Raw genomic sequence first — 288,358 nt, 5'->3', positions numbered from 1 at the left:
GAAGATTGCCTTTTGTCAGTGATGGGCAGTGATTTTTCCTATAAAAAATGTTTAGGGGCACTCTCATTTTCCTACTCATATTGAAATACTGCCCCGCAAAGAGGCCAAACCTAGATTCACAAAATGTTTAGGGGTATGCGTACCCCTGCGTACCCCCAGAAAAAAATCACTGGTGATGGGTGAGATAGCTTCATCCCCATTCCTGTTTGGCTCGGTCTTTCTGAGCTTCATTGAAACTTTGGACAAAGCTCAGTGTTGTTGCTGTTGTTTGCTTTGGTGTGTGTGTGTGTGCATTCTCTTCAAGCTACAGTATTGTCCTCTGGAAGTCATAGCTTGTAAGTTATGGCACACGAATTCACTTTTTAGTGTGTGCGCACCCACAGACACCAAGCCTGACCATTGGGCTGGGAACCTCTGGCCTTCCAGATGTTGATAGACTACAAATCCCTGCCTGTTGGTCATGCTGACTGAAGCTATTTATTACTATTATTATTAATTAGCTGCCTTTCACTGTTAAGGCGGGTTACGGCATTAAAACACAATGTATTAAAAGCACACACACAAACACAGGAGCTGTAATTTACCCCAGCTGCAATTCCCAGCACCCTGAGCAAACTACAGTCCCCAGAATGTGGGATGTGGGGTGGGTCTTCTTCTTCATACCTGTCAAAATAAGGGATCAGCAGCCTCACCTGTCCTGGGGACAGTATATCTAACAATCCAGGATAGTAACGGGAAACGGCGCTGGAATAAGGGAATTTCCAACAAAAAAAGGGAAGGTTGACAGCTGTGGCTTGGAAAAATGGAGTTTCCCGCAAAAAAGAGGAGGGTTGACAGCTATGTTCTTCTTTGGCGATCACTCGTAGCCAAGTCTTCCATAAACACGGTTTTAGCAATGGGTCCGTAAGTGACTGTGGAGGCCAATTCTGGATCCACACGTCCTTCCACAGTGAGGACATTGGTTTCCAGGCGGGAGTTGATCACGGTGTGGATTTTCCAAGGCAAGCGTGCCTCCTCTTAGCACGTTTCTCCCTTGAACGTGCTTTAAAAGCATGAGGCATGGGCAGGCAATTCTCTTTCCGGGAACAGCGTTACTCGCTTCCCATCCAGCAGATGCCGCCCTCGCCCCGCGAAAGAGACACAGCTCGAGCGCTTGGCTTCCCCGTAGCAACGAGGCTCCACCTCTTCCTTTTCCCCGCCTGCAGGAAGGAAGAGCCGGGCGCGGCGCGGTCTTCAGTTCTTGCTGCGCACCCTGCGCCCTAAGTATGTTTGCCCCGATCCCAGCCGGTTACTTTTGCTTCCTGGGTGGGCAGCGGGGGTGGGGTGGGGGCTTTGCCGCTGCAGCTCCTGAAGCCTCTCCAGCCAGCGGAGAAATAGACCAGGAAGTTCCCAAGGGCAGGCTGCTGCCCACGCTGCTCTGGCCGAGGGGAGGAATCGGATCGTGCGCTTTCCCACATCCTCTTCCTGTCGCCCCATTTACTGGGCGCGTGAAACCTCCTGGGAATTCGCTTCCCTGAGTTAATGGCAGGGCATGCAATGCCTTAGAGACCCAGCCAGACCATTTGGGCCGCTAATCTCTAACTTCGGCTGCGCCAGCCATTCCCAAACAAGATGTTTTGAGCCATGGCTAAGGGTACCCAGTTGAGGAAAGGTGGTCTGTTCTGGGCTCCTGCCCTCAAAATACTTGCAAAATGTATCAAGGATGCTCCTGCTGTTCAAGGTGAAGGGGATTAAGATTGGGCAGCTAGTTTATAAACAGAAGCACTGTATTATTATTATTATTATTATTATATTTTAAAAAATAATTAAGCAGCCCACTTGCTTGGCTAGGGGAAAGCTACCCCTGGTGGACGTCTGCCTCCTAGGCAGCTGTTAATTTATTCCTGGCGTATATTGAGAACAAAAGTGCGATGGCGTGGTTAGATTACAGAACTGAGACTGGAGAGCCAGGTTCAAATTTGTATTCAGCCAGCCCTGAATTTCGCTGGGCGAAGTTGCATATAAAATGGGTGAGGAGAGAACTGTTGCAAGCCACCCTGGTGGAAGGGTGGGTTAAAAATGCAATTAAGTAGATGAAATAAAAAATAAAGTCAGAGGTGCTGTGGGGCATGGAGTCTGGCAAGTTTAGTGTAAGTGACGGTTAAAGTCGCTCTGCATGCAAATTACAAATCTTCAAAACAGAGATACTTGCTTTATTGTTCTACTTATGTTTATGTAAACATCCCATGTATTGAGCAGAACTATTTATGGTTGGTTTCCAGGGCAGGGGTTGTTTGTTTATTTGTTTAGAAATCCAGAATGCAGGAAATGGTATGTGGTATATTTCTTGCGGGTGGCATAATACATATTTTCCATTCTTACGCACATTTATGTCTTGGCCTTGGCATAATAACTCTGCTGTCGTGGTTAGAGCGTTGGACTAGGACCTGGGAGACCAGGGTTCAAATCCCCACGCAGCCATGAAGCTCACTTGGGTGACCCTGGACCGGTCACAGTCGCTTTGCCTGACCTACCTCACAGGGTTGTTGTGAAGATAAAATGGGAAGGGGGGATCATGCCTTGAGCTCCTCTGAGGAAAGGTGCCATATAAATGCAATAATTAAATATAAACCACTAACCTAGTTGGTGGGAAAATAGAGTGAAGGTGACATGGGGCAACTGCTATTTTTAAGTGAGAGATTTTGGCTAGGAACAATTGTATAGTGGTACCTCGGGTTACGAACGCTTCGGGTTACGAACGCTTCGGGTTTTGAACTCCACTCACCTGGAAGTAGCTGCTCCTGGTCGCGAACTTTGCCCCAGGATGCGAACAGAAATCGCGCACCGGAGCCCACATATCAAAGAAATAGGAGATCTAGGTAACATTTTAATTTCCAGTTAAGAAAGCATTGTATTCTCTCTGTCCTGCCCTCCCCCTTTTATGTCTTTCAAAAAACCAAGCAAATGACCATAAATACGGTATTATCCTAGAAGACAATGCAACCAACCTAACTACATTTACTAATTGGATATCTGCCAGTCTTGTGAGGTTTTCGTCGCTACAGTTCAACCTTTAGGCTGCACTCCAGTACCCAATTTCCTGTGAATAAATCCTGTTGAACACACCAGGGCTTGCTTCTGAGTAGACATACATAGGATTGTGCTTGTGTGAGTCAGATTTCCAGTGCCAGTGTTTCAGTAGCCTGAACTACTTGACACTCCTCAAAGCTAACAGAAGCTGAATGAGTTACCCAAATATATATCTGCTCACTTGCCCCTTGCCCCCCCCCAAAGTGTGTGACATATTGCATGGTTCAACTTTTCTTTATGCAAAATTTGGGTCACTTTGGTCCTGGTTTTCCTTTTAAATGCATGTTATGCGCAGTCATGTCATGCTGAGACGAACAGACTTATCTTTTCTGACACAAGAAATGAAATCTGTACAGGATTTAAAGCTGTACAGGGTTTAAATTGGCGCAGCTGTTGGACGTAGCAGTTTCAGAGCATGCGATAATTGATTACATTTACCATCAGATTTAACTTGTGCAGAAATGCAGGGTAAGACTGAATGTTGAGGCCTGACAGAGTTTCTTAGAGCCTCCATTTTGCTTTAGATTTAAATCCCAAGCATTAAAATACAGCAGCCACTTAGAAGATGAATCAGATTTTTCTAGCAATGCTAGCAATTATAGAAATCATAATGGTGAATGAAAGTCCACCGCTGTGTGGTTTTTCTGTTTTTATGAGGGACAAAAAGTTGACATTTGGGCGAGGAACCCACCTCTAGTCTGAGGGAAAAGGTCAGAGACTTCTGATGTCTGTATAATCTAGAGTAGAGCTCTTAAATTGCCTCAGCGGCCTTGTTTACTAGTAAAGTGCTACTTTCTGCAGTTTATGCTGGAGGAGTTCTTCCAATTTGTTACGAATTTGTGCCTCTTTTCTTAAACCAAGTCGCTTGTTCTCATCATGGTGGCTGAAACAGATTAGCAATCTGAACCCTGTCTGCCATTAATCTATTCTCTCTTTCTCCATCCCCGTTAAGCACAGCCAAGACCCACAATTCCACTTCTCAGGAATGTGGTGGTTTTCCCATAAAGCTACAGAACAAGTTCCCTTGCCAGAGTCGTGAATTCCTGAGAGGCCCCGTGTTGGTGTTTATGGTTTTGCAACAGTGGCAATCAGCTGGGATGGAGGAAATGTTGCTTAGAGCAGTGGTTCCCAACAGGTGGTCCGGGGACCCCCAGGGGTCCGCGAGCTATGCCAGAGGGGTCCGCAAGATGCTATTAGAATAAAAAATATATTAAATATATTTCGTATGATAACAGATTTTTTGTTTTGGCCTCTTCCTGCATGAGCAGAGTCTAGTGCAAAACTAGAATTAGATGAGGCAGTAGTTCTGCTGTATGCCGTTAGGTGGCACTTTACAAACACTACTGTTTTGCAAAGAGGCAGCGCGCGCATTCTACTAATGCTCAACTCCCCAAGATGCTTTGCGCGCGTCGGCTTCATTTGTGCGCTACTGCGCAGGTACCCTGTCTTCTCCATTCCCCTCCCTCCTCCCTGGACTCTTATAAAAAGACTCTTAATTTGGCTCTCACTTTTTAATTTTAGGATTAGGAATTAATGGGGGTCCTTGTCACAATAGCGGCTTGATGAGGGGTCCTCGAGAAAATTTTGAGGGGAACCCCTGGCTTAGAGGAAGGATTAAGTGTGTAAAACAATGAGAACTTTTGCCACTGGGTTAATTGCATTTGTATTAAAGTGTTCTGGCACAGCAGATTCCCTTAATATTTTGCAAGGTATCCAGGCTTCAGCCACCAACAGTGGATGAAAACTGCCCTTATCAGCTTCTTTATCAATCTTTTTTGTTTGTCTGAACTTGAGGAGGATACTCTAGAACAGGGCTTCCCAAACTGAAGTCCATAGACCACCAGTTGTCCACAAGCTTCATTCAGGTGGCCCACAGCATCTGTGTAGAAATGCAATTAAAAATCATACAGCATCTAGCAAAGTGCATTACAATACCTACCACAGGTAAAAAAATAAAGAAAAAGAGCCTCAGCAATATTTTTTTTTGGGGGGGGGGACAGGTGGGAAGTTTGGGATCCACTACTGTAGGAACGCGGGTGGCACTGTAGGAACCACAGAGCCTAGGGCTTGCCGATCAGAAGGTCGGCGGTTCGAATCCCTGCGACAGGGTGAGCTCCCCTTGCTCGGTCCCAGCTCCTGCCAACCTAGCAGTTCGAAAGCACGTCAAAGTGCAAGTAGATAAATAGGTACCGCTACAGCGGGAAGGTAAACGGCATTTCTGTGTGCTGCTCTGGTTTGCCAGAAGCGGCTTTGTCATGCTGGCCACATGACCTGGAAGCTGTATGCCGGCTCCCTCGGCCAATAACGCAAGATGAGCGCCGCAACCCCAGAGTCGGTCACAACTGGACCTAATGATCAGGGGTCCCTTTACCTTTACCTTTACTGTAGGAAACTCATTGATCTAGTCTTCTGTGATGTATGTGTGGATACATATCCCTGCAGTCATCATCTTAAGCCTTTCATGTGCCTCCACGAGTGGTCTAGAGGGTGGGAATACGAAAACAGGCCTTTTCTGCAGTGGCTCCCCGTTTGTGCAATACTCTCCCCTGAGAGGCTCACCTGGTGCCTTAGTTACATATCTTTAGGTGCCAGGCAGAAACATTTTGTGAGTAGCCCAGTATACCTGAAGGAGCAGCTCCACCCCTATTGTTCAGCCTGGACACTGAGGTCCAGCTCCAAGGGCCTTCCGGGAGTTTCCTCCCTGCCAGAAGTGAAGTTACAGGGAACTAGGCAGAGGGCCTTCTCGGTAGTGGTGCCCGCCCTGTGCAATGCCCTCCCATCATATATCAAGGAAATAAACAACTATCTGACTTTTAGAAGATAACTGAAGGCAGCCCTGTAACGGGAAACTTTTAATGTTTGATGTTTTATCGTATTTTTAATATTTTGTTGGGAGCCGCCCAGGGTGGCTGAGGAAACCCAGCCAGATGGACAAGGTATAAATAATAAATTATTATCATTATTATTCCTCTTCTCCCAGGCCTTTGACTAATTAAACAATCTATGGCCTTTTAAACTGTGAGGGGTATAGTTTTTGTTTGCAGGGAACCAGGCAGAGGGCTTCTCAGTAGTGGCACCTGCCCTGTGGAACGCCCTCCCATCAGATGTCAACGAAAAACAGGTACCAGATTTTTAGAAGACATCTGAAGGTAGTCCTGTTTAGGGAGGCTTTTAATGTTTAATAGATTACTGTATTTTATTTTTCTGTTGGAAGCCGCCCAGAGTGGCTGGGGAAACCCAGCCATATGGGCGGGGTATAAATAAATTATTGTTATTATTATTATTATTATTATGCTATGCATTTTTTGTGGTTTTTTATATTGCAGTTTTATATATTGTGATCTTCAGGTGAAGGGCAGTAAAGAAAATTAATACATAATAAGAATCCACATGGGACCAGATATATTTTTCATTTACATTAGGGATGGGAAATCTGTGTTGGATTTCCATCAGCTCCCACCCTGGATTTATAAAATGAACTCAGACAAGCAGTTCATATAGTTTTGGTGCCACCTTGTGACGGAAATCAAGAGGTCCTGCGCACAGTGGCTTCAACAGCCAGCAGCCGTTCACAAATTAAAACTTTTGAGTCCACACTTACGTTGGCTCCCACCAAGCTGCCAGTTTGTCGAAATGCAAAACGAAAAGTGGAAAACATTTGCCCTTGTCTGAAACTGAGCTCTGCATATTAACTGGGACAATTCAGAGGCGATTCTTTTCGATTCAGTGTATTAATAAAGACGTTTGGTGGGTAGTCAGCTAAGCTTTACTCAGAGTAGAACCCATTGAAATTAATGGACCTAATTTAGTGTTCATTAACTTCAGTTTGTCTACTCTGAGTCAAACTTAGTTGAATGCCACCCTAAGAATAGTCAGGAAACGGGAAAGGCAAATAAAAAAGACTCTCTATCCTAAATGTGGGAAAGGGACCTTGTTACCGGTATACTTATAAGAGCAACCTTCCCAGAGCCCAGATGTGTCATATTAAAGAAATTCAATGAGCATGTATCAACTATGAGAGATGTGGCCAAACTTTAAAAGAGCTGGAGCATGGGAAACAGAATGCTTTGGGACATACAAAATGGAACTGGAGCTTAACGTGCTACAGCTCTGCAGGCTCAGAGTGCAGCAGAGTCTCTGCCGTCTTCTGTTAATAATCACCGCCAGCTTAGTATCCCTGTAGGTTTTTTCTGCTTCCGTTGAAAACTAGGGAGAATGACTCTAAATTCCATCTCCTTAGCATCTTCGGGCCTGAGAAATTTCAGATCTTTTCCCATGCGAGTAGTAGTCTGCAGGCAAGGGTGTATGAACTTCAACACCTTTTGCGGCAATGAGTAATAATCATTCTCTCTTTCTCGCTCGCTTGCTCTTTCTCTCTCAGCTGTACAATTGTGCTAGCTGTGCCTTTGTGCTGCCTTGTAGTAGTGTCCTAATTTGCATTTCAGATGAATGGACACAATCCTGATATCACTCATCTCCTTTCATTCAGATCCACTGGGCTTTAGTGATGGGGGGAGATCCTGCTGCAAAAGATAATTGGAGTTCCTGCTTGCACCCCATGTGGCCAGTATTGCACACCCCTCATTGTTTGAATATAGGGGCACCTACTCAGAGTTTGGCCCCGGACATTTGGGTGATTTGAGTTGCCACAACTACGCCGTAGTGCACTTGAGAGCATGTGCAGAACAGAAGGCCAGAACGGGGAGGGCACCAAATCTTGTTCTTGCCCAGGGCTCCATATTACCAAACTTCACCCCTTAGCCCTGAACCTTCTTGTGTTTTAAAGATCAAAACAAACACCTTGAGTTGAACCTGGAAACCTAACTGGCTACAGGCTTAATTTTGTACTCCTATCTATGTAAACATTTGATTTCTTCACCTTTTTATTTTCTTTTTGCCTTTTAGTTTGTATCGGTCGCTGGTGCACATTCACATAGATCATGGTAAGAATCTTCCTTTCTATTTGTTGATGGTCTTTGGCATGTATCAGCTTGGTATTCAAATTGTGTGCTGCGGTACCTAAATCCACATTAATATATTGTTGTTTGTTCAACACTTTTTACGAAACCTCTCGGAGCACCTTACGAAAGGTTAAAACACAGGAGAACTTCTGTATTTAGACTCCATTGTTACTAAAATTGATATTCACATATGTATAGCCTACCTTGACAAAGGCCCTCTGAAGTGTGAGAAAGGGGAAGAAGCCAGAATAGCCTGGGTGGGATCCTTCTACCACACAGCTCTCAGTAGCTCTGGCCAAGTTGGCTGATGCCTTGCCCAGTACCACCAAAGGGCTACTTACAAATCATAACACCTTGTGTAAAAGGAGGTTGATGGGGAGAGACACACAACAGAGCAGCCCGTCAAGATAACCTGATTGAGGAGGCAGGCATGAAATGAGCAGGCACAAGCATCTATCTCAGCTGCTAATTAGCCAGTGACAAGCATGGAAGGCAGCTACTTCAAGCACAAGTTGTTGATTTTTAACCCCAGTAAAGAGGGCATCAAGGCAGATTTGGAGGAAAGAGAAATGGGGCGTGAGGCGGGTGGGCCTTTGGGACTCAACAAACATTTGTTGGGTTCTTTCTCTGTGTTTATCCCTACAGCATTTGAGTGGTGCTGCAAAACACAAATGCCTCGGGGCAGCTTGCAGCGAATAGTTGCAAAACATGGATAGCAGTTGGTTATAGAGTCCATGGTGCTGATAATGCCAAGGTTGCAGGTTCGATCTTTGTATGGGATGGCTGCATATTCCTGCATTGCAAGGGGGTTGGACTAGATGATCCTCAGGGTCCCTTCCAACTCTGATTCTATGTGATAAAGTGCATGTGCTGCTGAGAACAGTTGAGTCATGTAGGTGGCGTACCTGTATGTAGAGGAATCAGAAATATAGGAGGGGGGATGGATCCTCTGAGGATGGATAAAGCCCCCTCCTATCTTATCAAGGAGAAGTTGATCTCAGGCAGACCTGAGGAAGCCCAAACCTTAGAAGCCCTAACTGAGGAATCTTCCTCTCCCTTCACTCCATTGGAGCCATTTCACAGGTTTGCCTCCAGTGTGGACTTGACAAGAAGCTGCAGCCAACCCTTATTAGGAATTAGTAACTGTGTTTGCAAACGTTTGTTTGCAGTTCTGTTCCACCTATTCATGTGTCCCTCTAAATGACACTTGGCCACTTCTTGCAGGGTATATAAGGAAGCAGCTGGGAATAGGAGTGGGAGCAAAATGCTATTTTTGGCATAATAAATGCACAGACCTAAAACCATGAGTGTTATGTTGCACACATCTTAAGACATGAGATTCTCGAGATAAGAGGTCTGTGAAAAGTAGCACTGCAAGCATAATATACAGCTGTACAGTCGTACCTTGGATCCCGAACGCCTTGCAAGTTGAACGTTTTGGCTCCCGAACGCCGCAAACCCAGAAGTGAGTGTTCCGGATTGCGAACGTTCTTTGGAACCCGAACATCCTCCGCAGCTTCCGATTGGCTGCAGGAGCTTCCTTGGTTTCCGAACGTTTTGGAAGTCAAACGGACTTCCAGAACGGATTCCGTTGGACTTCCAAGGTACCACTGTATACAGCTCAGGAAGGCCATATGTTGTGATGATGAACATGATGATGATGATGATGATGATGTGGGTTGTATCCAATTGAGTTCCTCCACTGATGGAAGGCTCTTTGATCCAGTGAAGACTTCTATGAGCCAAAAGGAGAGAGGGAGGCGATTTTTGCATATTGCCCCTTTCTCTGTGCCACCTGCCATACTGTTCCCCAACCTTCTGGAGCGGATTTTGAGAGGGAACTGCAGAGGAAAGAGGGGAAAATTGAAAATCACTTTCCAGTAACAGAAACCTCGTCTGGGTTACAGAGCCAGTGGAGAGACCCAATTGGAAACAGCCTGATGATGGTGGTGATGTGTAATACAATTGTTTCAACTGATGCAATGTACAATACAATTGATTCAACTGGGCTTTATAGTTCTCTCTCTCTCCCTCTCCCTTTTAAATGTTTTTAAACACCTAGACTTTTTCTTAACATTCCCTGCAGCATTCTGGGGTTTCCCAGGGTCACTTCCACCCCTCCTCCTCCTTCCCTTCCTCCCCCTTCCCTCATTCCCCCTAAAAGAAGTATTTGGCTAAGCATCAGAATCACAATTCTGACTACTTGAAACGATCCTTTGTGTTCCTCTCCTAAATTAACAACAGCTAGGCAAATCAGCCAGCTGTATTCCACTTTCTTTGCTGCAGTCGCCACCAAGATCCGCTTGAGCAACAGTTTGGTTAAAAAGAACAGCTGATAATATTTTGCACTTCAGCAATGCCTTGCTGCAGAGCGGGAATGTGTGTTTGTGTTTGTGTGTGTGTGTGTGTGTGTGTGTGTGTGTGTGTGTGTGTAAACGGCCACTCGAAACTGTTGGAACTATTGGTGATGTATCCTTAAAAATTCAGTGAGTAAAGCTAACAAACTTTATTAAAACACAGTGCAGTTGCTTTCAAAATGGATACAGTCTTGACTTGGCTATGTGATGAATTCAGAGCTACATAGGTAAAGGTAGCATGTTAGGGAAAAGGTTAAAGTGGTGGACATTTGATGTGGGTCACTTTCAAATGCACAGCCACCCATGTACTTTCTGAGATGATTTAGTTCTGGGACGATTTAGTTCTGAATGGTAGAATCATCACCTGGCATTTTATTTCCATCCAGAATGTGGTATACCAAACCCAGAACCAAATTGATTCGGTTAGATCCAGACTTGGTAATACTTAAGAGTAGACCCACTGAAATAAACAGGGCTTCTACAGCTAAGGCTGCAGTCATAACAAGGAAGTAAGCCCTATTAAATTAAATAAGAGTTGGCATGGTTAGGACTACACTGTACGTCCTGATATCCCCAATATCCTTTTCTGAAATTTTAAATATATACAAAATTGTGAATCCATGAACTTTTTAATTTTAAAAGTTGCATATAAAAATAACTTGGAGCTATTTGCCCTTGTTCTTAAAAGCTGGTTTCAAAAGGCCATTAGGAGCAGTCCAGTGCCATTAAAATAATGGGAATGTTGCCATTGACTTCAGTGGGATGTATATCAAGCCCATTGTCGGGGCTCCGCCCCTCCCCCACCAAAGCCTTTCAGAGATGGGCTGGGAGGGAAGGGAGAGACTTCTACTTGTATTCAAGTATGTCTGACACACAAAAAAGTGCGTCTTATTAGTCCATGGGAACCAGAAAGTGAAACTAGCCATAAACAAAAGGAGACTGACCTCTTAAGACTCATTGTCAAAACTGAATGGCAAGAGTAAACACAATTAGGCTTTTGGAATTCATTTATTCTAAATAGTTTAGGGCGGGATACTCGCGCGATAGAAGTCAATCCTGTCAAATTCTGGAGCGTTTGGGATTTTTGCCTCCAAAATGTAGATTCATAAAGCACGGAGACTCGAGGCTGCTTCATGACCTCGAGTTAATCTTGACAGCTATTTCATGTTGAAATAAGTGTGCAATGTTTCTCGCCATGGTAGTGAATTGGGGTTTTTTGGGGGGGGTGCCTAGTAGGGAGGGGGTGTCAGGGCCTTGGTTCATGTTGCCTTCACTTGATGGAGGATCAGGACACCCCACACACAGATGACATGGCATGTGTTCTTCCATGCCAACGCCAATAGTTTGGAGGATCTGTTCACATGATTTATCTCCTTTGAAAAAGAGGGAGAGAGAAATGGTATGCATGGGGGTCTTTTCAGTTAGAGACCCCCAGGTCATTTGCACAGTGGAGGGGAGAGGCACTAGATAAAGTATAAACTGGGACTGCCTCACTAAATCTCTTGTCAGCTTAAATGCTTGAGGGATCTCTGCACGTTATTTAGCTCTCGACCCATCGCTGTTTAGCTATTTGGGCATCCTTTTTGGCTTAAGCAAATGGGTTGAGTTTGTGCAACCAGGTTCACAAGTGTGTGTTGACTGAGAGAGATATTAATGCTTTATTGAACTGTTGCACGTTGTATCTTGCAGATTAGAGATGGTTTTTTTCCACGGGCAAAGGAGGGTGCACATCTGATTGATTCTTCTGTGTTAACAAATGCTGGATTGAATCGTAGGTTGCCTTGAGCAGAAGAAGGTGGCCAAGGAACAAAAGGATATCCTAGTTATATGAGTGATTCTCTTCTGGCTTGGGTGAATCAAGGGAAATGCTCTCCCTTACTTTAAGGATAGAGTTATAGTAGACACGGAGCAAGGACAACCTGTGGCCCTATCTCTTATCCACTCGGAGCTAGTGAGCTACCCGATTTCAGGCTCCTGGGAGCTTCTGTCCACTTAGGTGATCTTAGGATTGGTGCGAAGCTGCCAGTGCTTTATAAATCAAAATATTTTACCAACCACCTTAATGTGATAACCACATAAAAGCCATGTGTTTGCGACTGAGCTCATAGTAGGGCAGAAAGTTGCAACGCTTTCTGAATTAGTGGCAGGAATGGGCTGCATGAATTAATTGGGAGATGGAGGACATGCTGTAGAAATAATTGCTTTTTAAAAAATCTTTGCTCACGTTCTTAGGGGGATTCAGTGCCTCCAGAGAAAGGACCATGGTATTCCCAAAATGTCTATGCGAGATACTGGAAGCATTACAACCAAGCCATGGAGTGGATGGGCAGGCACCGAAATGCTTACAGGAAAGCCATGGAGTCCTTGTACAATCTGCCATGTCCTCCTTCTGAAAGTCTTCCCAGTGGACGCTACTCTGATTGGGATGGAGGGGAGCCCCTGAGGACCGCGTCCTATTCTGCTTTCACACGAGGGAGCCAACCCAGGCTCCCACCCAGGTCTCAACATGCCCCTCATAATGCTGCAGGCAGAGGGGTAGTGGAGAGCGATTCCGAAACTGACTCCGACTCTGAAGACGAAGGGGATATCGAGTGTGACTTGAGCAACATGGAGATCACAGAAGAGCTCCGCCAGTATTTTGAGCAAACAGAGAAGCACCGGGAAGAGCTGCGTAAGTGCCTTTGACTCATGTCCCCCATGTTATTAATACAGCTACTGCCTTCTCTCTTTCTTTGATCTATAACTATTTATTTATTTTGTGATCGCTTTTTAGCTGCCTTTTAGGTCCAAGCACTCACAGGCCAGCTTAGGTAAAGGGACCCCTGACCATTAGGTCCAGTCACGAACGACCGGGGTTGCGGCGCTCATCTCGCTTTACTGGCCGAGGGAGCTGGCGTACAGCTTCCAGGTCATGTGGCCAGCATGACAAAGCCGCTTCTGGCAAACCAGAGCAGCACATGGAAACACCGTTTACCTTCCCACTGTAGCGGTCCCTATTTATCTACTTGCACTTTGATGTGCTTTCGAACTGCTAGGTTGGCAGAAGCTGGGACCGAGCAACGGGAGCTCACCCCGTCACGGGGATTCAAACCGCCGACCTTCTGATCGGCAAGCCCTAGGCTCTGTGGTTTAACCCACAGCGCCACCCGTGTCCCCCACAGACCAGCTTACACACATATAAAATATAAAAATGGCAATGTTTGGTGAAAAATGCAAATCTCAATAAAATACCATGAAAAACAGCACTGGAAAGTAAATAACAACAAGATTACAATAAAGCGCTAGTAGCAGCTCAGCCCAGAATAACAACTTTTAAAGCAAATCGAGCAATTCTGTAGCAGGTCAAACATGTCCAAGGGGCATACTTTCAAAATCCCACCTCGTCTGAGGAGCTTGGGGTGACAGAATTTGAATCCAGATCTCTCTGGTCCAGGTGTTCTAGCTCACTTAGGTTTTACTCAGAGTACACCCACTGAAATGAATGGGCCTAATTTTAATTGGTCTACTCTTAAGTATGAGTAATGTTGGATTCAAGCCCAAGATCGTAGTTATATACACACACCATATGTTCAAAGTGCTCTCATAGCACTTTTAACAGTCATTGGGTTGCACTAAATGTAGCACTAAGGTGAATATTCTGGCCCCCTCTCCTCCCCATGTGCACACCCCTAAATCTGCTCTGTGTTTTCCCACAACCACCGGGAGCAGTTAGTTGAATGCTGCCCATAGCACCCCCCAAAGAACCCTGGGAATGGTCATTTGTTAAGAGTGCTGTGAGTTTTTTGGAGAACCTTCACAGAGTTGCAATTCCCAGCTTTAAATGTGTCACAAGGATGTTGACCCTGACCTATATCTGAAACACAAAGCTGCATCTTTTTTCTTTAGGTTTACATGCAGGGCATGGGATGGCATGGCATGTTAAAGGAGAGAGGCAGAACTGGCCTAGTGGGCTTTTCTGGGAGGAAAAACCCTGCCATTAAGCAATTCTACCCCTTCTTGAAGTCTTTGATCTAATGGCACTGGAATTCAGAACCTGAATTTGTGCACCTCTATCAGTCTACCACTACAAGGAGCCCCCTGTTAGTCCATTTCTTTTTTTCTTGCTATGCCACCCCACCATCGACCTTATGTCCTTTTGCTGCCTGCACTGCTGCTTCTTCAGTTTCTTTTCCATGGCAGAAACATTCCTAGAAAACCCTCTTCTTGGCTGAGCTTGAAAGCCATAGGGTGCTGTCAGTGTACTTTTTAATACTGTATAGACATATGGATCTGGCACTTTTATGGTTAAGTTTAGCAGATAGTTGGAGCAGCCCAATGGAAATTCCTAGCTGTGTTGTTGGAAGTCTGGAGGAAGCCCTGACATAACTTATAATATGGATCAGCCATTTGCTTTTTTCTTCTTCTTCCTTTGGCTTGATTCCAGGACATCTTTAACCTCTGAGTACTGCAGGAAGTTGGCTTTCTCTCTTTCCAACCCAACTATATTCCACTTTCATAATCGGAATTGTGCTGTATTTGGGGAGAGGAAGCCTTTAGACAAATCAATAGCATCTTGTCTGCGTAATAGTTTGTTAAAATGCCTTGGGGTGAAAAGGGCTTTCGAGAGCTTTTGGGGGTTTTTTTATTGACGTAGTTTTACCATGTGAAGAAGAAGAAGATGAGTTTGGATTTGATATCCCACTTTATCACTACCTGAAGGAGTCTCAAAGCGGCTAACAATCTCCTTTCCCTTCCTCCCCCACAACAGACACCCTGTGAGGTGGGTGGGGCTGAGAGGCTTCAGAGAAGTGTGACTAGCCCAAGGTCACCCAGCAGCTGCATGTGGAGGAGCGGAGACACGAACCCGGTTCCCCAGATTACGAGTCTACAATCATTACTCCCTTGTGCGTTTTATACTGAGGCATTCACAAAATGCAGCGCCTGTTTTCTAGGCTAACAAGAGTCCCTTGCTCAGCAGCAGTTTCGGTCACTAGAGTGTCTATTAAGAATAACAACAAGAGATGGAGGAGGAAGAGTGTCTTTCCGACTCTATTATAGCCTAGAAATGGTGCCCCCCAAGCAGCCCCTTGAGACCTGGGTGTGTGGAAGAGATACACCAAAGCTGCCTTTAATTACAGAGAGCTATTGATTTTGCAGAGTGCAGTTTTTTAAGCAGAACAAAATTTCAGGGCAGAATTTGATTAGGCCAAATGCGATAACCGCATTATCGTGCTTCATCTTTCATTCTCTGCAGAAAACCCCTCGTAATATATTTTGATACTGATGGAACTGTAGACTGTTTAAAAATAAGAAAGAAAAATGCTAGACACCATCACTGTAATCTACACTTCTCCCATGCTCATTGGCTGGAAGAGGTGGGGGGGGGAGAGATGGTCTGAAGCAGGGTTGTGCTTGCGGAGGAATCCTTGCACATTTTCTAACCCTGGAAAACTAAAATTCTAGAAAGGCAGGAAGCCTCTATGATCACAGGAGCCAAACTCATAGAGAGTGAGGAGAATGGCAACTGGGGGTGGAGTTTAATGCACCTTCCTCACATCTTTGCTTGACAATAAGAATGACTAAAGAGGGTATTTCTCTTTCCGTTTGTCCTTTTGTCCTGTTCTTTCGAGCCCTCAGCCTATTTTTTCTCAGTCTCAATCCACAGTCTCTAGCCTCTTCACTCTGCATTCATTGATTTTTAGTAGCACACTGACACTGCCCTGGTTCAGCCAACCATGGTCTCCTCTTAAAAGAATGCACTTCTGCTTCTGAACTAAGCACAGTTCCCCATAGCATTAGAACTCAGAAATTGTAGTCCTAAGTGCAGTTAGGTGGTGGTGATCATGCCATGGTTTGAAATCATAGTTTGTTAGCTAACTGCAGCTCCTAAGTTTGGACGTAACAGGGAACTGTGCTTAGTTCAAAAGTTGAAGTTGAAGCCTGTAGCAGGGTGGAGCTTTCTGTAATCCCAATGAGGGCAAATGCTGGGATGACTCTGGTTCTTTTTGCATCCCTAAAATCTACACACACACCCTTTGTGCAACTTACCACTGCTCATTGCCCACTTTACTAGTAGTGGGTGAAAAGTGAGGGCAGTCCAGAAAACTTTGAGGTGCTGTGACAGGTACTGAGGCCTGTGGACCTTGACATCATCACCCTGCAGCAAGACCTCTAGACCAAATCCAGAGTTGTGGACCTCGTCTGGAGTTTTCAGGAGACAGTTGGGGGGGGGGGCTATCTTCCAGATTAATTCCCAGAGTTAATTCTGATTGGTAGAGTGGTGGGTTTGCCCATTACTAGTGATGTGTTATGACTTAATACACGATTAGCTGTCTGTGTCCATGGAATGTTCTGGAAAATCCCAAGCGGTTGAGAAGTGTGGTCAAGACTGAATATAATCTTTTTTAAAAAATAAAAAAACACCACAACTTCATATTCTTTGGAGTCAAGAGTAAAGAAAAAAGAACAATAATTGGCCTTAAAATATTTTTCATTCCTTCCTTCCTGCTTTCTGCCCTCACCCCAGGAACCTCTTCAGATTCTGACAGCCTGTGGGCTTCTATACACTGAAGCCTCAGTTCTGTGCGCTGCCTCGACTCCCAACTTTGACAGTGAAGCATTTTTTAAACTGGCAACTCCTGAAACCCTGTGCCTGATTTAGCACTCCAATAAGGATGTGTTGTGTCTCTTCCCCCCCCCCCTCCACCAAACCCACTCTTTTTTACTCTCTCCCTCTCTTCAAACAGCTTTTCTTTTCTTTCTTTGAATTCTTCTCAAGTGCTCTCCAACCCTTTGTAATTCACATCATGTGCTAGGCTCCTAGATGGCCCCCAAACTAGCTGTGCTAACTGTGCTTAGCTGAGCTTTTACAATATACCAAGTTATTTACATCATTGCACTGTAGAGAGTCATATACCGCAGGGCAAAGTGTGGAAACAACTGCTAGAAAGCTACAAAATGATTCCTTCCCAGCAGACCACATCCATTTGCTTGTTGTTGTTGTTTTTCAGTAAGGAAATAAGGCTGCAGTTTTGCACACACATACCTGGGAGTAATCCCCTGTAGGATTCAGTGGGATTTCAAAGTAGACAATGTACATAGCATTGCGGTATAAGACTTTACATCCGCTGATTCTCCCTCCCACCCCCCTATTCAAAATTATTTAATAGCTTACATTATTGCTTTATATTGGCAACTCTTTCTCATTGTTCCTCCAGAACTGGTAATTCTAACCTGCAGGAGACTTTGTGTGGTTGTGTTTAAATGACTTCCCAGAGGCTGTTTATGAAGAGCATGAAGTCATTTTTCCGGGTTATTGCACCTGTCAGATGTATCCAGCATTCTGTTGTGAAGCTTTTCAGAAATGCTGGTTCTAAAGAACACGAGACAGCAAAATAGCCCTCTTAGATTTGCCAAGAAGTTCTTAAAACTGAAAAGAATATAAAACACTGGCAGAAGCTTGCAGAGTTCTCTAATGATGGGTGGCCTCAACTTTCAACACATCCATGCTCAACTTAAGAATTTTCTTTGACTTTGTTTTTCTGCATATTAAATCAAGCAAGACTAAAATAAAAAACATAATAGAAGGCTGCTTATTTGTTGAACAGTAGACCTGATGCCTCCCTGCCCCATTGCAGTAGGAGATTACTAAAGGAGGCTGAGCCCTGAGTTGGGCGAACAATTGGGCATCACTTGCTGCTGCTGCTGCTGCTGCTGCTGCTGCTGCTGCTGCTGCTGCTGCTACATAAGGGCTTTTCTCATTGTGTTCCTTTTTGGAGCAACTGTAGGTTGCAGGACAAGTGAGCCCTGCAGTATATCCAGTCTGATCCTTGTCCTGCCTTGTGTCCAGGCTGAACCTGGCTTTGCCTTGCGCCCGAGTTGGCCTTTGCCTTGCCTCACCATATCACACACAGTGGGATACCCAGAACGTTTTTGCAAATCACGTGTTGCCTTTCTTCAGTGCATAGCGCTATGGCAATTGTTCTTGATCTCCTCAGTATTATTTCTGCCCGTAACTTCTACCAATGTGGGTATCTGCTTTTAAAAAAGAAATAAATAAAATTTGCACATGACTTTTTGCTACCAAAGCCAATGAACAACCACCGGGGGGGGCGTTAATGGCAAGAGATAGTTTGGCAGGAAATTCGCCATGTTTTCTTTCTTTAAAGTAAGGAAAGAGCATGGCCCCAAATACTGTGTTGGGCTCAGGCTACCAAATTAATGTAAGAGACAGCGAACACATTCCACTGGCTATGCTTTGCAGAGCTGAGGTACATGTAAGCGTCATTTCTGAAACAAGCAAAAACGTAATTTAAACAGATTGGCAAGTGGTTGGGGCAGATGCTATATTTAGGGACTGAGGGGAGCTTCGTGTTGATGTCTTCTTGCAGAGAGCAGTAGACAATTCTCAGGATTCTGTACTTTCCCACCATCGGTGTCTTTTCTAAGCTTGGCCTTTTTATGGATTTGCTCTGCTAGTGTCTGCAGCTGCCTTAAGGGCCTCCTGTAATTTTTCTTCCCTTCCATCTTCCTTCAGGGGAGCCTGTGAGAACAGCTGTGGGCGAGGGGAGCAAGCGATATTACTGCCAGGAGCACCTCTCAGGAAAAGTCATTCCCTCCCTCTGAGATTTCTTGTCAGGGCCCCACTCTTGGCCCATAACCTTGAAATCCTGTTTCTCTTTCCTGTGCTTTCTCTTTTCCCAGGAAAGTCCAGCTTTCTCCCAGCTGCTGATTTTACTGTGGTTTGGTTTTTATGAGAGGAAGATCGAACTGCACTCTGTTTGGTCCAAACATTTAAGATTGTAGAGTAGATATCAGTTGCCTGTTCCTCGTTTGTTGCTTCGCATCATGAGACATTTTATGCTTCCTTTTCTTTTATAGTCGTGTATTGCCTTTATTAAAAATAGAGCTCAAAAGCTTGGAAATGATAGATACCTTGAAAAAGGAGAAGAAATAAAGAGGCATCATCAGATGGGGAGGGTATAAATAAATTGTTGTCATTGTTGTTGTTGTTTACCACCCCCCCCTTCCCAAGACCTGGTGGCCTAACCATTTTTACAAGATGTTGAAGAATACTTCCTTATGTTTTTATCTCATTCAGAAGAGACATTTATTTTGGAAAAAATGTGTCTGAGACTTGAGTAAGCAAGAGAGATTCTACATTTTAATGTTAAATATTTTAATCATAGAATTGTAGGGTTGGAAGGGACCCTGAGGGCCATCTAGTCCAACCCCATGCAATGCAGAATAGGCAGCTGCTCCGTACAGGGATCGAACCTGCAACCTTGGCGTAATCAGCACCACGCTCTAACCAACTGAGCTATCCATGCACTGATGTTAACATATATATTTAATGTTAATCTTTAATATCTCCCTAATGTTAGATTTGGGGACGCAGGTGGCGCTGTGAGTTAAACCACAGAGCCTAGAGCTTGCTGATCAGAAGGTCGGAGGTTCAAATCCCTGCAACGGGATGAGCTCCCATTGCTCAGTCCCAGCTCCTGCCAACCTAGCAGGTCGAAAGCACATCAAAGTGCAAGTAGATAAATAGGTACCACTCCAAGTGGGAAGGTAAACGGCGTTTCCGTGTGCTGCACTGATTCGCCAGAAGCGGCTTTGTCATGCTGGCCACATGACCTGGAAGCTGTACGCCGGCTCCCTCGGCCAGTAAAGCAAGATGAGCGCCGCAACCCCAGAGTCGGTCACGACTGGACCTAATGGTCAGGGGTCCCTTTACCTTTAATGTTAGATTTCCCTAATGTTGTATATCTAACGCCCCCACTGTTAGGTGGTGCTGTCACAATGCCACCCAGGGGACCTGATTGTGTAGCAAAATATGCTTCCGCATTAGTCTAAATTCTGGAAGTCTACTATATATAATCCAGAAATTAAGCATTTGGATGTTACAGTGACATTTCAGATTCCAGGAGAGACAAGTGGGAGGCAACAGCAGTCTTCAAAAGCGAGATCCTGGATTCCAGTCAAGTTTAAATTAGAATCTGTTCTAAGAAGGACCAGATTACTTTAACATGCCAGTTTACTTTAACCAAAAACTTAAGTTTATTCACAGAGCAAATGGAACGTAGAATTTCACTCAAAAAAAAAAACACACAGAGAAAATGTGAATTCTGACTTCTAATGCTTATGTTAACTGATTAGAGAGGCAGTTAATTTAACTCTACACCAGAATATCCTCAGCACCAGGCAGCAGGTTTGAGTTAGAACTAAAAAGTCATCCCCTCTGTCCTTTGGGCAGAAGATGTAACATGGAATCTAGGAAGCATGGCTTTTCTGGTTTGTACCCTTAGCATAAACTTTGCTGTGTATTTATAGGAACTTGTCTGCAGAACTGATGCATGAATGCATGAATGAATAAAATCTTTATTGGTAAACACTATAAGCCGTCACAATTGGTCACAAGGCGTAGAATACAAATAATTAATTTAAAACTGAACAGCAACACCAGCAAAGCAAACATACAAAAATGCAAAAATCTCTGGGTGAAACAGAGGCTGATTACAGACTTTTAGTTATCTGCCGTTTTGTACAAGATAACCTGTTGAATCTTTCTGCAACAGATCCTGTCCAGTGGCTAGGTCCCATGCCACTCTTAATAGTGTTTAAAATTTGAATCGTGCTCTCACTGAAACTTCTCACATGATCTGCCCACCCCATGTGACTAAACCACATCAGATCTTGCCAGCTATGAGCTAAATCAGTTTTGAAGGTAGAATTCATCAGTAATATGTGATGATCTGCCACTTTATAGTAATAAGGCCCATATTTGCTAGTTTTTTAATCTCACCCTTCTTTTAATGAACTTGAAACAACACACATTGTTTGTGCCCCTCTATTTTATTTTCACAATAGTCGGGACCCAGGTGGCGCTGTGAGTTAAACCACAGGATCTAGGGCTTGCTGATCAGAAGGTTGGCGGTTTGAATCCCTGCAACGGGGTGAGCTCCCGTTGCTCGGTCCCAGCTCCTGCCCACCTAGCAGTTCGAAAGTACATCAAAGTGCAAGTAGATAAATAGGGACCGCTCCAGTGGGAAGGTAAATGGTGCTTCCATGCGCTGCTCTGGTTTGTCAGAAGCAGCTTTGTCATGCTGGCCACATGACCCGGAAGCTGTCTGCAGACAAACGCCAGCTCCCTTGGCCTATAGAGCGAGATGAGCGCCGCAATCCCAGAGTCGGACACGACTGGACCTGATGGTCAGGAGCCCCTTTACCTTTACCTTTCATTTCATTTCACAATAGTCACCCAAGGTCACCCGGTGTATGTTATGGCTGTGTGGGGAACTGGACCTTGGGCCATATACCGGTATAGTCCAACATCTGTCCATGTGTATATTCAGTTACAAATGTCACTGTGATTGCTGCTTTCCTCTCCAATGAAAATGGCTCTTTCCTTGCAGAAGAGCAAGGTGTATTTGAGACAGGAAGCTGCCTGATCTTCCCCAAATCAGATTTATTTTGCAAGTGTGTGCTTACTTCTCCAAAGAGAGCTGTTACATTCGTTCCTCGCTACCATAACTTGCCCTTCAACTTTTACCTTCAGTCCCTTGCCAAGTTTAATGTACTTTCTGAATGTAGCTAATTGTTTTAGAATGCTGCAGTGCGTCGCTAAATACAATTAGAAACCAATCTTAAACTTCAGGTTTGAACAGAGTTTTTGTATTGGATTAAATAGTGCCGGTAATGGATATTACAATGTTTATCTAATTCTGTCAAACGTTGTAGTTTGAGGTTTATTAGGAAATGTGTTCCAGATGATTCAGAGCTGCCTTGCCACAGACATCTGAGGATGTTTGCTCCATATTGAGATTGATGGGGAAGCAGGAGAGGAAGAATCCACACACACTGAAAGAGGAGAAAACGCCTGTTTCTTCCGTAGTCCAGTCAGTTTGTAGCTGAGCCAAAAGTTTAAGGGCTAGTTTACAAATTGCTGTTTCTACATAAGGACAGCTCCTAGCCATAGCATCAAGAGTGGCTTATCACTTTGTTCGATACTCGACATCAGGATGTCCTCGATAGAAACCAGTGTGGGAAATGGCTGCCATTTCAGACTTTGTTTTAGGAAAAAGTGTTCCATTCCCACCACCACGGCTGTGTGTTTCAACATTCTCCGGACTCAAGGTGTTCCAGTTAGCAGGGGAGCTTACTGTCCGGCAAAGAAGTCAGGATAAGGTGTCCTTCTGCCATGGCTGCTGGTGCCAAACTGAGCAGCCTCTGCTCCCCTTACCTAGCATGTTATGACATTTTTGAACCAGAGCATATGACAAGTATGGCATCTTCTGCAAGGGTACAGCTTAAGGATGGGAGGTGTCACTGTGCCAGGCAGATAATTGCACTTTCAATATTGGGCTTCTGCTCTGACACGCCATCATCACCTCTACTATTGGAGGCAATTTCGGGAGGCTACAGAGCAGCTAAGATGGAGCAGTCCATGGTCTTGGGGGAGAGGAGGGAGGACATCAGGGCAAAGACCTGTCACAACCCATAGAAAGGCTAACCAAGGCTTTCTGTTTTTAGGCTGGAGTCATTCCAATGTCTGTGCACTAGTAAGAGACTAGTGTGAAGAGAAACTCTTTTCTGAAACACTCGGTTCTGTTGGAGAGTCTTCTGTATTGCCCTAAATACAGGACTAAAGGGTGTTTAATAGATTATTTTATTTCATTCTTCTGTTGGAAGCCGCCCAGAGTGGCTGGGGAAACCCAGCCAGATGGGCAGGGTATAAATAATAAATTATTATTATTATTATTATTATTATTATTATTATTATTATTATATTGTGGTGCTGGTAATTCAATGAATGTCTTGGGTTTCTGTGATGTCATGGAAGGTCACCTTTTAACTACTCCAGGGCAGCCAACTTGGTGCCCTCAAGGTATTGCCAGACTGCAGTTCCCAACATCTCTGACCAAGGCTCATGCTGACTGAAGCTGATGGCAGTCGGAGGAACATCTGGAGGGCATGGCTCCCTCCTATACTAAGTGAACAAAGCTGTGGGTGAGCTTTGCTCCCTTGTGCACTCCGTTTTGTGCAAAGAACAAAACCCCTCTCCTAAGCCATCCCTGTAAATGGGGCAGACATTTGTCATGTCTAGTGTGTCTCTCTGTCATGGCTTCTATCTGAAGAAAAAATGAAATGTGTTCATTGTCTTTGAGAGGCCTTTCTGTAGTAAAAGAAGACATGCTTGTAATGGTTACATATTTTTTTTCAGTTGACAGGCTCCAGTGGGCATTGTAGGCTAATATTTCTTTTATTCACTCCAGATCCTGTTTTGGATTTTTGTGTGACACCTCATTCATTCTTGTCAACCTGTCTGTTATTTAAAGACTGGCTGTACGTCCAAGCACACCTGGATGAAGGGGGGGGGGAGAGACTGAATTGAAACTTGTCGCTTGGGGAGACTTTATGATGAAATATGGCTGGGGACCAGTAAATCAGTCAGACATGTGAAAGCACATTAGCAATACTTGGACAAAGCATCAGCAAAACTGTCCGCTTAGTGATAAAAATGTCACTTAGAATAATTTGCTCTTCATGCTGCAGCTGGATAGCTCCACAGCTGGAAGGCTCATGTTGCCATTGTAAAATGCTGTGACATAATTATATTGTATAGGTTGAAACAGTTGTGCTACTTGGTGGGAACTCTCGTCCTTTGTTTTTCCCAGGGAGATTTCAGAAACTCTGACCAATTCCCTTATTTGTTTGTTTTTATAGAAAGATCCTTCAAGTATAACATTTCAGCTGATGTTCTTGCAGTCAATCAAACTTGAAAGGGGCAGCCTTTCAATCTCCATAGTTATAAAGTGTGATTCTTGGATAGTGTAGTGATCACAAAAATAATGCATTTCAGTAAAATATTGCTCTAATGTCATTGGTCCAATGATAGTGTTACCTGAATATGTATGGGAGGTCACAGTTGGCTCTTGAAACCGAACATCTGTTACGTGCCCAACTGTTACTGGACCATCTCAGTCGGTAGAGCATGAGACTCTTAATCACAGAGTCATGGGTTTGAGCCCCATGTTGTTGTTGTTTATTAAATTTGTATACCGCCCTATACACACAGGTCTCAGGGCAGTTCGCAGGATAAAATCACAATATAAAAACATGAAATACATAATTAAAATAAAAACAAGAACAACTCAATAATTTCCCCCCCCCTCATTTTGGGCAAAAGATTCCTGTATTGCACAGGGTTGGACTAGATGAACCTTGGGGTCCCTTCCAACTCTCCATTTCTATGATTCCAGGCTTTGCTGTGGGTCTTTGCAGGCGATTCAGGAGCTTGAGGGTTGCAGAGGAAGCAGGAAATGGCCAGGCCAAGTCAAGTCCAATCAGAGAGCAGACAAGGCCAGGACCTTGGACAGCTCCAAAGCAGCCCTGGTTTGTTCCACCTCTGGCTGGTGAAAACACCCTGGCCCTATTTTGCCATTTGTGAGGCTGGGAAATGGGTCGGGGGGGGGGCTAATCTTCTGAGTCATAGGACAGTAGTGGCCAGGAGGGGCCCAGATAAGATGGTTCTCTATCTTATCTGTTCTCCTTGATGGACCTTTGCCCATTAATTACAATGGGTCTACGCTGGGTATGACCAACACTGGAGACAATCCCAATACTGTATATCGAGGTGGTGAATCTCATAGCCTGCGGGCCCTTGTTACTTTAGAAAAGCACCATTTCTCTCTCTCTCACGTGTAACACCAGCTTTGGAAGGGATTAGATCAACGGACCTGACTAACATGGGTTCTTTAATTTCAGTGTGTCTCCTCCAAGTAGAACACAGTTGACTATGACCCTTGATTTTTCTGTGCCTGTGAGACTCTGAACTTCAGGGTTGTGGGCTTGAGCCCCACCTTGGCCAAAAAAGATGCCTGCATTGCAGGGGGTTGGACTAGATGACCCTCGTGGTCCCTTCCAAATCTACGATTCTGTCATTCTATAAGAACTCTATGAAAACTCTCCATAGATACCAGTGGAGATATCCAGACTTTTATCATAGCACTGGAGTTTCCACGGCCAAACACAAAACAGCAGTAAAGAGAGGAGGGTTCATGCTGTTCTTCCTTTCATATTTTATTTCTTATGATTTATTATTTACTGACTAGTTTTTTAAAAAATAAAAACGGTCCATTATTTTTGCAGGTATGCAGAGGCAGGTATAGCTTGCAGAGCCATGCAACACAGCCTTATGCAATACTCTCCTATTAATATTGCAGAGTGTCGGCTGGGTCGGCTTTTCATGTCAAAAATCCTTCATACAGAACACTCTTCAAACTTGCAATCTTGAAAATTGCCCTCCCAGAATCTCCTCCTAACCCAAACCAGGTAGCATCCTGGCCATACTACGAGCTTCTACGTCTTCGTTGAATTGCATTAATTGTTTTGATGAATTTTTTATTGTTTTGTTTGCTTTATATGCTAAATGTGTTTCATATTATAGCGATTGCAACATTTGTTGCTTTCTTTAATGCTACTGTGATTATTGCAAGCGGCTTTGACCTCATCGTTTGTTGTTGGTTGACCGGGATATAAATATTAACTCAATTCAACACATAGTGCATGTGTTCTATGTTTGTGTGTCAGGGTGCATCGTACCCAAGGCTGGTCAAATTATTGAGGCAGCTAAAGCTGAAAATCCCAGAAGTGCTTCTCCCCTTCAGTGGCCTTAACCATATAATTCACAAGTAAACAGATTAAATAATTAGCATTTGGCTGCCCTTTTGTGACACCCAAAATCAGCTTCTGGAGGCAGACATCTCGCTTCACCTGATATTATGGCCAGCTCTGGAGAGAGTGTTTTGCTTAAGACCTCCTAATGGCAAAATGAGATTGTAGCTCCGTCTTCAGACTTGCTTCCTAAGATGAAGCAAAACAAAGAATTGAGGACAGTAGGACAGTATCCAGGCATCCCTGTGGCCAGATTCCTCCTCTTCCATGTCACACATTTACTGTGTGAGTAAATGGCTATGCACCCATGTTGAGTGGCGGATGCCATTGATTTAACCTGAGGGCTTTTAATTAATGTGTAGATTAAAAAAGAAAGAAAGAAATGAAACCCATATGAAGCTTCGCACAGCTTATCAGTTAAGAGTGATCTGATGGCAAGAAAAACAATATGAAGGACGACTAGAAAGGAGGGACAGGAGGGGGACATAGGATTTCACTGCACAAACTTGTGTGCTTCAATTATAACCCCCTTTGCAAAACTGATGGGCAAGGTGACCGGCTAGGTTGCCAAGAAGCATGGAAACTATTTTATTTTATTTTATTTTATTACTTCCTGAGACCAGCTTTATCCTGATCGGTGGAACTTGCGTTATCCTTTGTCTATGCACCAATAGTTACTCAGACAACTGCTAGACAGCTGGAGGTACTATTCCTGGCGGGAGCATGTTTGTATTTAAAGAAGTAGTAGTTAACAATCACATAGTGTGTTTAACACTTAGAATCTTTTACTGGGGAAATACAGAATATAGTAGGCCATTATATTCCCCCCCCCCAGTTCTGCTTTGTTAAACCTAGCTTCACAAGAATACTCTTTCTTTCATTGTGTGCATATGTGTTTTATGTTTTTGAAAGGCTGGAAAGATACTTTCTAAAACAATTGTCTCGTTTTATGTTGAAGTGACACCCACCCGTCACCTTTACTTACGGATTACATTCTGCTGAAATCAAGTTACTTGAAATCAGCTTCTTCGTTCCTAATTGTGTTTACAACTGTACTGATACTTTATTAATTCAATGATTGCTCTTAAAACGCAGGGAAATATGATTATTGGCCAAATAGTTTCTGGGTTTCAATCATTTTTATTTCAGTATATCGATGCATTATCCTAGTAGAATAGGATAATGCATTATTCTAATAGACTCTGTGCAAAGGATGTGAGTAAAAACACACCAAGATGTGCTGAGTTTAATCCTCCATTAAATGCAGCTACTGGCTTCGTCTGGTATCAGAGCTGTCGACGGAGACAGATTGGAGCCTTGCGGGGGGAGGAGAGACAGTGCAGAGTCAGCTGGTCTACCTGTAATCTTATTGCTGTAGTCTTGATCCTTTCTAAAAGCAACTGTGAATGTCTGATCCTGCATTATTATTATTATTATTATTATTATTATTATTATTATTATTATTATTAGGGAATAGCTGGAATGTACCGGACCACAGATGTTACAGATTTCATAGTGGCATCTGTGATTTATTGAAGTAAATTGAATGTGTGCTTACCGTCTCTTCTGGAAAGAAGAAGACAATTCCCAGTGGCATAGCATAAGACAAATAATGCTTCTCTGGCCCTTATGGAGGCAAGCAGGAACATCATCATCATTATTAATTATTATTATTTCCATTTCTATCCCACCTTTCCTCCAAGGAGCTCAAAGTGGCTTATGTTTAATCCCCACAACAACCCTGTGAGGTAGGATAGGCTGGGAGGCAATGAATGAGTGGCCTACCGTCACCCTGTGAGCTTCATGGCAGAATTGGGACTTGAACCCTTGTCTCCCAGGTCCTATTCTCTAATATGCTTTCTAATCGGGAACAACCCCTTGACTGTCCAAGGAAAAGCTAATTTTTTTGAAATTTTTCATTTGTGGGGGGGAATGTATTGGCCTGGGGAGGTGTGTGAGTTTATATAATCAAGCTTGCAGTAGTGCAATCAAATCCTCTAAATGTTGTCCTTGGTTCCCACTTCTAAAAGTGGTCCATTTTAGTGCCAGTTACCTGTTGAATCTCCGGCCAGCCTCACTTAGATTTGCTTTTTACTGAGCTGTGTTTTCAAGCTGTGCCCTCCGACGTCCTAGATGGTACTGTACGAAGACAGACTTTGTATATGTGGGCAACTGCAGATGGAAGACATCTTGCACTGTTTAGTATATTGCCCACTATACATTGAACCCAGGAGGCGATTTCTCACCTGACCGTCCATGCAGGAAAGATGTCTCTCCCCGACAGAGAAGGTCCTAAATGCTTCAGTGAACTCATAAAGTCACCCTTTTTGCTTTGGCAGCCATAAAGATCAGAAAGAAGACCCTGGACAAGATAGCAGTGAACTGTAAGGGAGACGCAGAGATCTAAATAGAGACCATTATTTAGGATGTGACACCCCTTTTGCTTGTATTTATTTTTGATTCAGATTTGTCATGGCCAATGGCTAGTACAATAAAGTTATTTGGATTGGATTGGCTTGCAGTGAGAAAAGTGCACAGAGATAATTTCTTTCTCAAATGCTAGAACTGGGGTCACTCATTGGAACTGATGGGTGGTAGGCTGGGGCAGGCAAAGTTAAGTGGAATTAATTGTGGCCCTTGACATGGTTAAGGTGCTTCCACCTGTATCTGGATGAATGAGGTCTAGGTTGCCAAGCTGATACTTGGCTAACACTGGGTTGTATCTAATGCTAGCCCTAAGCAAAGTGGACCCATTGAAGTGAACAAACCTAAGTTAGTAATGTTCATTAATTTCACTGGTTCTGTTCTCAGCAGGACTAGTTGGATTTCCACCCATTGTTCTCTGTTCTCAGCAATGACATCCATTGGTAGGTACATTCTTACAAGCACCTTCTGAACAAGGAAGGTTTCTGAGGTCCACAGAACTTTGCCTATTTCCACCTAATTACACAGGTCAGTTAATCTTCATACTTGGGATTTTCACAGCCCCAACCTGTTGGCAGAAAGCACCAGAAAAGAGCCCTTTGCTTCAAGATTCGCAGCAACATTTGACTGGCTGATCTTAGATTAAAACGTGAACAAGAAGATGCCGCTTGTCAGTTCACAATGGTTTGATAAGAGAAGAGTTAGGCTGACTGACATCAGTATTCCATCATACTGATTTACTGCTGGGGGATTTCCTGCTTAGTATCAGTTTCAGCTATTTAAAATTACAGATCTTTTGAAACACAATACTTCGCCATTTTAAGAAATGGCAGGCAGTGGGCCAATTTGGTTTCACTATCTTCAAATTAGAGATGTTACAAGGACCCAGAAATTCCAGAGTAAACATGGGAAAACCTTTGCGGAAAAGCTCATACTGCCCCCTTTGCCAAGAGAATTAGTAAGTAAATGATATTATTTGATTCTGTCAATGAATAAGAGGAAATTACATTTCAAACACAAATTGGAATGGGATTTGGGGGGAAGTATATTTGATGATGAATGAATCTGATTGTGGGATAATATTGCAAAAAAATTATTAATGTAACACTTGAGAGAGCCTTTTCAAAAGCCCAGTTCCGCTGTTATCTGTCCCCTGATAGAACTGTCAAAATGATATGAAATTCCTAGTACTATACTCAAAAACTCTGCTCTTGCACTATCTTAAATGACGTACTTTGGAAGTGATTGTGTGTTCAGTAACCTCTGCCAGAATCTGTACTGCAGCTGTCTGACACCTGGTGTCCTCCAGCTATTTCTGGACTACAACTCCCATCATCCCTGAGCAACTGGTCATTCTGGCTGGGATTAAGAGGAGTTGGAGTCCAATAATATCTGGAGGACACCAGATAGAGGAAGGCTATGGTACTGTTTCATCATAGAAACAATCAGCCACCAACTCCATCTAATTGGTATAAAACCATTTTGGACACATTTTGCTTAAACAGGCAACTACATAAAAAGGTTTTTTTTTAATCTATATCACATTGGAATGAGTATTTCAATGGTGATGTTCAATTATTTTCTTTATTTACACTTCTGTATGGTTGCTAATCTTTTTGCATTCCAATTTTAAAAGGTGCCCTGGCTGTATTGCACCAGAACCCAAGCCTTCATTGGTTTTACAAACCATTGCTCCCAATGCTGCCAAGCAAGCTAGCTTATTTTGTCCAGGACTACATTTTAATTACTACTTTTAATTGACACGCCTTATTTGGGTAGATGAGAACGATCCTGGCAAACTCACACTTGCTCTGAAGTTCTTGTCAAATGTACACCTTCTAGTGAGACTTGATTTCTCTCCCCCATCCAATGCAACTTTAAATTCCAAGTGTCATTCTAGGTGCATAGACATTAACCCATATGTATTTATAAAGAAGAAAATACGGTGTGTTTTTAAAAAGAAAACATTTTGATTTGATTCCATAGGTGTGTTTTTTTAATCCAAGGATCTTTAAAAGGCCATTAGTTGATTACTCTTTCCAAAGACCCTACAATGTTGCAAAGAAATAACAATTTTGCAGATCAATGCACAGTTATTGCCAATTCCTCTCCCACTCTGCCTGTATTGAAACAGCCATTATGATGATGTCTTATTGACAGCAACTTTCCTTACAGCGGTTTCAATTGTGTGTTTTCCTCTAGGAGTCACTCAGCTTAAAAGGCATACCGTAGTTTGCATTGAATGTACTTGACTTGGAAAATATGGTTTCTGCCATATTGGATTTCCTCATACACCTCTTCCCTCTTTTGCAGGTTAGGTAGCCCACTGTTAGAAATTCCTCCTTGCTTGTTGGTCCAGTAAAACTCTCTGTCTGCCCATCAGCAGGCTCTATAAGCACAACACATTTCTGTTTTGCATTTTGACATTTCCCCTTTAGTTTGGAAAAAAAATTGCCTGGGAAGAACAGTGTGTTGTAATGCCAAACTGATGGTTATTTTGGCCATTTGTGTGTAAATGCATCCTTATCTATAAGGAAAGGAAATGACACGTCTATGAATGGCAAGTTGCCTGCGTTTGTAATCCTTATGGTAGTTTTATCTTACTCATAGCAGTTGGCTTCTACTGCAGTATTGTTGCCATCCTGGACAGCTCATCTATTTAACAGATCATTAAATCCTCATGCTGGCAGTATGATTTAGTGTCCATTCACTGTTAGCATTTTCTTATGGAGGAGTTAGGTAGATCAGCTCCCATCATGGCCAATGATAAGAGACAGTGGGAGTTGTAGTTCAGCAAAACACCTGAGGTTTGAAAGGTTTGCTATCCCTGATTAGATGGGTGCGTCCTGAACAAATAATAATAATAATAATAAACCTCATGGTGCCGATAATGCCAAGGTTGTAGGTTCCATCCCCATATGGAACATCTACATATTCCTGCATTGCAGGCATTGGACGAGATGATCTACAGGATCCCTTCCAGCTGTGCAATTCTATGATTCTATGATGGTGGAAGGACAAAAGTAGGACCTAGCAACAAAAAGTGCTTCTCAAGTGGTACAGATTTGCACACAGAGAATATTAGAAATATACAGGGCAGAGCTATAGCTCAGTGGTAGAGCAGATGTTTTGAAAGCAAAAAGGACTTGGTTCAATCCCCAGGCAAGACTGGGAATCTCCCCTGTCTGAAACCCTGGATACCCACAACCAGCCAGCAATGATGGAATAATGGTGTGAGTATAAGGCAGGTCTCTACATTCCTCTCTTGTAACCCCACCAAACCCGATCTTGTACGTGCCTTGTGCATATAATGCTTTCTGGAAACAAAATCACTTCCTAATTGTAACTAGATGAGGATGGGGCTCTTTAAAGTCATGCACTTTACTGCAATGTGTTTTGGCATTCGGGAAACGAATAAAAATTGCATGCTTCGGAGTTATCCTTCGCTCTAATTCCTGTGTTGCCAGCGATCTTCCATAAGCGTGGTGTAAATAATGCTCTAGGTAGAAATGAATGCTGCCATCCAATTTGTTGGTTCATTTTGTGTGCATTGGCAGAACTTCAGTTTGTTTAATTTGAAATACTGGCCCACAATGAAGTCATTGTATAAACAATGGTGTTCAAAAATCTGTAAGGTTGTTTTTTATGTCGCTACATAGTTCAAATGGCTGTTTCGTATCTGTGGATTAGAAATATAGCCTGTCTCAGAGTTTATTTTAAACATTTTCTGCAATGACAAAAAAAATAAACATCGGGAGAAATTCTCTAGTCCAAAAGTCCCTTAACTGCTGTTCATAGAATCATAGAATTGTAGAGTTTGAAGGACGTCTGACAATCATCTAGTCCAAGTCAGCTTGCAAACACTGGTAAAACATTTTAAGATAGAGATAATCAATATATCTAAAAGCAGCACAGTGGTACCTCAGGTTACAGATGCTTCAGGTTACAGACGCTTCAGGTTACAGACTCTACTAACCCAGAAATAGTACCTCAGGTTAAGAACTTTACCTCAGGATGAGAACAGAAATTGCGCGGCGGCGGCATGGCAGTAGCGGGAGGCCCCATTAGCTAAAGTGGTACCTCAGGTTAAGAACAGTTTCAGGATAAGAACGGACCTCCAGAACGAATTAAGTTCTTAACCCGAGGTACCACTGTATATAGAAAAGCCATGTCATTCATTGACAGTTGAAAGCTCAGGACTTTACTACAATACAGATACTATACATTTTTACCTCAGTGCTGTCTAGACGGGAAACTTTGTCCTGGCACAAAACAGTGTTCAGCCATCCAAAATTTATTTAAGCACATTATACTGGGGGCTATTAGGCAGAGAATTATTTTCTGGTTTGGGGAAACTTGTGTTAAAAGCTGTGACACAGTAATAAAAGCAAATGGGGAGGAGGTGAAAATCTAAATGCTCTTCAACTGCTTTTCCACCACCAGAAACAATTGTGCTTGTTTGTGCCAATACTGGGGAGATACAGAGAAAATTATGGCAGTATTTAGAGGTGAGGCAAGACTTTCTGTCTGTGAGCGTTGCTTCCCAGCAAAGAAAGGAATCCAGAAATTGAAGTTCCAGATTGTACTGTTTAAATATCTATTGTCCATGGGTGAGGTATAATTTGTCTTGTGAAACAGACAGATTGTCAGTGAGCTGCTACACACAGAAATAGTTTTTTCCACTTCCCCTAGCCTTAAAATATATTGCAGATGTTTTAAAGCAGGTTTTGCAAAACACTTCATTTTGGTATACAATCTGCAGATGATTTCACTGATGAGTGAAATCTGGATGAGTTCTGGTGTTTGTTAATGTGGATTGCACAGTGACCCTCTAAATGGAGCCTTATCTCTCTCTCTATGACTGTGATAAAGATTTTTATCCGAGTCAGTAGCTGTATTGGATTTGAAAATTATTTTTATTTATGCAATTGTTTTTATACATGCTGTTATTATACATCTGTTTTTCAAAGATGAAATAGATAACAGCGAACATCATTACTATTATTATTTTATTAAACACCTTTTAACCACTATCACAATGTGATTTATGTGTAATATCATTAAAAGCAGTTAGAAACACAAAGGCAAGTGTTGGATTTGTGTATTGACGAAGCAGTCACTAAAATGTTTTCGAAACTTCTCTGACTGTTTGTTTGGTTTTTTCCATTCCATTGTTTTAATTGTAGTTTTAATATCTATTGTTAGCCAGTTGGAGAGCTTCTGGGCTGAACAGCAGGGTAGAAATGTTCAAAATAAAATAAATAAAATCAGCCCGTTTCTCATGCAAGATAACAATCTTTCCTGTTCACTGTTGGAGATGGTAACCAAGAACAAAGATGGGCTGTTTCCAGTGTGGCTTTTGGTGCACACAGCTGTTGCTTAAGAAGTTCTACACATCTGGCTGTTTCCTGCAAAGACGCACATTTTTGCAAAAAAAAACCCACCCCACAGTAAAATAGATCAGTGTGCAACCTTTAAGTGATATACATATAAACTTAAAATACAGGCTTATAAAATGTGTATATGCTGATTCTTTTAAAGCTATGTCAGAAAGATCTTTCAGTTGTACAATTAGGTAGAGTTTCTCCCTTTTCCAGCGTGACATCCCTTGTTATTATAATAGAAGTAAAAATGCCATCCTTTTTGAAATCAGCCTTCAACTGGCTTCGTAGAATAAGACTGATTTGTGGATCCAAATTATTTACTGTTTTAATCTGCAGATAAATTTGGGCCACCATCGATTTCCATGGGTGCACAAGGCTGAATATTTAGCAGTCTTAACAAGAAATTAAACTCGCTCAGGCAGTGAAGGATTGAGTGCATCAGCTTGAAGACTGGCAATTCTCGTTTAATACTTTATCACTCTGCTGCTACCACCTTGGGTAGTGTTTAATGGGGGGGGACATGTGTGAGCATTCAGGAGGGTGTCAATTTGGCAGGTGCCTTGACAATGCCAACAGCTGGGTTTCACAAGACAAGCTTAGCTCGGGTATGTGTGGCAGGCTGAGGCTTGTCCTTTCTCTTACCCTGGAGAATGTCAGCCGTTTTCACCAGCAGAGGTTTGGCTAAAGTTACACCGTCCTGTTCTATCATTTCATCGCCACAGCTGCAAAACAATTTAGGCCTGGTGGTCCCATTTTACTGGGGGCGGGTGGGAGGGAGAACCAAGTTTAATTTAACTTCTGTCGTGTATGACGTGTCTGATCTTTCCAGTGCAACATCTGCTCTAATGATTTGTTAACACTCTTATTCTTTTTTTAAGGGTTTGCAACAGGAATAAATGTTATCTCCCCCCCCAGTCCACTTTTGATTCCCTTTGTTATAGTCCTCATCCCCTGCATACTTTCATGTGAGAGCTTCCCCCTCCTTAACTTTAATTTTAAACTACTTTGCAGTGCTCAAGGTGGCAGTTTCTAAAGCATTGAAGCCAATGAAATGCTCAAGAAGATAAGAATGGCAAGAGATTTCTGTTATCTGATGCACCCATGAAGGGCAGCTACAGAAGAATTTTCACCGTGGCAGGTCAAATGCCTGCCTTAATAAGGCTGGTTGTGATGATCAAATGCTGCCATGATGACGAGAACAACAATAGTCTTCCCCAGGCGACATAAAGCAGAGAGAGTTGAGGCCAAATTCCAACAGACTAGATGCAACCGCAGAGGAAGCTTCCTCCTGCATCCTAGCCAGCTCTTGTTTGGGCCACCATTGGGCCACAACCTCCCCAGCAGATCTTAGGAAGCAGGCGTGCTGGCCTGGGAGAAGACAGTCCCTCGGGTATCCTAGCCTCCAGCTATTTATTGCTAAAAACATTGTCCAGTAGCACCTTAGATACCAACTAAGTTTGTTCTGGGTATAAGCTTTTGTGTGCATGTATCTGAAGAAGTGTGCATGCACACGAAAGCTTATACCCAGAACAAACTTAATTGGTCTCTAAGGTGCTACTGGACATTTTTTTCTTTATTTTGACTGCGTAAGACCAACATGGCTACCTACCTGAATCTATCTATTGCTGTGCAGATTATCTGGTGTCCTGTAAAGTGATCTAATTTAGCACATTTATTTTACTTGTATTTAGCAGACAAAAGCGAAACACTCAAAAACCGACAAGCTTGCCTAATATTTGGCATGTATTCATTGTTACTAATGAACTTAGGAAGTGGGGGGGGGCGGGAAAATTCCATGGAAAAACTAAGCACTGGAAAAAAATTCTGTCCTGCATCACTGTGTATGTCTTCAGGTCCACGTATGTGGCCCATGTGTGATTTTAAACCTGTCTGGCATAACTGAGGAGCAGCCTAAGGAGCTGTCTTGTGCTTTGTGCAGGAAAACAGCAGGAGCTTGAAGCAGAACACCAGGACATGTATGTCGAAGCAGACCACGACCTTCACCTATCGACAGGCCGATCGGCACAGCCCCCAGCTGAGAAGCCCGGCGAGAGGAGAGGGGCTGAAATGAAGAAACTCTATGGCTTGGGTGCCAGCAAAATCCAAGCTATGGAGACCACCATGCAACTCAACTTTGATAGGAACTGTGATAAAAAGCAACCCAAGTACTGGCCAATTATTCCCCTGAAACTCTAAGGTTTGCATCCTTTTTCGTTCTAGGAATCTCAGGGCTCCACAAATTGATGCTCGACCGAGCAGACGGATTCAGTGAATGAATCAAGAGTCAGCAAAAGCCCCCTTTTTTATTTTCCTTTCCTCTTTCCAACTCTATTTGAATTTGTCTGCCAGTTTCCAGAGCCCATTCCAACCCAACAGGAAGAGCTGAATTAGTCATTTGTACTGTAGGGGATGGGGAAAATACTCTATAAAAATATATTTCAAGTAATTTGATTTTGGCTTGCCCTGGCCCTGCAGGAAATGAGGAGTAGCATTTGTTTTCACTTAGCTGTGCTGGGGAAAAGGTTAGAGACTGTCCAGATTTAATTTTTTTTACACTTTTTTTAATGTTATCTTAGATTTGCCCTAGATTTAAAATGTGACTTCTTTCCTGTCACTTCCACCAATACCCTGGAGGCAGCTATTGGCCAAGGTACAATATATTAAATGTCTGTAGTTTAACTGCTTGAGGTTTTTCTCAGATGTTCTACCAGTAGAAGAAAGTTCTGTTCGAGACTGAAACCTGGCCTGTGATGTTTCACCTCAGAAGAAACCGTGTGAGCAGCTTTCCCCCACCTCTCCTTTTAGTTTGTTTTTGTTACATGATTAGGCAATAAAGAAGTTTGAGATTAAAAGTGTGTTTTTCAGCTCATTCCAAAGTTGCATTTCCCTCACCAGAAAGCAGGGCAATCTTAAAAGGTCTTGATACTCAGGATGGGTTGGGGGGGGAATAAATATTTCAAAACTGATTCCTGTGCTCAAGGACCACAGTTCAAAAGCCAATCAAGGGCATAGGCTCAGAGGGGGACAAGAATTGTGTCTCTCCATTATGGCTAGGAGCTCACCAACCTACTCTTCTTGCCAAGCGTGCAAGGGAGATGAGGTACAACCCTAAAGACAATTAATTCTGTGATACTGAGATGCCATCTACCCATGCGTACTCATGGACAGATTGTTCCATTGAATAATATTTATATCCCACCTTTCTTGCATTATGAAACCCAAAGCAGCATGTATATTGTTCCCAAGCAGTCTCCCATCCAGGCGTTGACCAAGCCCAGACTTCATCTCAGCAATTTGGTGTCTTCAGACCAATTCCTGGGATCAGTCTACTTCCGGCCCATGGCGCTTTTGAATCTGTTAATCTCCAAGGCCATTCTGGTACATTTCTACATTGATCTGCATTTTTTTTTAAGATTGACCTCTGAAAAATTGCATTGCATGTTTAACATTCCTAAACACAAAATACGCCTTTTTAAACGTTACGACGAAGTACCGCGTTGCAAATTTGCAGGAGTTCTAATTCTGGCTTATCATTTACGTTTTGATCTGCCCATCAATCTGGGAGGTATGTATCAGGTCAGTTCATATCAGAATTTACAAAAACCAAATGCCTCGAGAATCCCTAGCCGTGCGTTTGATTTGGATATATTTGCAGTTCTGTCTCGTGCGTGCCAAAAATATGAACACACGCTAAAAGTGTTAACAGATTTCAGACACCCCTCCATAGAAAAGTATTTCTCCAAAACGCATTGTTTGAAATCCAGGCCACAGCCATGTCTTCCAGGACTTGCTAGTGTGTAATTAACTTCAGTTGACGTTAGCTTGCCTCCTATTCAACTTGCACCAGTTAACCAACATGTTAGAACACACCCTGGATATTAGTAAACATTTTGTAGGCAGGCATTTGTTTGCCAATTTATGTAATTACTATGCCAGCAAGGATTCTAATAAAAAATACATTCGATGTCTCATGGCACATTTTTTTTGTTTAGTTTTTCTTTCTGTTTTTTTGCATATAGATCCTTTGCATCTTTAATGTAATCCAATTCCAGACTTGTAAACATGTTTGATGCCTGTGGTATTTGGTGTACATGTTTACGGATCACATGGTACAATATGTGTCGCAATAATCTCTGCTTCTTTTCCATCACACTTGACTCCTTTAATTGGGGGAAATAGTATTATTTTCCAATATTTACTCAGAAGCACAAATATCCTTTTTGTTGTTTTTGATATATTTATTTCTGCAGACATACACATTTCACACACTTGTTGTGTATCACCTTATCTATGTGTCTGAAGCATAATTGTCACTTAGATCACTATTTTAAGATGCTTTGGGTTGCCCTGGGCAAGATCAAGCAACTAACCAATTTCATAATTAATAATAATTTTTTCTAGAAAAAGGTGTGCCAGAACTCACCATTCTCTTGGAATGGCAATGGCGCCCACCTGAGAGGTGCCGGAACTGAGTTCCAGTGAGTTGCCCCTGGAAAAAAGCCCTGACAACAATAATATTTAGATGTAACAAAAAGCACACTTTCATCAATTCAAATTAACTGCCATATTAGAAAAAGCATACCAAGTCACCCAATTGATCAGATTTTTCCATATTATTCTTTGTCTGAACTAGAGTTATACATACGCAGCATTTTTGCTTGGGCCACCACTTTTTTTGATAGATCCAAGAAATTCCAAAAAAAAATATTTTGGAGTGGGAGAGGCTGAAGACAATTCAATATTAAATTAAAAATGTTTGTTAATACAGAATGGTAGGGGAACTTAGAAACTCAGTGTTCAAGGCTCAGTCTCACATTAGTTCTTAGCTCAGTTTGACAGCTTCCTCCGTACCCCAGGCACAACAAACTTAAAGTGGACCGTGCTTCTCCTTTATCAGTTCCCCTTGACTACAACAGCAGTCTTTTCTTTATTTTTTTCTTGCCTGTTCATGGTGGTTGGGGTCAAATCTCCTTGGCCTCAATTCCGAGGGAGTTTCTCCACCCAAGCTTAACTCTTACATATAGTAATAATAATAATAATAATTTATTATTTATACCCCACCCATCTGGCTGGGGTTGCCCAGCCACTCTGGGCGGCTTCCAACAAAATATTAAAATACAATAGTCTGTTAAACATTAAAAGCCTCCCTAAACAGGGCTGCCTTCAGATGTCTTCTAAAAGTCTGGTAGTTGTTTTTCTCTTTGACATCTGGTGGGAGGGTGTTCCACAGGGCGGACGCCACTACTGAGAAGGCCCTCTGCCTGGTTCCCTGTAACTTGGTTTCTCGCAGCGAGGGAACCACCAGAAGGCCCTCGGCACTGAACCTCAGTGTCTGGGCAGAATGATGGGGATGGAGACGCTCCTTCAGGTATACTGGGCCAAGGCCGTTTTGGGCTTTAAAGGTCAGCACCAACACTTTGAATTGTGCTCGGAAACGTACTGGGAGCCAAAAGGAATGCAATCCAGTATTTCTGACTTTTGACATCAATATGAACCATGCATAGAGTTGAGAGGAGGGGCCTATCTAGACGTCCTGGCAACAGCAAGGCTCATTCTGCTCATTCTGCTAGCTGAAAGGAACAAGCTGCCACCACCACCATTCCATATATAGAAGGGGATTGGACCGGCAGCTGAATCGGCTGCCACAAGCAGCATACTTGTGGGCAGTAGGATAGCACATGGGTGCAGGATAGGCTGGGTGGACCACACAGCTCTATCCAATATCTAATTCCTGCTCACCACTCTGGCAGCTGCTCACTGCCTGTTCAAGTGCTGCAATGCAGCCCCCAGGGTAATTCCTGCATACATTGCCTGGGTGGTGCCTGATGGAATGGTGTGGACTCAGCTGGCTGCTTGCTCACTTTAGACTTCCCCAACGGCACTATTGCCAACTCAGACCAGCAGCAAGCAAGCAATACTGCCTGGGCTTCAGCTCAAGAGGGCGAGAACAGCAGGGAGGGAAGAGCCAAGAGAAGATTTGGCGTCTCCTGCCTGAGCTGGCCACCTCAGTTTGCCTAAGGATAGAACCGGCCTTGTTTCCCACTTAGGCAAGAAAGACCTCGTTCAATCCATTGTTTATCTTGGATTTGGGGTGAATAAAACTTGCTTCCCCAAATCTACAACATCTTCCTTCTGCCACGGCTTTTACCAACAACAGGTTTATTTATTTATTTTGCAATTTCAATGCACAACAGCCATTGCAGCCTAAAAGAATTGCTCATCCTGCTCCAAAAAAAGCTTCAAATTAACATATATATTCATATTCCTCAACATTGAGTAGTATTCTCAAATGGAGCCTGTTCCCTTGGAATTGGTCGAGAATTTTATTTATTTATTTTTTTGCAGTTTCTCTTTATTTCTTTTATCTACTGTCGGAGCAGCTACATTTTGAAGTTGTTACCTCTTGTTTGGGTGCTGGAAGTCAAAACTGAACTTGTGATTTGATGGCAGTCCCCCATTAACAATGGTATGTATAAGCATTGTCTGATGAATTCGCTGCAGGATCCAGTCACAAGAACAGCTGCATTGTTAGCAGGGAAAGTTGTGTCTGCATCATCATCTTTGGTCCCAGCAAAGGAAATGCAAATAATTAGTGGAAGGAGCGTCTGGCAATGTTTTAATGTTCCATCGTGAAAGTCTCTCACAACTCACCTCCGTTCAGCATAAGCTCATTTCTTCTGACTGCAGAACATCTGCCACAGAAAACTTCTAAATAATTAGTTTCTAAAGAAAAGCAAAAAAATAGCTCAGATGATGTACTGAAGCTGTCCTGGGGGAAAGGTACTCTATCTTAGTTGTCCAAAGCAATTAGGTAAATCTTATTAGAAAGAGAGGGGCACAATAGCAGCAATTTTCTCCTGTTATCGCTGTTTTGGACAATTGATTAGTTTTATGGCATGCAAATGTAGCAAAATCAGTTCTTTACACAAGAACACCATTGTTAATTCTTCAATACTTCATTGATGCTGGGTAGAATTAGACAAAATCATAGGCCAAAACATGCATTGCAAAACTGCCCGTCTTCAGTTAAATGGAACAATCTGAATGGGTCCAGAAGGCATGATTTAATCAGAAATGCTGTAATATCCCATGTATGTAATTTTGCAGTGATGAAAAGCAGCTTTGCAACCCAGTATGTATGAAATCACTAATGCAACACAGATTTGACTTGTAAAATTAGCTGACATCACACCATGTTTTTCAAAATCTGACATTACATCAAGTGGGCTTGAAGATGAAATCTCCAAGGAATAAATTAGTGTCAAATAAGGCTGCGTTTTTAGCATACAGTGGGTTAGCTAGGTTATAGTAGCACAACGCACAGAAAGCCAGCATAAAACAACAGAAAAGGTTGCGATAATAGCTCGTTGGGAGAAATGTAGGTTCTTTTGAGGCAAAAAGGAAAAGCCCTCTAAAATGTCAAAAGCTTGCTGGTTTTGAATTTCCACAAATGAATTAATTCAGCAAAAGATACTTTCTTCATTTACTCTGTTGAACAATATTTGTTATTGTATAGCAACAATACTCAGAGAAAATAGCTTTTGTTCATAGCACTACACTCAGTCAGAACAAAACAAGATTGGTTTAAATTTAAATGCCTGGGTGCTGAACTGACCATAGAGAAGGTGTTAGGGGAGCCTCTTTGGGGAAGCTGTTCAATAGCTGAGATCCCAGCACTGGAAAAGCCGCCTCCTTCATGGACATCCACCTCACTTCATTTGGTGAGGTTACCCAGAGCAGGCTTCCGAAGAGGATCTTAAGGTTTGGGTGAAAACACAAGCAGAGCTCTTCTGGATCAGGCCAAAGCCCCATCTATTCCCACATTCTGTTTACACAGTAACCAACCAGATACTTAGAGGAAGCTGACAGGCAGAGGAACAGGACACAAGCACAATAATATAAGCAGAAGATGACAGACTTTCTTCAGCAGTCTTTCACTTGTTCACTTCTTGAATCTTAATTCACTCTCTTCACTGGACTCATAGACACAAGATAAAGACTGCATGCCCTCCAACATTTCTCCAATGAAAACACAGGTGTATTATTATTATTATTCCCTGCCCATCTGACTGGGTTGTGCTAGCTACTCTGGGCAGCTTCCAACATATATAAAAACATAATAAAACATTAAACTTTTTTTAAAAAAGAAAACCCTTCCCTATACAGAGATGTCTTCTAATGGTTGTATAAAATTATACGAAAGCTCATACCAATGACAAACTTAGTTGGTCTCTAAGGTGCTACTGGAAGGAATTTTTAAATTTTGTTTCAACTACGGCAGACCAACACGGCTACCTGCCTGTAACTAGAACAATGGTTGTATAGTTACTTATCTATAGCTTGGGGGTTGCATAACTCCATATCTTCCAACATTCCTCTGGTGAAAATAGGGACGTCCTAAGGAAAAGCAAGACATTCCGGGATCAAATCAGAAACCGAGATGGCTTCTGTAAATCCAGGACTGTCCTTGGAAAATAGGGACACTTGGATGGACTGCATTAGTCCAAAGCTCAGCAAGACGGGCCTTTCAAACATCCACTGTTCCTGTGCAACTACTCAAACTTCTGGTGCCATTATTATTTTCTGTTGAAGGCAATATGCCTCTGAGTACCACTTGCTGTGAATTGCATCTGTGGGCAGTACTGCTGTCCTGGATGTGGGCAATATTAATCTCATTAACCACTGTGAATAGGGGTTGCACATCTCCCAAATAAACATTCATTTTGGGGCTATTCTTAGATTTTTTAAAAAAGAATTTCTTAAAATAAAAAAATGCCCCAACTTGCCATATGCCCGGGTGTGAGGGGCAAGAGATATCGCGAAGCCCCTCCCCTCCTGAGTTCCAGCCCAGCCCCGAGCGAGGCTGAAAAGAGGGAAAGCTCCAGCTCAAGTGGGGAAACAGGAAGTGGTGTCCAAGGCTCTGGCAGGGTAGAAGAGCCATCGTCCCAGGTGGGACAGGAAGGGCGAAGGAAGGGGGGCAGGCCAGTCCCCCCAACTCCGGAACTTCGCAGAAAGCGTCGGGGGAAGAGGATGGGTCTCCCCAAGTTGTTATGCTGGCGCAAGACGCGCCAAAAGCCACTTGGAGGTTCTGATTCAAGCTGAACAGATGTGTCTTTGTAAATAGCACTGCCATTAGCACTGTAAATATTCAGCACCAATAAAAGACAAAATGCAGAGCTGTGTAGAGTCGTTACTCTGAAGTAGCCTTCTCCGGCCACCGTGACACCGGGTTTTCCCAATTCAACAGAAATCTGGCTGAATGTCATTTTTTGGGAAAACCCGGATGTATGGCAGCCATAACTGTGAGAAAAGGATGCTGGACTATGACAGAAATTTGGCCTTATGCAACAGGGCTCTCCTTAAGTTTTTTTTGTTTGTCCCAAATCTGGATAAAATAACCCCATTGAGAGTTTCATCACAACAAAGACTATTTGGGACATTTTGTGGATTCCCTCCAAACCATTTGAGGTTTGATGGCCTTGCCTTGAACAATAAAGCTAAACCCATATGCACAAGCAGTCCAATCCTAATAACCCCAAGTTGAGTTAAATGGGGCTAACTCCTGCATAAACAAAAATGGTGAGGAGTTGGCTGTAGCCTAGAGCTTTAACCATGAACATGTTTTCCTTTCAGTAACCCTCACATTTGTACCACGGCCTGTGACATTAAATGTTGTTTTGCTATCCTCATCTTGAGCACAACATTTAAACCACAAATTCCAATGTAGTTAACATGGAGACAGGTCTGTGCTGTCTTCAAAGGAAATGAAAGGCAGCAGAAATGTTATGCATTTCAGTGGAAACAGCATTTTTAGCATTGGCCGGTACAAGAAGTAAAATCTTTTCCTTTTACTCAGTGGAAGGAATGCTGTCTACTAAGCAAAAGCAGAAGGGTAGGTAATATTATTTGCATAGGAAAAAAAGAACCAAAATAAGCAGACACTAAATATAAAAGAATTTGCAGCTGCTTTTTCCCTTCACAAACCCAGTTCAATCAAGGGTGCTGAAACACACCATTAGCAAACTCCTCTGGCATATCCACCAGTGAGGTGCTGAGTCAGCTTTCAGTTCTAGCTGATTACATTTCCTATATCCATGTCTCTCTCTCTCTTTCTTTGTGGTTTTTCTGGTTTTCTGATGATTACAAGTCCAAAATTACCATTGGAATGCTTGTGCTGACAATTTGCAAAGCAGTAGAGATTGGGCAGGGGGAAAGAGAATTGGATTAAATCATTAGGAATTGAGAGGGAAAGTTTTTTTTAGCTTTCCCTTTCAGAACTGGCACAAAAAAAGAGCCAAGAACGTTGGATAAAGGATCACTCTCCTCACATTTTCCTCACTTGCAGGTGTCTAGAAGACATTCTCCAGGCTTCAGTAGGAATCCTGTAACCGTGAGAAGCTTCATCATGTGTTTAAATGACCCTAGGATATGTGCAGGGGTCAACTGCATTGACGGAATTGGCACCTGATTCATTGGGAACCACCTACACAACTGAACACCTCACCTATGTGGCCAAGTCATTTCCACAAGCTCTTAGCCATTCATAGACTTAGAAACTGCCCATTGTATACCGTAGAGCTGTTTCCAGTTCTTTTAGATTTCGCCCTCACCCCACCCCCCAGCCCCCATAGGGCAAAAGTGAGACGTATCCATAAAAAAATATGAGACCTCTAATTTTAGCACCAGTTCGTTTACCTAGGCTGCAATCTTATGTTGACCATTTGTATTTCTTATGCAGGATACAGAAATAGATTTATTTTTAGGTATTCTTTAGACACTCGTGAGTCACAAATTCATTGTTTTAGCTCCTCTCTGTAGAGATAAGGGCATGCCACTTATTAGTGACAATCTAGTTAGCATGCTGTAATTAACTCTGAAATGGTACTCACTAATTTCCAGATAGAATTAACTATGGTTCATTGGGGAGTGGGGAATTATGCACTCTGTTTAATGTGCAGCCATAATTATTTTAAGCAATCACTGCTCACATTTACCGGTACATACTAAGAAATGATTGAGGGAAATGCAATCTAATACAGTTCTTATGTTCTTTGATTCATTATTTTAATAATAAGTGTTGTTGCCACATGGTTCTTAAGGGTGCAATCCCATACCTACCTACCTGGGAGTAGGTCCCATTTATCTCGATCAGACATTTCTGAGTAGGTATGTATCGGATGGTAGTGTAAATGGTGTTGTTTTTAATTCATTTCTGAAATATGGCTGCTATTTTCATAGATGGTGTCATAGTGAAGACAGCCCACCAAGGAATTCATTAGACGAACATCAGACATGAATATTATGATTTTTCTAAGGTCAATTAAAATTTTAGTGGTACCCAGCAGTTGGAACCAAAAGTTCTAAATGTACCCAACAGCTGGAATCCAAAGTATGATAGCTCATGTTAGAGGTACAGATGTCAACAGAGAGCCTGAATTAGTAATCTTTATCTCAAATGGGTCATCTACTGAGTCCCAAGTGGAGGAGTAAACATTTCTTCATCATATTGCTTAGCAACAGTTATTAGGTGATTAATTCTTAGCAATTGACACTGCCTGAAGAGTGCTGAAGCATTTGAGCTACGTTTGCATTTTGAGCTGTGACTTCCTTCAGAAATGTCTGACTTACTTTCTTTTTCTGGGACTTTTTCTGGCCTTGGCTCCCCCAAATCCTACTCCTTTTGCCCTTCTATTTGTGGCCCTGGGCATAGTAGCTTGTACTGAAAACTTCTGGAGAATGGGCTGTAGCCATGAAAAATATATCTTTATGGTGTCTTAGGGCTGCTTGCAGTTTTTTACCATATGTCTGCCTTCAGCAAATTATGAAATTGCTATGTACCTCTGGCTGAAGTGGTTTCTCTGTGGCTTGCTAAAACAAAAGCCTGAGAAGTAATACAGAGAGCCAGCTTGGCCTAGGGGTTAAGAGTATTGCACTAGGACCTGGGGACTGAGGGTTCTAATCCCCACTCAGCCTTGAAGCTCACTGGGTGACCTTGCATTAGACACAATCTCTCAGGAGTGAGGAAACTCGTGTACACACCTTGACTTCTTTGGAGGAAAGGTAGGGCATAAATACATATAAGTAAGTAAATGAATGAATGAACCTTTCTCTTGATGTCACAGATGACTGCAAAGGAAGGACAGCTGCCAGTGCATGAAGCTACCGGTAGCATGAGTACAGGGCTCTTCTGGAAAGGGCGTAGACAGTCCACTTTTCATCTAATGGGTCTCCGCTTCAGTTTTAAAAATTAAGTTGACTGCAAAACTGTGGGCTACAGAGAGCTTGTTTGCGGCAAGCTGCAGTTGCCATTCCAAATCCTGTTGTGTTCATGTTGAACGCTTCCTGGAGATGGTTGTGTAGGCGTAACAACTGTGGTGTGAAGGGAACCACACTTGTGATTATGAAGCTTAACCAGAAGTTAAATTAATGTTATATGCACAGCTTAAACCTTGCTGTGTAACAAATTATAAGGTTGGAATTAAAAAGAAATCTCAGTTATGTGAGCTCTGTGAGAACAGACCAAATGACATCAGCCAGAACACAAACAACAACAACAACAACAACAACAACAACAACAACAACTTATTAAATTGAGGGACCACTTTTTCTTGCCAAAGGCAACTCAAAGCAACAGCTTTAATTTCCATAGAAAAAGCCACCCCACCTTCCTGATGTCTTACAACTGCCTATCAACCTCCTCCTCCTCAGCCTAAGTGATGTCCTTGCAGGACTCAGCAGAGAGGAGGATGGATACAAAACTAAAATTGGTTGGCTCTTCCTGTCATTGGCTCTGATTCCACCTATGGTTGGTTTTCTTGTCTTCTGCCCAACCAGTTCCAGTGGGCACCAACCACCACTGAATTTTAAAATACAAAAACTGTAAATCCAGAGCAGATGAACAATAAAATAATGGAGGACAAAGCCAGACTTATTTCTTATAAGGGAAATCCTGATGCTTCTAGATTTCTTTATTCATCGTTGAGAGATTGTCGCTTCAGAGGTGGGCAATACTTCAATGAGCTCCACTTACCCTGCTTTTGCTTTTTATGATTGAAACTTGGAAGTCTCTTTGCTTGTTGAACAACAATATATATTTGAACAGCTGTTCTTTATTTATCCCTTTTAAGAGGTTAAAAAAAGCATGTCTCTGGAAGGGATGTGTGAGAAAATACATATAAATAAAATGTCCTTATTCCTTTTTCTGTGTAATTTATTCCCATAAAGATGAGGCAGCGAGGGACAACTTGGACGTCATTAAAAGAGGATTAGGCAAATTAATGGAGAACAAGGCTATCAATGGCTACTTCCACTGCCAGAGGCAGGATGACCCTGAATGTTAGTTACTGGGATCGTAAGTCAGGAGAATGTTACTGCTTGCAAGGTTCCCCTGGGCATCTACTTGGCCACTGTGAGAACAGGATACCGGAGTAGGTGGGTCTTTGGCCTGATCCAACACGATCCTTCTTATGGTCTTACTTTCTGTCCACCCCTAGCCTACTGGGTGGTTGTTTTTCCACTAGCACTATGACAATATCAGCTCCATCCAAGGAAGAAAGGGGAGAAAGATATGTCCCTTCCAGAAGTTCTAAAGCTAGGACATAGATTTCTCAAATAAGTAATTTGAGATCTGATTTTTCTGTGCATGTCATTGGGACATAAGGGTCCACACACACAGTTTAAGTCTTCTGCTTTTCATAACTATGCAAGTGTTTCCCATCAACACTTGTAGGTGGTCTTTGATGGAATGCTTCCATGCTGTGTTTTCTGGCCCCTTCCGTCAATAACCCACAAGCCTCAATGTAAGCACTGCAATTGCTGTCTCCAACATAGTCTGCCATATTGAGATCTTGAGAAAATAACTCCTTTGAACTGCATTGCAGAAATTAAAATGTGCCTTCAGCATGTGGTAATCGGTGGAAATAAACAGGTTCTTATTCTTCAGGCTACTGGAAACAAATGGCTAGGCTGTGCTCCGGTGAGTAGCACCCACCACAGACAGGGCCAACTTCCCTCCACCAACAACCAAAAAATGCACTAATCGTGGCTGTATAATGGGTTCTTTTTTCCTTAATTGATTTTCCATCATAAGAGGAAATTTGGGTTAAATGTAAAAAAGAGAGTATAGGCTGGCATTTCGATGACAATAGCATTATGTGGACAATGCATTGAACATGTGCATGGATATCACCAATTCCACAATAAACATTTGCATGGAAGCACCCTTTCTGTGGAAACACATCACCTATACTTGACCATGTTCGTAATTATGCAAAGACCCATTTTTCCAACAAAAAGGAATCTGCCAATCAAAGCAGGTCCATTCACTTTGACTGCTTTAGCAGTTTCTTTCTACTATCAGAGTCACAAAATTTTGATGGTGCTTTAACAAAACCCCAACATTTAGTGCAACCCCAAACTTGTAACCATAGAGTGATTGGGGGGGGTCGGTCCTCAATGCTGTTTAGACCAACCCCCAATTTTCCCACACTGTACTTTTAACTCGGTAAGTCTTAATGGTTTTACCTGCTGTTTCATTCCTTGAGTCAATATTGCATGGTTTTTTGTTGTTGTTGTTCTGTTTTATTGCTGGAAATTGAAGGGAATTAAACAAATGTATTAAATAATTTTTTATTTCATTTTAATCCATTTTGAAATCACAACACCCATTCCAGTATATGATCTTCCCAGGAACTGCAGTAAGACTTTTCAATTTAATCACATTAAAAGCCACTTTGCTCAATCACCTATTTTTATGAATGTTTTAAATAATAGGTAAAGATGCCTGTGTAGTGATATCTATAAGATCTGGACCACATTTCTGTTTAATAACATTAACTTGCATGCTCCAGTGGCCTCCCCATAAAATTAATCAATGAACCATATAAAATGAGCTACTTTTTTCCTAATTGTACAGAACACAGCATTCCTTTGCCTGCAGGGTTTTGGAATTTTATGTTTTTGCTTCTTATACACTATGAAGCTAACATCTGGTTAAGAATCATGCACTTTCACTATCTATGATCATTATTTCCAGTTTTTCCCAAGTGCTCAGCTCAGCAGTGATAATTTTCAGAACATAATGGAATAACCTTGTAAATATCAATCTCAAAGATGGCTTGCTCTTTCCCTGGCACTCTCTATAATTTGAATTGATATTATGATATGGCATACACACACAATAATTGAACATAATACGGTAGCTGAAAAGTGTAATTGGAAATCACACATTCAGGTGTAGAAACTTCAGGACTATTATCACCCACAGTGTGAACAATGATCTAAAAAGGTAAAATAAAATAAATTAAAATATGTTCTGACTATCAAAGCAAACATAACAATTTGTGTGTGTAACAGCATGTGAACAATTTCTCTCCATGTGGTCTAAAACAGGGGTCAGCAAACTTTTTCAGCAGGGGGCCGGTCCACTGTCCCTCAGACCTTGTGGGGGGCCGGACTATATTTTGAAAAAAAAGATGAACGAATTCCTATGCCCCACAAATAACCCAGAGATGCATTTTTTAAAAAAGGACACATCCTACTCATGTAAAAACACCAGGCAGGCCCCACAAATAACCCAGAGATGCATTTTAAATAAAAGGACACATTCTACTCATGTAAAAACATGCCAATTCCTGGACCATCCGCGGGCCGGATTTAGAAGGTGGTTGGGCTGCATCCGGCCCCCGGGCCTTAGTTTGGGGACCCCTGGTCTAAAATAATAAAAGGTGAATCGGTGACCCCAGGCTAGCAGCATCATTTAGACATCCATCTTAGTCACTTACTGGAATTTTTGCCTTTACTCGAAAGACCATAAGATCAAACAGCAGATTTTTTCTATATTAATTGGAGAATCTGCGCCAGCTGATTTGAACTGGTTTGGTACCATAATTTAGCACATTAGCTTGTCAACATTTCTACTGAGAGTTGTTAGGTGTTCATAATTCTCAGAGTTCCCTAGGAAGAGGGACTGACTGTTAATGCACTCTGAGCTCTATGAGGGAAATAGGGGCGGTTTCCTAATAACTCTCTTCACCCTTAATAAACCAGAGTTCCCAGGATTCTTTGGAGGAAGCCATCATGCCTGTTTAAAATGGTATGATGCTGGGTCACATTGTAACGTGCAGATGAGACTTCCTAGTTTGGTTCGTATTTCTCTGTCTGACAGTGGTGTACCAAACACCTCATTTATGATACAGATAGGTAGCCGTGTTGGTCTACCGTAGTCAAAACAAAATAAAAAATTCCTTCCAGTAGCACCTTAAAGGTAAAGCACCTTAGAGACCAACTAAGTTTGTTATATTGGTATGAGCTTTTGTGTGCATGCACATGAAAGCTCATACCAATAACAAACTTAGTTGGTCTCTAAGGTGCTACTGGAAGGAATTTCTCATTTATGATATTACTCTTATATTCTGCTTTTCCTCCAAGGTTGTCCGTGGTTCTCCTCTCACCCTTTGTAGCCTCACGTCCAGGTGAGGTAAACTCTATGGGCAAGTGGGAGTGATGAACCTCAGTCTCCTCACCTGCCCATCTCCAGTGCTGATAATCTCCAACCAGTGGCACCCCATTACAACAGATGCAGTTTCTTCAAGAACACCCCCTAGCTGCTTTTTATAACTGAAGTACTGACAAACAGAAATTTAACCAGCACAGAATTTCCCCCAAGTCTAGAGATGGGGGAGCTGCAGGTGGAGGGAGGACACAGTGCTGCACCTGAGGAACACCTTTGGCCACACCCACTTCATTAGGTGTGTAGCAGCTCATTGGTGGAGCCTCTGCTGGGCGTGGAGAAGGTCCCAGGTGCCATCTAGAAACCGAGCTAGATGGGCCAATGGGCCGGCTCAACAGTAGGCGCCTTCTTATCTCCTGACGCACCTGAGGGCGCACGCGCGCGCACCACTACAAGCGTGTATTCCTTAGAGGTCCAATGGTGTTACTCGGGAGATATCCTCCCCCAGGAGAGAGAGTTAGCTGCAAGGCGCGTGTAAAGAGCCACGCGATGCCCGGGAAGCTCCAGGCACCTGAAGTCTCCTCGCCCTGCATTGCTGCCCCCCTCATAAAGGCGTCCGAGGCCGAGGGGAAGAGCTGCCTCCGCGGAGCTTCCCTCCTCCCCGGCCTGCGGACCCGCGGCGGGGTCTCCTCTCTCTGAGGCGGCTCCGCGCAGGCCCCGCCCCCTTCGGCCAAGCAGGCGCGAGAGCGCATCCAGGGAGGGAGCGGCGCGCGGAGGAGCAGCTGAAGCGCCTGTTCCGAGAGAGGACGCCACCGGCGGGAGGAGTTTGCTCGTCTCCTTGCAGCCAGCCCGGGAAAGCCAGCCTTGAAGGGCAAGCAGGGAAGTCGCCACTGCCGCCGCCAGCCGAGCCACCTGCACGCCTGCCAGACGCTATGGGTAAGAGAAGGGCTGCTGCTTCGGCTCTTTCAGCGTTGCCTTGAGGTGCTGAGGGAGAGAGGTGCTGAGCATTTGGGAAGAAGTTGGGAGTTGCTTTACCCTTTGAGATCCTTGGGATGCTGAGAGGAGGGAAGGGGAAGCGACAAAATGCAGCCGAGGGAAGGCTTTAACTCCCTTTAACTTCACAGTAAGGTTAGAGCCCCGCTGGCTACAGATCACCCTGCAGAGGAGTTTTCTCTGCTCTGTTAAAGCTTCTGACCAGACACAAAGCAGTGCGAAAGAGCAAGCTTAAGATGCATGTTTTGTTTTGGTACAGGACTTTAAAACTGTAACATGACTTTAAAACTGCAATACTGCCCTGCATATAGTTCATGGACTCTCACACTCTTACTGTGTCCCTTTTTTAAATTGCAACAAAGCAGATCTAATCTGCCTCTGGTGGGTTGGAGCTGTATTTTGGAAAGGGATGATTAGAGGAAAGGCATAAGCAAACCGTTTCGCCTTCTTGAGATCTTGGCTACGGTGTTCACTTTTTTGAATTAAGTGTGTCCACCCAGCCCAAATGAGAATTTATACTTGGCTGTAAGTCATACGTCCCGGCTTGTGTCTTCGTTTAGGCTTGTATGACCTTAAAGCCTGCTTCATTAAACACAATCAATAGATCTACTCTGAAAGTCATGGACCGGGCGGGTGTCCTTGTGGGAAAGGTTTTGCCCGATCTTTGTGTGCAAATGACAACCCTCCCTTCTTTACACCTCCTTTTACTTTACATACCCCCCCCCTCCCAGAAAAAGGTATTTAACTACTTTTAAAGCTCTCTTGAGTTATTGAAATAACGATGCACTGGAGCTTAGTCTTGATGGCTAAAAGAATATGGCAAAGATTTCACTAATGCATTCCAGCTGTAGACTGCTTTTTTAAAAAATAAAAAAAGACTCGGGGATTTATTTTTTGGATGAAGTTGTGAGAATTAAGCATGGTATCAGTTCTTTGTGACACGTGTAATAATTTTACAGTCAGCATAAATGTACTAATGCACTCCTGAGATGCTGCTTTACTTATGTGGTCATCAAATAAATAGGTATATAGTACATAGCATATGGAAGGTGTGGTGAATGACTTGAATTAATTTTAGGAAGTCCTTATTTAGTGAAGGTCTGTTATTGCAGGGGGTGGGCAGAGGTAGCGAAAGTGTGGAATACTGATCAGGAAGAGGAGGTATTGTAGGTTAGAGATAACACTGATGTGGCAGGAGAAATAGCCAAGAAAGTTTTTTCCCATTGTGGTGGAGTATATTCACAGTGTATTTTTATGACCAAAACTTCATAGGTATCCTAACAGGAATTTATGCAGAAAAAATATTTATTTAGAGAAGGTCTTTAACACTGGCTGCTCAGAAAGAAAGAAAGAAAGAAAGAAAGAAAGAAAGAAAGAAAGAGAGGAAAGATCTCTAAACATGTACAGGGGGAAAAACACAACTGTGACCGCAATTGTGACCAATTTTAAGGGGATTTCTGGAGTGTGGCAATACTTATAAGTTAAAAAAAGATGTAAAAACTGAAACCAGAAGGGCTTATTCAGAGTTCTTGTTTGATTTTGGTTGTTCTTGTGTCTTTGCAGATACAATTGAGGGGGGGGGCCCTAATATTCTATTTTGGCATTATAAACTTTAATATGTGCAGGATATCTTGGTTCTCAGAATAACTGGAATAATTGAAATTCAGCACACCGGTGGATCTCGGACTATCTATTGTATAGTTTGCTTACAATAAGCCTCTTTGGTTTGGAAGGTTAAAATGAATTCTTTTGGCTCCTGGGTAGAGCAGTTTTGTAAAATGCTGACGCTTCAGATAAAGAAGACCAAGTTGCTCAGTTTTAGACTTTGTATGACCCAATGAACGTTATCAGAGCAAGACTGCTGTTTATCAGTTCATATCCCTATGTTAGTATCCAGATGTTTGTGCTGTGCATCTGGTTTTAGTTTAAATTATATGTCTATATGGTCTTGGTTGGCCAAAGCGGATGTACAGCATCAAATTAGCTGACATTCTCAAACTGCTTTATGGTTTCCACAATTCCTTACACGTTGGGAATGGAGATTAGGCTCCTGAATTGCAGTGCTTGCTTAACTTTGAAAGAAGGGAGGAAGGGAAGGCAGAAGAACTGTCCCTTTTAACCTTGACAAATAGTGAGTGCACTCTCCACTCCAATGAAGTTGATGGGGAAAGTGCCATTTATATTAATGGACTTGTGCTGGCCTTGATCCAGATCTAGTTAAGGACAATTTAGTGCTTCTGGGCGGGGGGGTTGTTAGATTTTTGTATATAAAAATACTTAGCCTGTTCAAATAGGCTTGGATGAGCATTGTGGATCCAGATATTAGATACATTTGTTGGGTGCACAGAAGTTTATTTTGCGCAAGAGCTCAAACAGACTGGCTTTGTATGTATGTGCACGTGGTTCATTTCACAATTCCAAAATGATACAATGTACTCCTATTAACTTTTTTTTAAGCACGCTAAACAGTTTTAAAACTAGTTTCTGCCCATTCATCGAAGATGGTTGCAAGCAATCTGTATCGTTTTGCCCTCTTTGCAGAAGAAATGGGCCACTAAACACAAGCTTGGAGACAGGTCTCATTGAGCTGTGTGCTTAAGAGTTGAAAAGCAAAATGAAACATTGAACTCACTGTACAGGAGCGGGTCAGGTCTGCTAAGCAACTGCAACCTATCCAAGGATACGCGCCTCTTAGTCCTAAAATTGAAAGATTGGCAATTGAAATGGTAGCCAAACCATTAAGGTTCCGGAATGATTTTTTTATTGGCATCCTGTGCTATCTACTTAATTGCTTCTACACATGACTTGAAACTGATTAACTGTTATGGAATTTGGTAGACCATTCTTCTACTAAGATTCATTAATGCAGTAAAACATTAAGACTTTAAACGTTAATTGACTGACTAAATTAAATCATGAGACTAGGGCAGTATTGAAGAATATTGATTAAAATGTGGAAGGGGAGGAGAGAGCCACAAAGAGTACAATCACAATGATAAGCAAGAGTTAGAGAGATGTGAAATGTTTCCTGATTATTGTTGCAATTTGTTCTGATATTGAATCTTGGATATCTTAGTTTTCAGTTTAGATGTTTAATATTACTTGTGGTAAAAAAGGATGTTTTTAAAGTATTATAACATTGATAAAGGGGGGGGACCCTCCCCGGATTAGAAAAACCTTAAGTCATTACCAGCCAGTTGCCAAACTCCCTTTCTTGGGCAAGGGTCTTGAGTGTGTGGCTGCGGATCATATTCAGGTGCCCTTGGAGGAAACAGATTTTCTAGATCTATTTCAATTGGGGGTTAGGCCCTGTTTTGGCAGAGAAACTGCTTGTGTTGCCCTGTATGATGACCTCTTTTTTTTGGGGGGGGGATGTGTCCCTGTTCATTCTCCTCAACCTCTCAGCAGCTTTCAATGCCATTGGCTATGGTATCCTTTTGGAGTGACTCTCAAAGTCTTACATGGATAGTTGTTTCCAGAAAGTGATGCTTGGGAGTGCTATTTGGCCCCATGGTTCAGTTTTATCCCTCATGCTGTACAACATCTACATGAAACCGTTAGTGGGGTCATTCAGAGTTTTGGAGTATATTGTCAGCAATATGCTGATGACACATAGCTTTAATTCTCCTTTACATCTGCAGGTGTGATAGTAAATGTGCTAGACTGAGGTCTTGTCTCAGTCTGGATGAGAGCCAACAAACTGAAGCTCAATCCAGATAAGATGGAGGCACTTTTAGTGGGCGGTTCCCTAGACTGTGATGGATTTGGGGGGGGGGTGTTACCTATTCTTGATGGGGTTACACACTCTCTCTCTCTCTCTGAAGGAGCAGGTACTTTTGGATTTTTTGCTATCACCTAAGGCTCAGGTAGCTTCAGTGGCACAGAGTGGCTTTCATCAGCTTCAGATGACGGCCCAGTTGCACCCCTATCTGGATAGGGATAGCCTAACTTCTGCTGCATTTGCTCTGGTAACCTCTAGGTTATATTGCTGCAATTCAAAGTTCTGGTTTTGACCTTATAAAGCCTTAAATGGCTCAGGACCACAATATCTCAAGGACTGTCTCTACCCATATGAACCGACCCCATGCTCATCATCTGAGGCTCTCTTTTGTGTTCCTTCCCGTGAGAGTTCTGGAGGTGGCAACATGAGAATGGGCCTTGTTGTGGTGGCTCCCCATTTGTGGAATTGTTACATAACTTTATATGCCAGGCAAAAAACGTTCCTCTTCTCCCAGCTTTTTAGCTAATTAAATAAGATATGGACTCTTAAACTGGGGTGGGGGTATATTTGCATTTCTGTTGTTTTAATGTGATAACAACAAAGGTTAAAAAAGAAGAAACCTTATATGATCAGTTCTGTAAAGTGTACCTACAGAGACTTGAACCCGGAGACTTAGGGTTGTTTTGACAGTTTTAGACTAGATAAGCAGCATTTGGGAACAGTGACCTACTGTGGGGCAAGACTGAAGTCTTGCTTGCAATAGCAAGCATGTGAAGAAGATAAGCGAAAGGACTGCTGTCCAGAGCAGGATTGGAAGCATCCAGAAACAATGTTGCTTTGGCCAGGGCTGTTAAAGCAACAGTCTTGATCTTTAAGAAGAATGTGATGTTTTAAAACAAAGGCCACTCTAAAACGTTGTTAATGTTCCATCCTGCCTGAAACTGTTAGTTGCGATCAGAACATTTGTTTATTCTATACAGCCATATTGTAAAACATAAAATATCATTGTAAACAATACAAATAATCATTAAATTGACTTGTTAATCAATTTAAACACCCGTGAAGGCCTCTTGGCATGAAAGGGCATTCAAGATACACCTGAAAGCCTGCTAAATCTCTGCTGAGAGAATGTTCCTTCCACAGCACAGGACTAAATGGCACTAAATACCCATCTTCTATTGGACTCCAATCAGGCCTCTGTAACACAAGGGCAACGAACAGTGTTCCTCCCGATGGAGCTCTGAATGCACTTCACCCCACAGCTCACTTATAGAAGTCACACTCTTTCCAATATTCTTATCTACCTGGGCTATTGACTTACCCTTCTGGTGCAAAAGGAGTTGGATAGATTTCACTAGGAAGCTCAGGGAAGTACAGTATAGGATGAGAGTTGGATGAGATACTATTTTCTAATACCAGTGCTTAGCTGGCATAATTGATGCCAATAATTAATGAGAACCTGAACAAGCTTTGATCAGTAAACCACATTAAGGAATGCGCAAACTAACAGGAACTGCCCAGTTATGGTAAGTAGTTACTTGACCCCTGATGTTACCAATTGAGGGGGGGGGAATGGACTCTTTAAACAGGTCCTCAAAATGCAGTTTGAGTTGTGAATACATTCTCAAAGCACTCTGGATTAGAATAGCCACCTCAACAGGAGCTTCAGTTCCAGACAGGCCCTCATGCTTCTGGTAGCTGTGCAGACACTTGGTTTACCTCTTGCACTGGCAGAGGACGAGGAGTGCGGGGGGGAGCACACCGCCCCCGGCAGCGTGATCCCAGTAGGGTGCCATCGCGGCTGCCCCCCACCTGTGCTGGGCACCCCGCCCCTGCAGGCGGCGCGCCACGCCCCCACAACACGCGTCAGCCCCGCCGCCGTCTGCTCTCCACCCCCTAGTGCCGGAGCTCCGCCACTGACCTCTTGATAGATTTTGAATTATTAGGAAATTTCCTAACTGGCTTATAGACTTAACGACATCAGATGGATTTCTCACTCTCATGTTTGTTTGAATACTAGATCAGGCAAGCCACCATACATTTTTGGGGTTATTGTAGCCTTTGAGTCGAGGGCAGGCGACCCTTTTCAAGTTACTGCAGCATTGCCCAGCAGGGTCCCCTGAACTGCTGCTGAAGGAACATCCAGACTTCAGAGCTGCACCTCAGTTGTTCCCTGTAGACTTTTGGGGCGCCTCCCAGAGGTTTGGATGAAAAGCAGAACTCAAGTATGAATGCCATGCTAAAAGCAAAAAGGACTTGGATATTTCAAGAGAAGGATGTTTTCTTATATACCCCGTTGCTGTCAATAGATACACTGGCAAACCTGCCTTGTGCATGCAAATACCTTTTGTTGACAGAGGATTGTACAACACAGCTCCTCCCTCTAAAGCAGGCTTAGGAAGATCTTGTGCCAGAGGAATACTTGGATCTGGCTGCTTGTTAACTGCCCATGTGTTACTAACTTCCATCCCAACCCCTCCCTTTTCAGTCTAAACCCTGTTACATGCCTGAGAAACAATCTTGTAGCCAGATTCCTTGGCGTGAGACCGACTAAGCTGAATGGGTCTTGAACACTGGGGTTTTCATAAGAGAAGAGGAAATGAGCAGGCCAGTTCCTCCCCCCACTTTTAAAGGACATAGCTGTAGAATACTAAAGAAAAGTTGATTATACAAACATCAGCTCTCTGCATCTCCGTCTCTTCTTGGAAGACTAATGCCACTTTTTGTTTGAGAGAGAAGATGGCACACATTTTTTTCAGCAAACTTTTGAAAAGGTAACTTCAGGAAAATCAACTAAATGGACCTTTGGCCACACTGCTACTGTTGAAAAGTTATGTTAGTTACAAACTCCATGAACAGCCTACTTTTAACTACCTGGAGTTACGGCTCCAACGTTCAGTTTGAACTGGGAAAAGAAAGACAAATCTGTTTGTGTTTAAACTGTGCTTTCTTCTTCTGAACAGCTGGAGGCAAATCCTGAAAGAAAAGCAGCTCTCTTTCTTCCTATTCAACTGTACATTTTGTCCAGGCAGGATTAAAAACCCTTTGTGAGACGCAGTAATGGTCAAATTTGATTAGTATTGGTCATTATAGTTGGCTACATTTCAATTGTGGGATCCTTTGGTCCAGTCCACGCTTAAATCCTTTCTTTTCATATGCATACTTTCCCCCTGATGAACTTAAAAATATTAATTGCTATCTCTCTTTACCTAAATAATCCATTGTTCTTGAAACTTAATTGTGTTTTTGTTTGTTTGTTTCAGATCTCATTTGAATGGTAAACTAAGGGAACCAAGCATTTTTTTTTTAAAAAAAAAGTCTGTGGTTTTTGTATGTGAACTATCACACAACTGATTCTTTTCTTACAATGTAATGAGTCATAATACGCTTTTAAAGTTAAGCGTGAAAACACACTGGACTGTATTGTTTAAAATATTATGAGGGATCTTGAACTTGCTTTGATCAATGGTTCCTTGAATAAGTTCTCTGTTCAAGTCAGATGACAGAATTTGACACTTTGGATTGTTTTAACTTTAATATATATCATTGCCCTCTGAACATTGTTAGGTTATTTTGCTTGCCTATGTAATGGGAAGATCATAGTGAACACTTGTTCTAAAGTACTAAAGCATTCTGCACTTTCATTTTTTAATGTTCTCAAACTGAGCCTAAATTTCATTGTGTTCAGTTCATGCATGATACCTAAGTTCACATATCAAATCAGCACAGTTACATGAGCATCCACACTGTGGGATACCTTTTAAAGCTTCAAAGGGATGCACTCTGCTGAACTCACAAATGTGAGGGAGGAAGGAAGGATAATATCTAACAAATCTTCTCCTAACATCTGTTCACATCCTTACACACACCCTTGAAGGTTGTCCCCATCTAATCTAATCTATGCAGGGTCAGGACGGGTCACGCAAGGAACTCCCTGCCTAAGGCTGGGATCAATGTTGCCCTTTTACTTACACAGTAACGTAGATAGAGAACATTGATGGCCAATGTGGTTGGTGCCTGTGGGTGCCTGTCTGTACTTCCTAGGGTGCCAGAGAAAGATCTTAGCAAATCATAGAGATTAACTGTAAAGTATTGTGGAGCAGTGGGCAACGCCTTTTCTCCATTGATGTGGGGACACCCCAACACCATTTTGTAGTCCTGCCTCTCTTTCAGATGTGGCAGTTATTGTATACCTCATGGCAGCCATTTTGTGACTGGTGCCCATGGCGCGCTCTCAAAATTCCAGATGTGTTCACGGACCGTAAGAGTTGCTGACCCAGAGCTGCTATTGAATAAGGCTCAAAAAAGATGACTTTGGTTACTACTCTGACGAAACAGAAAATAAAAGGAAGGATGATGAGGGACACTGTACCTCTGAAAAAAGTAAGAGTGTAGTGCTGTCTCCACTGCTTAACTTAGTGGAGGCTATAGTGTGCACTGATCCTGATGTCAGATTTATGTCCATTTATCCATAGGCGTAGGGTTTGGCCTGTTTGTCCAATATAGAGAGCTGAAGGGCACCATTGGCATTTGATGGCATACACAATGTTAGAAGATGAGCAATTAAATAGTCCTGAGATGGTATGTTTGATGTTGTTGGGGCCAGTAATGGTGTTGTCCGGGTGTATGTGGCAGCAAAGTTGGCATCTGGGTTTATTGCAGGCTCTGGTACCAGTGTCCATGTTAAGTCTGGTGGTGGTATTATTGTGGGTGAGGAGTTGTTTAAGATTGGGTGGCTGTCTGTAGGCAATGAAAGGTCTTCCTCCCAGGAATCACAAGACAGAGAAACCAGTAGGAGAACACTTCAGTGTGGTGTAGTGGTTAAGAGCGGTAGACTTGTAATCTGGGGAACCGGGTTCGCGTCTCCGCTCCTCCACATGCAGCTGCTGGGTGACCTTGGGCTAGTCACACTTCTCTGAAGTCTCTCAGCCCCACTCACCTCACAGCGTGTCTGTTGTGGGGGAGGAAGGGAAAGGAGATTGTTAGCCGCTTTGAGACTCCTTCGGGTAGTGATAAAGCGGGATATCAAATCCAAACTCCTCTTCTTCAATCTCCCAGGACATTCTATACAAGATCGCAAAGTAGCTGTTTTATTACAGAAAAATTTCAGAAACAGACTGGAAAGAGAAGTTGCTGAATTGCAACTCATTACCAAGCTTAAAACCACAGAGAGACCTGGTCTGAATAAGGACATTGGATTCTTATCTCATTATACATGATAAAGCTTTCTTTAGCACCTCACCCCTTGCTTTTTTCCTGCGAGACCAATTGCAGTCGTTAACAGTCATCAACAGGTTTACCACTCCTATCAGCCAATCACCCATTCCCACCCCCTTCTGAGTAATACCCCTCCCCACCCTCTGACTATACATAGGGTCTGGTGACTTCTGTTTCAGTGTATCTGAAGAAGTGTGCATACACAAAAACGCTCATACCTACGACAAACTTAGTTGGTCTCTAAGGTGCTACTGGAAGGATTTTTTTTATTTTTTGTTTAAATCATTGTGTAAGTTTGAAAGAGAATAAATGAATACAGAGGATAGAAAGTATCATCTTCCCAAGTGTGACCTTCTGTAAAGTTTTCATTTATGGCTATGTTGGCTTCCCGAGCATGTCATCGTTAGAGGTGACCTGTTCATCCATGGAATTGAATATTATCACCTTCTACCTTTAGTCAGAAAGGTGAAAAACATAAAATTTAATATAAGAGAAAGTGACTTACTGTAGCGCTTCATTAAAACATGGCAGTTCCCAGTCCCATGCTTGCTACACATCTACTAAGCAGTGAGGCAATTTGAGCAGGGATCCTCTGCAGTTTTCCCATGCTGGTTTTTCCCTAGCTAAGGACTCCACCATCTACTAATCAAATGAAGAAAAGCAGTTGGGGGGGGGGGAGGTTTGCAGGCAATAAGTGGTGGCAGACAAGAAAAGGGTTATGCTTCTTGCTCCACCAAGTGCAACTTCCCAGCAAGTTCCTCCATTACTTCCATTTTGCTCTCTGATAAATAACAAGGAGAATTCTACATTTGCTACTGAATTCCACCACATGGGTCTGTTGTATGCAAGGATGAAAGCGTCTTTATATTTAGGTGTCTCCCTACAACTAACAGGAATCACGGTCCCAATGTTCCATCCTCCTAATATCATTGATTTGATCTATAGTATATTCATGTCTCATTCTTAATTATTATCATTATTATTTATACCCCACTAGGTTTCCCCAGCCACTCAGGGCGACTCCCAATCAAATATTAAAAACACAATACAGCATTAAACATTAAAAACTTCCCTAAACAGGGCTGCCTTCAGATGTCTTTTAAAAGTAGAATAGTTGCTTATTTCCTTGACATCTGATGGGAGGGTGTTCCACAGGGCAGGCGCCACTACCAATAAGGCCCTCTGCCTGGTTCCCTGTAACCCCACTTCTTGTAGTGAGGGAACCGCCAGAAGGCCCTCGGCACTGGATCTCAGTGTCCGGGCTGAACAATGGGGATGGAGACACTCCTTCAGGTATAGCTCAAACCAGCAATAAAGCACACAAAATGCATTAGAACAACACATTCATGTTGATGATTCAGAACTGGAGAACAGTACCATAAAAAGGGAAGATATTCTGGGGAAATAAATGCAGGGTTTGGTATAATCCTGGCAGTGATTTTTTTTTTGCTTAGATTTCAGCCAGCCGATGTTTTTAGGGGGGGGGGAACTACTTGAATAACCCTTCACAAAAAAGTTACATACAACTGTAAACATTGTCTGGAATGCTGATCTGAGGAAATTAAAACTTTGCTTCCCTGTGATGTTTGACACCTATTAACTTCTGTCTAGCTCGACAAGTTGCCAGTAAAAAGGCATCAGTTGTGCACAAATCCATATCTAAATTTTATTCCAAAAGCAGTAATCTGTTTTTAGTCTTCAGGGAGTTGTTCCCTGCTGTGAATAGGAAATGGAGTATAATTCCTACCATATATGATTACTAGATCTTGCAATCAGCTACCATAATTATTGCCACATCTTCATATCCATTATTTTTATCTCACATTTTCATTCCATCCTTCCTCCAAACAGCTCACAACAATGCACATGCATGGAGCTTGCACTTACTCTAACCCAGGCATCCCCAAACTGCAGCCCTCCAGATGTTTTGGCCTACAACTCCCATGATCCCTAATTAACAGGACCAGTGGTCGGGGAAGATGGGAATTGTAGTCCAAAACATCTGGAGGGCCGAAGTTTGGGGATGCCTGGTCTAACCTCACAACAATCCTGTGGAGGAGACCTGGCTGAAAGCATGTGACTGGCCCCAGGTCAACCACTCAGCTTGATGGTAAATAGGGATTTGAACCCAGATTTTCCTAAGCCATGGACACAGTGACTCTTATATTTGTGACAAATTGAAAATAAATATTGCTTGGTGGGAGCAGCTGCTGATGGAAGCTCTGTTTAGGCAAGTACTACTCTTGTGAATTATCCCCATAAGATATATAACAAAGGGATCTGTGGTTTTAACAGCATTATTCCATGGAGGAAAAAAAACATATAAGCACAGCTGGAGCATGGTATTAATCTACACAACACAGGCATATTGAATTCAGAAGAGCAGCAGACTAGTTTCTGTGTATGTCAAATGGATTTCCTTTAAAACAGTGTACTAATGCAGCTGTCCATTTCAGAGGCAGCAGTACAGAATGTAGGATTCAGATTTCCTCCTTGGGCAATTGACTCACAGCTGACGCCCCTTGCATAAAATGCTGAGAGAAGATAGTGCTTAATTGTACCATTTTGTAGGAGAGTTTGGGTGGTCATATTTTGACTTAGTAAGTTGACATATGAAGAAGCCTCCTTGCTCTATATGCAGCACCTGTGTGTGAAGGGGTCAACCAACCAACCAGCCAGGAAATCTTCTTTTAACTAGTTTCTTGTTTTGTCTGAACCAGGAAACTATGGCTAACAGCTTTGCAATGAGTAGACTTCAAACCATGTTTGAATGTTCTGACTTGTTCTGAAGTTGTTGGCCATAATTCCCTGGTTTATAGTTAATGGAGGACCTCCTGTTTGCTTGCTCACTTGTGCAAAGGGGAAAGCAAAGCAGCTTTGTGTGCAGCTGAAAGACTGGTTCATATTTCAGCTTATTATGTCATGCTCTAACAGTCCAAACATGGTGAATGAAAAAGCATGAAGCAAAGTATTAACTGTTTCTCAGAGCAGTCTGGGTGTACCCATCACTGCTCATAAAAGCAGACTAACTTTTGCCTGCAAATGCCTTCCTGGTGTAAAACGTCTTGCTAACATCTCTTCTGAAGTGCCAGATAATGATGTACTTTCACACTTGTGCATAGCTCATTCCCGCTTCATGTGGTTGATGGAGAGAAGCGCATCCTTGTTTTACCTTGTGTTAAAATTGTGTTGGTTTAGCTATGCTTGAGCAGCTCTGGAAACTGTACCCCATGCTGCAATTGTTGCCAGTGGAATTGAGGGTGGAGCCCGTCCATACTTTTGCTTAATGTGGATTTTGCCTACATTAATTCTGGATGAACCTCTAACTTCACACAATCCAGACTTTCACTATGGGACAGTAACATCTGGAAAGGAAGGAAAGTTCTGTCACAAGACACCATTAAGGAGACATAGTTGGTCATTTCCCCTGCATTCTCTTTGGTTTATCTTGAACTCCACCCTTCTCCCGCCATGCCCCACCCACCTTCCTCATCCTTCATGCCTTCTGCTTTAAGGACTTCTTATTCTTGTTTCTGGGAGCAATCTTTTTAAATTTCCAACTGGCTGATGATTTCAGCAGCTGGACATTTATTTATTTTTGTTAGCCCACCCCTTTAATGATTCTTTTGCACTTTTCATAAAACCACAGGCTTGCAGTCATGACTTGTTAGAGAGAGAGAAACCATAATCCTAGGTTTGAATGTAGCACTTAACTGCCTATCTCTTTCCTGGTTTGTACCCCACTCATACAGGAGAAGGACTGAGGCTGAAGCGATCAGGCGTGGTCAGTGCACCACATCCTTGGCTTAACATTATGTGGAAATACTGTCATTGTTTCAGCACTGACCTGTGGAAATGCCCAAGAAGAGCCATAGCACAGACATGCCCATTGCAGCAATCTTATAGATATAAAATCTAGCTGTGTGTGTGGATGGAAGCACTTAGAACAGGCATCCCCAAACTGCGGCCCTCCAGATGTTTTGGCCTACAACTCCCATGATCCCTAGCTAAGAGGACCAGTGGTCAGGGATGATGGGAATTGTAGTCCAAAACATCTGGAGGGCCGAAGTTTGGGGATGCCTGACTTAGAAAATCTTCTAGTGGTCCAAATGCTGTCATGCATCATGTCTCTCTGTTTTCTTAAGAAAGGTGCAAGAGATATAATAGAATCAGGCGTGCACGTTATTTTGCAGAGCCCCTGGTTTCAGACAAATTGATGTAAGTTTATTAATCAGTTGGTTGTTAGTAGGGAGTCGTATTCAGACAAATGTAAAGTAGCCTTTCTTATGCTTACTCAGTATGGGGATAAGATGGAGATAGTAGTCAGGTTTCTGCAACACACAATGAAGAGTCGTGAATGTTATACAACACTAACAAGTGTTAGATGCAGGTTTTTGATGAGTGATTTTTTTTTTGTGCCGAACCCTACTGAAATCTTGTAGTAGTAGTAGTAGTAATAATAATAATAATAATTTTTATTATTTGTACTTCACCCATTTGACTGGGTTGCCCCAGCCACCCTGGGCAGCTTCCAACAAATTTAAAAACATAATAAAGCATCAAACATTGAAAACTTTCCTTTTAAAGGCTGGCTTAAGATGGTACATATGCCAATAAATATTTGAGATCTGAGTAAGAGATGTACTCAGTGCTTTGTTTCCTGGGGATACACAGTTCCCACCTCCCAAAGGTTCAAAGTGTGGCACTTACTGTAATAATTTCATAGTGAGTACCGGCACTTTTTTATTTTTTAGTTGCAGTCCTTTAAAATGTTTCAGTGGACCCATGAGATGAATCTTACAGAACTGTGGCTTCTATCCATTCCATTTAATCTATAGAGGGCACCTAACGAATCTTCACTGTGATCTGGCAACAACTATTCCACCAGGCTATTGCAGATGGAGATACGGGGCATTGCCTTGGCTAGCAACTTTTAGAGCAGGGGTCCCCAAACTAAGGCCTGGGGGCCGGATGCAGCCCAATCGCCTTCTAAATCTGGCCTGTGGACGGTCCGGGAATCAGCATGTTTTTACATGAGTAGAATGTGTCCTTTTATTTAAAATGCATCTCTGGGTTATTTGTGGGGCATAGGAATTCATTCTTTTTTTTCCCCCTTCAAAATATAGTCCGGCCCCCCACAAGGTCTGAGGGACAGTGGACTGGCCCCCTGCTAAAAAAGTTTGCTGACCCTTGTTTTAGAGCCTCTACTCCTTGAATTCTTCCCATTATAGCAACTCTGTAACTAGGAACTACTGCCTGAGTTTTCTTTCCCCTCTTCTCCTTCCCAGTCACTTTGCCTTTTGTTTGTGCCTTCCAAGATTGTCTGATTCTTGGTTTTTGTAAGATGCTTGGGGACTTTTTTTTCCCTTCAGAAGAGTGGGGGCAAAATGCTTTAAATATGTTGGCTGTTAACTTGAGCAACAGTATGTCAATCGGTTAGTTAAGTACCGGCACATCTACTACTTACTGGCATGTCTTCAGCCTTTCACAACAAGTTTAATGAATGGTAAAGGATTGTAACCCGCTCTGGAACCTTACAGTGAAGGGCAGGTATTAAAATGAATAACATAGAATGTGAGTGGTCCTTAACATATAGTATGAGTCTGTACATTGAAAATTGGCATTTTATCAATGTGTATAATGACAATTTCTTATGTAAAAGTTGCTCTATATGGAAACAAACATGCACCCTGTGACCCCTTTGATGAACTTGGAATCTCTTTATTGGACTTACAAGCTGTATTGCACATGCTCAACATATATCACGTAATTACTTTTGGGTATTCTGCCCATCAGACTATTACTCCATACTTGTTGAGGCATTCTTTTCCCATCCAGTCCTCTTCTCAGTTCAGAATTGAATTAGTCCTTAATTCTCTTGACTAGTATATACAGGAATTAGCTGGTTGCAGTTACAGTACTGCTTGATTATTTTTTTTAAAAAAGAAATGTAAGATGTGCAGTGAATATGATCTTCCTTTATTATTACATCAGATGAGCAGAGTGGTACCTTTATTGAAAATGAAATGTCTTACTAGTGACAGTTTGTGAGGGAGAAGTGGGGGAAGACAGAGGTAATGGGCTGAATATGAGGAAATGCAGTTATTGGTACCTAGATGCCATTTAAATCAAGACTAAAGAGTTAAGCCAAAAGCTGGCGGGTTTTGAGTTCAGATAGAGGACAATGATGAGGCTGGTAGCAAAAAATTATTGGAAGGAGCGTGTAAGGCTTAGCATTGGGAAATATAGTAATTTAAGTAAGGTGGGAGGCTTGGCTAGAGAAAGGTAGTATAATTGTAAGAGCGAAAAGTGGGAAATGAGGACAGAAAGATAAGGTTGGAGATGTTCACGGGGAGCTTTGAAGGTAAGGACAAGAAGTCTGTGCTGAATCTGTGGAGGGGCATGATTTTGGCAATGCATATTTAACGGAAGTGAAAGAAACTAAGATGAAGGGAGAATTCTAGTAGTCAGATCAGTGTTGACCAGAATTTTAGTTAAAGGGGGTGTGGTAAACTGGTGTATCTACCCCTCTGACCAATTGGTTCAGGAGAAACATCATCCTAGCTGAATCCCAGCTTACCCCCATCCATACCTGTAGCTGCATATTGAGCATCCAGGGACTGAAATGCATGTGATTTAGGAACATAGAAAGTTGCCTTATACTGAGTCACTTCATGTATTTCTCTAGATCAGTGTTTCCCAACCTTGTGCCTCCAGCTGTTTTCGGACTACGATTCCCATCATTCCTGAACACTGGCCTTGCTAGCTAGGGATGATGGGAGTTGTAGTCCCAAAACATCTGGAGGCACAAGGTTGGGAAACACTGCTCTAGATGACTATTGCCAACACTGAATGGCAGTGGCTATCCAGGGACTCAGGCAGGAGTCTTTCCCTGTCCTGGTTTGGACATGCTGAGGATTAAGCGTGGATTGAATTTCTTCATGAAAATCTTGTCTTCTTCCATTAATTCATGTCCTTTCCCTTTGAGCCACAGCCCTTTCCTAATAAGCCCACCGCCGCCACCAAATGACTAGGGAGCTTTGAGAAACTTCAGTTTAGGACACTGAATACCATGGAGGAGATTGTATATGGACATTTCTTATTTTAAGGTTGAAGACAGGAAGACCTAGTTTTAGTATCGGTATTCGAAACTCTCATTGTTCTAAGTGCATTTTGCAACAGGGAATTTCATTAGCGCGAGCACTTTCTGAGCTCTGGGTGCAGTACTGCGCCTAAGATTTCAGATTAAAACTGCAGAGTGGAAGGAAAGGAGCACCTTTTTCTGCCTCCACACTTCCAGCTACTCTCTGAAGACTGGAGAAGAGAATATTAGCAGGGTGGGCAGGGGAAGGACCAGTCACTAGACCATGTTGGGAAATGAACATGGTAATATTTTAGCTGCAGTTCATTCATTTTCAGCTTTGTATTCTTGTTAAAAAAAAATACGTGCCTATTCTGTCATTGTGCCCATAACCTAGGTTTAATGTTCCATTTAGCTCCTAGCTTTCATATCTCTGTTTCTAACACTGCCTAGTTTCTGTGGAACCTGTTCGGAAGCATCCTCCCTGTGTCCAGTTCAGACATACATTTTGCTTTTCAGGGCTGATTGGTTTCTAGGCTGCACTCCCAGCAGTGTTGCATGCATCGTGCTTCCAAATGAATGGTCCTGTTCACTGTTCCAGCAGCATAGGGAAATCGTGTGCTCCCTATGTTCCAGCCTAGTAGAACATATGTCGTGTTTGCTTTTTTAAATCAGCTTTGTTTGTTTTCACAGTAGTTAAGAAGTTGACATTGGCATGAATTCCAGTTCTGTAGGAGATGGAATTTAAACAAGTTAGTTGAAGCAGGGTTGCTATCCAGTTCCCTGAACTTACAAGAAATAATCTTTAAAAAAAATCACATCTGAAATAGGAACTCTGTTGTAAGATTTGCCAGTGCATTTCCTCTTAATGTGCTGAAATACAATACTGTGGTAGGACGTGTCTTGTCCTTCTGATTCTTTATTATTTGTTGAACAGTACAATAGTATGATGAAGTTGGCTCTGTGTATAAAGAAGGTAGCCATAATTGCTGCTTATATTTACAGATGTGTGTTCCCCGTACTATCTTTAGGCAAGCCAGCAAGAAAACATCTCCCACACTTAATAACTGTTTTCCCAAAGGACCACATGATGTGGGGCTTTCCCATAACAACAAATATCCTCATCTTCAGTTTAGCTCCCTTCTACATTGTAAAATATTTCAGTTTAAAGGCACTAGATGAAGTTGGCATTTGGCTAATATATTTCTGTCAGAATCAAGATTGTGGCTTCTGGGGACCTCTGAGCCCTTGAGAGATTTAAAACCCGCCCCCGCCCCCAAATGTGAGTCTTTCTTTCTAGCAGTTCAAAAGCATACTACCATGAGTAGATAAATAGGTACCACTGGGGCAGGAAGGTAAATGGCATTTCCATGCGCTCTGGAACTCGTCAGGGTGTTCTGTTGCACCAGAAGCAGTTTAGTCATGCTGTCCACATGACCAGGAAAACTGTCTGCAGACAAACGCCGGCTCCCTTGGCCTGAAAGCAGAGATGAGCACTGCACCCCATAGTTGAATTTGACTGGACTTAACCATCCAGGGGTCCTTTACCTTTACCTCTGAGATACCCAGTTAAGCTTGGTAATATTTCTCATATTCCATAATCTCTGGACTGCTGCCATCAAGCACTTTTCCTTCAGCTTGTCTGCTTTCTCCTACTCTTCTCCACTTCCCAACTATAGGGAAAAGCAGCTGAGCCCAAGATAACAAGGAAGCAAAATAAACCCCAGAAGAATCTATTTTCTTCTTCCTGGTAACCTATTGAACAAGAGAAGGGTTTGGGGATTTTGTCATACCACCCACAACTTGTTACTGATGCGTTCACAGCAGTCATCTGTTTAGCAGGTTTGCCACACACAAGGGCATCCTATACCAGATGTGGGAAGTTCTTGCTGTTCCCAATGCAGCAGCTTCCTGCCTGGATCCGGCTTCTGAAACAGAAGGGAAATTCATTTGGGGAAGTCTGTTCCATGGATTGTCCTTGGTGATTTGTCTTTCCACTCCCGAGCCCATATATAACTTCGCACGGAGAGATAGAAAATCAGGAGAGTTGTATTTATAAGTAGTTTTCTATTATCTAGGGGGCAGCACTCAAAGTTGGGATGTCATTCCATTTCTTTTCATATGGACCTTGAACTTGTCCCACTTTTGTTCTGGTGAACATGACTGAGTCTATCCTGATCATCCTGCTTCTCCTCCTCCCTGTGGCCCTCCAAATGTTGTTGGCTTCGAATGATGGGATTTGGAGTCCATTCACATTGTTTAAGGAGTCCTGGTTTAGGAAAATGGAAAAAAGCGCCATTTCTCCACTCTTGAAAAGTTGTTGTTGTTGTTGTTTATTTTTATTTTATTGAATTTATATACTGCCCTATACCCAGAGGTCTCGGGGCGGTTCACAGAATAAAATCTCTCGTTCCACAAGTCAGGACAACAAAATAAGACAACATGTTGGGGGCTGGGATACCCTAAGTATAAGCCAGTTTCTCTCCTCTCTGAACTTGTAGGAGTTTTTAAAATCATATGAAATAGAAGTCTAGTAGCAAGATTTTCTGATGCATTTCTTTTTAAATATTATGATACATAATATGTTGCCCTGGCTTCTTCTAGTAGTTGGTTTGGAGGGATAAACATGAGTGCTAGTTCACACGTAGTGCTAAGCCAGAGCTGTGATTTGTTTCTTCTTGCCTTGGCAAGAGGACTGGTGTGACAGACATGATTTGAGCAGTGTACACTACCAACCTGCTTGTTTATGGTAAGCTGTAGTTTGTTTCAGATGCCTCCTGTTCTCTCTATTGTTCCATATCCCCACTTGTATCTTGCTCTGATTGCAACTTCTGAGTTCTAAATACTGGCAGGTATCCCCTGCTATAATTCTGTAATCATTCCAAATTAGTACCCTGCCTTAGTTACGGTACTTAAATCCTTATTTGTAGACGTATACATGAATTGTATTAAATTATGGCATCTGTCTAAATGACTGCATTTTCTGAAGTGGGAAGAGTCGCACAATCCCTGACATCACTTTAAAGTCATCAGATAGCAGTGTGAGAAGGGGGAGAACTGCAGGCAATTAGACTTGTCATCACCAAATGTGGCCGCTGCTTGTATTATCAACTGCAATAAAGATTGAGAGGACTGAGCCTTCCACCCCTAGCCTCACATCAATGCAAACATATACATTATCTGGGGTAGTAAGGGAAGGACTGTAGCTCAGTAGGCTAGAGCATCTTCTTTGCATGCAATTCCGGGAATCTCCAGGTTGGGTTGGGAATGCATCCTTTCTGAAACCCTGGAGAGCTGCTGCCAGTCAGCACTGAGCTAGGTAGGCAAATAGTGTGACCCGCTGCAAGGCAGCTTCCTATGTGGGATGCACTTTCATAGGGTCTGACTATTTTATGGGGAGCACATGCTTGCTGCTAACCATAGGCTCTTCCAGTAACACCTGTAGAAGAAATGTGTGAAATGGCAACATTGTGTTTGATGTTTCCCTTTCCCTGCTGATTAGCTGCTGCTGCTGCTGCTTGTGGGGCGGCAGAGGAAGTTGGGATAGGTGAATAGGCCGACATCATCTGACACATTTTTACAAGTTGCCATTGGGAGGACATAAGAGATGCCTAGGGTACCACCTTTCTTTCCTTCAAAAATCAAAAAGACAAAAAGGAAAGGAAAGAGAAAAGAACAAGAAAAGTTAAAGAGTAAAAAGAAGAGGAGGAAGCTGAGAGATATATCAAACACAAATATAAAAGTACAGTGGTACCTCAGGTTACAGACGCTTCAGGTTACAGACTCTGCTAACCCAGAAATAGTACCTCGGGTTAAGAACTTTGCTTCAGGATGAGAACAGAAATTGCAGCGGGAGGCCCCATTAGCTAAAGTGGTATCTCAGGTTAAGAACAGTTTCAGGTTAAGAACGGACCTCCAGAACGAATTTAGTTATTAATCCAAGGTACCACTGTACTGTATATGTATCCTTCTATCATCTTCAACCCACATACAAAGAAGTGAGCCTTCCCATCTCTCGCCTGAAGAAGCTTCACTCTTCCTTGTCCTCACATTGGGTTCCACCAGCTCATCAGGTAAAAGAAAATTCTGGTTAACATTGCAACAGCATGTTTCAATATTAATATTGGTGAATGGAATCTCTCTCTCTCTCTCTCTCTCTCTCTCTCTCTCTCTCTCTCTCTCTCTCTCCCTAGCTTTAACATTAAAAAACAGTTCAGTTGCAAAATTTACAAAGAGGTTTCTAAGATTACTTCTTATTGGAAAGATACATAGCAAATCCCTACTTCATTCTCCTGTGATCAGTAGAAACTATATTTCAGAGAGAATGGGAAAATTTAAAACACTTCATTGCTTGTGTTCTTCCTTGCATTTCAATTAGTCTCTTTGTTTTATATCTGTTTTGAAGCAAGAAAGGACCTTAGTTCAACTCTGCCTTGTTCTGAAACATGCAGAGTTTGTTCATTAGCACTGCCAGTTTTTTGGATTGGCATCTAAGATGGCTTGGAATGGATACAACTTTCTATGTCCCTTGATAGTAAGAAGTTTAGTTAGAGTTGTCTGCATGAGGGGAACAAAAAGCATGTAAGGCTTGTATGTGTTAAAGAAAAGTTTAAAATACATTTTAGGTCTTAACTATGAAATAACTCTGTGTAATTGGATTAAAAAAATATTGGGTCAACAGCCTCTCAGTAATTTTTAGCTCAAAAATGTCCCCTTTGGCAAACAATCTGCATAGTAAAATATAAAGAGCTAGTAAGAGGGCTGTAATTTGTCCACCACAGATATTTGGATTTAAATAGATTTCTAGGGAGCTATCCTGATCCAGTGAATTGGTGTAATTGACTGAGGACTGCAGGTAGTTATAATGAGGTTATCCCTTATCAATGTGCTTTAATTAGGGTTGTGATTTTCAAACTAAGACCTGTTCCATATTGACTTGTCTGTTGTGGAACCCATAGCATGTTATGGGGAGACTCTGGGGATTTTTTGGGGCATACACAATTCATGCACACAAGGGTGCCATCAGGATTTTCTGGGCACAGTACATTGTGTGTGGGTTGGGCCTTCCACCCCACCCATAGTTTTGCTGGCAAAAATCGCAACTGGTTTAGCATGTTGTGTCAAGTGCTTTCCATGCTCCAGAATGCCTGGAAATCACAGCTTTTAAGTGTGGTGTCCTTAGCAGACACATTATTTAGGTAATGTGGTATGAAATCCTATGTCGTTAGTTTAAGCTTCACCACTACCTTGGAACCGGATAGCTGTTAGTAGCAGAGGAGTGGACCCAAGTCCCAGACTTGTTTGTTCACTGAAATGGTCTTTGTAGATGAATCTACTATTCCAATTTCCACGCATGTGAAAGATGCAACTGTGGGAATCATGCACATGGTTTTAGCCCTGAAATGGAGATATTTGCACCATGGAAATTAGTTTGGAGTCTGTAATCGGTTATTTTCCAAGAGGAGACGATAATCCTGGTGAACCACAGTCAGAAGCAGGGACACTGAGCTTCAGGAACTTTCTGGTCTGCACAGTAGTGCATAACTTCCAACATGCTGCAGAGGAAAATCGGGACACACGTCTTTCGGGGTTGAGTCACATGGCACGTGTCTTTCTCTAAGAGAACTCAGAGAACTGTAGAGTTTGGCGGGCTCCTTGGGGTCATCTTGCCTTAACCCCCTTGTAAGGCCAAAATTTCCAACTCACCCTGGCAGGGCAGGTTTCTTGGAGGCTGAGAGCACACCTTCTCCCCTTAAAGCCGGCTGCTGGTGAGGAACGCAGCCAGTCAGGAGGCAGAAAGGAAGTGGTGGAGGGAGCTGGAGCCTGCTTTCACTTCCTCCAGTGTTGGGCGGAGGTAGCAGCTGTCTAGGCAGCACCACTTGGAGACTGTAGGCGCTCTCTCAGCCACTTGCCTCCCAGCCACGTGCAGTTTCTGCCACCACACACTCTTCTCCACTCACTGCCTGCCCTTGGCACATCCCCACCACCATGCTGAGGTAGCTGACATGCAAGGAAATGCAGGCGCCCAGCAGTGTCCCGAGGAGTTTGGCGGTACCTTCTGGGTACCTCCACTGCCTCCACCACCTCCAAGGGCGAGGGCTGTGGTGCCAAACTCAGGGATGTCCCAATTAAATCAGGACAGCTGATGAGTATGGTAGTGTCCATTGTTGTATCTATTGCTGTGAGCTACTCAGGGCTGCGAAGTGGAGGGAGACCAAAGGGGCAGGATTGGCCTCCTAGAGGAATGCAATTTCCCACTCTCCGATTTAGACATTTTTTCTGGTCATGACCGCTGGGCCTTTGCCTATTCAATAGCTCCCTTCCCTCTCCAGCCTAGTCTTGTTCTCAGTGTCTCTGCCTCTGTTTTTATCTAATCTCCCTGCCCATCTACTTCCTTCCCTATCTGCCTGCCTTTGGCTCCCATTCATTTTTTGTTCTGCCTTTCTCTGGTCAGGCTGTTCAGCTCAGATCCTGGCCTGCAACTGCTTCCACTGCCATGACTGTTCTGTGGATTTGCTTCAGCTTACCACCCCAACACTAGTACACATTTTGCTGGGATTTGCACCTTGAGCTCTCATTATGCTTAGCTGCTTGTGGCCCAGTAATGGAAATCGATATTGAGATGGACTGATCTTTCCGTGTCATGGGAATGTGTAGACTGCTGCTCTTCATGGATTTTAGAACAAGTTCATCCAGACTTTCTGGATGCAGACAGACATTTGACGTAGGCTGAGAAACTGCACCAAAAATATGTGTGCAAATTGTTTCTTCCAAGTAATTGTGTGTTTAGGACCAGACTAATACTAATAGACTATCATCCATCATGAGTAGCTGGCTGAACTGAACATCTCGTGCTAAAGCCAAAATTATTGCATTTTTGGTACGCGCACACACACTTTCTTCCTATGCTACTGCACTGAGGGAAGCCAAGAAATAACTTAAAATCTCAAAGAAATTTCAAATGAGGTCATCACAATGATATAAATCTGACTAACATACCAGTACTTTAAAGTAACTGTGAGGGACAGAAGCTATAGGCAAGTCCCTCCCATCCTGAGTACCAGCTCATCTCCCAGCGCCAGTACCAGTGGGGAGGGAGAGAGCTCTAGCGGAGATTCAGGAAGTGGTGTCCGAGGCTCAGGCAAGGTAGCGGAGCCCATGCTCAGCGTGGGAAGGGAAGCGGGAGGCAAGGGAAGGAGGCCGATCCCGCCCACCCCGGAATTGCGCCGGAAACGAAGGGGGCGGAGATTCAGTATTCCGAGACTACTTTGATGGAAGAAAACGCCGAACCTCCATTCGGAGGTTCTGACACCTGACTGACAATATGTACACAGTACTGCTCTGCACTGTAAATACTCAGCACTAATAAAAGAATGAAAAGACAACGCGTGGAGGAGTCGTTACTCTAGAGTAGCCGCTAACGCGCCTGTGACAGTAACTATCAAGCCATGATCCCATGTGTGGACTGGGCTAATGCATCCATATTTATCATTTTGTAAGGCAGTGCTATATTATCTCATTACTGCATTTGTGAAACCAGCTATGCCTAATCCGTGTTCCACTATCATCTTGTTTCTAGTGCCTAAAGATGGAAAAAAAAACCAACAACACGTTGCTTTCCTGGATGAAATTAATATTTTCCTTGTAGGATGCATAGGAGACACTCTGTGCTAGAAATGGATACAGCATTACTATATTCTGTTTTAGTGCTGAGAAACTGATGGGGAACTTCGGAATGAAATTTGGCAGTTTGCCTGGATATATTCAGTTTTTAACAAGTACCGCTTTGTGCGTTGGCACCCCCATGCTTCCCCCCCCCCAACTTTGGTAGCTGAAGAGACAGGGAGGAGGAGGAGGATAAAAAAGCAGCTGCTAGGAAGAAAATGGGCAGAGAAGGAATGAAAAGAGATGGGGGGAGCAGGGAGCGAGAATTCTTTCACAGCAGCTGTTAGAAGTTGGAGGCATAATTCCTTATTTGCTTCTAAGCTGCAAAAAGTATCTGAAAAACTTTGCTTTATTCTTTCAAACTGCAATACAATTATTTTCGTCCAGCTCACATTCCAGTCATCTGCTAAGCACTATGCTGTCCTTTAAACTCTTACTCTGCAAAAGAAAAAATTGCCATATGCTTCAGAGACGTACATGAAAAGTTCTAGAAAGTTCTCTTTGGGAATTCCAAAGTACCAGACCTTTACACTCTCTAATCCCTCCCCACCCCCATGTTCATGAATGCAGTTTGGTTTTAGAACAAAAACAAAAAAGCTGAAACATATTTCAGAGGTGTAACAATCCTAATCCGAACCAATCAAGGATTATAGGGCTCAAATACTACTGGTATTAGACTGGCCTTCCTTAAAAACTGAATCCTATACCTGCTAACCTGGGACTAAACAGTATTGAACGCAGTGGGGCATACTTTAGAGTATTCAGGTATAAGATTGCACTTTAGATCCTACCTAGCTTCCCCCCCCCCGTGGTATTTGTTTATGTCTGTTTAGACTGCTGTTGGCCAGGACGTTCAGTTTTCATAAATTCTAGCCAGCTTCTTCTTTTGGTTAAGTGTCCTCCTACCTATCCAGATATTTAGAAAATATCCCCATAACATTCCTCAAAGAAACTGTGGTAACCTTAGATGTCCCACTGTTGTCCTGTGATATCTTCTTTGAAACCTCCTGCTAGAAAGTATTTCCAGGACAATGTGGTCTCTTCTTGTTCTGGACTTCTCTTGCCTATTGCAAGTGCTAATTGAAATGCCTGTCCAGTCTTCTCCTATCACGATTATTCTTCCAATGTTACTTGGGAGTTTCACTGTTATGTATAGCAAGTGGGGCGGGTGCTTTGGCCATATGTTGTTGGCTCTCCATCTTCTATCTGCCCCAGTCAGCATGACCAGCTGTTAGGAGTTACAGGAGTTGTAGCCCAGCCACATCTGGAGGACCACAGATAGTGCATAGGAAAACTTTGGGGCTTCCCCATAGGCATCTTGTTGGCCACTGCAGAAACAGAACATGCATGGGGACATCTGGGTGGCAGACATTGCCTGCTCCCGGCTTTTCACGTATCCAGGTGTTCACCCTTGGCTGCCTTATGCTGGTGCCCTGGGTCAGTGCTACCTGCAAGGGTGCAGGGAGCTAGTCGAACCAGAGCCTATGCAACCACTCACTTTCTGTAATCAATAAAGTTGTGGCCTAAATTCTGCCAAGAACCAAACTAAAATTTGTGTCATGTGTGAATTTATTTAGGGGGGGGGTGTCTCTGGGTCTGAACACGCAAATGGTGGAAGGGACTGCAAAAAGTTCATTTTGGTCTGTTTGTTAGTTGGGTAAAGAAAATCTTCAGTTGCAGTGTACTGCATCGATCAGTTCTACCCACACAGGCCCGGCTCTAGGTATAGTCCCGCTGGCGCGGGGTGCCAGGGCGCCAGGCCAGCAGGGGGGCGCTTGCGGCGAAGCTGTGCTGCGCGCTGTGAGGGCGGGGGCACTGGAGCGATCTCCGCCCCTCAGCGCCAGGGCGTCCAACCTGCTTGAGACGGCCCTGTACCCACAAATGCCCCCATGCAGTTGCACCTCAAGCTGTGCTCATCGCCCTTCAAGGCTCTTTATCTGTGCCTTCCTTCTCAGCTGTGTAGCTACAGCCATATTTGTGACCATTGTCACTAAGGAGTAACATTTCCTTGTAATACTACTTCGGTTGCTCATTTCTGCAAAGGTGCAGTAGTTCCTCTACTGGAAACAGACACAGCACCTCTTATTGTTCAACCACACCAAACTAGACGTGTGGGTTAATTGTAGGAATGCAATTAATATTTTTTTCTGTTATGTAAACAGCAGCCTCAGGACTGCTTATTCCTCTCACTGTCACAGTACCAGTGACAAAGAATCACTTCTCTGTGACTAGTATTTGCATTTCAAGGGAAGCCTTCCATTGGCTTCAGTGGGTCCTTGAAATGCAAATAGAGGCATGTTCCTCCCTGGATGCTACAACATCAAAGATCCCTTGCATATTCTCACAGGTGAAAGTCGGCAGGCAGAAGTTCCATATTGCTTGGAATACAATATTTGTCAAAGGAAACAGTTTCATAAGTGCTGCTGCAAAAGGTGAAGGAAAATGTTCCCTTTCTCCCTTCACCCTGAGCTACTGAAAGCAAGCTCCGCTGTGCTCCTGGAAGAACGGCAGAGTCAACTAAACCCAATGCTTCCTTTCTGAACATCTCCCCCTTTCAGTCATTTTACACCATTATGTTTTTTATTTTAAGTACTGCACTTTCAGGGTGGTGGTGGTGGTGAGCAAACTATACATGCTGCAGGATATCTCTGAACTGAATCTTCTGCATCAAAATAACAGCAGCAGCCACAGGGGCAAATTTGGATCAGGAAAGTGGTGCTGGAGGGTTAGGTCAGGCATCCCCAAACTACGGCCCTCCAGATGTTTTGGACTACAATTCCCATCTTCTCCGACCACTGGTCCTGTTAGCTAGGGATCATGGGAGTTGTAGGCCAAAACATCTGGAGGGCCGCAGTTTGGGGATGCCTGGGTTAGGTTAACCATGCCCTTCCCTATCTCCATAATATGCTACACTTGTGCACGTGGTCCCAAGTGCACACATAGTCAACTGTGTGCACATGCACAGTGTCTCCTACTATAGAGCTTTTAGTCTGAGGAAGAAACATGTGACTTCAGAGGTCTTTGGATTTAGCCTAGGGGTGAAATTTATCTTCCCTCCTAGTAGCCTTTTGGATAACATAAGACTTCAGTTTCTTAGGCTGGTCGGTAGATTCGCTTCAGGAGTTTTAATTGAAGTGCCAGGAAGATCAGTGGTAGTACTTTGGAGAGGAATTGCAGTGCAGATATAAAACTCGTCCATGTGGAAGGATGAGATTCCCATTTGTCATTCTGAGTCTGAATATTTGTGCTGAAAAAAAATTCTGCCTGTAGCCCTGATGTAACATTGTGGTAAATGCTGGTACTGTACGATAAATTATTTTTCTGCTGTGCTGGCTCAGCAAGTTTGTACCACTCTGGGGGAAACGCTTACTTCCCACTACAGCAAGTTGAACGTAGCTATGTGTTCTTTGATTTTGACTTTCATTGGGAATATGAACTTGAGACTATATGGCAGCCTCGTGCGCTTGTGCATGCGCACTTATGTTTCCAGCATTTCACTCTTGCTAGGAAAGGGATGATGTGGGAGGGAATAAGTAACTGCTGTCTCCTTTGAGATAGCAGCAGAGGGAGTTAGCTGTCTGTTGTCCGTGTGCGCAATCTGTTAAGCGGCACATCCTGTTCATCTTATTTTTCTGTTCAACTTATTCTTTTCAGGGGGAGGGGGACAGAATAGTGCATCCTGTTCCAATTGTCACAGCATTTCATTAATTTTAACACAGTGAAAATAAGTAGATAGCTTATATTTCTCCCCCTTGATAGCACTTGAAAGCATAAAGTTACATTTTGTCATACGCAGCCATGGAATTCCTTTATATTGGGAATGTGTGTACACTCCCAATATACTTCAGTGGCAGAGCACTTCGGCAGCAACATAATTCTTAATTTCCTCTGTACCTGGCCTGGGAAAGACTTCTCCTTGAGACCATGGACAGCCACTGCCAGTTAAAATAATCATTACTGGGCCAGTGGTCTGGCTCTGTATACGACAGTCCCTGTGCCCATGAGGTAGATCAGGCATCCCCAAACTTCGGCCCTTCAGATGTTTTGGACTACAATTCCCATCTTCCCTGACCACTGGTCCTTTTAGCTAGAGATCATGGGAGTTGTAGGCCACAATATCTGGAGAGCCGCAGTTTGGGGATGCCTGAGGTAGATGATATAGTTTCTCTCTCCCCTCCCCTGCCTTAATACTTTAAATATTAGAGATACTATGTTTGTTTATATATACTGCACCTAATGTAGACAAAACCTTAGTCGCTATATACCAGTTATGGAAAACCTCCAGCCTGTGAGGCTAATTTGGTCTGTGTCTTCCTTTTCTTAAAGTCACACCCACCTGACATCATATGCAATGTCCCATGCGGGGCAGGTAAAGAGACCGCTACAAAGGAGCAGTTGGGAGCCTTAAAGTGCACTCTCAAATTGTCCTTTTGCAAGCTGAGCTTGTAGCTGGTGCCTTCTGAGGTTGGTTGGCGCCAAATAAAAGCTCACTGTCATTGGTTCAACTTGGGGGCTCCTAAGGAAAGTTGATTCCTGCCAAAAGCAGAGTTTGCGGCCACTGCCGACCAGCTGACAGTGGTGTGTGTGTGTGTGTGTGTGTGTGTGTGTGTGTGTGAGAGAGAGAGAGAGAGAGAGAGAGAGAGAGAGAGAGAGAGAGAGAGAGAGATTGGGGTGACATTAACGAAAAGGTAATTTATTCCTTTTATATAAAAGCTGTTCCCTGCCTCCAGCAAGAAATTCCCTTGGTCTAACTGTTATGATGGCATGGAATGGAACAAATGCTTCTAATTGCTGAAAGAGGGAGAATGAGTCATATAGAGTTGCCTGTAATATAAACAGTGTAGTCGCTGTAAGGGAAGTGGAAAACTTAAGTTTGGTTAGAGAGGAAGATTGCTATACTGGGGCCTAGGGAGAGCGTGGTTTGTGTGTTGTTGACTGGGAGAGAAAATAGGAGAGGAATGCTGGTGTCCGGACTTGAAAGCCTGGTGGGAAAGGGACCTGAAAGGCATGGCAGCTGAGTGAAGGGGTGGCCAAATGCTGGGAGGTTGGTGGCAGTGGATCCAACTATGGGGCCATCAAATGCAAGATGTCCAACACATTTATTTCAAACGTCTTGGTTCATTTCTAGGCATCAACTATTATAACGTGAAAAACAGGGTAGAGTATTGTAATATTGTACCTGGACACTGTAACTCCTGTTGCATGCACAGAATTAAGCGGATACAAAGTGCCATGGTCCACTGCAGATATAGAAAGTACGGGAAATCTGTAGTAGGAAGACTATCTCAGGATAGAGGAAGCCATGAATATTCATCACTTTGTTGACTGCAGACTGCAAGCAGTTCAGAGTGTTTTGCATCATTTTCAATGTGCTGCAAATATTGGAAGAAATTTGGCGGTCCTTAATGAAATCTCACCCCTTGATTTATCTCAGTTATAGCCAAATTCTGGCCTTTCCAGTAGCTTTCTATACAGAGATAAGGGTGGTGAGTCTCCTTTGGTTCTCTCTCTCATTTGAGCATCTTCGTGTAATTTATTGCCTTAGATGCATTGGCTTTGAAAAATATCCCAAATGATAGCTTTTATTGCCTGGACACATTATTCTTCTATAGACATAGTTCATGCCTTCATCCCGAAGCTATTTGGTGCAATGATATCTCAGAGTTTGTAAAAGCTTATACAAACTGGCAGAATTCTGTGGTAAGACAGTTCATATTACAGTAATTAGAACATGGGAAGTGTTAGGAATTAGGGTTTAAACCAATGTATTTGTACATTGTACAATAAGCTTTTAAAAACATTTTGAGTAATGGCTAGCAGCTGAACTGACATTAAAGGAAACAGAGGCATGTGGTTTTTCTGAAAACTGGGCTACAAGTTTAGACTTCCAAAAGGTTTTTTAAGGGTAGGTGATAAGCTGTTTGGAATTCAATATAATAGAGTGCAGTGAAACATAATTAGATTTGTTTTCAGACAAAGTAGCCTTAGCATTAATCAATGTTTGTTTTGAGTATGATGGCTGGACTTGTATAAAATAGAAAGAAAACGTTGCAATGCTGGCTAAAAAGAACACCTATGGTTGAAATGTTAATCACTCCTAGCAGATGGAATATTGTATGTTTTAGAGCACAATGGAAATTATTAGAGAACTAAAGATATTGTTGAGGTATAAGTGTGCAGCTGTTGCATGCCTCTGTAGTATAACTATGTGTGACATTTTGCCAGGTATTTGGGGATCCTGGGCTTCCCCAGAGTCATCTGCATCCTATGGGGTAAGCAGCCATAAGGCCTGTTGTACTCTGCAATTATGTGCAAATACAGCAAAAAAAGAAGTATGGGTTCAGAGTCTACTTCTCACATGTATATGTCCATGTCTATAGGGCTCCACTGGGAGCAGTGCTGCCACAAAAGGCTTTTCTTTGCCAAGAGTCCACAGTTTCCACTGTTATTGGCACCCAGAAATCTAATTGTCCACTGCAGAAGTAACATTTTGTTAAAAGCTGCTGGCACAATGGGAAGGCAGAAAGCACATCTAGCAAGCAACAGTGTCAAACAGAGTCGAAGGGAAAAGTTAATATGAATGCACACTCTGCTCATTGTTTCTGTTTTATACAACTCTCTTGCTAGGAAACTGGTGCAAAGGGGACACAACTTATGTGTGGTTTTTTGTGTGGGTTTTTTTTTTAGTTGGGAGCAAGAAAGTCCACCTTGCTGGCTACTAGAAACGATGGTTGGCTACTAAGCCCCAGTGAAACGTGGGGCATTATTTTTGTACCCAAACTTCCAGTTGTTACCCACTTCTAAGCTTCTAAGAAGTGTGCATGCCCACGAAAGCTCATACCTATGACATACTTAGTTGGTCTCTAAGGTGCTACTGGAAGGATTTTGTTTGTTTGTTTGTTTCGACTACGTCAGACCAACACGGCTACCTACCTGTAACAAGTTCTAAGCTAAGGTTAGCATAGAACTGGGTGAAACCAACTCTACCTTGCTCACCTACCCAGGTCTCAGTGATACAGACCAGATCAGTCTCCTCATCTTCAATCAGATCATGAAAGCAGGAGGACTTATTCAAAGCCAACCTGACATTCAGCAACAACAGCTGCAGACCCGAGGGATGGCTGATAGGACAACCACAAAGCATTCATTGCACCAGGATTTTGCTGGATTATCTTGAATTCCTGTCTTGCAGCCCCAGACAAGGCAGCAAAACAAGGAGGTTTATTGAGGCCATGACACAGACCTTTATACAAGACAAGTAGGCAACAACTTCAGCTTGGTGCATCACAAGTTTTTCTGGTATTAGAGGATTCCTGCAGCTCCACTCCAGTCATTGGTGTGGCACAGTTTTCTTTTATAGCCCAGTATGGATCGGCATATAACGACCTTGGTGAAAGTATTTGTTTAGCTCCATTATGTTTATAAAATGCAGTGTCTAACTCGGTAATATGTGAAGGTGCACCAGTAGGGGCCCCCAGACACCTACTTTAAACTGGCAAGTAGGAAGACATTTTCATAAATGTAGAAAGATGTTTGTTTTTCAGAAAACTCATGATTTATCTATGCTGAACATTTCAAAAAGTGAAATTTGCAAAATAACTGTTTCAAAAGAACCATGGGAAAGTACTGCTTTCTGAAAAGCAAACAGCTGAGTCTGGTGATTTGCTTTTCATCTGTTTAAGGTAAAGGTAAAGGGACCCCGTGACCGATTCTGGGGTTGCAGCGCACATCTCGCGTTATTGGCTGAGGGAGCCGGCGACCAGCTTCCAGGTCATGTGGCCAGCATGACAAAGCGGCTTCTGGAGAACCAGAGCAGCACACGGAAACAACATTTATCTTCCCGCTGTAGCGGTACCTATTTATCTACTTGCACTTTGATGTGCTTTCGAACTGATGGGTTGGCAGGAGCAGGGACTGAACAATGGGAGCTCACCCTGTCACGGGGATTCGAACCGCCAACCTTCTGATCGGCAAGCCCTAGGCTCAGTGGTTTAACCCACAGCGCCATCTGTTTAGCTGCCTTTTCTTCTTTCTTAAAAGTTAGGTAATATAGGCAATTTGAACTGACATGGGTACTGGTTTAAATATAACTCAGGAGGGTTCTTTTTCCTGGAAATATGTTTTGTCTTTAAAAACAGAAATATAATCTATTTACAAAAGATGTCAAACCATAAATGTGATTCCCCCCCCCTTCAAACATGTGTGTGCCTCCTCTCTTGGTAAGCTAGTGTGGAAAAGGTGTATTTTGTAAAATTCAGAATCTCCAAACAATTAAGCCAGGCTGAGATGTCCCTCTTTTGTTCTTCCACTGCATAAATTTAAAATAGGGATGTTGCACTGAAATGAGCCCCATTCTGAAATATATACCCTGTGTGTCATAGTTAAGGAACTTGGAGAATCATGTTTGAAATGCACATTATATTCAGATGGCAGAAATTAGGCCCTCCTTATTGCACCAGCAATGTTGGGCTTTGTGTGTGCAAGTATAACTTGGCATGTCTATATATCCATTGTCACGAATGGACATTGAATTGGTCTGTATTCAGAAGCCTCATTAAGGTATCATCCCAGTAATTGAGTGCATCTGCTTGTCTCTGTCTTTATGCAGCTGGGACCTGGCAAAGGAGAGAATCCAATTAGAGGCTGCCATGCAACAAGTATGAGGGATTTGGCTGTGTGGTGATTCTCCCTTATCTTCCCCCACAACCTAAACCCCAATGTTCTGTGAATGTTAAGGTGGGCCCAAGCAGTTTTTATACATCTGATTCATCTTAAAGGGAAACATACATCAATCTTAGGATTGTCCGCTAGGGCCGCACAGCCCTGGCATCATGGGTTTATACAGTATTTGGCCCCACTGTCTCATTCATATTTTTTCTAATTGCTGCTTAACTCTTAGAAATAATGAAAACATGGATGTAAGGCTTGACCTCAAAGTAATCACGCTGTTCTGGGCTTATGACCTGCCATCTTATAATCATTGTGTGAGCCAAAGTACTTAAGGCTGTTCCATTCCATTTCATCTTCACTCTTTTTATGGTCTCACTGATGACAAATAAGATACATGTATTGCTAAATGCAGTGGCCCTTTGCTCTTCCATTCAGTGCTTGCCTTGTGCTGCTCAGTAGTCTCTCACCCCCACTCCCTCTCACTTGCTGTCATTCACTCGAATGTTGTCACCTGACTCTTTGTTTTGGTGGGCAGGAAACCCAGATCAGATGCTCCCAAATTCCAAAGGTTGTCATTGTTTCCTTTGCCGTGGCATAATAGATCATTGGAGAACCAGGCGTTTCTCCAACTAAGAACTATAATCCTAAGCAATATACAGTAGCAGTACTCCTGGAATTCACAATTTGATGTGCAATAAAACACATGAGATGTTTTAAAAAGTTAATCCGGCTATTAGTTTTCTTCCAGCTCCAGTCATTTCTGGAAAATATATAAAGCACATGACTATAAATACTAGAAATTTACTACAGTGCTAGGAATTGCCAACAGCCCTAGTATTAACTGAGCTGTTAAGTGCTTGCTATCAGCTGACTGTTAATAATTAGGTGCCCAGATGATCATTCATTTGTTCTAAAAATGTCAAACCTTATTAATACATTAAGTGTTGCATTTCTCTCTGAGATATTATGGAAGTCATAAGATACCTACAGTTGTTTACATGATAGAACTCCCTTTTTCACCCTTAAACTGAATGTTCCAAAACTGCATGACCTATGCAACTCAAATAGATGCTTGCATGGAGAATGTACACTTGTACAGTACATTGCAAGTGGAAAATGTTGCTTTTAGAAGTTGACAAGGCTGCATTGTAAAACCAGAAGCCACTCAGATTGTCCATTGTTCTCTTTTTAGTTGGCAGTCAGATGCCAATTCACTGTGTTGTGATTGGGTGCCTTTTAAAATTTGTTTGTTCCATGTCATGAGTTACAGAGCGATGCTTTCTCGCGTCTCTGCAATCTTCGTTAACCACTTGCTGTACATGCTAAAATAGCAATTGTTGGATGCGAAAGCTTTCTGTTGCCTGATTAATTAAAGTTTAATAGATTGATTTACAGTTGAGTAATTTAGAGTGCAATTCTGTACATGTCCACTCAGAAGTAACCCTCGCGAGGCTTACCTTCCCAGGAAACTGAGGATTTACTCAGATTAGTGAAGCAAGAGGAATGATCTGGAGACCATCCATAATATTTACCAACTCCATAGTTTGCATTTTTCCTCTGAGAATAACAGATCAGATGTGACATATGGCATCTCTGTGTTTTTCCCCATGGTGCAAATAGCAGCTTTGTGGGAGGAGTAATTTTGATTGGAGAAAAGAGTGGGGGAAAGGCTTAACTCTCACTCCCCCAGTACTGCAGTCCCAGCTGGATTCCCTGCAGTTGCTATTTTAAACGAATAAAAACTGCAGGAACTCTGATCACAGATTCCCCAATGTCATGCCTAGCTTGGCCCTGAGTAAAACATTGTTTCTAAACTTGCTATGCCTTGATAATTATTCTGGTTGTCATCCTTGTGCACAAGTACAGAGATATGGGTATTACTTACTTCTTCTTTTGCTGCGGGGAGGGAAACTGTCTTGCTCATGAGAGGAACCTTCCATGCAATATTAGTCATCTAAATATTTCTTCAAATGCCTCTTCTAAAACACCTTTTGAAAGTGAAGGACATCTCTAGCTTTCCACAATGTGATTATTTATTTTATTTCAGTTCTGAATAAATCTTCATCAGTGGATAAAACTGTAACTGAAATCACGGAACAGTAAAATCATCCAAATTAGGCTGAAATGAAAACATTTTAGTCCCTTGGAAACTTTGTTAATCATGTTACCTTACTGTTATTTGCCCTAAACTTGATCATAGAGTATTGGGCCCAAGGTAAAGTGATCTTCCTTGAAGAAGGAAACATGTTAGAACATTCACAATATGTCCAACTGTTTGTTTCCTTCTGCATCTTCATAAAACTCCTTCCATTCATTCCCAGTTTGTTGATGGTCCAAAGCAGGCATCCCCAAACTTCGGCCCTCCAGATGTTTTGGACTACAATTCCCATCATCCCTGACTATTGGTCCTCTTAGCTAGGGATCATGGGAGTTGTAGGCCAAAACATCTGGAGGGCCGCAGTTTGGGGATGCCTGGTCCAAAGCATGGGGTTGGATACCATGCCTATCTTGTTTGATAGCTACTGATGTTTGTGGGAGATGAGCCTGAATGTTTCTTGTTCCTGAGCAAAATCCCTTGTTGAGTTTACTAGATGGCATGACCTCCCACTCAGTACTCGTGGGGAAAGGGGTACAAGGATCATTAATGGGTGCTTTGGATGCACTGGCCATTCTCCTCTGCTCACAAATATCCAAAGTATGTGTTGCCGTAGAGGGTGTGTGTGTGTGTGTGTGTGTGTGATTGAAAGGGAGCACCACATACTCAAAAACCATACTGCCTGCTCTGGTAAATGCATATCTGATAACATCTCATCACAGTCTACTATTCCTGATGTTCTTGCAGGATTTCAGGGAGAGGGAATGCAGGAGCAACTGTTATTGTGAACTTCCCTAGCCATGGTAGGGAAAAGAAGCCTGACATTACTGATCCATTGCCCAGAAATTGTTAGGCTACACTTGTGACTTCAGTAAGGCTGTTTGTTTTTCACAAGTCATTCTTCAGATACAAGACCCTTTTCATAGGACATGATGGAAACTTGGCAGAACAGAGAAAACCAGTGGGACACGGTTATGTCGGGATACAAACTTGATTAGAAGGACAGGGAAGGGTGTGCTGGAGTTGGTGTCATCTTGTGCATCATTGAGTCCAGCAATGCAGAAATCCCCAAAGGAGCAGATTCCCACACAAAATTGTTGTAGGTGGTGATACCAGACCCCAAGAGTAATTTAGTACTGTGGATGTGCTATCACCCCACTTCTAAAATTCTCAGATACTGAGAAGAATGAAATCAAGTAAACATTCAAAAGATGAAATGTTGTAGTAATGTGTGACTTCAGCTACCCTCATATAGATGGGCTATGTATGTATTCCAGTGAAATTTCCATATACTCTAAATGACTGTGCCCTAGAACATTTGAGTCAGTGTCCCCAGACTTACAGACAATGAACCCCACAGACAATGAACCCCACATAGATACCTTAAACCCAGGAGGTATGAGGAATATATTAAAAAACATTCTGTCCCCTTCTAAAAGGCCACAGAGAGTTGAAGGTCAAATGCCTGGTTATAGAAGGTTTTTTTTTTTTTGCCTGGCACCTGAATATATGTTATGATGGTGCCAGGCAAGCCTCCCTGCGAAAAGCATTCCACATATGGGGAGCCACCCCCAAAAAAATACCTGTTCCCATGTTGTCACCCTCCGGACCTCTAGTGGGGGAGGCACACGAAGAAGGGCCTCAGGTGGTGATTGTAGGGTCTGTGTTGGTTTATATGGGGAGAGGTGGTTCTTGAGGTATTGTGGTTCCGAGCCATTTCAGGCTTTATAGGTCAAAAAATTGAATTGGACCCAGAAACTAATTGTTAGCCAGTGCAGTCAGGCCAGGACTGGTGTTATACGCTCAAACTGTCTTGTCCTGGTAGTAATCTGGCCGCTGAATTCTGCAGCAGCTGAAGTTTCTAAATCAACTTTAAAGGCATCCCCACATATAACACATTGCAGTAATCAATCTAGAGGTTACCTGAGCATAGGCAACAGAAGGGGCATGGCTGGGCCACCAGCCGAAGCTAATGAAAGGCACTCTGTGCCACCTCAGCCTCAAATAACAGCAATGGATCCAGAAGTTGTCCTCCAAGCTGCATATCCACTCATTCAGAGGGAGTGTAACCCCATCAAGAACAGGCAACCTCCCATCCATCTGGTCTAACAGTGCCTCAGTCTTATCTGGATTGAGCTTCAGTTTGTTGTCTGTCATCCAGTCTGTGATGGAGGCAAGACATCAGTCTAGCACATTTACTGCCACACCTGCAGATGTAAAGGAGAATTGGAGCTATGTGCATCAGCATATTGCAGACATTGTACTTTAAAACTCCAGATCACCCCACTCCCTGGTGGAAAGTATTGTTAAAGATAAAATAACCAAGCATCTAGAACTGCAAGCCTTGCTGAAGCAGAGCCAGTGTGGCTTCTGCAAGGGCAAGTCCTGTCTTATGAACCTAATAGAATTGTATGAGACTGTCAACAAGCATACTATAGCTAGAGGTGATCTGGTTGACATAATGAGCTTGGATTTTCAAAAAACTTTTGACAAGGTACCTCACCAAAGACTCCTTAGCTGTTATAGAATAAGAGAAGAGCTCTTCTTGTGGATCAGCAGCTGCTTAGGTAACAAGACAAATTCATGGATTAGACAAATTCATGAAGAATAAGGCTATCAATGGTTACCAGCCATGATGGCTTGGTTTGGCTTCCATGGTCAGAAACAGTAATGCTTCTGAATACCAGCTGCTTTGTTGTTGTTTAGTCATTTAGTCGTGTCCGACTCTTCGTAACCCCATGGACCATAGCACGCCAGGCACTCCTGTCTTCCACTGCCTCCCGCAGTTTGGTCAAACTCGTGTTCATAGCTTCGAGAACACTGTCCAACTATCTCGTCCTCTGTCGTCCCCTTCTCCTTGTGCCCTCAATCTTTCCCAACATCAGGAGCTTTTCCAAGGATTCTTCTCTTCTCATGAGGTGGCCAAAGTATTGGAGCCTCAGCTTCACAATCTGTCCTTCCAGTGAGCTGCTAGAAACCGCAAAAACGAACAGCACGGTTGTGCTCTTGAACTGCTTGTGTTTTTTCCACAGGAATCTGGTTGGCCACTTTGGGAACAGAATGCTGGACTTGATGGACCATTGACCTGATCCAGCAGGCTGTTCTTATGTCCTGTCCAATATGTCACAATTGCAAACAGGCTGTGGACATTCCCATCCTCCAGGAATTTTTGAAATTTGTTTAATATGGTCCATACCCTCACTGGGAGTCTCTAGTACAGATAATAACTTCTCTTAGCGATGTGTGTTATGAGCTGTAATGTCTAAATTATTTTCGTCCTTACTAATAGGAAAGTGCAGCTGTCAGGCCTGTAAAGAAATGCCACCCTGTCTTCACAGAATATCCATTCTCTGGTTACATCTCATACTTACAAAACAAAATGTTCTCAGTAAAAGGCTCTGATGCAGTTGCGATATTTCAAGGCAAGGCTAGAGAGAATTAGCAGTGTTACCAAACTTTCTGAAAAGTGTCTTGTTTTGTGTGGTGGGCAGTAATTATTAGCTATGTTCAGAAAGTAGAATGAACTCCATTTCGATTAAAAAATAATTGAAATGTATGTAGACAAAGAATTTTATCAGAGAGTTATCAAACTCTTTAGGGACCCAGGTGGCGCTGTGGGTTAAACCACTGAGCCTAGGGCTTGCTGATCAGAAGGTCGGCGGTTCAAATCCCTGTGACGGGGTGAGCTCCCGTTGCTTGGTCCCAGCTCCTGCCAACCTAGCAGTTCGAAAGCATGTCAAAATGCAAGTAGATAAATAGGAACCGCTACAGCGGGAAGGTAAACGGTGTTTCCATGTGCTGCTCTGGTTTGCCAGAAGCGGCTTTGTCATGCTGGCCACATGACCTGGAAGCTATACGCCGGCTCCCTCGGCCAATAATGCGAGATGAGCGCGCAACCCCAGAGTCGGTCACACCTGGACCTAATGGTCAGGGGTCCCTTTACCTTATCAAACTCTTTACTAAGGGAACCCAGCAATTACTGTTTTTCCTCTGCTGATTCTAGTTATTTGTTTCAAACCCTTATAGGTTTGTAGCTGTCTTCACTGCATAATATGTAGGGCAGATACCTGCACTGGCTTTTTCTGGAAGGGAGTCTGAAGAACAGAGACAAATAGCCTTCTAAGAAAAATATATTGCTTATCTCTAAGATTGGCATCTGTACGACTGAAGTAGCACCAAGCTTAAAAAAGGGTTGGAGGATTGTGTAGGCTAGCTAACTAGAACATCTTTTTCAGGGGAAAAACTGGTTGAAAGTGTTAATAAGATAAGCTTAACACTCATATAGAAGAACAAGTATTGCTGAAGAAAGAATCAGCATGGCTTCTGCAAAGGCAATTTCTGTCTCACTAATGCAGAGGTAGGCATTCATCCCCGAGGGTCACATGTATGGGGGTGTCCTCATGCCAGAAAGCAGAGTCCACCAATGCATGAAGATTCAGGACAAAGGAAACTGCTTCTTCACACAGTGCAATATTAAGTAAGATATAGTAATGGCTGCCAATTTATATAACTTTAGAAGAGGATTAGACAAATCTGTGGGAGAATAAAAAGCTACCAGTGGCTTCTAGCATTCATAGCCGTTTACTACCTTTAGGAACAGCTGCAGGATGCATCTGAATACCAGTTACAGGGGAACAAGTGAGAGAGATGGTTGTTAAAGGTAACAACTTGCTTGTGGACTTCCTATAGCTTGCTTGTGGGCTTTCTATAGACATCTGATTCACCCCTGCATGGTTGACTTTCAGTCTAATGCAGTAGAACTTACAAATGCAGCCTGAGACATTCATTCTCTAAGTACTTATCAGTGTTCTACCCAATAGAAATGGGTTCTTATCCCACACCGTAAGTTTAGCTTCCATAGGATGCAAAATTAAAAGCATGACATAGACTCATGTGGGTCAGATTCCAAACACCCTTTCCCCCTTTTATCCTTCTGATCTATTCCTGGGACATGAGTAAATTCTGCCAGCCATCTTGGCTTTTTTATTTTTATTTTTTAGGTACACTTGGAAAGATTAAAACAGTTTGCTCCTTGAATCAAGGAGGCTTGGTAAAATACTTAGTAAAATAACATTTTTACATCTCTGACCTAATAAACTTTTATGTTATGTGTTATCTTAACATATCTTAAAAATATTAGCTTGTTAACTTTTTTAAAATTCTAACAAGGATAGACTTGGTTACCTGCTGTGATATATTTCTAATTATTCTCCAAACGTAAGTAGATGATGCTGAGTACCATATGCACATCCTGGGCTTGGAGTTCTGTGACTCATAAGTGTCATCTCATGATAAGTGCTGCTGTGTAGTCTTGGCTTCTAGCTTCAGCTATTTAAAAAGAAAAGAAAAGATGGGTCTGCTGTGGAGTTATTCCAAATGATGATGTTTGTACTCAATCCATCTAGCCCAGGGTGCGAATCCCGTGGCCTTCCACATGTTCTTGTACTACAAGTCCCATAATCCCTGATCTTGAGCATTAGTCATGCTGATGGGAGCAGGAGTCTAGCAACATCTGCAAGGTCAGGTAGACCCCATCTGCTACACAGCTGCAAATAAAATGTTTTAAATGTGCTGTAAAGTCCAATATACAAATGTGACACTGGATGGCAACCATAAGCTATGCCAAACTCAATGTATTTTTCAAAACATTTTAAAAAAATTCACTGTGTTTTATTTTAGTGTGTGTAGATTCCACCCTGGTCTGTTCAGACAGAAAGCACATTTTTCAGAGAGCCACATATTTCTATAATGTGGATTGCATGTGGGTCTTTTTGCAGACTCCCCTTGGCTCAGTGGAAACCATTACTTGTGATGATGCCAGCTGAAGGATATATTCGGTCTCTAAAACGTAAAGTGTACTCTAAATACATAATACAGTGTGGTGTAGTGATAAAGAGCAGTGGACTTGTAACCTGGTGAACTGGGTTTGATTCTCCGCTCCTCCACATTTAGCTGCTGGGTGACCTTGGACTAGTCACACTTCTCTGAAGTCTCTCAGCCTCACTCACCTCGCAGAGTGTTTGTTGTGGGGGAGGAAGGTAAAGGAGATTGTTAGCTGCTTTGAGACTCCTTAGGGTAGTGATAAAGCGGGATATCAAATCCAAACTATTCTTCCTTTCTTCTCTTCTTTATTGCAAGGTTTCGCTTAACTTACATTCTCTACAGTCCTGTACATTCCCATAAAACTGAATCCCAAACCTCTTTCAGAATGTTCAGATGAGCTGCATGTTATACCCTGCTCTCATAGCAAGCAGTTTAAGAATGGCCTGCCAAAAGTTCCCCAGGTGGCTCCCTATTCAAGCTCTGCTAGGGGGCCAGATTCCCTTGGCTTTGGCAGTTGGATTTTGTAGACGTTTCATCTACCTGCACATGACTGGGAAATCCCTAATCTTGCTATGTCCCTGAATTAGCTAAATACAAAAGTTCACATGTTTCAGTCCAAGGGAATCTTGCATTCTCTGAGCAAATGAATAAAAATAATTTGTCGATCCCCTTTTATACAAATTGCCCATAGATTTGAGGAGAAAAATCGGCCCCGTCTAAGAACTGAAGTCCCATGAATACTGAGCACATAGTGGCATCTTACCTTGATTCACAATGTCCCTGCCAATTAAGAAAATACCTGAGCCTGGGCTTTGGCTTCTTTTAGAATGTATAAGCAAATGAACAGAGCAGCACTGAGACCATTTGTGAAATTATCTCTAAGGTGTTTTTTTTAATATAAAAAAAACAAATAAGAATCCTTAAATGGTTTAGGTTGTCACTCTCTTTCCAACAAAATCTAAACCTTCAGTAGTAATGCTCCACTTGGGAACAGGTCCAGCAATTTCAAAGAATAGTACATGTTGAAAAAATTACAAAGCAGATTATCTATTGTAGAATAATATTCTCAATGTTTGCACACTGGTATTTGAAAGTTTTGGGGGAAGCTTAAAGGTTAATTAAAATATTTTAAAATATAAGTAACTTTGTTTTAGTATAAACCTTGAAGATGAGAAAATTGCTGAAAAACTGACTTCATGTTTCAGGGCAAACAGTCTGTCTCTAGTCTGCTTTTCTAGTTATTCACATGGTCTTTTAGTATGGGCACCCTGCTGATTTGGTGATGTGTAACTACATTACAGCAATATATGAAAGTCACTATTGATCTACATCACATTTATATCAATAGCTTAGTAATGAAAGCTCTATATTCCTTTCTGTTCCCAGAGCTCCCTATTAATTTAGTGGTGCTTAACTTAGCATCTCTGTCTACATAAAATGTGCTGAATCCCCTAAAAATGAGACAAAATTGATTATCATCAAAACAATGTCATGCAACACTGAATTATTGTTCCCTTGTACTGTCCCCCACAGATATCAAATGCTACAGAAACGGACAAGTTTGTATAACATTGGGTTCTTTTGCAAGATTTTGAAACGGTATCATTCTCACACATAAGGCAACAATAGTGAATTATTATTGGGCAGCTTATAGCAAACAATAGGAGAGCCTCCATTTCCTATTGTATCAGTTGTTTCAATGAATATACAATGACTTTTTAATCTTTTTTGTCATTTCACGTATTGGGGAAAAAACGTTTAGCTATATAAAGGAAAGCAAACAACTATAGCGTTCTTTAAAAAGACTAGACTTTAACATTTCTTCTTCCTCGATGAATAGGAAGTTGTCATATGTCACTAGCATTTAATTGTACTTATGAATGACATCAACAGAAAAATCCATCAGTCTATTGAGTGCACACAAGAGGAAGATGGCACTAATGGCTGGCTACTGGTAACCAGAGTTTGACTCAAGATTAAGAGCTCAGAGTCATTTGACTACAGCATGAACTCTGCTTGAAATCTGGGCCATGTTTTACCATGCCTTATAGCTCAGCTCCCAAAGCAACTCTAAAACCAAATTTGAAAATCCAGCCCAAAGATGCAGTGCAATATATATGGGGTGCATGGATGTGTATATGGCAGTCTCTTCTGGCCCCTTGCAGTTGATGGCATGGTGTAGGTTCCAGAGGGGGCAGGGGAAAAGAAGCTGCAGCTTTCCCCTGGTGGTAAAGATGCCAAACCACAGAAGCAGACCTTTTATTGGTCTGCCAGGTTCTTCTGGTTTCTGGCTGCCCACTAAATGTGCACTCTGGGCCAGGCTAGGAGGTGCTGCTATTCATGCCATTATCAGTTGTGTTGAATGGCTTTTTAAAAAGTAAATGGCAGGTGCAGTGGTCTCAATCTATATTGGGACCATAACTATCACTATCAGGGCCTTGAACCGGATTGGGGAAGCCACCTGCTAACTGCATGAGTTGCTAATATCATGAATGGCATCTCATATAGTTTTGTCCTCAGTTGTGAAGTTCTGCATACAGTGAAGCAATTCCATGGCTGATTCATCACCATATGCCAAGCCTGCTCTCACTATATTTGCAATAAATCAACTTGTCTTATGAGAATTGTACTCAAATTCATTTTTCACTGTGGTTTAAGATTACAGCGCCAGCCAGGACTCCTTCAAGCTACCTGAGCTTCATGAGAGATGCTTTTGTGAGCTTGCTTAAACATAGTTTTGATCCCCCTATTAGATTTACAGTTTTGCAGTGCATTCTCAGAAGAAGCTTTATGAAGATCAGAATCTTGTTACCTCAAAACACATGCACCCACCCACCCAGAATTCACTTGGCACATTTGACAAATCAAATGTTCCCGTACACACCATAGAAAGCTGTGACTTGTTTAATCCTGACCTTAGTGACTGGCATTGATACTCACTCATGGAGGTGCTAGATATTGCTGGTATCCTGGCTCTCCTTGCCAGACTCAGAACTCTTAACTACCAACATGTTTGGAAGTTCTAAAGGTTTTATTCATGGAACCAGTACAGCATCCCAACATGGTTCTACAGCTTACAAATGGCACAGCTCTTTGATACATGGCTAGGCTGGAGATAAGACATGAATCCAACACTTGACATGCCCACTCCATGCTCTCCTTTTGAAAAGCAGAGCAGGCACAGCTATTTGCACCATTGACTTTCTGACCCTTAGGACTGGGCAAACAAATAGGGTACTCCTCTGTAGAGGCTGGGCATGTGGGGTTTGTTCATGCTGGTATTCTCTCTGCAACTTTGGAGATGGAGTTGGCTCAATGCCAGACATATCCCCAGGCACCTCCACAGAAGGAAAGTGCTCTTCACTGAAGGGGAAGGCACTGTAGCCACCTCAACAGCTTGTGAGATTGTCCTTGTGAGGGTTCAGTTTCACAAGAGCAGGATGTTCTTCTGACATCCCATAAGTACATTCCTCTAGACTCAAACTCAAACCCTTTCCAGCACCCTTCTGAGTGATCCCCCCTCCCCATCCCCACCCCTCCCCACCCCTTCTCTACATAAGTGCCTGGAAACTTCCATTTCACTGTATCTGAAGAAGTGTGCATGCACACGAAAGCTCATACCAAAATAAAAACTTAGTTGGTCTTTAAGGTGCTACTGAAGGAATTTTTTTATTTTTACTTCAAACCACTGGGATGCCGAGACTTTTCCTGGGGTCCCAGATTCTCATCTCCCAACACAATAAGGCTTTTCCCCAAATCAGCCTCCTCCAATTGTCCAAACCAGGGGTGTAGCATGGGGGGGTGGGGCTGAGGGGGCTGTCGCCCTGGACAGGTTTTTTTTGGGGGGGTGCATCAAGGCACCCTGCCCCATCAAGAGCTGTTGTACCCTTCTTAGCTGAACTCCACCTGGAGGGTGACTGAGAAGGATTCAACGGGCTGCACCCTGGTCCCTGCAAGCCTAGTGCTTCTGCAAGTGGCACTGGGCTCTCAGGGATGGCTCCTTAAGCTGCTGTGTCCTTCTCAACGTGCTGTCCAGCTGGGCAGCACTGGGCGCAGGCGGGGGAATGCTCTGCTGCTGGTCCAAAGTCCTATTCTTCCTCAACATCCAGTCATCCTCTTCAAGATGTGACCTCAGGACTCACAACAGCTTGGGCAAGCCATACTCCTTAAGCTGCACTTCACTGTCTGTGAAATTGGAATTAATGATGATTTTTATTTTTTTTCCCATCCCACTTTGTTGTGAAGATGAGTGAGATAAAGAAGCATTTTTCACTAAACCTGGCATCTTTAAGAGCAGGATGGGATAGAAAGCAAAAGTTGAATAAATAACTTCAGAGAGGACTTATAAACATGTATTAAAATAGAGTGTCTCTAAAAGACAAAAAAAAAATAAGTTCTCGTCCATGGCAACTTCATCAGTGTTGCTTAGCAGCAGCTTTTAAAATAGCTGTATTACTCAGCGGCATCAGCCCACACATAAATGTGCTAAATGACACTTTCTGATTTTGCCATATTGCGAAAGAGATAACCAAATGCCTGAAATGCATCTCTGAGTCTTTGCTAGTGGGTTTTGATGTGACATGGCTTGGAGGCCCTGTGCTGCAGAACAACATGTGTGCACAGACGGCACTACTCCCTGTGGTGCACAAGGCAATCATCCTGCCGCTTGGCTGACAGCCAAGGCTAATGGCTGTGTCAATATGCTAAAGCGCCAGCCTGAACCAGATGCAAAGCCCCTAAAAGCAACAAGCACTGATTCAGAAACTGACCTAGATCATTGTGGTTCTTGCAGGCCAACCCCGCAGAACGCATTCTGGCCATATCATGGCACTGCTGATAACCAGGCAACTGAAGTATCTCTAATTTCTATAGCCTACTGCATGCATATACTTGCTTATTTGAATCCCGGTCGCACGAACCCACCTTTCATGATAGTGGTGAAAAACAAGCAAATTTGTATTTTATTTTTGCCTGGACTATGTAAACAACTATAGATCACTGTTAATGACCCATGAGAGCTTTTGATCTGAAGCAGAAGCATGTCAGCTCATGAAAAGTGTAGCCACTAGATTATCATACATTTTTAAATTTGTGGTATTCCCAAATGTGTTGTTGACTACCCAGTGTTTCCTCAAATTTGTTACGTACAAGAAAGAGAAAATTTTATAAATGCCATTGGCAAGTGCATGCAACCAAATGAACTCTTTAGTTCCTGCATTCCCCACCACCCTGCACTACTGTTTCATCCTGTAGAGCTCAAGCACATGCAGTACCCATTTGCTGGACTTGAAGGATGCAGTGGATTTAGCTTATTTGTGAAGAGAATAGGTACACTTTGCTTTTGATAACGATAGTCCATTTACATCACGGGTGTCAAACTCAAGGCCCGGGGGCCAAATCCGGCCCGCCAGACCTTGTCATGTGGCCCGCCGAGCGCCCCAGCCAGCGGGACCCAGCAGCAGGACCTTGCTGCTGAAGTGCCGCACTGACAAAGCGCCGACAAACAGCTGGGGCCTGGGGGGGTAGAAAGGCAGCCGGAGCAGCGCTGCGTGGAGCGCCCCAAGCCACAGCAGGAGAAGGAAGAGGCAGCTTGCCAGGTCAGCGCCCAGCAGCGCCGCACGGAGAGTCCCGAGCCTCTGCGACGCAGCAGTGCTCTGTAGCACTTTGAATCCTCCTCCTCCTGCCACGGCTCGGCGCCTGGAAACGGCTGCTGCTGCTGCTGCTGAAGCACAGACAAAGCACCCAGCAGCGCCGCATGGAGGAGGAGGAGGATTCAAAGTGCTACAGAGCACTGCTGCGTCCCAGAGGCTCGGCACTCCGTATGGTGCTGCCGGGCACCGACCGACAAACCGCCTCCTCCTCCTCTTGCCTCACCTCCTCCTCCTCCTGCTGCGGCTCAGCCTCATGAACGTGAGCTCAGCAGCGGCTCAGCCTCATGGACGTGCAACTCTGAGGCTTTACGCACGTCTGCTAAGACGGACACCCGCTGCCTCATGCTGCATGGGAAATACTTTTTGCCCCTGGGTCCCTTCGCGCTCTTTTCTGCCGCTGAATCAAGGCGGCGACCCCCCCTTCCCTTTCTTTCTTCCTCTCTCTCGTTCTTATTCTTTCTTTCCCTCTCCTTCCTTCCTTCTTTATCTCTGTCTTCTCTCCGTCTTTCTCTTTCCTTCTTTTTTTCTTTCCTTCTTTATTCCCTTCCTTCTTTCCTACTCTTCTTTCTCTCCCCTCTTTCCTTCCTCTCTCCCTCCTGCTCCCTCCTTCCTTCCTTCCTTCCTTCCTTCCTTCCTTCCTTCCGTCCTTCCCATCTTTCTTCCTCTCCCTCATTCTTATTCTTTCTTTCCCTCTCTACTTCCTTCCTTCTTTCTCCCTTTCCGTCTTTTCTCCCTCTTTCTTTTTCTTTCCTTCTTTATTCCCTTCCTTTTCCTACTCTTCTTTCTCTCCCCTCTTTCCTTCCTTCCTCTTTCCCTCCCACTCCCTCTTTTCTTCCTTCCTTCCTCCCTCCCTCCCCTCCTCTCCCCTTCCCTCCCCTCCCTCTCCCTCTCCTCAGAAACATAGGATGCTGCTTTATACTTCTGGCCCTTAAACCCTGGAACCAGGAGAGCAGCTCCAGTGAGTCAACCTCAGCCAGTCCCTTTGGTGAAGGGTGGTGGCTTACTGGCAGAACATCTGTCCTGCATGCAGAAGGACCCCAGCATCTCCAGGTACCAATAGCTCTGCAAAGCTCCTGCATGAAACCCTAGCGAGCCTCCACCACCCAGTGCAGTTACCAAAAATCATTTTTCAATAAATTGTACAATAATTGTACATTTGAATATCTACTTGCCATTATTCTGACTATGTTTCTGCTTTCAGAGCTAGTTATTACTTACATTATTACAAAAAAACAGTAATAATTGAATGCAGTGACAATAATTTATGATAATAAAGAGTGGACACATAGTCCTACAGATACAACCGGCCCTTTGAGGGTGACCAAACTGCTGATGCGGCCCCCGATGAATTTGAGTTTGACACCCCTGATTTACATGGTACCAAATGGGGCACATGGCAGAGAAGAAATGGAAAGAGAGTTCATAAAGCTATAGGTTATCCTGGAAAGTGTGGAAGTGCAAGGGGCGCACCTCCAGAAATATCTCCATACATGTGTGGAAAAGATCATAGCAATGATTTACCCAGAACTATTGCTGGGTAAAGCATTGCCTATATTCCAATGGTGGTAACACACTGAAATTATGAGCTGCAAACAAGCACAGGCACAATTGAGCCAGCCATTCTGATTATGGGCTTTGGAAATGGAGAGATGTGTACAAATACTAAGGGTCAACATCCTTCTAATTGCATCACTACTCATTATGACATTAAATTGCTGTCACATTAGTCTCTGCAGCCACGAAAGCCAGAAAATTCCTCTTCCGAAAGGGGAGGGAGGGAGAGTAAAAATATACCTAGTGTTCTCAAGACTGTTGGAAGAAAGTGTGTGGGATGAAGTGTGTAGGTTGCCTATGGATTCTTCAGGAGCCTGTGGGCTGTTTAATGGCCAGCCTTGCTCCAAAATGAAAGTGTTTTGCTTTGGAAAACACATTTCAGTACCTACTTTAGCAGCCCAACCAAAGGCTGGAAAAATGCTGCAATTAATACTCTCTAACATTGCCACTATATACTGCTTTTCTGTGAAATGCCTTCACTTTGTTTAGTTCCCAGTTTTAACATGCAGAAATGGGGGTGGGGGATGAAAAAAGGGATTGGTTTTATTGATGTCTAAACAATATGGTGGCCTGGTTAAAGTTTAACCTTGCTAATTTAAAGTTAATGATGAACCGAAAATATATGGTTGCGAAATTACTGGTATATATGTCTCCTGTTAAGTCACTGGTAGGCAACCTGTGGCGCTCTAACTCCTTTGATGTGCCCCCCCCCCCAGTCTGAAAAGTGGGAAGGTAGGGAGGGATAAGGGAAGAAAGCAAGACAAAGTGCCACACCCACATTTTGTCTGGGGCCCTCATATGGGCCTTGTCTCCTTTCAAGGAAAAGGTTGCCTGCCGCATGTTCAAGTCATTATTGAAACAAGCTTAGCATGTTCACTATGTAAACTAAGGTGTGTTTTAAGAATATATTGGCAAAAGAAGAGTCGTGCTGGACTGGGCTCATGACCCATCTATTGCAGCTACCTGTTCTCACAGTGGTCCGCCAGATGCTTAAGGGAAACTCGTATTCAGAAGTATACTGCCTTTAACAGCATAGTCATCGTGGCTAGTAGCCATTGCTAGCCTTATCAAAAATGATTTTGTCTAATTTTTGGCAAAAATGCACTATGTTATAGAAGTGGGGCATTCAAGAGCCCTGTGTCATCTCATGTAAGGATGGAAGCCAATTCAGAATGCCTCAAGATTGGTTTCAGGTCAAAGGATAAAAACCCTAACTTCACAAATCTCCAAATAACCTTTTTGTAGAGCATTCTATTTCCCAGAGACCATGTGTGACAAGTACAATGGCTACTCAATTGAAGAACAGTTGGCATAGCTTTTGAATCATGCAATGCTTCATGCTGTATCTCTGCTGTATCCACTTTCACATGTCAGGAATTAAGAGAACAGCACTGCCCAGATGTTTATCCCAGTCTTGGATTGAGAATGTGGTCTCTGAATACATAGGCTCCATTTAGCGAACTTCATGCATTTTGGCAGCAGTTATCAAAAGGATCTCTCTCTCTCTCTCTCTCTCTCTCTCTCTCTCTCTCTCTCTCTCTCTCTCTCTCTCACACACACACACACACACACACACACACTCACACACACACACCAGTTGGAGACCCCAAGCTTGTTTCTTATGTAGTTATGCCAACTCTTTTATGTTGGGATATAAACCTGGATTAATTTTATTGTTTCTGAAATCAGTGGCATCAAATATTGTGGGTAGTCCTTAATTTTCTCCATTTTTTGTGGACTTGTGGCTGCCCCAAAGGCAATGGAGTGGACCCCCCAAAGAAGTAGGAGCAGAAAGAGTATATCCATTAGTACTGTCTAGTGGGAAACTTTTCACAACTACGTGGCCATACATGTGGTGCATGCACTTCCCTCATTGCACATCTGCCCTCCACTCCTGTTTTCTTTGCCCTTTGGATTTCATGTCATTGCATTTGCAAGTGTTTTGCAGTGGGAACATCCATGCACCTCTACCCATTGGGACATTAGTAAGGGATTTAAGGTCTAATGCTACATCCAGAGGGGAAGATAATGTGCAAATGGTGGTACAAAAGCTTGTGCAAATAGAACAGCATATCTGGATTTCCGTTCACCCACCTCCCCACCGCCACACATTAAATTGAGAAGAGAATTCCATTGTTGTAGGGCAGGGGTGGCCAACTCCCAAGAGACTGTGATCTACTCACAGAGTTTAAAAAGTGGCAGTGATCTACCCCCCCCCATTTTGGGGTTCAGGTCAAAGAGCATTTTTTAGGAAGGAGGAAGGCCCTTTTTTCTGGGAGGAGGTAAAATATTGAGCTTTTTTTAGGGGAGCCACAGTTGTTCAGCTTCTTTGGGGGAGCCAATGATCTACCAGTGATCACAATCTACCTGTTGGGACATGCCTGTTGTAGGGCACTGTTGGAGCTAAGCACAATGTATATGACGCTAAACATACCTTTTGAAAGGAAAATGCCTCTTTAAAGGAGAATGCATCTTTTCCCTTCTACAATATACATATTAATACTAGTGTCTAACTGCTTTGCTAGCTGAATTTGGAAGCCTCATATTTAGGGGGGGGGTGTAGTCAAGTTGGGAGCAGTTGTTCAATCCAGAAAGAAGCTTAAAGGATTAAAAAGGAATTAACGTTTTGACATTAGCTAGAAGAGTCTGGGCAATGGACTACTTTCTGTGCAACTGCATGATATTTCTTTGATCAGCATGCTATGAAGGGCATAATCTATACTAGTGGTGAACTCATTTGCCAAGTGTGAGTCTTCACATACTGAAAATGCCGCCCACACACACCCAAGAGGGGAGGTGCCAGCAGGCTCAGGGGAACCCCAAGATTCACAGAAGTACAAACAATCCCTAGGAGAAAAATCTGAGGGGATGGAGACTTCGAGGCAGTACAGTGAGGACTGAGCATGCTCAGTAGCCAAATAACACAGACAATTGGGCTTGAGTATCCTGGAAAACTGTCTGGCTAACTGGCTGACATATTGAATTACAGCATTCTACACTGAAACATTTTGTTGCAGATCTCATTTGTAGTGGTTTAAGTTGGAACCCAAGGAAACAATAGATATCTGCTCCCTCCCCTTGCCTCCACAAGAAGGCTGTTCATTCCTCAATCCGTTCATAATGTGAAATGACTTTTCAATAGTTTCTCCAAGGTCTGTGCTTTTGTTGTGATACACCAGCTCACACCTTGGCAGGATTTAGTTTGAGATGCCAAAGGGTACAATATAATCCTTGGTCAAAACCCTCAGGTGCCTATACATAAGTGCCACACCTTCAGCTCTGAAATTATGGCATTAGAAACTCCTACCATATCTTATCAAACAGTGACTGTTGCTCACTTTCTATTTTGAATGTTGAATGCAATCTTTTCTTCCTCCTCCCCCCCTTGTTCTAAAAATGAATTTAAGCAAGGAAAAGGAAACCTATTGAGAAAGCATTGACGTTTGTTCTCTGAACAGACTATAAATAGCACAACTCATAGGCATATCTCTTCATGTTGCTTTGTGTGAACTCTTTATGTTAAAGGCTATAGCCGGAATCATATGATATGTCCTGGAGGAAACCTTAAAATAAGCATGCAGAATTGCACATGCATAATTAGCCTTGTTGTGCTGCTATGGAACATCTGTTATTTCCAGTGGAATTTTGCAAAAGAGACATTTCCAATTTATTGTGTCCAAAAAGTGCACCTCAGTTACATTCAGTTTTAATTATTTGAGGGCCAAATCAACTGTTAAATATCATTTGCTGCATTTGTATCTCATTATTTTTCCAATGACCCTAGAGTGACATTCTTCTATCTCAACAACATTCTCTAGTCAATGCAGCACAAAACTGCTACTCTTTTGTAATGGCTTAAATTAGATAAGTTCCTTGGATTTTAAATCATTTTGTTCTGCTGGATGAACTACATTTTTAATGGCCATTCATTTTGGGTGGTATAATCAAGTCTTTTTCATTCATTTTTGAAAGCTGGTAAAGGCACTTCCTAGACCCAACCTTATACAGCAGTTCTAGCAGGTGCACAGTGGTACCTCTTGGTTGCGAACGGGATCTGTTCCGGAGCCCCGTTTGCAACATGAGCAGTATGCAACCCGCGCCTGTGCTTCTGCGCACGCGTGGGTCACGATTTGGCGCTTCTGTGCATGCACATGATGTCATTTGATGCTTCTGCGCATGCGCGAACCGCCGAACCAGGAAGTAACCTATTCCGTTACTTCCGGGTTCGGCGCATTCATAACCCGTGTAGTACGCAACCAGCAGCATTCGTATCCAGAGGTATGGCTGTATTCTTTTTTTTTTTTTTTACCCACTGTGTCCTGATTTTTTAAATACCTTGCTTTATCAATATCCTATTTGTTGCTCGTGAGCACCCAAAGAATCTTTCACATACTATTATTCATTTGATATCTCAAGATATAAATATATATCCAAAGAAGTCTATTAAATTTCAATATACAGCTTTATTGTTCTTTTATCAACCAATTATCTTCCTGTACAGATAAACCTTTTCATGAAAATGTCAAATACTTGTAGAAAAAATAGAAGGAAGTACAAAAGTCGGCCTTTCTTCAGCCAGCTATAAAATAAAATATTACCTACTTGCAGAAATATTGCATCAGTTTTACATCTGAGTAAGAACTACTGGGAGGATGCGGGTGGCGCTGTGGGTTAAACCACATAGCCTAGGGCAGTTCGAATCCTCGCGACGGGGTGAGCTCCCATTGCCTGTTCCCAGCTCCTGCCAACCTAGCAGTTCGAAAGCACGTCAAAGTGCAAGTAGATAAATAGGTACCGCTCTGGTGGGAAGGTAAACTGCATTTCCGTGTGCTGCTCTGGTTCGCCAGAAGCGGCTTAGTCATGCTGGCCACATAACCTGGAAGCTGTACACCGGCTTCCTCGGCCAATAAAGCGAGATGAGCGCCGCAACCCCAGAGTCGGTCACGACTGTACCTAATGGTCAGGGGTCCCTTTACCTTTACCTTTAAGAACTACTGGTCTTTGCTATTAATTGTCTCCTTTTAGGGCTATCCAATTCTTTAAATAGTCCAATAGTCCAAGCCAAATGCTTAGTAGCTGGTTTCTACAGCACTCGTAAAAGAGTTGATATTGTTGTCTTATGACTCTCAGAAAGTTCACACATTTGTCAACTTGAAAATTGTTCTGTCCTCATGTGAACAATTATGGAATTGATACATAGTCTGAATGTACTGTGGAACTTAGTCATTCCCAAAGTTTAGAGGTGAGTGTTGAATTAACATAGCCAAAATGTACTTGTGTGATTAAGAACCCTGATCTTCTATACAAGCTGTGTGATGAGAGGGGTGGTAACCCATAGACCTTTTCTCCTTGTTCTACTCTAAAAGTCTTAATTGTACTTTTCATTGGCCTGGTTTGAACATCACTTGAAACCCTAGTTTAACTATGGTTTAATGAAAAAGAGCAGTGTACAGGTGCACAGTTCTTAAAAGTCCACACCTTGCTTCTCTCCTCCTCCTGGTATAGCCACAAGCAATTAACCCCAAGCCTTGGCATATACTGTCATTCAAATCTGTGCTTGTGTTTTGTTTTTCCCAAATAAGCCACAAGCACTAAACCTTGACTACCACTCATGACTTGTTTGGAGAGGAACAAACAACAAGCTCTGGTTTGGACAACACAACAAGCCAAGGTTTGTTGCTCTGTGGCAGGGGAGGAGTGAAGTGACCACTACTTGTTCACATTAACCATAGTTAAACATTACGATGGTTTAATCTGACATGTGAAGAAGGCCATTGATCTTGAGATAAGGATGTAAGATAGAGGCATTACAGCTTGGAAGAGTGGATGATTACATGTTAAGTAATTTTAACTTGCTTAAATACGTAACTGTAAATCTTGGTTAACATGGATGCAAATGTATGGTTTAAAACTGTTTTCACTTTCCTGTCTGCTCAGTATCCTAAATTCTCCAATCTCAGTAAGACAACAGCATATTGAGGTTTCTCAGTGGTCTAGAATTCAGAGATAACAGCAAATTAAAGTTAGCACAAGCTTCCCAGTTTTTCGGCCCCCAATAAACCATGGTTTGTTCAGACCTTCAATCAAATGGTCTGAATTCGGCCAAGCTCTTGCTCAAGCGTTTGTTACAAAACTAGGAACCATTCCCCTTTGGCTTATGGTTCTTTGGCTCCAACCCAAGAATTTGGATGTTAGTCTGGAAAGACTATGCAACACAGTCTGTGTGGCAGAACAACTAGACAAAAACAATTGTTGGTTTGTTTTTTCCCAGGGTCCCACTGACTTTTCTTTGTTCCCCAGCAGCAGTTTTGAGGTTATGTAGCTTCCTTTGATTATCTTTTATTCCTCTTTCTACTGTGATTTTGGTAGGATTTCAGAACACTATATGTAAAAGTAAACTTTCAAGAACAGCATGCTGTGAGAAGGAAAGGGAAGGGTAAAATAACAAACCATTCAAATGTCATTGTGTGTGCCTCTGTTTGGCTAATTCAAACTTTAAATGAGACTGACAATATGAAGTTGCCAATCCCCAAGCATTTAATATGTGACTGTTAATTTATACTGTTATATTTCAGTATACTGTGATGCTAATAGCAAGTGCATACAAAGTTTTACATATAAACAAGATGCATAATTGTGTGTTTTGTCTATCCTCAGTGCAGGGCTTTTAAGATTAATTGCATGTCTCAGTTTGGATAATATGGCGACAAATTGGGTTTGCTACATGTGTAAGACTTGCTGCAACTATGAGAACAGATTTATTTCAAGAGGTCCACAGATTATCCATAGGAAGGTGAAATTCATGCCTAGTGCAAAATGTTTCTCAACAACTAGTAAGACGGGCATTCTGCATTTTAGCAATGTAACAGAAATTGTAGCTACCATTTTACATTTACAGAAGTACATGAGTTTTTACATTATTGAGTACACAAGTATCTGATTATTGAGTTTTATTGTATAAATGATTAAAATGAAATTGTCTAAAGTGGCCTTTGGCTACTGAGTGTTCTGATTAAAGTTCTAGGAAGGAAAACAAAGTGAGTCTGAGCCGAAGAGCATCAGCCCTTTTCCAGCCCTCACCCCAACCCCAACCCCAGCCAGCAGCCTATTGTCCTGCTGAGATGGGGGCAGGCTGACGGCCACCCTGCAGCAAGGTGGGTGGCACCTGGCCGGGTGAGCCCACGTGGTGTCACAAACCCCACCCACCTTTGGAGGGGGTGAGCGGAAATTGTGAACGCTGCACTACTTATGCCTCCCTCTGCCTCCTCAAGTAGCCAGATGAAGAGCTCATTCTAGGACTTTGTGGAAGAAAGTGTTAGGTGCACCTGGTTGCTAGGAGAGCAGAACAACCTCCTGACCATCCTAAGCTCTGTCTTGGAACAAGAAACAGAGTGCCAATATATCATCTCAATACAGTAGATAAGGTATTCCATTCCTTCCACTGATTTTCATGGGGGTTTTCTTAGAGAGGAATAACATGTTGATTTCCTTTCCAATGAGCCTTTAAAGCACACGTTGTACAGTCTCACACTCTTTTTTCCTCTCTATGTTCATGGACTTCTTTTAAGACCAAAGAACAGCAGTGCACCCTGCCAAGTGAAATGTCGTTTCTTAGTCACACAAGGAGATGCACCAATTGTTTTCTTGAACTGGAATGCTGTACTCTGATAAAGATGAGAATCCTTAGTTTGGGAACCCAGCATACGAAATCATATTTCACATGGGTGCATCATAGCTAAGGTAACATTGGCTGTTTCCTATAAAACGCCTTACAAGGACTTAATGGTGCTACTTTGCTGGACTGATAGGGGGTTTAATCCTTGGGGAATTATTGTTGTGGTTGCAGAATCATAAACTCAAGGCCAGTTGGGATGCAGGGTCAATGCACTCTCCTTTGTTTTCTTTCAAGAAAGCCTTGTGTTGAATATTCACCCACAGTTTGCAATATCTTCCCTTCACACGATCAGTTTTCATGCTTAGATGGCAAGCAAGTTAACTGTAAGATTTGTGTCCAAAGCAGCACTAAGTCATTGGTTCTGCTTGTGCAATAGAACTTCTCCCTCTCCACCCCTCCTAAATCTGTTTTGGGGGTTCCCCTAACTTTCTGGAGCTTATTGGGGGGTGGGGTAGGGCATGCACAGCAGGGCGGGGGGGGGGTGAGAGGGGAAGAATTCCATTGCACAAGAACATATAATTTTGGAAATGGAATGGAGACATCGGATTCCACCCCCAACCTTCTCAGTACTGGCACCTCAGTTAAGAAATCTTCTCTCAGATATGGCTAGTGGCAACTTTGAGTTTTCAGCACCTGCTGAAGTCTCATTCATTCACTGAGGCATTTAGAGGAGGCTGCTGGGTTGTTGATTTTAGGTTGTTCTGTAACTCGTTGTAAAATGTATTTTGTGTTGCTTTTAATGTAGCCCACTCTGGGATTGTCTTGGCAACAAAGAGTGGGTAAGAAATACTATGTTTCAAGACCTGTCAGAATTTTAAATACAGGGTGTATGTACAGCTAGAGCAATCCACTTATGTCGAAAAATCTTGGTGGAAGTGCGAACAAGCAGAATAGCAGAGTCAAGAAGCCTGTGAAGACAGTTTAGATGCATTGTCCAAAGAGACAAAAAAGAACTTAGGAATTGAAATGCTTTAGAATGTCAACAAGCTGGGATATGAAGACACTGTTGCATACAATGATCTGTCTTTGCCAGCACAATACAAAATGTCAGTGGACTTTCTCTGAGCTTTCTCCTTGGAGCACTGTGTGTGAGAGGACTGTCGTACCAAGAGGCCTATGTTGCGGAGAATCGTATGTGCAGATCATGTTAACTGAAGCTTTTACATATTCATTGACAGTGTTTAACAGACAAGACTTTTTAAAAGATACTTGCAACCAGCTTTTACTGATACATTTGACATTTTAAAATGGTTTTCCTGTGTTTTTTTAGGTTGTGTACTGCCTCGTGATGTTTTATAATGAATTCAAGGTTCATAAATATTTATTCACAGCTTCCTTTCTTGGATCATTCATTGGGGTTTAGTCCTTTAGCCTTTATTTTTTTCCACCCATGGCAATGAATACAGCAAAATGATATTGATCTTTGATCAAATCTCCTATCTGAAATGGTCCTTCTTTTCCATGGACCAGCAAACTTGCAACTTTGGGTGGGGAAGGGATACATATACAGAATGGTTGGGGTGGGGGGAAGGATCACTCTCCAAGCCAACCAGGCCAGCTGAATCAACTGGCAATGTCATAGCAAGATGGCATTAATACTAGCTTCCCTGCTGCAAGACTTGTCAACATCATTCTGGGCATATGGCTGTAAGACAACTTGAAACCACTTCGAAAATTGCCGTGCTAGACCAACCCCAAAGAACACATACTGAGGGTTGTATTCTGCATAGCACTATGTGAACGTTCTCTCAGTACAAGGGATTTCTGCTTGTGCAATAGAATGTTCTATCCTGTCCTCCCTGCATGCCCCCCAAATCTGTTCTAGGGGAGAGCACATGGTGTGGAGAAGAGGGAAAGTCCATTTGCACAAATGGAAACCCTTGGATTGAGAGGACGTGTTAGTTGAATACTGCCTATTGTCTGAAGGGGCCACAGGTTCCCCCTCTCTGCTCTAGGCATGGTGACGGCGATAGACATCTTTTGTTGCTTATCCCTTGCATGTGGCACCTGCATAACAGGGAGTTTTTGCTAGTTGTCGCTAACAAGGTGCTACTGCCCTTCCAGACCTCTTTGGCTGCCACTTTGGTTGGGTTTTATGAGCCTGCCTGGTTGTTGATTGTGTAGGCTGGCTTCTGGGTGAGGCAGTGCAAAAGCCAGGGACCCAAGTTAAACCAAACCACCCATCCAGCCCCAAGTGACATCTGTGCACAGAGAGCAGCAGCAACTGTTTCTGCATTGGTTTGCTAGAGGACACAAAGAAGATCCAACACCCCTCCTGTTGCCTTCATACTATTGCAGTGCCAATTTAAAAGTCAGGAACAGGCTGGTGTGTCACCCCAAAAAAAACAACAACCCATTGGATAAAGGATTTTCAATGTTTTTGCTACGTTTATATCCCACATTTCTTCCAGAGTGGCATTTGAATCATCACTAGGAGTCCTTCGTTCCATGCACTGACCAGACCCAAACCTGCTTGGTTTCTGCAAGGTGGAGGTCACCTGTGTTTGGAAGGGCTGTGGTAGAGCACCTGTTTTACCTGCAAAAGGTTCGAGGTACAATTCCCAATCATCTCCAATTAGAGCTGCAGAACCACTTCCAGTCAGTCCACACTTCTGTTTGCCCCATGCCTAGAAAGCAGTTTTCTTCTCGCCCTGCACGTTCTGGGCACAAAGCCAAGTGGTTTCCCCCTTTCCTCCTTTCCTGGGGAAAACCTGCTCTTTAGTGCTGAATCAGAGCAAATCTCAATCCGGAGAGAACCTGAATTGCTGTTTGCTCCAATTGAGTGCTAAAGAGCGGTTTCCCCCGAGGAAAGGCAGTGGGACAAGAGGAAGGAGGCGAAAGCCCAGGACTGAGCTAGATGGACCACTGGTATGGCTTGGTTTACAAAAGCTTCCTGTGTTCTTGCATCTTCAGATAAGACCCTGGGACCAAGTACAATCGGTACTTTATTAACATTGATCATTCTTAATTCTATATAGCGGATAAATTGTATCTACAGTTTACTGCATTCCATTATAAATTAACATTAATTGGTTATATTTATGCCCTCCCCCCCAAAAAAAAACCCTCACTGTAGCGCTTTTCAAAAACAGCAAAAGTCTCCTGTGTTGGAATTGGCTTGGCCTGCAGTGTGGTTTTGATTTTCTGATATTATGCAAACTATGTGACCAATTAAGGTCTGACAATCAACTGATTTCAGTCAGTAACTTGGGGAAGGGTTGCTAATTATGTTGTATAGCCCTGTAAGTGTAGCAGAGTGATATGGAACTGGGGAGATAAGACCCACAAAGAACCCAGCTGGGAGAAAGAAAAATGGCCTGTGACCGTCAGTTTAAATGACTCTCCTTTAAGAGCATAAAAAGAGAGAGAGAGAACCCTCTTCGAGTCATTTGGTTCATATTTAGCTTGTTTTCTTGCTATCATTTTTTATTGTTTGGATTCTGGTAGGACTCTGTCTTGTTTTTGTTTAGTACTTTTCTACTTTTTACTTTATTATTGTCTCATTGCATTGATTGCATTTCCCCAAATGAATTTATTAAACGGATTTGCCCAAAATAGTGGATTTTGTTGCACATATTGTAGCGCAGGAGAGGTGGTTTACAATTCTATTAATGACAATAATTTCCCTCACTGCAAGAAGTGAAGTTACCGGGAACCAGGCAGAGGGCCTTATTGGCAGTGGCACTCTCTCCTGCCAGATGTCAAGGAAATAAAGAACTTTTAGAAGACATCTGAAGGCAGCCCTGTATCAGGAAGTTTTTAATGTTTGATATTTTATTATGTTTTTATATTCCGCTGGAAGCTACCCAGAATGGCTGGGGAAACCCAGCCAGATGGGCAGGGTATAAACTATCTATCTATCTATCTATCTATCTATCTATCTATCTATCTGTTGTTTTTACAGTAAAGTGTCAACACAACTTCACAAAAATAAAATACAGCATAAGAAAATTAGAAAGCAGATAAAATTTTTAAACTCTGAACAATACAAGATACATAAAATGTTCACTCAACAATACAGTAAACTAATAAAGTACCAAGTCCTACCTATGCCACTAAAAGTTGGCCCTTCTATGTACAGTACATGTTTAAATGTGATGAATACTGTAGATAGAACAGGTAGAGAGAAAGGTAGAAAATGCAATGGCAGTTGCAGATGATACTCAACTAAGTCATACTCTATGAGTAAATAAACTGAAACCAGCATGGTGAAGCTACTTGTCCATCAGTTTCAGCAGGTCCAAAGTTGGATTGAACCCTGCATGTTTACATCTGTGCAAAGCCAGCATGGATCACAGATGAGAGAATATGCCAGTTGCCTGCAGCAGCAAAGACAATTGGCTGGCACATCTATGGCGCAGTTTGTTTGCTAAAACACTGTGAGTTTTCTAACCCACAAATAATTTAGCCGCTTCTCATGTACTTTGGGGGCATAGTTGTTACTGAGGTGCTCTCCCTTGAATAGTTACTGGGAGCTGGGCCTTGCTGTCATTTTAGTATCCCTTAAGGTACTGTGGGTTAAACCACAGAGCCTAGGGCTTGCCGATCAGAAGGTCGGCGGTTCAAATCCCTGTGATGTGGTGAGCTCCTGTTGCTCGGTCCCTGCTCCTGCCAACCTAGCAGTTCGAAAGCACACAGTGCAAGTAGATAAGTAGGTACCGCTACAGCGGGAAGGTAAACGGCGTTTCGGTGCGCTGCTCTGGTTCACCAGAAGCGGCTTTGTCATGACCTGGAAGCTGTATGCCGGCTATCTTGGCCAATATGAGTGCCGCAACCCCAGAGTCGGTCACAACTGAACCTAATGGTCAGGGGTCCCTTTACCTTTAAGGTACCTTAAAGTCACTGTCCTCTTGTCTAAAAAGAGAGGTTTTCTTGCCCTGGCTCTGTGAGCAGAAGGCTTAGGGACAGCCCAGGCAAGGAAGTTCTGTTTGTCATTGGGAAATTGTGGGTTCTAGTTTGACACATGGGTATTATAGACGAGGGTAAATCCTTTGGCCCGAACTAAGCCTAAAAATAGGATGTTTCTGTATTGCTGCAGTTTATAGTCTTGTTTCATCCTGTGTTAACTAGAGCCTTCAGGCATTGAGGGGCCTCAAGTAAATGAAGATTGCTCTTTTTATATAAATACAATTGAAGAAGAAAGGAGAACAGCAGCTTTTCTAAACCACATTCCATAGATATGTTTTTTTTTTTTGGGCTTTATTTCAGATCAAGTTGTGTTGAACTTCCCATTGAAAACTATCACTAGTTAGCCATTCAGCCATCAGTTCAGGGTGAGGTAAATTGCATTTCATGTGTCTACTGACTAATGCAGTTGGAATGTTTTTCTTCCTTGGGCTTCACTTCTCTTTGAAAATTTATCTCCTAATTATTTGAAGTCTAATGCCCTCTTCTAAAATAATTAGGTTTTGTACACTTCCAGACTGTTGCAACTGACAATACAAGAAGGTGGGTAGATGTCTTGCTGTGTACTTAAGCAGTGTTGTGCCTGCCTAGCTTTTTGCGTGAGAAAATGCCAGCATACCACCATTAAGAAAGAAACTTCTGTAAGTATTAAAATGAGTTGCCTAGACTGATTTCTTTAATTCTAAAATAGAATAACTATCACCACAAAGTGGCTCTGAGCATGAAATACAATTATCAATGCAGTAAAGATGAGTTCTAACACCATCACAAGTCAGTAAAATCATCTTAAAGACATTGCATTAAAAAAAAAATCAGTGTTTATCATCCTACTGTTTTCTGTTAGTCAAACTTTCCAACTAAACATATGTCCCTCTTTCATTTTAAAAAAGAAATAAAAATGGGTTAGAGATAAGGCAGACAGATAATTAAACTTCAAACACTGCTGCTACGAAAAGTCTTGCTGCTTTTTGTTTAGGCTTTGAAAATGCAGCAGCTTAAAGCCGCTATTGTATGGAGGGAAAATATGCTAATGTGAAGCACATTTCCCATCAGAATCCCTTTCAGTCATGTCATAGTTGAGATATGAATGATGATAAAAGGGGAATGAATGGAGAGGCCTGTATTATGAGAGCACTGCTGTTTTGTTGTTATGCATTGAGAAAAGGGATGAATAGAGATGAAGAGTTCAGTCACCCATGAAGACCCATGGCCTCTTGGCTGCTCAGGGATGAGTGGGTTCTCATGGACTCGGTCTGTGCTTCCTTCCCGGCCAGCTCTTCTGGATATCTTCCCTTCTCAGGCATCCCATATCTGGGGCCGCCACACACCTCCCTTAAATACAACAAGGCCATGTACAATTAACTCGTTAAGTTTATGAGCAGGCAAAGTCAAAAGAGGAGACTAGCCCGGCCTGCTAGCTTATTGGCCTTGGTTTTCCTAACAAATGGAAAGGTTAGAAATATATATACAAATAATAATAAAATTGTCCAGTAGCACCTTGGAGACCAACTAAGTTTGTTCTTAGTATGAGCTTTCGTGTGCATGCACACTTCTTCAGATTTTTTATGTATTTCTACTGCGTCAGGCCAACACGGCTACCTACCTGAAATGGAAAGGTTGTATATCCAGATTTGATCACAAATTTTGGAGATTTGAGACTGCAGAAGCTGCTTCATGCATATCTGTGAATGCTTGTACCCAAGCAGGCAACCTTCTTTCTTCAGCAGCCTTTTAAAGAAGAGAGTCTCTGTGTCTATATCACCACACAATTTCAGGCATGTCTTGTCTCTCCTCATGCACATCTTCTCTGTCCACCTCTTCATAAATACATGTGTAATTTTCAAAGAGAAGTGAAGCCCAAGGAAGAAAATCATGTGTTCTTGGCGCCATGCTCAGAATTGACGTGCTAACTCCTGTGCTTGCCATCAATGTATTATTATTTTTCTAAGAGTTAGAGCAGGCATAGGCAACCTTGGCTCTCCAGATGATTTTGGAACTACAACTCCCATGATCCCTAGCTAACAGGGCCAGTGGTCAGGGATCGTGGGAGTTGTAGTTCCGAAACATCTGGGGAGCCAAGGTTGCCTATGACTGAGTTAGAGCTTCAGGCTGCAATCCTATTCACATTTACCTTGCAAGTAAGCCCCACTAAAAGCAATAGAATTTACTTCTGTGCAGACAAGCATAGAATTTCAGTGCCAGTTATCATAGCATGAAGAATTTTGTGATGCGTTAACTGAGTACCAGAGAAAAACAGGTCCAATTGAGGAACCTGTTTGATGGACTTGAAACATGTCCCACCTCTGATGCGCGGATGGAAATATAATAGTCGCAGATCATGAATTTTGTGTGGCAGGGGGCACAAATATGTGATGATTTTGCCATTGGTTTTAGTGGGAGGTCAAATGCATTTAAGATATAAAAGCAGGTAATATTTATGCAGATTTCTGCCCCGCCCCCAATTTTCTCGGACTCATGTTGAGTTTCCCAAGGAAAGCGTTGACAACCCATGTCTAGAGTAGACAAAATGTTAGAAATAAATACTGTAGGCAATAATCCTACTCTGGCAAGGCAATTTACTAGACAGCCAATCTGGAGATACAGAATCAAGGCTGCTACTCTTGTCCTCAACTCACCCTACAGTGCTTTTGTGTTCAAGTTCATTGTGTATATAAAATCCCCTACTGTTTTGAGATTTGGCAATGCATAGTCCCAGACTAAACATGCAAATTTCTTAGCTTCTGTCACTTCAAGTAGTCCAATATTAAAGTAGACTTAACAAAAAAAAATCACCTGGAGTTTCAAAGAGCATGTTCTACTTGAGTGCATGATACAGTGTTGATGTGAGTGAAAGAGAACTATTAGACTTCAGCTGTCATTATTGATTGCTCCTGATTTGCATTCTCTAGGGCATTGTGAAGGGGAGAAAGAAGAGTTATTTTTTTATGCACACACAGGGGTCCAATCAAGACACAACTTGAGCCTGAGTTTCTTATGCACGAGGTATGAGGGAATGGCAGCTTAGAAGAGGTTGTGGGGAGCGTGGTGATAAGTTGGGAGCTCTGTAATCCAGTATTTTAGTACCGGTAAGAGAATTCGTGAAGAATATTTGAAGGTGGGAAAGTACAGTGCGCATTCAGATGCAATAGATGGCTTGTGACACTTTTTCATGATAACCAAAGCGTATCCACTTCTTTACAAGTGGTACACGAAGGACTGGAATTGGGATTTCTGAGTACTGTACTTAATTCCACAAGGTCAGGACTTTAATTTGCTGTGAGTTTAAAAGAAAAAAGGTTGCAATGTAGAAAAAAGCAATCCCTACAGGATCTCTGTGAATGCAGTAAATTGTAAGCAGCTATCAATTATGCAAACTGGTATGTGATCTAATGAAATGAGACTTGATTGGAAGGATGCACACTCCATTTCAGAAAGAGAAGCAGAGGGAGCAAATCCAAGGAAAAAATCACAACAAGCACAGCAGAAGGAAGTGTTTCCCAAGATATTTACAGTATTAAAATGTGAAGTGTACTTGTGTACAGATAGCAGTCTAACAGACGTCTGGATTAAATTCAATGCTGATGACCCACTTTTGATCCAGCAGTGGCATTCGCTAATGCTTACACCATTTTTCACATCCTAGTGCAGCCCTTTACACCCCCTGAAAATACTTATGGAAGGCAGAGGAACCACACAGGTCAGCATAGAAGCTGGAATCGGTGCCTCTAGGTCGGTAGTTGTTCCGTGGGCAGGACGGCATAGCTGGATTTCATCCATCTGTTTCTTTTAATGTCCTGGATATGTAATATACCTGGATTCAAATATGAAGGCCTTGTTTGGATGTTGTGCTAAAATATGGTTTACATTTAATGAACCGGAGTGTTCCTTGGGCTCACGAGCTCCCCTCTACACCTGCAGTGAAGCCACAAGAAGAATGGAAGATTTTATTATTATTTTATTACTAATTTTGGGTTATATGCAGTTTAATTTTATGTCTGAACCCAGAAATGCTGTGGGGGTTAACAATGGTTTATGAAACAGGCATGAAACAGGCATGTTTCAATAAATTGTAGTCTGAATTAGCCATGATGTAACTGACTGCTTGGAAGAGAGGCAGAGTCCTATCTCACTTGCAGAGAAGTTTTGATAAGGAAACAACACTGGAGAAAAATAGTTGCTTCTCTTCTTGCTCAGAGCTCTCTGCCACTGAGCAGCATCCCCACACTCCTCAAAGTCCTTTTTGTTTGCCAGAGTGCTTGGAGGGAGAAGTAGGAGGCTTTAAACATTATTTAAAATTATTTAATCTTGTGGGAAGAATGGTTATTTATCTGCAGATACACACACACACACACACACACACACACACACACACACACAATTACGAAATGCATCCTTAAAAAACAATACAAAAGTATGAAACCAACAAGGCTCTGAAGTTGCTTGCATAGAGGGACAATGTGGTGTTGTGCTTAATGAGTTGGGCTAGGACTGTGAAAGGTACAGTTCAAGTTTCTGCTCAGCTGTGACCCTCACTGGGAGATTTTGGGCCAGTCTATAGTGCTCTCTTGTCTAACCCTCAAGGTGGTTGTGGTGATAGAACTATAGTTTGAAGTAATAGAGTTCATCTATGGAATTTGCTACCACAAGAAGTGGGACCACCTACTTGGATGGCTTTAAGAGGATAAGGCAACATTCCGGTGGAATAGGCTATCAACAGCTACCAGCCATGATGGCAGTGTTGTACTTCGACTGTCAGTTGCTGGGAATCATAAGTAGATGGAGTGCTGTTATGCTTACTTTCTGCTTAGGGGCTTCCCATAGGCTTCTGGCTGGCCACTGTGAGGATGTTGGACTAGATGGGCCACTGTTTTCATGCAGCAGACTCTTCCTATAAGATCGGGGTGGAAGAATCATGAATGCCATCCTTAATTCCTTGGAATAAGCGATGGCTTTAAAAAAAAACACCCCACAATGAGACTGCCATGAAATGGTTTTAGCTGGAAAAGAATGCACTTCCTAATTCTTCTGTCTCGCAATACAACAGCTTCCCTCTCCCTACACTATATTCCGCTAATGTTGGATCAGGGCTTGTTGAAGTTATGGGAAAGGGAGGAGTCATTTCTCTTGGTCTTCAGACGTAATTGTGCACAGACTCTTTGGGGCTGAACTCATCTGGCTACAATGGAGAATAAATTCTCGTGCATGAGGGAAGAAAGCCCTTTGAAGTGTGTGTGTGTGAGAGAGAGAGAGGGGGGGGGGAGAGAGAGAGAGAGAGAGAGAGAGAGAGAGAGAGAGAGAGAGAGAGAGAGAGAGAGAGAGAGAGGGAGAATAATTGGTTACTATCAGGTGACAGATAATCCGTACCATTTTCTGCATGTCCTGTTCCCTTTAACTTTTAGGCAAAAGTTACATTTCTTATGTGAGTCAGTATTCTGGGCCAGTCATAATTTCCCTTCTATTCCACACACGTTGATTTAGACTACCCCTCCCCTTTTTTAATAATGTTGAAGCAGCAAGGTGTAGGGAGCAATCCTCACAGTTGGTTGTGCCATATGTGCCATATAAAATTTCAGATACTGGTACTGACAATGTAAAATATTTAGGCAGAGAGCAGGAGTGCTGATCTAATATACATTTAAGTTGTGCTCATTAATGTAGATATGCTTCTGGAAATTTGAAATACATCTGTTCTAATGTCTTAACTTGCTAGTCCAAGTAGGGTGGTGGCCAGAGAAGAAAATTTGTTTTCTGTTGATGACAAAATTCACAAACTTAGCTCGGTTGTATTGTATGTTATTCTTTAATAGCCTCCTGTAATGCAGACTGATCATTTTGAAAATACTTTGAATTTTGAAGGATGTAAAATTGTGCTTCTTCTCTTTTGTCACTGATTCTCTCCCAAGCCTTGTCATATTATTGTTTCCAAATTTCTCCTGAATTGTGTCACACTTGCTTCCAATTTGGTGTTCCTAGTTTCTGTGGTTTGGCCATGGTTCACTGATGGTATTATTTCTTGCACTTATGGGGGTGAAGAGTTATCTGATCTTTAAGGATACATATCTTTGGACTGGTGCCTGCGAGGGCTCATCCCATCTACCATGGGCTAATGCAGATGTGGGGAACCTTTGGCTTTCTGGTTGTTGCTGAACTACAACTCCTATCATCCTTGGGCCTTGGCCATGCTTGCTAGGACTGATGGGAGTTGAAATTCAGCAACATCCGAAGGGCCAAAGGTTCCCCAACCCTGGGTTAGTGTTTGAAGGAGGGAGTATGTAGGAATCTTTTTTAACATTGTGGTGTGGGGAGAAGTGTAGCTACAGATATAGTGGTGCATCACACAAGGTTTCCTAGGAGGTTGTATGACTGAAAGAGAGCTGTTGCATCTCACACTACCGTAGATGTTCATATCTTGGTAGTCTCCAAGTGATGTTAGAAAATGTCTTTTTAAAAATGGAGTTGGGTTTTAGCAGTAAATATCTAGCTATATCTCATAGGTTTCTCATAGGGAAAGACCATAGGGTGAAACCATAGCACACTGTTCAGATAATGCAATGCTTTGCCATGCACGCAATTTTCAAGGCTCCCGGACACACACATTTGGTGAACTCTGGAAATGGAAAAGGGTTCACAAAAGTAAGGCACCAGTCATGTGTTTTGAAAGGGAAAAAGAACCCATGGGATTAGGTAACCTCAAGCATGTTGAATACTTCATCCCCCACCCATCCACACCCTGGAAGACAGGGGGAGATAAGTGGACACGACAGGTGAGAAGTCCCAGGAGCCATTGTAATTGTGATGAAGTAGGAAAGGGTATCCAACTGTTCTCCTTGATGAATTAGCTGTTCCTTTATGCTGTCTCTTGCGCTGAATTTAGCAGGTTGGTATTTACCTGGGATTTTTGATTTTGTATTTGATAGCTTTGTAGTCTAGTTTACTGCTGTCTGAGGACAGATCTGAGCATTGAAGAAAAAGCTCATGAGACTGTCAGCTCAGAATGCAGGGGGTGAGTGGGAAGAAAACATGTTTGAATGCTGTTGGTCACTGCAGGCAACCTCTGCACATGGAAATCTAGCATGACAGAAGCTCCCCAACTCTCCTTAGATGCTAGGAGTTTATGACTCTGAAGAATACCTTCTAACACACACCACGAAATAAAACACTTCCTCTGGTTTTTCATCATCTGTATTAAACTTGAGAACCCGGTTTGTGTGCAAATGTAACATCTGCCTCAGATCTTTTTCAGACCCCCTGTGCATAGTACAAAACAAACAAAATAACTGGCAAAGAAAATGTTTGACTTTCAAAAATCTTCAAGCCAATGTCTATTACATTGGCTCGGCGAATGATGTGCTATGCTCCGCCATCTCCTGATAAAAATTTGCCTATGACTGGATGAGGACACCCTGTCGTCTTTTTTTAAGCTTCTATTTCAATAAGGACGCTCCTTCGTAAATGGAATATAACTTTGGAACTTGGAAAGTTGAGATCTTATGTACCTCTAGTATTCGTCTCACCTGTGCGCCTCCTCTCTTCACTGGTCATAATAGATTAACTGCCCCAGAGATGTGAGAACCTTCTCACTACCATATAAGCACATGGTACTCACATAGTTATTTGATGGGCATAGATGTGCATTTATTTTCTAAACTGCGTTCAAACCATGCATCCTTCAAGTCAAAACCTAAAACTACAAAGGAAACAGGCATGTTCTTTGTAAGAACTGGGGGCATGTGGAATTAATAAAAATTCCAAGCATAATAAATAGGGGATAATCATGGGAAAGGGAGTCTTGTTGTCATGTGATGCCATGGGCTCTCCTTAGAGATCGCGTATGGTGAGGGGTGAGTGTCATCGCTGAGTCATGCAACAGGAGGGGGCTCTGCTCACTCCCTCAGATACAGCCCCTCTTCTGATGTCACTAATCTATTCTGCACCACAGAATTGATTAACATTCATAGGGAGAACAGGAAAGTAGAGACCATGTGAAAAAAGGGAGGCTAGCTGGATTTATCCCCCCCTTCACGCTCCCATTGCAAACACACAGAGAGTGGGGAGACAATCGAGCACAGACCTGCTATTTTATAACTGGGGTCTCTGACGTATGGCTGAGTCTTTCCTGGCAGAGATCTTTATGGACCAGTAGGCAGATCGAAACTAAAGCTGACACGACTTTGTGCATTTTGGAAAGGAGCGTAATCTACTGTAGTGAGGAACAGAGCCACTCAATCACTGCGGCGGTAAATAGGAGACAGAAGGGAAGGAAGAAAGAAGGAAGAGAGACTCTTTGCTGGGGGCGGGGAGCGAGAGCATTTTTGGTGGATGGTATAAAGCCAGCCATGGAAACTGCAGCGGAGGAAAATACAGAACAAAGCCAAGAGAAAAAAGGTACCCAGAGGACTGAACAATAGACTGTTTAAATCTTTTTAAGAACCTTAAGTGAAAAGATTTAGGCTATGTTTGTCACTCTCTTTAGAGCAGTGCTTAAATTATCATTATGGCATCTTCTAGCTTCCAGTGGGTTTTATGGTGTATGGCTTGACAGCAGATTAATCGAACAGCCATCTCTCCCAACATTTCTAAGTTGGCGTTTTCAGCCATCTCGAATCCCATGAAAAAACCCGGGCTGTATTTTTTGCAGTTTAGATAAAAACTCTGTGTGTGTGTGTGTGTGTGTGTGTGTGTGTGTGTGTGTGTACACACATACATACATGTCTTATTCACACATTTTGAGTCTGATGGTAGGGGTTTTGGTGATCCAGTATTATTGTAACATGAAGCTTTCTGCCAGTGTAGACATAATGGCTTGTTTTCTTTTTCTTTCTTGTACACCATTTATATGTTGCATTTCTATAATATTTGGGGGAAGAGAATGAGGCAGTAATATTTTGCAAATATTAAAGTGCACAATAGTGTTTAGCAAATGTTCCAATTGAGAGACTTACAGACCAGAAAATGGCAGTGTGGCAAGAGAAATAAAATCTGAATGTTGCTGGTTGTTGTTGTTCTTAATGATCAATGAAACAAAGTTAACAGCCTGCATTATTTCATTCAATTGCACTTCTCTGTAGCAGGCTAGTGTAGTTACGGTATTTAGAAACTTTGCAGCCGTTTACACTTGTATAAAACCACTGACTTGAAAGGGAATGAGCACACACTAAAGGATTGGTTCCAGTATTTTATCTTATTTGAGAAATTCTAAAACTTACAGGACCTGTTATATATGTTGTTACTAGTGGTTTCTTTGTAATGCATCCTAAATTGCTAATGAATACTTCTAAATTAACAGTTTAGAGTGTCCAGAAAAGAATCTGTTAGTTAAATGTACAGTGATGTGATACATATTCTGCAAATTTTAACTGTGTTGCTCAGTGGAACATCTAAAACATACAATATTATAAGAGCTTCAATTTCAATAAAGTAAAATTTGGTGAACAGTTCAACCAGTGTATAAATTAATAGCCTGGATATTCTACCTGAAACATGACAATCCTAAGGAATTAAAACATATCAAAACACTAGTATGCCCATGATGGGGACAAACACCCCAGAAGGTTGTTGCTGTTGTTGTTTCAGTGGATAAAGTTGTTTTTAAAAGGTGCTTCTAATAAAATGAGCCCTCCAAAGTGTGTACAGATCCTTTTTCTTTCCTTTCCTTTTTTTAATATTCTTTACTGAAAATTATTTAAAAGTACACAGATGTACAAAAATATGTTTTAAAAGAATTCTCATACATTTCAACTCATACACATAAGAATAAGATCCTTTTTCAATATTGCTTCATAAGTAGTTGCATTTTGAATTTCAAAAGATACACTCTTCGTTAAGTGAATGGATGAGAAAATTGTGTACCTCCAGGCCAAGAAGTGAATTGTACTTAGAAATGAATGTCCTTGAAATCAATGAAACTTCCACCCGGAGGTCTTTAGGAATGGAGTGTAAGGTATATTCATTATTTCCTTCACCACCCCATCCTTGCAAAGAAAGTTAATTGGTGGCAACTAAAGAACTGCTTAGCCTTTGCACCAGCTTGATGGGATGGATATAATGTATCATCTATCTATCTATCTATCTATCTATCTATCTATCTATCTATCTATCTATCTATCATTATCTACCTACCTACCTACCTACCTCTACATATCTCAATGCCATATTGCAAACCCCTATTGAAAGTTTTCTGTATTCCAGAAGCAGTTTGCTTTGCAACTTGGGATGGGTGTTGTGTTGCTGTTTAAGAAACACAAGTGCGAACTCCCCTTAGGCTCATAGTCTTTTTGATCATGGCCCATGTCTAAAGCATATCAGGACTAGTGCCGTGTATGTGCCTTTAAACATCACCTAAGCTTGCGGAATCGTTCTACGTTTAAGATGACACTTCTGATTTTGCTATTGTTTCCTGACTTTAGTTAGTTTGCTAGATTGCATGGACTTCTTTGGAAGTATACCATTTTCCCTTGATGGTCTGTAAAGGGTGCGGCTTATAAAGTCTTTAAAAGAAAGTAATCACCCACATTATGATGATCCCCTTTGTAAGTGGGTTAGGTCTACAAAGATAAATAAAATATGAATAGTTCCCCTCACCTAAAACTCAGACCAGACTCTGACTATATATGCTTTGGGTATTAATACTATTTTTAAAAAAAATTGATTCCATTTACATTTCTAAATGGCAATTTCAGAGACATTCCCAGCTGAAATAAGGAGGATGTAAGCATTTTACTAGGCTTTTAAATCCTGTCAGGGGTTTTTTTCTCTTTCATTTTTTTAGAATAGAATTTAGATATGCATAATTTCTTTGGGTGGTGTTTTAGATTTTGTTTGTAGTATTTAACACCCAAGGACCTTTATAGATATTACTGTGGGTTGTTTTTCCAACCCCCTTTGCAGTATTATTTACAAGACACATAAGAATTTTGTACTGCTTTCAGGTGTATGACACACCATGGGAACTTAATATGGAGAAAAATGTCAATACACAAACCCTTTCACACTGTTAAAACCTGTATCAGAATCCCTAGATATTTTTTTAGAAAAATATTGCAAATGTTTTCTAAATAATATGACTTTTAAAAATGTAATTATGCCCATTTAAAAGAAAACCTGTCTTAAATTGTAGCATATTTTTTCATTGGTCATCTCTATGAAGCAATTGTTGGTGTGTTATCGAAATGTCCGATATTGAACAAGGAAATATCAGCACACTTGACACTATTAAAATATATAGTTTTGATTATTTTAAATATCCCCTTGTATGCAAATAAAGATTCAAGTGTTGAGGTGATTGAAATAATTGTTGGTACATTTTGAGTGAAATCTTCTGCCCACACCCATAAGACTTCTGCAATTGATTTTCAAAAACAAGTGCAGTGGACCTATTATCCTCATTTTTGTAGCATTCTAGAAACACACAACAGTGTTTCTACAAAAAAAAACACACACCACAATGCTTTTTCTTGAATTGTTGAACAGCAATAACCTACTGTCATAGAAAGGAATCCATAGCTGTAAAGATTAGCACACAGAGTGAATAAGTTGGATACCAGAGCAAGTTACTTACACTTTGGTCCTATTGAAATCAACATGAAATTATACTTATGACTAACTTAGGTGTCATTGAAATCAATGGGACTTGCGTGCCATTAACATGATGGTTCTATGCCCATGGTGGCACCATAGTGCATCTACTTTTTCATTCTAATGTACTGTGAAATGTTTTTAAATCCTTGAGACCTTGGCATTTAATTTTTGGTGAATGTGTAATTAAAATACGTTTCAAACTAAGTATGTCTCATACTATAAATCTCTAGAACTGCATGGAAAAAAGATTAGCCAAAAAATACAGAGTGTGATTTGCTGTATCCTTAAGGCTTCCGTTCCTCTGGAGAGGAGCCATTGTGGCATTTGCTGTTCTTTTAATTGGTGAAACTGGGTGACACTCTTGTTAATATGCTGCTTTATTCCGATTATCAAATATCAAAGGAGTAGGGTATGAACATTGTCCGTGGAAATGTTGAGCAGATATTTTACAGGCTGCAAGACAGATTGAGTGCATTTAAAGCTGAAGGTTTATAAATTATTGTAAATGACAGGGTTTATCTTCCAGGCATTAAATTAAATCAAAAAGTGAGGGTGGGGATAGGCGGATTTACTGAGATGGAATAAATGGGTAAAATGAATGCCATTTTGTATCAGCAGAGGAGGAGGAAATACATCCAGATACATATTAACACAGACAAGATGTTTGTATTAATTTGGGGTGGGGATACTATCCCAATAAGTAAAGCACAGGAGAAAAATGTTATGCAGTATTTCTTGTAGATGTCCAGAGCAAACTGGCTAAAAGGTTATGGTATATTTAAAAAGCAAATTCCAAAAGAATTGCTACATTTGAGTAATGTATGAAATGATGCTTGTTTTATACAGCAAGCAAGCAAAACCTGAACACACAAAATACACTGTTTGGGCTGCAGTGCTATGATAACTTCCTTGGGAGTGCACACCATTGAACTCAGTGGTACTTACTTCTGAGAAGACATGCCTATTAAAAGGACTTCAGCATTTGACTATTGACCATCCTGTGAGAAATTGCTGAGAGATTTCAGGTGGAAGGTGCATTGCCATTAAAAATACGGAAAATATGAAATGGTGAAATCGTAGCGAAAAAAAAGAAATAAAATCAGAGTTTTCAGGAATCTAAATTGTAGGCTTACATAGTACAAGCACGTTTAAGTGTGTATATTTGAGATCAGTTTTAATGTTACAGAATCTTTGAATTAACTCCAGCTACTTCTGCTCACCAGCAGTCACAGGTAGGATACTGTTCATGCCCAATCATACTGTTGTCTTCCTATGTGTTTTACATTTTACTGTAGGTCACTGGCACCATATAAAGTTACTTGTATTTTAAGGTTCATTAAGCTTTCAATATTTACTTAGGATTTGTGGCATATTGTGTGATAGCACGGAACCGAGATATGTCAGAAACCATGGTTTAGATCAGGGGTAGAAATTGCAAATTTACCTGATCCTTACAGTGTTTAATAAACTTGGTGAATGCTCATCATTTTTGTTGTTGTTTAGTCATTTAGTCGTTTAGTCGTGTCCGACTCTTCGTGACCCCATGGACCATAGCACGCCAGGCACTCCTGTCTTCCACTGCCTCCCACAGTTTGGTCAGACTCATGTTGGTAGCTTCGAGAACACTGTCCAACCATCTTGTCCTCTGTCGTCCCCTTCTCCTCAATCTTTCCCAACATCAGGGTCTTTTCCAGGGAGTCTTCTCTTCTCATGAGGTGGCCAACGTATTGGAGCCTCAGCTTCAGGATCTGTCCTTCCAGTGAGCACTCAGGGCTGATTTCCTTAAGAATGGATAGGTTTGATCTTCTCACAGTCCCTGGGACTCTCAAGAGTCTCCTCCAGCAGCATAATTCAAAAGCATCAATTCTTCGGCGATCAGCCTTCTTTATGGTCCAGCTCTCACTTCCATACATCACTACTGGGAAAACCATAGCTTTAACTATACAGACCTTTGTCAGCAAGGTGATGTCTCTGCTTTTTAAGATGCTGTCTAGGTTTGTCATTGCTCATCTTTAGAGAATGGGATTAGTTACATAAGTATGGCCAAAAAATAATCAAAACCAATTCTTCCTGGTTTAGCAATTATTCACAGGCATGTGAGCGTTGATGAACACAGTTCCCTTGCCCTGCAAAGGCTATGCTACTTCATTTTACTTTTAAAATGGAGCTGCCCTCTCCAATGAAATGAACATCTCCCCAGACATATTCAGGTTCACACAGAATTCTTGATTTGAGGGATGCTATGACTTCAACTTATCATGTATTGTTTCTCTGCAACTGTCAGGGGGCCCATGATTGATAGGTTGCACCTAGTTGCAATGATGCACAGAGCCATGGAATGACAAAACATGGTGACAGTAAAAATGGCACCATCATGGTCTAACAAGGGTGATAGGTAGAAATGGGTATTCATGCACAGATCACAATTCTAGAGGTGACTGAACAAAGAAACGGGCCAAACATTAGAGTGTGCAGTTGTGCTCTGCACATGCTTCTGTGCTCAAAGGTCACTTCTGCCAAACAGATGGCTGCTGTTTGTCTGCTTTGACAGTGCACAGCACCTGTTTGGGAGGACGGGAGGAGGATTCAGACCCCTTCCATCACAGGTGATTGGTGCTGTCAGCCATCTGTTCAGCCATGCATCACCTGGTGATAAGAGCTGAGCTTCCCCAAAGCATCGCTGCTTTTCTGCATGCATGGATTGCATTTGGAAAAGAAGTCATACAAGAGGAGATTGCTTAGATCAGAGGGGCTCAAATAATTTACAGAGGAAAATGTTAATGAAGTCAATACGCTTACATAATTTAAGTAATATTCTTATGGAAGGCTTTAGCTGTTGCAGCATAACCCTCTGTGGCATACTGTGCAAAACTTGACGTTTATTTACTCTTTATGTACAGAGAGAGAGAGGCCCTTACAACAGGTCTCCCAAGGGATGCAAAATTTGGTGTACCAGCATGGCTAGGACTGTGGGGCACAGGTTTGTGTTAATGGCACCTTCATCTCTTCCTTTTCCATGATGACCCTAGTATGATCTTCTTGCTGTGGTGCAGGAGTCTTTTCCCAGCAGTGATGGAAGGGTTCAGGTGTAGCCTTGTCTTAGCACTGAGTCTGTCCATATGTCCTGCCACAGGCCAAGAACACATTAAAAATCATTTGTTTAAAATAAACCTGTACAAGGGCATTTAAGTAATAGTACACCGTGTTTCCACTTTAGATTACCCCATCCCATCTAGAGAAGAGTAATGCCTCTTAATTGCGCTGTACTGGTCACTAGTTTCCTCAAGGAAAAACTACAACTCTCTGGGCCATAAAAGTGTCTTTAAGAAAGGGAAGGAGCCGCAGGTTGCTTCCATGTTAGCCCTTTTTCTCTGGGATTATTATCTGCTCTCTCACTTTTGAATGTAATCTGGATGTTCTGTTTTTTAAAAAGTGAACAAAGCTTGACCGTTCCAAGTGTGTGTGAGAGAGAGAAAGAAAGAGAGAGAGAGAGAGAGAGAGAGAGAGAGAGAGAGAGAGAGAGAGTACACAGGTTGTTGTAAGATCACTGCGGTGTTCTCCATGTTTTCCTCCTATGCCTTCTGCCCCACAATCTGATAAATTTTGACTAATTTTCCTGCAATACAATGCAATGGCAACTCCAGCCTGTCAAGTGTGGATAGACAAAGCACTATTAAGATTTTTCCAGGGCTTTTGCGCCTTTAAATTAAACACTTCCTTTTTTCAGGTTCTTCCTGTGTAATTGCTTCCTGTTGATCCCATTCTGAAGGATTTAATGAGTAATTGCCCGTTGAATAGATGCTCTGAATGTTAGTTTCTGTTCACGTCGAGAAATGAATAAGTACCATTTCACTATTAAAATGAAAAGAGAAAGGAAATAAGTAAATAAAGTGTCTCCTTCGGTGGGAACATAAACTGACATCAGGGCAATTCAGAGAGGCTATTCAAGGAGTAATTGCTCACTAACCCCCAGCTGGGATCAATAGGAAGCAATAACAGAGGCTGAACTTGTAAGCAATAAACTATATATAAAGTTGGCAGGGCTGAATGGAACTTACTTGTGAGCAGGCGTGATAGAACTGCTAGTTAACATGGTGCTATGTTTTAATCCTGTGAGGAACCTCCATTTTGATTCTTCCTCCAGCAATTTGTGAAGAAGCAGTGCCCCAGTAATACTAAAGGACGCTAATGTGGAAGCAGTTCGGAGAAGCATAATTACAAAGCTCACATAGAGAGACAACTGCATAACCCATATATGGAAAAAAAAATGCTGCAAATGATCAGCCAGCCCTCCATTTTCTTGTTTGAGATCATGGTCAGCTGCTGTGGCGTCCATTGTTGGCCTAAAGACAGAAGACTGATTGTGCGTTAGGCGGAAACAGCCACAGCTGAATAACATAGACATATGCTCAAGGAAATGTTGATAATTAGCTATCTAAGAGAGGATTTTTCTCTTAGACAGATATAAAAAGTGTATGTATCAAAAATAACTTAGTCCATGGTGGTTAAACTCCTTAGATATTTGCTGCAAGGACTCAGATTCTTTATAGAATCAGCGTTGGCTTTATGAGATAGGTGCAGATGCAAAAGATTTCACTTCCATTTGAAATCCACACACATTTCCTTTAATTTTGTGGTTATATAGCTGCAACCGGGTTGATTTGCTTTTTATTCTCCAGGGAAATCTGAAGCAGTTTAGTTGCCTCAAAACCAAACTGAACTCAAGATTGATTTGCAAGAAGACTTGGAAAAGCTTGAATAGAATATTTAAAGCATGCTCCATAAACACTGCAATGGTGATTTCACAACCTTATTCATTTGAGTGGGATTTCCACTTAAACCCCATAGTAATGAACAGAGATTGTACAGAAGTTATACCATTTGGAAAGCTTGGGTCCTATTTCTCCACAAAACCTGTTGCATACTCCTTAATAAAGTTTTAATGTCTTAAGAATATGGAACCAAATACTAAAGAACAACAGTGCATTTGAGGAAAGGTCCATCTTGTGTTGATTTCTCCACAATTAAATACACCTGATAATGAAATGCCTTGGTAGTGTTTATCAAAAGCATCTTCCCAACGTTCAGGGCAGTTAGACTTAGATGTTATTTCCTAGTAGAATATAAAGTACTGCATGTTATTGGTTACTATTTAACACTGCTTAACTTAACAACTCCAAGGAGTATGAAGAGAGGGACTTGGTGAAGCTAATGCATAAAATTTTGGCTTAATTTGTAAATCATAAATTATTGTTTGGCTTCTAAATCAGCATTTAGATATTTTGTAATATTTATATTTAATTATTTTTATGTTGATTTCATTGCTATTAGGGATAGAGAAGAAATTTGATTTCGTTAGCATTAAATGGGAAACTACCTAATTCATGCTCCCAAACAAATATGTGAAGTGAAACATAGCTCCTCTTTTCTGAATTTTGCAATGTGTACAAAAATGCAACATAGCATACAAATCTGCATTATATATGAGGAAATTGTTGGCATAAACGTGCATATTAAAACTGCATACAAAAATGTGTTTATTAGGAGAAAATTGCACTAAAATGCTGGTGAATTTCTAAACTGCTTCAGAAATGTGAACAACTGAATTTAAGACGGGAAGAATGAAAAAGAGAGAGAAACCAAACTTGAGAGATTTCTTCATCCCTAATTTATATTGGTCTAATAAATAGCATGCTATCAAATTATCAATGGAACCTGCCAGTGTAACCTCAAACAATTTTGCACAATATGCTACAGCTTTGCCTTATCTACTTGTTTTCTCAAGATGCTAACTGTGTAATACTGCAACAGTTGAAATTGTGCTTTGATTCACCCCCCCCCACTCCATCTGGGAATGATAATCTTGCTCTGCTGGGTTTAGTGAAAAGTTAAAAATAGTAAATGTAGTTTCCCACAACTAGGATAGAAAAGGTTGCTGTAATCTATCAGCTATAGAATGGATCACTGCCAGTAAAGAAGGGAACAGAGGAATGCATGTGATAAAGGATGGAAATGCCATAAAAACTGAGAACAGCTTTCCCCAACCTTGTGCCCTCCAACTCCTATCAGCCCCAGCCAGCCAGCAGACGGGAGATGTTATCCAAAAAAATATGTGGAGTGAACCAGGTTGGGGAATGCTGTTCTAGAGTACTAGATGCTACTGATATGTCAACATACGAATTTAAATGTGCTCTGAGGAATCTAGCAGGCTTCCTAAATTCTAATAATTGCAGCCCCTAGAATCTAATGCTAGTTATTTCACCCCCTTCTTCTGATTGGTGTGTGGGTGTGGCTGGCTTCTGTTACGAAATCTCAGCATAAATTTATGCGTTCTCGCTCCCTTTCCTGCTTTCTTTGTAGTAAATCTGAATTGAATAAAAGTACTTAAAGTAAAACTGAACTTTGCTGGAGACACTGACTTTTTACCACCTAAAATTGGCAGTGATCACCAGACCAGAAATGGAAATTGGCAGGTACCAATGGATGTACAGGAATTCAAGGCTACACCAGTACCATCATGTGCCAGCATTGAGAGGCAATGTTAGTCCTTTGGGGATTCAAGGTAAATAAAAGGCTGGGGGTCTAATATCTTAACTGGAGAATTTAAATATAATAGCACCATAATAGTCATTTTCCTAGCTGTAGCAAAAATGTTCCTAAATATATATGTTGATGTGCCTGATTCTCACTTGACAGGATATTTTGTTGTCTGTTTCAACGCATTTGTTCAGAACTGTTTTTCAGAGTAAGACATATTTTGCATCACTTACTTGGCTGCTCAGAATAATCTTTAAAACTGCCCATATACAAGAAGTCAAATGGTCTTCCACATAGCCTTTGCAGTCCAGACATTTGACTTCTGTGGTTCTCGAGGGAGTAATATATCCTACTTTAGACTTTATTTACACCCTAGACTTAATTTACACTCATACTTGTTTCTTGGGACTGTTTTCCCATTGGTTCAGTGATTGGTAGTTTCTGTGGAGAGTTGTGAGTTAGGTATCCTTCATAGCAGCCAGCTTTAACTCCGCTCCCTATTGTCGTCGTTGGGCACAAATGCCCATAAGTCCCAGTCAGCATAGCCAACAATTATGGGTGATAGGAGCCATATTTCAACAACAGCTGGAGGGCACCAGGTTGGGAAAAGTTTCATTATAGATATTTAAAATATGTAGTGGTTTTGAATCTGAAGGCATTTTTGACTTGGCCTTCCTCCTTGCTAAAAACAAACTTGCATATTTAATTTGCACCATATGCTCTTTCATAATTTCCCCCCTTCCAAATTCTTTTATCATCCTTAGTGGACAAGAAGGCCTGAAGACCAGAATGTAAGCTTTCCAGCAGTAATGCATAAAGATCTCTGCCTGCTGATTTGCTATGGCACTCAAATTTTACAATCACATTTTTTGCAGCTGGCATGGAACATGTTATTTATTTCATTTTATTTAAGGCATTTCTATTTCACTCATTAGCATTTTTAAGCAGCGCGTTAACTTGGAGGATGAAAATGTCTTAGTTTAAGCAACCAGTAAGAATGTATAGTAAGATAGCAAGGATAAATTTTAAATTGGATCTGAGAAAGCAAGACAAAAAGAGAACAGATATTAGTGTGTCAGTGATTGTCTAATGAAGTTTTGTTGTGCTTAGTCTTGTTTTCTGGGCAGCTTAAAAGCTACAGTAGCCTATTGGTCAACTGGATGTACAGTTCAGTAGATATTTTTTAATTGAGATGTCAGTAATCAGATGCAGATAAATAACATGGATCTGCAAACTATCTCTTCCCTCAGTAATAAAAAGCAGATGGTTTAGATTTTTTAAGCCTAGAAAAATAGCTCCATCACAGTGAATGCTTGCTTTATTATTGATTATGGCTTTGGGGTACATTTTGAGATATGTGAGATCACTGCCTCAGCTGGAAAGATACAGGTATAAGAAAGAAAACCTAGATTGTGGAGGACAGACTTCAGTTTTGTGATATATACTTGTTTTTCTTTTCATCTACCAACAGTAGCCAAGTGTTTACATAGTCAAAGGGAGCAGCATAAACTAGAAGGGGGGGTCTCATTCTCAGCCTTTTCACACTAAAATGCACACCTGGTTTTCCACTAAGCTTTTTTTGTTTCAGCAGCCCAATTAAAACAAGCCTTTCCATTGTTACAGTTGTTAGAACAACTGGAAGTAAGAAACCCTTGGCAGTAAGTAGGGTCCCAGCCTGTCTTTTGCATCCTCCCCAACCTAGGTACTCATCTCCTATGCTAGAGGATTTTTGCCAATTGGCAAAAAAATCTCTTCGGGAAGGAGCCAGAGAGGAACAGATGGGGGAAAAATCACTGTTCTTACCCTGGGTAGGTGTTATACTCTGGAGCTGGGTTGCACCTTATAAAGCCACTGCAGAAGGGATAGAAGGTAACTAATGCTGGAACTTGGCTCCCCTTTGCTTTCCTTATAACAAAGAATCAGTGGCGGACCATAGTGTCTCAAATTTCAATGGTGACTGCCTGATGCCAAAATCTGCCCCCGCCCACCAGCCACTTGCCTTCCATTGGATTTCATGGTTGGGGTTCCTGCTGCAGCATCCCAGAAGCTCCACACTCAGTGCAACTGAACCAGTCACGATTCCCTAGGTCTGCCTTTGAAATTGTGTTGAGGCCCATTAGTTAGGGCTGCCATACACCTGGAATTTCCCTGACGTAGCTGGAATACAGCAGTCGGAAACAGTGTCCGGGCAGAAATCACTTAAATGTCTGGGGAAATCTGGACGTATGGCAACCCATGTTGGAAACCTAGATTTCTGGCAAATTTCCTTAGAATTAGCTCAACAACTTCTCTCTCTCTCTTTAGATTTTGCAATAAAAATTCAACAACTTTGGCCCCCAAAATATGGCAACCTTACCATTAGTAAGGTTGGGTAGTTGCACAAATTTCCTCTATGCCCTCCCTCTTTTCATACCATGCTCCAGGTGGGAGAAACTGTAGGCAGATCTTTGCAGGGCATCTGGGGGCTCCTTATAGTCGTTGCTTTCTCTTCCCCCATAGGATAGGGCTCCCACTCTGTCTAGCACCCTCTACCTCTTCTTACACCAGGTTGGGCAAACAGGGTAGACATTTTACTCATAGATTGTATAGAATTTGCCCTTCGTGAATTATCCCCTCACACAGGCCAAGTCTTTCACTGCTAACCGATTTATTTCATTGATGCCTATTGTCCATGGACTTCCAAGGAGCTGCTTTATGTTATGTTATGGTAAGCAAAGGCAATGAACAAGTTCTGTCCAATTCCAGATGCATATAGCTTTGAAGTGGTTTTTAGATGTATGCTCTTGACTGCAAAATGTTTGACACAGTTGTTGATTCAAGGTCCTTTTAAATTCTTCAGCTTGTAAAGATTTCCTTCCTTTTTTTTCTTTCAGACTCAACATTCAGTTGCAAATGTGAGCAATCTCTTTTATGTGATGGGTTTCTTGCTAGGCTTAAATAAATTGTCTCCATCACAGAGTCATCTTCTCCTTGATCTTCTTTCAAAAACAAACTTTTGAATGGATTAGAAACAGAGCGCAGGGCTTGCATGTCAATGTATTTTTCATTTTTTCCACACTGACATAATAGTCAAGCTATCCTTACAAAGTAAGGAAAGTTGGCAAAATACCCATGTTTTAAATACAGATTTATTTTGAAGGTCACTTAAAACACATCTGTACCTTAATGAGTTTGAAGGTGTAGCTTGTGAAAGGGAATACACACACATTTATCTGCATTGACCTCTGGATAATCTTCTACCTTATTGCTCTGAATGTTTTTGCTTACTGACAGAGATTGGTGTATTCCTTCCCATGTTACAGTCTGCCTTTCCTAAAAGACCCAGTGCGCTCACATATTCTAAAAGTAATGTAGTGAAGTGTCCCTGAGTGAATTCTCCTGTTCAAATATATTGGAAAGCCTTAAAAGAAAAGAAAAAAGGGGGAGAGTCTTTGCAGATTTTTATATTATGGATGTATGTTTTGTATTATTTTATTAATGCTATTGCTTAATACAGGTTTGGCATGACATGTATTGTGAACTGAACTGATAGGCTTTTTAAAACAAATAAAAACAAATATGGAAGCACTTGAAATCTGTTGGATATCCCAGACAGAAAAGTGGTTGCTTACATATAACTGTGTAATGAATATAATTGGAAGCTAGCCCTGAGCTAACTCACCTTACTCTTTCAGTTGGGGGAGAGGCTTCTGTGATGATGCGTTGATGTTTTGTCACGGAATGCACACTTTTGTGATCTTAAAATGGTCTCTGTGCCCTTTGCTAGGAAGGCTGGAGTTGGGTAGGACAGACTTATCCATCGAACACAACCAACAGCAAATAATAATAATAATATACAATGCTTCCCTTTTCTAGTGATATACTTTAAAACAGGATTCTCTCTCTGGTCTGAGACTTTCCCCAAGCCACACCCACTGCCCCACTCTAATCCCTAAGCCTCATTTGCTCCTCACTTCCTCTACAGCACATGCAGAAACTGCCTTCTTGACCACTGGACCTACTATTGGTCTTGTCCCCTCAATCCACCGTAACTTGTCTTTGCATGCAGGGGATGTCTCTGACTCACTGAGGGTTTGAGACCTATTGGCTACACTCACCTGGTTTAGCCGGCCAGTCAAAGCCATTCTCAGGGTGGGGCTGCTGTCACATGCTGACAACTTCAATAGATGACGGGGGGGGCAGAGGACAGGGTAATACTGAGAAACCAAGACTGAGAGGTGCTAATGATGGATTGGATGTGGTTACTGGTGCCATGCAGTATCTTAGTGTGTGGTTCCTGGTTGTCTGAACCCTTCAAGTGTTGGTGCTATTTGAAGCAATGTTGTTGTTGTTGTTGTTGTTGTTTCATAACCCACAATTTTAAGCATTTCTCTTTGGTGGGAGTGGGTTCTGAAAGGGCATGTGTTCTGTGAATATTAGGGCATTTTGAAGAAGTTGAGAGCTGTGGGTAGAAAGCCAGTTTGATGTTCTACTGGATTATCATTGTTTGGGGTTATCTGGCCTGATGAAACAAGATGTTCTGTGTACTTCCAGCAGTTGCCCACCCAGGGTTCCAGGCTGCCTGCTGTCACATCGTTTAAAGGGCTTCTTAACCCATGCGCCTACCAGCACTCAGGCATGCAGCATTTACATGCCAGTGGAATACAGGAAGAAGCTGCCTTAAACTGAGTCAGACCATGAGCTCATCTTGTCTATACCCAGAGGCAGAAGCTGTCCAGGGTTGAAAACAGGAATATTTCCCAGCCTTAGCCAGGGATTGAACCTGGGATGTTCTGCATGCATATCAGTTGCTCAATCAGCTCCCTTCCAGGCCATACAGACATAGATGCATCACTGGTGTGTGAACGCTGCATACGTTGGAGCAAGTATTACCGTGTTTCTCCGAAAATAAGCCATACCCCGAAAATAAACCGCACCCCGAAAATAAGCCATACCCAAAAAATAAGCCATAGTGATAGGCAAGGTTAAACTGTACCATACTTAATTTAAAAAATCAGACATCCCCTGAAAATAAGCCACCGTGTTTTTTTTGAGGAAAAATAAATATAAGACGGTCTTATTTTTGGAGAAACACGGTAGGTAGCAGAATCCCTTTAATGGTAGAATTGCACACAAAGAATGACTTTATATTAGCCCAGCACCTCATCTAAATCTATCTTAAGTCTTAGTACTGCTATTTCGGGGTGGGGTGGCTTACCAGCGATAAACTTACCCAAGGCAACTTGTTCCATTTTCTCCTTGCAGAAGTATTTCATGTGGAGGAACAAAAGGATGTGGTATAGCCCAGGAAAGTAATATACAGGCCTTGACCTAATATTTTGAGTTCAAGGCTTTTCAGATTACTCACTCAGTCTACGTCTTCCTAATGCTCTGGGTTGACTTTCCTTTCTTAAAAACAACAACAACAACAACAACTTCCTTCTCTAGCAGTTGATCCTAGAAGCAGTTAGGAAATGTGGGGAAACTAGTGAACTCTCTTATTTCTCAAGCTCTTTCCACAAAGTAGTGATATTTCTGGATCGCTACTGAGTTTTCTGTATGTTATTCCTGTGCGGCCTTGTTCTGAGAGCACCACCCAACAGCATGGCAGACCAATATTAGCAATAATAAATGAAACATATTGGCTGAATAGATGTATAGCAACACACTATTCCTATTTCTCTCCCACCCAGCCCCAGTTTAAACGAGAGAAATGTGTATTTTTTGCACAGTATACCTGGATGCCTGATGGAACTATTCTATCAATTACTTTGCCCCATGGAAGCAGCACCCATGTTGAATGTATGTGCTGTAAGTGGCACTGTATGTAATGGCTTCACTACCAATTTATGCATCTTCCTTCTGCCCTAAGGTACAGATAGGGCTGCAACAGCCGTAGGCCTCCCTAGGTAGGATGTTTGGCACAGGTCAGTTAACAGTGGCTGAGGGGACAATATAGGAGGCACCAGGAATGGTAGGATATGGTGGAGAGGATCATTGGGCTAGAAGCTGGCATGGGTGTATATTGGGGCAGGGAGAGGAAGGGTAGAAGCAACAGAATTTGTGAGATGTGCACGGTAGAAGAGAGAAAGTTATGAGAATTTGGGTGGGACTGGCCAGGTATGGGATCCCCACCCTTTTGTTGTTGTTTTTAAAGGCTGTAAGGAATGGAAAGGAAGGTAGCAAAATAGGGGGACATGTTTAGTGAGGAAACACTGAGTATGCAAGAAGGTACTATGCAGAGGAGGGAGGTTCAGGAGCAGGACATGACGTTAGAGTGGCATAGAATGAGCATGCCATACAGAGGTGAGATCTTGGTTTGGATCCAGAGATTGTATTGTGATTAGAACAGAGAGGCAAGTTGTGTGGACAGAACTGCTCGAGAGGCTTTGCAGATCATTTCCGTATGTTACAGGTGGCGAGTTAGGGGCCCATACCTTTCAGTGCTTTGGGGCCCAAAGTCCTTAATTTCCTGATGATCAGACTAACCATAGCAACGGGATATGCTGTTGAATTTACTGTTCTTTAGATGAACGTTTGGGAGCTCTATAAAATACAGTAAATCTGCAGCTTTGAAGTTCCTTTTTAAAGGAGTATGTCAGAAAACATAAATTTGTTGGAAGATAATTGAGCAGCAAATTTCCTCCTGATGTTTTGTGGTACCTTGTGTTGCAAAATAATTTAACCTTTTCAAACACAACAAAGAAGGGCTTATTCAGCTTTGCCTTGCCACCCCAGGTGTGGTAACATTGTCTGACTTTCAGCTCAAGCAGATGGATCAAGAGGACTCTTCTTGCTTATGTTGTCTCATGTGTTGTATAACACAGTATTTTGAGCACTTTTGATGACCTAAACCAGCTAGAGACTTGGATCAATGTTGATGTCAAACATTAGAACAGCTTCTTCCATTTTACAGGCCAGTCTAGGTCCTTCTCTCTCTTAGGTTATTATAATAGAACCCTTTGTCATCAACTGCCAGCTTCATGGCACACTAAATTTATCTGAAAAGGTTAAATAGAAGCATGTAGCTCAGTGTTTACTGCTTTACTTTTTGTAAGAAGGATCCCATTATCACGATTTGAGACAGCAGCCAAGCATTATTGCTGCTATCAAAATGGGAAGATGGATTTGACTGGTTTTGAAGGTATACAGCAGATAATTGCAACAACCTTGGTCTGCAACAAGCTTGAAAATCTAAATGAATTGGTATGTGTCCACCAATATGAAGCAGTCATCTTCTGTGGCCACTGTTGTAAGCAGGACCTGTGTTTCTGGAAAAAAAAATTCTTTAGGCATATGGTGAGCAATCACTTCTGATTTCCAACTTCCCCAGCCTACAATTAATCATGCTAGTTTAATCATGAGGACCTTAACTGTACAGTGTTAATTTTTCTCCAACCATTATCCTTTGTTTGACACCTTGGATGAACTTGCTACTTGTTACTTGTTTCAATGTTCAAAACTTACTCAATGTGAGCCCATAATATAGGATGCCCTTCCCGTGTTCTACCTTCCTGACAAAGTTGTTCGCCAGCATAGCTCAAAACCAGAAAAATATTGCTTATTATTTGTTATGCATTTACTTTCTTATCTGCCTTTCACCATAAGGTCCCAGGGCAGGTTGCAACCATTTAAAAATACAATTTTAAAAACAGCTTAAAGCAAACTGATAATGAATGCCCGGCTGGTCCTTGATGGCTCTTACAAACTGCTTGTTTTACCTTTGCCTCTGTGTATCTTTCTGCATTTACTGCCACAAACAGTTCTGCACCAATTATTTGGGAATGATGAAGGAATAGGGCTTAATCCTTGGGCACAAAATTGGAGAGCTGAGTTGGCAAGTGTATTGAAGGCAAGGGATTCACGGGATGGGAAGAATAAGAGAGGTTCAGTCATCCTGAGCCCACCTCCCGCCGGGCCTCAACATGTTGTAAAGTTGGAAGTTGATCTCCAGCAACCTCTGCCTGAAACCCCTGCAGAGCATTTATTCACATGCTCACAGTATTTATTTTATTTAATACAGAGACTTCTAGTTAAATCATTACATTTTATACATGGCTAAAGATAGTGTTCCATAAGGGGCAAGGGCAAGTCCAAGACTAGCTTCTCATTTAAACTTTCCTTTCCCTGCTGTTTGAAGTTCTGCCAGTAGTTTAATACTAATACACTGTTCCACAGAATCTGCACACCATATTCATATAATATGATAAACTGTAGATTTATATTGGAGCTTGTGAAACAAGAATTCTCCAGTTAGAACTTCAAAACTCAGAATTTCTATTAATTAAGAGGCAACCATTTGTTGGTTAAATTAAGCTTTGTTTGTTCTTGAATTTTTAAGACCTTCTTAACTTGCAGGCTTGTTGCAAACTTAAAAAAAATTAAATAAAACCATAGATTGTGTTATTGTTATTGTTCTGGTGTGGCTGTACATTTATTGTTTTGATGTGTGGTAGTGATCTGTTGGATGCTCTTATATATTTGGGAAATGTCAAGAGTGTAACTCAAGGGTTTCCCAGTGGAGGTGGGCAGCAATCTTGACTGAGGTATTTAGAACTCTTCTTGATATGCTAATCAACCCATAGTGACTTAAAGCAGCCATCCCCAAACTGCAGCCCTCCAGATGTTTTGGCCCACAACTCCCATGATCCCTAGCTAACAGGACCAGTGGTCGGAAAAGATGGGAATTGTAGTCCAAACATCTGGAGGGCCGAAGTTTGGGGATGCCTGGCTTAGAGCATCCAAATAGTTCTCCATGTAACTGTGTTGGGAGAATTGGCTGTAACTTTTGGTCCCCCTGATGCTGTTGGACTTCCAACTCCCATTGGCTTCAGCCAGAATGGCCAACATCCCATCAGGGATGATGGGAGTTGCATTTATATATTTGTGGAATTTGCATTCCGCCCTTTGACCCAAAGGTTCCCAGGGCGGTGCATAATATTATAATATCTAAATCCAGACAAAAATAGTAAGAAAACAATTACAAAAACAAACAGAAAACACACACACACAAAAGCAAACAACCAAAATTGCAAACAATCCAGCAGCTGTATCTGGAGGGTCACAGGCTAGCCACCCTCTCCTGAACAACGTTTGTTGCTTTGGGTAATAAGGTGAGTATGGGCAAGGTGCTTTGCCCTCTTTGTAAAGAAGGCTCCATAAATACTTGGCTGTGTGTATGTAGGTGAATGCGGGAATCCATTCTGCATTTTATTCTGTTGACACAATGATAAATACTGTAATGACAATTTATTTATACCCTGCTCTACTATTAAAGTGCCAGTATAGACAGCGTTTGAGACCAGACTCACAGCACTAGTCATCTTAAGACAGCGTGTAGGTGGTGATAGTGCAGGATCACTTTTATTTATTGTTTGAATCCACTTGAATCTGCAGGTGACATGCATAACTAAAAATAGCTTTAAAAACAGTCAAAACAACAAACAACTTAAAAGATAGTTTCTAAAACAATACACCCAGCTGGTAAAGCTTATTGGGGGGGGGGGAATGTCTTCAGTGGTTTCTATAAAGTACAAGTAATGGTTGCATGTTGCATTCCAACAGGGATACTGTCCCACAGAACAGGGGCAGCCACACTGACAAGTCTTACACCTCCAAGTATGGGTTTTATACTATTGACAGCACCCCTTTGTGCAGGGGTTGCCCATGCTCGAAAAGCATGAGTTTCTCCCAGTGCTTTATGCACCATAGTTGGTTCCTGTTCTTTTTCTTCTATTTGTATTCCTTATAATAAAAAGTGTGCATGTGTGTGTGCACACATCCACTTTCATTTTATACCCTTCCCCAGAGAATACTTTCAGTCCTTTTCTTTTTTCTTTTTTCTTAGTTGGCCTCCTTTTGTGAGTGTGTTAAATCTGCAGCCAGGTTCACCGTTAGCTCTGGGCAAATCACTGAGCTGTTATTAACCTGCTTCCATGGCAACTGCTGCTCACAAGCCTGAGGACAAAAAATTGTTTTTATTCTGAACTGCACAAAAGGTTCTAGTGATGCTTTAGACAAAATGGCCATTGAACGTGAGTTGCATTGATGCGTGTATCTGTACAATTTATATTTAAACTACTTTTACTCTGGTGTGTTAGGGTAGTATTGGACATGCCCAGCATACTTTCAAATTCTGTTTCTAACATCTTCCATCATGTTTTGTAAGGGATGTTAAGGTTTTCCTCTTTTCCACAAAGTGGGATTCATATAAAGACAAGAGTAGTTCATCTCTCATTGACACTGCTAATATGATACTGTTTGTCCTCATGTTGCCGTTTAGTTGCTTCCACACCAATATGATAAATATTGTGTGGTTACGTTTGTTTCAGAATGAGACCAGCAGATGAACCACTTTTTAGCAGAAGAAAACATTTTATGTCATGAGTCAAAAACATAACAAACATCTTTCCAGCAGCACCTTAGAGACCAACTAAGTTTGTCATTGGTATGAGCTTTCGTGTGCATGCACACTTCTTCAGATACCATATCTGAAGAAGTGTGCATGCACATGAAAGCTCATACCAATGACAAACTTAGTTGGTCTCTAAGGTGCTGCTGGAAGGATTTTTTAAATTTTGTTTCGACTACGTCAGACCAACACGGGTACCTACCTGTAACTATAACAAACATCCATTTATCTAGATTAGATGTGTTACTAGTTTAAGCACACCACAAATATACTCTACAGAAGTAAAGTTCAGGCAAGTCTTGATATTCTGCACAGAGGTATATACTGCATCATGGCTTCTGTCTTTTAGCTGTGAAAAGTATGCACATCACCCATGAAAAGTGAACACATGCATGTACTCAAAGCTGTGTGTGACCAGTACTCCCAAGTTTCTTACAGGATAATATTAATATCCCAAGGAAATGACAACCTGTTGAAAATCTCCCAGAGAACAGCATTCCAGCTACTATGGCTGCTGAGGCCGTTATACCAACATTTCCCACAAATATACCATTGCAGGGGTCAGCAAACTTTTTCAGCAGGGGGCCGGTCCACTGTCCCTCAGACCTTGTGGGGGGCCGGACTATATTTTGGGGGGGGGGGGGAAATATGAACGAATTCCTATACCTCACAAATAATCCAGAGATGCATTTTAAATAAAAGGACACATTCTACTCATGTAAAAACATGCTGATTCCTGGACTGTCCGTGGGCCGGATTTAGAAGGTGATTGGGCCGCATCCGGCCCCCAGGTCTTAGTTTGGGGACCCCTGATTGAGAATATCACCTCTAATGTTGCTATAGTGCATCTAGCCATAAGTCTGTCACTTCATAGTTATCCACAATTTCTTCAGGAGTAGTATTGCTACCACCACCTTCAAAAGACCTGGGACCAACTTCTTCTTGAAGCCCAACCACCTATCCCCTCCCTGCCTAATTTTAGAAATCAGGAAGGGGAAGGATTCAAGACACAGGTAGTTGATGGAAACTAACCTTCAACTACCTTGCCCATGATCTCCAGTTTCACCCACTGAAGCTCCTCCAACATCACCAGACACCTCACCAGAATCACCTGCTCCAAGGATGGAATCCAAATCCTGGTTTATGCAAGCAATTTTAACTTCCGAATTCCTCACAAACATGTCACAGCAAGCTTTGGATGAGTCTACTGATGTGTCCTCAGTAATCTACAGCTTCATCTGGACAATGATACTTGCTTCTCACAAGCCTTTGGGTGGATGCCTCCATCCAAGACCTGTTAGAACCAGACCCTGGGGGGGAAACTTGAGCTACCAAGACAACACTAGTACAGGATCTCATACTGTCAGCTGCAACTCCATTTCCCTCATTGTCCAGTGTAAAATCTGCCAACATCTGCCAGTGTGCTCTTCTGCATTCTACACGGAACGAGCAGGCCTGTCTCTGCAAAGCAACAAATGGACACAAATATATCATAAATGGCAATTACAAAAGGCCCGTGGGAGAACTTTTCTGCCTCTCAGGACACTCTGTAACTGGCCCTAATTAAACAAAGCAGCTTCAGTGGGAAACTCTAGTGTGCTGAATTACAATTTATGAGGCAATTCCGTTATGGCTTGAAGTATGGCTTGAACTGTTTTATTGCAATTCATGTGTTAATTAGCTGATCAGTGCCAGGATGTTTGTTATCAACATTGCTGTGATATAGTGCAAAATAGTGTTAACTATATTGTTTTCAAGCTAGCCTTCACAGTTCTTTATACACATCATTTTCCTCTGACATAAGGGGTGCTGGAGGAATCTGGGAGGTCTGTATCTTGAGCAAACTCACCTGGTCTTGCACCTTCATAGGTTAATGTGCAGACAGGTTGAGCTACTTCTTTGAACCCACCCACCCCCATGAAGTTCTGTGAGGTAGTTTGAGTCAGCTGCCTTGTACATTTTTTTTCTTTTTCCCAACTGGTAATACAGTGGTACCTCGTTTTATGAACACAATTGGTTCCGGAAGTCTGTTCATAAACTGAAGCGTTCATAAACTGAAGCAAACTTTCCCATTGAAAGTAATGGAAAGTGAATTAATCCGTTCCAGACGGTCCGCGGAGTAAGCGTTCATAAACTGAAGCAAACTTTCCCATTGAAAGTAATGGAAAGTGGATTAATCCGTTCCAGACGGGTCCGTGGAGTACTTAAACTGAAGCGTTCATAAACTGAAGCATGGGTGTAATTGGTTCCGGAAGTCTGTTCATAAACTGAAGCGTTCATAAACTGAAGCAAACTTTCCCATTGAAAGTAATGGAAAATTAATTAATCCGTTCCAGATGGGTCCGCGGCGTTCATAAACCGAAAATTCATAAACCGAGGTGTTCATAAACCGAGGTTCCACTGTAGCTGCTTGGAGTTGCTAGGACAGGTGTCTCCAGTCTGGTGCCCATGGTGCCTGTGAAGGCTTTAACTGGTGTCCAGGCACAGATGCCCCAAAGTATGAGCTTTCATTAAAAAAGAAAAGAAAAAAGTATTGAGCCCTTCTGGAAAGCGAGTTATTTCTGTGAAATGATAGTGTCGTGGGGTTGCCTTCTATACTTTTTATGGTACTGTTGCTATTAGACTCTCTCTGTGTGTGTCTCTGTTATGTGTGTGAAATCTGCACAGTGGGTACCAGGACAAAGCTGACTTTCCACTGTAAGCATAAGGTTGTCAGGGGTGACTATCTCTCTAGTTTTGTGTTATGCCATCCCATAGCAGCTATTTTGTGACAGACACTAAAATAGATAGATAAAATAAAGAGTCACAAAATAGCTGTTATGGGGTGGCATAACACAGAACTAGAGAGACAGTCACCCAAACAATATTTTACTTTTAAAATCATTTTTTCATATGAAAAAGCTACATAATAAACATTTTTGTTTTATACATTTGCATACCATACTTGAAACAGAGTGGACTGAGGACAGGAGACCCATGGAAAAGGGGAAAGGAATGGAACCTGACTGTTCCTTCCTCCGCTGACATCTCTCTCCCAATGTGCATATATGCTTGCCAATTTAAGATGACACTTCAAGCATCTGATGAAGCAGACCATGAAAACCTATGCCACAATACATTTGTTAGCTTTTTAAGGTGCTACAATACTTTTTTTTTAACTGCTGCATGGACTTTATTGCTCTATGGATGTGCCCAACTATAATAATTTCTGTGTACAAAGACATGTAATGTTTGATTTTATTGGGTAGCAAATAATATATACACCAGAGTTGTACTTACGAGTGCATCTCTTGCCTCCCCGGTTCTCCTTAAATTGGCTTGGATAAGCCAACTTTTAAAAAATTTAAATAAAATAGACTCAGGATGGCACTTGGCTTATTCCAAGCCAATCTGGATTTAATCTGAGACTTTGGTACATGAAGCAGATTTCTCCCAATACTCTGATTCTCTGACACACACACACACACACAACCTTTGTACACATGACTGCCCCCTCCCACCAATACCCATTCACATTGGGGCTACAGGTCTGGCACAGAGAGGAATGTTTCTCTCTTGTCAGCACCTAGCACCCTGGTTGCCCTGAATTCCTGATGGGAGCTGGAGGCAAACACGTAAGTGGAACAGGTACTGCTTACCTTGCATTTGAAACAACTGTTCCAAGCCACCCTATTTCAAAATGCAATGCTTGGGACTATATATTCTGGCATCATCTCTAGTGAGAGTAGCATAGCAGTTCTAGGATAATAATTTGGTTAAGTGGTGTCTTGGGCAACTAGATAGTTTATTAGTATGGCGATCAGCAAAATGGCTTCCTCTTCTCTTGAACAAATGAGTGACTGTAAGCATTTGGAGAAGCAGACTCACAAGTTTTCCAAGTTCTAAGCCAATTCCTTTTATCTTGGGCTGTGTGCTTTTTCAGCCACTGCTTGTTGTTAACAACAGCAGTTCATAAGAACAGCAGGGTGGTTGAGGCACAGTCTGTGTCTTCTCAGAAAGCACCTGGGAGGTCAGATCATTTTAAACTTCCACCATGCCCCATTTTCCTTGTGCATGTGCAAAGCTAGTATCTGAGAGTGGAATCTGAAACTGAACATTCACTACACTGTGGACTAGACTTAGCAGTTCTGATGTTACTAATGAATATAAAACTATCCCCTAGAGGACACAGAAATATTTCCAGATACTGAGGGCAAACAAAATATGCAAATAAATCCAGAGGGTTTGCAGCATAGAATCTCCAGTGAAACAGTGTCCCATATGCAATTTAAGGAACTAAGTGGGCTTTTGGGATATTTCTTTTCTACTCTCATGATACACTTCCATGCTTGCTGTATCAGTGATGCTGTAGAATTTGCCATTTTTAACCATCTAAGACCAATATGAACTGATTCTCCTCTTTTCTTTTTACCTCACCAGTATCTGAAACTCCTCTTCAAGCTATTTATTCTAATTTAGTTGCATCTGAAGTCATGAAGGCATATTCCTCCACTGGAGTAGTGTTGTGCTGCGAAATTAGTTCCCATGCTGGGTTTTGACTCAAGTGGCTAACCTGTGACACATACCCCGGGTTATTTTTGGACACCAGCTCCCATCAGCCTCAGCCAGAAGTCCGGTCAGGAATGGTGGAAATTGTAGTAACAATATCATCCTGAAGGGCCACCCACTTTCCATAGTCTTTTAGGCATTTACTGAAGTGGAAGGGCACCAGTGGTGCTTCTAAGCATGGCATGTGTGTAGCATTTCATTTACCCTAGGGATGCTGCCCTCCAGATGCAATTCCCAGTGGCCTGAGGTGCTGGGAACTGTCATCCACAGATTCTCCATCCCTATATGTCAATTAACAAGCTTGGGATGTTCTGTATTTGAACATATCTGTATGTTCTTCAGAGAAAGCACAAACTTTTCAGCTGCGTTTATATAGAGCCTTTTGAGTACATCACACACCAGTAAACTTTTTAACATCCATGTTGAGTGAACCAGTGTGCTGTCAAATGGGGCCTGAAGTTTTATAAAAGCTGAGTGTGAGTGGATTATTTAAGGCTGTCAAATGAATTTGTGGCTCAGATGAGACTTTTAACTAGAGGGCTTCTGGCTCCCATTCCCCTGCAAAGATGTCTGAAAGGACAGTATAGTGCACTTAGTTTCAAAGTTTTATTTTTGTTGTCTGTGCTTAAAATAGAAGTGTTAATTTGATGTGTCCGTGGAGAACACACATTCCGTTCTAAAGCATCCTGCACAAGCTTGCTTCATCTGTAGCCTTTGATTTTCATAGAATCTGGGGTGCTGTCACTCTTGTACTTTGAGGCGACAGACATAGAGAGGAAGGTCATCTGATGAAAGTAGGAAGTGCAACCCATTAGCTTTGAACAAGTAACTTTGCTAATTGTTCTTACTAGTTTTACCACATGAAGTCCAAATGATGTTGTTCTCATAACTTGCTCTTGTACTTAAATAATGTTGTCTTTGTGTCCCCCTCCCCTTTTCTTTTCTGCTTAGGTTGCTTTGAATGTTGCATTAAGTGCCTGGGAGGAGTTCCATATGCTTCCCTTGTGGCAACTATTCTCTGCTTCTCTGGGGTAGCATTGTTCTGCGGCTGCGGTCATGTGGCTCTTGCCGGGACCGTATCGATCCTCGAACAGCGTTTTTCCACAAATGTTACTGACCATGCTTTGTTATCTGAAGTGTAAGTACAAAACCACTTCTCTTACTCTGTGAAGCAATTGCAGTGATAACTTTAATAATATCAGAGCTAGGAGTGCATGTGTGCATGCCAATTCAGCCTGCAAGGAGGTAAGAGTGGCTGGCAAAACTCAAAATTTGAAGTGAATTTGGAGAGTCCATCTCAAGCAAAACATCTTTTGGATTAGGGCTGTTTTTTATATACAGTATATAGTTGTGAAATTTGTTGGGTGGGTTGGGGAATTTGCAACACTTCCACCAGAAGACTGCTGCATATATTCAGCATATATTTCGCCCCAAATGTCTTTTCTAGTTCAACAGAGAGAAGGAAAACAAGGGTAGCAATAAATCTCCCAGAGAACATAGTTATTCAGCTCCATAGCAACTGAAGGCAAGAAAAAATAGCTGTTGCCAGGAGATGACAGACCACTAAAAATATACTGGAGAGGTACACAGGAAAGCAATACTGCTAAATCTAAGGATAAAATAATAAATGTTATCACTAACGGCTTGCAATTGAGGCAGTCATGACATTTCTCTCACATGCCACATAACTTCATAGTAGATGTGTTGGGCTATGAATCTAATCTTCTGCCTCCCAGTGAAATAAGCTATATTGGTTTGTGTCTAAAGCATGCTAGTTTTCCTCAACAGGATCTTCCATTGCTGAACTGTTCTTATGGTTAAATTTTCCCGTTATTAACCTCTCATCTACATTATTTAAGCTTAAAACATGTTGCCTCTTCTGTCCTTGGTGAACAGTTTGTCTTCCTTTTCACGTTCTAGATCAGGGGTAGGCAACCTAAGGCGGATGCGGCCCAATCACCTTCTCAATCCGGCCCAGGGATGGTTCGGGATTCAGCGTGTTTTTACATGAGTAGAATGTGTGCTTTTATTTAAAATGCATCTCTGGGTTATTTGTGGGGCATAGGAATTCGTTCATCCCCCCCCCCAAAAAATATAGTCCGGCCCCCCACATGGTCTGAGGGACAGTGGACCGGCCCACGGCTGGAAAAGGTTGCTGACCCCTAAAAATTGTTAGCGGACGTCATTTACTTCACTTCTATAGGAACAGCACTGCATAATGATTTATCTTCTGGATGTCTAGTGGGTCAACTAAAATTCTTTTAATCGTGGTGCATAAAACTGAATCTGAAACTAACAAATATGGTTTACATACCTCTAGAAGTGCAAACGAATGCATAGTGCAATGCAAGTGCAAACTTTTGCATAGTGCCTTAGATGTAGGGTATTCTGACATTTTGTATGTGGAAAAGGAAACAAAACCTATATTACAGGGTGGTTGTGAGGATACCATGGGGTGCAGTGATGACCAGAAACCAAATTTTGCAGCAAAGGGGGACAATGCAAATTACTCACAAACTTTGGCTACATATTACTTTTAATGGAAAAGATGGCTGGATCCATTACAAAACAGAAATCACTGCAAGTTAATTGCACAAATGAATGGGTAGGTCTTCAGTAGAGCTAGAAGCTGCATTATATTGAGTGATGTGGGCAATGTACCCTACTGCTACTATGAGGAATTTATATTGTGTGGATGCAGTGCACACACTGACAAAAGACAAAATGAAAGCCCCTTCTTGTTGCTAGATGGCATAGGGGTGTGTTGGGTCTGGGTCTCCAGCTTTGCAGCAGTGCTCATTTTGTCTATTTGAGTAGGAGCAGCACCCCTTTAAATGTTTTTTTCTTGCTGCTGAAACAAAGCAAGAACAAAGCTTCCTTCCCAGAAGAAGCCTGCTGTGGTTCCTTCTGGGATACAGTAAGGGAAGCTGTTTGCAGTAAGAAATATTCTATAGTGACTGGTGAGGGTAGGGCTTGAGGCTATTTAATTATGTGTAAGCATCAGATGCTGCAGCATTTTTGAAGTTACTGGTGGTGAACTTTGGCTGTGTAATAGCTGTAAGGTAAAGGGACCCCTGACCTTTAGGTCCAGTCGTGACAGACTGGGGTTGCGGCGCTCATCTCGCGTTATTGGCCAAGGGAACCGGCGTACAGCTTCCAGGTCATGTGGCCAGCATGACTAAGCCACTTATGGCGAACCAGAGCAGCACATGGAAACGCCGTTTACCTTCCCGCTGTAGCAGTACCTATTTATCTACTTGCACTCTGACATGCTTTCGAACTGCTAGGTTGGCAGGAGCTGGGACCGAGCAATGGGAGCTCACCCCGTCACGGGGATTCAAACAGCCGACCTTCTGATCGGCAAGGCAAGCCCTAGGCTCTGTGGTTTAACCCACAGCGCCACCCATGTCCCTTTTAATAGCTGTATAGAAGGGCAATAAATACTAGATGTTTTCATCCGAGGATTTGACTGACTAGTTCAGTTCATATGTGAAATTCAGCTTCTCAGACTGCTCCAGTTCCCTTCATTCTTGAATATGAGGTAAAAATCTACAACAGCTTAACCAGTTCCAGTTGACAAGTCAACATTAAAGAAGAGCAACTGGATCAGAATCTAAACCAGCCTTGGTCAACCTGCTGCTCTCCATATGGTGAAGACTCTAATTCCTATTAGCCTCAACCACCAGCATGGTCCAAGGCCAAATCTTGCAACCTGATGGAAATTATGACCCAAACTACATTGGTTCTTTACGCAACTAGTATATGGTCTCACCTGTGATCTTGCCACTAAGATGTTCATACTGTCCTTGTGCTCTCAGATGATTAAGAAATGAGACTTTATTTCAGAGTGACAAGAGTCTGATTGCCCTGTTTGTTTCCTTCTCAGAATAAAACTAATGCAGTATGTGATCTATGGCATTGCATCGTTTTTTTTCTTGTATGGAATTATCCTGTTGGCGGAGGGCTTTTATACAACAAGTGCTGTGAAGGAGCTGCATGGTGAATTCAAGACAACCATCTGTGGCCGCTGCATCAGTGGAATGGTGAGCCCATTGCAGGAATATCGATTGCTACTACTCCAGTGGTTCATAGCATTATCTAGTGTTGTTTGCACCAGCTCTTTACGCTCGCCTTTGATAACAGAGAAATCAGTGTCTTTCTAGGCTTTCAGAAAGCCCTAGCTAGAGATGCTAGCAATTGAACCTTAGTCATCCACATGAACAGCAGAGGCTATACCTCTCCCCTTAATGGTCACCAGAGAATTAGATATTAATTCTAGCTTGTTTTCTTATCCCAAGTGAAATTGCCTGCTTTTTCTCTCTCGCATAGTACTTTATTGGAGAGAGGTATGAGGAAAAAATAATTTAGACATAATCCTCTTTTTTGCCAAGTTCATTCTTCCAAGAAATTACAACTTTTAAGTGGACCACAGTTCTGTCAAAGTTCTCATTAACACCATTTATAAAAATGCCCAGATTATATATTGTGTGTTTTTGTCCAGTGTTGGGCTTTTTGCAGCCAGGTTGTGCTTTTTGGGGAGGATTTCTCTCCCCGCCCCCCACTTAACTGAGAGCACTTCATTTTTAACTTTATAGATTCCGCACACACACACCCAACCCAAAATGTAATTAAGTTGTCCCCATCTCTTATTCCAATTTAGCTGGCTGAGGCATGACATTCTTTTCAGCTGGCTCACCCGAGACAACAGGCTGGCACTCCATGTTGTTAGAAGCTATGCCCTCTTATCCTAACTGCGTACAGCAGGAATTGGGAGCTGCCCACAGATATTGTAAGGAAGTCACAGTTCCCAGTAATGAAGTGCCACTCCAATTACAAAGAAGGCATCCCAGAATGACTACTGCTTGGAAAGTCAGGCTGCTTTTTATTTTGCTGACTTAAAACAAAACATCAAGCTTTTAACATCACAACACAGGCTATAGGGAAGGTATCTCTGGAGTGAAAATCCCAGATCACATCAGACATGGAGACTGTGACATGCTCTTGGATTTTAAAATTCAGGAGTGTATGTAGTGTAAATGAGATTAACCCTTGATTTCCTAAATTAATGAGAAAGGGGGTTTCTGTGTGAAATGTGTGCCTGTCTCCTCAGTTTGTTTTCCTGACCTACGTACTGGGGGTGACCTGGCTTGGCGTCTTTGGCTTCTCGGCTGTGCCGGTCTTCATGTTCTATAACATATGGTCAACTTGCGAAGTCATCAGATCACTCCCAGCAAATATGACAGCTTCAGCGGACCAGATCTGTGTGGATATCAGGCAATACGGTACTTATTTTAATCCTGATTAAATGCTTTATCCTCTTTCCTTGTCCTATCTTCAACAGGTTTGTCTTAGCCTTATGAGATGAACCAAAAAGCAACCAAGTGTGGAGTCTCTGAACATGTCATTACTTTTTCAATTAATGCAGATTACACTGACCTCTTTCCAGATGCACCCAGTTTAACTGCATTTGGCAAGTCATTTATCTAAAGTGATTTTGTTCCTGTTATCCGCATTATGCTATCAGGCTTAATAATAAAACAATCAGCAAAATAAACTGCTTAAGCAAGCCTGAGCCCATCACCAAATAGTTTGAAAACCTACCATGCTAGTCTCCTGAATTTATCTATATATCTGCATATTCTTACTATTTCTGTAATAATGTGAATTGTGTATGTGCTCGTGCAAAGCGGTTTCATTTATCCTTTTGTTTTGGAATACATTGTCAGAACAGTATGAGGAAGGAACAGGGGTTTAGATTTGTGCACCCAAGAATCACACATTATGGGAGCAGATCTTTTTTACCTGATTAACATCACACACACTATGCAGGTGTTCCTGTCATTAATGCCTATTTGGTGTCAAATACTGTTTAGCCCCCACCCTCCCCTGGGACTGGGATTATTTGTGTGGGATTAGGAGTGAGGGACATGATCACCTCCAAAAAGGAAGGGGAATAGAACACAGGGCAGTTGAACACATAATAGAAGTTGAGTCAATTTACTTCTAGAAGTTCCATCCAGATTCCAGGTATTTTAAGGTTAGTAAGATACTTTCTCTGATATTGGCTAAAGAATGGTGCAAATCTTTCAGAAAGGCCGGTGGAGATGAGATGTGCGGGGAGGGCGCAGTAGAGGCGAGCCTGGGAAATAATGGGTTTTTATCCACTGCTAGTCTTCTCAGAGTAAACCCATTGAAGTTAATGGACACAACTCACTTTCATTCAACTTAGTTGGATACAAACCAATAGAACTACTTATAGAGATTACAAGACAAAGTAGCTGTTCGCCTCTGGTCCGGCTGCTTCTGTGCTGCTGTGAGCTATGCCATGACTGTTGAGTTGGCATGTTGCCCAAACCTTGGCTCATAGTTTTTCTCACTCCACATGGCTGAGTGCTACACGCAAACTTATCCAGTGTTTTATAACTCTCATACACATACCTACTGCTGTATAGCTCCCCCCACCCCCCAAAAAGGTCACAGATGAATATATTTGATGAATATCTTCTAGAGTGCAATATGTCGAGGTACTTTGCTGTCACATGGTATACTTCCACCAGGAAGAAAATGGCCTGAAGATCAGTAATGAAGAAAAGGAACAAAGGCTTTAATAAGGCAATGGAGGAAGAGTGTGGCTTGCAGAGATAATTCTGAAGAGTTCCTCTGCAATTGATCACAATTGCAATCTCAATCCACGAAGCTTAAGGCAGAGCCTGTAAAGATGCAACCACCCTTTTCAGCAATCCCTTTGCCCATTCAAGCACAGCATATGACAGTGATTAAAAAGAAGAAGAGTGTCCATAGTGACTAAAACAACCATTTGTCCGCCATATGGGAATCCTAGATCTGAGAACATCTCTTGGCAAGGAGAATCTCTCCTGGATGTAGAAAGGGAACACAGTTAAGTGATTTTGTACTTGCTGGTGCCAACTCCAGATTGAACTGGTCAATGTGTGGGTGCTTGTTAAAGGAACACAACTTGTGTGTAGGTGGGTAAGGGAAATGGATTTCAGGAAGGGAGATGACATCAGCTATCAGCTTTAACAATGGCTTTTTGATATTTTAACTTCAGGTATCATCCCTTGGAATGCTGTGCCTGGCAAGGCATGTGGGTCAGCCTTAGCAGATATGTGCAGCACCCCTGAGGTAAACGAGACTACGGCACCCAGTGCTTGTCTTGCATATCTTAACAACTGGGATATAAACAATTGGTCTGCTAAAACATTAATGCTCGTGCCATTTATTTATTTTTTAAAAAAGGTTTCTTAATCATACAGAATGAATGATACAACATTCTGAGGATATAGGTCTGCACTACTTGTTGCAAGGCTAAGCGGTTCTATGGAGAGCGAGTTGAGAGAGAACGGTATTTCTCCTCCCACCCCTTCAGTAGCTGAAATACATAGTGCTGAAAAATTATTTCATCAAGCCACATCAATTTTGCATCAATATGGTAAACACTAGGATACAGCGTATAGAAGTAATACCACCATATTTTCTTAACAAATCAATGCTTAATTAATATGCCATGCTTCCTTTGAATAAGGAACAACTGCAAAAATAGTGCCATCAAAATACGCTGTCTCCTATCTTTATTGCTAAGGCATCATGCTGACTGGGCATGCATCTCTCCCCCACTGAGTTACAGTGATAGGCATTAACACACAGCTGCCAGTTATAAAAGCAGCTATTCCAGGCAGGTTGGGCAGGTTTGCCTTATTATGCTGTCTTCCATGCCATTCCATGCATGTTGGAAACACAGGCGTACACAGGTTTTTAAATGTGTGGAGCATCCCTCAGTTACAACGGTGGGCTAGAATAATGTTAATAGAGGTTGGAGTGGTGCTGATGGACCTGCCATGGTGGTGGCCCTAGTCTCACTCAGAATAATAATTTTGGATTCGTTCATTCTTTTCTCGTGGCTGGCATGGATAAAAATGGTCCTGAACAAGCTGCACATGAGGTGACCAACATCCAGTTACTGAGGCTAACATTTTTTCCCAGTCACAATCAGAGGGATGAGTGCAAGTTTCTTGTATGCCTTTAGGTACAACTGGCAGTGTTATGTTGCAGCAACACTGGCACAGACTCCTTGTCTGAATAGCTTGAAGTGCCATAGATTTTGACATTGGACTTGCAGAGTACTCACTATGTCCCCTCAAAAATATTTGTTGGTGCAGTGGCTCATGGAATTGGACCTTCCTCCACATTAAGCAGCCTGCCGAGTTATATTTGTTAATGTGCCATGGAGCTCCTAGGACAATGATTTTCCCCTTTACTGTTATAGTTCTATTTGTCTTACCACCTGTTCATTGTGGCGTGTGCTGGAGCTGGTGCTACTGTCATAGCCCTGGTGAGTACCATCATCCTCTCGCTTTCTCATAAAATAACCACATATTCCCTTTTCAGATGTAATCTTTAAAATATTGTTTAACTTAAACTAAGTAATAATTTTTGTGTTTGTTGGCACCTGATTGTAGTTTTCTCAGGATATTCCAAATAGCAGGCAAGTGCTTACATTTCCCAGTAAAGCTTTGCACCAAAGCAAGCTTTAAAATAGTTCTTTTGGTTTTGTTTTGTTTTTTGCTATTCGTTTACCTCCATCCTGTTGCATGGCCAATTTATGGCATTTTTGGATATAGCTATTTTGCCATTAGTATGTAGAACTTCCCGGGATCAGGACACTTCAGAGGTTCCCTATCTTTGAAAATAGTTTAATTAATACTCCTGTCTTTCCTTCCTTTAAGTCTTTTGGGGAGTATGAAAGGTACCTGAATGTGCTGAAGCTAGTAAGTCTAATTAAAAACAAGACCCATTTGTAGTCAATGAACTGTTGCAGCAACCTGCTTTCAATCTTCTGTTGCCAAATTCATTTAAAGTAATAATTTATCAAGGTACTTCCCACTGAAACAATCAGGGACCCTTGCATAGCTTAGGTAAAGCAGAGCTAGTCAGTTTTGCCATAGCTCTCATTGAAATCCGTGCCTGACACAGTATAAATTTTCATTCTAACACAAAGAACTGCCTAAAAGGCCAATAGAATTTGTTGTCTCTTATACGCTGTGTTTTGTTCTCTTCCACCAGCTGATCTACATGATGGCTACCACATATAACTATGCCGTTTTGAAGTTTAAGAGTCGGGAAGATTGCTGCACTAAATTCTAAATTGCATAAGCCCAGTAAAGAGCTGCACTGTGTAGCTTGAAAAACCACTGACACCCTAGACTAAGGAGTCTAGCTTTTTTGAAGTTTGTTACAGTAAATTGTAAATAGCTTCAGTAAGCATCTTTAAGCATTTTAGATTAATTCAAATTTATTTCTTGTATATGAATAATGATGTGGGTGAGAGCTGGCTATTTTCTATACTATGAGAGGATTGTTATTTTTAGTGATGTTGTAAATCATCCCTTTAAAGGAAGGAGGGCTTTCATTTAACATCAAGCTATATTTTTTTCTAACAATCATCTCTGAAATAATTACTGGATCAATTAAGGGCCTGTAATAAGTTATTTTGTCTCTGCTGTTCACTAATCTGAAAAATAATAAAGCATCTGTTCTACAAATAGATGACACACAAGATACATGCTTGATTCTTGATAACTGTCAGTGCCTACCTTTTAGATTGTTGTCAAAGTGCTCTTCTAAAGTACCACACATTTGCCTCTCTTTACTGTATAACACCAGCCCATTGGGTTTTTACTGGTCAAATGTTTTGAGACAACTAATTAGGCTCATTGAAGAATACCCTTTTCATTAGTTGACATTTTCATTTCCCCAAAAAAATAAGAAACAAAAACCATGCAGTTCTCTAGCAAAAGCATGGAAATTCCACCCCGCCACTGGCCTATGAGAAATAGCCTGTGCCACAAAAGTTGTTGTTTTCTATGTGCTACTAACTTATTTGTCAGTGATCAGCTTCCAAAGTATAACCATGCAGCACACAAAGCAAACCCTTTTATATAAGAAAGCTGCATTTTAGGGGAGAAAAAAACTATTTTTGCCCCAGTGAGTATGGCGGAATGCAACTTTTGGAAGAGGATTACTATAGAAAATTTCCACATTTCAATTTTTCTTTACTCAAGAGAATTGGGGGGGGGGCAGGGAAAGGAAGAAACGACCACAGATTTATCTTGAGTTGCTCTTCTAGGCTTCAGCATGTAAACTTGCAATGTATTTTCAAAGCTTTTCCGTTTCTGTTGTTCTTTCGCATTAACTGCTTTTGTTCCTATTTTCTACTAACTTTTGCCAGTACCTACTTAGTAGAGTTAAGCATGCAAAATTCTAGAGATCTTTAGAAATAATCCTCTTTGCCTTTTTTAATATTTAATAATCTAGAATAACTTTTAAAAATTAATCTTACTAGCTGCCTGCTTTGCCTCTTGACATGCTCACTAGCCATCATGCTCACCCTTCTCTTCCAGATACACTTCCTCATGATACTGTCCTCTAACTGGGCCTACTTAAAGGATGCGAGCAAAATGCAGGCTTACCAGGATATCAAAGCAAAAGAAGAACAGGAGCTTCAGGATATCCAGTCTCGGTCCAAAGAGCAACTCAATTCTTACACATAAATGTTTGCCAGAAGAATTTTGTAGCTCTGACAAATCATCAAGCAGCTGCTCTGCAGAACAGATGCATGTCCAAGCAAATGCAGAAGTATAAAAACTTCACATTCATGCTCCTCTGCCATGATCATAGGGAAAATTTGCAGTGGATATCCTCCATTCCTTTAGCACTGTGGTTGGGGGGGGGGGGTAGGGAGGGGAGAGAGGTTGTCTCTAGGCCACTTTAGAAAAACCTGTTACCATGTCAAGGATCTTTATGGATATCTCTTGGCAATTATAAAAGAATTACTGAAGGAACACGCTCCTTTCAAAACAGGCTACCACAGTTGGTATCCAGCCCTGCAATGACTAAAAGATTTTAAAGGCTGTATATAATTACACAGATGTAAGTAACTAAGATTCTAGTATGACTAGATAGTTATTCCATTTCTTCTGAATACTGATAGTTGTGCTTATTTGATACGGTTTCAGGAAGTTACAAATAATCTTATTCAGTCTCTGTCAAAATTAAAACTGGATTTTGTGGACTAAATGCCAGAAGTGTTATTTTCTGAGCCACTCCCTTTCCGTTGATGCTGTAATGAGCCACTGTTGTTCTACTGCACTTACCAGAGTAAGCTGGGCGCTGTTGCCCAGTTTTCTTTTAATTTTATACCGTTTGATGGAATGTAGACAGACCCTTGGATCAGGATAATGATCCCCTTCTCAGAAAATAAATGTCAGCTTTGCCTTAATATTTATTTTCTATAAATGTCTGGAGCATTTATATAGCAGTGGGAGATCATTATCATGTATTTTATCAAAGCAGAAAGTGTTACCTTGTTGAAATTATACTGATATAATTGTTTCAAGTGAGCAGATAACAATTTGTAGAACTTAAAAACCCATAGCCATACAGAGCACAGGTCAACCACCCGTCTCAATTTTGGTGCTCAGCACGTTTATAGACAGTGCTTATTTGTTTTAAGAAATTTGGTGTTCATTAAAATATTGGGTGCCATTTTAAGAGTGTTTCCCACAAAATCTGCCTTCTAACATTTTCAGAAACATTCAGTGCTAGCTTGAGTACTAGTGATGGTATCTTTGGTGTGCTTTTTTTAAAAAAAAATATAAATGTTGGATAAACTTTAAGTACATCAGTGAGTTTTAAATCAGTAAAAAAGTCAAGTCATACATCCATGTTAATGTGTGGTTTGATTAGTTTTGAACGTTTGCTGAATATTAACATGCTCCTGTAGATCATACAGAAGTGTATAAAGATAAAGGAAGCACATGTTTCTTTAGAAAGTTTTTAAAGGAAAAAAATATTAATGTGGAAAAAACTTCAGGTATTACCTTGCATTTGAGTTTGTTACATGCCTAATCTGACTTTCTTTTTAAAGAGGCAAAATCTATATAGAGCAGATAAAAATAGCTTAGTGTTTGTTTTTACCTGTTGCATGAAGGAAGCAAATTTCTACAGCAATGCAGGTGATGTTCTTACTAGTCCAGTGTTTGCATAAAGGTAACGGACAGTGTCTTAAAGCCTAATTCTTTTCTAATTCTATGTAGCTATTTACTGGGAGTTTTTTGAAGTTTTGTTTAAGTAGTCTAATATTTTTTATGTAAAGAGCATTAAATTTTGCTATGTATAAATTTTTGTAACCTAACCGTGAATCAATATTTTCTATCAGTGCCAAGGGCTTCCTGTAGTTATATCCAAGTGTTACAATAAATATTTGTAGATAATAGAACCAATATTTGTGTATGCTTATTTTAAGAAAGTTTTGAAACAGTTGTAGCAGTATAGACAGCCATCCCAAAGCTAGTGTTTCGGTGACACATAATTGGAAGTTTTAACATCTACAGTGGAACCTTGGTTTATGAACACCTCGGTTTATGAATTTTCGGTTTATGAACACCGCGGACCCATCTGGAACGGATTAATTCACTTTCCATTACTTTCAATTGGAAAGTTCGCTTCAGTTTATGAACGCTTCAGTTTATGAACAGACTTCCAGAACCAATTACACCCATGCTTCGGGTTAAGTACGCTTCAGGTTGAGTACTCCGCGGACCCGTCTGGAACGGATTAATCCACTTTCCATTACTTTCAATGGGAAAGTTCGCTTCAGTTTATGAACGCTTCAGTTTAAGTACTCCGTGGACCGTCTGGAACGGATTAATTCACTTTCCATTACTTTCAATGGGAAAGTTCGCTTCAGTTTATGAACGCTTCAGTTTATGAACAGACTTCCGGAACCAATTGTGTTCATAAACCGAGGTACCACTGTATTGAAAAATATGGCAACCAATGGACATAGGAAGATAAGACCTTTCCCTGCATCTTATCAATATGTGTGTGCATGTGTGTGTGTACGCACACACAATAAGCTATAACATGTGATATCCTTCAGTGCTAGGGTGCCTCTGGACTGAGTCTGACTTTCAAAAAGTGTGCGCATTATTTGGTATATGGATTTGCCACGATCAGTTTACCTTTGGGGCAAAAAAACACAATATTGTATTTCACAGTTCAGGTTTGATATGGTTTGACATAAACATAAATTTGTTAGTTTCTGTCTCTTAAGAAATGAGAGCAGTCAAATTAGCAAACACAGATATGCAAAAGTATTTTGAAAGATGCTCATCTGCAAGGGTCTGTTCTCAGTAACTGATTTTGAAACAGTACTATTTGCTCAACTTTGTCTTAGGAGAACTGCTGCTTGAGGCATGCCTGGCGTCTCTCATAAGCTCACTCCAAAAAAATCCCATCTATAGTGTGTTTCATTATTGTAGTGCAGCATGGTCAAACTACATGAAGCCAGGATATATTTCAACTTTCAAAATCTCTGGCATTTCAACAAATCAGGTGCCATTGATTAATCTGTACCACCATTTCCCACTAATTACAAAGCTTGTAAAGTGGGTTAATTCTTTCACCACTTTCCCAAGGAACTCTCCTCAAAAATGAGTTGATAATATGATTCAATTTTAGTGAGTTCAGACACAGTTGCCCCAGTTTTTCAGGCCGGTTTCATATTATGACAGCCATTTCCAAAATTCAAACATCATAATAGTGTAAATCATTGTTTACAATACCATGTACTTTTAATAGGAAGTAGTCCCAATTACAAGCACTTAATTTTTAAAGTGTGCTTGACTGAACTATTGCTGATACCCTAGTTTGTTTTTAAAGAGTAGCTAAAGGATGTGCAGCAGCAGGACATTGTAGTCTCACTATTCAATAAAGTCAAAAGCTTCTTAAGCATATTACCCCAAAAGTTAAATGTCTAAACATTGTTTTCATTCTAGAGCTTTGAGCTATGCTTATAAAGACAGCTGGTCAATCATCTGTAAAGTCTGGAAGAAAATATTTCAAATAGATTTAAACACAGAATTTTCTATGACTGCTGCTTTATTTTTTAAAAAAATATTCATTTGTAAAACAAGGTAAACCAACCTGATTTGACTGTTTCCCCCACTGCCTCTATAAAAAGCTATCTTTATTGTACTGGCATATTTTAAACATGTAAAATTGGTTGTTCAAGTAGGAAGCAATTCTCTGAAACATTGTTTCGGTAGCACTGATAGCAACTTTGTGCCAACAAACAGCAATGTTTCACTTTTAGTATGTTTTTCCTGAATTATGCAGATGGTGATATTCCAATGTTCAGAATCTCACCCTAGTTTGTGGTGCTTCCTCTGATGATAAAAAAGTCCACTTTCTCTGGTCAGGTAGCCCCTGCTAATCGATATTCACCAGAAATCATCATCAGGCTCTCCATGAAGAGTGGCTGCAGCACTAAAACTGGAACACAGATAATAATGAATTTTGAAAGTCTAATACACTTCCTTCTTAGGATTCTCATCTACCCTTCCCTCACACACCATACACATCAAATCATAAGTCCCCCAATCAGCTAGAGCAGGTTTTTTTTTAGGGGGAGGGATAATTTGGTGAAATCTCCTTCCCCAATGTCTATCACAAACAATCTATAAATAGAGACCTGCTCAAATAAACTTAGTATGCAATCCATTCTTTTGACATTTGCTTTAAAACTAACATATCTTAATTCAACTGCAATACAGTAAAGATTACCAGACAAGTGTAATTAGTATGCAATTAAAACTGTTTAATGGAAAGGATTTGTTTAAATGCAAAAAGGCCCCACTTGATAAAAAAGCAAAAATAAAATGAACCATACACATCAAGCACTAGAAAGATACATACCTGTCCTCCTTTCCACTACCTGAGAGTTTCTCAGACAATATTTCAGCTTCTTTCTTGAAGTCCTAATAGAGAAAAGAAACTTGTTACTGGTTGCTTTTGTGTGGTCTTCACACTTCTCTGCTACTCAAAAAACATGAATATGATTAGGTACTTAAAATTACCCTAAGTGCTATACAGAGTATAGATAAGACAGGTCACTACCATGATACATTATCATCTAACAGATACAATGCAAAAGGGAGAGGGAATGAAGGCGAACACACACATTCATGTTCTAGCTTGTACATGGCAAGGTGGAATGGCTGCTGGAGTGGGGCAGTTCTTGGGGTGAAGGTGCTAAACGGCAGTTGGTCTTCTTTTCTCTCTGCCTTCAACCAGTTGCAACAGCCACTGATAGAGACGCAATGTTATTGGCTGCAATGGGGGTTTTTTTGTCTTTATTACAAAAATAGCATGCTTATGTCTGAACAGCTTTGTAATGGAATTTGTTATCAGAAATTTTAGTTTGGCATATTTCACGTGTCCTGTTATTGGTTTTCTACCATAGTATGACCTTTTCCAGACAAAATTTTGTGGTCTCCATAGGTCTGCGGGTAATCTTAAACCTGTATGTTTAAACTGTTTAAAACCAGAATGTACACACTAAAGTATTTGCCCACTATTTTTTCTAGTATCATTGCCAAATTCAAATGATCTTGTATTTGTCAAAAGTGATCAGTGAATAAAAGATTAAGAAAGTAGTTTGATGCAAGAATTTGTATGTTACAAGACCAAGCAGAGATCACTGTACTGCAGTGTGATGGACTTACAGTGGTTATCACTGTGTATTACCAATTCAAAATGGCTAACAGAGATCAACAGTAGAACAGATGTGGGGAACCTCCAACAGTTACTGTACTACAAATACCTATTGTTCCTGACCACAGACCAGGAGTTGGGAGTTCAACAGCATCTGGAGGGCCACAGGTAAGCCACCCCCACAGTAGCAAATGATAGCGCTTTCCAGTGATTAGTTCAGATTGCTTATAGCATTCAGTCCTAGATATTGTGATGCACAGACAGGATCTAACATTCTACTGTTCCTTTTTGAATTTGATATCACGCAGCAAAAAAGTGTAGCTATAAACAGCAGGTTTTGCCAAGCTGAACTCGTGTGGCCAATAGAAATTTATTGTATATGCATGAAGCATGACTCATTAAGCCAAAAAGCTATAATCAAGGAAGTATGATGCTTTGGAATCCGTCCTTTTAAGCTAATCATTACTTCAGCTGAAGATGATTAATTCTGGATAACAGCAAAGCAAGCTGCAGAAGTATCAGCTAAACTACAAATAACCACAAGGTTCGCAACAATAATCAAGTACATTAGGAAATTTTTGTTGGTTATTAACCGAAGTAATTTGGCAATACACTGAGTATTAAATGACCTCAAGTGGGGGAAACATAAGGTAGACTTTAAATCCCAAGTTTCTGATACAACAAAAGCTAGAACTCAACATTTTAAATTAATTAGATCTTGTTCTACTCTTTAGTTGGTCGTGTACATGCTATCTTACATGCTTGCTAGTCGTGTGAAAAAGACAAAGGAACTACTGAGATTGTGTGATAGAATACACTCTCCATCTTTGTTCTTGGAGTATGTGAGTTCCAAAACTAATACATCTCAGGTGCATTAAACCACCATCTTGATGACACTAAGCACATCTGGTTCAAAACAGAACCTAGATGGGAGACCTCCTATTAACCACATGCATACTACCTTGGGGTCCATAATGGAAGAAAGCCAGGACATTAGATGTAAGAATAATGGACAACATCACCTCATTTGCAAACTCCTGCTCCCGATTCTGCTGTATTATTTTCATGTATTTTTCCAGCGGATTAGGAATAGCATCACCACCATGCTCTTCAGACTTTGAGATAATGGTTTCCAAATCTGCCACATCTTCATGCTTTTTCTCGGTTTCCACTGACTCTTGCATACACTTATATGAAATCAAAGAACGAACACCGTAAAACATTTTAACAGAGAAGAAAGGAATGCTCCACTTAAATGTGGCCCACTGGTAACATAATCCTACCTACGCATAGCATCCTATACTTTTATAAGGATCTTAAAGGACTATATAAAAGAAACAGCACAAAATTAGTTGCAGCAAATTGCCTACAATAATGTTGTCTCTGAACACACAAGTTAAATCCTCACAGTAATCAATAAGTGGCTTACTTCAACCAGAACTAAACTACATTTGATTATCAAATCCCCCATTTTACAGAAGCACAACTGGCCTCAACTGTTGTGATCCCATGCTATAGAGAACACTATTCCAGCAGATTCAGCAGGCACCCTTGCTATTGACCAGGCATCCCCAAACTTTGGCCCTCCAGATGTTTTGGACTACAATTCCCATCTTCCCCGACCACTGGTCCTGTTAGCTAGGGATCATGGGAGTTGTAGACCAAAACATCTGGAGGGCCGCAGTTTGGGGGTGCCTGCTATTGACTTTCAGGTATCTCTTGAAGGCCTTTTATTAATGTTGAAAGCCCACTGTAGATGCTTAATTTTTGATTTGCCAATGACCTTAACCATTATCTGTATTTTGCTTTCTCAAATGGTGTTTTATGTCTTTAATGTTATACAGTCTTGATATTTTATATGGTGGTTTAGAAATACTTGGATAAAAAAGTAAAACAGCTAAACAGTACTTTTAAAAAGTCAATTCTCCAAGAGAATGTTTCTACTGGTCCCTCTTTCCCCAGAACATATACTGAAAACAACTGATGCAGCTTACTTTCCATCTTTGGTGGTGTCAGATTAATGTGCCATATCTTGGTTTTATTACAGAAATGGTAAGAAATGCTGACCGCTTTGTTCCTCATGAGGAAGTCCACTGGATGGGAAGGACTCCAGCCTGCCATTAGAAGTAGCAGTGCTGCAGCCTCCTATCATCAGAACACCCCAAGACAGCATACTCACAGAAGTGATCATTTATAAAAATTCCTATTCTGCACAAAGAGCTTCAAAAATAGCTGCTCTATAAACCATCTCCTCCTTCCCAAAGGAAATATTCAAAGGTTGTCCAGTTTGTTTTTTTGTAAAACACTTCCCTTTTTCCTAGTACTGAGGCACTATGAATAATCCAACATAATAAATTTGATTTCTGTTCAACCAGGGTGGGTGGGATATAGTGGGGATATAATAGAACAGGGGAAACCCAATTTAATGCAGCATTACAGCAGCTTACTCATATCCCTGGCAAATCAGTATGGTGTTAAAATGGCAGGTGGCAAATAGCTTCTGATCTATCAATCTCCACCAGAAGGAAAACATGAGGGAACCAAAGTTCTGCAGAAATTCTATCAGCCCACTACTGTACAGGCAATGGCCATTCCACAAAACTGCCTCTGAGAATCTGTTGTCTATACAGGCAGCCCCCCGTTTACACAGGGGTTACGTTCCGAGGCACTGCACGCAACGGTTCAATTGCGTTTAACTGAAACCCACTGAAAAAGCCTGCAAACACCCCACTCCCATTCCGCCCTTTAAGTGATGTCTTTATGACATTTCCAGGTCACTTCTGGGTTCGGTGTGATGTGCGTATACAAAACCAAACACATACTGATCGCACATAAATGGGGGACTGCCTGTATCTACAGTCCTAGTCTAGAAAAAGAAAGTACTCTTTAGTTCATAATAACTATTTTAAATCACCAAGACTCTGAAATGCATTACCAATTCTTCATTTGCTTTTTCCAGTTCTCCTTGCTCTCTTTCCAAAGTGTCCTGCCTCTCTTGCTGCCTTTTTCCTTCCCTCTCTTCCCATTTTTGCTGCTCCCGCTCCTCCTCCTCCTCTTCTTCCTCCTCCTGTTCTTCAGGATGCTTTTGTTTCTCCAGGGCTGTTATTTCTGCTCCACCTAATACATAGAGGGCAATATTAAGCAAAGAAAGACAGTTTTGCATTCTGAAGCATTAAATCAAGCACAGTTAAAGTATATGGATGCATATTATTCCAAACAGATAGGTACTTAACAGCACATAGAAAAGACTAATTATCCAGGGAACAGAATATGCCATGTCCTGTACAAACTGTATTCAGCTTCCTTTACCTCCATTTACTGTATATTGGTGATTTTCCAACTCTATGGCTGCCCAATAAACCCTCTACATAAGACTGTGCAAGATCACAAAGCTACAGAAAACCTACTTGTGCCTAGTCATCATGATGGTGCAGTAGGGTACAGAAATATATTAATAGTTAGGATACATTTTGTTGAAATATCACAAAACAAAATCAAATTCCAAGTACAGCAGTTTCAGCTGTATAACAGAAATAGCAGACTTGAGAAGAGGACTGCTGCAGGGTTCCCTGTCACAAATATTACCCTTTCAGCTGCCCCAATATGCAAACAAGAAACGTTACTTCATAGAGCTTCTGTTTCTCTCAACATTTGCCCTCTAGGATCCCTATCTTTCCATACAAATTGTTGAAAGTGGTGCAGTAAGCAGGGAGAATACGGTAGTTACTTTCAAACACTCCCCACCCATCTCGAGTTCCCCTAGGTTCCTTTGTTAAGCTCTATACCCTTGTTGCCTTATCTTCAAACGTCTAACATAATTGTGTGCCTTCCTGTTACAGATATGGAGAAGCTTAAAAATTAAGTTCTTAAGTTGACTGAAGCAGCTCTAAACTGAAATATATTATGAAGATATTCTGTAATGGACAGTAGCCAGTTTAAAATAATACCATTTACTGTGTTTCAGACAAGATGCTGCAAAAGCTTCAGTTTCCATATACTTTGATAAACAAGCCATCTAAAATGGCTATTCACACTTGTTTGAGCTGAAAACTCACTTATGTCCTGCTGTGAAGTGCCCGCTGCTGGCACAGTAGCTGGAACATGGCTTCCACTAACAATGTGAGATGGATGTGACGCATCGCTTTCGAGCTGTTCTGGAATGTCCTCTTGATCTAGAGGAGAAGTAGGAACAATGCCCTCATTATTCTGCAATTATCAAAGCAGGGCAAAGAAATGGACACAGTGTGGGAATGACTGAGTTCAGAATGCATAAGTGTAAGCCATTAATTAAGTGCTCTTCTTGGCCAAGCTAACCATTACCCTAAGAATGAAGAAATTTCAAATGGGCTGTTTTAATCAGAATCATGGGACTGTCTGGCTTGGAAACTAGTTCTTACAATATGTTTCCTAAGCAAAGAGTCAAAACAGCTTCAACTCAATGTGGACTTTGTAGGATTAAAATCCACCAATGAGACACAAGCATGAATGCAAAATATGGGGGGCCTGGTTGCATTTGAGTCACTTCCATAAAACAAAACTTTCAAGTTTCCTATAGTTATGCCTCTTCTCAGGGTGGAGTTTATTAGTGTTTGGTAGGGCTTGCAAGCATCATGTCCTTCTCCAGTTGTTTCAACTCCTCTATCACCATACATAAACACCACTGTAACAGGTTCTGTCAGAAAGCAGCAGTCTGTTATCTTTTAATATCAGGTTTTTCATTATTGTCATTATATACATCTTGTTTTTATAAGGAACAGGAACATCTGAAGGGCCACAACTGCAATCATCCCTAACCAATGGCCACGTAGACTGTAGCTTATGGGAGTTACAGTCCAACACCATCTGAAGTGCCAAAGGTTCTCCATCCCCGATACAGGTTATATCAAAAAATAACCTGGTAATTTACAGGCTCAATATCCAGATGATAAGTTTGAGGTAACTGTCACATGCAGCATGCCACACATCTTACAATTTTTTTGTATAACACGCCCCCCCACCTCCTCAGCCAAGCCTCTGCTGCCAATGATAATGTATACATGTGTACACATGCGCCCATCCATCCTTTCATATCCATCTACAAACACAGAGAATCAACACAAGGAACTGTGTGATACCAGCACAAGCCAATAAGTTAAAGTTGCATGGGGGGGGGGGCAAAACTTTAATTTGCACTCCCTCAATAATTCTGTCCAACCAAAATTATACTTTGTATATCCAGTGCTGTAACCCTCTCTTTCATGCACTTACTGGTTTTCCCTGTGCATTATATTCAATTCAAACATTTTCCACTTTCATTAAATCTCATTATTTTACATCACATCTTCTAGGTTTTAAACCAGAGCTTTCCAAACTTTTCATGTTGGTGACACACTTTTTAGACGTGCATCATTTCGCAACACAGTAATTCAGTTTTACAAGCAAACCGGAGGTTAAAGTAATCCCTTTCCAGCCCCGGGAGGAGCGCAAGGAGCATTTGCGCGACACAACTACACACTGCAGCCAACACACTAATGTGTCACGACACAGAGTTTGGAAAGCTCAGTTTTAAACTATCTCTAGTTTTTCATTTCCAGGTTGTGGCAAACATCAGATATACTAGTTACAGGTAGGTAGCCGTGTTGGTCTGCTGTAGTCTAAACAAAATAAAAAAATATTTTGTATCAGATATACTAAAATGTCTATCAGAAGAGTGCCAGAGTTTCCCAAAGCTCTGACTTTATACTTTGCCTATGCCAGCAACGGAGATCTGAAAAGGCCTTACCAATATAACCTGTACAGCTTCTGCATATTTTGCTTTTCTACTAATGTGGGTTCCCAAGCCCAATGGGTAGGTCATACAATGTCCAATACCATTCCCAATAACATTTACACACATACATACACAAGGATTAGGCTAGGCTTCAGTTCTACGCATTTTATATGTTAAGACCATTACACAGTTGCTTGGTAAAAGGGGTGGCTTAAAAGGTACCTCCATTTCGTTAGAACAAGTTGAGAGGTTATGAAAAGCAAACAAAAAACAAAAAACCCCTAAGAGTCATACTTAAGAGATTTCTGGCTTTTAAAAAAAGGTGGCGCCCAGATATAAAATTTCTGCATTGCTTCTTTCTGAAAAATATAGTAAAAACTTACATTTACTGGCAGACTCATCATTTCCAAGGTCGGAGTCATCATTTCCAAGGTTTTTATACAGGAGCTTCTCAGGTTTTGCAGTGTCACTAACACCCTGAATTTCACCTTGTTCTTGATGAAGACTAAAAGGAAGGAAGGAGATGGAGAAAAGTGATTAAATTTAGTTTAGAAAAGTTTCTAAAATGTAAAGTTACTAGTCCTGTGTCACATCTGCAGAGCACACCATGGGCATAACATACAAAGTCATGAACATTAGTTACAAGAAAGGTTTATCAAAGCTCTTTGTTTTGCTCTTGCAGGAGGAGCCTTTATGCACAGTCTTCCCTATGTCAGCATCAATCATCAGAAAACTGAGTTAAGGTTGTATGGAGGGTAAAAACCTTAGCGAGGTTCCTTTGTGAAGTCTGAATGACAGCTTCCATGCTGTCCAAGTGTTCTAATAATTCAGATTTCAGCCACAATATCCAATATCTAAACTCATGATCTCATATTCACAATAGCAAGGTTGCCTCATCATTTTATCAAATTGCATATCACTGTACAGTACTCTCTACCTTCCTCCTGATGCACTATTACCAAATACACTAACACTTAAGGGATACAGCCCTCAAAGTGGAACAACATGGTCAGGATATGGACTCACAAAAGTTAAGCAACCTCTACTCACTCACCACTACCCCCGAGTCTGCATGTTAGAGGTCCACTACTATCTCCATCTTTTTTTGAATGCAAGAGCAGAGCCTTCAGCAGCAAAAAAATAAATACAGCTTGTGTAAGAGTTTAGGAAATGTTTGTTATATCTCCATGTTTCTGTAATGTATTAAAAATGCAGCACACAAAAAGATACTGTAACTACTAAAGTGCCTGAGGATAAACCATGCTCTTGGAAGAATGTTTGATTACGGATATCAACAGGTAACACATAAATATGGGACATGACATAGCTGAAGACCTTTTGCAACTATATAAACATTACCTTAGCTTTTGTTTGCAGGAAGCTGGGGAAGAAGAAACTGATAAATTAGAAGCATGTTCAGGAGATGAAAGGTTGCCTGTTCTTTGAATGGGGGAGAGAGGTTGGTCTGCATTCTGATGAGGGGCAGCAAAAGATGAGGCAACTGTATCTGCAGAACAGAAGGCAACCACATATTACTGTGCAATAGTATCTGAACAGCTACTGTAAAGCAACAAAACGCTTAATACCAGTGATGTACATTGGAAATCGTTCCTGGAAAACCACAGAATACTTTAAGGAGGGGTAAAAACACAGGAACATTGGAAGACTTTGGGTGCTTAAGAGATAGGCTTGGTACTCTCTAACACTGGTTTTCAGATTAGAAAAAATTTGGTTCATTGTGGAAAAAATACAAAAGAATTTTTTTCTGCACAGTACTTCTCAAGTTTATCTCCATGTTTTGATTAAATAGCAAGAGCAAGAGAGTGTTTAATCAGAGTATACTCTGTGTATGTGTGTTTGTGTATGTACATACATACATACATACACACACACAAAGACTACAGAGAGTCAGCAAGTAAAAGACTTAACAGTTTCAATGATAAATAGTGTGGCATTAAAAGGGGTTAGATGAAAAACAGCATTTCCCTATTTGCAGCAAGTAGAAATGGACCAAGGGAAGGAACCATCATGGCAGAAAACTCTTAATATCAGTTGCTCTTGATACCCACACAAAGCAACAACTTCACTCATAATTAATGAATATCAAATTGCTTACCTTCAGAAAACAGCCTGCTACTAATATTTCTCTTTGCTTTGGAAACAGGAGTAGAAGACAGACGTCTAGAAGTAGACTTCTTCCGTGGAGGGGTTAGATGATCTTTCAAGTGATCCCCATTTCCTGGTGTCCATCTATAGTTTTTACTTTTTTGGCAGTGAAAGGGTAATTCTTGTGAATATAGATCATCCTGTGCAAACCAAAGTCTTTGGCGAGATGCCATGGTAAAGTTACTTGCCATAGGTGAAGAGAATGTGGTTTTTGCTGGGCCAGCTGTGGTTTGAATGGCTCTGTATTGGTAATTCCTGTAGGCCTCTTCTAAATATTCAGCTTCTCTCTCCAATTCTTTTATTCTAGCCTTTGTACTAGCTACAAATTCTAAATCAGAATCTTGTGAAGTATTAGGTTTCAGTATGTGGTGATGATGTCTGGGGCTTGTACCATTTCCCATTCCAATAATATCAGCCATTGGCTGTGTTTTCAGGAAAGCACCATCTATATAAATATCAGGAGGTACAGTCTTGTCACCAAACAAGTCAATGACAGAATGATCAACCAAAGAGGGCTTTGGATTCCGATACACTTCATTCTCTAATGCTACAGGCAAGAATTTAATAGAGATAAAGAAAACAATTTAAGACAAATTTTGATTTGGTCATTGTATAATTAGCATGCAAAATTGAAAACTGAATTTACCTTACATTTTAATATAGTTATTCTACACACAAATACAACATGCTTTAATATGGGGGGGATCCTCAAATTTATTTCAGCTTTTTAAAGTTAGTATGATCAAACAAAATGAGTAGAAAATATTCAAATTAAGCTGAAAGTATCAGAGCCACAAAAGATGAGAGTTAGATCCAAAGAGCTGCCCATACCAGAAGGCAGTTACACACACAAGAATGTTTAAAATCAAATGTAGAAGTATAATGAAAGTATTTGCCTAGTCATTTCAAGATTTGAGGAGGAGTATGAGGTCTCTTAAAGCTATAATAAGGTACCCAAGCGGGGGGGGGGGCAAACTACACAGAAAGCCACATTTAAATTGGAATTAACTCGCTCACAAATTATGATTTCAAACAAAGAATGTTGTAACAGAAAGGAATGAAGGGGAGCAAATAAGAAAATCTGAGTTGGGAGCAATAAAATATGGTTATGGAAGGTTTCTGGCTAAAAATTGAATAGACTGTGTTTCTGAACTGTCAGATATTGTCTACATATGGTCAAGATCCTTCTGCATAATAATTTAAAATTTAAATTTAAAATATTTTAAATTTAAAAATTCACAATATCAAATACCAGACTTTTACAAAAAAAACCCAATACATGCCATTTTTCATGTTTATTATTTCAATCTGCTCCAATGCTTAAATAAAATTGCTCTAAACAAAGCCTGATCTTATTCTGTTAGCCCAAAAGTGGAGGAGAGGATTTTTCAAACCTGTCTGTGTCTGTTTCAGTTGTAACTTAAGGTCTTCCATTTGTGCATTTAACTTCCTGATAGTATTTTCACATTCCAACAACTGAGTCTTCAACTGTACACAATGTTCAATCTAAAAAGATTTCAGAGACAAAATGCCTTACTAATTCAAGAGCATTCTTAACACACTGAAGCAACTAATCCATATAATTACAAATGAGCAATCAGCCCCCCAGGTCTCAAATGAATGGACTTGTGGAAGGGAGGCAGGGAGAAACAGATATTTTGATTTTGAGAGTACCAGTTCCTCATCTACAAAAATGAAGAATATGAATGTAGAGTCTACACTTGGCCTTTGTTTGGGAGAATTTAGTTGTCTAATTCCTCAAGTATATTATTAGCACAGTAAACATTTACAACACTAACAATTTACTTAGTGTCATGCAGAGAGTTCTCAATTCAGCAGCAAATACAAGTGTAGAGGGTGTGCACTGCTTTTGCAGGATCAGACTGTATTTTTTACATTGGTTTTAGACTTTAATAATATGGAGTGAGGAAAATGTGGCTGAGGAATTTACTGATTCTATTTTGTTTTTAAAAAGTATTTTAAATAAACTATCTTTGACAAAGGTATTTAGAAAAACGAGCGTAAACAATAACAAAATGGTAGTTTACCTCATTTTGTAACTGTTTTTCCAAGAGCTGCTTATGAGTGTCAGATTCTTCACCTTCAAGCTTCCTAGCATGTTTTGCTCTTTTCAGCTCTGCCTCAAGGACCAAATATTCAGCTGATGGCCGACTCAACTCTATAAATAGGAGGATTTGGAGGGGGGGGGAAATAAAGTTAAAATCTAACCTTGCCAGGAAACACTGCATCTGATGAACAGATACTCTGTAGCAGACCATCCAACTACACTCTTTAAGTGTTCTGTGCTATGATTCAAATGGTTTAAATCCTGGAAAGCCCTGGATGCAGGCAGTCACTATTCTTAGCATTAATCAGGACTTAACAAAAAATTAATAAGGTTCCATCCAATAATCATAAAAACATTGATGTGGGTTTTCCACAATTCAACATGGATACTGAGGACAACAAACCAAGGAGAGGAGCAAATAGTGGACTGCAGATAGGCCTTATGAAGCCCTATTGGTGAATCTCCTTCAAAAACTTGAGTCATTGTTCTGTGCTTTTGGCTATCTTAGCCTCTGGGGCATCAAAATAATCAAGTACATAATATTCACATTGACATTCACAACTTATATTAAGGGCATATAACCAAGCCAATTGAGGTCCCTCTATATCTGAGGTCATCTTTTTAGCTCTTTGCTTGAATCACCATCATTTGTATATAATCAGCAAAGCACATATGATTTAGCCTTTGGCTAGCTGCTACAGATTTTATATCTTGTGCAACACAATTTTTAAAAAGCCCATTGATGTCATAGTCACTATTCAATAGGTGCCAATGACAGTCTTGCAAAGAGATAGGTGCAGATAAATATTTGGGACTTTACATCCTGAAGCACTATGAAAACCCTGAAAAACCCATTTAATTATGACAGAAATTCAAAAGAAAAACAAACAGACATATAACACAGAGAAACAAAAAAGAGCAGACATGCTATTACATTTCTAAAATGTATTTTCTTTGCAAATCTTGCTGATAAAATTTTTCAAAGAATATTAGATTCACACTAACTGTCTCGGAGTTCCAAGTTTTCATTGTGCGCCTCTTCCAACTGTTGTTTGAGTAGCTTATTCTGCACCTGAAGTTCCATTTTCTCTTCTTTTAGTGTTGGATAATCTGAAACTTCTTCCAGTTTTTTTGTCATCAACTGATTTTGCTTGCTTAATAATAAAACTTGAGCCTTGACTGAATCTATTTCCAGCTGGAAATAAATACCATATTAGAAAAAAAGTTAGCAGACCTCTTCCAGGATATAACTAGATAATTTATTTATCTGAATTATGAAGGTAGTAAAAATATATTGCTAAAACAGACATTTTAACTTCAGCTACCTCAAGCTCTTTTGAATGTGATACAGCATGTTCGAATTCTTGCTTTTTTGAATTAAGAGAAATGGTCTCTTCATGCAAAAGCATAGCTTTATCTGGTCAAAAACAGGGAAGTTTTATATTAGACATATTTCATTAAATAAAAGTCAAACATTTGTTTTTGAGTGGTAGGTTTTTTTAAATACAGAGATAGATATAAAAAACACCTTTAATTTTTTTCTCATCTTCAGTAATTTTCTTGGTTCTAGCTAAGTATTCTTCATTTAGTTCAAGCTGATACCTAGGAATAAAAAGTATTGCAAAGTGTTGCCAAATTATTGAAGACTTTTAATTGATTAAGCACTGTCAGCTTCAATTCCATGTGTCTTTATAACTAAAGTCATAGTAGCTTTATCCTGGGTAACTAATAACCATGTTCAATCTTCTGATACAAATCAAGAGGGAGAACCCATATATAAAATTATAGTCCTAAACACAATAGACAGCTAGTTGAATCCAAGCAGTTGAACTAAATTGAATTGCACCCTTGGTTCCTTTTCGTTCAAATGTGGCACAGGAGGGGAAAGGCCAGTATATCTGTGTACCCTGGCCAGCAGCATTTCCTTCAATCATGACATCCCTACAAAATTTAATCTGAGTTTAAATATTTGAGCATCTCCTGATTAAATATTTGAGCATCTCCTTATTAAAATCTAAATCACTAAAACAGCAATTGCTAGCCTTTTTAAGGCAGAGGATCACATTGCCCTTTGGTCAGCACTCCAGGGACTGAAGTATAGAGGTGGGCATATTAATGTGTAAAGTACCGTACTTTTCAGTGTAAAAGACTAGGTTTTTCTCTCTAAAAATCATGCTAAAAAGTGGGGGTCTTCTTATACAAGGGGACTGCATCGGGTGTATGTTTGATTGGTTTCTGCCATGGCTGTCTGCGGCTATTGTGCGTGTTATTGGTTGCTATGTCAAGGGGTGGTGTTTATTGGTCGACGTTGTGGCAATTGGGCAGGCGATTGGCAGCTTCTGCCAGCAAGGGAACAGACAAAAGGTGGATTTTGTGGCATGTGTGGGCTAGTGATTTTCGGCACACCCCCCCTAAGAAAGCTCAACAACTTTGTGCCATCTCCCCCCCCCCATTTTCTTAAATTTGAGTCCCCCAAAATAGGGGGGTCTTATACATGGGGGCATCTTACACAAGGAAAAGTACGGTACAAAAAATATAGGGCAGCAAATATGATCTGGGCTAGTCACCCCTACCCTAGTAGAGTTTCAGGTCATTGCAAGAGGATGAACAAAAAACCTCCTATAGGCTTGCTGCTTCCATTACTCTCCTCTTGTCCATAGGTTAAATGCTCCAAATTCCTTCTCTTCCCATCACACTGACAGACACATCCCTAGTGTATAAAAATGCTCCATAAATGTTTCACTTATTAGTATATTCTGTTCCGTCTTTACTATGCAACTACTTTTCTATGTACATCATATGCAGTCACTGAAGAAGACAGACAAATTACTTACTTTAGGAGTTCGTTCTTTAGCTTCTGGTCGTAAGTCTCTTCAATGTTCTTCACAGTTACCTCTCGATGACGAAGTGCATCTTCTACAGTTTTATTTTTTGATTCTTGAAGGTTTTGAGCTCTGAAGCAAAGAAAGAAAATGCACAATAAAACAATCCTAACAGAACAAATCAGGTGATAGAAGCATTTGAAACATGATGGGAAACTTATTATTACAGTGGAACTCACAACAAAATGCTGCAATATGTGCCTAGGAGTGCTCTTGTCCAAGACCCTGGCCAGTCTAGAACAATAATCTTGGATTAATATTCTAGCCTCTTGGGGAGTGAGGTGCGATGCTGAGGTAAGAAGCAAAAGGATATTCTGCCACCCCATTAGAGGTTTTTTTAAAAAAAGTTCTCTCTTTTTTGTACTTCTGCAACACTAGAGATTTTCACCAAGCTTCCTACCATCTCCCTCATATGTGTATGCAGCCATCTTAAGTACCCACACATGGAGAACTAAGTTTGCTATCTGATTTGTTATTATGTTTTTACTTGGTAGGTTTAAAGTGACTCAGATGACAATGTGTCTTCAGACCCCCACATTTCCCATAATTATATTATAAAGCAATGGCTAATCATATGGACAATAATTTCATATTCACTTCCGTTCTAATCAGTTGTTTATAGCTAGAATAGCAGTAAGGCTGGTTGTTAGCTTCTGCAAATACCCCTCTCCATCCAAACCCTTCCACCCACACTGTGCTTTGCAAAGCTACTTTTAACAGCACAGATGCTACTTCCCATTGCCAATCCCAAACTTATCATCATCTTAATCTCCTTCCCACATGGCACTATTCTCCACCCCAAATTTCTTCATTATGTCAAAACAAAAAACATCCTGGCAGCTTAAACTACCCTGCCATACAACTCTCCAGGGTCACTATTACCCATTCCAGTTTGACTGCAAATGCTGGCAAATTACAAGTTCCACACTCCTTGACACCTGCACTGCATGAGCACAGAGACCTGTATTAAAGCATACTGCAGCAATCACTGGTATGTCAGATAGTTTACAGCATTGCTACCAAGCCCTGACAGATTTAAATGTGGGCTGTGGTAAAGATTAGGCCTTAAATCTGCCAACCCTACTGTTGAACATATACTACTGATTTCAGGAAATCTTGAACAACATTGGCTCAGGAATTAATTATTTAGGACTTCAAATGCTGAAAGTAAAGGAATCACAAGGGAAGATGACGCTTATTCCTCTGTTTCAAAGGTTCACCAGCTCCCTCTTCTGGGTAATCAGAGGGATTTTCATCTATCATTAAACTGAAGGGGAAAGAAAGGGAATTAAAAGGCGACAAACTTAAACTGCCTAATCAGTTAATTATGGATTCAACTATGCTTAAATGTTATTTATTTTATGTATTTAACTAACTAACTAACTAACTAAAGTTACGTAATTATTTGATAGAAATCTTCTAAGCAGTTTACAAACCCATATTCTCCTAAATATAAATCAGGACTAATGGCAAAATATCACCATGCACTGTTGTCAGTATCTCGATGGTTTAATAATAATAATAAAAATTGTCATAACTTCCAGACAAACTGTCAAAGCAATGCCAACTTTTTGATGAAACGCCATAAAACTCAGTTAACAGGGAACAATTCTGCTGCTAAAAGCAGCTGGATAATACTGCTTCTAGAGATGTAACATTACATTTAGTGAAATATGAGTAAATGAAGCTTCATACTAATAGCATTAAGAAGGCCAAGAAAAATATGGGGTTTTCCCCCAAAATAAATTTATATGAATGTTTAGCAACTCACAGTTCAAAAGCTTCTATTCTCTGCTTCAGTTCTACCTCTCGGGATCTTACTGTTTCAATATCTTTCAGCAGGCTTTGCCTTTGCAGATAAATTTCCCTTGCATCAATCTATTGGAAAAAACATATTTGTATTATATGCAGCCCAAAATGTAGCAACAGCAGCATATTCTATGACAGGGGTTCCCAACAAAATTTTCTCGAGGACCCCTCATCGAGCCGCTATTGTGACAAGGACCCCCATTAATTCCTAATCCTAAAATTAAAAAGTGAGAGCCAAATTAAGAGTCTTTTTATAAGAGTCCAGGGAGGAGGGAGGGGAATGGAGAAGACAGGGTACCTGCGCAGTAGCGCACAAATGAAGCCGACGCGCGCAAAGCATCTTGGGGAGGTGAGCGTTAGTAGAATGCACGCGTTGCCTCTTTGCAAAACAGTAGTATTTGTAAAGCGCCACCTAACGGCATACAGCAGAACTACTGCCTCATCTAATTCTAGTTTTGCGCTAGAGTCTGAGATTTGGAGGGCTGTATACACAACTAGCACTCTATTGTTAACTGGTTGCTGGGACTTGCCTGCACTTCGTTATTCAGTTTGCTGATAAAACTAGTTACTACTAGAAGACTTAGCAGTAGTAGTTGTTGTTGTTGTTTAGTCGTGTCCGACTCTTCGTGACCCCATGGACCAGAGCACGCCAGGAATTCCTGTCTTCCACTGTCTCCCGCAGTTTGGTCAAACTCATGTTCATAGCTTCAGGAACACTGTCTAACCATCTCATCCTCTGTCGTCCCCTTCTCCTAGTGCCCTCAATCTTTCCCAACATCTGGGTCGTTTCCAGGGAGTCTTCTCTTCTCAAGAGGTGGCCAAAATATTGGAGCCTCAGCTTCAGGATCTGTCCTTCCAGTGAGCACTCAGGGCTTATTTCCTTCAGAATGGATAGGTTTGATCTTCTTGCAGTCCATGGGACTCTCAAGAGTCTCCTCCAGCACCATAATTCAAAAGCATCAATTATTCAGCGATCAGCCTTCTTTATGGTACAGCTCTCACTTCCATACATCACCACTGGGAAAACCATAGCTTTAACTATACGGACCTTTGTCGGCAAGGTGATGTCTCTGCTTTTTAAGATGCTGTCTAGGTTTGTCCTTGCTTTTCTCCCAAGAAGCAGGCGTCTTTTAATTTCGTGACTGCTGTCACCATCTGCAGTGATCAAGGAGCCCAAGAAAGTAAAATCTCTCACTGCCTCCATTTCTTCCCCTTCTATTTGCCAGGAGGTGATGGGACCAGTGGCCATGATCTTGGTTTTTTCAATGTTGAGCTTCAGACCATATTTTGCGCTCTCCTCTTTCACCCTCATTAAAAGGTTCTTTAATTCCTCCTCACTTTCTGCCATCAAGGTTGTGTCATCTGCATATCTGAGGTTGTTAATATTTCTTCCGGCAATCTTAATTCCGGCTTGGCATTCATCTAGTCCAGCCTTTCGCATGATGAATTCTGCATATAAGTTAAATAAGCAGGGAGACAATATACAGCCTTATTGTACTCCTTTCCCAATTTTGAACCAATCAGTTGTTCCATATCCAGTTCTAACTGTAGCTTCTTGTCCCACATAGATTTCTCATGAGACAGATGAGGTGATCAGGCACTCCCATTTCTTTAAGAACTTGCCATAGTTTGCTGTGGTCGACACAGTCAAAGGCTTTTGCATAGTCAATGAAGCAGAAGTAGACATTTTTCTGGAACTCTCTAGCTTTCTCCATAATCCAGCGCATGTTTGCTATTTGGACTCTGGTTCCTCTGCCCCTTCGAAATCCAGCTTGCACTTCTGGGAGTTCTCAGTCCACATACTGCCTAAGCCTGCCTTGTAGAATTTTAAGCATAACCTTGCTAGCGTGTGAAATGAGCGCAATTGTGCAGTAGTTGGAGCATTCTTTGGCACTGCCCTTCTTTGGGATTGGGATGTAGACTGATCTTCTCCAATCCTCTGGCCATTGCTGAGTTTTCCAAACTTGCTGGCATATTGGGTGTAGCACCTTAACAGCATCATCTTTTAAAATTTTAAATAGTTCAGCTGGAATATCATCACTTCCACTGGCCTTGTTATTAGCAGTGCTTTCTAAGGCCCATTTGACTTCACTCTCCAAGATGTCTGGCTCAAGGTAGCAGTAGTTACAACTAGGTAAATCAGGGACGCGGGTGGTGCTGTGATCTAAACCACAGAGCCTAGGGCTTGCCGATCAGAAGGTCGGTGGTTCGAATCCCCGCGACGGGGTGAGCTCCTGTTGTTCAGTCCCAGCTCCTGCCAACCTAGCAGTTCAAAAGCACATCAAAGTGCAAGTAGATAAATAGGTACCACTCATGTGGGAAGGTAAACGGTGTTTCCGTGCACTGCTCTGGTTTGCCAGAAATGGCTTAGTCATGCTGGCCACATGACCCGGAAGCTGTCTGTGGACAAATGGCGGCTCCCTCGGCCTATAGAGCGAGATGAGCGTGCAACCCGAGAGTCGTCTACGACTGGACCTAATGGTCAGGGGTACATTTACCTTTACAACAGGTATCTTATGAGTTATGGGAAGAGTTCCAGGATTATTTTTTAAGTGGCTAGCAGTGCAAAGGGAATAAGACACAAATATTAGTGCATGGAAGATGCATTTCCACTTTTTCAAATACAGCATCCCACACAATTACTTATGCAGTGCATTTTAATAGCAGGTGGTCACATTTTTCAGCACAAATTGCAGATTAGGAACAAACCACAATGGAAGATATACAGAAGTAACTTGCAAGCAAACTACATACAGTCACTCTCAATACATTTCCCAATATGGCTCTTGATATTGGATAAAACTTCCCAACTCCTCCATTCTATTTAGTTCAAGTTTTTCAAATATTACCTCTTGCTGCTTCTGAAGCCTCTCAATAGCATTTCTTTCTCGAGAGCTCAGAGCCTCTGACTTGGCTCTGTGAACTTTTTCAAATTCTCTACGAAGCTCTGAAATCTCTTTCTGGGATTGTGCTCTCTCGTCCATCTTAATTTTGGCTATTTCAACCTCTTTGAAGTGTCGCAACTGTGGCATTCAAAATAAAATTATAAGTGGCAACTGTCGCATCAAAAGAGTAGATCACAGCTAGATGGCTAATTCTTGTGACTAGCAAATCCCTCCTGTGCAAGAATGTGATAAAGCACCATGGTAAATCCACTGCTCTACAACTAATCAGATCTCCCAATTTTCCTTTTCCTAAAAGCAGTTGTTGGGTGAACAGGCATTTACAGCAAGCACTGCTGCATGCAAGGGGAAAGGATTAAGCCACATTATAGCCCTGATCCAAGTCGCTTACTATAGTTTTTAAAGACAAAGTGATCTAATCACAGATCTGTTTAATGTAAGTTTGGCCGTTAAGTGAGCAAGCAACTGAGACAGAGCATTTAGTTGATCCTGCAACTAATCCATATGATTACTCCTACTAATCATAATGTAAACAGCAATGTCTTGCTCAATAAATGTTTTTGCTTTTCCTTCATGTATTTTGTGTACTCTAAGAAAAAGTAAATTGTTGTACTGACGCAAGCATCAAAATGCAAATTTTCATGTGTCTATAAGACTGACAAAACATCATTGCCTCTCCTCCCATTTCCCTTCACCTTCTGAGACATTTCCTCTTGAAGCTGCTGTTCTACTTCTTTTCTATATTCAACAAGTTTTACTTCAAACGACCCAGATTTGTGGCACTGAGGATACATGTCTGCAAACTGTTCATCAATCAGTTGAAGTTTCTCAGCTATGAAAAAATATATAAAAGGCATTGTTCCATTATATGTGATCATACTGAACAAAAGAAATTTACATTGTTGACATTTTTATAGGGGCCAACTCTCCTACTTCATTTTATTATACTATGATGCCAATGATGATTTATATTTATTGGTTGCTTCACTCATGGGAATGACTCAAAGTAACATACAAACATAATAAAAAATACTAAAACCAGTTACAATAAACAACAACAATAACTCTCCCCATCCCAAATCACACATCTATAGAAATAAGAGACATGTCTTACAGATCGTGCCCCTCCAAAAAGAGCCCACAAATACTTTTTAAAATCTTCAAATTAATGACCTAAAGCTTAGGTTAAAAGGAAGTCTTTGCCTGGTGCTTAACAGATAAATATAGCACCAGACAAAAGTCCTTTTAGAGAGCATTCCACAAGCAGGAAGTAACCACTGAAAAGTGGCAGAGGGCACTCAACGGTGATTGTCAACAGCCTGCACCATTCACATATTACACAAATTAGCCAGGGCCGCAAAAGAAGCACGAGTCATACGAGTCGGAAAATCCCCAAGAGCTACCTGGAATCCATCAGCCTCCAAGGGCAGGCCAACCAAATAGGTCCCCTGTCTCTGCTGAGGAGGAAAGGCTCTGTCTGAAAGCATAAAGCTAAGACTAACCTCTACTAAAAAGAGCGCCAAGGAATAAATGAAAGAGAGAAAACAATATAGAAATAAATCAGATATCTTGCAGCCTGAAACTATGCTCCAGCTTAAATAGATGACACTGTACTCCAGACTACATCTGTATCCCATCCTAACTTCCATTCTATGAATAGATTGCTTGGGCTACCCTAGTATTGTATTTGTGTTCCATCTGTTCATCTGAAATATGTTTTCTGTCCTATGCAGTGTCTTGGAGTACAGTGGTACCTCGGGTTACAGATGCTTCAGGTTACAGACTCCGCTAACCCAGAAATAGTACCTCGGGTTAAGAACTTTGCTTCAGAATGAGAACAGAAATGCCATGACAGCAGCGCAGCAGCAACAGGAGGCCCCATTAGCTAAAGTGGTACCTCAGGTTAAGAACAGTTTCAGGTTAAGAACGGACCTCCAGAACGAATTAAGTTCTTAACCCGAGGTACCACTGTAAGTGATGATAAATGATATTCTGCAATGGCTAAAATGGAAAATAACCTATTTCCCACGACCACAGAGAGAATGCCTGGGCTGCAGTTGCAAGAAGTAGAAGAGGATGATGTGACTGGTGTATGCATTAGTATACTTTTTAACCCTGCAATATTTTTTTTGGGGGGGGGGGAATCTGCTATTTTTGTTCTACACTTGTGCAGCTGGCTAGGTGTCGCAAATTCATTGGACCAGTGTAGTACATACCAATGTAATCACATACCTATCTTTCCAGAGGACTCTCTGTAGAGAAGACACCATTTTTAACGTTTCTGTTTTATCTCAAAGCACCCTATTGTGTTGAAATGCGAACCCATAATCCTGTTTTGATCCACATTTAGAAATTGCAACATATAAATATGTGCAGCTCCTTCTTAGCTAAAAGCTTTCCTAACTTTTTGGAAAGATTGTATGCTTTTCAAAAGTAGCAAGTTGCACATATACAGTATTCCAGTTAGTAAAGCGTTATGTCAGAAGCAGTATGAAAGCAAGGCTACAGAACAGATGCTACAGTATTCTCTTTCTTAAGGCTAAGAAAGTCTGAGGATAAAGTCTGAGGATAAAGCAATTGCGGTAACTCCACTTACCAAGAGATTCTTTACCAGGTGTGGGACTGGTCTGAGTTTCTGTGCTACAGATCTGCTTATGCAGGCTATGGTCTATCAGTTCAGTTAATATCTGTACAAGAAAGCCTTAAGAGATACACCATTAATCACACATCTCTTCTCCAACAAATGACAAGTTTCAAACTCAAGGAATAAGTATTATTTTGCAACAGTAAAAGAATACCAATGAATGGAAGTTGAACAATTCTAAAGAAAAAAAGCTGCCCCTCTTATTTTTAAAATTTCTTCAAAAAGAGCCTATGGTAGCAAATAATACATAAAAATATATTTTTAAAAACATCTGAAACATTCCAAAACAGGTAAAACATTTTAAACATATAACAGGTATATATGGTTGCCAACACCCATATTATGGGGAAGTTGTTTGAGAGTGTGCTTGCAGGCTAGTTCCAGGTACAGTGGTGCCTCGCTAGACAAATGCCCTATAAGATGAATTTTTCGCTTAACGAATAGGTTTTGCGATCGGAGGTTGCCTCGCAAGACGACGAGGTTTTCTATGGCCACTGCTTCGGCTTGCGAAGCGTGGCCATAAAAACCTCCTATCACAAAACCTAGCGAAAGGGGCATTTGTCTAGACTCTAGCAAAAGGGGAACCAGCTGTAGCAAGGGAAGAAGGCGAAGGAAGATCAGCTGAGAGGCACTGCCGGTTGTCGCGAGCAGTGAGGTCTTCCCCCTGCCGCCTGTCCGATCCAGGCGGGAGGCGGCGAGGAGAAGAGCTTCTCCCCGCCGCCTCTCGCCGCGCACAGCCGGCATGGGGCGCAGCTTCGGAGACCTCCGAAGCTGCGTCCCATGCCGGGGAAGGCAGGCGGGAGGCGGCGGTGAGAAGAGCTTCTCCCGCCGCCGCTTCTCGCTGCACACAGCTGGCATGGGGCGCAGCTTTGGAGAAGGCAGGCGGGAGGCGGCGGTGAGGAGAAGAGCTTCTCCCGCCGCCGCCTCTCACCGCGCACAGCCGGCATGGGGCGCAGCTTCGGAGACCTCTGAAGCTGCGCCCCATGCCGGGGAAGGCAGGCGAGGCGGCGGCCAGGAGAAGAGAGATTCTCCCCGCCGCCTCGCACATAGCCGGCATCGGACGGGGCTTCGGAGACCTTCTCCGAAACCCTGTCGCATGCCGCCGCCAGGCCCCCAGAGCCCATAGGAACGCATTGATTAAGTTTCAATGCATTCCTATGGGAAACATGGACTCGCTAGACGAAAAATTGTTCCACGAATTGACCCGTGGAACGAATTAAATTCGTCTAGCAAGACACCACTGTACTCCTGGAGAAAGCAGATTATCTAGACCCATTTCAGTCTGGGTATGAGACTCCATTGGTCTTGATCACCCTGGATGCTCTTTATCAGCAGAGAGATAGGGGTGTACTCTACCACTCAGCTGCTTTTGATACTATCAACAATGCTTTCCTGCTTTGTGAGTTGGGAGCAGGGGACACTCTTATGCAGTGTTACCACTATTTGTGGGGCTGGTTCCACAGATAGCATTAGGTAACAGTTTGTTAGCAGTTATGAAAGGAACCATCTTGTCCCCACTACTATCCAACATCTATATAAAGCTGTTGGGAATGGTCATTAAGGGAGTGCTTCTTATTTCTCTGAATCAGGAGCTGTGCAGATTCAGAATCAGTAACTGAGAGTAGTGGTAGACTAGATGAGGGCCAATAAACAGAAACACAGCAAGATGGAGGCCTTGTGAGTAGGTGGTCCCCAGGTCCAGGAATTAGGCAATTTGCCTGGTCTGGATAAGGCTGCACTTGCTCTGAAGGAGCTGGTCCATAATCCATCATTAACAGTGGAGGCTCATGTGGCTCCAAGGGAAATGAGACAGCCATTCAGAGAAACAGTCTTGCTGCAGTGACCCAGGCACTGGTAACCTCAATACTCTATTAATGCAATGTGTTCTACATGGGGCTGCCATAATATTGGTCTAGAAGTGGTGCAGAATGAAGCAGTTACGTAGGTTACTAGCTGATATGCGTGGGTGCAGACATCTAACACCATTTTTAAATGAACTGCCCTGGCTGATAATTTGCTACTGCACCAAGTTTTGGATATTAACCTATAAGGCCCTGAACAATTTGGGACCAGGTTATCAAAGTGAACATCTTCACCTGCACAAATCTGCCCATTCCCTAGCATCACCTACACAGGCCCTCATGGATAAGCCACATCCACTTGGATTATCCAGGAAGAGGGCCTTCCCTGGCTGTGTCCACTCTCCCAAACTGTCATCCCTAGAAATAAGGCATGCGCCAACAATGAGGCAACTCCAGCACATACTGAAAACCTTTTTGTTTAGCAAGGTTTGCAATGGCTATTTGTATTATATTTTATGATATTGCTGTACACAGGCTTCAGGTGGCCACAAAATGTGCAGTGTTTTGTTTTTCTGTTTAAATATTTATGTATGCTATCCAAAGTTGCTGTTTAAACTCCTGTTCCAAACGGCAGCTTGCCTCTTCAGCAGCAGGATCTGCTTATGTGAAAATGTCAAAGAAACCACTGGTCAATTATTTTAATGTCAAATGTTTCCATCTGTTTCCAACTGCTGTATTTTTATTATTAACATTAAAAAATTAAACTACCCTGGAGGTTTTGAGTTAAATCCAGTTTTGAGTTAACTGTTATTTAAACAATTAAATTGTTTAAACACGTGTGCATAATTTTAAACACACACAGTATCTTTGGACTGTGGCCTACAATCTGAACTTACTTAGAATATATGTACATTATAGCTGTACCTTTTGTATTCTCTTTTTCTGAAGCTGAAATCTGGAAAAACAAAAAAATAATTTAGTCAATTTATACCTGAGCTCCAGCTGAAGAGCTGCAAAGTAACTCTTAAGCCCTGCCACTCCCACTGGCCAGGAAAAAAGCTATGGGGCATATCCTTCCCCCTTTTTTGCTGTGTGAATTCCAGGCAGGTGCACCAGAGGAGTCTGAAGATCAGGCAGCATCCCACAGTGCTCCCTTTGTGGCTTTTCTGCAGGCTTCTGCCAGTGGGAGAACCACTAATACCATGTTTCTCCAAAAATAAGACACTGTCTTATATTTATTTTTCCTCAAAAAAAAAAAAAAAACCCACGGTGGCTTATTTTCAGGGGATGTCTTTTTTTAAAATTAAGTATGGTACAGTTTAACCTACAATGTTAAACTGCCTATCACTATGGCTTATTTTTGGGGTATGGCTTATTTTCGGAGAAAACGGTTTCGCACTACACAGAGTGCAGTAGGGCCTTCACAGCAGTGCAGCAAAGGGTCTCCACCACCTTATCCTAACCATCTTCCACAGCACAGGTGGAGGATTTTGATTGCTTAACAAAAAATAAGATTGCCAGAAAGAAGATTATTTTACCAGCGCTTTGTAAATATCAGTCTTTGGATTGATCCTCATCAGCTGTAGTAAATCTTGCATGGTGAGTGCCTTTATAAGGAGATAAAGAAACCAGATAACTCTCAATTATACATTTATTTGACAATCCATATTGTCAAAACAAAAAGTTAAACAACTAGGCCAACAAAATCAAAATGAGAATGATTGGGATGTCACATATGCCTTCACTATTTGTATCAAGGCCAATTATTGCATGCCATCATACACACTTTTGCAGTCAAACACATAGGCACTCAGTAGTTAACACATTTTCACAATGATTCTCATTGAGTCTTACAATCACTCACACTCTTGCATACACAAACACAGTTGTTCACACATACACAATGTCTCACCTTCAGAGACTCAGAAACAGTCATTCAGTCATGCATGCACAAAGTCAGACTGCTTCTAAGCCGGATGATCAAACTATAAGTGCAGTAACTGCAATCAGCAGCTTTCATTCTGAAGTTGTTTCTTCTCTGTACTTTAGATGTTTTATAGGACCATTTGACCTTCAGTAGGCACTGAAAAGAAGACCCTACATCAGGCACCCCCAAACTCGGCCCTCCAGATCTTTTGGGACTACAACTCCCATCATCCCTAGCTAACAGGACCAGTGGTCAGGGATGATGGGAATTGTAGTCCCAAAACATCTGGAGGGCTGAGTTTGGGGGGGTGCCTGCCCTACACAGATGAACCTGATCCTGCTGTACATACCCATGATGTGTTCTTCCTGAGATTTCCAAGACTAATTAAAGGCCTGATCCTGGCAGAAACAGATCCTTCTGCCTCCTGCTGCTAGAGAAGTCAACAGGCTTTCCAACACCCACCTTTGGACCATTTGTAGTTACATATAAAATGTACACACACACACACACACACACACACACTTTGCACATATTATTCATTTTTATTTGTTATTATAGAGCACTGGCATTCAGTAAGATAGTTGGGATTCGCTACTGGGCCACACTTACTTACTTAGTAAAAAATGACAAATTCATTCTTGGACTAAAGATGGTCTAGATAGGTCAGCGTTTCTCAACCGCTGTTCCGCGGCACACTCCGCGAGACGCTGGCTGGTGTGCCGCGACGTGCGGCGACGAGAAGGGTGATTTGCATTGTCACCCGCCGGAAAGCAATATTTCTCCTCCTCTTTCCCAAAGCTCAATGCAAACGAGCCTGGCGGCCGCCAATGCACAACTGACCCGCCGGAAAGCAATATTTGGCAAGTGTTTCTTACAGTCATAATTATAATATAGGGCGGCACAGAGTTAATTTTTTTAACTTTTTTAATGGTGGTGTGCCTCGTGATTTTTTTTCACGGAACAAGTGTGCCGTGGCCCAAAAAAGGTTGAGAAACACTGAGATAGGTTGATAGACAATGTAATAACTGCACTGGATAAACAGAACTTCATTTATGTACTGAGCATAATTTCACACATCCTTCAAAAGAAGGTACTTACCTTATCCTTTTCTAATCCACTTTCTGGATAGAAGACAGACAGTGAATATTCATAGCCACATCTACGCAGGTGATCTGCCACCAGACTGTTAGAAGCACCAATTAACAATGAACTGCATTCACTAGAAACAGCTTGTGGCTGAATTTTTCCACTTAAAATGGGATTCATTAGATCATGTATGAGCTGGTTTCGAAGCTGTGTCTGGCACAAAGAAAAATGTATATTATTGTTATCTGGGATTTCTAGAAGAAAAAGTGAAAAAGAAACATTAAATAAATTGAAAAAAGTTGAAGACTTTGATATGTTAAGTGTACTGAAACCTTGTGTTACACTGGTGTGTATACTGTAATGCTTTACACATTAAACAGTCAAGCAATAAATCAAGAGAAAATCTGGCAGCAATATTTCTTTCAATATATCTTCATGGCTTATATACATACACCTTTGCTTAATTATATCAAATACCTTAAGTGCATCCAAAACACCTCGGTTCTTAAATGTCTGATATAGTCTTCTCCGGAGTTCATCTTGTGACAGAGCCTTAAATTCATCTGAAGACATTAGGATCTGAAAATGTGAGAAAACAATATTGCAATTTTTGCAGACAACCAAATATACAAGCCATGGTAACAGAAATGTTGCCAGCTTTTCAATAACTGCATATCAAAACCTCAAATTTCAAAATTTTAAACTCATAAGTGATTCTTAGCAGCATGCATCAAATCAGCATGTTTATTTGAGTTGCAAATGCAGGGCTATCAATTAGTGAAGTGTAGCTTACATTTACCATCAACAAACATCGTGGCACTTACAAAAACAGTATTCAACAAAGGAAGTAAACAGACATGATTAGTTATATACCTAAGCCACTCTCCTATGTTCTTCTGTTGCCAGCTGTTCTATTCAAAGCACTGAAACTACAATGGCAAAGAACTGGAGACTTGTCAATTTTTTAAAATGCAGGTCTCAAAATTACATCCCAATGGGATAGAAATTTTAAAATGGGTTTGCAAGAAGACTGACTAGGGATTGAGGCAGTGTAAAGGGTAAAAGAAGCAAGTAAGGTTGAAGGTAGGATTGAAACACACATCATAATTAAAGAAGGGTACCTTATTGAAGTCTGAACAGCCTAATGAACTCTCTATAATTATTTTGTTTCTTTAATGCACATGATTCTTTAATGTTATGTTCTATATGAATGAAAACCAGTATGTCAAAAGCATACTTTGAATGCCCCTAAAATATACAGAACTAGAATGCAGTCCTATATGTGTTTACCAAGGAACAAGGCCCACAGAATTCAGTGACTTCTGAATAAGTATACTTAGGACCATACATTAAAAAAATGCTCACTTTTACTGTGCACAAAATATGCTAATCAGTATGTAAATTGTAACATTCCATCCCACCTCCCAATATTCTTTCACATTCTAAAATGATCAAGAAACAGAAGTGGGGATTAGGCCAGTACAGCAGATATAATAGGCTCAATTCCCAATGGGTGGGTTGACCAGTGTCACAATGAAGTCAACCCTTGCGTTATACAACTGTGGTAAGCACAGCAATGCGAGTTGTGTTGCCACAGAGAGTAGCCAGAATGAGGCCCTGAAACAGGGCACTACAAGGGGAGGGGTAGAATTCACTGGATCTTAGTCCCATCCATTCTCTGGAGACGGGTCTGATTTGTGCCCCTCTGCTATGGCAGCTTAGAGCTGCTGCAACAAAAAAGAAAACACCCTCCCTTTTCATCAGTGTTCAAAATTCCCACTGCTCTAGGAGCATTTTGTGACAGGGAAATTCATTAGCGCGAGCAGTTTCTGAGCTCTGGGCGCAATGCTGCACCTAAGATTTCAAATTAAAACTGCAGAGTGGAAGGAGAGGAGGACATTTTTCTGCCTCCCCACTTCCAGCTACTGTCTGAAGACTGGAGAAGAAACCCTCTTAAGAATATTAGGGGGGTTGGCAGGATAAGGACTAGACACCATGTGAAAAATGAACAGAATTATTTTAGTTGTAGCTCATTCATTTTCAGCTTTGTATTCTTTTTTTAAAAAAGCATGCCTAGACATTCCGTTCTTGTGCCGATAACCTAGGTTTAAGATGCCATTTATCTCCTAACTTTCATATCTCAGTTTCTAAGCACTGCTTTTCATCCTGGTTGGCAAGCCTGCAGATGTAATTGAGAATTTGTTGTGATCAGCCTCCCAGGGCCGACTCAGATTGTTCTGCCTGTGAAAAATTACGATATGCATAATAACATTCAGAATCAACAGAAAATTGACATATGTGGTGACACAATTGTTTTAAGATTCTAGAATAACAGAACTGAAAGGAATCTGAGATGTCATCTAGACCTGCTCAACACCAGATGAGGAATGCAGGATTACAGCTACAGCACCTGTGACAGCCATCTCTACTTAAACACCTACAAGAACTCACCACCACATAGGTGTAGCCAAGGGGAGGCAGCTGCTCCCCCTAAATCAAGTAAATAAATACAAATACTTAACTAACTGACCAATTGCATCACAGATAGCTCGGTTCCCCCTAACGTAAATCCTGCTCCCCCCACATAAATCCTGGCTATGTGCATGCACCACCACCACCTCCTGAGACAATATGCTCCTCTGTCAAACAGAAGAAGTAAGTTTGTTTGCCTCCCTGTTATTATCTCCATCCAGTGCCCTGGCAAATGGGGAGTGGGGAGCGCAAGAGAAAGAAAATACATCTTCTTGCCCTGGAGGAGGAGCTATTGTCACAGCTGCAGGTATACGAGTTGCCTATTTCATTTAACTACTAGATGCAACCCAATTTAATACAGGGCATGTTAGCAGTGGGCAACCTACCCATTCCCCAATACAGTGTCTGTTCAATTGTGAAACGAACGGGGGGGGGGAGTAAGCTAGTCTACAGGTTGAGTCTCCCGACCTTTTTTGTAGACCCTAGGAAACTGCAGACACTTTATAAATATAATAACAATGCGAGTTGTGTGCAGTCCATAGCACATTCTCTTCCGCTTTTTTTTTTTAAAAAAACAACCCTTCCTACTAGCCCACCTTTCGCTCCCCGCCTGCTTTCTGGCCGGCCTCGAGAAGCGCACTCCGCTCCCGGCCCGCTTGTTGTATCGCGAGGGCGGCTGCGAAAGGGAGCAGCTACGCTTCTCTGGTAAAGGAGAGGCGCTTCAAGAACCCGGCCAAGCACAACTCTTGAGCCGGGGCGACGGGGCCCTTCTCAGCTCCTCCACCTCCTCCCGAGTTTCAGGGTCTATTTTGTGGCCAGGAGAACGGGGAAGTTCTGACACGGGCAGGAAACACACCGAGAAAAAGGGAGGCGGCGGCCGGCCGAGATGTCGCCTCTGAGGCGCGACGAGAGCCTCTTCCAACGGCCTCGCGCAGACGCTCTTCTCAAGGTCCCGCCTCCACTCCCAACGGCCACTCGCTCCCAACCGCCGCTTCAAGACTCTTGTTCGCTCTCGTTGCCGCGGTTACTAGCGCTCAGCCAAGTACGGTAAGTCGCTATTGCAGAACTCTCGCGACAACTCGCCGCTGAGAGAAACGCCCATCAGAATCAACCAATAAAAGGGGCTGTTCTCTATGACGACATCACTACGCGCCGGATGTTTTGGAGGGGAGAGCCTCGCTACCTTCTGTTTTCTCCTCTTCCTGTATCTGCTTTCTGGACCTCAGGTAAAACCTCTTCTTCCTACTCCTGTTAAAACGTCTGCTTGGGAAATAGTAAAACTGGTCCCCGCTGAACGATCGAGGGTAGAGGCATTATTGGGGGACAGAGGCGGTTCCCCATTGAGATTGGTTCTGTGCGGTTCATGCCCTCTCACCCTGAGACCTGAATATCTGCCAGGATGATAGAATCATATACAGTAATCGCATAGTTGGAAAGGACCTCGAGGGTCATCTAGCCCCTGTGATTTGCAGGAATCTTTTATGCCAATGTGGGGCTCGAACCCACGACCCTGAAATCAAGAGTCACATGCTCTTTTTTGTTGTTGGTATTGGTCTGCCTGGAGATACAATGGAGTGTGCCTCTGGGGTAAAGTTAACTGCTACATTTGCAGCACTAAAGTGACCACCCCAGGACGCAAGCCTGGGCAATGTGAACGGAGGTTCTGGTCTTCCCCATAAATGACTCCGCTCTTGGCCTCACTTCTGTGGTCCAGAGGAAAGCAGAGCTACTTAGGAAACGATGGAGAGGAAGACCAGCTTGCCCACTTCAGCTGTATGATCTATGCTCTTTTTCAGGAAGAATATCTTAATCATGTCTGGAAGCTTCTACTTTGTAATTGTGGGTCACCATGATAATCCAGTGTTTGAAATGGAATTTCTACCAGCTGGTAAAGTAGAATCTAAGGTGCAAATTTTTGTATAAATACTGAATTTTTACATAGTCATGAGCATGTCTTAGTCCAGAAAGCTGATAGCTCAGGTTCCGTATTAATTTGATGTCAATAGTTGGTTTCTAATTAAATTTGCTGCCACTGAAAATGTTACTGCCCTTATGTAGGGGTAATGCCTATGTATCTGATTGGTGCTTGATTCCTCCCTCTTCCCTCCCCTCCAGCCCCACTTCATCCCCCAAATCAGGCTGATTCAGCATCCAGTCATACACTGGGTTACCATTTTATGGAGGCAGAAAGAATACTGTCTGTATAGCTGATGCATTACTGACCAAATGTATATTACATTTTGCAGTGCATCACAGCAAGTTATTTTATGCCATACTCAGTTCTGTTTTTTTCTCTCCAGGATGACCATCGCCATCTCAATCAGTTCATAGCTCATGCTGCTCTTGACCTAGTAGATGAGAACATGTGGCTGTCTAATAATATGTACCTGAAGACCGTGGACAAGTTTAATGAATGGTTTGTTTCTGCTTTTGTCACAGCAGGACATATCCTTTTTTGCTGGAACCTCCAACCTGTGGGTATGTCTTGGTCTGCTAAGGCAGTGTTTCTCAACCAGTGTGCCTCCAGATGTTTTGGGACTACAACTCCCATCATTCCTGACCACTGGTCTTGCTAGCTAGGGATGATGGGAGTTGTAGTCCCAAAACATATGGAGGCACACTGGTTGAGAAACACTGTGCTAAGGGGTCCAATTTGGCATACAGCCATTTTCTCCAAACCATGTCCATCAGCTGACATCACTGATTGTGTCCTACATTAGCTGCAGGATTCTGTTCCCAGTAGGGAACAAGATGGCACAGCCAAGGCAGCAGGCTTTAATCCTGGCTCATCAACTGAATTTGGATCAAAGCCTTGTGCAAAAATGTCCCTTGAAGTAGCTCGTTCATTTACCATACTTCAAAGAGCCTTTTGCAAAGGCTTTACAACAGCTCCTACACTCCTCTTTGAGCCTTCTGGAGGCTCTTAAAGCCTTTTGCAAGTTTCTCCCCTCCCTCTTTCAGTCCCTGATTTCAGAGGCTTAAAGGGGAAGCACGGGGAGACCTGGAAAAGGCTTTGTGAGTCTCCCCATGCTCCCCTTTTAAGCCAATGAGTAAGGCAGATAATGATAAGGAATTGGCTGTAGTCAAATAGGTTCCCCATCCATTTTAGAGCATTTTTGGTTGTTCTGTAGTTAATAAAAGGGACAAATGGATATGATTCATCTTGAGCTAATGCAGAACCAGAGTATTCATTTGAGAATGGGAGGCAACTATGAACTGAAATACATGGTGCCATCTGGAGAGGATTAAAAGTTGCTTTTGGGTCACACAAGCAGCCCTTCAATTTGTATCCAATGGAAGTATGATTTCATATTTCCAGATGTCATTGCTCACTTGCTTAGGCCATCTTGACCCTCTCATACAAGGTGCACTTGGCTTATGTCTGCCATCTTGTTTCACATACTACAAATCTAGGCAATTCCCTTTTAGTTCATGAATCAAATTAGAAGACCTTCAGATCTGGTCTGACTTAGTACCCTTATCTCTATATTGTACTTGCACTTGTCTGTCTTCATGTTGATAACCTAGTGTGCATGCCTGAGAAGCGAGTGGCAGTCCAGGTAGGGCTACTGGCAGGAGTGAGGGTGGTGGTCTTTCTTCCCCTTTATCCACACATACCTGCTGCCCCCAATAAGTGACAGGGAGTACAGGGTGTGACTGGGGGCAAGCTGTGGGAGGAGGGAAATGATCAGGGATAAAGGGAGGGTGGTTGGCAAACACCCCTAGGCAGCCCCTAGTGTTAAAAAAGTGGTTATTTTCTTAATTTGTTCTACATATGAGATTTATAATGCTTCATGATGTAAGGCAAGAAGATGGAATCAAAAACTTCTTTAGTGATGTCTATGACTTGTATATAAAGGTAAGTATCCATAATAGAGGTAGCTAGCATTGTGCCCTCTGGCTGTTGTTGAACTACAGCTCCCATTATCGCAAGACACCACAGCTAATGGTCAGGGATTATGGGAGTTGTAACCCAGCAACAGCAGGAGAGCACTATGTCTTCCCTTATTGATCAACTCTTATCTGTGCTAATACAGTGGTACCTTGGTTTAAGAACAGCCCTGTTTACGAATTATTCGGTTTATGAACTCCACAAAACTGGAAGTAGTGTCCCGGTTTGCGAACTTTACCTCAGTCTAAGAACAGAATCCAAACGGTGGAAGGGCACCAGCAGCGGGAGGCCTCATTAGGGAAAGCGCACCTCAGTTTAAGAATGGTTTTGGCTTAAGAATGGACTTCTGGAACAGATTAAGTTTCATAAACCGAGATACCACTGAATAGGAAGCAATGCAGTATTAATATTGGGGGTATTGGTCTGGAAAAAGCACCCTATCTTATTCAATTTTTACCTAGAGTAGGTTAATTAGCAGTTACTTGTCAAGTCTATGAACAGAACCACATTTAGAAGGAAGCGTAAATTGCTGTTTTAGGCTTATGTTACAAGGACTCCCCCCGCCCCGCCCCCAAAGTGATGGAAAGGGAGATTCCACAGTACAGGTATAACAAGTTGTGTTGACAATGCAGGAAGGCAAGCTGGGCCTCTTCTTATGCTAAGCAACATGTGTCATAGGAGGGAAGGAGTTGTATGCACACCCCTTCTTTCCTGCCAGGTTTTCACAGTAGAAACAAATGATCTGCACTTACTTTGCTTTTCTGGAACAAGAAGCCCTGCTGCCTCATTCAAGGACAGAAAGAATATGATAGCTCACTTTGCACATTGCATTAAACTATGACTTGTGAATGCACACCATGCTAGTCCATGTTGCTGAAAAGCTTAGATTGTGCTCATGGTTTGTTTGGAAAGAAACGGGCCTAGGTTCAGATATCATGGCAAACCTGAAGTTTTTCACAATGGTGGCACAAGCAGGGGAGACGCAGAGAACTCTGTAGCAGTATACTGTGTTTTCACATTACACCATAGTTTGTTTTAAACTATGGTTTAATATGAAGTACAAACTAGGGCAGTATCAGCCAGCTACGTATGGCTACAGCAGTCATGTAGATCCTGCATTAACCTATTGTCTAAAACGTATTTGGAGATGGTTGATCATAGTGGAAAATAACAGTTGTGCCCACCTGTAGTGGGACTTCTCTCACTAGCCCGTGCACACCAAAATCTGCTTCAGGGTTTGGGGAATCCTGTGAAGATTTTGGAGATACTCAGTTGGAAGAGGAAGTTCCCTCATGTAGTGTTGCATTTTCCTTTTCTTAAAAAACCCTCCTCAACTGAATAGTTATATTTACCTGACTCACAAGCAACACTAAACAAAAACCATTCTCCTCCTGTTGTGTGCTAAGCCATGGTTTGGCATAGCATGTCCAAACCTGGAGTCATGGTTTGTCTTGCTCCAGACAAACCATGAGCTGTAAGCAAAGAGCAATACTTTGCAGTTTGTCTAGAGCAAGATAAATCACAAGACTGGATTCAGATAACGTAATAACCAAACTATGGTCTAGCACACAGCAACAGGAATGGCAGAGGAGCAAAGTGGCTGCAGTTTGGCTTAGCTTTATGTGTGAACTGAACCACTCAAAGTGGTTCAACCGTCCTAGACCTTTTTTTGGCATGTCTTAATTACTAATATGTTCTCACTATGTTAATTTCTTTCCTCAGTTTGCAATGAATCCATTTTATGAACAGAATTCTCAGATTCGATCAACTGCATTTGACAGAAAAGTCCAGTTTCTTGGGAAAAAGCATCTTTTAAGTTGAGTTACTATAACTGTATTAGAACCTAAATAGCCTGCTGTATATCTGACGTTTCTGAAGCTATTAGGCTAATCTTTCCAAAACACACACACTTAAGGTCATCTGTTACCTTGTATGAAAACCAATTTCAGGAGCCTAACAGATGTCTTTATTGTAGGTGATCACTCTAGTTGTGAAACATTTGTATATATCAAAATTAATTTTAAAAATTGAATATTTAAAGCAGCACCTCTGCTAGCTTGGCAAAAGGTTAAATGAAGAAGCTAGGTTTTTTAAATAACTAAAGCAAGCCAGACCTCAGGATCTTTAGATCAGTGTGAAAGCATTCAGTTCAGGGCTATGTCAGTATTAAGACTAACCAGATTACAGAATGGTGTGTTGAAATGAAAAAGGTATGGATAGCAGAACAGAAACACAACTACCCCTAAACACATAGTTACAAGTGAATCGCCTCAGTTCAACTTGCTACCATTTTATTGGAATAATTGAGCACATAGGTGGGCAGAAACACACTATTTGCTTACAAGTGACTTCATTATCACGTGCACATGTGAATGAAGCAACAGGATGCAAAAAGGGCAATGTGTTTTCCCTGTAAAAAGCATCTTGAGACTTATTTGTAGTAACTTGCTACTCCTCAAGTTTTTACTCAAAGTATTAACACCAAGCAACTTAACTGAAGCTTTAAAGGTCAGAACTAAATCCCACTACTTTGTTTTCTATAAAACACTTATTATATTGGGGACAGTCCAATCAAGTTAAGCACTATCCATCCTATTCTAGGTAGATTGAATAGCCTGTATTCTTAATCCTCTAAGTTTGACATCAGTGATGTGTACTGTATATGAAAGACCATATAGCCTTAGCCTGGAAGAGTAAGGAAGAAAGCCAAAAACATCTATAGGTAGTCTGGCTCTCACTAAAGCCTTACATTAAATAACTCATATGTTTCACTTAAGAATTTGCTTAAGCCTATTGAAGTTTCATTGTGCTACATTCCTACTGAGGTGTTACATTTCACTATGTAAACATACTGAAGTGATAGGATAACATATGTGATGTTTGATTCATTTGCAGAGAATAACATTCCAAATAAAATGTAAATTTATAATATATGCATTGATGCTCTCTGAATGGGTCATTAGGTTTTTCGGTTCATTAAACTATTCTGATATTAACTGCTGTCTTGGGTATGTTGTAAGTTAACAGGAGGAATTATTCTACTGAGTATGCTTATCTTTAACCATGTAGGTCTCTTTTCTTTAGTATATGTAAAAAAAAAGCATTGGATAACTTGCACAAGTCATTTACAGTAACACAAGTCACAAAACCATTTGGCCCAAGGATTCTGTGACATTGTGTTGTTCAAAAACACACTAAGGGTGGCACCCAAAACTGTGCAGGCAGTGTTCTGCTCATACAACAGAACTTCAGCTTCCTCTCCCCACCACCCACCAATCTGCTGGATCAGTTTTGGAGAATGCATGAGGGGCTTCAGAAGGGGAGAAAGTTGCTGTTTTACAAGCAACAGTTTGTTGTGCAAGCAAAATGGCAGCACTGGGTACAGCCTATTATAAATAGGCCCAAGACTGAGGTTGGTATTCAACAAAGTTTTACTCTCGAGTGTACCCACTAAATTAATGAACATAAGCTAGGTCCATTGATTTCAATAGGTCTGTGTTGAGTAAAACTTAGCTGAATACCACTCCAAGTTACCGTAATACATACTTGTAGGGTCATTATTTTCTGGGAAACATCTTATTTGAGGAACATAAACGATGTTGTTGTTTTTTCAAAAGTGTGTGTACACGAGTTTAAACACTAAAATAAGTCTGAACAGTAATGAAGCCCTGTAGGTCATATTTACTGATAAAGAGATTGTTTCCTTTTCCACCCAGCTATATACCAACACACTGTGCTAGTTTTCACCCCCTCTACTGAACTCTGCCTGGTGTCCACAGACCTGTAGTTTGACAATATATTCACTGGAATAAGTACATGAGCTCCTTGTCAACCTGCAGCTCAGAGGTCTGTAGGATCCTTCCTGTATTGATGTTAGGCAGATGGGTGGGTGATAGGAAACCTTCTGAGGAAGTATCGCCCTCCCACAAGTTACCCAGTGTTTCTGTTTTCACTGATAACACTAGTATATTGGCCCTCTCAGAGATGTTTATCACCTTAAACAGCATTCATTTTTAATTACTTCACAAAGCTAATGGCAATAAGGCATCTTGCATAGCAGCAAGTACCCCGGCAAAAGGTATAGCGCTTCCACACACAAGTGGTAAAGCAAAATATCTTCTCTACTCAACCATCCAGCCACATACTTGTCTAGCATGCGTGTGAGAGTAGTTCAGATCATATGCCCTTTTCTATGCTAACCGCTAAGCATTGCCTAAATATCCAGCTACAGCTCTATTTTCACTTGATCAAAGTACAAAAAGTCCCATAGATCAAGATCAAATAATTTGTATGAAGTCACGAGCAAGCAGTTGAAGGCAACTGCTCTTTTAATGCTTATGAGAAGATTTGCCTAAGGCATAAGGAATGAGTGAAAAGTTCTCATCCTAAATCCAAGCTGCCCTTTCTCGCACTTACTGAGCTGCATTGTGCTGCAACAACTGCCTGAGAATGGTTGTTATCCATCCAAAGAGCAATCTAACAAAAGGGAATGCCTAGAGTGGGGAATCTGGCTCTCCAGATGTTTGAGTTCAACTCCCATCAGCCCCAGCCAGTGTGGGCAGGGCTGATGGGAGTTGTAGTCCAACAACCTCTGGAGAGCACAGGTTCACCTTCGCTGGTATAAAAAATTGTGGTATTCAAACATACTTCACCTGCTTTAAGATAATGCCATGGAAAACTCAGTGAGAAAGGCAGAGGCAGTGAACCTTTCAACCATCTCTCATACTGGAGCAACTTGCAGCAGAATCCTGTGTTTACTCAAGAGTTAGTCGCATTGCTTCCAATACAGATTACTCTCAAGAGAAGTGTGCACAGGATTGCAGCTCTAACTTTTAAAAATGTTGCTACAAAAAATTATTGAATGCTTTCTCACCCAAAGCCTTAAATCCTGTAATCCAAGTAACTGCCAACTGGGGCCAGGATAAACAACTATTTAAGACTGACAATACATAATTAAAATTAAAACCATGCCAAAGGGAAATTTTAGTATCAATGAGAAGCTACATTAAGCCCCTTCTTTTGAAAATTATTGATACATTCTCCAACCTTATAGAAATCAGGTACAGATGAAAGGGGCAGGAAGAAACAACCAGGCAGGCTCCATGTATGCAGGTTTATTTCCTAACATAAAATCTACAGGCAATTCAGTGTCACTAGGCAAATAGCAAAAGCCCTTAAAATATTTATATTAGCTTTGATTTTTTTAAAAGAAAAATCAATTTAAAGATGAGAACTAGAACAAGACCCTATCACCTACCATTACTGCTTTATGAAAAAAGGGTTTTAGTGAAGCAAAACATGGGCTGGTGATCTCATAAAAATATATATGTACACATATAAAAAAATCTATTCTGCATCTGAATTTCAGAACAAGTCCTCCAAGTAGTGCTTCTAGAACTTTCAAGTTTTAGTATATAATTTATTAATTTTCAAATGACACATTTAAATTAAATCAACTCTTCAGCTGGTGCCTTCCCAGATGTCAGACTCCACTAACAGTAACAGGCTACTTATTGGAAATAAGCTTTTCTCTGCTGACACATAAAGCAGTAGAATGTTACATTTTTAATATATTAGTGGCACCCACTGAATCATATCTGATCTATTATTACTTCAAGTTAAGTTAGAACTATATATGGCTGGAAAATAAAACAAAATAGTCAACAGCATGATGAGCTAGGCTTGGGCTTCCGGTGAAGGTTTACTGTATCAGTTTGAATCAAGTGATCTGACCTATCATCAGTGGCAAGAACTCTTCGAACAGCTTCCTCAAAGGCTGAAGCGACATTAATGGCATCTTTTGCACTGGTTTCAAAGTAAGGATGGTTGCCGTTGTTCCTGCACCAGTTCTGGACTTCTTCTGTAGACACTTGCCTCTCGCTAATATCAACTTTGTTTCCCAGTATCACAAAAGGAAATGTTTCAGGCTCTTTGACATCTGCATAGTAAATGAATTCTTTCTTCCAATTGCCCAGATTCTGGAAGCTCTGAGAGTCATCGACGCTGAAAGTGAGAAGGCAGCAGTCAGAACCTCTATAGAAAGGAGTCCGCAAGCTCCTAAAACGTTCTTGACCAGCCGTGTCCCATATCTGCATTGTGACAAAGTGCCCATCCACTTCCAGGTCTTTATTTAAAAACTCTACACCTATTGTGTGGAACAGCTCTGTATCAAACTTGTTAGTGACGTATCTGTTCATAATCGAACTCTTGCCCACTCCTCCATCACCAAGAAGGATTACTTTAAGGAGCGTTGATTTTGCTGACATTGTTGCTTCAAGAACAGATATTTTCTTATGTCCAGTTCTGCAAAATAGAACAGATCTTGTTCATACAAATAAATTCCCACTTGTTACACAAATATCTATTTGAGATGGTATTTACTTAATTAATATAGCTGGCCCTTCCTCACAAAAGAGCCGAGGCTAGCAATATTCATAAATACATCCATTAAAATCAGTTGAAAAATAATAAATAGATTAAAATGCAATATAACTGTAAGCAACAACATAGACAGATAAAGCTCTTCTATATGCTAAAGGCCTGCTGTAAATGGTAGCGATTAAATCAAGGGCACTTCAGTTGCTTTCTAAAGCTTAGTCACAAATGGTAGATTGATTTTAATTATAAGAAAATCATTCTGTGAATGAGAAATTATCATGCTACACAAACTGACTGCATGCTAACAGCCAGGCTGCCAGTATAAGATCAGGCTTGCTCTCTTCTCCATCCACCCAGACACATCTTACAACCACCATGACCACTGTTAAACTAACTCCATCCTGCTTTTGAACTGACCTTATCCTCATGAAGCATCTAAGAAAACAGTGGTAATTCTAAAATTCCTAACATCTGTCTAAAGGGAAATTTCTGGGATATACCAGTATTCTGCAAAAGAACCACCTCTGCCCTATTTCCTGGTACACCCTCCTCCCCTCGATCTTTCCTCTACTTGAGATTTTAGAAATGCAGAATATGTAAACTGTACATCTAATATTACAGTGGTACCTCGCAAGACAAATGCCCTGCAAGATGAATTTTTCGCAAGACGAATGCATCTTGAGATCTGATGGTGACTCGCAAGACGAATTCATTTTGCGAAAAATTTGTCTTGCGAATCGCCGTTTCCCCTAGGAATGCATTGAAATTTAATTAATGCGTTCCTATGGCCAAAAAAAGAAATTTCAATGCATTCCTATGGGAAACCACGATTTGCAAGACGAATTTTTCGCAAAACAAATTGACTCGCGGAATGAATTAAATTTGTCTTGCAAGGCACCACTGTACAAGCATATGAAACACTTACCAAGTAAGTTACCCTTACTGATCAGTCATTGTAATCCAATACCTGTAAAAAAGAGAGACGTATTAACTTTTAGACACAGTATAGCCATGCACTTTAAAAAACAACTACTACTGTTAAGGCCATACACCAGCAAAGGTGCCTTTAGATGTAGTGTTCCACTCTCACCAGCGGAGAAGCCTGCAGACAGAAAAAACATCTCGGGAGGATCCCCCAGTACACCCACAGAAAGCTCAGTAGGTGCAGGTATAACATTGCAGGTGTATCTCTGGTAGGAAAGCTTCAAAGTGGGCAGATCACAAAAACCCCTGGATCTGCAGGGATCGAAAAAGCCTCCATTCCACCAAAATGCCCTATATATCCCCTACCATTTATGTTTGTAAGACGAAAACTTTATTTAAAAGTCAAAATTAGAGAAGAACAAAAAAAGCCAAACTCCCACACCTCCTGGCCAGAGCAAACCAGCAGGGCTTAGTAAGTGGCAGTAGCTCGATCACAGAATAACCCCCCCCCTTAAGATTACTTGGCAAATAATAAGTTATTGTGTAATCATTGTAAGCTTAACCCCCCCCCCCTTTGAGGAAGTGAAACATTCACGTGCTGCTTTTAGAATAACTAGATGGAAAAGAGGAAGCAGAAAAGCAAGGTATGCTTTCACTGTATGCAAGCAAGTTGAGGTTTGGGGGGCAACAGAACAGAAAAATGTAAAGGTGCATTTTCTATAAAAATAAAAATAAACGTGGGTGCAGTAATTTTAAGAATTGACTTTGGGAATATACAATGCCAACTACACAGGCAAAAATGAACAGCTTTGGGAGTCCATTCACAGATACTGAGCTTTTGTGCAGGGCAAGGCAGATATGAAAAAGACTGGACATACAGGACAGAATCACAAACTGAAGAAGTGTCTTCTTAGTATACACCAAAAAGGTTGAAGCAAGTCTCTACAACAGGTGGGGAAACTTTGGCCCTCCAGAAGTTGCTGGACTACAGATCCCATCATTGCTACCACTGACAGGGGCACCTTACCCATAGAGGCTAGTGGTGCGGGGCGCCAAGCTCTGGAGGGCGCCAGGGAAGAGGCGGAGGTTGGACGCGGCACCTCCCAGCATCAGCTCTCAGCCCTTGCCCGCCTCTGCCATGCCGAAGCAGCGCCGCACCCGGGCCTCGGTCTGCCGTAGCCACCGCAGCACGAAGCTGCCAGCTGAGCCAGGAGGCGCCGCATCCAGCCTCTGCCTCTTCCACACCGGAGGAGCCGCCCTCCATCTGCTGCCCGCCTCCTTCAGCCCCACCGGCAGCGCTGTCCTCCCTAAAAAAACTCTCGAGAGACGGGGGGTGCTGGACGGAGCTTTGCACCATGGCGCACCGGATATGCTTAAGACAGCCCTGACCACTGACCATGGTTTTGGGGACTGATACAACTGGAAGACTACAGAAGCCCTACCCCTGCTCTACAATTTTGCTTAAAGTGCACGCCACACTGAAATATGTGAATTTTAGCATAAGCATCAACAGATTTACATATATTAGACTGTCCCCTCCAAAGTCCAGATTATATCATATTTTGATTTGGAATGTTACTTTAATGCCATCATTTGAGCTAACTGCATTTCATATATATTTAGCCATTTAATGCAGGGTGGATAAAAATCAATGATTTTTTTAAAAAAATCAAAAAAATCGGATTTTTTTGATTTAAATCGATTTTTTTGATTTAAATCGGATTTTTTTAAAATAAAATGCTTTTTGAGGAAAATATATTACCATCCAAAGGTTATTCCATCATGAAATAAAGATTAGTTTTTTTAATTATGTAGAATAAGGTTGTATATGTTTAATTTTTGGGGTAAATAAATTCCATTAATCCATTCACAATGTCATGCTCTTCCAGAGGTTTTTGTAAGATTATTGGGCAGTTTCTCTGCCTACAAGATATTATCACAGATGCTTGGTTTACTTTTGCAGTTCTCAAAACTGAATTTGACTCAACAGAGATCACATGCCTCTTCACAGCAAAAATGTTATAACATGAACAGAGTTGAGAAAAAGACCTTAATCCCTTCAGTGCTAAGTTTCAAGAAGTTCAGTGAATAGAATAGAAACAATATTTTTCTGATTGTTTGGAGTGGACAGTATTTAAGTTTTTCATGTGTAGGCTGGGCTGACAGTCTAAGTTTCTTAAAATATATATATTTTGTTTTTGTTTAGCTAAATTAGTTAACAAACATGGATGTTTGTTTAAGCAAATAACATATGCTGTAATGTTATTGTTTCAGTTGAATAAATCTATTTAAATTGTTATTATTAAAGTAATGATTATTTTTCTCCTTCCTAAGTACAACAGTAAAGTTGTCCAAATATGAATAACCTATTAAACTGGGGATAAAAAACTAATATGAAAAGTTGTTATTCTAAAAATCTTCATCTACTTGCATATTAAAGTTATACCAGCAAGAATTAGTCTTTATGTAGAAAACTATGATTTAAATCAAGCCTTACTGACTAGTGATTTAAATCGTGATTTAAATCGTGATTTAAATCAGTTTGATTTAAATCAAATCCACCCTGATTTAATGTTTTGTAAACCTCCCTAATGTTTTTACCTTTAAAGGTATATATTTTTATTTAAAAAAAGACATTCCAAGCATTTAATTATTTATAGTCTGGTTCTTATGCTTCTTTAATGAAAGTGATTATATACCTGGAAATAAAAACATAAATCTATACATCTCTACCCAGAAGAAAGCCATACCAAATTACAGCACTGCAGCCTCGGTTTAATTAAAATCAGAAGTACTTCTGAGTAATCATTGACAGGATTAGGCTGTACGACTGTTCCTGTTTCTGGTCTATAGCCTTATTGCTTCTCTTATCAAACTTTGTTCAAGTAACCAGATGAAGTAGTAGAAGAAAGGCACTTTGCAGGGGTGTGGGAGTGTGAAAGGTAATTCAGTGTTGGAGGAATGAATCCACTATATTATTTTCCCCAAGTAAAAAAAAATCTAACTACTTACAAATCACTTCAAGGGTGCTTTGTAATTTTGGCTTGTAACAATATATTCTGTAGCACCAAATTATTTGTTAAATGAGATTTACTTTAAAGGCAAAGTACTTCAGATGTTTTGTAAAGTATGTAAACAAGTATGTTTGACTACTGAAAGCTAGGGGTTAGGATTACTTTGAAATTCAGAATACCAGCTATCAGGTGTGCTGGACTCTTTTTAAAGTGAGATCTGGGGTTTTGGTCCAATTATTTATGAATGTCTGATTTAATACCAAATAAAGATAGAAACACACATGAGTGTATAGGCATATTTAAAACAGTGGTGTCTGTTGGGTTCCTAAGTTCCCACTGAAGTTAAAGAGGAATTTAAATCATACATGTGCAGGATTATAGCTTATGTGTTTTTCTTGATAGGCAAATCTGATAAGCACTAATTGAAACCGTCCAGTCATGCTTCCATGAAGAAAGCTGGAATTACAGACTCCCATGGTGCAAGCCTGGTCTCTCATAGATAAGAAAATACTATCAGCAGTACAGTATGTAACTTTACCTCATCAGATCCCAAGGCCCCATTCACCATCATCATCTCCCTCTTGTCTGGATCAAGCTATTCCAGAGGAACTTAAAAACTGAAGAGCTGTGTATTCAAGAAGCAAGTTAAGGCCCAATATACTAACTGTACCATATCACAAAATCCATGGGCAGCTATAAACACACACTAAAGGGTAAAGGGGCCCCTGACCACCAGGTCCAGTCGTGTCCGACTCTGGGGTTGCGGCGCTCATCTTGCTCTATAGGCCGAGGGAGCCGGCGTTTGTCCGCAGACAGCTTCCAGGTCATGTGGCCAGCATGACAAAGCTGCTTTTGGCGAACCAAAGCAGCACACGGAAACGCCATTTACCTTCCTGCCGGAGCGGTCCCTATTTATCTACTTGAACTTTGATGTGCTTTCGAACTGCTAGGTGGGCAGGAGCTGGGACCCTGCAACCGGAGCTCACCCCGTTACAGGGATTCAAACCGCCGACCTTCTGATCAGCAAGCCCTAGACTCTGTGGTTTAACCCACAGCGCCAACACGCACTACTACCGTATAAACACACACTGGACGTGGAGAACAAACAGCACACATTACAGGAATTTAAAGCTATTTAATCACTGACTCGGAAAATAGGACCATAAAAATCTAAAACCAGAAGGTTTTTGTCCTTCTGATGAAATTAAGCAAAACTTGATGCAGCCCCTTTACACATCAGAACCTGTTCCTCAAAGCTTCCCCAAAGGCTTAAGCATTTTTTTCAAATCTATTTTATCTATAATAGCTTTTGTGCCTACTGTTAGATTCCTTTTCCCTCCTCATGACTGAATTACACGAGTCAGAGCTTCCAATAAAAATATTGGTGAAATTACAATGGCAGGCACAGATCTGCTTGCACTGTGGGGTTGCAGCTCCAGGCCAGTGGAATCAGTAACCAGCTGAAATTTGAAAGTGGCCTTACATCTTGATATTAATAATGGAATATTAATTCTACAATTGTACAATTGTACAATTTTAGAATTAGGTTTAGTCTTTTTGGAGTCTATATTTTGTATTTTAACTCACTTTATCTTATTGTACACCACTTCAATAGCTTCTGGTTGTGAGGCAATTTCTTAATATGTAAGATAAAATTTAAAAATTTTACAGCTGGGAAAAGATGATATGGCAACCCTGCTGAAACTAGGCAGGTCTGGGTCTGGTCAGTCCCTAGAAACTCCATGGTAAGACACCGTAAGTTCCAAATGAAGGTGGGATAAAAATGTACTAAACAAATACTAATTCTATCCACAAATGAATACTGCAGACACACATAAACATTCTTTAAGCAGCAGGTACGGCGTTTCCGTGTGCTGCTCTGGTTTGCCAGAAGCGGCTTAGTCATGCTGGTCACATGACCTGGACGCTGTCTGCAGACAAACGCTGGATCCCTTGGCCAGTAAAGCGATATAAGCGCCGCAACCTCAGTGTCTTTCGTAACTGGACCTAATAGTCAGGGGTCCCTTTACCTTTACTAAGAGTCATGTGTTCAATAAAACAAGCATCTGCAATTTCCCCACTCCTGGTTGTATGGCAGGAGTGTGTTAATATGACACAACTTTAGCAATAGGTTTGTCAGACTCCTGACACCCCACCCCACCCCCTGCATTAGTGATTTGTGCAATTTAAAAGTGGGATCCCCCACCCCCGCAGCTTGATCTTTTCAGAGATTTTTTTAGAAGTTGACATAAAATATTTCCCCTCTAATTTTAAATTTAAGTTGCAGACAGGCAAGGTTAGCTTAAGTATAAGGAAGTACTTTTTAACTGTAGGTACAGAGAGAGGCAATGTACTAAGCGGCCTAGGAAAACAGTAGAATATCCTTTACTGGAAGTTTTGGCATAATGAAGTTTATCTACAAAGCTTCTTCACCCTAGGACAACTATGAATCTGACACAAGGAAACCAGAGATGTTCAGTTACGGGCTCAGAAAACAGGGCTAAAGAAACTTAAGTCAGACCATTGCATTTTGAAGTTAAGCAGCACTGAGGGTAGTCCTTTACATACCACAAAGTTTCACCTTCATTCAAGTGGCTTTCCAACACAATCAAGAATTACTTTTACTCAATGTTCTGAAAAAATTTCTTAACAGTTTTAAACCAACCCACAGCTGTTATTTTGCCACACAGCTAGATAGACCCAGTACTTCATCGCAATTGGCACTGGATAAGCATAAAGCAAAAGCTCTTTGTTTTCAAGCACAGGTAGGAAGAGTTTATTCACACAAAAAACCAGAAGAGCAGCCAATTAAATGGTATCATACATCATCCTCTCTTGTCAAATGGGAAGGTACGGGGATTTTCCACATGAAAAGCGCCAAAAAAATGAAGGGAGACAAAGGGGACATACATAAGAAGCGGAGCTGTCCTTTGAGCAGTCCAGTGACTTTAATCAGTTCTGTGAAACTGCCCTAGGGAGAAACTGGTCATGTGCCAGCCGATAAGTATAGAAGAGCAGCTATTTCTCAAGCGAACCGCCGCCGCCTGCCTCTCCATCACGGGACCTTTAATCACGCCACCTTTTGCAAGTCAGGCAGGAAAACAGACGGGCAGCATCAGCCGCCTGAGACCCCAGCCCCCGCTCCCCCTCCGAGGAAGTTTCACGAAGCACCTCTATGGGAAGAAGCCTCTCTCGTCATTGCGCAGGAAACGAGCCCATGGCGAAAGCTTTGGACCCTGACACCACCCCACAAAACAACAACGCCCCCCTCTCCAGTACCGCAGTCCTACCACTGGCTTAAAATTAATGAAACATATATACCCATTGCACGGCTGGGTAGCCTGAGGAAGCGACTTAAACTCGGCTTACTTACCCTGCAAAACAACCATTCGTGTTGTTGTTGTTGTTGTTGGGGGGGGTGTCGCTCGCTCCCTTTTTTGCGACACGGGGAGACCCCAACCACCCTAAAGCCAATAAGCATCCCTCCTCAGCAAGCAAGGCACGAGCCGGCTGCTAGTCCAGCTTGCCCAGTCCCGTAAAGCCCGCCGTGTCCCCCACGAAAGCCCACGGAGACCGCCTTCCTCCTCCTCCTCCTTTCCGCCCGCCGCCCCGAGGAGAGGGGCCCGAGGGTGCCCGGCGTTCGCTCGCGCCCACCTACCTACCACGAAGGCGGCGAGGAACGAGGATGAGGCTCTCTACGAGTCACCCGCAGCCGCCTTCGCAAAGGTGCCAGGGGTGGTGGGGGAGGGGCCGCTTCGGAGGAGAAAAAACAACATGGCGGAGGCTGCGCCACGGGGGCGGGGCCTGGCGTTCACGTGACGCCAGGGGAAGGGCAGCCGCAACTCCGTCCGGTGCGGGCGGGCGGGCTGTTGCTAGGGAGGGGCTGTTGCTAGGTAGAGAGGGGCTCCCCCTCTGCTTCTCACGCCCCACCCCCACCCCGGGGTAGAGTCACCATTTCACGGGAAATGCCACTTAGCAGCAGCCACATATTTGTCCGTAGTCTTGAACGGGCTGCTCTTTTTGGGTCGCCCCTTTTTCCATAAGCTGCGGTGCTGGGGCTTCAAAAAAAGGCTCCTCCTCTGTCTGTCCTCAGACTCCTCATCCACCTTCAGTGTTATGCAGTTGTTTGCACTGTTGACTGCCTCTTGGTTTAGATGTCAACAACTGCGGTCTTACCTGGTTTATCTCCCATCAGATCACTCATTCAAAGCCCCCCCCCCACCGTAGCTCTCAACTTTTCCCCTTTCTGGATGCTTGCAGATGAGTGTTTATTTTGAGATTGGTGTTTCCTCATGCAGACTTTTTCCCCCCCTTTTCACTTGGCATAGTTGGTATCAAAATGCCTGTCTCTATTTTCTCCCTATTTTATCCAGATTTTGCTTTCTGGGCTTTTTTTGTTGTTGTTTTTTAAAGCAACAACCACCTGTTGCCAATTACCTGTTTGCAGTACCTGAATGAACTATTTACAATATCAAGCAATACTGGGGTTTGTTTTCAAATATTCAACAAATATTTGCCCTTCACAAACATTTACATTCAGAGCCTTGGAAGGATGTTCACAAATTGACGATGAAAGCCTTTGTTTACCTAGTCATATTGTCCAATTGGATTCCCATCAACAGTTCAAATAAATCAATTCTAGTTAGCACAATTGAATTTAAACATTAATTGGTAACGGGATGCAGCTTAAAGGAACTCACATGGACTTAACATTTTCTTTCCTCAAATAATGACTACAAGAGCCTAATCACTGTTTATATGCAGTAGTAAGTAAACATACACACACACACACTTTTTCAGTTTCAGGTTCATATCTGCAAAATAGTGATAATGATGTCTAGATGGCTGAAAGAGTTTTGCGGCAACATGGAGACTACCAATTTATTATAGCAGAAGCTTTCATGGACTACAGACCACTTAATCAAATATATGAAGTGTCATCCTGTGTTGCAGGTATACACAGAGAAAGAAAGGAAAATAGATTGTAAGCAGCCAGGTCAGAGGAAAATGAAATGCAGAAAAGTACATATGGTGAGAATTATGTGATTAACATCAGGTCAGGTTTTAAGCAGAGGTTGAGTGGCCATGGCTGTTTTAGTTAAGATTCCTGCAATGCAGGGGGTTGGACTAGACCAGGGGTCGGCAACCTAAGGCCTATGGGCCACAAGCGGCCCATGGGGGTCGTTTAACCAGCCCATGGACCCCCGCCGCCCGCTCAGTCGGCTCCCATGCACCATGCTAAACCGGCATGGAGCAGAGCAAGGACCGCTTTCCACGATACTGGCTGGCTTCCCATTGGCTGCAGGAAGCTCAGTCCACAAGTCACAGCACTGAACCTCTTGATGAATTGTAATTCAGTTGTTTCATATAATTACAATTCATCAGGAGGCTGAATGCCAGTCAGCACAGAAGAGTGTAAGTGAGCTGTGAAGAAGAATCAGGGACAGGACACTCGGTTCCTTTTTCTGAAGAACATAAGATGCCCTTTGCAGCATCATTTGTTAGACCTTTGGGACACTCACTCACGCTCCATGACATAGCATGCTAGAGCATAGCATATTAAGCAGTGCATATTTATTTTGCTAAGATGAAGCACTGGAATAATGTTAGATGATGTGAAAAACCATAGCTCAGGACGAAAGCATATGCTTTTCAGATGCATGGTTCAGATGGTAAGAGCAACAGTGGCAAAGAAAAAAACATTTAGGACACATCATTGGTTAAAGCACAAAGCATCTCTTCTGTTGCTTATTATATAACAGGAAAGCAGAGCCAGCCCACCTATGAGGCAAGGTGAGATGGCAGGATTCATAGGGGCAGCATATCCTAATATACCTCTTCATTCTTCCCTTGTTCCTGTTTATTATTTATTGGATTTCTAGATCGCCCATCATCTAAGGATCTCAGGGCAGTTTACAATACCAAACACAAAAATGCATAACACAGTAACAAACAAAAACATTAAAACCCACACATTGTTTAAAAGGCCATTGATTGTTTAATTAGTCAAAGGCCTGTTGTAGATCTTCACTCATCCCTTCTTCCCTCGTGGGAAGAGGGACACAGCATTTTGTGGGTTCACCTCAGGTGATAAAATGTCTAGGCAGGGGTGGCCATTTGATGCCCTACTCCCCAACCCTTGCAAACGCACCACTTCCAGTGCCCTAAATCCACTGCGCTGGTCCTGCAAGAAAGCTTATAGCTTAAAACTGTCTCCTTCCACTTTTCATTATAAGCACTCTGTTTAAGGGACGCGGATGGGGCTGTGGTGGAAACCACTGAGCCTCTTGGGCTTGCTGATCAGAAGGTCGGCGGTTCGAATCCCCGCGACAGGGTGAGCCCCCGTTGCTCGGTCCCAGTTCCTGTCAACCTAGCAGTTCGAAAGCACGCCAAAAAGTGCAAGTAGATAAATAGGTACCGCTCCGGCGGGAAAGTAAACCAGCTGCTCCGGTTTCAGTGTTTCGTTGCACCAGTAGCGGCTTAGTCATGCTGGCCACATGGCCCGGAAAAACTGTCTGCAGACAAACATCAGCTCCCTCGGCCTGTAAAGCGAGATGAGCACCGCAATCCCAGAGTCATCTGCGACTGGACTTAACTGTCAGGCGTCCTTTACCTTTACCTTTTTTAAATAAATTCACCCCTGTCTAACGATGCAGCCAACTTTGAATGTGGCCTCTTAAAATCATGGTCTCTTATTCTGGTTTGTTGGCCTAAGCCCCAAAAGGAAGTGATCTGACCTTGACAATAGGTTCAAAGTAACCCCCTTCAATCTCCAAATTACAAAAAAAAAACTTGATCAGTTGAAAAACATGAACTCCAAAGTACACCCTGAGGAGTGTGTATAACAGGCTAAATTACACCCATGATTGTCACAGTGGTGATGAAGTAAGTCCTAAGACAGCCTCAGTGAGAATGTCGAGATCCTCCACAACAATAATTTTGGCAGTTTCCAACACCGTACTCAAAACTACTTCTGCCAATTCTAGAAGGGAAACTGAAGGACAGTGGTATGGTTGATATACCAGCAAAATCTCTAATCTGTCTCTCAGATCCGTCACAAAAGTACAAATGCTCAAGATAAGAGCTTGACAATACAGTGGTACCTCGACTTACGAACGACTCAACAACCGAATTTTTGACTTACGAATGGGGGTAATGGCCACGCGCTCACAAATGTCTCGACATTCGGGGGGAAACCGCGGCGGTCTTAGATAGGGATTTTTCGACTTACGAATTTTTAGATAGGGTTGCTTCGACTTACAGATTTTTCCGTTTTCAATGCATTCCTATGGGAAATCGCGTTTCCAATGGCGTTTTTCGACTTACGAAGGTGCCTTTGGAAAGGATTAAATTCGTAAGTCGAGGCACCACTGTATGTAAAATAAGTGCTGTGCTGAATTTCCACACTCAGAAGCTTCAGGGCTCCTTTTGCTTTTCCCTTACACTTTTGATCTTTCCGTACCATTTTAAAGGTTTCCTTCTTTATTGCGATCCCAACCAATCCTGTAATGAACATGAAAGCACCACATAACTTAAAACTCTGGCTACATAACAAAGCCACTCCTTTGTCCTCAGTTTGAACTGATATGAAGGGGAAGTTATATCTCCATTGTCAAGGCAACCACACCACTTTGGCAAAATACAGAATCCTTGTATTGCCACATTGCAAGGACGTCATCCCTGCTCTCAAATGCTTCTTATTCTATTTTGCATCTTTGAGCTACCACTCCATTTGGGGGGGGGGGGAGCTAAGGGGTTAGGATTTCAATTAGTGTTTCTAAAGTTCATAAAACTCCTTCCTGTATTTTGGTCCAGCATTACTTAAAATGAGTACAGATTTGCTAGATTTTAAAAATCAGTCTTGATAAAAGTTTTAACTAATATATGCTTGAAATTATTATAGTGACATCAGTCTTAATTGAGAAGTGGGGAGTACTGAGTCATGTTCTGATTTTTTAAATAATATTTACTATTACAATTTATTTACCCGCCCTTCACCCTAAGGTTCCAGGGCTGGTTACAACAATTTACTTTTTACAACAATTAAAACACAACATTAATATTAAAACACAGTATTACACAATATTAAAAATAGTTTTAAACAACTCAAAACTTGATCTCTCAAATAGCTTTATAACCATTTTGCTTCATAATGCTCATCCACTTTTTATTACATTACCAAACATATACCAAAATATACCTTATTCAGATAGCTGCACTTTGGTAATTTCATATTTAATACTTATCTCCTCTGAAGACGTAGGGATTAAAGGATGCATAATCACAAACAAATCCATCTGCTGTGATACCACTGCTCTCCACATTCATTACAAATTACGTAAGTCATCATTTGTTCATCTGGATTTGCATTTCGTACCCAGCCAGGAAGGAAAAGAGCTCCCCTAGCAATTGCAGTAACAGTGCAATCAAATTTTTCACAGCGTCTACATTTTATTTTGTCTGTATGTGTACCACTGATGCTTTGGGGGAGCTGATGCTCCAGAACAGATGATTCTGTATAAGAAGCTCTGAGCTGCTTTAGTTCATCATGTGCCATTTCCATTGTGGACATCTCAGCAAATGTCCTAGGATTCAAAGTCCCTAGAAGCAGGTTACGTTTTAAGTGAGCATTTTTTGGATTCTTCAAGTTAGAAACTTTGCTTCGGATGCAGTTTTTGTATTTTCTGTCGTTTTTAGCATAAAGTACAAAGATATGTTGTTCAACTTCTTCAGCAATCTTGTGGTGCCTTTCACTTGCATTACTTGTTGAGTCAATCAAAGCTTCATAAAGAAGCTCTATACATTTGCATCTCATAGCTGTAGTATGAACCTGAAGTGGGTTTGTTTCACTAACAGAACTCGTGTACTCTTGAAGTGCAGGCTGAATTGCATTGTCTTTTTGCACATTACTTCCAGTATCTTGTGGATGGTTTTCTGATAGCAGGCAACTCTTGGAACTGGCAGGGCCTAATATCACATGCTGATTCAGTTTTCCAGAAGTGTTTGCATCCGCCAGGACTACGTTAAGGTGATCAGAATCTTCTTTTGCATTATCAGGAAATACTGGCTTAACTTGTATGCATTGATTGCAATGATGCTTATAAAGTGTTTTCCACTTCGATAGTAAATGCTTTGCCTTATTTTTCAGTACCACAGAGGGACAGTTCTTGAGGATTCTGAACACAGCTTTGGCAATATCCGTCTCCTGGAGACCATCTACAGTCATATCAACAGTTTCAAGATACACAAGATGACTTCCAATATCTTCGTATTTTTTTTCAGAGAGCAGGTTTTCTATACAATCAGCTCTAGTCATTAGAACTTTTTTGTAAGGCATTTCAGATCCTGTAATGAAAGAAGCAGATTCATCTTTTCTACAGCAACTATAGATTTGTATTGAGGGCAAAAGTATAGCAGAAGAGCTCCGATTCAGATAATTCCTCAGATGACAAAGGGGCTTTCTCAAAACCTATTCTATAAAATGTTCCATAGAAAGGTAGATACGAATGTCATTACAATGTTTGCATCTTCAATAGTGATTAACACACTGGGGCTCTTTAAGGCCTAAAATACAGCGTGCAAACCTTTTAACTACGGTACCGGTACATACGGTAAAATAAAAAGGGCTTGTAATCTTATGCACACTTACTAGGGAATTCACTCACTGAGCTCACCAGGGCTTAATTTTAAGTAAACATAGAACATCTGCACATTATGTAATTGAAGTGTTAATAATTGTGCCCTGTGATATCTTTTAAGCACAGGGTACTGTGATAGGTGTTTCAGCTTTCATAAAGCCATAGTAGAGACGGTCTACCAAGCATAGAACACAACCAAGAGCAAAATGCATCTCATGGGAGCTCTGCAGCTAACAGGAAGAGGAAAAACAGTGGGCTTGGCAACAAATACCCAGCAAACGGTGATTCGAGGGTGTGCTAAATCCTAGTTATATAAACGAACATGGAATCCCAGGACTCCTGCATTTTATCAGGTAGTTATTACAAACTGCTGTTCGCAGAATTCTTAACTCCACCCATGTAAGAAACTGAATGACCGTAAAGCCATTTGCCAACATAATAAAAGCCTGGCAATCCTTGAAAGGAAAACCATTTGCCCCTCAATACTTTTAGACATGGTGATTCTTGAGTCGTGTCACATTTAGAACCGCTTCAAAGATTGCCGTTCTTCATTTGCTCCTTGTACAGAAAGCAAGGCTCGCAGTGTCAAATGGAGGGAACAGATTGGTTGTGTGCAAGCAAAAGCAGAGCTCCAGAGCCTGCTGCCAATACTCTGCTTGCGTAATGTGAAGCAGAGAGGGCCCTTAAGAATGTGCAGAGTACCTTCCACCACAATTTATTAGCATCCATAACTCACTCTTTCATTCACATGGGGAAAGGCGTCTTCAGTGTCAGTGTGATTTCCACAAAGACTCAAGCTGTAAAAAAGAAAGAAAGAAAAGAAAAAGTTTCCCACTTCTATGGGGAAGCTTTCAAACATCTGAAAACTGGTTGGCCAACCAGCGGCAACTTCCACCCTCACTCCATGCTCAGGGAAAAATATTAGAAGTTCTTTAAATGTATTTATTTGGTTTTTCAGATTAAAATTTTACAGTCACATATACAACATACAACATAAAAACAAGATTGCAAGGAATCTCTTTTACTTCCCTCCTCCCATTTGTGAGTCCTATTGTTAATCATTTCCTCCTGCATCTTTTATATTAATCCAAATCTTTTATCTCTCCATTGTGTCCAAAACTCACCATTAAACTACAAGTGATATTCCAACCCTACTAACGATTTTAACTGTTTACAGTGGTCTTTAAGAAAAGTTATACATTTCCCCAATTCCTTATTAATGTTTTGGTCTTCCTGTTTCTAATGGTCATTTTAGCAATTGCATCTCCATGCTTTGGGGGGTGGGGGGGATTGGAAGTTCTGCCTCTCAAATAACTCCTTGGCAAAGCCACTTTAGCCTGCCAGGAAAAACAAAACAAAAATAGGTGACAGCCCTGACATTTGAAGGCAGACGATCCATTCCCAGGCTCACTCCTCAGCACAAACCTGGGAGAGAGACCCAAACCCTGGACAGCTGCTTGCAAATAAAATTACATGGGCCTATGCTCACGGTATAAGGCAGCTTCCTCTGTTCGGCGGGCCACATTCCTCCGAGGTGACATCCACAAAGGGCCGGAGCAGCTTCCACCACGGAGGAGGGATTGGGGGCGGAGGCGGGGGCGGGGAGGCCCCACAACACACCGCTGTTGCAAACCTCTTTCCCCGCAAGAGCGTACGTAGCAGCGCGCGCTTTCCGCTTACCTTGCCCGAGCAGCTTCCTCCGCCTTCCCCAGCCCCGCCCTTCTGGGGAAAGGATGCACGGCGCGCGCGCGCTCCCGCTCTCGGACTCGGCTCTGGAGGCGCGCTTGGCACTTCGCGGTACAGTCGAAGTGCACAGGGACTCTTGTTGGCGCGCAGGCGCTGTCTCGCTTTGCCCAAATACTTAACTTAGTGTTGTGGCAGCTCAAACCTACCCCGCCACCAATTCTCGTGCAAGCCGCAACACGTTACTTCGCAACACGTCAAAACACGAAAAGCACAGCACAATTAAGGAGGGTTGTTTTTTTTTGCTGCTCTTAACGATAGAAATACAGACTGCACTCAGACCGTACTCCTCCTCCCCACCGCAAAGAGGTTTATGGAATGAATGAATGAATCTTTATTTGCGTCAGCCATCGGCCATACCAATAAAACTATACGATATACAAAGAACGGAAATAAAAAGCCAATTATATAAAATACATAATAAAAAAATTCCTTCCAGTAGCACCTTAGAGACCAACTAAGTTTGTTACTAGTATGAGCTTTCGTGAGCATGCACACTTGTGCATGCACAAGAAAACTCATAGCAATAACAAACCTAGTTGGTCTTTAGGCGGCCGCTACTGGAAGAATTTTTATTTTGTTTTGTTTCGACTGCGGCAGACCAACACGGCTACCTAACTGTATATGAAATACATGTTAGGGTTTAGAATCAATAGTCAAATAGTGGATCTTATTCTGATTGACCCAGGTAAAAACCTTGCCACCTTTGCTGTCACCTGCTCATCTTGATATGCCAAGAGAAAGGACCTTGTGGCAGTGGTTGGACAACCCGGAATGGACAATAAAAGAGGGGTGATAATTTCATTCCTCAAGTGTTTAGAAAGAGTGCAAGCCAGAAGGGCTTATGTAAAATACAACTACCTTTCCAACCAGTTTAGGAAATTGTACTAACTTCACTTTTTTAGTGCATGCATACTTCTGCAGTTAAAGCTCCATTAAGAAATGATGCTAAAGGTAGTTTCACTTTCTGAGAATTGCAATAAAGACTTCTTACTTTCTTCATTGGGGATACCAACCAAGTTTCTCAAAGGCAAAAAGACCCTTACTGAAATAACTATTTTTTACTATAAAAGCAGTGATCTGGTGCAACATCAGGCGAGAGACAAAACTGTTTTATGTCTTCATCTGCAGGATCGAAGTCTGAATATCTACTGCCCTCTGCTGGTGTTGTATAGTCCAACATTTAGAACAGCTGGAAGCTGCACTAAAATCAGTAAAACTTTGGGAAGTTTTTGCTAAAGGCACTGGTTATTTGCAGGGGAAGCAGAGGATTGCCACGGCTTGCACAATGCATCACTGTATTGTATATCACAATATCAAAATATTATTTACACCTATGCACCAAACAAAGTGGCTTCAAATGTACCAGAATGGAATGGGGATGATAATAATAATAATAATAATAATAATAATAATAATAATAATAATAATAATAATAATAATAATAATTCTTTTATTTTTATCCCACCCATCTGGCAGCCACTCTGGGCGGCTTAGTCAGACATAAAGCTAGGATGCAATACTATACCATCTCACCCGAGTGTAAACTCCATTTAACTCGATTGTGCTTACTTCCAAGTGCACATGTATACTGGCACCACTTCTTTAGCAGAGGTGGGGGAATGGCAGGAGGTGCCCATGAGGGTGTTGCCTCAGGGGTTTCTCCTGCCTAAGGCAGCTACTTCACGCCACTTCAGTGCATGAGGCAGGCCTGGCCAGGACGGAGGAGGCCTGTTAGACCTTCTGGGCTTGACAAGGCGTATGATGCTCAGCTGTCCTGAGCCTACTCCAGCTAAGGCATCACACACCTCCTCCCCAAGCTAGCAAGCCCCACCTGGGCAGTTGGTCCTTGCCTGCCTTCCCTCAAAACTGACAACTGTAAATTCTGGAATCCTGAGTTCAGTGGAGGTATGAGGTATGTTCCATTTTGCCACTTGAGGCAAAACAGGAAGTGCCACCCTGCTCTGCTACACCACCAGAGTGCCAGCTGCCGGTGGCACTGCAGTGCTGGCATTGGAGCCAATTTCCTGAAAGAGCTTGCAAGATCTCACCCAAATCTCGTGAGATCTTCTGCTCTCCTTGACATCTCGCAAGACTTCGATGAGACCTCGCAAGGTCTTGCAGGAAATCAGCACCTATAATGGCACTGCTTCTTTGGCAGAGGTGGGGGCATGGCAGGAGGCACCCATGAGGATGCTGCCTCAGGGGCTTCATATGATTGGAGCATGTTGGCTCAGCTCTCAGTTGACCAATATCTGTGTCATTTTATCCTTCCCTGGAAGAAGACACAGGGAGGGAATAGTTTCTTGGCAGAATTATCCATTTCCCAAATCAAGCAGACACTAGCTGAATGAAAAATCTGTTTGTGACACAGCTGAGAAAATAAATCACTGAGTCTAAAAATTTATTGCCATCATCTTAGGCTCTCTTGTGAATCTAAATCCATTTGCTTGCAATATTATGGAGAACATGCCATTTTTAACCATAGTGCAGAAAGTGCCCATGGACATCAATCCAAACGCAGAAACATTTTTGCATATTATAGTGAGGGTGCAACCAGGGGCGTACCCAGGATCAAAACTAGGGGGTGGCAAAAGAGGGGAAGAGAGAGGGAAGGAAGGAGGGAGGGAGGGAAGAGAAGGAAGGAAGGAAAGGAGTGAGAGAGAGAAGGGAGGGAGGGAGAGAGAGAAAAAAAGGAAGAAAGAGGGGGGGAAGGAAGGATCGAAGGGCTGGAGCTCCCGTCCGCCCCCCCCCCCAAACTCAGGCTGCTTCTCGCCCTCCCCATGTTCCGATCTCTGGCTGCAGCCGCGGAGGGGGCGAAAACAGCCCAATTTCCATAACCCACAGCGACTTTTCCCCTTCAGTTTTCGGAGGGAAAAAGTGCGGGTTATGGTCCGTAAAATATGGTTTTTTTGTTTTTTGTTTTGCTTCTGGGTGCAACATTGTGGAGCCTCATGTGAGTTACCACGGACGACTTGACCATAGTTGCTTGTTACATTGGTGGGTACCAGATGAGACAGAGCAAAAAAATAAAAATAAAGGACCCCATCTGGGGCATAGGAGTAACTAAGGAACAGAAAAGGGACATGTGACTCTTCTGATCCACAACTTAAGGAGAAGGATGAGTGGGGAGTTTCAAATGGTTATTCCCTTCCAGCATCTTACTGTCTGGCTTCCTCCTGCTGGTTCCATAATGTATTCTTGTACCTCCCTGCATCTGCACATCTTGCCACAAATTACAATTTACAAATTACATTTTAATTCTCCATATTCCTCCCACAAGCCATCTCTCTCCATCCTTCTGATCTCTTTTCTGATCTCTGTCACCCGTTCACCGAGCAGTTTTCCAGTGCTGGAAAGGCCAGCTGGAGTTGCCGCAGTTGGAGCAGCATAATATCAGGTGCCCATCGCACAGAAAAAGTGATGTGACAGGTGGACAGTGGGCCAGCTCGCAGGCAACCTGGAGAGATCACTAGAACAACAGGAGAAGCCCATGGGTCCCCTGGAGTAGTGGCAGCTGGCAACCATAGATACCAGCACTATACAAACTGCATGATGATATGCAATAGACAAATTAAGATTTCCTTCCATCTTTTCCACTAATTTGGTTGGGTTTAAAAGGGGGTTAGGCAAATTGATGGAGGATAAGCTATCAATGGTTAACTAGGAATGATTGCTATGAATTACCTCCAGTATCGGGACACGGGTGGCGCTGTGGGTTAAACCACAGAGCCTAGGGCTTGCCGATCAAAAGGTCGGCGGTTTGAATCCCCGCGACAGGGTGAGCTCCTGTTGCTTGGCCCCAGCTCCTGCCAACCTAGCAGTTCAAAAGCACATCAAAGTGCAAGTAGATAAATAGGTACCACTACAGCGGGAAGGTAAACGGCCTTTCCGTGTGCTGCTCTGGTTCGCCAGAAGCGGCTTTGTCATGCTGGCCACATGACCCGGAAGCTATACGCCGGCTCCCTCAGCCAATAACGCAAGATGAGTGCCACAACCCCAGAGTCGGTCATGACTGGACCAAATGGTCAGGGGTCCCGTTACCTCCAGTATCAGGATGTCTCTGCATACCAGTTTCTGAGCATCATGAACATAAATGTGCTGTTGTGCTCATGTCCTGCTTCTGGACTTCTCAAGGCATTCAGAGGGACTTATCTTATGTTCTTGTATTGACAAAAGGAAAATAGCTGCTTTTGCTGTTCCAGAAGAGCTTGTACATTTATACTCCTATGCACAATATCAGCCAAATTCTAATTAAAAGCTGATCAGCATACATAGTTTACAAAGACACACATAAAATAAATGTTTTCTCATGAATTGACTGAATTTTTCAAGTTTGTAATTATCACTTTGTATCACTTAGACATCTTTAGGAAATGTTTTCCCTTTTTAGTTCAAATCTGTCTCCAGATGTGCTATTACACTTTCAAAATGAATCTAGTTATTTATAAAATATAATTGGATAAGTTCCAAGAGCAGTATCTGTAACTCATACACATCATTCAACAGTATTCCTTTTCGCTTATTTTGGTAACCATCCATACATATGAAAATTAATAATTCCTAGGTAATGCTAGCATTTTTTTAAACCCCCCCCCCACAAAAAACCATTTATATGTCTTCAGTTTAGAGGAAAATACAGTGGGGGGGCAAATCAGTGTAATTTGTAGATTTTGACATTAAGTATATATTTTCTCCTCCGCAATCATGGATATATATGATCAGCTTAATGATGAATAAATATATATAGTACAAGGCGGAGAGAACCAATACATTGTTTCTCAGCGAAAGGTTGATTTCAATGGCTTCAAGCATATTTATTTCTTATGGCTTCAAGCATATTTATTGTGACCTTCATATTCCCCCCCCACACACCCATGAAGCTGCAAAACCACACTGATCCACTTACAAAGTCCTAGCAAGCATGGCCCAACCAATTCACTTTCATGCTTGGGGGAGTCACAAGAATATGTGCACAGCACTGTCTTTCATAATGAAAGAAATAAAAAAGTTTTTGCACATCAGAACTCTTCTCCCAGGCAGTGGCGTAGCTAGCCGCCTGGCTGCCCGGGGCGGCAAACCCGAAGGGGGCGGGGTGTGTGTCGTGCACATGCATCATGACACGCAACGCATGCACACACAGGAGGCATACAACGCACCGGCGCAGCAAACCCCCACGAGCAAGCCACGGTGTGAGGCAGTCTCACTTGCATCGGGGCTTCTCCCCGATGGCGGCCGCCGTGTCGCATGGCAGTGGCCGTCAGAGGTGGTCAGCCCGCCCAGCCTGCCGCCCGGGGCAGCATGCCCCCCGCCCCCCCATTACTATGCCTCTCCTCTGCTCCCAGGTGTTCCTGCAAAAGCAGGAATTGGGAATTATCTGTTTTTGTGACCCAACATTGTTGGCTATGCAAGGGGGAAATGACCTATATGAATGCATATAGTCTCGGTCTGCTTTAACTTGCAACTGTGCTCCATGGGTGCCCAGCACTGTCAATTACAACATAATAATAAACACTAATTTTATTATTTGTACCTCACCCATCTGACTGGGTTGCCCCAGCAACTCAACAATTATTGCTTGGATTACTTTAGGACTGATTTGTGGCCCTATGTGTCTGTGACATCACTTTTACCAAATAATAATAATAATAATAATAATAATAATAATAATAATTTATTTATACCCCACCCATCTGGCTGAGTTTCCCCATAAAGAAAAGTTTCACCAAAATCAGTATGGTATAGTTTCATTTAATTATAAAAACACTTGCCCCGCCAAATCCACTGGCGCTTTTTTTTTATATAAAGAAAAGCAGCTTTTAAAATAGCTGTAGTTGGATTTACAAGGGAAGTAGAGAAGGTGACTTTTTATTTTAGGGAAAAAAATAAATTCAAACAGTTGCAATATTTAGGCAGTAAAATGATTCCAAAGTCCAGACAAATATTATTGGTGTTTGTGTCAGTTAACATTTAAAGTGTGGTGGGCAGATACTCATCAAGTGACTGTCTGGCCAACATATCCATGTGTTTTTAGAGATATGTATCTCTCTCTTCAGATCCTGAAGCTGAGGCTCCAATACTTTGGCCTCCTCATGAGAAGAGAAGACTCCCTGGAAAGGACCCTGATGTTGGGAAAGATGGAGGGCACAAGGAGAAGGGGACAACAGAGAACGAGATGGTTGGACAGTGTTCTCGAAGCCACCAACATGAGTCTGACCAAACTACGGGAGGCAGTGGAAGACAGGAGTGCCTGGCGTGCTCTGGTCCATGGGGTCACAAAGAGTTGGACACGACTAAACGACTAAACAACAACAACAACAACATCTCTCTCTTATGCTTTACTTATTTACTGCAGCAACCACCAGGCATACACCAGGGTACCCACAGAGCTGTAGCAAACTGTAGGAGTTCTAAGTGTTACAAGAAATGGCATATCCTTTTGAAGATCCTGTTTCACATTCCTGCAGGAGAACTTGGGGAATATACAGCAATAGGCATTTTCTTTCAAAGAAATTATATGTAAAACCTTTTTTTTTGCAAGAAATCTAGGCAAAATATTTTCACATTCTATAAGACCCTGACCACAAATGATATAATACAGTAGAGCTACACATAAACCAAAGTTTAGTATATTTTATATACAAATGTAGTATCTAACTGGAGACATTTTTGTACCTGTCGGTTTATCTGTCTGCACTGAAGTTTGGTTTCCAGATTTGCACTTTATCTAGCTCACAATGATACAAAATTCTGGACCAGGACAACAAATAATATAATAGTATTTAAAATAGTAAGCTCAGATGTCCAATGTCAAATGGTCTTCAGGACACAGACCAGAAAACAGCATAACATTGTCCACTCCAATTTCTCCAGTTTTACCTTTTCCACGTTCTGCCTCAAAGGCGATCTAATAAAATGAGTGGGGGAAACATTATTAACAGAAGTGCAAATTATCAAGAGGTACTAGATGCTCATAAGTTAGAAAACTGAACTGTGCTACATGCACATTATTATTATTATTATTATTATTATTATTATCACCATATCAAAAAATTCACTGAAATAATGAGACATCTTATGCTTCTGTATGGATTAAGATTTTCAAAATAAGATCTAAAGATATAAAATTCAGTTTTACAAACCCAATACAAATAAATACCATATTCAAATTCTGCTCATGTCCTGTAGTATGCTACAATGCAAATATGTCTTCTGTTCTCATGCACATTGAATCAACCGTAACTCTTAAATGGCATTGTCAAGGAATTTGTTGCTTAGTATGTTTTTGGTTTATATTTCCTTATACCGAAACCCCTTTTGATGAGCTAAAAATTAGTGGAATGTATTTGTCACTTTAATGCCTCTCCCTATTTTAAAAGCTAAAACTAAAAACCAAAACCACAACTGCCCCTCTTAACATTCCCATACCATTTCACAAAGCCCAATTCTGCCATTTTGTTATTCCATCTTTGCACAGCATGCCATACTCTTTCTCCTTTGTCCAGATATATTTAATCGGCCCAGTCGTTGGTGGAGATATGGGCAAGAGAAATAAGGTAACAGGCCCAACAAATGTTTCCTACCTCCTCACCTTCCAATGGTCTCTGATGCTAATACTCCAGTCCCCCAATACATTAGAATCATATATATATATATATATATATATATATATATATATATATATATATATATATATACACACACACACACACACACACACACACACTGAATTTGCAGTAAGACATTTATCTCTGAAGCCTTGAGATCATCATGCTACAATCAGGTCCAGAGAATAAGAACATAGGAACCACCGTTTGCTGGATCAGACCAACAGATTCATTTAGTCCAGCGTTGTTCTTCCTACAGCAGCAAACTAGATGTCTCCAAGAAACCCACAAGGAGGTCTTGAAGGGCAACAAGACTCTTCCGCTACTTCCCCCAAGCAACTAGTACTCAGTGGCATATTGTCCCTGGACCTTTCTGCGTCCTTTAATACTAGAACCCAGCCACATCCAGTGAAGCTGAATGTTGGAATATTTCAGGGCAGGCTAAAGGAAGTACCTTTGTAATGACCACCAACATGGATGGGTCTTAGACAAATCATAAGAGAACAATGCTATCAATGACTACTTAGCCATGATGGCGGCATACTACCCCCTCCACCATCAGAGGTGGCCTGTCTCTCAATGTCAGTTGCTGGGGAGAATATGTGGGGGAAGAGTGGTGTTTCGATCATGTGCTGCTTATGAGCTTCCCACAGGCATCTGGTTTGCCATTGTGAGAAAAGGATGCTGAACTAACAACAACAACAACAACAACAGTAGTTTCATTATTTATACCCTGCCCAATCTGGTTGGCTTTCCCTCGCAAAATATAAAAATGTGATCAAATGTCAAACATTAAAAACTTCCCAATACAGGGCTGCCTTCAGGTGTCTTCTAAAAGTGTAGTTCTTTATCTCCTTGACATCTGATGGGAGGACGTTCCACAGGGAAGGCGCCACTGAAAAGGCTCTCTGCCTGGTTCCCTGTAACTTCACTTCTTGCAGTGAGGGAATCACCAGAAGACCCTCGGAAGTGGACCTCAGTGTCTGGGCTGAATGATGGGGGTGGAGACGCTCCTTCAGGTATACTGGGCTTTGGTCTGATCCAAGGCACTTCTTACGTTCTTAACCAGAGGTACCATATACAGTAGCCATAATTACAACTTGCCAGCAGTCAGAGCAAACTGCAACTAGTTACACTGGTCATTGCAGGTGGTTTTTGATCTTTAACTTACATTCATTGTTGCTTCAGTCCCTGTGTGGACTTCCATTTGTCCAGTCCTCCACTGTTCATCATCTCCTACACTCTGTGACCAGGAAGGACTGCTGCTGCTGCCTAGGATCACATGTAGTTTCCCTACTCTTTCTCCTGCAAGTCGGTAACTAAAAATCAGACAATATATGCTTTTTGGCTCAAGATCAGTGAGAAGAAGTTTCAAACGACCAACATCCTTCTTGTGACCCACGAACCCCGGCACCGTCATGTAATATCCATCACCTAGAGAGAGAGATATTTGGGGTTTAGAAAGTGAGAAACGGAATGTTACTTTTGTTTCATCTTAAATATTTTGGTTATTTACCACAGGGGAAGGACTATAGTTCAGTGCTCTTGCTTACGCTTTGCATGCAGAAGGTCTCGGGTTCAAATCCTGACATCTCCAGATAAAAATGACCAGGCAGCAGATGAAACCAAAGACATACATTGGTCTGGATCACAAGGGTCTGGAAATTCATGATTTGTTGCACTGATAACAAATATGTTCATGCACTCTCTACTTCCCTCTCACCATCTGTAATACAAATCCTCTGGGGTTTGTTATAAACCAATTTCTCATTACATCTGAACTTGGAAACTGTTGTTTAATGTCTGTCTATAAGATATCTAACCAGGATCACTGGGGCCTCTGATGGCAGGGGGGGCTCTGGAGGGAGGAGGAGGGAGGTGGGGAGAAACTCAACTATGTAATGCAGTGCTCCCCAACCTGTTTATCGCCGCGGACCAGTCAACGTTTGATCATTTTACCGCGGCCCGCTGAGGGGGGACGTTGATTGTTTATATTTTATTTAGATTGTTTTGATTCAATAATTTTAATTTAATTGTATTTAAATGTTCCTTGGGCGGCCCGGTACCAATTGATCCATGGACCTGTACCGGTCCGTGGCCCGGGGGTTGAGAACCACTGATGTAATGGACTGCCTTCGACTGTTCTCTGTTCATGAGACTCTCTTGTGGCAGAAGGGGGCTCGTGGAGGGGGGGGGAGAAGAAGGCAGAATATGTTTTGTATGTCTTTCTTTATTATGTAAAATCAATAAAAATTATTTTTTTAAAAAAGAGAGAGAGAAAAGAAGATATCTAACCAGGATCAAACCATGGTTTATAGCCAGAGATTAAACCACAGTTTCCTGGTTTGGTCATAATGAGAAACAAACCCCGGGGGGAAACGTTGCATTTGAGCATGCAAGGAAAACTCTTGATCTTGGTCCAATACGCCATGGTCTATGTCTGAACTGACCAATTATCTGATATACAAGCACATTTCCTGGGTTTTCTCTATTGATCAAGCTCTACCTCTTAACTGGGAGGGGACACACAGAGGAAGCCAAGCGAGGCCAAGGGATGGGGGAGGCATTGCATATCTAGGAGTATTACCATTATCATGATCTGCAGGATTCCAGTCAAAGTCATCATTTATATCTTGCTGCCAGGCACAAGAGCCTTGCCCAAAGCTGCAGTCCACTTAGGTGAGGTCCAGAAATAGAGACAAGGTATTCAGAGAAAGGAAATACAAGGTGTTGTATTACACATAGTGGATGAAGCATTTTAAACATGCTGTGAAGCAAGGCAAAACTCTCTTCCCTTTCAGTCCTTCTCCCCTAAGATAAGCTATATATATTTATTCACTCAGCTGCATTGGAGCTGTTCATGGACAAACTATTCCCACTTAGCCAGGATAATAATATATTGCACTGAATATATTGCTTCCAGACATAGAACTGTCTGACTTGTTCACACGTTGCTAGCAGTGTGTGTTCCAATATTTGCAAATAATGCAGACATGATGCAGTTCTCTATGTCATCCCTACTACTCTGAGCTGCAAACTAGGATCAGCAAAGCGTGCTAGTTGAACCAATCTCTTGTTGTATCTTTTTGCCCTATTTCCAGGTGAAGTGGAACCCAGTAGAAGGCAATGCTGCCTAGATAAGCTCCGGATAAGCATCTTGGTGTATCAGTGTACCTGTTCTCATATTTCAGTAATATTTCTTGATAAACTGCAGTCAGGCTGAAACCAGCACAGTCAGATTCAATTAAGTTAAATGGTACACATGAGAAACTGGAACCACACACACAAGTAGAGGGCTGACCAGATAGAAGCATAGGAAGATTTATGGGAGGTAACAGATACTATGAGTTTTACTGATGGAGGAACAGGCATGATTGCAGGCCTGTAAAAATATGAGGTTTTATAAACAGACCCATAGAAGATCTTACAAGTTCTTAACTAATCTAAGGCTGCAATTCTGAAGCCACTTACCCAAGAGTGAGCCCAACTGAATTCAATAGGACTTAATTCTGAGTAGATATAGTTAGGATTGCAATGTTGGATTGTGTCTGTCAAAAAAGGCTGTTTATTATCATTTTTTAATGCCCAGTGAAGGATCCCATGAAAAGAAACCACCACTAGATGAAAACAAAAGTAATCCTTTTAAAATCTGCCCACCTTCCAGCTCTGCTCTTTGTACTGGAAGTTTCCTTTGTGCTGGGAGGGGCCCAAACGCAGCAGCTTCTTTAGCTGAATGATTGAAACATATATTGTTAGTTCCAAAACAACAACCAGTTAATACAAATATGAATTAACTGAAATATTTGTACATCACACACCACCAAGCTTTCACAATGTAACAAATTATATGCCACATATACTTACCAGTTGTGTTTACATGACAATTTTTTTTAAAAAAATTAAATTAAAATCTCCAAAATTAACACATGGCTAAGTTATCTCCAGTGTCAAAAACTAACTCATGGCTAAGCTATCTCCAGATAATATCCCTTATTAGATGAAACGCTGCAGACTGTAGGAACTCAAATTCAAATGCACCACCAAAACATGTTCATTCTTTTATGCAATGATCAGGTTTTTGTGCAATGTTTGAGCTACTGATTGGAACATGCATTTTGTGGGACAGGGCAAAATACTGTGTGTTGGCAAAGCAATATTTGTAAGGAGTTATAACTCAAGAGGTACAGTGGTACCTCGGGTTAAAAACTTAATTCGTTCTGGAGGTCAGTTCTTACCCTGAAACTGTTCTTAACCTGAGGTACCACTTTAGCTAATGGGGCCTCCCGCTGCTGCCGCCACGCGATTTCTGTTCTCATCCTGAAGCAAAGTTCTTAACCCGAGGTACTATTTCTGAGTTAGCGGAGTCTGTAACCTGAAGCATCTGTAACCCGATGTACCACTGTATTTCCAATACAGGACCCCAGGACAACCTTATACTTTCTCCTAAAAGCTCAGAGTAGCTTGTGATCCCCTAGGTAGTCTCATCCAGGAATTTTGGGGGGCTATACCCAGTTAGCTTTAGCAGTAGAACTGCAATATGTGCCTAAAGACCACACTCTGAGTTATCACCTCCATGTACATGGATGGGACAAATGGATGGAAGTTTGGTTCAGGCACGCAAACTAACCCAGGGCCTGGTTCGGCAGCAAGCCATCCCCATATAAACATGTGTTAAGGTTCATGGAGATAATTTGGTACATAAGGCTCTTCTTTAGCACTTTGCAAAACTGAAAACTCTTTGGGGCCATATGTGAAACCTTTGACAGATGTTACTTGAAAAGACAAGTACACATGTACAAAGACATAAGAAACCCTCAAGGCAGTTAAATATGCTCAACGGAACGTAGGAAAGATGATCCAGGAAATACTGTATAGAGACTATAATGTATTGCCAAAAGCTTCTCGTCTAGTACCATTGCAAGAGTCATGTTACTAAGACCATGGTATAAATCACCTAGACTTCTGTTACTTGAATTAGAAGGAAGTATACCAAATGTGTAAGCCTCTAAAGAAGTGTTTATTTCATATATCTGTATGAGGTAAGGGAAAGAGCTATGACTAAAATGGAAAGCGACTTAACTACCGTGTTTCCCCTTTTTTAAGACACCGTCTTATTACTTTTTTTTCTCAAAAAACCACAGGGTGGCTTATTTTTGGTGGGATGTCTTACTCGTATTTTTATTATGAGTCTGAGGGAAGGGAGGTGTGCGTCCCTGGCCCAGCCCTCTCTCCCCAGCCCTGGGATGTTCGCAAAGGGCTGCTCTCTCTCTCCTCTGATGTGGGGACTCACTTAATAGCAATCTGCTACACTGGAGCTTCTTAAATCTAAACCAGTATAATGGAATCTATCTGTGTGATACAGTCCTAGCAGTAGCCTATACGTAAAAGCAAATAAGGATCTCTACTAGCCAGCTGCCCAAGACTTAAGTTCCAACAATGTAACACTTTGTAGTGCTAAAATAAAAAAAATCCTTCAGTAGCACCTTAAAGACCAACTAAGTTTTATTTTGGTATGAGTCTTTAAGGTGCTACTGAAGGAATTTTTTTATTTTACTTCGACCCAGACCAACACGGCTACCTACCTGTAACCAGAACTTTGTAGTGCTATCACTGATAGCAAAGAAGCTACCTGCTGAGAACAAAGAAGCCAGCTAAACAGCAATTAAGATTGCTGACTTGGTAAATGGTAGCAATTAAGAAGCAATTGAGCTAGCAAGGTAAAATTTTGTGGGTAAAGGAAGCTAGGACCGGCAGTTTAACTTTTGTGCTCACAAACAGCAAGAAGGAAAAAGTCCTTAATTTTTTTAAAAAAGTCCCCAAGGCAAGGACTGCGATCCAGACTACTTACAAATCCTTAAAGGGGCAGCTCCACAGACAAGCAAGCATAAGGTAGAAAGGAAGGCTGCAAGGAGACAACAATCAGACACAGGAGACTGCCGTCAAGAGGAAATCAACAGGCAACTCATGGGTGGACGCATAGAATGGAAGGGAAAGGTGGAGGGAAGCGAGAGGTGGGTTCTGTGTGTGTGTGAGAGAGAGAGACAGAGAGACAGAGAGACACAGACGCGCACACGGAGATCTCTCCCTTAAAGGGAAAACAGCCTTTGCATTCAATCGCTCCTCTCCCGTCAAGAGGAAATCAACAGGCAACTCATGGGTGGACGCATAGAATGGAAGGGAAAGGTGGAGGGAAGCGAGAGGTGGGTTCTGTGTGTGTGAGAGAGAGAGAGACAGAGAGACAGAGAGACAGAGGACACAGACGCGCACACGGAGATCTCTCCCTTAAAGGGAAAACAGCCTTTGCATTCAATCACCCCTCTCCCGTCAAGAGGAAATCAACAGGCAACTCAGGGGTGGGCGCATAGAATGGAAGGGAAAGGTGGGGGGAAGCGAGAGGTGGGTGCTCTCTCTCTCTCTCTGTGTGTGTGTGTGTGTGTGAGAGAGAGAGAGAGAGAGAGAGAGAGAGAGAGAGAGAGAGAGAGACGCAGGGGGCGGGGGGAGAGAGAGAGACAGACGCGCTCACGGAGGTCACGAGGCTTCGGCAGCCAGCAGCTACGGCTCTTCAGTGCATTTTTACAAGCTTTTAAAGGAAATACGTGTCTGTGGAGCGACAGCAAAATGGAGATATTTTTAAGGGGGGGTTGGCTGGCGGGAGGGGGGTTATTGCTACTGGGTGAAGGGTCTATCAGTATGTCTTATTTTCGGGGTATGGCTTGTATCGCGCAATTGCTTAGAAATCCTGCTATGGCTTATATAATGACTACGTCTTAAAAAAGGGGAAACACGGTATGAGATACTAAGTTCACTGCACATGGTGGGGATGGGAGCTGTCACAGCAATCACCACGAGTCTTTTCTGACATTTTTCTGCCTTTATTTGCAGTATTTACAACAAGTCATTAGCACGTAATAATCACTCATCAGAGTCACTCAGTTCAGATCTCTGCTGAGGCCTGCGCTGCCTCTTCCAACAACCCAAAAAATGACGATCGCCTTTCAGCCCTCCTCTTTTCTGCACTTCTCACTATTGCTGGGGCAAACCTCTCCCCACCCCCATTCTGAGCTCGAGCTTAACCTTTGCTGCTCCTGTGAACCTCCTGGCTCTCTCGCCTCTAGACTTACTCCAACAGCTCTCCCCTCATCATCTCCCTCCTCCTGGTCCCCCTCCGGGGAACTGGAAACCACTGGCTCATCCCTGACAGTGGGGGTGAGGGAGAGATAACTGAAACACCACCAGTCAGAATTAATTATTACTTCTGAATTACAGAATGCTTTTAAGTGAAGGAAAAATTGCTTGTTGGCGATATTTTATACCTCAATTTGCTGGCATGGCCAACTGTAGTTTCTGAACAACTGTAGAAGAATCTTGATTGTGGATATACCGGTAGGTACAACGGCAATCCTGAATGTAGACTTGATTCAGACATAATGCCAAACCATAGTTTTGCTTTGTCTTCTTTTTGCATGAGCAGGTTTGAGCGGGGGGGGGGGGCGGGCGGGCGTTACATGCTTCTTTTTCTCCTCCTCCTCATTAAGATCAATTTTCTTATTTCTGGATTCTCAGCAAACCATAGCTTGCTTTTTCATCTGAATCAGGCAAACTATGGTTTGATCAAAACTTAAGACTCCCTGCAAGCCAGGATCACCAACCACAGTTTGTGCTTCTAGATTACAGACAAACTATGGCTTTAGGAAGCCATAGCTTGTTGGGTTCAAATGTAATGCAAACCATGTCTCGAATCTAAAAATAAATTAAGAAACTGCAGCACTCAAGGTGAATATGGAGAAGGTATGATCCCAAAGTTTGTTGTATGCATAACACAAAACCACAGTTTGGTGTTCCATCTAAAGCATATCAATTAGGTTGCTTAAATCCTATTGATGTTCCTGGGATTCAAGACCTTTAATGCAGCATTTCAGCCAAAATGTCCCTTAGAAACTATGGATATAATCCAGAGAACTGCACAATTTGGCATGTTTGGATTAATTATTCTTAAATAGCAAACATTTGCTCCTCCTCTCTGCAACATCTCACCACAAGCTGTTTTTGATGCTCAGTTTGAAACTCAAAGATATGACATGGGGGCACTGTTGAAGGCAAAAGAAAAAATATATCAGTGAGCATATCTGAGCCCTTGCTTGTACCAAAAGTTGCTGCCTTAAGCCTGGGGGCCTGTGAGTATCAAGGCCTAGTAACAGTTCTAATGGAGGATTTGCATGTAGGACATATCTGAAGGTGAAGCCAGAAATTACTCCTGAAACAGTAATGTTCAGATCAACTGTGTCAGTGACCCCAGTATTTGTTATTAATCACCACTGATGGTGATTTGTGTTCCATTCAAGTGCTTCCTGCTGCCTGATTTCTGTATGTTCTTGGCATCAACTAAAGAGGAGGTCATTTTGGCAAAACATCTGAGGAACCACGAGATTGGGATGACAAACACAGCACAGAATAAATCTTTAGGGCACCATCTGGAAGAGCTTTGGTCAAATTACTTTGTAACACTCTCTGGCACTTCAGCAGGTAAATAAATATAAATTAGACACTTCAATGGAATATGATATAGGACCGATAAAGCAGTATTTTAGCATACAATAACCAGAGCAGTGAGTCATTACAGAACATCCCCCCCCCCTCGGGGATCTCACCCACACCATTAAAAAATGCATTTGATCAAACCTCATGCATCCACTACAACTGTACAAAGCTGGTTTTTAGTGCAAGTTTTACTTATGGAAATACCATAATTTAGTGATAATGGGAGCCTACTATGCTCTGAATTAGTTGTTTTTTTTAAGAGAGAGACATAGGACTGAACACTGCCATTTTATTGTAAGAAAGCTGTCCCAGACGACAGATTGGAGTTACAATAAGTGTAAGAATTCTGCAAGGAGCATTCATTAGTTCAAAAGGTTAATTGGAGTCATGTAAGGAAGAAATCTTAGAATGTGTCTCCACTTTTCATAGCAGAGCTCCATTTTCTTTAAAATACTGGGTGGGAGGGAGGAAACCTTTCTTTCTTTCTTTCTTTCTTTCTTTCTTTCTTTCTTTCTTTCTTTCTTTTCGGCTGGGATGATTGGCTCTGAGATCATTTTAGGCAGCTTCCTTGTAGCAACCATAACGTGTTTCAGTTCTTAGCTTTGAGTTGTGCGGCACCCTCTCAAGTACCTGCCACATGTTTCTGGCAGCTGCTATGAGCGTTATGGACACAGCAATGCCTGTTTTCAGGCATAACACTAAACTATGGTACTAACTATAGGTAGGTAGCCGTGTTGGTCTGACGTAGTCGAAACAAATTTTTTTTAAAAAAATTGCTTCCAGTAGCACCTTAGATACCAACTAAGTTTGTCATAGGTATGAGCTTCTGTGTGCATGCACACTTCTTCAGATACTAAACTATGGTTTAGCATTATGAGAATAAGCCTTGGCTTCCCCTCCCATTCCCTCCCCTGGTGTGTTTTTTCATCCCTAAACAAGCCAGATTCTCAAACCAGGGCTGCAGCATCTTTCTACAAACTAAAGTTAAAATGAACCACAAGATGTGGTTAATCTAAAACAAAAGTTAAAACTTCCAAAATTCTCCAGAAGGCAGCTCCTTCTTATGTTGCAAAACCATGTTGCAAAACTATGGCTTAACATTAGGTGCTCAAGCTTTGGATTCACAAGTACCCTTCACATTTATCTTTTGGTGCAGTCATGACTCATCTAATCTAATCAGAGTCTGGGGGGCTCTGGCTGATTTTTATTGAGCAAGCCAGGATCATATGCCAGTTTAGACAAGGCTTCTTCAACCTGATGTCTTCCAGATTTTTTGGATTACAACTCCCATCAGCTTCAGCCAGAATAGCCTGGCCAATAGGAGCTGTACTGTACTCTAAAACATCTAGAGCAGTGTTTTCCAAACTTGGGTCTCCAGCTGTTTTTGGACTACAAGTCCCATCATCCCTGACCACTGGCCCTGTTAGTTCGGGATGATGGAAGTTGTAGTCCAAAAATAGCTGGAGACCCAAGTTTAAGAAACACTGGTCTAGAGAGCATCAGGTTGTGAAAAGCTAGTTTAAACTAAGCAGGCTTCCCACATTTGAATGCAAGGGACTGTCAGTTAGCTTAAAAGTGGAAGAGAAAGCTTCTGATCTTCTCTTCATGGCCATACCAGAGGAGGACAAAGTTGAGGAGCAGTAGCATATGAACCTGAAGCTTTTTGCATTTAATGCAAACCATAGCATTATCCAAAAGGCCACTCTATGACATGCTGTTGGAGGAGAACCGAGCCAAAAATAAATGTTCTTGATCCCTCTTCCTTGCTTGGTATATGTCAACAAAGAAACATATTGCAATCACTGAGAAATCATTAAATATCTTACTGTCTGCCTAGTTTTGATAAACGAGGATCATAAGTACCCCTGAGTTTATCCTGGTCCAATCAAAATGCAAAGTCAATCAACAAATATTTGAAAACACTGAAGGCATGTATTGTAAACTGTTTCCTTATTTGTTTAAGCTAACTATGCTCTAAAGCACCAACACTAAAAGGATTTTAAAGGCCGTGATTCAAACAATCTCATTTATCCAGATAGTGTTTTGTTATAGTGATGTGGGCATTTGGATGTTTTCAAGCAAAAGAAATATAATTAGTATAGACAGAAAAACAGTTTGTGCATCACAAAAACGAAACAGTTGATTCTACAAGGATCACTTAAAAAAAACAACCCACACACATATGAATAAAATGGCAGCTTGAAATCCTGAAGATTTAAGTGAAATAAGGGTGGGTTTGCATGACAGATTGTCATGGCCACTGATTTAGTGCTTTCCAACTAAACTAGAAGCAAAGGAAGTGTTTTGAGAAAAGATACACACATCTTTCTTTCAAGGACAGCCCCAAGTTTACACGTGGAAGCCAACCATGCAGTTTGCATAGCCAATTCAGGTCCTGCAAACCTGGTTTCTCTTCCTGATCTACTGCATGTATGGGTGGGGGTAGCAGGACAGACTGGTATCTATATGTTTGCACTGAGGGCTTAGATGCACACTGCATGCATGCCTCATCCTATTTTCAGAGGCTGTATAACCTCTGGTCTACAGTGCTGAGGAAGAAGAGGTGAGAGGAAGTCTGGAATGCTAGGTGCTGGTGTCTTGCAGGAGAGGCAGTGAAAGACTCTTGAATAGGACAAGAAAAATATATACCTGCATTTAATAGGTCCGTAAAGGTTGAAACAGAGGCTTTAACAAAATTCCTCAGTTGTAGTGGGCAAGGGCAATCAGGCAAAATTCTTTTAATAAGGCTCCTCCAAGCTATCTTGGTTTAGTAGTGTAAAATAAGCCAGATTTAAGTAACAAAACATATACCAATTTCAAGAAAGAGCACTATATCACAGTAACCACATGAACTTGTGCACTATATAATCTTGTAATAAATAAGCATGAATATATTTGTCAAATATAGTGGCTATGGCTGAAATTCAACATAGCACTAAGTGGGGTATGTGTGGGGGAATGAGATCTGCTCACAACAATGGGACTTTTCCCTCCTCCCCTCCCCTCCATGCCCCTAACCCTGTTCTAGGTTTCCCCCCCTCCAATCCTCCAGAGCAGATTTAGGGGGCACAGAGAGGTATATGAGGGCAGGAGAGGTGGGGAGTCTCATTGTGTGAGTGGAATTCTGTGTCAGCACACAACAGCTCAGTTGAATCCCACCCTATATCGGAATGGCTTTGTGTCACTCCTATATCCCACAGTTATCAGGGTTCTTGGTAAGTTAAGGGGTTAAACAGTGTACGTGCTATTAAATGGTGGCATTAAATGGTGTAGAAATTGGGTTTTATTGATAAAAGAAAAAACCCATCCCACCATATAATGTATTAAATGCTTCTCCAAATTCATCATCATCTTAGAAACTGGGAGGGGGGGAGCGGGGAATTAAAGATGAAACTTACAAAATACATCTCCTCGAAGTTTCTTCTCATGACCAGTTTGGTTTTCAAGGTCTTCCCTTTCTCCTCCTTTCTCAACTTCCTCTTCCTCTTCTATTTCCCCTTCTCTTCTGACGTCTTGAGTACTTTCCCCCTGTTCTGTGTGCACACCGTCTTCGTAGTCTAACGGTCTTACATGAACTTTAGAAGCTGGGGTCACAGGTGGTTCTGGGATCACATTTTTTATGTCTCCATGCTTCTTCACACTGTTTTTGTGCACAAGCAGCTTCTTGAGTTTCTCTTTGGCAACTCCTGAGATTCTGGGAATGTCTTTCACATAGTTTTCATGAATAACTGGGCAGGGGATGGGGGTAGAGAACCAAGAAAACACAAAATATGCTTGACTTAGCTTACACTTTAAGGGTCTTAGGTTTTAGTGCTTCTCAACATAATGAAACACCAGTTGGCAATGTTTTGATGAAACACCAGTTGGCAATGTTGGAAATGTATTTGAAGTACAATAAATTCAAAGCAATGTCTATTATCTGTAAAGATGCCTCTATGTAGAGCCAAAAGTATACAGAGTAGAAGAATGTTCTCTTTGTCAATCCCATGAAAAAGGTACGTGACTATTTCTTAGTTTTGTGTCTGACCACTGGGTCGGAATAACTTGTCAGCAACAAGTCAAACACAATTCATCAGCATGTATTGTAGTCAGCCAGGTGTCAAGCACCATAGAGCTCAAATCAGCCACAAAGGAAAATAACAAATTCTGCGGAGTATTCCCAGAAGTTGCTCTTCCCTATCAGGAGCCTGCCAATTGTCAATAGAAAGCAAGGACCACTGTCCATGTGGATAAATGGGAATAGCTACATATGGATAGCTGCTTCCAATTATGTCTCCCAGAGGACAAAGTAAGCTTTGGGAACAATCCTTAGCTACTATGGGTGTATGGATCAGTCTTATTTATGGTCCATATCATTTTTGCACATGTCCATTCATTATGGCCATTCTGTCCTGTTTCCACTGTAACCCATGCAGTTAAAAAATCTGCAGGAAAACTAGCATTAAAAAATAAATAAATCAAAACATGCATTTCTAAATACATTTTTATGTTATTTGAGATAAGAACTGTTGCAGCATTCAGAGAAGCATGAAACCTATTGGAAAGCAATGTTCCAATCTGCACATTAGTTTGCAAATCAGGCCAGCTCATACCAGAATTTACAAGCAGTGAATTTCTCAACCATCCCTATTAGCTACCTTTGCCTGTAATAGCACCCAGAAGGCATTCCACCAGTACAGATTTGATTCATTAAGAGGTTAAGATGAGAATCAGCTCTGAGTCTATATGGCTCTGGAATCTCTGGATAACATTCACACTGGCCTGAATCCCCAAGATCTTGCAATGACGTTCTTTGTACTAGAATGACATCCAAGCTAGTGAGAAAAGCAATGCTTTGTGACTTAAACATCAATGTTGACAAAACAGGGCAAGACCATTAAATGAAGCTGAAAAGACAAATATATAGTTATTCCAGCGGCTGACAGATTTGACCTTATGTCATATTTTTAACTTCGTGTGTTTAGAGAAGAAGCTGGATAGTTTCTGCACAGCAAGACATGTCCTTTCCGCTCATGATTAATGTCTGTGACCCATCTGTTCAGGGGAAAATATGATTTCACCATAATTCTAATTCATGGGAATAAAATAGAAAATGTGATATTTCACATAGGCTCATTTGGGTAGCAGCAGTATGGGGAGATAACCTGCTTCAAACCTATATCATACTGTACTCCATATGTACTACTGTACAGAGATAACACTGAGAATATTTGTCTAACATACTTGTTTAGATAATTTCTTCCCAATAAACTAGGACAGAAACAAAAGAAGGCTGTTCTGTTTCACTGGCACATACTGTAACAGCATTCAGTCTTATGAGGCTTTAGTTTCAGTCTTTTAACAAGTTAGAAACTGCAAAGTTAGAAATAGCATTGCAGTTTCCATCTTTCCTATGAACAGTGTTTCCTGGTTAGTTTTGCTGAGATGCCTCCATCTCAGAGTTTTGTTAACCGGCCGCTTACTAGAGAATGGTGTTGTAAAAGATGTTACACTGTGAAATTTAGCCGACATGGTTCACTGAAATCTTTATTCAGGGTACAGGAAGGAAAAATTGACTGGAAACCCCTAATTCCCTACAAATTTCCCCTCAGCAATAAGTAAGGCAAACCCCTAGCGTTTTAATAAAGCATCTGCAGAGGTTTTCAAGACAGAATGAATGCCCAGCAAACCAGAACATCTGCTTGCAGTTCTTACTTTGAAGTCTTTCTATAAGTAATGAAATATTCTTACTGCGCTGCAAAGTTGTTCTGGATTTGGGAAATCAAGGGGGCATGACATGGTGCTCAGTTTGGGGGACTGGATCTAGCACATCCAATCCCTGCAAGTCCACTCATGTCAGATTCCTCAGCCAGACCCAGACAACATTGAAGATGCCACAGTTCATAGGCGGAAACCAATGTTCACTATGTTCACAGTCCTCACCCCACCCCCACCAAATCAGCTTTTTTTTCACCTTGGGTTCTAGCAAGGTAAATCAGTTTGACACGGTAAAAATGTTTGCTCCTCAGGCAATCACGCAAGCCATGTCTAGACTGAACTATGGAAAGGTACGTCAAATGAGATGGAAAGAGCTAATATTCACACTGTAATTGTAAATCCCCCCTTTAGGTGAGATTAAATTCCCACAGTGTGCATCGTTAAATCGGTGTTTAGTATACAGTGTTCGATGAAACCAAAAGCACCATTTATGACGTTGAAGAAATTCTCTGAAAACATTTGTTATGCGATAAATATGGGCCCGATATGGGTCTCTAAGCTGCACCAGACTGGAGATGGCACAGCAACATGGGATAAAACTACCCCATCACCTTTCGCCCTGGCCAGTGTGAGTGGCAGAACTTCAGGTGTTACAGTGCTCAGGCCTTCCACCCACAGATGGGAATTAGGATCGCCCTAAAGTATTTACTAAGATCAGTGCCAGCTCACCCTAAGGCGAGGTAAGGCAACTACATCGGGTAGCAGGATCCACAGCAGATTCCTGTGGATCCCCCCCCCCTAGTGCATTATGTAGCTCTTCACTCACACCTTCTTCCCTAGTGAAATTTAATGATGCTCCTCGACTAGATTCCTGATAGCAGTCAGCTGCTCACAGGATCTTATAGGAAACAAAAAGACATAGTACATTCTGAAAATGTCCCAACTTCCCATCATTTGAGAAAGGTGTTAGAATGCACTTACCAGAGCATTCATATCCATTGCCCCTGTAGCCTGGTTTACATTTGCACTTGAAGGATCCCTGAGTATTGTGGCACTCTGCGTGGAAGTTACACTTAGGTATAGTTGTAGTACATTCATTTATATCTAGAGGAATTGGGGGCGGGCGGGCAGGGGAAAACAAATAATTGAAGACAGAGAGAAGTCAGAGATTTAAAACAAATTAAACATTATTTTCATGCTGAGAAAAGCTGCACCTGTTTAATTCCTGCCTGTCATGCAAGCACAGGAACTGTATCAGATGAAAATGTTGGCAACCTCTTTGTAAGTGCTATGGTTAAAGACTACATTTGTCAATGAATATAAAGAAGGAGGGGATCTTAACAATAAATGAGTATTAATTCAAAAATTATATTTGAACAAACTGCCCGTTCATTGTCTTTCTCTGGTTTACATCACTCTGGGGACTGGAGCCAGACCATTAACGGGGATAAGCATTTGGTCAAAAACTAGTAGGCAGGGGGCAGATAATTCCTAAACAAACTTTTTAAGAATTCTTTTTACAAACTTTGTTGATTTTTTTTATTTAAAAAAAATACAAAGCATAAAGTGTTGTCTGTCAGGACAAATGCATGTACAGATGTTATGTATTGTATGCAGTCATCCACATGGCATCAAAACAGACTTGGAAACTATTTTTCATTAGAAATTAAGCTCACATCCATGGGGCAAACAAACATTAAGATTCCCTAGACTTGATAGTTCACTGATGTTATTCTCTCCTTTGACATTCTAAGCTACAAAGGAATGCTCCATCATTCCTTCAGGTGGTGAGCACCACCAAGCTTGTAGCCAAAACAGGGCCAATGAGAAACAAGGAAGAGATAACAGGTTGGAGGAATTCCCAATGCTTGCAGACGTACAATTTTAAAAAATCAAACCTAAGAAGCCAACACACCCCAAAGTGCCACGAGGATGCACTTTACTGAGTAGCCTCTCAATGTGGGATGATAGCTGAAAACATAAAACTGGAATATTGGGTGCAGGAATCGGGGAATGCAAGTTCTGCTTGGTGGGAAAGAGTGGCGGGGACTCTGAAGGAGAGTGCTGCTTTCAGGGGGAGGATACACTGTAATATTGTGTTATAGGTTCCACTTATCAGTCTAGAAAGAGAATATATAAAGAGAGGTGTTTATTTTAATTCATTTGCCACTAGGCAGTAGAGACTCAATAAAGTCCCAAAAGTAATTTCCAGGGCATTTGCTTAGCTTCAATAAGCAAAATTTATACTACAGTTCAAAAATACACAAAAATCAGCCAAGTTTATGAGCAAAGGAAAATATGTGCATATATGTGCATGTGCACACACACACACACACACACACAAGGAAAACTAGAATCTAATTCTTACCTACACAGTCATATCGGCCACTCACATATTTCAGTTCGTATCCAATTTGACACTTGCAATAATAACTTCCAAATGTGTTGACACATCTGCGGTTGAAAGAACAAACAGCTTTCCCACTGGAGCACTCATTAATATCTAAGATATTAAAATGAAATCTGATAAGGTCAAGGCAACAAATTCTCACCTGTCCCCAAGACCCAATTTTTGTTCCAAATTCTGTCTTAGATGGAAGTCAGCAACAATTCTACATTATTGCCTAAGATATCTGAACCTCGTTCTTAGGCTGTGTAAATAATGTTAGGTATTACCAGGCCAGTTGGTTAGGATTGATTTCTGGAAAGTCAATTAGTAGTTGAGACTCAGAGCTGACACAACATCACATACCAAGAAAAATATGGTATATGTCCACTGTTCTGATACCCAGGCTATGATATGAAGGCACGAAATAGCACAGCAACTTTGTTGAAGCTAAGCAAGTTCGGCCCATACCTGGGAACCCCAATGTATGCTTCCTTGAGTTCCATCAAAGAAAATAGGTGGGATATACATATAATAAATAAATACCCAACAGGTGCATGCCTATTTTATTAAAATTACAGGAATTGAACTCTCAGCAAAATTCACTGATCTCACTGATTTATGTAGCAAATGTTCAAAGCTTTCTAGTCCCTAGTAAATTTAGGTTATGTATTAAATTATTATCCTATGCTTCATTCAAGTTTCTCAGAACAGAAGTGTTTGGGACCTTGCCAAGTCCTTCCCTGCTTCTATTTTACTCTCATCCCTCTTCCTTTCCAGGCTCGGAAGAACTACCCTCTTCTCCTCGTCTCAAGGAGAAGACAGAAACAGTTTATATCAGTGCTTGAATGGGCACAAAAAAGTACAAAACAATTTACACACTGTTCACATGGACTCCTGGCTAGAATTCCCGCCTTCTATAAATACATGAATTATGGATAAATGATTGCAATATACAACAGAAAGTTACAAACTCAGATGTCTATAATTATTTTTAAAGTGCAGTGCTTAATTTGGAATCATCGACTCCCAACCAGACAGGATTATTTTTCTTGCTCCAAGTATAGTGAAGTATTTTATAAATAAAGAAAATGTAAACATAAACAACTAACATGAGTGCATGAGGAACTTAGCTGTTAGATTTCAACTGTGTTTCCTGATTTTAAGCCTCAAATAAACATTAATTAAACGATGGGAGGATGGCAGGGGCAGTAATAATCCCATTTATATAGACAATTCTGGGAGAAGAGGAGCAATGTTTCCTTCTGTGGCATGTTTATCGTTTAACAGCTGAGCCAGGAATCCATAAGGGTTCATTCTATAGTTCCTAAAAATACTCTCATGCCATAAAATCCATGAACAGCTTGCTGTATGACAAAAGTAGCATGCTTTTGCAGAGCTATGCTTCCAGTTTGGTGTGTTTAATGAATAGGCTGCTTGAAAGGTTATGAGTGACTGTAATCACAGCTAAGAGTTCATTTACTGTGCTTGTCAAGATTCACCTAGGTTCTAAAAGATCCCTAGAGCCCATTGGGATGAGGAAGTATCCCCTTTCCAAAAGAATAAAACTTCCAAACCATTTCTCCCAGGGCTTCTCACATAGCTACAGATGGAGAGTGGATATATTAGATGTTTAAAAACATGAAGAAAAACTTCTTTTTAGGGACTTTCAAAAACCCACCAATTTGTGCAGGCAGTTCCAGACCACCTGTTTATTCATCACAATTTGTTTGTGTGAAAGTCAGATGACGCTGCCTCAAAGCTCACCTGCAGGAGTGGGGACAAATAAGGACCTGGCCCACCAAGCCAAAAAGTTTACTCACTCTTGCTCTAAAAGCATAGGCATTCTATGGTGTTCAGCAAGCACAGGGCGGATTCTTGGAACTGCTGTGCTAATGACAGCAAGAGCATAAAAGGATGCTGGTGTACCTATGCATGTTTTTCCATTTGGTGCTAACTGAAGTCCGCTCGATGGACACAAGCATCGCACATCATCTTTCACTTCTTCACAGCCATATTGACAATTCACCATGGCGCAGCTCCTAGAATCTTGAAAAACATGTTACTTGACAAAGCCATAGGTAAAACTGCATAAGAGGGGTTGTTTTATTAACAGATGATATTGATCTTAAAATCTCTTCCCTAAGAGCATTAATGCACCGGCATTGGGGGGGGGGGGAAGGAACATGAGCACATACGTTAGCTATTTGGCTACTGCTATTCCCACTGCCAAATAGACACAAGCCTCTGATGTTAAAAGTGGTTTGTCTCTTTGGCAGTGGGAACCGCTGTGGCAAAACCATACAGCCTGTTTTAAAAACGGCTATATGGGTTGCTGTTCCATGTCACAGGGCACAGTTCAACATAATACCAGCTATCTGTGGAGCTCTAAATAGGTTGGGACCTGCATGCCTGAAGGACCATGTCTACCAGTACATGAGACTCCATGGACCTTAAGTTCTTCATCATATGCCCCAGGTTAGGCACCTGAGCTTAGGCAGGTGGTGACTGGTGAGAGGGCCTTTTCAGTTGTGGCACCTGTAATATAAAAAGGCCTTTCCTTGGTAAGCTTGCCTAATGCTGATCTTGTTTAAATTTTACCCAAGCATTCCAGCATCATTGTTGTTTTCTTAAAAAAAAAAAACCTATGGTTTGATCTATATAACAGCTGCTTCGATTATTTCTGCGTTTTAACTTAACATTTTATATGTATATTGGTTTAAATGTTTTCATATGTATCCTACCCTGGGAGTTTTGACAGACACTATGGAAATGCACTAGATAAATAAATAAATAAGCCAACAAATAACAGCGCAATCCTAATAAGGCTGGAGACCAGTAGATCCACCACTGCATTCAAAGTCCTCCCAGCTTGCACCAGCCAGGACAGAAGATGGGGGGCAGGTGGGGAAGAAGGTGGGTTGTTACTGTTGTTGTTATTAGATATACCAGCTCTATGTGAGGGGTTGTAGCCCTTGGGGTACCCCCGGGTCTTGGATCCAGCTGAACCAAAACCTCCAGCAGTTTGCCTGGAAGTGTCCCATTTTGGGTCTTTCTGATGGCTACTGCGAGGGGAAGAACCATCAGCAGCAGCATCGCACCACTTGCCTGAAGCTGGAAAAGCCACCCCCACCCCACCCCAAGAGCTCCTCTCCATTCCCAGAGACAAACCTTCACATCATCCCAACGTATGCACCAGCCCCCAATAGGAGGGGTGGGTATGATTGCCCTAAAAGGCACCAGTTACATATGTGTATCTTCCCTTCTTATACAGTGGTACCTCGACTTATGAACGACTCGACAACCAAATTTTTCGACTCACGAATGGGGGTAATGGCCGTGCGCTTACGAATATCTCGACATCCGGGGGGGGAAACGTGGCGGTTTTAGATAGGGATTTTTAGACTTACGAATTTTTAGATAGGGTTGCTTCGACTTATGAGTTTTTCCGTTTTCAATGCATTCCTATGGGAAATCATGTTTCCAATGGCGTTTTTCGACTTACGAATTTTTCGATTTACGAAGGTGCCTTCAGAACGGATTAAATTTGTAAATTAATCACTGTATTATAGTGATTAAATAGGTTTATCAGGGTATCATCTGCATGGCTTCCGTGGCAACTTAGCTATCTGCTTTCCCCCACTTCTACTCTAAACTGTTCTGTAGCTCGGAAACCACACCTGACAACTCATAAGGAAACATTGCTTCTGGGTATTTATATTTTGCTTTTCAATCTGTCAGCTGCAAGGAAGAGAGTTAGCCCTTATAAAAGGGCAACAAAACTACTAAAAACGTTCTCCTTTTTACTGCTAATACTTCCAAACTAGTAAATTGTACATTTTCATTTATTTATCTCTTTGGGCAGTTTCAACATTGCATTCAGAGAAAATAATCTGGTTAGAAACTTTCTAAATTAGCACCACCCTGCCGGGAAAGCTTCATTTCTCAAGGGGATTTGTAAGTGTGAAATGAAAATCTCTGCAACAGAAAGCTTTGGAAATGTGTTCATAAATCCAAGTCCTCTTTTAAAAGCTCTATTCCGCTTTCAGATGTGGTTCCTTCTGATTTATCTATATGCAGTTTTAAAAAAAGAGGGCAGAGCTAAAAAAAGAAACGCCCCACTACTGGCTCCTAAGGGGTGCAACAACAACAAAAAACACTAATTTGCTGAAGTTTAAAATGCTCCCCAAACTAAACGAGATCTATGTCTCTATATAGTTTTAAGTGTAAACCGTGCTCAGCATATCCTTTAATGCTAATTGCACTGGAGCACTGAAAGATTCCTATGATATTGTTGCACACCACCCCAATCCCCCTGGGTTCCAGGACCTTACCCAGGGTTTGTGTTTCCTTCTGAATGAGGCACAGTGCCGACCATGGTGTCTTTATGATGTATGGTTTATTTACACATATATACAATCTGAACCTATGACTGAGGGGTCCACAGCATGAACACCCCAAGAGGTTCTGCCAGTAGAGAACCCACCCATTTGTCCTCTGGCCCCGAGCCACTTCCTTTGTTCCCTTAATGTCCTATTACATCACCAGGGAGCTAGCCTGGCTTATACTTTAACGCTTGCTGGATCCAAGGGTTAGAAGGGTCTTGGCATACGGTCTACTCCCCACCACCACCTCGTAACAGTATAAATTAACCAGCTGCTTCATACTATGAGGCACAGGTTATTTCATGATTAGTTACAGTATGGACTCGACTCCCATCTCACGTGCTGCATCTTGTTTAATATCCGTCACTTACTTGCGCAGGTGCCGTCGGGCATGAGCATGTACCCATTGAGACAATAGCACTTGTAGCTGCCATGCGTGTTCATACACCTGTGCTCGCAAGGATGTGGCTTCAATCCGCATTCATTGATATCTGCAGAAATCATTGGGGTGGGGGGGTGGGGAATGAGTTTGCAGATCTTTGGAAGAAAACAAAACAGCATACTGCAGTTGCTATTTCACGGCTTAAATTCTCATAGGGAGAAAATGTCTCCAGGATTCGAGCGAGCCAGATTCTTGAAAGAAAGAATTCAGCTGACCATCTGCAGCTAGGCTGTGCGCTAGAAGCACTAGCAGGAAGTTCCCACCGCACCTGACGGAATATAGGGAAGAGTCTTACACCAGGAGATAGATTGTCCTAGGAAGGGAGGAAAGAAAACAGCTGCTACACTGTTGTTTATATGCTAAATGGCCACGTAGACTTGTTTCCACAGCTCAGAGGTTCTCAGTTAGGTATGGCAAATATCTGTAACTGAAAACAAGAAATGTAAACTTCTTCTACAAGCAAACAAGTTAGTTCATTTACCTGGCTGCGGCTGGATGATTTATTAAGGCATTGTAAATCAATGATTAAAGCCAAGCTTGAAGCATCAATTTTATATCAGTGATCTAAATCAACTTTTCTGTTTTGAAGTTCATATACTTCCTGAATAAGCAGGCATACTGCCTGGCTACTAGAACAATGAAAATGCTTATCGTCTGCTATTGATCTTAACCAGTCAGTTATATTTCCTCGTGGTTTCCTTTTATGTAGAAAAGCAGTCTTTAATTCAATCTGATGGACACATTGTCAGGATTCAATTTTCATTTTCAGAGATTACAAATGCGGGTATGCTTTTATTTGTTTTCCTTTTATGCTTTTTTTTTAACAGAGAGATTTTTTTTAAAAAAAAATGCTTTTTAAATCTGTAACGACAAACTGGCATGAAGAAATGCCAGCTTGCCAGTTTTAAATACTTTGTTTTAACCATCTGGCAAATTTGGAGGTCTAGGTTCACTCCTGAGCAAATTTTCATAACCTGAAAATAAATCTTCGCAAAGCAGAAAGATGAAGGGCTGGGGTAGATGGCATTCATGGAGCCACCACGACATTTGAAACAATGCCAGCCAGGGAGGAATGTAGCGCAAAAGGCAGTTTCCCCCCTTTTTGCTGTGGGCTCAGGGACACATGCATGGACTTAAATAGAGGTCCCTCAGTGGACTTTAGCTGGCATCCCATTGGTCTAATTGCACCCAACATCGAGGGACCTGCAATAGGGTGTTGTGACCATCCAAACATTCCCACCCACAACACAGGGTTTGGTTGCCAGGTCACACCACAACATGTGCCCTCTTGTTAGGAAGGACCCGATTTTCCATAGCCTTGCTGTGGTGTGGCTCAGAAGAAGAACATGAGCCGCACATTTCACATGCAAATACAAACAGGCAAGGCAGGACAGGGAGAGCAATTTGGGAGAAAGGGATTTGCAGACAGTATTTTTGTTCCCTTTCCCCATCTGCTGTACCTGCATGAGCCAATTTTATTTTTAATACAGCTGTTTTGCAGAAGAGCAGTTCAACAGAAAACAGCTGTTTTAGCTTTTCCCCCCTTCCCACTGCCAAGGAACCTTCAGCAGCAACCAACAGTAATAGGCATGTGGCACCCTTTCCTTTGTGCTGATGGAGACAAAATGGATAGGTAGAGCTCAAGCGATGAGCAAGTGGAAACAAAGGGTTAGGGTTAGCACCCAGCAAAACATCACCACGTATGTTGAAAAGTCACACCCACACAATTCACTTCTGTGTACCCACACTCAGGTAACCTGAGATTTGACATTAGAACCACCACCACCCCCTGCTTATCCACGGATTAGAAACATCTGAATTAACTGAGTGGAAATGTTAAGCTGCGGACAAAGATGAGGACAAAGCAAAAACATGCACCCATGGGATGCCCTGAATGCAGTTTAAATTGCAGTGTACACAAACATGCATTGCCTAGTGCAAAAATCCATTGCAGGTAATGGGAGGCACATATAGCAGACACTGAGCTCATTCATGTTCGCTCCACATTTCTAGGTATAGGTCCTAAATTGCTGTTTGCTCCAATTCAGCAGTAAAGATTGAGATTTCCTAGGGAAAGCGGCAAGGCAAAAAAAGGGGGGGAGGGCTCAGGCATGGACCGCGAATGCAAGGCCATCTGCCTAGAAGGCACAGGAGAAAAGGTAAGTATGGATAAGCCCTCAGTCTAGCCAAGGTTAATCACATGCTCATATTTCTCTCATCAAAATAAATGAAACTTAGAAGCCAAACTTTATGATACTTTGAAGACCTATGAACAGACCTCTTGACATCCTTTTCTTTGATGAAAAGGAGATGAATAAGATTGGAGCCATGGCACTGGGGGCAACTGGCCATTTGTGTGTCATTTCCCTCACTTTAACTGGCGCACAGAGCAGGGGATACACACAGATATATACATATTATAAACGTCTCCCCCTACTTCACTTTGAATACCAGCTTCAGTGAAGGGGTGATTTTAATTCAGGGAAACAGTGCAAAGGGCAAGTACAAAAGGCAGGCGCAGAGGACGACCATTTTTCCACAGCTGCTGTACTGATCCAAAAGTCACACTTCCTCCAGCAGCTGCTTTTAAGCACAGGGAAAAAAGACATGGGGAGGTTTGGCTCTTCTGCCTGTGCTGTCACTTCTTTGCCTACTGCCCGATAGTAAAACATGTAAATTCCATCAGGAAAAATCTAGCATACACCCTTAACGGGACATTGCAGTCACGCAGCTCCTGTAAAGCCATAGTTCTCCTCCTGAGCAGGCCTTCCATTCCGGTCCAGCTTTAATGACATCAGCCTCTGGTGCCTTATTCATGTGGCCTTGCAAGCCAGAGCACAGCTTCTCCTACCCACGGAGAATGCATAGCTCAATAGTGAAATGCCAGAAGTGGCGTTATGTAGAGTTGATTCCAAGATTCCTTAGCCTATAAGTTGTATTTCTTACACTTAGAAAGAGGCGCCAGATGTTCTTATAAGAACACAATGTGCCTATTGTAGTCTCAGGAACCCAAATCACTGCAACTTCATACTCAAATTAAAGGATAGGAGGTCTCTGATCTAAATATAACAGAAATAACCATTTGACCTTTCAAAGGGTCTCCCTGAAATGCAGGGGTGCGCATCTCCGGAAGACTGTGCATGCTGCTGCTGGAGAATAAAGGATGCAACAGCTGAAGCATACCGCTTACAAGAAAAAATGATAAATTGTACATACCTTGGCTGCAGGTTTTGCCTGTGAATCCAGGAAAACATTTACATTTGTTTGGCATCATACATTCACCATATTTGCACCCATGTTCACAAGTAGCTGTAGGAGGAGAAGAGAAATAGGAAGTGAAAAAGCAGAAGAAAGATAGCCCAACTAGTATATTCTTCAGTATATATATATATTTTGGAAAACAGTGATAATAAGAAAAGGTTTTAAGAAGACCAAAAACAGAGTTTGTCTAATTCCTTGGTCTGAAAAATGTCCACATGTATTTAGAATCTGGGTAAGTTTTTATTTATTTATTTATTTTTTAAACAAAACCAAATGTGCTCAATACTTTGTACTTTAGCAAATCAAACCAACAGAAACTCACCCCAAGAAAACTTGTAATTTTGTTATATATGATTTGTTCTTTGTAATATACCATTGTCTTTCCCCTACTTCTTTTCTTTCCTATTTACTATGGAATTTAATAAATGTTCTCCAGAAAATGTTCATTTCAACGTAACGTTGCTGATTTGATTTTGTTTTCAATCATTGCCAGATTTGCTTCAGGTTACTGTAGATCCAAATTCTTTCTGGAGTGGCTTCATTTCCCCTGGAAATTATAGTGAGAGCGCAGGAGGAATAAAGAGGCTAACATTTGGACCTGAACACTTTTCCATATCAGAATCTAATATACCACCCAAGCATCACAATGGCTGCTTGCCATAAATCCTACTTTCTGAGAGTTTACAGCTATCTCTCTGAACAACTGAAGTCTTTTCACTTTTATCAGATTTTCTTCCTACAGGGTATGGCTGGGTATGACCAACAGCAAAGTTAATGATGGCTTCCAATATCCCCCCCCCCCCAAAAAAATCCACCCCAATCTGAATTTCAATTAATCTGATGCTTTAGCAGTGGCCTAGTGAAGTATTAGGCATTACATATACAATACACATTCAGACCAACTGGTGACCATGAGCAGTTTTTACTCTTTACCTGTACTGTACTCAGTACCTTTTTTCAATCATGAAGTTGTTATAGTAAGTGCCACACTTTTTAACAACAACAAAAAGAGGTGCCAGTATTTGTATGTCTTTTATTACTAAGCTCATTCATTGCACATTGCCAAAAAAGTGGAAATTCATCACTAGAAAAGGGAGGGCACAGGTATTTGCATATAACCTGCATGTGCTAATGTATATTTATGTCTGTATATGTATAAATAATTACTGTAATTTTAGTAGCAGCTACTCCAGCAGGCTGCTTCGGTGGGAGAGGTGAGAAGCAGGGCTCATTCCATCAGCTCTGCTGAAAGACTCTATCAAGGGCCTCCTGTCCCTGAACTGTGGATTGTTGCCATGCCAAGCACTACTGTTTTGACTTTATTGATGGCAGCTGAGTTTGCTTCCCCCCCTTCCCCTCCACACCCCTTTTCACTGGGTGTTGTATCTTTTAGACCAGGCATCCCCAAACTGCGGCCCTCCAGATGTTTTGGCCTACAACTCCCATGATCCCTAGCTAACAGGACCAGTGGTCAGGGATGATGGGAATTGTAGTCCAAAACATCTGGAGGGCCGAAGTTTGGGGATGCCTGTTTTAGACTGTTAAGCTTGTAAGCAGAGACTATCTTGTTTTAACTCAGGGTTCCCAAACTAGGAACTTCAGCTGTTTTTGGACTGCAACTCCCATCATCTCTACCTAGCAGTACCAGTGGTCAGGGATGATGGGAACTATAGTTCAAAAATAGCTGGAGACCCCAAGTTTGGGAAACCCTGTTTAACTGATACTACCGGTATGTAAGCTGCTCTGGTACACATGCTTTAAATAAATAATTTAATTGAAACAGAAACACATCTCACTGTAAGCACAGAAACCTGGGATCAGGTGACCTGTATGCCTTCTCGGACTGCCACCCAGGTGATGTTATAAATGGGTTAAATTAGACAGTCCTTCAAATAAAGGGTGCCTTCTGACTGAGGACTGTCCTTCTATGCAAATACTTCCATGTGGACCTCTGACTGGCAGCTTCACACTCCTCCTAAGCTGATTGCATGAGGGAGGGGCCACCTGGCTTTTGAGCGAATCCCAAAACATGAAGTAGAGGTGTGAGATGATGAACTAGCTCTGAACTTCTAGAAATTCATGCAGCTAATTGTTTGAAGCACTTGCCTCAACTCTTTCAATGTCCAGCTCCCCACCCTGCAAAAAACTCCAGTCCCATGCTGCATTTTCTCCCATAACATGCTCACATTACCACTTCTGCAGTCAAGGTTAAGTAAAATATGCACCATGTTTCTATATCTCCTATCCATATAGGTAAAGGTAAAGGGACCCCTGACCATTAGGTCCAGTCATGAACGACTCTGGGGTTGCGACGCTCATCTCGCTTTACTGGCCGAGGGAGCCGGCGTACAGCTTCCGGGTCATGTGGCCAGCATGACTAAGCAGCTTCTGGTGAACCAGAGCAGCGCATGGAATCACTGTTTACCTTCCCGCCGGAGCGGTACCTATTTATCTACTTGCTTTTGAACTGCTAGGTTGGCAGGAGCAGGGACCAAACAATGGGAGCTCACCCCATCATGGGGATTTGAACCGCCGACCTTCTTATATACATATCCATATATTTAAATCTATAAGGCTTTTGGTTACAGAATTTAGGTTTCCACTCCCCAGAATAAGAGTGTTCTACATGTGGAATTTAGTTTGTTTTTAGCTGAATTGTAGAAGTCCTTGGCCATTGTTCAGAACTTTCCAAACTTAACATGACTGAATTTCAGAGTCTCCCAAAAAGTTATTCTAAAATCTATTAGACATCAATATCTGGCAATTTAAACCATCATTTGTTCCAAATCTTAATGATATTGTGCCAGCAGGAAAAAGGTGTATATTATAAAAATCCTGACCAAAAGTAGTCTAATGAAAGGAACAGTGTAATAAAGAGAAAACAATACAGTCGTACCTTGGTTCTCGAATGTAATCCATTCCGGAAGTCCGTTCAACTTCCAGAAATGTTCAAAAACCAAGGTGTGGCTTCTGATTGGCTGCAGGAGCTTCCTGCACTCAATCGGAAGCCACAGAAGCCGCGTCGAATGTTCAGGTTCCAAAGAACGTTCGGAAACCGGAATACTTACTTCCGGGTTTTCGGCGTTTGGGAGCCAAAAACGTACAAGTACCAAAGCGTTCGAGAACCAAGGTACAACTATACAGCACAGAACGTCTGCATCTTAATTTATATATTCACCATATATCATGCAGGACTCAAACCAGATATCTGCCAAGAGAAGAATGTAAAGCTTTTGAAAAATGGATACTAGTCGGAGATATTCTATTGTTTTTTGGGGGGTGGGAAGCTCTCCTTGCTTTTTTAAAAAGAACTTCACATTATTATCCATTCTTAGCACATCATATACTCAAGAAGCTGAACTGGGGTTATACAAACAATACAAAAAATATTAATAAAGGACTTCTCTATTCAACAGATGGCAATGCTTTCAACTAGAGCTATTATCTGCAACATGCATTAATAAAGGTTCAAGGAGAAAAAGCTCTTTTGGCAGCTATTTTGATTGGACAACAGTCTGGTGAGCATATCAATTATGATGTGAACTTTTGCTCATCTGCCTCATATATTCAAAGCTAAGCTCATCAGGACAGCAGATGCAGCGTCTACGAAAGAGACGACTCCAAGACTCAACATTTTATTAGTTCGTTCAGCTTTGCCAGACTCCAGCTGGAGAAAGATTTCAACCTCTCCCTTGAGTTTTTACTATTTTTTATTAAACTCTTAGCGGTCATTAAATAACCATAGGTTCTTCGTTGAAGTAATTCTCCAGAGGGCTGAAAACAACACAGATAATCCTCAGGTGCATTTGCATTAGGATGTTAGACAGTTAAAAATATAGCAAATACTCCATTTAACGTAAATACCTGAGGACAACATATGCCACTTAATCAAAAGCACCTGGCTATAAATACCTCTGCATGGCTTGCTTAAAGGTTGTGTTTTCCCTGTGGTTTTTTAATTTCTAACACTACAGCTTTGGGGTAAAGACTGAGCATGGAAATCCCATAGTGATCTTCTTAAAATAATAATAATAAAGATTGGTAATGGGTGGAGCTCACGGGTAGAGCCCATAAAAGGTTCTTTTAAAATTTATTCTTAGGTATACAACTACTGCATATGTTCACAGGAATCCTAGCACCAAGCAATACTATACACATATCATACCAGGGCTCCACATATCCCAATGCAAACCAGACTATAACAGTACCAGAATTGGAAAATAACCTGTATGTCTCAAGAAAGTAAGCCAGACCAAACACTACAGGTCAAAGCTCACATATTTATCACACAGCTGAGCATGATGGGGAAAACACATGGAATTCTCAAGGAAATAAGCCTGCAGGAAACACAGTTTGTTTCTTTCTTTCAACAAGCACAGAGAAGATGCTGAGGCCCTTCTTCATGAGCCTCCTCCATGAGAGGTCCAGTGGGCGGCAACATGAGAACAGGCCTTTTCTGTGGTGGGATCTCACTTGTGGAACCTTCTCCCCAGGGAGGTTCACCTGGCACCTTTGTTACATATCTTTAGGCGCTAAGCAAAAACATTCCTCTTCTCCCAGGCCTTCAGCCTATTAAACTGGGGGGAGGGTGCATAGCTGCCAAGTTATCCCTTTTTTACAGGGATTTTCCCTTATGCTGAATAGGCTTCCTCGCAAGAAAAGCGAAAACTTGGCAGCTATGGGAGGGTGTTTTAGTTGTTTCTATGTTATCTATTTTGGTGTTTTAATAGTGTAAACCATCCTGTGATCATCGGATGAAAGGCAATATTGAAATTTAAGAAGATAATTTATAATACTGGGTCTGACCTGAGATGAGCGTTCCTGGCTCTACCTTCCTGACTGTTTAAGCAGTACTCCCTGCCACCACCTTTTCTTTTCCCTAAGTGGGGTGAGGATGCCAGGAGGCACTAGCGAGTCTTCAAATGGTGGTGTCACTGCATTCACTGCCTGCTTTCCTTCCTTCCTTCCTTCCTTCCGTGTCCCCTATCCACCATCTTCAGTAGTACACAGGAGCCCCATTTTAAACTATGCCTGTGTCACATGTGTGCAAAACTGGTTCCACTAGGCCATATCTCCCTGGCACACATGTGCAAATCAAAATGAATGAATGAATGAATGAATGAATGAATGAATGAATGGAGTGTGGCTCTGGTTTATGGCTCTGCTCTATGTTAGCAGCACTGAAGTGACCTGGGCTGCAAGCCTGGGCAGTGTGTATGCCCAGACAAGAAGACCCCACTTTCAGCCTCACTGTTGTTTTCCAGATGAAAGTATAGTATCTGTGGATGTGGGGGGAAATCACCCAAGCCATTTTATTTGCTTCTCTTCTGGCTAGTTGGGCAACTCTATCCTAGGATAAAACTTTTTGTTTTATATTCTGTTCTATTTGTGGACTCTACAAGTCACGCCTTAGACTCCTCCAAGATACGTGGTTCATTTTGTGTAATAGCTGCAGCTCTTTTAATCCATGAGCTATGTTTGTGAAATTGTTATGGAATGAGCCCAGGGAATCAGGTATTTTGGCTACCCTGGAAAGTACCGCATCTGCCCAGGACTAATTGGGGGGGGGAGACACAAGATGAAGCATTATACCATGTTAAAAATAATAATGCAGAAAGTTGCATTTTTTTTCATATAGTATTTGTGATGCTATGTGTTATGGTAATTACTACAATAGTGCTAATATTATATGTATCAGTTAATATAATATTAATGGACTGTTTTCTTCTCATCCATGTATATAAATGGATAGATTATAGTATGTGGCATCTGTTAAATGATTAATAGTTGGTCTGTGCTGTACGGCAAATCAGTTAAAATTATCAGAATACTTTTTTTCTTGCAACAGAACATTTTCACTTAACCCTGTCTTGTCATTTTAAACCATCAAACAGCACTATGCAGCTTTCATTTCTTTATTTTCGAAACCACTGGAAGTCAAATCCATTCAAATTTAGGGATATATTTCTGGAGACAAGGGAATAAAAGGTTTTGCTATTACCTTCACAGAGCCCTTTGCTATTCCTTTTCCAGCCATAGCAGCAGTCAAGCTTAGAGCCATAGCGGCAGATTCCAGGTTGATTCATGGTTAGGAGCTGCCTACGACCTCGTGAGCTGTGCATAAAATAGAACAGATGAATTAATGGATCCCCTACAGATCCAGGACCTGGAAAGATGTTCCATTTCTCCATTGCGTGGGCGGGCCACATTGGTGTTCTGTTGAAGTAACTGAAATTAAACACTCCTGAAGCACCTGAATCGCAAGTGTTATCTGCCTATGTGGTTCACTGCAGCAGAACTGACTTGCTCCCTCCAGCAAAAATGCTGGTTATCTTCTATTTGTTAAGCTTCTAAATCCTCTGCCCCTTTTTCAAGTATTTCAGAGGAACAGGCATGAGGTTCTAAGGCGGCCTTCCATCTATGTCCTGCATATATATGCAAATTTCCTTAACTCCAAAGATTTAAATCAGTTAAGATGTACATCTCTGCCCTTACCAGTCAATGTTGCTGCTAGTTCTCAATTAAATAAACAGGAAACAAAAGCACAAAATCTAATGATTTTCCTCCAGTTCGAATTTGCTGAATTTGAAAGCACACAAAGGCTTTTGGTGCACAGATGTAAGTTTTCAGCATCACACATTGAGCGTCAGCCTATGAAACCTACTAAGAAACCTAGATTCTGTGGTTATAAAACGATGTGCACCCGTTTTCGCAGCCATTTCTGCCACCTTTGCAGTTAAATTCCAATATGAATCTATACATAGCAGCAAGAATAGTGTTCGCATAAAACATTTTAACAAATATCAAGAAAGATGCTGGGGGGAAAAGTTTGTACATAAATAAAATAAGAGGCAAATTGCAAGGTGTCTGTGATTCATTCTCCTATGCCAGGCATCCCCAAACTTCGGCCCTCCAGATGTTTTGGACTACAATTCCCATCATCCCTGACCACTGGTCCTCTTAGCTAGGGATCATGGGAGTTGTAGGCCAAAACATCTGGAGGGCCACAGTTTGGGGAAGCCTATGCTTTGGGGTGGTTTCTTTAAACCAGGCATAGGCAAACTCGGCCCTCCAAATGTTTTGGGACTACAACTCCCATGATCCCTAGGGATGATGGGAATTGTAGTCCCAAAACATCTGAAGGGCCTATGCCTTGTTTAAACCAAAGGCAACCTGAGCACCTGCAAATCCTAGTAGACTTAACCCCTTTCCCTTCTGATCACTTTCCAGGTCAAATCTCCTTCAGCATACTGCCTATTCATGTATGGGGGAGCCTTTATTTGTTCCTCATAAGCAAAGGTTGATTTTGAACTGTGGGGCTAACGTAGAAAGGGTTAAGCCATCCCTTTCTGCCCTCCCCTTGCATCTGTTTGGCGTTCCAGTCTACCCTGGCTGATTTTGGTTGAGGGGGAAAAAATGCAGCGGAGAGAATCACAGAACTCCTCATGATGTTTCCTTTGGCCTTCTCACCATAGAATAGTTATGGACATCCAATTATGAACTTTCTATGAACTTTCATAAAGGTAAAATGAAACCACGGATTGTCCCTGGAGATAAACATGATTAATTCAGCCACAAACCTTATGTGTAGTAGAGCTTCCTTGGGAAAGGAATATGAGAGAAATAAATTGTTTTGTTATGTTTTATATATATATATATATATAAACTTTTTACATGGCTTGGTTAATATGCCTGGATAGAGTTGATAGCAACAGGACAAATCCACTTAATCTTGCTGTCATTCATTCTTAAACAGAGGCTATCGGGAACATTTGTTTTGTGGGTTGTGTTACTATATAACTTTGCTATTAGCAATGGGAAACGCAGAGTGAAAAAAGCATTGGAAAAATAAAACATTCTTATTATGTCTTTAAAAAAAGAAAAGAAAAAATATGGTTTGCTTCCTCCACCCCCCTGAAAAAAATAATCCTTACTATTTTCAAATTTAAATGATAAAGGTTAAATAGGAAAGCTGTACAGTATAGATTTTAAATCCCACTATTATATTATACTTTGTGCTCTATGGTACTATAAAAAAATGTTCACGTCATCAAAGAATCAAAAGCTTCAGCCTGTATGCTAAATCACCAGTGATATTCAGCATGGGATGAAGGAACATTGGACTTGCATCCAAATTGCTAACTGAAATATACCCAGAGGCCTGTAGGATTTTAAGAACACACACACACCTTGAACAGCAGGTGTTTATGCCACGTCATAGTATTTTTTAAATTGTCAACTCAGTTTCAAAAGTGGTTTGCTATGTCAAGGGTGGGGGTATGCATGACTGCCAACTTGTGTGAAGATATAGTTTGCTACTTCCTGGCCATTAAGTACAGGAATTCTGCATGATGCCATGGCTGCCATTATAATTACAGTGGTACCTCTGTTTATGAACACAATTGGTTCCGGAAGTCTGTTCATAAACTGAAGCGTTCATAAACTGAAGCGAACTTTCCCATTGAAAGTAATGGAAAGTGAATTAATCCGTTCCAGATGGGTCCGCAGAGTACTCAACCTGAAGCGTACTTAACCCGAAGCATGGGTGTAATTGGTTTCGGAAGTCTGTTCATAAACTGAAGCATTCATAAACTGAAGCAAAGTTTCCCATTGAAAGTAATGGAAAGTGAATTAATCTGTTCCAGATGGGTCCGCGGCGTTCGTAAACCGAATATTCATAAACCGAGGTGTTCATAAACCGAGGTTCCACTGTACAAGGAAGTCAGCAACAGTTTGACCGAATGATTCTTGTTTCCAAATAAACACGGTGCTATTTTTCTCGAAAAAGAAGTGCCAGAAGTCATCTTGAACCACCTCCCTCTTTCTCTTAAAATGTCAATGGCACACACCTGAGAGGTGCCAGGACTGAGTTTTGGGAAGTTCCAGCTAAAAAAAAAAAGCCCTGAGTAAACACATTTATCATTTCCAGTCTTTTTAAACTGGAAATGATGGCGGGATATTGATGACAATGAAAATTAGAAAAAGCTGCAATGTTGTGCTTCCAAACACTGCTGGTAAACATATTTAGTGCATTAAATCCCCGAAAGTTTCCAAGAGGGGGGGGGGACACACAACCAAGTCCAAACCTCACAAAAAAGTAATAATAACCAACTGATACTTTAAAAGAAACTTGTGGTTTATTTTCCCTTTTAAAATTAAAAGCAAAAATCACATGTCAGCATCAAATAGCTCCAGATTTTCTTCCAATACGTTTTCAGGCTTAAGGGGAGATACTGTAGACTATCAAAAGGAAACCAGAAACCCTGAAGAGATACTTCTGAGTTGCAGGGGGGTAGTGGTCAATCGAGTAGAAATGACATCTGCATTGCATATAAATAAAACATGCTAAGCACATTAACAGAAAGAAAAGAGTTCCAACATTCCCCACTGCTTAGTCCAGGCATATACATACCAGGATTACTGCTGAACTTCTCACAAGGTAAAATTTAGCAGTATATTTGTGATTCACCAACAGCAGAACCAACTTCAATTTTTTTAAAAAGCCATGCTTGCCAGAATCTGGCAGGTTCCAATTACCTTTGCAGCTGCTAACTGATCAGAAACAAACACATTGGCCTGACTGATCTGCCGCAATTAGTGTGAAGCGACAATGCAGATCTCCATGCATGAAAATCTTCATATACATCTTAAAATGGATTCAACCTACAGAAAAGCTGCCAACCTTGCAGGCTCTGGAATCATTCTTCACACAGCAGGCAAACCATGTGTGTACAATAGGTCCTGTGATAGCACATCACACCGATTCCATCATGCATGCATGCAAAGAAAGCAAAGACTCATATAAAGCGCAACACCTACAAAGTTGGAAAGGGCTGAGAACTTTTCACTCTAGCTTTCCCTTCGACTGCCATTTTTAGTTTAGGTCTGTGCATTTGCTTAGCTTTGGTATTCACTCATTCAGAGTTGCAATGTTGTCAGAGTTGGTCAATTTCCGTGGAATTATGACACATAATTCATGAGGCTTTTCTTACAAGGTCTCAGACTACTTACTTTGTAGGAATTCCATTTATGTCATAAGAACTACTCCAGAGTAAGAAGTTTAAAGTTATTCCTTAAGGTTTTTGACAAACTTGATAGGCTACAAAATTAGAGAAAATGTTTATTTCTTTATTTCATTAAGTTTATATAGTGTTTGATTGTTTTAAAAACCCTCAAAGCTGTTTACAAAAGAAATAAATCAATAAAATTATTAGTATAAACAATTAAAACAATAAAAAATTAAAACCAGCAATAAACTAAACACACACCAGCATTCTGGGTAGATTTGTCTAAACAAAAATGCTTTTAGCAGGCACCAAAAGGAGTACAGTCAAAGCGCCTGCCTTATGTAATATTTATGTCTTTTGAAATCTGCTGCTAAATGCAAATCCTAAGTTTATTGCTTTATTTCCTAGAGGTTTCAAAAAAAACCTTTTATTTATTGTCATTTATCTTCTACAAATTTCCACATTTCCTGTGTTGTTGTTTTTTAAACTTACTCTTTCGAAATTTTGGCCTCACTTTTTCCAAGCTGATTCTAATTGTGTGACTTCCTCCTCTTATTTCCAACCACCCATAGATGGTGATGATTTCTTCATGTTCCTGGTCAAATATTTTTTAACTCATTTATTTAAGGTGCAATCCTAATTAATAGGGCTTACTTCTAAGTAAGTACATACACACTGATTAGAAGGAGGCAGTAGTCTGAATGTTACAAGACGGGTCTGTTGCAGCCATGTGATTCTTGGTTGCAAGACTGAGGTCTGGTCAGCGGAGGTTAATGGAACCAGCAGCATCACGGAAGATTATCTTTTTTTGTTTTGAAGATTATCTTAATGACAGAGGGGTCAACTATCTTTTTTTCCTCAAGGAGGTGCCTCTCAAAGGATGGGTTCTTCAGGAAGAGAACGATTTGGGAGTCAGAGCTTAGTTTACCCTCTTCATCTGGGAAGTGATTTCATCAAAGTGCAGATGTGAAAGTGAGCAATAAACTGGTAGTAAGGGGACTAAGGTGCGGACCCAGGTGGCGCTGTGGGCTAAACCACTGAGCCTAGGGCTTGCCGATCAGAAGGTCGGCGGTTCGAATCCCTGCGACAGGGTGAGCTCCCCTTGCTTGGTCCCAGCTCCTGCTAACCTAGCAGTTCGAAAGCACATCAAAATGCAAGTAGATAAATAGGAACCACTATAGCGGGGAGGTAAACGGCGTTTCCATGTGCTGCTCTGGTTTACCAGAAGCGGCTTTGTCATGCTGGCCACATGACCTGGAAGCTATACGCCGGCTCCCTCGGCCAATAATGCGAGATGAGCACGCAACCCCAGAGTCGGTCACGACTGGACCTAATGGTCAGGGTTCCCTTTACCTTTACCTTTAAGGGGACTAAGGTAGAAAGAGACACAGAGGCCCAACTTGTCCTTTATAAGAATCCTATATTGTGCCGCTGGCAGCCCCTAAAAGAACCATGAATGTGGGAGCAGAATCTCTTGGGAGTGTTAATGCTGTGAACCCTTAGCTTATACTCAACCTACATATATGTGAAAATAAACACTTTTACCACAGTAATGCCTCCGGTAACTTCATTTAAAGGAAACTGACTCAAAGTACACACTGAAACCTCTCTCTCTCAGAGCCTATGGTGCATATAGCACAGCTTTACGGTATATCTTTGTGAGCTCCAAGTAGCTAAATGATCGACAGCATTTTTAAATAAGACATGGTGTGTTTTATTTATTCTTCCGGGAGAATTTAGAATAAACTCACATGTTACTCAATTGTCCTTTAGCTCCTTCCACACAGTGCTTGAAATGAAGTAGGAAAACCTCAACTTCCATGGTTTGCCAACCATGCTTCCATTGCCTTATAAAAGCAGTAACTGGAGGGACCAGGCACCTTCAGCTCCCTGTAATTCAAGCACTGCCCCAATACTAGATTTACTGGCTTCAAAACATGTTGATGCAAACTAGAGCAGGGGACCTCTAGGGTCAGGTGAGAGACAAAGGTAGAAAGGAGACAACCAAAGAGGGATGTGATGGAGGAGGTTGCCACATGCTTCTTCGATGTCCAAATGCTTCTGAGCATTCTGCTTCTGAGGAATCGCCAGATGCTGGAAAAGACACTCTTTTTCCATTAGCGGTCTCAAGATGAGAGATTTCCCTTAGAGACCTCTCTTCTTCCAGCTATGCTGATGCTGGGCTCAGAATAGAAACTCCTCCTAGGAATCTTCTTCAAGAGCTTTTCTCACTCCTCTTCCTCCTGCTCCTCCTGGATTGAGGCAGGGGGGTCACCGCCAATTTATTTATGTCAAAATGTGACTTCCCCACTCCCTATTTTAAAAACCTTGCTGTACAGTGGTACCTCTAGATACGTACCTGATCCGTTCCGAGGTGCCATTTGCACCCCAAAAGTATGTATCTAGAGTGGCGCATCTGTGCACATGCGAAGCGCCGATAGAGTGCTTTTGCACATGCACGAAGCGCACAGACCGCTTCTTCGCATGTGCGAAGCGCGCAGGAGTCAGGATGCTTCTGTGCATGCGCGCGCGGCGGAACCAGGAAGTAAACACTTCCGGGTCCGCCGTGTTCTTATCCTGAAAGTACGCAACCTGCAGCGTACTTAACCCGAGGTATGACTGTACAAAGAAAGATAGTGTGATTCTGCTTTCCCTACCCCAAATCCCTTATGGTAGAGAAAACTGTAGTGTGGGGATGGGGATGAATGAAAGGAAGGAAGAATGCCAGAGCCCCAATTGGTGTGGAATGCTTCCAGCTCCCATGTTTCTTGAAAGGAGGCAGGAGAAACAGCCAGCAGACAGCAGAGGGGGAAAAAGAGCTGAGGTTTAGTTAGTTAACAGGAGCAGGAAAGAGTAGAAGAAGCAAGTGGAAGAACTCAGGCAGGTGTACCATTTAAAGAAAGCCCCAGAGCAACAAAATGGGAGGGGATAGCACCAAATAACACTGGGGGTGAGCTTAAGCTGCCTTCCCCCTACCTGGTGCCATCCAGATGTTTTAGGGCTGTGTTGGGTAGGGCTGATGGGAGTCCAAAACATCTGGATGGTGTCAAGTTAAGGAAGTCTGGTTTAGAGCAGGGCTTCCCAAACATCTGAGCTCACTGACGCCTGATGAGCTTAGAAACAAAATTTTTAGAAATGTAAATGAAATATCAATATATAAGCAACCTTTATTAATCACCAATTGTCATTGCTAGGAATCACAACATGTAAGGAATACTGTTGTATTGTGTGGATTCAACTTATTAAATAAAGAGGCTCCTCACTGGCAAGGGAGATGTATTATATATACGGTGCATATGCCCTTTATTTCTCATATGGTAGTTCCTAATCAAAGTTTTTGCACTATACCTCAGAAACTTCTTTTCTACCTCTAGACCCTTTTTGATGCCCTTTGACCCCTTCACATAATCCCATGGATCTCAGGTTGTCAATATTGGCCACTTTGGGAAACTATGGTTTGGAATAAGGGTGGGGAAGCTATGGCTTTTCTGGCAAGCTCAGGAGCAAGCGGGATATAAAGCTAAATGAGTCTATCGATTTCATATGCAGGTTTTTAAAGGTGTACATTTTAAAACATAATGAATGACTCAGACCGCTTCTATAATGGTAATTTGTACTTGTTCTCGAAACTATGTTTTACCAGAGGTTTTTTAACTCACTGACCATACTTATCCACTTTCAGGTTTGATTTTAGTTCATGTATCCCCATGTTTGGGATGCTGCCAAAACATTTTATATACCGTGTGGCCAGGCCAGCAACGCACAGGACAGGACAGTTTCCTGGGAATATCCAATTGCCAACATGCAATTTCAAATGCTGTGTAAGACTGTCTGGTTCCCATGAGGTAGTTATGCTATTGCTTAAGAACACCACCTGCCCCTTTGATTTGGATAGAACTCCTCACACACTTCCGGATCATGCTTAATGTACAACATCTCTTGCAAGGTCCAGCTGCATGTTATGGCATAGAGTATTCTATGGCAAACACGTGAAATCAGCTGCTGGGGAGGCAGGGCACAACTGAGCCGCTCTGCAAGTGGAACAACCATGAAGCAGAATGAGACAATTGTCTCAGGAGACGAACGCAGGAAAGCAGCAAACGGATGCCCCCCCCCCATGTCCACCACTCACTAATTTATTACTCTCTGGTCATGCTGATGACCCACCCACCCAGTGAGGAAGGTGTGTGTGTGTGTGTGTGTGTGTTTCCTCCAAGGAAGGCATTCTGGGGGTGGTGACCAGACTTGTGCCACCAGTCAACACACACAGAATGCTAAGGACTCCCCACCCTACCCTGGTCCTTCCTCGGAACAAGGCACTGAGGCAAGACAGAAGAGGTGGAGATAAACTGCCTTCCCACTAATGTGGGAAGGAGAGGAGGAATGGGGCGTGGCAAGGGGAAGCAGAGAAGGGCACCACTACCATTCCAGGGAGTTGGACTAGATGACCCTCAGAATCCCTTCCAGCTGTACAATTCTATGATTCTACGAAGAAAGGGAGGGGTGGCAGCAGGAAGAGGAGAAACACGTGTGTGTGTGTGTGTGTGTGTGTGAGAGAGAGAGAGAGAGAGAGAGAGAGAGAGAGAGAGAGAGAGAGAGATGCAATCCCTTGCACTCACCCTGGCGGCCCCTCTTCTAAGGTATACAGCATGCAGACACAACTTCTGATGTTATCTTCTGCACTACTCTCGTCAAAATCCTCACTAAATCAGGTGTACAGATTAGGAAGGCTCACCACAGCACCAGCCTCAGAGCAAAGTGTTAATGCAGCCACACCTTTAAACTACTGGGTTTTGTTTTCCCCCCAAAGGTTCTTTCGAACAAAATCCTGCATGGTGGAAGCCCTGTCTCCTAGATCCACAGGCACACGCTGTGATCACTTGAAAATGCACTCTGCACGCATTCCCCTCACAGAGCTGCAATTCCCACCTGTATTTCTCACTCAGGCTCTCTGGCACCCAGCGTGAAAAAGCCATAGCAGACCAAGCACTGCAGAGCACCCATCAGAATAAATTTCAGGAGAGGCAGGTCACAGATTCGGCTTCCAGGTGAGCTAAATGCTGGTTTGAACCAGCCCACTCTTTTAATTTATTTAAATCTATTTATATTAAATTTGTACACCACCCTTCATCCGAAGATCACAGGGCGTCTCGTGACGTAAAAATACCAAACGAGAAACACAAAATATGCATTAAAACAAAAACACTGGCTCCAAAGGGACCCCCATGACCCCCCCCCTTGCCCCTTTTTGATACTAACCTGACATTTTCAGGGAATCCACCTGCAACAAGGGGCAGCCAGGAAAAAATTAGAAAAGTGTTCCAGGCGAGCAGCACCATGCCTGAGGAAACTGAGGCAGCAACAGGAGGCAGTTGGGTAGAGCTGGGAGGGAGAGAGACAGAAAGAAGTCCTTTAGTTTGAAACTGGAAGGCAAACCTACGCGGGACGATCCAGGAACGCTGCTGCTGCCCACGCCCCCCTCTCTCTGAGGGACCCCGCCTCGCTTCTCGGGGTCTTCTGTTCCTCCGTGGCAGCTGGCTTCGCCGTTCTTCTTCTCCGCAGCTATTGGACTCTTCCAAGCCTTTCCATGGGGCAGAGCTGCCAAGTGCGCAAAGCTGCAGGACCAAGGAGCCCGCCCTAGATCCAGACGGGAAAAGCCACGCTGGAGTCTGAGCTTTGCCTCTCCGGGGTCTGCATGCCTCGGCCTGGGGGCGGGGCGGAGATTTGCATGGGAGACTCCCACGTTGCTCAAAGGCCTTTCCATCCCGCTGCAAACAACGGTTTTATTGCATGGAGAAGAGGTGGGCGACCGGCACTTGCTTGAAATAATCGTAAACACGCTGCTTTGTGCACCTCCAGCTTGGGGTCCCCAAGCAAGAGATCAGGTAATTAACAAACGAGAAACAAGCAAATGAGAGACAAGCACTGACCATAACAATCAAAATGGGTAAGGGGTTTTCGGGAATAAAGCGTTTATCATATTACTTGAGACAGTAATAGATATGCAGTTTTATTTTTTATTTTTGGCGGCGGATGCAAGGGGAACCTGACCTGCTGCCTTTACAAAACCTGGACTCTAGAGCAGTGCTAGAGCATCTGCATCACATGATGCAGAAGGTCCCAAGTTCAGTCCGTGGCATCCAAAGTTAAAAAGGGCCAAGGCACCTGGAGAGTTGGTGCACATGACTTTCTCCCAAAGGATCCTGGGAGCTGTAGTTTGTTAAGAGTGCTGAGAGTTGTAGCTCTGTGTGGGGTGAACTTCAGTTCCCAGAATTCCGTGGGGGAAGTCATGTGCTTTGAGCATAAGCATAAACTCAAATAGTCTGGACTGCCTTACTGAAGACTCTTCCAAATTACTCCTTTATTGAGCATTCATCCTGATTTGTTTGCATGAAGTTTGTGAGGTGGTTAGGCAATGCCAGCAATTTACTGAGCTGTCGTCATGAGGTTGGGAAAAGTTATATGATGTCACATTGAGTGATTGTTATTCCAAATATTCCATTGCTTCCCCCGTGATTTCCTTGTCACAACAGGTCTGATTTGGAGGGAAGTGGGTTTGTCGTACAACTTGAATTGTGCCATTTGAATTTTGCCAAGATGTAGTTAAACCCTACTCAAAATCAAATCTCCTTAAATAACTTAGAGATCGGGGTATACCTGCACCAGCTCCTTGTTTACCTTTCACTTCATTTAACTATCTCAACTTGCATGAATACCAACATTGCTATATTTCGGTGCTTTCTTTTCAGAATAATTCTGTATTTCTGCTATTAGAGCAGTGTTCAGTGCAGAGATCCACCCTGTTAACTTTGACAGAGTCACTCTACAGCATTAGGCTTGGGACCTCTGTACCTTAAGGAATACCTCTTCTCCTGCAAGTCTGCTCAGACCCTTAGCTCACCTACAGGTGCCTCATCAGAAAGAAATTTGGAGAGTGACAAGGAAGGAGAGGGCTTTCTTAGTGGCTCTTCCCAGTGACGTTTGCCTGGGACAATTCTGAATTTATTCCAGCACCAGTCAAAAACCTTTCTTTACCACCAGGGCATTTGAATGATAGCCAATTGCTTCTCAGAATGGGATCAGCTTTTAATATTAACTGTGTTGTGTGTCAATGGAGAAGAATTTGGCTGGTGACAACAGGACTGCTGCATGTGTCTTCGTTCCAAACTAGCAGGACAAAAAAAGTACGTACAATTTTGTGTTCTGCACTGCTGACATAGCAAGAAATTCTCTGGGAAATTGCCTTTCGCTTCCATCCCAGAGACTGAATGCAGTTTAAGTTTCCAGTACTAGGACTATCTCTAGCGAAGGCTGTGGATGCATTCAAGCACACATCTCCATTGAATTGAAATGTTATTGGTGCACTGAGACCTATCTGCCCACAAGTCCCTAAGGACACACCAAGGACTGTCTCTTCTCCTGGTATTTTCTTACTGTATCAATAAAGCTTGAACTCTAGTGAAAGCCCCTTTTGGGATTATATGGAGTTTACATTATGTTCTTCAATGCTTTTCCTGCCTATTCCTTTGCATTGTGTCTACAGGTCATACAAGGAACAGGAGGATGTTCAGGCTTTAAGGATTTGTAAATGGAATCCTCCAGGACCAAATGAGGCTATATGCTAAATGCATGATTGAATTTAAAGTACCCAGTTCCTCCTGTTTAAATAACAGCAAAGGCTGTCCTATTCAGGATCAGCACCGTGGCATACAGTGTGGAGGGGTTAACCCACACCCCACAGTCCTGACAAAAAGCAAAACACTCCAGCTGCTACCCCCCCCCCCCGCCCCGGAGAGAAGCTGGTTTGTGTAGAACCCAACACATAATGTCCACCCTCCTTATTTGAACTTTTATTCACCCCCACATTATTATTTTTCAGTTATTTTTTCTGTAAGCCACCCATCCCCTTGGGATCTTCCCAACACTTTTTTGAATGAATGAAAGAAAAGACTTGTACATGGCTTTCACTAGGAATTTTGGAAAGTATTAATTCATTGCTCTGGACATGGTTTGCCTAGATTTCTGTCACTCTTGCCATCCCCCCTTTCTCTCTCTCTCTCTCTCTCTCTCTCTCTCTCTCTCTCTCTCTCTCTTGTGTTCATTCATTCATATTCATTCATTGGTATTCTAAGTCACTCTGTAACATGAAAAATCCATGTATGGGTAGGTTTTTTTTGCCTATCTGTTTTTCCATATATTACTACAATGAAATGTAGCCTTCTTAACTTCCTTTGAACATCATTCCATGATATTTAAACATGAAAGATGCCTGTAATGTATAGCTGTGCTCTGGCAAGGTTAATGTGCTTCATGTTAACTGATTGTCCCATAACTCAACCCCCTTTGAAACTTAAACCTTACTAATGGCGAGCTTGAACTTCTCTGTCTGTCTGTCTGTCTGTCTTACAGAAGAAGGGATCTGGCACTCCATCCCATGCAGGGTCAATCAGGGCCTCCCTGGACGAGAGTGGAGAGATCTGTGTCTCCTCAGCGCTGGCCCTTTTTCAACAAGCTGGCTGAGCCAAAGTATCTGACTGAGGAGGAAAGCAAAAATCATAGGTCAGAGAGACAAGTTGAGGCCAGTACCCAGTATATCAGGACTAGGGAACATATGGCCATCCAGATGTTGGTGAACTACAACTCCATTATCCTGACCTGCCATGCTGTCTGGGGATGATGGGAATTGAAGTCCTATCAGCATTCGGATGGCAGCAGGCATTTCCCATTCCTGCAATAAGTAGGCAGCCCGGGCAAGTGTGAAGAAAGAGGCAGGCAGCAAAACTGGCAAGGGCTTAGGGAAAGGAGCATGTTGTGAGCTGTGCGCAATAGAAACTTTGGCATACAGTCAATCAATAGAACAGAGGCCTGCAGCCCAGAAGCCTGGGGCCTGCAGTGCACCCAAGCCACACATCTCTCCTGGGAGTGATGCAGTTGCTCAGGCGCCTGCAGGCTCTGCACTGCACAAAAGGGCAGTGTGGGGCTTGCGTCTGCCCGCCGCCTCCCCCTCAGCTCTAGTTTGCCCTGGGCACAGGGTGTGCACGCCACCCCGGGTGCCCGAGCAGCTAGCTATGCCGTTGGCTTCCCCCAAAGAATCTTGAGAACTGTGGTTTGTTAAGGATACTGAAAGTTGTTAGAAGATTCCTATTCTCCTGACAGAGCTACAATTCCCAGAGTTTCCTGGGAAGAGAGATTGAATTTTAAACCACTCTGGTAATTGCAGCTCTGTGAGGAGAATAGGGCTCTCCTAACAGCTCTCAGCACCTGTAACAAACTGCCCAGGATTATTTGGGGGAAGCCATATCTGTATGGTACCACTTTAAATGCATGGTGCAAGTCCGGCCTTTATCTCTTGTCGGTGGGCCAGAGCCAAATGTCCCCTGTCCTAAGTGCTGTGTACAGCAATACAGTGTTGTTAATTGCCGCGGTTCCTACACAGGCAATGGGGACAGCTCTGTAATGCTAAACAATGGAACTGACATGCTGGATCTTGTGCTCTCATTATACTGCCGTGTAGTGGAATCTGGGATCATGCTGTTAGCTGCCTTTAAAAAAAATGGTCTTTAAAATTGCAGAGACGGGATGGAAAAAGAATGTCCGTCCCTGAATCAGGGCAGTATACAAGGGAGGGAGAGAAGGAAGATACCCTTGGTAGTTTTTCACTGCTGTGTACATGGTTAAGTACTCTTTCAGAAAAGCAGAAAAACCAAGCACCAAAAAACGTTCAATTATCAAAGCTCGTTTACATACACAACACCACTCAAGCAACTGATATTTAGAGGCATAAAGCAGTGAAGGTAGAACATAGCCATCATAACTAGTAGCAATTAATAGCCTTATCTTCCATGAATTTGTCTTAATTATTTTTTAAAGCCATCCAAGTACCCTGGCCATCACTAATGCACTAGATGCACTGATTTAAAGCCTCAACAGCTTCACTGGTGTTAGAAGAAAAGAAGAAATAAAGTTCGGTGTCACCTGGTGATGGCAACATACCTCAAATCCATGGACAACCAGTCCCTGCAGTTTCGCATAGATACAGAATAGCATAGGTGTCATAAGGACACAGCTTTCATTTGCACAGCCTGCTGTCTCTTTCTCCTCTGTGATGATGATTTATGATTTGAACCTAGCCCCGGTGACTGCTTTAGCGGACAGGTAGGTTATATCACCGGCATCCTGTCACTCACAACCACAAGCCAACCAATATCAGGGTCAATATAATGGCAGTCCCCCTGAACAGGCCCGCAACACACATCGTTGAGAGGGGGGCTGCTTCCTAAGAGCCAGTCAATGAAGATTCAGTCAGAAGCATTGCCACACACTGTTTGTACATATTGTGTGGGACGCCCTTCTCCCATCTTGCTTTTAAGGCCAAATGTCCGTACTGTTTAATAAAGTGTTCCATCTAGAGGGCTCCCCGCTTACCCACAATTGTGTGGGCTGCAGAACGTTAACCCTTTCTAGTCCCCCCACTTCCTCTTCCACCCATTCCTTGCTTTGCTTGGCTCTGCCTTCCAGGTGGCTATTCATAAACATCTGCTCTTTTTTTTTTGTCCCCCTCGGTGCCTAATGTAGAAAACAACTACTGGATTCATTAAGGACTTTTCATGCTTAGCCTCGACCCACCACCCCTGAGAGAAGTAAGACCTCCCTGCTCTTTTCCTTGAAGTGCCTCATTATTTTTCTCCTCCTGCTCCTCAACGTCTGGTAACTTTGCTCGCCATTTCCCACAGCGCTTGGTAGCGTGCCCACAAGTTTCTTAGCGGGGACCTTTCCACTCTTGCTTGCACACATTCCAGTCCTAAAGGCATCGCTTGTTGCATAGGCCCCAATAACTAATTGATATTTTAATTAAAACGTTTTTTCCCCCCGAGTGAACACTGAGCACAGTAAAGCCACATACCTGGGGGGAAATATATATACAGGGCAAGTTTGACTTCCAGTTTCCGGAACAAAGGTACATTAAAGTAAAAAATAATAATTAAAAATCTGCTAATGCCCATTGTCTTTGGACCACCCTCAAATGCTTGACAAATGTTGCACTCCTCCTGAAGGAGCAGATTAGCACTTTGGGGGTGATTCTGGAATCTGGATCCAGCTCTGGATCCAGTGGCTAGAAGTGCTTTTTACCTACTGCAGCTGGTTCAACAGCTACGGCTATTTCCAGAATGGGAAAGCCTTGCCACAGTAGTTCATGCCCTGGTATACTTCAAGACATGATTACTGTCATGCGCTTTATGTTGGGCTTCCCTTGTGTTGGATTTGCAGTTGGTGCAGAATGCTGCAGCATGATTGCTGCCAGGAGTGAGGCCTTGTCAGCATATGTAGACTCACTGCCCCCCCCCCCAATTAAATATAGTGGACCACCTCACGGTACACCAATTAAACGAATGCCTACCATTTACCACAGGCTGTCTGGTTGGGGGGTCTTGTGTGAGGAAAATTGTGATTCAGGGAGTCTCAGGCAGGAGTTGATCAAACAAGGGCAGTTTTGTTTTATTTAAAAAAAAACAACCCAAGAAGTTGGTGAAACGAAGTTGGGTCAGGAGAGGCGTTCTTTCAGGTAGAAGTTAACTTATTATTTAAACTAAATATAAAGATGCCAGAGGCTTAAACACAGGCACAGCTTCTCTTAAACTCCCTTTACTGAAAATCAGTTGTTACACTTCCATTTCTGTTACTCGTTTCTAGGTCCTTAGTTCAAGCAGATACTACAGGTCAATGCATTTAACACAGTTTATTAATTTGGTTCACAAGCAAAGGGGCACTGTTTGTCAGTTACCCACTCTCTTAACAATCCTACTCCTGAGGTTTTCTAATGAGTACAACAGACCCAGGGGGTCGCCTCACTCCTGGTTACTAGTTTCGGAGTCTTCTTTACCTAGAACAGGCACATCCAACTCCCGAGAGACTGCAATCTACTCACAGTATAAAAAGACCGGTTGTGAACTACCCATTGTCATTGCCAGTTGTTGTTGACTATGACCGGTTGCAAAAAGCCAACCGTATCTTAGAAAGCTGGCTTGTTTCAGCAAAACATGATTAAGATTAGCCACAGTTTAGGGTTTGGGTGTAATGCGAAACTGTGGTTAATCTAAAGCAGAATGAAAGCTTCCATACTCCTCTATATAGCTGTGGGAGCCTAAGGCTTATTGCACCTTGTCCTTGTTAATGCTAAACCACGGCTTAGAACTGTGTGCAAGCGCAGCTTTTATGAAAGCAGCCTTGGCCCATGACACTTGCACACATGGAGAGACAGGCCCAGTATTTCCCCTGCAGGAACTCCTTTTAGGTAGTGCATTTATTGCTCTTTAAAAGACTGCTTTCCTGTGGAGAAAATCTATTTCCCAGAAGTAGCACTCTCCGGCTTAAAAATTATATCTTGGGTCATGATCTAGGAATGGCTTTAAAAACAAAAAAACAAGAAACCACACAACTACCATAACAAAACAAATGAAGTCCAGTGCCAGTTTGCATTTAGTCCTAATTGTTTGAATGAACTCTAGCTCCCAGGTGTGCTGGTAATGGATAAAACAGCACCATGTGAAAAAGAATAACAGGAAATCCAGGAAATGTAAATTGAACAAATCCAGGTCATTTCCCATATAGGTTTACTTTCCTTTATTAGGGTCTGCATGCTATGCTGAAAACCACTCTTTTCCTTGGGGGACTGATTGCATTTTGTTTGCCTGGGATGTGGATTGCCCCACCCACCCACCCACTCTTCCGAAAGTGATCAGGTCAATGAGTTTGTGATATGTCCCTAAGCTATTTAAATAGCTGGTCACCCTGTTCTGACACCTTTCAATCTGATGCTTGCTCATAGACTTTTCCTGTTGTTCTCATGTTTGATGGGCATGAAATAATATAAGACCCACAGAAAATGGTTTTTTTGCTCATCCTGTTTGAAAACGCCAAATATGTTCATCTAACAGAAGGCATTTGATATCACTAAACTAATCTAAACTGCACAGTTTTAAGTGGCCTGTCTAAAAACAAAAAACAAAAAATGTATGGGGGAAATTGCTTCTTGTGGTGTGCATTCTTGGGTATTCTGATTCTGGAATTCAGCTTGTACATGCTTTGTATGCCAAAACTAACATGTGAAACTGCATGACTGACTGGTTCACTAATGATGCAGAGCAGACAGAAATATTCAGTCAACTGCGGCGCCTCAACTCTTGTCATACAACATCTTTTTAAATGGCTAATGATAGCTTCCAAATGATGCTTTAGGATAGCTATGGATTCTTCATTTCTCTTGTCTAACCCATAACTTCAATCTCCTTCAGAACACCTTGCTTGTGGGCATAGAAGGCACCTTAAAAATGGAATAGAATCATAAGTATAGTCTATATACAACTTATTTTAGCCGAAGTAAACCTTGTCGGTGGGAAGAGGGGGGAGAAAGGGGAAGCAAATTAAAACGGGGTCCTGGGGGAGGGAGGATTGAATGTCATGCTTCCATGGGCCTTCCAGAGAAGAATGTTTATTGCAAGTAACAGTAATCATTCTCATCTTGCAATTTAAATGAAACCCAGTTCTCGCACTCCATCCATCAACATACCAGGGATATCATGAGAGTTAGCAGAGAGTTGTTCCAAAGAGCCATATTTAAGTGTTGCCTTGGCAATCAGCAAGAAGATCATTGTGCCTGTACTAATACAGTAGTTATTCTCAACGCCATGAAGAATCCCAGGGTAATTTAGCTAAGCAAAAGCTTCCTTCGCTTTATAGCAGACTTAATAACAGGACAGCAATTTGTACTGGGGCTGCTTCCATACTGGGAGTGCTTCCACATGTGAGTTTATCATGGGTTTGTTGCTACTCATGAATGGAATCTTTTCACAGCATCCACCCAACGGCATCTCCATCAAAATGCCACCCACACCCTGTTCCCCGTTTCATCCAAGTGGGATATGCAGAGAGTAAGGGTTGCTAGTTTTGGGCAGCATTCCATCCAAATTTAGGCTGCACAATTAAACTTGATTTGGCAACAAATCTCCCCCTCCCCCCAAAAAAGAAAACACAGACCAAGATCATACTTTTTGTGATAAAGAAAGTTATGGGGAAATGCACTGGAAAGTGTTATAATGCTTGCTTGAAGGAACATTGTATGGCGTCCCTATAAACAAATAGAAATGAATGCTTTGCAAATAGCTGGTGTCATCTAATCTCCCCACAAACTTTGTACACAAAGATCAGGATAGGTACAGGGCCGTCTTACAGTACTGTGTTGCAAACACAGTACTGTGGTGCAAAAATCCCTCTGGCGCCCCCTCCCCCCACACATTTCCCTCCCGGTGGGCAGGCTGGAGGGCGGCTCCTCCGGCGGGGAGGAGGCTCCGGGCATGGCAGAGGGCAGCGAGCTGTTGCTGGGAGGCACCGCATCCAGCCTTGCCTCTTCCTTGGCGCCCTCCAGAACTTGGCGCTGTGGTGCCCCGCACAACTAGCTCCTATGGGCAAGACGCCCCTGGATAAATATGCAGCCATTGAGTTAATGATAACATATCCCCGCCACTCCAAACTGGAATGCAGAACTAGAAACAAAGTACAGGCGTACCTTGGAAGTCAAACGGAATCTGTTCCAGAAGTGTTCAACTTCCAAAATGTTCGACTTCCAAGGCGCAGCTTTCAATTGGCTGCAGGAGCATCCTGCAGCCAACCAGAAGCCACAGAAACCGCGCCGGATGTTTGGCTTCCGATAATCATTCGAAAACTGGAACAATCACTTCCTGTTTTTGATCATTCGGGAGCCAAAATGTTTGAGTTTACAGGCGTTCGGTTTCCGAGGTTCCACTGTACAAAGAATAGTAATTGCCACAGGTCACACACCTGCCAGTTCTAAACTTTCATGCTCAACTTAGACCACCCTTAACCCAACCTGGTGCCTTCCAGACGTTTTGGACTACAACTCCCATCTGCAGTTATGAGAACAACAACATAGCCCAGCAATTTCAGTGTGATTGCAGCTAGAAAATGCTTTGAAGATGATCGCCAGAAGGGTGTGTGCATTAAGTGTAATAATTTCCCATCAGGTGGTGTGTTTCCTCTGTCAGCCCCTTTTGCTTTGGGGAAATAGGAACCTGTCTCCCAATAATCCACACTCAGAACTTATTATCTTACAGTTCCCCTAAATGCTTTACATTGCAATTAAATATGCTTGAAATACGAAGAACTTTTCAAGACTTTGAACATTTAAAAACTTCATTTCATATACTTAATCCTCCGCTCTCATTCACAGTTAAAAGGTAAATCTGCATACTTGTGTGTTTCTTTTTTTTAAAAAAACTCACTCTCCAAAGGCTATACAGTTGCAACTGACAATGTGATTAGCTTGAGAGGCCTTTGTGGATTTGGCTTTTTTTTTTTTGCCTCGTAGATCCCTCTAAAAATAAAAAATAAATAGTAGTCCTAAATATTACAGCAGTCTTGTTCTCGCGAAAGTTAACCCACCCACCCTGATCAGTTGCTTCTTTCTAGATCAACCACTTCAAAGATGAAGGCAAGGCTGAATCATTAGCACACAAGGTGGAAATTGTGGGATATTTTCATGCTCACAGATGCTAGCTTTGTCAAATATCCTTATACAGTGGTACCTCGGTTTATGAACACAATTGGTTCCGGAAGTCTGTTCATAAACTGAAGTGTTCATAAACTGAAGCGAACTTTCCCATTGAAAGTAATGGAAAGTGGATTAATCCGTTCCAGACGGTCCGCAGAGTAACCGTACATAAACTGAAGCGAACTTTTCCATTGAAAGTAATGGAAAGTGGATTAATCCGTTCCAGACGGGTCCGCGGAGTACTTAAACTGAAGCGTTCATAAACTGAAGCGAACTTTTCCATTGAAAGTAATGGAAAGTGGATTAATCCGTTCCAGACGGGTCCGCGGAGTACTTAAACTGAAGCGTTCATAAACTGAAGCGAACTTTTCCATTGAAAGTAATGGAAAGTGGATTAATCCGTTCCAGACGGGTCCGCGAAGTACTTAAACTGAAGCGTTCATAAGCTGAAGCGAACTTTCCCATTAAAAGTAATGGAAAGTGAATTAATCCGTTCCAGATGGGTCCGCGGCGTTCATAAACTGAAAATTCATAAACCGAGGTGTTCATAAACCGAGGTTCCACTGTATGCAGTTTCATGTCATGAGAAGTTCCACCTACCTTGATGGTGCTAAATGAATAATAAACATATGAATTTTGTCTTGAAGGTCAACACATTTCTTTTAATATAATTTATGGGTTGCTATGTTTTCATTTCAATCTTCTTTAAACCATTCCACATGGCAGTGGTCAACACATGGACAGCTGATCAGGCACCAGTTCACCTCATTGGATCAGATGATTTCCCCCATGTGCCTTCAGATGTTTCCTGCTTGTCATGGTCTGCAGCATCATGAATAAAGCTTTTGGTCTAGGGGGTGGTGAGCCATTATACTGTAGCTGCTTCGCCATGGGTAACATTTAAGTGGCTGCTGTACTAGGGCTCTTAAAATCATGAACTGAGCGGTGATAAGACTTCAAAGCTCCATAGTATGGCCACAAAGCCATTTTTTCAATGTGAGACTGTTGTTGTTGTTTAGTCATGTCTGACTCTTCGTGACCCCATGGACCAGAGCATGCCAGGCACTCCTGTCTTTTTTCTGTCAATCTGAAAACCCATTATAGAGGTTCAGTTTTACCTGCCAAGCACTTGAAAACAATTCTGGAATTAAACATGCTTTAGAAATCCTCCCCCCATTATATTATTAATATTTGGTATTAAAACGGCTGCATCAAAATTAGAAAGAACATTAAATCTTTTTATAACAACCCTCCTCTCATCTCATTCCAAAGATGGGCACGCCATTCCCAGCAGATACAAAGTCCACTCATGTTTCCTCTAGGTCAAAGTCATTTACTTTCAACTATCCCTTCCTCTTTGTAAATAGAAATAGTACAACTGGCATCCTAGATGGTGATGGTGATTATGATGGTGATTGAATTTATGTCCCGCCCTGCCTCCCAAAGGAGCCCAGGGTAGCAAACACATGAATGATAAAATCATTAAAACTTCTAAAAACAATTCCAACACAGACACAGACTGGGAAATATATCTTCTTAGGCACCAGGCAAAAATGTTCCTCTTCAACAAGGCCTTTGGCCAATTGACATCTCATGTCCTTTTAAATGTGTAGTAGGAGGGGGGATTATTTGTTTGTTTTTGTTTTCAATATGTATTATATGCAGGACACCAGAGCAGTTATAACAGACAGGTATTTTTTTAGTTATGGTGTCTAATGGTCATGAGACACCCCCCCCCATCGTATCATTACCCTGTTTCTCATATTTTAAGACATACCCATAAAATAAGCCATAGCAGGATTTTTAAGCATTCAGGGAATATAACCCATACCCCGAAAATAAGACATAATGATAGGCGCAGCAGCAATGCCGGCCGCGGCAGGAGGAGGAGGAAAAAAATAAGACATCCCTTGAAAATAAGCCATAGTGTGTTTTTTTGAGGAAAAAATAAATATAAGACGTGTCTTATAATATGAGAAACACGGTAGCCCCTCAGCATCATATCTCTTGGACCAAATTCCCCAAACAGCTTAACAAACAAACAAACAAACAAACTGGGGTGAGCATCAAGCCGTTTTGATAGTTCATTGGCGGGAGCTAGCAATTGTTAAAAGGGAAATTTTCAAAACTATGCTTGAACATGTTCTTCAGAATCAATTGCTAGGTTTTCATAAAAGTGATGTATTTTGCAGAATAAAGGATAAATCACTTTGTATTCAGGGACATCTTGATGAATTTCTTGCAACAGTGGTAACAGTAGTTTATGGTTTCGCACTGTAACTAGCACCATGAAAATCCATTTCTGGTCTTGTTTCCAGTATAATTGTGAAAGTCTGATTTAGTACAGTACACATGAGTAAATGGCAACAATCAGTGCATTACCCCTCTGTCTACCCATTGTAAAGTTTGTCTATCTGGCTTTTCTCCAGCATCTTAAGGTTTACCATGTGTCTCTTGCTAGGAGGAGATGATCCGGACACTGAATTATTACACTGAAATTATTCACCATTCTATTTAAATGATTTATTAGAGACATCTTTCATAAATCTTAAGATTGACAGGAAAATATCTAATCCAGGCTGTAATAATATTTTTTAGTGGGAGGATGTGGGCTCTTTAAAAACAGGCAAAGTTAGCTTATCTATTCCCCACATTTTAGCAAATTTAGTTCAGTAGGACTAAATTCCATGTAAATGTGATTAGGACAGCAGCCTTCAAGTTCTGGAGCAATATACTGGGGAGATGTAATGACTAAGAAGCCAGTCATCAAACCTACATTGGGCAGTGTGTGTGCATCCTAATAACCAGATGGCTCGTGTTTCACTCCTCTCTTCTGGCCAATGGGAAGAAGAAAACATGACCCCTACCTTCGTGTGAACTAGGGTCTGTTTGAAATGAAACTAACCATGATGTTCAGCTGAGATTTGTTCTTGACTTGCCAAACATGATTTGATTAAGCAAGCTAAAGAACAATCCCTGTTTCAGATATAACACTAAGCCAGCTGCAGATGCGGGTAGCGCTGTGGTCTAAACCACTGAGCCTCTTGGGCTTGCCAATCAGAAGGTTGACGGTTCGAATCCCCATGACAGGGTGAGCTCCTGTTGCTCTGTACCCACTCCTGCCAACCTAGCAGTTCAAAAGCATACCAACATAAGTAGATAAATAGGTACCACTGCTGCGGGAAGGTAAACAGTGTTTCTGTCCACTCTGGCTTACGTCACAGTGTTCCGTTGCGCCAGTAGCAGTTTAGTCCTGCTGGCCACATGACCCAGAAAGCTGTCTGTGGACAAACACCGGTTCCCTCGACCTGAAAGTGAGATGAGCATCACAACCCCATAGTTGCCTTTGACTGGACTTAACTGTCCAGGGGTCCTTTACCTTTTAAGGCAGATGTTGTGGTTTGTTTCTCTTAGAGGCCAGAGTCAAGAAGTACAGTGGGTGCAATCACCACCTTTCATAGTAAAACATTGCTGTAATGTGTGAACTGGGCCAATACCTGCAAAGTATATTTGGGGTTATTTGGGATTTTATTATTAAACAATACTGGCCTTAGCTTGAAGCATAACGAAGTCCCTGGATAAAATGGCATTAGAAACCAAGGGATGTCTTTGAGTCAGACCTATTGGCAGTCTGATATGTAACTGGACCTTCTGTGCTTAGCCTGTAAAATGAAAGAGTCACAGTTCAAATAATAATTTAATTCAGCAATCTATTTGACCATGGATACTGGTTGTAGCAAAATGTTGAATTTCCTCGCTTGTGATTAAATGTGAAAACAAGCCAAAACTCTTTCTGCGAGTGAGGAAACAAATGATGATTCAGCTCATAAAAGCCCCCTCTTTCCTTAAAACACTCTGTGCCTGTCTGCTTCGGGATTCCATTTCTTACCCCATTGGCAAACCACAGAATGCTTCTAAAGAGCTTCTTAAGAATGTGCAGTAAAATAATTCAGACACAACATGTAGAGCAAACATTTCATCTTTCAAAAATAGCTTGCACATGCACATTTAATAGCTGTCAATTAGGTCTGAGGGCATTTTCATAACTTTTATCATTATCCAAAGTTATTTTCAATTTAAGGCCTGAGGAAAATGTCATCGTCAGTCACAAACATCACTCCCAGCTCCAGGTGTTCTAGACATTCTGCCTGTAAATGCTTAAACCTTGGTGCTCTCCGTTCTATTGCATTATCCATTAGACTCCAGACAAACTGATTTATCATAGAATGAGTTTATCCTTCTGCCTCACTGGGGTGTAGGGTGGCTATGTATCACACGTTGCAGAGGATCTGGACTAACCCCCTGCGCTGCAGGAATCTTTCACCCAATGTGGGGCTGGAACCCATGACCCTGACATTAAGATTCTACCAACTGAGCTATCCCTCAGGTCTAAAGAAATGGCTTTAACAATGGTTTCAAGTTAGACAAAAGAAAGAACTTCTTTACACAATGCAAAGTTACAGAATTAGCTGCAACATGATGTGGTGATGGCCACTTCCTTAGATGACCCAAACACCAATGGCTGCTAGTTGTGCAACTTCCAGGTTCAGAGGCAGTAGCTCTCTAGATACCATTCCTGGGAGGAAAGGGTTCTTGCTTTCACGTCCAGCTTGTGGGCCTTCTGAAGATGTCTGGTTGACCACTGGTGGAAAGAAGCAGGACGTTGGAATACGTGCAAGAATGAGCAAGGGCTCTTACTGTGTTCTTGTGTACAGCTGCAGTCACAAAGTTGCTTATCCTTCATCTCTAGAAGCCTTTGTGAATGGCCTCTGCTGTAGTAATAATAGCAGACCCTCTAAGTGTCCCTATTTTCCAGGGATGTTCCTGATTTGGAGAAGCTGTCCCAGTTTCTGATTTGATCCTGTAATGTCCTGCTTTCATTGGAGAAATGTTGGAGACTATGGAGTTATCCAACCCCTAAGCCATCTGAAAGTAATCTTGTATAGGGAAGTCTTTAAATGTTTTATTATGTTTATATATATATATTGGAAGCTGCCCAGAGTGGGATATAAATAGTAAAGTTGTCATTACGGAGTGGGACATTCCTATTTTCATCAGAGAAATGTTGGAGGGTATCTAATAGCTATAGCTCTCATGCCAAGTGTAGTCTGCCTGGAGCTCATTCCCAGGTTGAGTGAACTATATATTCCGGTGTATAAGACGACTGGGCGTATAAGACGACCCCCAACTTTTCCAGTTAAAATATAGAATTTGGGATATACTCACTGTATAAGAAATACGACCCGGCGTATAAGACGACCCCTGACTTTTGAGAAGATTTCCCTGGGTTAAAAAGTAGTCTTATACGCAGGAATATACTGTATATGGTAGGCTTGTTTTCTCCATACCGTGTTTCTCATATTATAAGACACGTCTTATATTTATTTTTTCCTCAAAAAAACACACCATGGCTTATTTTCAAGGGATGTCTTATTTTTTTCTTCCTCCTCCTGCCGCGGCCGGCATTGCTGCTGCGCCTATCACTATGTCTTATTTTCGGGGTATGGCTTATATTCCTTGAATGCTTAAAAATCCTGCTATGGCTTATTTTATGGGTATGTCTTAAAATATGAGAAACAGGGTAGTGCAACTGTGGTTTTTAGCATCTTCTATTTGATTACAAAGGTATCACCTTAAACAGCAGGATGGGTGTAAAGCAAGAAGCTTGTAATGGACAAGCTATAGTATGAATTCACTAAAGTCGATACTAGAAGAACGATGGAAGTAGCTTAATCGCAGTTAGAAACGAGTCTATCTCTGCATCACCAATGTAAGAAGGTGTAACCTCAGCCAATCAATTTTCTGGTCATTATTGCTCATTAGTTTGGCTTCAAGTAGTGCTTATCACATGAAGAGGAAATCTGCTGCAATAGAGTTTGAGTAATTACAGGCTGCAACAGGCGATTTATGACTATGCTCTTTGTGTTCTTTTGTAAACACTATCCTGGGGTTCATCACTGGTCCACTCTCAATATGCACTCAAGCATTCCAGAACCAAAGGCCCTGCAGCTCTTAGGCCAGCCAGTTTGCTTTATCTTCAGACATTATAGCTTTCCCTCCCCATTAATTTCTTTCAAAGCAATTTGACTTCTTGCCAAGTATCTGACAGAGGATTCAGTGTGAGGCACCGCTGCCGTTTCTCTAGAAAGTGGTTAATTAGATTCCCTCAGGGCCCCCAAATGAAAAGCCTCTTATCTTTTTTTGTCAGTTTAATTTCTGCTGTATCCATTTGTGCTAGTTCCCCGTGAAAGGGTATTCCTCATTTTTAAAACAAAATTGTTGGGTTTTGCTCTCCCCACTACCCTTGTCCATAACATTCTTTCGCATCACTGTTTTCATTCTCACAGTCAGATCGCCCTCAGCAGTCAAGTGCTGTTTGGAATTCTTTCTGTCTTTGGGCCTCTGTTAGGGTTGCCATATTTCAAACAGTGAAAATCCAGACAGAAAAGCTGTTGAGCTTTTTCGGCAAAATAATAAATAAAATGTCACCATGTCAGTAATTCAGTTGTCTATAGCAAAGACAGGCTCCCCCAGAGGTTGTTGGACACCATCTCCCATCAGCCTTAGCCAGCATGGCCAATGGTCAGGAAAGATGGGAGTTTATTTACTTACTTACTTACTTACTTACTTACTTACTTACTTATTTTATGAATCACTTCCTATGAGGATCCCAAAGCTGTTTTTAATATAATAACATACATAAAACAGTTAAAACAATGGCAAGTGTAAAATAATTATGCAAGAATTAATAAATATAGAAACAGTTTAAAACAAATGCATTTGTGTGCCATGTAGCGTTTGTCCCTTAGATTATGCAGTCCCTTTCCATTCAAAAAGACAAACATTGTTTAAACACAAACACTTTAACTGAACTGGATTCTGGCTCAAGCTAGGGGGTCAAGCACAGTTCTTTCCTTCAGGATACAACAAATGCACCACCGTTGATGGAAATTCAGTGCAATGGCTCACATGTAAAACCACACCTCACTTCGGAGGATTTCCTTCATCAAGTCTTTTTCATATGTATGTCGTTTCCTGTTCCATGCTTGCAAATCTCTGGAAAATCAGCAGACAGCATCAGTAATCTGCTAGCTTCCTTTTGCTAATGTAAACCATACAGTGCAGTGTATGGGAATAAGTCTAAACTTTTGTTACCCGTCATTTACTGGGCGCCTGGCTTGCTAATGGTAGAGGATAGTTGGCTGATACCTTATTGGTGGGTAGCAAATGATAAGATATGTTCCACTGCATGGCAGGCAGGGGGCTGAGTATTCCCTTTGATATCTTCCTGGCCTCCTTTAGCAGCCCTCATACCAGCCTTTCCCAACTTGGCAGACTCCAGTTGCTATTGGACTACAACTCCCATCACACCCAACCTTCAGCCATGTTGGCTGGAGCTGATAGGAGTTGCCATGGGTTTCTTCCTGGAAGGCAGGGGGTGTAGCTGGTGAGTGCTTCTGAGTCTCCTTGATCATGGCAGAGGCCTTTCTTTAGCTCGGCATAACTAGGTGAATGGTATATCTGTAAATACACCAAATGCCACTGGTGCTTTCCCAAAAGAAACTGAACGGCCCAGGAATGTTTCCCCCTTCACTGAATCGTGAAATATACAACATTATTCCAGAAGAAGAAAGAAGTTAGAACTCCGAGCTGTGCCTTAGTGAGGAGAGGATGAGAGAAGCAAAGCAACCCAAGCAGAGGATATTAACCGAAATGCTGAGAAAGGTTTTGATATCGCTGCACGGCATAGGATGGCTTCAATACACATCTAAGCCCCAACCCTGCCAATTTGTAAGGGAGTGTTTTAGAGAGGACCCAGATGATTTTTCTGTGCTTTCGCCTGTGCTACTGTTAGTTGGAAGAAGAGTGACACCCAATGGCGAGTCAAAGTTGTGCTTATCTTGTGATTGTTATATAAACCATGGCCTGGCCTCCCCAGCTCCAGGGCTAATTTCAGGCAGATAGCGTTAGCCTTGGTGCCTTTTCAGTTAGTGTGCCAGTGACTCCAACCTGACAGATTTACTTAGAGGCAACTCCCTTTGGATGGCTATTGAGAACAATGAGTCCTGCCACCCTGAGGGCACCCTATGAGAAATCACCTGAAGGCAGATTTTCAGCATCTTGAGATTGGTTCCCCCCCTTTTTTGCCCTTTCCATTGGGTACTTCTCAGTGGGCTTGTGTGTGTGTGTGTGTGTGCGCGCGCGCGCGCCTTTCCAAACCCTGGTGAACCAATGTTAAGGAGTCATTACTGACTTTCCAAGCATTAGGTCTCACAGTGCAAGTGATTGTATTGAAAGTTGCTTTGGAATACCTCATGGGAAGCAAAAACTAAACTACCCTTGAATGGAGGCCTGAAGAGGAGGTGAGCACTGCAGTACCCAGCAGCTTTAAGAAGGGGATAAGTTTTGTTCCATCTTCCATAGCCCATTTATTTGGACCATCTTAAACCATCTGAAGAACACACACCTTTTAGGGAGAGCCAGATGTCAGATGCAAAAGAAAGTACCTTCAAAAGCTGTGTAAAAGAGGGAATTTCAATATGCATGGCAGGCTTAATTTCCCAGAGCTTGTCTTCAGTATTTATGTGCCTGAGCCAGTGCCAGATTTATGTATAGGTTAAGTAGGCTGAAGTCTAGAGCATCTAAATCTAGGGGGCCTCGCCAGCCCGCCCGCTCCCCAGCAGGCAGTCTCCCCTCTCCCAAAATTGCAAACCCAAGACTTCATGTGAGGGCAGGGCAACTCAGGCCTCTAAATTTCGGGGGCCTTGCTAGCCTGCCCGCTCCCCAGTGCCACAGTATCCCCTCTTCCAAAATTTACATGCTAGATTAAAATTGATTACTTCATTGAGAAGGGGGTTGTAAGAAAAACACTCGGGCCTAATTTAAATAGTAAAGTGCCTGGTATCTGGTAGGCAATCTAATCCTTTATTTCCACACTGTGGATGCAGACCAAATCACCCATCAGGAGAACTGTGAGATTCAGGTGAGGGTCAGATGCCTTGTCAATCGCAGCAGGTATATAAGAGGACGACCACCCTGGCCAGGCCTTTGCCCTGGCCACTTCCTTCACTGGGAGCTGGCTGCAAACCTTCGCTGGGGGCTGACTCATTCATGACAAAGAGCAAGTTGATGAACTTGGGTGACCTCATGACTCCCCTCCCTCCTTTATCAAATTATATACAAGGAAAAATTCAGGTGGCCTTTCCTAATGTGGAAGCAATCTTGCAACTAACTGCTTGGGAGAGAGGAGTTTTTCAAGACTCAGAAGAATTAAAAATGAACTAAGAGAGGTTGTCCACACTGAGCATTCTGTACATTGAAAGTGAGAAACTTAGACAAACAATTTTTGATGACATTTTTGATGATTTTGCTATGAGGAAGGCTAGGGGGAGGGACATTTTAGCCTTACTGTATTTCATAGCTGCCAAGTCTCCTGTTTTCCCCCGGGAAAACCCCTTTTTTACCTACCTTTTCCCGGTGGTCCCCCGTATCACTTCATCTCCCGTTTTTCTCCGTTATTTTCTCCTGCCGGCGGCCATTTTTTTCTTTCCGATTTGCCCTTCTATGGGCACAAAAAATGGCCGCCGCCAGCTTCAAAAGCCGCATGTACGCATGTCCGGAAGTGCATAGACGTCACTTCCGGTGTTGGCGGCGGCCATTTTGGTGCCCATAGAAGGGCGGAGCGTCACCGGAAGTTGCATCGGAGCACTTCCTGACATGCGCACAAGCGATTTTCGAAGCCGGCGGCAGCCATTTTGGGTGCCCATAGAAGGGCAAAGCGACACCGGAAGTTACATCGACGCAACTTCCGGTGTCAAATGGCTGCCGGTCCTGGATTCTGCAGTCCGGAACTTGGAAGGTAAGCTGTATTTGATGGTTGTAGTTTACTTCTTAATATGTATTTTAAAAATGACTTTTTAATGACAACATAAAGTAGATTCTAAAAGTCCCACACTGTCAGGTAATCACGATCATATTATTTATACTTCCCAGGCAATTTGTAAACTCAAGGTGTTTTGTTTTTTTAAAGAATAACATAACAACTTTATTTTCCTAAAAAATAATACAAAAGGTTTACAAAGTTCAGTTATTGCAAAAGTTTTTCAGTGTAAATTTTATGCATTCTTTTAAAATCACCATGGTATTTAACAATAACATCTTATGTCTTTTAGAGGAGAAATTTTAAATACCCGTCGCCATGCTTGGCTTCACTCAATTTTGTTTACAACACTCTTCCATTTTCTTCTAGTCGTGAGGGTGAGGGTGGGGTGGGGAGGGGCCTCACAAGTGGAGTAGCCTAGGGCCTCTCTTCATCTAAATCCGGCCCTGTGTGTCTCGCTTTCTGTGTCAATTTTTCCATTAAAACGACTGACCATACTAGTTGGGGCCATTCTGTCATTATGTTGTCACCTAAGTCCTTCCGCCTTCTGGCTTTGTGAATCTCACAGCTGTCAGTGTTTTTTTTTATTTATTAAGTCTATGTGTGATATTTCTCTTGTTCTTCTTCATCAAATATAGCGTTATGGTTCTCTATAGAGCCTCCCCTGCCCCTCAATATGGGAAGAGCTGCATCAGGTTCCTACAGTTGTCATGGGCCTTCAGGTACCCTCTTTCTGCAATCTCACCAGTGTTCGCCATGAGATTTTGAGAAACCTTATTTTTGCTCTCTCAGTCTCACCCACAGGATGTTCTTCCAGAGTTTATACAGATGCAGTGAAATCAATGATGTGGTTCTTCTCTGTGAAAAGGCATCGCTGCAACTCATGTTCTTAGCGCTGTAAATTATGCTTTGAATGTATCAGTGAGAACATGGCCACTGTGCACATCTTATTAAATGTGTTTCCATCCTTTAGGAATACCAAGCTGCGCTTTCTTTACCAGCAGTGGCGAAGCTGCATGCTCTGCTACCGGTGGTGAAGAGCAGGTGGGGGCGTGACTGGCAGTCCCAGGGGTGGTGCACATCCTGGGGGCATGACACATTGCCTGCAGGGGCATGGTGCGCATCCAAGGGGCATGGTATTGTTGTGTATTGAGTCAAAGGATTTTATATCTGTATTATTATTGTCTGTATTTGCATTAGGATAAAGTAACTGCCTTTTGGTTCCAGAGGGTACAGCTACTATTGGTTCATTTAAGCTGCTGTATTTGGATCCTCTGTCTTATTGGTTTCCTCCAAAAGGCAGCACTGTGATTGCTTGATATTGTTCCCTCCAAAATGTATCCCTTCCTAGCTAGTTCCCTGTCCCTATAAATGTAGCTTTCCTCTCCTCAGTCTTCAGTCTTGTTCACTTTAATAAAGAGCTGTTACTAGAGAACTGTCTCCAGCATGTTTTGTCAAGAGAGCTGAAATCACAAACCCCACGTCACAACAACTGGCGACGAAGGTGGGATCCGGAATGCTGAGGAGCGGTTAAACACAACCCTGCCTCAGAGTCCGGATTGCAGCTGAGAACAAGACTCACTGGCCAGCTGAGAAGACGACCCTGCCCGCTAGGACAATGGAGAGTCCAAGGGTATTGGAGCCCTTCCAGCCATCAGAGCCCCACACCTGGGAAGACTACGTCGAACGCTTCGAGTTCTTTGCAGTGGCTCAAGGGATCACCGATGCCAGCAAAAGAAGGGCCACATTCCTGAGCTACTGTGGGCCCGAGACCTTCAAGCTGGCCAAGGCATTACTTGCTCCAGCGAAGCTGAGTGAGACATCTCTCAAAGATATTCTTGCCTGCCTAACAAGCCACTTGGCGCCTACTGAGACCAAGATGGCCCGGCGGATGGAGTTCCATAAGAGGCAGCAGCATGCTGGGGAGTCTGTATCCACATTTCTGGCTGAACTCCGGAAGCTCGCTCAGCACTGCGGCTTCCAAAATCTGGAAGAGACTCTCCTGGATCGGTTTATTGGTGGTCTGAGCAGCAAGAAAGCCAGAAGACGCATCGTGGCTAAAGAAGAGGTTACCCTTGCTTCAGCCTTGAAAGAGGCCACCGCCACGGAGATCAACGGGAGGGCCGTGCAGTTTCCAGCGCAAGGCAAGGCACACGTCAAGGTGAAGATTGAGGGTCAGCAGTGCGACATGGAGGTGGACTCCGGATCCGCATTCACCATCGTGTCGGACCAGACCGCGAAGACATTCTTCCCCAGGGGTAAGTTGCCCCCTCTGGAGCCCTTTCCGGCAACCTTGCAGTCGTACTCAGCAGGCCGCATCCATGTTATGGGAATGTGTGCCGTGAGAGTACAGTTCCGGGACAAACAGGCTGTACTCAAACTGGTGATTGCGAAGGGCAGTCGCCCCAGTCTCCTGGGCACTGACTGGTTCCCTGCATTGGGACTGAGTATCTCAGGGCTTAATTCAATCCAAACCTGCCCTGAGATGAGTGAGGTATTATGCAAGGAATTTGCTGGTCTCTTTAATGGAAAACTGGGTTGTTATAAAGGGCCCCCAGTTGACTTCGAGTTGGACCCCGGGGTGGCTCCAATCCGACTCAAACCAAGGCGAGTGCCATTTGCACTACAACCCAAGATCGAGGCAGAGCTGGATAAATTGGTCAAGCAGGGAGTTCTCTCACCCGTGGACTCTGCTAAGTGGGAGACTCCAATCGTCACACCCCTTAAAGCAAATGGGGAAGTCAGGATATGTGCAGATTACAAATGTACTATCAATAAGGCACTCAGGGGAAACTCATACCCCATTCCAGTCGTATCACATCTGTTGGCTAAACTGGCTGGGGGCAAGGTGTTCGCCAAAATTGACCTGGCACAAGCTTACCAACAGCTGCCAGTAACCCCACAATCAGCGGAAGCACAGACTATTGTCACACATAAAGGGGCGTTCAGAGTTAACAGATTACAGTTCGGAGTTTGTGTGGCCCCAGGGATTTTTCAAGGGCTCATGGAACGCCTGTTAAGAGGTCTGCCGGGGGTCTTGCCATTTTTTGATGATGTTTTGATTGCTGGAAAAGACCCACAGGAACTGGTTGCGCGTGTCCGTGCAGTGTTGCTCAAGTTCAAGGAGGTGGGGTTGCAACTGAAAAAAGAAAAATGCAGTTTTGGGGTGCCAACTGTGGATTTCTTGGGGTTTAAAATTGATGCATCAGGCATCCACCCCACAGATGCTAAGATTAAGGCCATCATCGAGGCACCACGACCACAGAACAAGACGGAGTTGCAGTCATTCCTGGGACTTATTAACTTTTATCATTCGTTCTTACCCCAGAAAGCTTCGGTAGCTGAACCATTACATAGACTATTGCAGAAAAAGAATGTGTGGCGATGGGGGCGGGAGCAGCAGAAGGCTTTTGACTCCTTGCGAGGAATGCTGAGTAGCAGGAGCGTCCTTGCTCATTATGATGAGTCAAAGCCGCTGGTCCTGGCATGTGATGCCTCTCAATACGGTCTGGGGGCTGTGCTGAGTCATAGGGAACCGGATGGGTCGGAAAAGCCCATCTCTTTCTATTCCCGTACGTTGTCGCCCACAGAGCGCAACTATGCTCAAATTGATAAAGAGGCACTGGCTATTGTGTCCGGAATCAAAAGGTTCTATGATTATTTGTACGGTCGCCATTTCTCCATTGAAACGGACCACAAACCACTGTTAGGGTTGTTCAACCCAAACAAACAAACGCCACAAATTCTCTCCCCCAGAATGTTGCGTTGGTCAATATTCCTGAATGGGTTCCAGTACACCTTGACCCATGTGCCGGGGAAACAGTTGTGCCATGCTGATGCGCTGAGTCGATTGCCCCTTCCTGGCGGGAGCAATGAGGATCCTGCTCCGGCGGAGCACATTATGATGCTAGAAACACTTCCGGGGGCTCCTGTAACAGCTACGGATATAGCTGAGAAAACTAGGAAAGATGCTGTTCTCTCCCGTGTGCTCACTTGGGTGGGGAGGGGGTGGCCAGGTGGTCCGCATGAAGAAAAATTCAGGCCTTATGCGACAAGGCAGCACGAATTGTCCATGCATAAGGGTTGTCTCCTATGGGGAGATAGGGTGATAATCCCAGCACCACTGAGAAACAGGGTTCTTGAGACGCTTCACATGGGACACCCGGGAATGGTCAGGATGAAGTCGCTAGCCCGATGTTATGTGTGGTGGCCTGGAATGGACCAGAACATAGAACAATGGGTACGAACATGCAAGGCATGCCAAGAGGTGCGGCCAGAAGTGGCCAGAGCACCAGTCCACTGGTGGGAGCAGTCCAGGACTCCCTGGAGCCGGCTGCACATAGATTTTGCTGGGCCATTCCAAGGGAAGGTCTTTTTGGTTATCGTTGATGCATATTCCAAATGGTTAGAAGTGGCGATGGTCCCTAGCATGGCATCAGCTGCCGTAATCAAGGTGTTGAGGCAGCTGTTTGCTACCCACGGGTTACCTGAGACCATTGTATCAGATAATGGGGCAGCTTTTGTATCCCAAGAATTCAGGGCATTCTTGGCTGATAACTTTATAAGAGGGGTCACATCCGCGCCCTTTCACCCATCCTCCAATGGGCAGGCTGAGCGCATGGTAAGAACAGCCAAAGAATCCATTGCGCGCTTAATGGAGGGTAACTGGTCGGCTCGCATTGCGCGAATGTTATTTTTGCAGCATGCGACGCCATGTACTGCGACGGGCAAGTCGCCAGCCGAGCTGCTCTTAGGTAGAAGACTGGTAACGGTGCTGGATTATGTCCACCCAGATAAAATGCCAAACCGTAATTCAAGAGCAACCCCCCAGGCTGAGACTGACACAACAAGGTATCTCGCCCCTGAAGATCTGGTCTGGGTGAGGAACTATTCACGAGGTCCGCGGTGGGTGGCCGGTGTGATCACCCGGGCTAGTGGACCTGTGTCCTATTATGTGACCTTGGAAAATGGGCAAGTTTGGAAGAGACATATAGATCAGCTGAGGCGCCGGGCGCTCAGCAGGGAGGAGTCAGATAATTCATCCCTGGCTAATGACGCACAGCTGCGAGACCAGAGTGAAAATGGTCCAGAGGTACAGTCACCAGGGGCTTCAGCAAATGAACCAGGGTCTGCTAGTCCTCAGGATGACGAGGTACAGGTCGGGGACCCTGAGATGTCTGGGACTCCATCTGTTCCTGATGAAACCCCTATAGCAGCCCCTCCACCACAGGTAACACCCAATCCAGAACCTGCAACACCTGTTGTCAGGAGATCAGGTAGAAGTTGTAGGACCCCACAGTACCTGAGGGATTACGTCTGCTGTGCTCACTAGGGGGGGAGGGGTGTTGTGTATTGAGTCAAAGGATTTTATATCTGTATTATTATTGTCTGTATTTGCATTAGGATAAAGTAACTGCCTTTTGGTTCCAGAGGGTACAGCTACTATTGGTTCATTTAAGCTGCTGTATTTGGATCCTCTGTCTTATTGGTTTCCTCCAAAAGGCAGCACTGTGATTGCTTGATATTGTTCCCTCCAAAATGTATCCCTTCCTAGCTAGTTCCCTGTCCCTATAAATGTAGCTTTCCTCTCCTCAGTCTTCAGTCTTGTTCACTTTAATAAAGAGCTGTTACTAGAGAACTGTCTCCAGCATGTTTTGTCAAGAGAGCTGAAATCACAAACCCCACGTCACAACAGGTATGCCGCCTGCAAGGGTGTGGCACCGCCTGCAAGGGCATGGCGCATGTTCTGCGGGTGTGGCGTGCCCATAGCTGCCAAGTCTCCCGTTTTCCCCGGGAAATCCCCAGTTTTCCAGCTGTTCCTAGCTGAAAAAATGGGTTTTTTGTTTTTCCCTGGTTTATTCTGGCGCAGCGGCCATTTTGGAACTGGGCGGAGCATGCTCAGAAGCGACTTTTGATGCTGCTCTGCCCAGTTCCAAAATGGCTGCAGTGCGACTTCTGGTGCGGCTGCCATTTTGGAACTGGGCAAAGCAGCATCAAAAGTCGCTTCTGAGCATGCTCCGCCCAGTTCCAAAATGGCGGCAGTGCTACTTCCGGTCTGCTATTTCCGGCCCGGTCCCTTATTTCTCTGACAGCAACTTGGCAGGTATGGGCGTGCCACCTGTGGGGGCGTGGTGCATGGCACGCATGGGGATGTGCGGCACATGTCTGGGGGTCCGCCACGATGGCACCCTACTGGAATAGTGGTGCTGGGGGGTGGTCTGCTCCCTCTGCACTCCTGTTCCTCCACCAGTGTTTACCAGTGGTCAAAAACAGAGTCGTTACTAAGGAACAGACAGTTATTTGCATGGCTTGACTGGTAAGATTGCATTGTGATATTTTATTTACTGTGGCAGGCGCATGTAGCCATTAAAAAAATGTTTCTCAAATGAACAATGCTTTTAGTAATCTGTATCTTGATACTGCCTTCCCACAATAAAGTCTTCTTATGAAGAACATCTTAGAAATTGTTTCCCAAATTATTTTAGCTTTGCCAATTTACAGTCAGTGGTCAGAGACAGATTAAAACCTTGTGTCACACTTCATATGCATCTTTAATCTGCTTAGAGCACATAAAATATCGCAGCAAAGCATGTATGCTATTATTGGGGGGGGGGCAACAACTGACCTGGCAAATGCTATTCCACAAGAAGACCAATAGATGGCAGCAAGTTCCATTTGTTTATATACAGTAGTAGCTCTGGTTATGAACTTAATCCGTTCCGGAGGTCCGTTCATAACCGGAAACCGCTCGTAACATGAAGTGCGCTTCCACTAATGGTGCCTCCCGCTGTCGCCATGCCGTGGGAATGCGATTTCCGCTCGCATCCCGGGGCAAAGTTTGCAACAAGGGGCATCTACTTCCGGGTTAGCGGAGCGCATAACCCGAAGAATTCGTAAGGGGGACAGTTCACAACACGAGGTACCACTGTACTATCTCAGTGACAGCAAATAAACACTGGGTGAGACATGCTACAAGATTTTGGACCACTCTTGTCCTCCTTTCCTGAAAGGGAACTGTAATCTGTTAGAGACCCCTACTTGAGGTGGTGATGTGTCCTGCATTACAGAGGACAGTACAGTATTCTATCTGAAGGGCTGATTCTTCCAAGTCCAGTTTATAGATGGGGAACCATAAGAAATGAGAGGGGCCTTCAAACCACCCATCTACAGCTAGCAGCAGACTGAGCAGGTACCCAGGTCACCAGATCACAGTCTTTCTCACTATCACACTGTGATGAGATGAATTATGTTTCTTTTAAAATTACAATCATTATAACTTTGCATCTACGCACAACAATCAGTATATGTGAATTGTATGCAAATATGAATCTTTTGGGTGGGGTGAAGGCACTGCTTTTTTTCTTTAAAAAATGTTTAGGGTACAGTGGTACCTCGGGTTACAGATGCTTCAGGTTACAGACTCCGCTAACCCAGAAATAATACCTCGGGTTAAGAACTTTGCTTCAGGATGAGAACAGAAATCATACGGTGGCAGCGGGAGGCCCCATTAGCTAAAGTG

At 42.1% G+C, this 288,358-nt stretch overlaps 7 protein-coding genes across 23 annotated transcripts; 3 read left to right on the top strand and 4 right to left on the bottom strand.

Moving 5' to 3' along the window:
* Positions 1-1,201: 1,201 nt before the first annotated feature.
* On the top strand, positions 1,202-36,701 carry GEMIN8 (gem nuclear organelle associated protein 8). The gene is made up of 4 exons (XM_035115701.2): positions 1,202-1,263; positions 7,975-8,012; positions 12,620-13,058; positions 35,789-36,701. Exons 2-4 carry the CDS (start codon positions 8,010-8,012, stop codon positions 36,043-36,045), a joined length of 699 nt encoding a protein of 232 aa, XP_034971592.1. The 5' UTR covers positions 1,202-1,263; positions 7,975-8,009; the 3' UTR covers positions 36,046-36,701.
* A 14,352-nt stretch (positions 36,702-51,053) lies between these two features.
* Positions 51,054-158,426, top strand: GPM6B (glycoprotein M6B). Of its 3 annotated transcripts, XM_035116836.2 has the most exons (8): positions 119,315-119,734; positions 129,369-129,488; positions 145,353-145,539; positions 148,288-148,444; positions 149,512-149,683; positions 151,471-151,544; positions 152,686-152,751; positions 154,820-158,426. In XM_035116836.2, the coding sequence occupies exons 1-8, from the start codon at positions 119,686-119,688 to the stop codon at positions 154,967-154,969; spliced, it is 975 nt and encodes a 324-aa protein (XP_034972727.1). In that variant the 5' UTR covers positions 119,315-119,685; the 3' UTR covers positions 154,970-158,426. The 3 variants fall into 3 exon arrangements, with proteins under 3 accessions (XP_034972724.1, XP_034972727.1, XP_034972722.1); XM_035116833.2 differs by lacking the exons at positions 119,315-119,734; positions 129,369-129,488 and adding an exon at positions 51,054-51,235; XM_035116831.2 differs by lacking the exons at positions 119,315-119,734; positions 154,820-158,426 and adding an exon at positions 153,483-153,975 and having other exon boundaries at positions 126,415-129,488.
* Positions 142,666-188,532, bottom strand: OFD1 (OFD1 centriole and centriolar satellite protein). 5 transcript variants are annotated; one of them, XR_004692681.2, is made up of 24 exons: positions 188,339-188,532; positions 185,488-185,589; positions 185,023-185,223; positions 183,536-183,604; positions 182,922-182,952; positions 180,148-180,252; positions 178,247-178,383; positions 177,498-177,671; positions 174,611-174,717; positions 172,792-172,911; positions 171,486-171,559; positions 171,283-171,374; positions 170,963-171,152; positions 169,938-170,068; positions 169,284-169,395; positions 167,840-168,436; positions 167,083-167,230; positions 166,107-166,228; positions 164,030-164,146; positions 162,910-163,091; positions 160,997-161,161; positions 159,177-159,238; positions 158,628-158,753; positions 142,666-145,186 (listed from the first exon to the last, which is right to left on the bottom strand). XR_004692681.2 is itself a non-coding variant. In XM_035116828.2 (23 exons), exons 2-23 carry the CDS (start codon positions 185,581-185,583, stop codon positions 158,702-158,704), a joined length of 3,084 nt encoding a protein of 1,027 aa, XP_034972719.2. In that variant the 5' UTR covers positions 185,584-185,589; positions 188,079-188,532; the 3' UTR covers positions 158,498-158,701. The 5 variants fall into 5 exon arrangements, 4 of the variants coding, with proteins under 4 accessions (XP_034972719.2, XP_034972718.2, XP_034972720.2 ...); XM_035116828.2 differs by lacking the exon at positions 142,666-145,186 and having other exon boundaries at positions 158,498-158,753; positions 188,079-188,532; XM_035116827.2 differs by lacking the exon at positions 142,666-145,186 and having other exon boundaries at positions 158,498-158,753.
* Positions 188,533-188,628: 96 nt separating this feature from the next.
* TRAPPC2 (trafficking protein particle complex subunit 2) lies at positions 188,629-194,370 on the top strand. Of its 2 annotated transcripts, XM_060273497.1 has the most exons (5): positions 188,629-188,708; positions 189,279-189,387; positions 189,783-189,931; positions 191,260-191,341; positions 193,097-194,370. In XM_060273497.1, exons 2-5 carry the CDS (start codon positions 189,295-189,297, stop codon positions 193,193-193,195), a joined length of 423 nt encoding a protein of 140 aa, XP_060129480.1. In that variant the 5' UTR covers positions 188,629-188,708; positions 189,279-189,294; the 3' UTR covers positions 193,196-194,370. The 2 variants fall into 2 exon arrangements, with proteins under 2 accessions (XP_060129480.1, XP_060129481.1); XM_060273498.1 differs by lacking the exons at positions 191,260-191,341; positions 193,097-194,370 and adding an exon at positions 190,127-191,251 and having other exon boundaries at positions 189,783-189,980.
* A 2,103-nt stretch (positions 194,371-196,473) lies between these two features.
* On the bottom strand, positions 196,474-205,490 carry RAB9A (RAB9A, member RAS oncogene family). 6 transcript variants are annotated; one of them, XM_035115339.2, is made up of 4 exons: positions 205,353-205,487; positions 202,229-202,315; positions 198,678-198,719; positions 196,474-197,677 (listed from the first exon to the last, which is right to left on the bottom strand). In XM_035115339.2, the coding sequence occupies exon 4, from the start codon at positions 197,638-197,640 to the stop codon at positions 197,035-197,037; it is 606 nt and encodes a 201-aa protein (XP_034971230.1). In that variant the 5' UTR covers positions 197,641-197,677; positions 198,678-198,719; positions 202,229-202,315; positions 205,353-205,487; the 3' UTR covers positions 196,474-197,034. The 6 variants fall into 6 exon arrangements, with proteins under 6 accessions (XP_034971230.1, XP_034971229.1, XP_034971231.1 ...); XM_035115338.2 differs by having other exon boundaries at positions 205,349-205,470; XM_035115340.2 differs by lacking the exon at positions 205,353-205,487 and adding an exon at positions 205,064-205,339.
* Positions 205,491-209,650: 4,160 nt separating this feature from the next.
* Positions 209,651-213,145, bottom strand: TCEANC (transcription elongation factor A N-terminal and central domain containing). 5 transcript variants are annotated; one of them, XM_035116660.2, is made up of 3 exons: positions 213,009-213,145; positions 212,065-212,125; positions 209,651-211,035 (listed from the first exon to the last, which is right to left on the bottom strand). In XM_035116660.2, the coding sequence occupies exon 3, from the start codon at positions 211,025-211,027 to the stop codon at positions 209,972-209,974; it is 1,056 nt and encodes a 351-aa protein (XP_034972551.1). In that variant the 5' UTR covers positions 211,028-211,035; positions 212,065-212,125; positions 213,009-213,145; the 3' UTR covers positions 209,651-209,971. The 5 variants fall into 5 exon arrangements, with proteins under 5 accessions (XP_034972551.1, XP_034972550.1, XP_060129479.1 ...); XM_035116659.2 differs by lacking the exon at positions 213,009-213,145 and adding an exon at positions 212,818-212,932; XM_060273496.1 differs by lacking the exon at positions 212,065-212,125 and having other exon boundaries at positions 213,009-213,041.
* A 5,767-nt stretch (positions 213,146-218,912) lies between these two features.
* EGFL6 (EGF like domain multiple 6) lies at positions 218,913-261,046 on the bottom strand. The gene is made up of 12 exons (XM_035115536.2): positions 260,654-261,046; positions 251,389-251,501; positions 245,343-245,435; positions 242,056-242,175; positions 239,229-239,348; positions 237,282-237,416; positions 235,895-236,017; positions 232,615-232,944; positions 224,336-224,407; positions 223,266-223,352; positions 221,850-222,112; positions 218,913-219,978 (listed from the first exon to the last, which is right to left on the bottom strand). Exons 1-12 carry the CDS (start codon positions 260,731-260,733, stop codon positions 219,868-219,870), a joined length of 1,647 nt encoding a protein of 548 aa, XP_034971427.1. The 5' UTR covers positions 260,734-261,046; the 3' UTR covers positions 218,913-219,867.
* Positions 261,047-288,358: the final 27,312 nt, after the last annotated feature.

Source organism: Zootoca vivipara, chromosome 4, assembly GCF_963506605.1.
Source record: "Zootoca vivipara chromosome 4, rZooViv1.1, whole genome shotgun sequence".
NCBI lineage: Eukaryota > Metazoa > Chordata > Lepidosauria > Squamata > Lacertidae > Zootoca > Zootoca vivipara.
The sequence above is the reverse complement of the archived record's forward strand: the minus strand, read 5'-3'. Positions and strand labels throughout refer to the sequence as shown.

What these genes read in the sequence shown, in the direction of transcription:
- GEMIN8 (XM_035115701.2), top strand. An exon ending in GAAGCACCGGGAAGAGCTGC is followed by an intron (nt 13,059 to 35,788) that starts GTAAGTGCCTTT and finishes TGCTTTGTGCAG; the next exon opens with GAAAACAGCAGGAGCTTGAA.
- GPM6B (XM_035116836.2), top strand. Translation starts at nt 119,686, where the DNA reads ATGGAAACTGCAGCGGAGGAAAATACAGAACAAAGCCAAGAGAAAAAA. An exon ending in ATATGTGCAGCACCCCTGAG is followed by an intron (nt 151,545 to 152,685) that starts GTAAACGAGACT and finishes TTACTGTTATAG; the next exon opens with TTCTATTTGTCTTACCACCT. An exon ending in GTGCTACTGTCATAGCCCTG is followed by an intron (nt 152,752 to 154,819) that starts GTGAGTACCATC and finishes CTTCTCTTCCAG; the next exon opens with ATACACTTCCTCATGATACT.
- OFD1 (XM_035116828.2), bottom strand. Translation starts at nt 185,583, where the DNA reads ATGTCTTCAGATGAATTTAAGGCTCTGTCACAAGATGAACTCCGGAGA. An exon ending in CTGATATTTACAAAGCGCTG is followed by an intron (nt 182,953 to 183,535) that starts GTAAAATAATCT and finishes TTGTTTTTCCAG; the next exon opens with ATTTCAGCTTCAGAAAAAGA. An exon ending in CACATTCAAAAGAGCTTGAG is followed by an intron (nt 171,153 to 171,282) that starts GTAGCTGAAGTT and finishes ATTTATTTCCAG; the next exon opens with CTGGAAATAGATTCAGTCAA.
- TRAPPC2 (XM_060273497.1), top strand. Translation starts at nt 189,295, where the DNA reads ATGTCTGGAAGCTTCTACTTTGTAATTGTGGGTCACCATGATAATCCA. An exon ending in CTGGTAAAGTAGAATCTAAG is followed by an intron (nt 189,388 to 189,782) that starts GTGCAAATTTTT and finishes TTTTCTCTCCAG; the next exon opens with GATGACCATCGCCATCTCAA. An exon ending in TCTATGACTTGTATATAAAG is followed by an intron (nt 191,342 to 193,096) that starts GTAAGTATCCAT and finishes TTCTTTCCTCAG; the next exon opens with TTTGCAATGAATCCATTTTA.
- RAB9A (XM_035115336.2), bottom strand. Translation starts at nt 197,640, where the DNA reads ATGTCAGCAAAATCAACGCTCCTTAAAGTAATCCTTCTTGGTGATGGA.
- TCEANC (XM_035116657.2), bottom strand. Translation starts at nt 212,869, where the DNA reads ATGTCACCTCGGAGGAATGTGGCCCGCCGAACAGAGGAAGCTGCCTTA. An exon ending in AGAGGAAGCTGCCTTATACC is followed by an intron (nt 211,036 to 212,817) that starts GTGAGCATAGGC and finishes CTTTCATTACAG; the next exon opens with GATCTGAAATGCCTTACAAA.
- EGFL6 (XM_035115536.2), bottom strand. Translation starts at nt 260,733, where the DNA reads ATGGTGCTGCTCGCCTGGAACACTTTTCTAATTTTTTCCTGGCTGCCC. An exon ending in CAATGGATATGAATGCTCTG is followed by an intron (nt 232,945 to 235,894) that starts GTAAGTGCATTC and finishes TCCCCTGCCCAG; the next exon opens with TTATTCATGAAAACTATGTG. An exon ending in ACAAAGAGCAGAGCTGGAAG is followed by an intron (nt 223,353 to 224,335) that starts GTGGGCAGATTT and finishes ACCTCACCTAAG; the next exon opens with TGGACTGCAGCTTTGGGCAA.